Raw genomic sequence first — 288,358 nt, 5'->3', positions numbered from 1 at the left:
GCAGCAGTCTGCACAGTGCAGGTCAGCCAACTGGCACTCGGGTCAAACCCGCCCAGGGCTACACGGGAGTAAGTGGCAATTTCAGGCTTCGACCCAGGCCCTCCCGGCCCAGCCGAGGCCCTTGGCCCTCCATGTGAGCATCGCTGGGACAGGTGTGGGACAGGCAAAGGGGCCAGTCAGTGGCTGGCTGGCTGGTTGGATGGATGGATGGACAGATGGCTGAGTGGGCGTATGGGTCCATGGGTGGATGGAGAAAGAAACTAATTTGCCAATAAATGTATCTCGTCTCTTCTGGACTGCCTTCTTCAGGATGATTTTTTTCCTCTTTTGGGTAAAGGCTCAGACTTCCAGTTATCTTCCCCCTCCAGCCTGCTCCTCCTCTGAGATGTGGGGGCAACTCCTGTATGTAGAGGAGTGAATGTGCGTGAGTGTGCCTGTGTGGGCACGAGAGGGCAAGCGTGTGAGCATATGCCTGTGCAGGTGTATGTGTGTGCATGGGTGTGAGTGCCATCTCCTGGGGCTTCACGGAGACAGGCTGGGTCCCTGGCTCTCCCTGCTGCAGTCCCCAGATGGGTCTTGCTCGGGCGCTGGCTTTGAGCCTGGCCATTTGACCTCCTAAGGTCTGTGATGCCACACGGACTGGATTCTGGCTCCGTCTTGCCCCAGGAGCATCTCCACTCTGCCCGCAGGCCTTCTTGTGTCCACCAGCCTCCTTGGCATCTGGGCATCCCCTCCCCAGGAAGCCTGGGAACTTCCAGACCCCCTGCAGCGTGCAAGGTGTTTGCTTCATCGTCGCACACCAAGACGTCTCCCTCCCCAGGGCCACACACTGGCTCCTGCACACCAGGAGGAAGGTGCGTCCTCTCCCGGACCAGCGGTCTGCTCAAGCAAGTTCCCCCCACCTTCCTGGATGCTGGTACACGCCCCAGCCCTGGGCCACCATAGGGTGGGGACGATGGGGCACAACTCGTCCCTCCTCCGTGCTCCACCCCACAGTGCTCCAGGTCAGAGGGCAGGTGTCCATTCCCAGGACCCCAGAGTGGTCCATCTGGAGTTACCACTCTTCTCCCCCATCCACGGGCCGGGTTTAGTTTTTGATGTATTGGGAAGAGGTTAGGATTTCTTTCAGGACAAATCCTGGTTTTCAGGGAGGCTGTCTTGCTTGCTACAGGCTCAAAATCCGATTCTGGATGTCCGAACTGGATGTTGCCTTCCTCTCTCTCTGAGTTTCTGTCTCAGTAACCGAAACCATCCCCGAGGAAAACCGGGGATCCTATCACCGTACCCGAAGTGTAAAGTCAAACCTCACTATTTTGGGAAGTCCTTCTCACCGTTATGCTGGCTCAGTGATCTGCCGGCTGAAATGTCTGGTTCAGACCTCAAAACTTGGAAGGGAAAGGTGGAGGTGATCGACACTCAATAAACAGTCCCCATGGCCAAGTGTGTTCCCTCCACCCCCCTAAATCTCCCCCGGCCCCCTGCAGCCTGGGATTCAGGCAGGGAACATGGGAACAAGGCTCAGAGACGGAAGGCAGCTTAGCCAAGACCACGCAACCAGAGCGAGTGGAAGAGTCAGGACTCCAACCCAGAACTCCTGATCCCAAGCCTGGGCTCCTTCCAGCTGCCATGGTGACGTTGTGCTCCGCGGGCCCAGATGCCGGGCGCTTGCAGCCTGGCACCAGGAGTAGCCAGGGGACAGCGCTGGGCACCGACGCCGTGTCCCCACCCGCCCAACTTCCGAGCTGTTTGGAAAGGAGGTAAGGACATGGTCTCCAGTCCCCACCCTCCGAGGAGCGGCCTCTGGTTCAGAGGAGCAGGTGACACCCACACAAGAGCCAGAACCAGGAGGTGAGAGAAAGGAGGAAGCGGGGCACCCGCAAAAGTGGGTTAGGAGGTGCTCAGGCAAGGGGAGCTCTGGAGCGGAGAGAGCGGTCACCCCTTCCAGGAGCGGCCGGGCCCCAGGGGTGGCGGCGGCAAGGGCGGGGAAGCCGGCTGCCAGCCCCGAGGCGGAGGGACCAGCTGAGAAGTAAGAGGAGTGAGAAGGAGGAGCCCGGCCGGCCGCTGGCCTTTTCTCTCCGCACAGCGGTGCCGATGGCAGGAAAAGGTTCACACGGCGGACCAGTCTGTATTTTCGTGGGCAGTCGGGGAGCGTTCATCTGCTGCATGCGATGCTGTGGGGATCGTGGGTACAAATCCAGATGGCCGCCGACTGTTACTCCGTGTCGCAGAGATGCTCCTCAAGGCAGGCTACAGATGGGTCGGACTGTGCTGTGGGAGGGTCTCAGGGACCCCCTCCTTTCCTGGGATCTTGACGACAGAAGTCACCACGACACCAGGGACATGGGGTTCTGACCCCAGCCTGGCCCATTCCCCTCTGCCCTGCGCGGCCCCTGGGTGCCCGGTGACAAACTACCCAGAATATAGTTTTTTTTTTTTTTAATTAAAAAAAATTTTTTTTTCTTAAAGATTTTTTATTTATTTGTCAGAGAGAGAGAGGGAGAGAGAGTGAACACAGGCAGAGGCAGAGGGAGAAGCAGACTCCCCGCCAAGCAAGGAGCCCGATGCAGGACTTGATCCCAGGATGCTGGGATCATGACCTGAGCCGAAGGCAGCCGCTTAACCAACTGAGCCACCCAGGTGTCCCCAGAATATAGTTTTTAAAGACAGATTTTTCTGATTAGAAAAATAATTTGCATTTAATAAAAATGCAAAAAAAGCGTAAGGAAGAAAGAATAGCCAGCTAGACAAGTGCTACTCACAGAGGTGCAGCCTCGGGCATCTCGATGTAATACTTTCCTGCCTGTTTCATCTAAACGCCCGAAACACGTGTCATAGATCCGTGTGCATAAAGTAAATTCATAACCGATCACATAGTGTAACATCGTTTTGGAGTCTGTATCATTACGGGTCAAAAAGTTCTTCAGAAACATAACTTAGCGATCGCCCCACAACAGCCCATCCTATGAAAGCATACCGCCACGCCTCCGGGCAGGGCCAGGTTTCTCCCCCAGAAATACTGCAGTGTGCCAGGAATGCACAGCGCTGTTCCCTCCAGGGACTGAGGGCCTGACCTGCCTTCGAGGTCACACACTTGGAGAATGTGCCAGAAGCGGGACTGGTGGTGGGGGAGAAGGCCCCAGGCACCTGGATGAGCCCTCTCCCCATCCTCGACCTGAAAGGCGGCACCTGTTTTTCCCAGCATGGCCCATCTCCAGCACCGAAAAGCACTGTTACTGCAAAAGGCAAAAATGGCATCTCTTTTATTGTCTGAAAGCTCATTAAATGCTAAACCCCACCACGCCACGGAAAGCTATCTCCCGGCTTCTAAGCCCTTAACCAATTTCTGATACTAAGCAATCTGGAAACTGGGCTTCCAAGCAGCCTCTCACAGTTGGCCTGTGGGAACCAGGCCTGGCGAGAGGGACCGTGGCAATGACACCCGCCCAGGGCCTGCCTCCTACAGGCAGCAGTTGCGGTGCGCCAAGACAGGAAGTTATCCCCGTGGAGTTCCAGCACATTCCCAGGGAGCCTAGGGCTAAGAGCTCAGGGCTGAGTGACCGGCCTTCTCTCCTGCCTTGAGGAGGGAGCTGGCGTGACTACATCAGGCCCAGAAGGTTAGGACCTATTATGAAACAAACCCCTGAACCACGGAGTGTCAGAGTTGGAGGACTCTGATGTGGAGGCCCAGAGAGGGGAAGTAGCTTTTTAGAGGTCACACAGTGGGGTATTAGCCCAGATCTTTGCCTTTTATCTAGCGCCTCTATAGCTCTGTGGATCTTTTCGGAATGCTCCATGCTCGTTATTAGATTTTATTCTCGAAAGAATCCTATGAAGTAGGCAGAGCTGAGAGTATGGGTGTGAAATTTCTCTGGCAATGATACCGTCTGGTGATGGTGAGAATATCAGTGACTAGAGCTAACATTTCCTTGCTCTGTGCCTGGGTCTCTACTTGGGTGCTTTATAAGAATTTTCTCATTGAATTCTGTAACAACCCTAAAGACATTTGCTTCTTCATCTATTACTGGAGAGGAAGCGGTTTCAGAAGTTACTCCGACACTCACTGCCACGACTTACAGGACGATCTCAGACCGCTCAGGAGATCTGGGGCATAGTTGCTGTCCAAGAGCTGCTCCAATGCTCACCGGGGCCTGCCACCACAAGGAAGTTTCTAGAAACGAAGCCAGCCATCTTTCCGATGCCCACCATGGATAGCCATTCAGCCCTGGTCAGGGCTGGGGTGAAGAGGAGATGGGGAGGGTGTGGCAGTGACGTCACGGACTTGTGGTCAAGACGAGCCCCCACAGGCAGGAAGATGGCATTCCATCTTTGTCGTCTTGGACTGGGAAGAGTTAGCCAGCCGAGGTCTGCCTTCCTCTCTCCTGCCACCTGTCATTTCCAAAACAGTTCCTGCTGAATGACGCATTCTTCCTCCCAACTCCAGCTGCAAGACTCCTCGTTCTCTCTCATCTGCCTCAAGGTTACCCTGGAGAATCTGTTTGGAAGAGAGTTCTAGTCCCGCTCCCGGCCCCCCACACCTCCACCTTCAGTGTCTCTGGAGAAACTCACCTGGGGAGACAAGACGCCTTGGGTCTGGACCTCTGGCTCAGTGGGAGCCTCCTGGCTCACAGCTCCCACGCCCCCTCCTCCTGGCTCACACGCCCCCTCTTCCTGGCTCATAACTCCCACGCCCCCTCCTCCCCAGCCTCAGCTACTCACCATGAACATGACTTTCTGGGCCTCAGTTTCCCCAGAGAGAATCGCCATCTGTCACTTCAACTGTGCAGCTATGGCCCGCAGAAGGGCAAATAGGCTCCTGGGACCTACCAGCCTCTCTCCAGCTGGCTGGCCGCCCTCACACCCTGGTCCTTGGGCTCACCTCTCTTGCACCAGGGGCTTTCCTGTTCATCATGTAACACCTCTGCAGAATGTCTTCCTCGTGGTTCATTCTTGGCAAATGACTTGGGCGCCAGCTCTGATCAGTCACTCTCTGTGCTGTGCCCATGGTGCCTTATACATTCCTCCAGGGCAGCTTGGACGTGTACACCTCTGGCCTCTTGTTCAGGCCAGGAGCTTCTCAAGACCACAGTCTGAGTCTTCTTTGACTCCTGGTGGCACACTCATGGCGACGGTGAACCAACAGTGGCTGAATACAGAATCTGGGGAACTGGGAGGTGCTTCTCTTTCTGTCTGCCTCTCTCTGCGTATAAATGATCTTTCTGAGTGGATAAGGAGAAGAACTTTGAAAGCCTGCTCAGCCCCCTTGTATGACCAGAGTCACCCTTCCTCGTCTTTCTGGCTGTTTCTCAGCTGGGCCCCTTGCACGTGTGTTGGGGGGCTTCTATAGAATGGCTTTGAGAAAGCCTTCCCTGGTGGCTGGTCATCTCCTCACGCTGACTCGGGTGCCCTCAGCCATTCACCCCTCCCTCCTGCTTCGCTGTCTGGCCGGCCTGTGAACTCCTCATCTCTGGCCATGGCTGGATCCAGGCCCAAGTTTCATAGGGGCTTATTGACTGAATGAAGGGCTGAGAGAGAAGGACTGGTTCTCTCAGGTTGAAATGCAGAAGCTGCATGTCGTGAGAGGCCGTGTCCCCTGAGAGAGGACTTCTCTGCCCCATCGGTCATACCAGGCTTTGACAACACACGACAAGCCACCGAGGCTCTCATGCTGCTGACCTTTCTGGGCCACGAGGGTTTCTGCTGCAGCTCGCCCACGCCAAGTCCCTCCGCTTCCCTCCCCCATCCAAGGTGACCCCTGGGGGGTCTCAGTCCACCTCCTGGATAAGCAGAGGCCACCCTTGCCCTTCGGCAATCAGAGACAGTAAAAGCAGTTAACTGGCAGTTTCCCCGAGGACTGCGGACGTGATTTCACGTAGGGAATGTGTCCCTGACTCCGTTTGGCAAGAAGATTGCAGAGTGGATTTGAAACTTCCCGACTCCAGGGGAGGAATAGATACAAAATCACCAAACAGATGGCCTCCCCGATCCTTTCTCACTTCCCCGCCAGAATCCCATTTCTGTCACCTTGCAACGATACAGAATTTATAGACATCTTCCTCTCCTACAAAGGAAAATCAAGTCTGAGAAACACAGAGTCCTTAATATGACACTTCTCTCTCCCAAGGGTCCCCTCTGTGTCCTGCAGAGCACTTAGTCCACATCAGCTGCTGGGGCCAGACAGGCCCCTTCCTCCAGGCAGGGGTCTGCACAGGAGGTGGGGGATCTTCCCCCTCCCCGCCCCCCCGAGGGCACCGCGCGGGCTCTGAGGTCACCGGTCTTGGGGGTTCCAGAGTGAGAACTGGAGATGAATTTCAGTGGTGAGTTGTGAGCTCTTGTTTACTCTGGTGTCTCCTCTTCATAAAATGAAATAGTAATACTTTCAGGGCTGTTTGAGGATTAAACCCCCAGATTACCCAAAGTATGGGTCCAAGGCATAGATACTATATAATTAACTCCGCTTCTCCTTCCCTCTCATGCCCCACCTGGGTGTATATCCTAACAGGGACTGTGGCTCACATCGGGGCTGGGACCAGGGGCCGGGGCCAGGGGATTTTTGAGAATTAGAAGAATCCGTTGTGTAAAACGAAGCTGGGGTTTTCAAACAGCAGCAGAAAACCAGGTGTGCGGCCAGAGCAGAGAGTGCCTGACAGCCGGTGGGGGGGGGGGAAGACATAGAACCCCAAATATGCTATTTTCATTTCAAATAAGTGGTAAAACAAAATAAATAAAAGAGACTCATACCATAGAACTAAATGCCGCTGAACTGGACTAAATATTATGTGTTTAAAAAAATTTTTTTTAATACCAGGAGAAAATATTGTTTAATATCTACACATCCTAGGGGGCACCTGGGTAGCTCAGTCAGTTAAGTGGCTGCCTTCAGCTCAGGTCATGATCCTGGGGTCCTAGGATCGAGCCCCACCTTGGGAGCCTGCTTTTCCCCCCTCTCTCTCCCCCTGCTTGTGCTCTCTATCAAGTAAATAAATACAACCTTTTTTCTAAAAAACTATACTCTTCTAAAAAAATATTATCTACATATCCTAGAGGTGAGAAAAGACTTTCCAAACATGATGCCCAAGGTAGAAACCATCAAAAAGAAAAATCGTTAGATCTGGTCATAAAACAAGAATATTTCTCAAACCAGCCATAAATACAACCAAAGGCAACCCACAACCTTGGAAAATATATTTATAACGTAGAAGGGTAGAAAGAGGTCCAACAACCAGAATATATGAGGAGCTGGTGAAAATCAGTAGAAAAGAAGTACACCAGTAAGAAATGCGGAAAGAGCATGGAAAAGATCTCACAAAGAGGAAATATGGTTGGTCAATATACGAATAAATGTTCAATGATGGGTTAATCAAAGAAAGGCTAAATTGTTCTTGTTTTGCAGTATTTGGTGAGTGAAGATGCAGATAAATTTGCATTCTCATATCCTACTCTTGAATATATAAATGGATAAACTTTTTATAGAGGCATCTTGGCGATATATTTTTAAAATCTCAGTTTTCTCATATGCTTTGACCCAATACTTTTATCTCTAGGAGTTTATCCCCAGGAAATAATCATGATTCTGTAGAGAGGCTTAGGTCCAAGTACAATTGTGGTGGCCTTGTTCACCCAGACAAAAATGTAGACAAAATAGAGGGCTGACATGACACTATCTTTAATATTATGTGATCATTAAAATAATGTAGTGGAGAATATGTGTGTCTATATTAGTGAATAATATATGTACCTTGCCATTTACATGTGCCTATGTATAGGTACTTAAATAACATACAGGTGAATAGTCAGCGACATAGAGAAAGTTATTATGTATTGTTAGCTGAGAAAAAAGAGCAGGTTAAAAGCCAGTAAGTGTTCATTATACGCTCTGATTCGTTTTCTGAGTACATATATGAGTACCGAGTAATACTGTATATACGTGGACAGCATATGTTGATCTCAAGAGAATAATTTTCATATTGTACTATTTGGTTCTCAGCGTCTTCTGCTTTTCTCTGTGATGAATATTTATTACTTTGCAACAAGACAAAATTTTTATTTTAAGAAATTTTTTATTTAAAGAAAAGAATGCTCCATTTTGACTACTGCTGGTTACATCGTCCTAAGCCTGTGGCTGAAATGTAAGTTCACGAGGGTGATCGATGCAAAGTGAGTGCCAGCTCATGCCTGAGAACACCTGTTCCAGAGGGAGTTTAAAGAGAACATCTGGAGACAAAAATCTCCACTCTGGGAAAAAAAAATGAGTGAAATGGGAACATATGTTAAAATAAAGGACATATTCAAGTCGTTTAAATATAGAACCAAGATTAAACAATTTTGGGAACATTATGATATGAGTATTATAATTTAAAAATAAACTGTACGAGATACAAAAATAATAATATTATATATACATTGAGTGTAAGAAAGTTAAACAATGCAAACTCATCATCTGTATCAGTCAGGTGAGATGCTATTTAAAGTTTAAATACACTATTATAATTATTTGTCTAATTTAAAATTTTTCATGAGTTTAGTGTAGGTTTTCTCAATCTTGACACTATTGATATTTTGAGCCAAGTGATTCTTTGTTGAGAAGGCTGTCCTGTGCGTTGCAGGATGTGACCACACCCCTGTCCCCTGCCCACTAGACACCGGTGTTGGGACAATCCCAAAGTCTCCAGATAATGTCAGACGTCTCTAGAGAGATGGTCCACTTAAGAACCACTGCCTCAGAGGAATCTTTAAAGAATCTTTTCTTGTAATTGGAAAAATAAAAGATCTAAAATTTATAAAAAATAATAAAGGACCAAAGATGGCCCCCAAAGTCCCATCTAGATAGAAAATAGGTTCTCTGTATTCTCTTGCCGGGTGTGGCTTTGCTGGCTGCGGTCACCGTCCAGATGGGCAATCACGGAGTAGGTGTCTGAGTGGGTCAGGTGGGAGCTGCAGGAGGGCTGCGAAGCTGGAAAATCCACACCAGTGACACGGGAAGCCAGTGCCGGGAAGGTGAGTCATGAGCTCAAGAGGGAGGGTGACCCTCGCAGTGAGAGCTTGGGTTGTGTGCACAGCATCTTGCTGCCTCCCTGGAGAGGGATGGGCTTGGCCTCCTTCCATAACCTCGTTGCTCCCGCAGCCCTGGGAGATCCCCTTCCAAGAGACAATGGCCTCAGCCCAGGGGGCTCACTGAAGCAAAGCTGGGTAGGAGAGATCGTTTGCATCTGGAGGTGGAAAATGGGTTGAGCGCTTGGTCATTGTCCCCTGGGTCCAGGGGGTAGCTGGTAGAAGCCCTAAGAGCAGCAGCATGGGGGGTCCGAGAAGGGCAGACGTGAGCAGCTGCAGAGCTGTGTGACCGCAGAGCTGGGGCATCCTGACCCTAGGTCCAAGGCCCTGTGCTCCCAGGACTGGCGCCTGCACCTGCCCGTGCCTGCGCCCAGGCCCTGTGTTCCTGCAACACTCTTCCGAGGCACCTTGAGATTCTTAATATAATTTCTGCACGAGGGTCCTTGTTTTCTCATGGTGTCCTGGGCCAGCTGTGAATTATGTGAATTATGCCCATTGTGAATTAGGGACCCAGTCCCTGTTTTCTTGATTGTTACTAGGGTAACGTTCATACACAAGAGTCACCCTTTCAACCATTTTAAATTATATGGTTCAAGAGCTTTCAGGATAATCCCACTGTTACGCCATCATGATGACTACTTATTTCCAGAAGGTTTTCATCCCCCCCAAAAGAAACCCCACTCCATTAGGCTTTCAGCTCCCCATTTCTCCCCGGCCCCAGTTCTAATCTATTGTCCATCTATGTGGCTCTGCCTGTTCTGGACATTTCCTCTAATGTTGGGATCGTTGGATATGTGGCCTTTTGTGTCTGGCTTCCTTCCCTTGTGGTTTCCAAGTCCACCGGCATCGTACGGGGGGCAGAGCGGCCTTCGTACAGCCGCTGATGCCCATGGCTGGAAGTCCTCCATCTCCCTACTCCGGCACCTGTGGAGGTCCACTTGGGCTGCTCTGACTTGTTGGCTGTTCTAAGTCAGTCCTGCGGGAGGAGCACCTGTGGACCGGTGTTGGCGCGGCATATGTTTCCACTGCCACCTCGGAGTGGATTACGCTGGCTTCCCTCCTTGAGGGAGCGCCAGACCGTTTGCCAGCAGCTGCCCCACTTACCTTCCCGCCGGCTCGGGAGACGGTCCCGATGCCTCCCTGTCCTCGTCACCACTTTCTTCTCGTGGATTTGACTGTGACCTTCCTAGCAGGTGTGACTTGCTGCTAGGTAACGCCTGGAGGCTTCGACTCGCGTCTCACTGACAACCAAGGGTGCTACGTGTCGTCCACTCACGGGCCGTTTGCAGCTCTCCTCTGGGTAAGGGTCTAGCAGACGCTTTGCCCATTTGTCTCCTGGCTCTTGGTCTTTTCATAGTTGACTTGGTCCCTGCATTTGGATCTCCCTCATTTTGCCCCCCGCCCCCAAATCCCCAGGACGGTCTGTCTCTTCCCTCAGGAACAAGTCTTCTTTTCTTTTACCCAAAAAAGATCACAGATACTTAATTTTTACAGTTTCCTCTCCCTTTCCTCGAAGCCCCTCTAAAGGGGCTAGTCTCTCCTTTGTTTAGTTTTCATCGCCCCCCCACAAACCCCCCAATGCCCAATATTTTGGGCAGGGTCATCCTGGCTCACTCGACATTTGAGACTATTTTTAAATTCACTTGTGAAACCTTAGACAATTAGCATAATTCTGAGACTTCCTGCCCATTTGGGAGGAAAGCAAGCCACTTGCCTCCCTCAGCCATGGCTTCGTGAAAAAGCTCATCAGCGTGGGGGCCGTGAGCGGGCGCTTCCCTGGAGGCAACCACCGGACAGGTGGTGACTCTTTGCTTCTTAAGTCTGACACGGTGGAGGTTGCACTTTGACGGTTTCCAAAGGACTGAAGTGTTCGATGGCGGTCCGGGCTACATGAGGTTTCTGACAAAGCTGGAGAACAGTGGTTTCTCCTGACACAGTCTTACAGGAAGGGTTTTTGTTGTGGTTGTTGTTTGTTTTTGACATGCGTACCCAAGATCCCCAAGGCGCTGAGACGAAGACCATCAGCCCTCTCCCTCTGTTGGGGTCCAGCAGCATCTTCATTCAAATCGAACACACCGCACTGGGTTGTCCCTCATTCTTTCTGCCTTTTTTCTGGTATAAAAAATTGAATGTATCTCCCAGCTGGGGTAGATTTTGGAAAAGAGGAAATAAAATCAAGGCAATCATATCACTGTTCAGATTAGGATCAAGCGCCAAAGTCCCAAAGTGGTGGGAATGGCCGCGTGGCTGCTCAGGTCCCCTATCCTGAGACCTTACACTTGTGCCAAAACGAGAGAGGGCACAACCTGGGGAGCCCAGCCCAAGGTCCTGAGAAACCTTGGTCTTGATACTGAATTTGGATGACTTTTCTAAAAAGATAAAGAGAAAAAAAGCTGTCATCTCTCTGCTGGTTTATTATTTTTCTTAAGGATTTTATTTATTTATTTGACAGAGAAAGAGAGAGAGAGATCACAAGTAGGCAGAGAGGCAGGCAGAGAGAGAGAACAGAGAAGCAGGCTCCCTGCTGAGCAGAGAGCCCGATGCAGGGCTCGACCCCAGGTCCCTGAGATCATGACCTGAGCTGAAGGCAGCGGCTCACCCCACTGAGCCTCCCAGGGGCCCCTCTCTGCTGGTTTATTGAGAGAGGAAGGGAAGAAGGGAATACGGTTTGCCCCTGACTGGGTGGGGCTAGGGGCTGCGCCGAGGGGTCCCATCTAGTGATTGCCTGGACCCCAGGGTCACCTGACACTTCTCCATACGTCCCGCACCTGCTGCTCCTTCTGGCCAGCCCGGACAGCTGCAAGGGGCAGACCTCTCCTGCCAGCCACAGGAGGCTGCCTCCCCTGCGCCGGCGCTGGGGGTGAGGAAGCTGGGGTCCGGTATTCCAGCAGCTCCGTCGGAGGAGACAGATGCCTACAGAAACAACCGTGGGCCAGGCAGATGGCCACGAGGGCTAAAATAGAGGCTCATAGACTGTGGGATCTGAGAGAGAGAGAGAGAGAGAGAGAGATGGACTGCGACGGGGAGCTGGGGGAGGGCCTCTCTAAAGACGTTTTGGAGGAGGCGGGGTTGGGGCCGGCCCCTGAAGAAGAACAATGGACACGAACAGTCGTGGAGACTAATGACAAGCGTGACCACGTGTGCCCGGAACTGTTCCAAGCATTTAACACCTCTTACATCAGAGGAGGCCGTTAGCATTAGCGATCATTTCACAGAGGAGGAAACGTGGCCACGGAGATGGGACAGCATTTGACAAAAGGACTTGAACGCGGCAGAGCCGAGTTTTGACTCTAAAGATTTTATTTATTTATTTGACAGAGAGAGATCACAAGTAGGCAGAGAGAGAGAGAGAGGAGGAAGCAGGCTCCCTGCTGAGCAGAGAGCCCGATGCGGGACTCGATCCCAGGACCCTGAGATCATGACCTGAGCCGAAGGCAGCGGCTTAACCCACTGAGCCACCCAGGTGCCCCCGAGTTTTGACTCTAGCAGCCTGACTGGACGCTATGGACAGTCGGAGCCGAAACAAGGGAACTGCAAAGCGCGCAGAAGACACTGGAGTGGGGGCGGGGGGACACTGGGGGTATGCTGTGAGCTGACCGCTGGCCAGAGAAGGGCCTAGAGTACTGAAGTGGGAGGTGCAGACGCTGTCGCTGTCACGTGCAGGGCACCCGGGCAGACTTGTGGTTTCTAACCATCGTCATAGGCTGGGGAGACATGGCAGGGAGGGAGAACATCCAGCCCGCGGAGTCTCACATCTCGGAATTCCTGTCTGAGGTGTTATGCATCTAGACATGGAAATCACAAGCGGCTTACACATCACGCGGTGCCTTCACTAGCATCTTTGACGGGATACCCGGCGTCAGTCACGGGGGGCCCACAGCTCAGCCGCCCCAGGCGTGCTCGCAGGTGCCCCTGGGCTGCCGGGAGCTGCGTCACCTGGCTCTCGTGCCTAGGATACCCCTTGGGCCAGTTTTTCCTAAACGACAGCTCCCAAGACCCTTAAGCTTTCCTCTGCTCTTCCCAAGAAATCTGGAGGAAAGTCCTATGGTCACAACAGGGCATGACTGTCCCCATCTGTCCCCCAGTGCAATGCCTCCTGCTCAAAATGGGGGTAAAGCCCTCAGCAGGCTCTCCCCTTTGTCCGTGTCCCTCTTAACCCTTTCTTAAAAAGACAAAAATCAAGAACACTAGATTTTGACGACAGGTCAGATCTCTCCAGGCAGTTTATGACCTCATCCCTGGGCCAAAAATCTCCTTCTGTCCATCAATGGCCAACTCACACCTAAGATGACCAGTGTAGAAAACAGGCCTGAGGAGTTCTTCCTAGGACAGTTGAAGGCAGAAAGGGGAGCCTAGAACACAGGTTCGCCTTGAGTTTCCAGCCTCCTGTTAGCCTGGGGATGGGGACAGAGAGGGGGCTCTCCCCAGGGCATCCCGACCAAAGCAGGAGGGTGTCTCAGGGGGACCCTGCTTCAAACCCCTGCCCGTCCACAGGAGCCGGACACACGTGCCGGGCTTCACCTGATCTGATTGGCCTCAGGGTCCAGAGAGGCAGGGAGAGCTGTGTCCTGCCACCATCAGGGAGGGCCTTGGCCACCACCTCTGCCACCCCTGGCCGCCACCACGCCACTTAGAGTGGGGCGGGGGTGGGGGTCAAGAGGAGAGTCACGGAGAGAAGGAGGCGGTGCCCTCCTCCCTGGTGGGCTCCTCCTAGAGGCCATGGCCCCGGTACTGTGTGTACCCGTGATGCCACAACAAGCAGTAGCTATGAGTTCCTGGGGGAGACTTGGGCAGCAGCCGGAGAGTTCTTGTGCCCTCCATCCCCAGACTGACTCGCGGTGGGAGGCATGAGCTCTGTCCGCCTCCACGGGCTGCAGGCTGCCCCAGTCCCCTTCGGTTGTCCCCCGGCCGTTCATTCATTCAGCAACCACTGGTGCGCCTGGCACATGTCTGCTGCTTTGGCGGAGAGACAGAGAAAGAAAGAAGGAAAGACAGAGAAAGAAGGAGGGAGGAAGGGAAGGGAAGGAGACCTGTTGGCCAAGCACACAGGTAAGCCACTCACCTGTGTCACCCCGGAGTCGGCTGGGCAGTGGACAGACAGGTGAGGGCATGCGTGGGCTCTGAAAGAAGTGGCCTGGGCTCAGCGACCTGGCAGCTCAGGGAAGCAGGCACCGGCCTTCTGGGCACTGAGGGTCAGCTGTCCCGCCAGCAAGTGACAGGCACTTTAGGGCCGCCCGATGTGAGGGAGGCATTAAGCATTAAGGCCCATGGAGTGTGGTGGTGGGCCAGCGCTCCCCAGGACCCCAGGCCCCACCTTCTAGACCCTACCCTTCTTGTTCACGTGACCCCTGGCCCCTCACACTCGGGGGCCCAGTGTGCTGCTCTGGCTTAGTCAGCTGAGACTTGCCCTCCGCCTGGAGCCTGTGAGGTGGGGAGGCCGGCCTTCCGCTCCCCGCGTGTCTGGCTCTCGGGCCCCTGACGTTTCTGGAATGAATCCATCCTGAGCTGTGACCCACTCACATAGCTTCAGGGGAGCCCCTCGTCCCTGACTGGGGGGAGGCAGGCACCGAGTAGGCTCAGAACAAAGGATGAAGGGCTGATGGGGAGAACTTCTGGAAGCAGGGGCTTTTGGAAGGGTGGGGGCTGGGCCCGCCTTCCCGAGCGGCTCTGAAGTCACCTCACACGGGCTGTTTCCTGCTTCGCGGCTGCGTGGGACCAGCCCTTGGAATAGATTTCCAGCTGGTCTTGTTCTAGACTGAAGTCAATTTAAGCCGAGTTAAAATATCAGAAAGGATATGCCTGAAGGATTATGTGCCTCCTTCTGCTGCCCAGGATGGGGGGTTCAGAGTGAGAAGAGAGACCCAGAAAAGGCTGAGTAGGGAACCCACGTGTGCTCACAGGCCGCTTCCTTCATCATCCTCCTCGAGGACCCCGTGCCTTGTCCCCCCATAAGCCTCATCACTGCGTGGCGTCCCATTTCCCACCTTCTGGATGGAGAAACTGAGGCTCAGGGAAATTAAAGGCCTCAGCCAGGGCCTCTAAGTCAACTGAGGACAGAGTCGGGCTTCAAACCCGAGCTCGAGCTCGGGGGTGTCTTTGCCGCCCACCAGGCCCCAGGCCGCGTTAGGCAGCAGCTTCTCCAAGCACAATAGAAATTGCTTAAAAAGTAACTTGAGAACGTTTGGCTACTGTTTCCTCACACCGTTAATCACTTGGTGTGTTTACAAGGGGGTTAAAATGCACCTTTTTAAGGATTCGCAATCATTCTAGGAACAAGTAGGGTTTGTAAACACCCTGGAAATGCTCCTCTTGGTTTTCTGATAGTGGCTTTCACTCATCATTTACTGTAGATCTAAGCTTTGGGTACAAAAGGTAAGTCGTTCAGCAAAGCCCTGATGGGCACACTCATTTGTCCAGCGTGGGTAGCTCTGCTGGCTGTGCTGGGAATTCCAGGTCATTTTGTCCCCAAGCAAAGGGTCTGTCCTTGGCGGGTATCAGGCACAGATAGAAAGTGGCCTTTGGCCCAGAACGGCTGCCATGTGTTTTCAAGGTCTTTGCGCTTGGGATGTCAGCAACCATTTTGCCCTTGGCTTTGTGCTTCCTCCTCAACTTCCTGGTGACCAGGTTATGAATTCACCAGACTCTGGGTGATTTCCACCCCTCTAGTGGTTCAGGATTAATTTCCTAAAAAATATATTTCTATGAAAGCATGACTTTCACAGAAATAGAAAATGAACAGAGAGAAAAAAAAATGTTTTTTTCCTTTAACTAATGAGAAATCCAGTAAGATGAAGAAACCAAGTTTAAAGGAAAATCCCAAGCAGAGACATCTATGCATATGTATGTATGTGTATATATGTGCATATACACATACTCAGGGATGCAGAGATGAATTTGCTATTAGAAGCAAGACTGACTTTTTCCAGAGGGGCTGGTAATCAATTGCAATTTGACAAGACAAAATTATTTACATTTCTACAAACAGAAATAATTTGCATCGCCATCTGCTCTCCACAGTTAACTTTAATCTTTAAAACTGAATAATAATCAGACTATTAAAGACACAGTAAATTGGATAATATGGGAATATCCCCTCCACAATGTCTAGCAACCCGCTAAAAGGGGCGTCCAGTCATTTTTGGCGCATTTCGGAGTTTCGCACTTTTTTCTTGCCAGGTTCCATGGTCCCATGTCCCGAGACCAAGGACCATGGCCAGAGCGGCAGAGGGGTGTGACATGTGACAGGTGCACAGCCCTCCCCCCACTGTTCTGTCCAGAAGGCAGGACGTATAGCCTGACCACAGCTACGCAGAGCCCGTTTGAGGATCTTGGGGTCCTTCCCAGAGATGGTGAAATGACTCATTTGGAATCCAACTGCCATTCTGTCCCCACGTTGTCCACTGTGAGCACTTAGTGTGAAGTCTCATCTAATTGTCCTCTCTGAACCTTCTATTTCCCACACTTCCTGAGTGTAAAGCCCTGTTTTTAAGCCATTTACATGGATGCCTAAGTTTCTAACGATTTCTTCCGGTCCAGGTTTCTGTTTATCTATCGATTTCTGAAGTCCTCATGGTACTGATTGTGTATCATTCATTTGCTCAGCGCAGGCTTACACGACAAGCCCGGCTCCGTGAGAGCACGCCATGCAGGGGCCAGGCACGGCTGGGGGCCCCAGGAAGGGGCTCTGTGGGTGTGTTCATGCCACCGACAGCCAGGCATATGCAACGATTCAATTCTGACATCTTTCCTGTTTTACCAAATTTCAGGCTCGTAACCTAGGTCTCTACCCATGTTTTTTTTCATTTTGTGCTTATGAAGTTATATCGGTCAGGGTAGAAGAACGAGATGTATTGTACTGAGCAATCTGTTAGGTTGTATATAACCTTTAAGTGTTTAGACACATAGTCTGAGGACCTTCGCTTGTCTCCGGCCCCATACCAGAAGCGAGGCTGGTGGAACTGCATAGAACAACCCTCACCCCGCTTTCCACCAGCTGTCCCCCTGCGGGTCCTCCATGGCCTCGGATGTAGGATGTGGAGGCCACCGTGAGAGCAGAATGAAGGCCAGGCTCGCTGTACCCAGGCCGGTTCTGCTGGTCATTTCCAACACCAGCAACACAAGCCCTCATCCTCCGAGCTCTGCTCGTCTCTGGGGGAGCTCAGCCGGCCGACACGTGGCTTTGCATCTCTTCTAACCCTTAGTCCCAGAAAAGCCAACCTTGACCCCCCGCAAATGTATTCTTGCTATTGCTAAAGGCTCTTGTTTTCCTTCATGGGGCATGGAGGGAGAGGCCCCATTCCGGTGTATTAGGTTCAAAAGGCCAAGACAACATGTACGTGGCCTCAACCCCACTCAGAGCTCTGGTGAGGGGCAGGAAGCACAGGGCCTGCCCTTGGCCTCCCTGGGCCTCAGCTCTAGGGCCAACATGCCAGGATGCAGGGTGGGATTGGCTACTGAGGTTCAGGGATAACCTTGGGGATGGAGCAGAGCAGCTTGTACGGGGACTCTGATGGGCATTTAAAGGACACCGCCAGAGTCCCTCACCTCTGCGGAAGGACCTCAGTAATGGCGCACTCTCGGTTCCTTCAAATGAGCGTGTAACTGGGTACAGCAGCTCTGCCCTGGACGATTAGCTATCCGGTTGTCCCTCGGTAATGCCTAGACACTCTAAGGGGATTCAGCCAGTGCTCTTTCCCGTGTCCCGAATGTCTCATTACCACCTCTGCAGGAGGCAGCGGGGAGGAGTCCTTGACTGCCGGGCCCACAATCCCTGCTTCAGACGGGAGCCACTGCCCCTGTGCCCGGCGGAGGGCCACGGGCCCCTCAGAGGGGAGAAATACGGCACAGAGGGGTCCTATATGCCACAAGGCGATGATCGCGCCAGACCTGGGGTTCAGGTGGGCGACACAGGAGCTTGGGAAGGGAGGGGTGGCCTCCAGCTGGGGCACTAAGGGGATCTCAGGGGAGACGGCTGGGGTGTTCTGGGTGGGAGGACCGCCAGCACTCTCCTGGGGCACCCCCATCTCCCTGTGGAGTTGCTGGCTTCTGTGAGGCTGACATCACACAGCATTTGGGAACCAGCTCCTGCCCGGGGTGGATCCTGGTTTCCCGGTTCACAAGACGGTCCAGGAGCCCAGGGTTGAACAGATGCGGGCACTGGTCCATCTCCAGGCTCCCAGGATGCAAAGACAGGACAGAGCTTCCTGAAATCCCACAGGAGCTGCTTTGCTGGCTCTCTGGGTGGCTTTAGCTTTTTTCAGGAGGGGGTGATCGCACAAGGGCGAGCTAGGGCTAAGAGCACAGAATTCAGACATGTGTACACAGGACTAAGTTCCTCTTCCCACCACAGCCTCACAGCGGGGCTCTTTTTAAAAAAGACCTAGGGTGCCTGGGTGACTCAGTCTGTTAATCTTCTGCCTTTGGCTCAGGTCATGATCCAGCCCTGCAGGAGCCTGCTTCTCCCTCTCCTTCTGCCTGCCACTCCCCCGGCATGTGCTTTCTCGTTCTCTCTCTCTTTGTGAAATAAATAAACTTTAAAAATCTTTAAAAAAAAAAAAAAACCTCATTATATTCTGTTTAAATTGCTTTGGAAAATCCAGTCTGCTGGACCAAGCATTCCGACACAGTAAGTGATACTACTCCGAGGAGGGCAAAAATGGGTTCTCAGGGTGAAAATTTATTACTCTTTTTATGTGTAAGCCACAGAGAGCCACGCAGAGCATGAACCCGTGTGCTGTATGTCTTGCTGTTAACGATTCGGGGGGAGGAGGGAACAGGAAATCCAGGTCTCGGAGGGCCATTAGGACGATCATGAGGATGATTCTGAGCGATGCCAGGCTCGACGGAAAGGTGCGTGCTGACCCCAGGACCCCCTTTTTTAAGAAGTAGCTTTAGAAGTGAGTTTGGGTGCTGTGCAGATCAGAAAGGACCCATAATTTATGCATGTATTCAGTTGTTCAACAAATAGGAATGAACCCCCCCTTACCTGTCGGGTGCTGTTCTAGGTCCTGGGAATAAAGCACAACAAAGAGTAGGACTTGTGCTCGGTGGTGGTGGGGGGGTGTCTTTCCGGGGAAGGGGGCAGCAGACAAGAAACAGTAAGCTGACATGCAGGGATTCTGTCCCGAGAAGCACTCTGGGGAAAAGAGAAGGAAGAGGTAAAGCACGTGGGTTGGGGGGTGCAGTTAAGGCCGGGAAGTCAGGCAAGGTCTCACGGCACAGGTAAGGCTGGGGTAAAGGCCTGCCCGCGAGGAAGCTGCTGCAGGAGTGTGGGCGCCGTGGTTGTGGTCAGGGACAGCCTTCCCGGTAGAGGAAACTGCCCTGTGCCCGGTGTTTTGGAGGGGCCGAGAGGTGATGGGGGAGGGGAGAAGAGTAGGTGGCGAGGGCAGAGGGACGGGTGGCTTTCAGATCACGCTGGCTCTGGTGGCCACAGCGAGGTCATGGGCTGTCACTCTGAGTGAGGTGAACGGAAGCCAGTGTCGGTTTTGAGCTGGGGGAGACACGCTCTAACACGTTTTAGAAGGTTCTCCCCGCCGCAGCACTGAGAACCTACTGCAGGTGACAAAGGGGGGGGCAGGAGGGAGGCGGGTGGCTGCACTCAGGGGGGCCTGCGTCCGGACCCTTGAAGGTACATCTGGCCAGATTTGTTCACAAGCTGGGTGAGGCTTCTGGAGAAACAGCAGAGCAACGGGAACTCTAAGTAACGACCTAACCACACACAGCTTCAGGAATTGGAAGAGAAGATATTGGGGAGAAAAGCATTCTCTGCCCTTCTGGGAAAAGATGACCCTGTCAGGGTCCACAGGGGCAAGCAGCTCGCAGGGCTCCAGGTCAAGATGGCCGACAGCCCATTTGTGAAAATCCTCACAGCGCCAGCCGCCCCCACGCCCACAACCGCATGAAGCGGCAGCAAGGAGGTTTACAAGCCAGTGAGCCAGTGAGCTGTTGAGGAATGGCAGCGGCACAGCAGCGGTCCCCAAACCATGGTGCCTCTCTGGAAGTTCAAAGGGCATGTGCTCAAACTGACAGACCTGTCACTGAAGAGAGCCCCCTCAGAGCTGGTGAGAGAGAGATTAGGGGAGGGAGCTAGTTTCAGGGCAGAAACACCAACGGTCCAAGAAGGAAAGGAACAGGATGAGAGAAAAGATAGAAAATAAGAAGATTCAGTGCCCCCGCCCCCACAGTATGAGCACGGACACAGACACCCTCCGTAAAAGTCACGGCTTCCTTGACATGGTATCTCCCGGGGTAGAGTAAAGTCTGCCAGTCAGAACCACCCTCCCATGGGAAGGAGTGAGCGTTCGTGCTCAGAGAGAAGCTGATGGGGCAGAGGAACCCACCGCAGCTGCTCCCTGTTAGACTCTCCTTAGACCATCACTGGAAGTATGAATTGAATTAAGACAACACAGGCCAGATACTCGCGTAAAATAGCACAGAGGAGAAGGGGCCAAGATGAGCAAAAGGCCCCTGAGAAAATAATTTAGGAATGAAAAAAAAAAAACTTTAAAAATAACTATAATTAGTATCCTCAGGGGGAAAAAAAAGTATTGCCTTAATAAAACACTCCACTACCAAGAGAGAACTCAGAGAGCAGGAGTTTGTTGAAATAAAAAAGTTATTGCCAAAGTTATAAAACAACAACAAAAGAAAGGCAGTAAGGGAAAGTCAAGAAACATCTTCCCGAGCAGAGAGCAAAGAAGGAGAGGAAAGAAGTATAAGAACTGAGAGACATGCAGCGTCTCAGGTGGCATGACAGAAGTGGAGGGGCCCCCCAAACTCGGAGTGTGCGACGAATACAGATGAAAGTAAAACTCAAACCCGGATCGACCCTTATGAAAATTGAGAGCACCAAGTGTAAAGAGAGGGTCCTAAAAGCTGACAGAGAGAACAACTATTTTTTGATTGGTTGTTATTGGTATTATCATTATTTTTATAATTACTTGTTTGGCAGAAGGCAGCTCATCAGCAATATTGAACATGGGAAGACAATGGAACGGAGCCTTCAAAGTTCAGGCAGAAAATTATTCTAATCCTGGAATTCTATACACAGCCTGTCAAACCAGCAGGTGGAAGAGAAGAGTAGAAGCTTTTTTAGAAACACAGGGGCTTATACGATTTACATACTCTTCACCTTTCTGAAAAAATTACCCAAGTACGCACTGTGAAAAGATGAAAAAGGCACACAGCTGCTTTGGGTTCTATTCACACGTAATTAGGACCAGGCACGCGACGTCTGTATAAAGATTTTGGGATAAAGTTGTGTCAGCAGGAGCTGAGATGCAAACAGGTTGTCTGCCCAGAAGTCACAATGTTCAGACCTGGCACTGATATCTGGGAGAGATTATTGTAATTCCTGACTGCCCCCCACCCCGCCAGGCCTGGGAACCCTGCACTTTGGTTGGCAGTCTCGCATACGGTTGCAGGCAAGATGTTGGCCCACGTGCAGTCAACTGAAGGTTTGTCTTAGGCTGGGGGTCCGCTTCCAAGGTGGCTCACTATGTGGCGGGAAAATTGATGGTGGCTATTGGTGGAAGGCATCAGTTCCTCTTCACCTGGGTCTCTCCATACAGCTGCTTGAGTGCCTTCATGACATCCCAGAGCAAGTGATCCAAGAGAAGCCTGGGAAGTCACTAACTGTCACTTCTGCAGTATTCTACAGTCACCCAAGCCAGCGTGATTCACCGTGGGAGAAGACTACACAAGGGCATGGTGTCAGGAAGTGGAGATTGTTGGTGGCAGCCATCTTGTAGGCGGCTACCGCAGCCTGCCTTTTGGCACCTGGTGATTCAGGTTCTTCCCACATACAGAATACATTCATCCCTCTCAAAGACCCTCAAGGTCTCACCTCATTATCTGCTTAGTTTCTTTGTGATGTCAATGCTCTTTTTCCAAGTATTAAAGTCTACATTAAAGTCTTTAGTAACAATAAATTACCACAAAACTAAGAAGCTTAAAACAACCATAAGCATTTATTTTCTCTCATGGTTTCTGTGTGTCAGGAGATCAGAAGTAGCTAGGGTAGGTGGTTCTCTTCCAGGTCTCTCAGGAGATGCCTTTCGGCATCGGCCTGGGATGCCGTCATCTGAAGGCTCGTCTGGGCTGGAGGAGCGGCTTCTGAGTGGCTCTCTTATATGACCGGCAAGTTGATGCTGGCTGCCAGGGGAAGGCTGCAGTTCTCTTCCAGTGGGCTCCTTCCCGGGGCTACTTGGGTGTCCTCACACAAGGCAGCCTGCCTCTCCTAGAACAAGTGATCCAAGAGAAGTCAAGGAAGAGCCAGCAATGTCTTTTGTAAGTTAATGTCGAAAACAACCCACTGTCACTTCCATGGTATTTTCCTGGTCCCATGGGTCCACTATGATTCAGCGGGAGAGGGGTCTACACAAGGGCATGAACACCAGGGAGGGAGGATTGCCTTGAGCCATCTGGCAATGCCAAAGCAACAATTAAAGAGCCGTAATTTTGAACAACTGAGAGAATGTAAGAAAAGGGAATTTATTTAGAATAATTTCTTTCCAACATCACAGCTCAAGTGACAGAGGTTTTATTTCCTTCTCTATTAACTGGTGGTACACTGAATACCATTTGCATAGTCATTATATTGCACACACTGTCTGTTCGACTTCAATGTTCAAACGTAGGAAAATCTGGAAGACTTGAAAAACTTGAAATACAAGACAATCCGTTTGAACAAAAATGGTATGAAAGCAGAAAGGAGGGGTGTTTGTGCAGTGAGCAGAGGGAGAAAGAAGTACAGGGACGTGAATTCTCCATCACACACTGTGGTGGGGTTGGGGGAACGGGGAGAAGACACTTCCTATCGTTGACGGATCCATGAATAAAAGTTTACGTGTAGTATGTATACTTCTATAGGGAGCCGTTAGGTTCCTAGGTAACCTCAGAAAAACTATATATACCACTTTTAAAAGAGATTTTATTTATTTATTTGACAGAGAGAGAGAGAGAAAGCCCAAGCAGTGGGAATGGGAGAGGGAGAAGCAGGCTCTTCACTGAGCGAGGAGGCCGATGTGGGGCTCGATCCCAGGACCCTGGGATCATCACCAGAGCCAAAGGCAGACACTTAACTGACTGAACCACCCAGGTACCCCCACAGATACTACTTTTAAAATTGCAAGGAGATGGGACACCTGCCTGGTTCAGTCAGTAGAATGTGTGACTCTTGATCTCAGAGTTGTGAGTTCGAACCCCACACTGGGTGTAGAGATTACTTTAAATCATCTTTTAAGAAAATAAAATAATACAATAAAAATAAAATTGCAAGGAGAAGTTGGGGGAAAGAAGTGAAGGTGATCTCGAGGTTTTGGTCTTCGTGGGTGGGGGTCAGTATCTATTGCTTCCAATTAACAAAGCAAAAGGAAAGGACTAAACATTTTATTAAGGCCAAACAAAGCAGAACCAGGCAAATAGTTTTTTTTTTTTAAGATTTTATTCATTTACTTGACAGAGAGAGAAAGAGAGGAATCACAAGTAGGCAGAGAGGCAGGCAGAGAGAGGGAGAAGAAGACTCCCCGTTGAGCAGAGAGCCCGATGTGGGGCTCGATCCCAGGACCCTAAGACCATGACCTGAGCCGAAGGCAGAGACTTAACCAGGTGCCCCAGGAAAATAGTTTTTTAACCTTTGTAACACATACTGTATACTCTACATACACTACTTGAAATTTTAGTTCCATGTACATTTATTGCTTTGTAAAATAATAAGCATTTTATAATCTCACTCTGGCATCAGACAGTCAACATTTGACAAATCTGAGCTGGAATTAAAAGACACAAAGAAAGAAAAAGTCCAGTTCTCTCAGTGCACAGAGGGACTAAGAATTTAGAGAACAAACGATGTCATGAACTGATGGATAATACAGATCAGAGAACCATCATGTGGATTAATAAAATATCTCATAGAAAGTATTAAACTCAGTATCCGACACGGCCTGATTGTTGTTATGAATATCACGTTATTAAGACCAAAAATATAATGTGTTGATTAGAAAGGGAAAGGGCCTTTTGATGTTAAGTCGTAAGGAAGTAATAAATTCAGATATATTCATCGATCAGTTCAAGAAAAACACTGCTACAAGGACAGCGGGCACGCCCGCACCGGTGAAAGTCTATGAGCCATTGCAGATGATCGGAAGGATATTAAGTGAAAACACTGTTTCAAAACAGTATGTGCCATATGATGCTAGTTTTCACAGACGAAGCATTTGATAGATGAGTGCTGATAAATATTTACAGAACACGTAGATGACCCTCATGGCTCTATATTCGTTTTCTCTCTCTCTCTCTCTCACACACACACACACGCACACACACACTCACACACGCATGCATGTATGCACACATACGCACACACCATCCACCAAAATATTAACACTGCTTATCACCAAGTAGAAAAATTCGGAGCGGTTTCTACTTTTTTCCTTTTTAAAGTTGCATCCTCTAAATAATCTTTAAAAATGTTGAATTACCTTTGCAGAATGAAGCAAACAAAGGAAAATAGAGAAAGAAACCATAGGGAGTTGTTTGAGGATGTGTCAGAAACTCGGAGAAACTGCCCCATTATGACTTTTCTTTTTATTACAAAGAGCATTTTGGCGGAAAATGCACAATTATTCAAGGAAGGTTGCTCTGTGCTTTGACCCATCTTCTCTCCGTCATTTCCAAACGACAAGCATGAGACTGGTTGGCTCAGTGTCTAAAAGGAAATAACCAAACTTGGAAGCGTTGGCCTCACACCCTAAAATCGATGGCAAAGCCACTGCGCTGGATGCGTTTTTTGGGAGGGGTGGGGGGCTTGGTGCCACCTTCCCTGTCCACCCAGGAAGGCCAAGAGCCTGCCGTCCTGTATCACGGGGCAGGAAACACAAATCTACCCTGCTCACTGGACTGCCTTATCTTTTCTGGACGTAATGTACCCATTTTTGCAAATTCAATCCCTACTCAGAGTTGAAGGAATTCTTTAAAATATTAAATGTGATCTCAAGCTTTTCTTTCCTGTGATTCGCTAAAAAGCTTCAAGTTGCTTTGTAATCATGTTCCCAAACGACAGCTGTTCCCAAACTGATTGTTTGCTGAAGACAGTCAACCCCTTTGTAACAAACTAGTAACATTTATCTTTTGGAAAATTGGGGGGTTCAGCTTTTGTCCTTTGCATGGCATTAAGATGTTGCTCATCTTGGGACAGAATTTGCCATTTCAATGGCTTTAGAACTTCTCTACAAAGGAAGAGCATTATTTGAAAATTATTTTTTTCCTTAAAAAGAAAGGGGATTATCCATTGTCTCCGTAGGGAGATGAGAAAGAAGAGGAGAAACAGGCAAGTTTCTAGGCCTTTCTCTGCCCTTCAAATTCTCCCACCTACCCTCCCCCCACACCTGTTCCAGCCAGACAGGAAATCTATTTTGAATGTGAATCAGAGCTGAGCTCCATTACGTGCCAATTTCCCATAATTTCTAAGCAATATTTCTTCTTTAAAAAATTTTCTTGAAACATAGCATGGCTGCCAAGGCGGCGTTGACGCGTGTGAAATTCTTCAGAAGAAGAGATACAGCTACAAGAACAGGAAATGAACACGTGTGTGTGTGTGTGTGTGTGTGTGTGTGTTTTAATTAAACTGAATTGAAAGCAAAATGGAAGTGGTTTTCCCCAGGAGAAAACCCAGGAGCTGGAAAGGCCCTGGGAGGCTTTCTCGGAACTCAGGGAGACGGGAAAGTTCCCGGCGGGGAAGGATAGTGAGGATGATCACCTGTGCTGAGCGCCTGCTGTCCAGCTGGTGTTGCTCCAAACATTCTTCACACGCCGCCTCATTTATGGGTCTCTAAGGGGTTAGAATGCAGGCACGGCAGGGAGTGAGGGAGAGAGGGATCTACAAGGTTGGAGACTGTGGTCAGAGTGGACCCTGGGTTTCCAGATTTTCAAGGTGACATGTGTCTGAGGGGTGGTAAGTTCCAGCACTGACCAGACTCTGTAACTAGTGACCTGTCCCCGTGGGGCTCCTAAGAGTCCCAGGAGACCCCACACAAGAGAGGAGGATTTATGGCCGGGCTGTATCTGGTTGTGAGTCAGTCTGAGATTTCATGATTCATCACTGCGTTTTGTTTTGTTTTGTTTTGTTTTTTCTGACTCCACTGATTTCTTTCAAGGGCTTCCTCCAAAGGTCCTTTAAGTAACCTGTTTTGATTTTCCCTTCTCTCAGCCGTTGGAATACCTTAAGGATGTTCATTCCTTTTTTGGGCAAAACAATTACTGCGCAAACAGACTCATTTTCTCTTGCCAGTTACCTTGAAGTTATCATTTCCACTTAAATAGACTCTGAACTAAAAATAGGTCTACCGAAGTGGGTTTCCACCTGTCTCCTCTTGCTTCCCGACACCTGTGGCCCCATCCTTTTCAAAGCAAAATAAAGCTGTGTGCAGACACAGACACCCACCAGTAAATGCAAGCTCATTTAGGGAATGGTCAGGGGATAACAGACACTTCGATCTCTCAGCCTCTCTGTCTCCCCGTATTTTTCAAAAAGCTAGGGAACAGAATAGCAGAAATGCCAAACTCCTTTTTTGGCTGTAGCTCTGAAGAAAGAAGGATCCGATCTGAAAAGTGGTCGGCCTGTAAGATAAAGATGTGGGCTGGATATGCTGCCTGTTTAAATGTCAAGGTTTTTGTTGAATAGGCATTGAGTTGGAACAGAAAGGTCAAAGCTGACAGACTAAACTCATACTCAGAAAAGCTGCTCGAAGCTCCTATTTCTCCCACCACCTCCCCTCCCCGAAGGAAGGTTGCTCACGTCACCCCAGCCCCAGCACAGCAATCAATGGCTTATGAGCTCAAGCCAAAGAAAAAAAAAATAAGCCAGATTAAGGAGCTTCTTGGTAAAATGTAATAGCAGCTTAAAGTCCTCCTTAAGCCTCAAACGATTGATGACAACCATTTTTTTTTTTTTTTAATAGAAGAAGTCCTCGTGTAGGCAAGTAATCAGAGAGAGCATCAGGTCCTATGAGGCCCCAGGCTCCTCTTCGTACAGTGCGATTGCTTGACGCCCAGTACAGGCTCAGTTTCAACCCAGGGGCTAGCACCGACTCAGCCTCTGGCTGGGGAATCGAGCAGCATCAGATCAGCATCAGACAAGTTATCCATGGCCGCGTCTCCTCCACTTGCCGCACACCCTCAGGGGCTGGGCATGATGCTTGGTGCTGGGGAGGCTTAGAGTCAATAATGAATGGCAGAGCCTCTGCCTTCCAGAATCTTCCTGCAGCCTGGGTGAGGGGCAGGGAACCAGACGGCTAGAGTTCAGGGAGGTGGGCTCTGACCAGGTGGCAAAAGGGGCTTGGGGAGCCCAGAGGATGAAGGGCAAGTCTCCCTTTGTCTTTGGACCAAATCCCGGGGACGTGGGGCTCCTGCCAGGCTTCTTTGGCTGAGGGTTTTGTGTTCCGCCCAGAGGCAGGTTCTATTGTATGCTTCACACATCTGAGTGTTCTCAAAGGTGGGTGACCGACCTGCCCAGGGGGCTGCCAAACGTGCCCCCTTCTCATCTTTAGGCACCCTGCTCTCTACACACTGGTCTCACCCTGGGGCAGGACGTGGGTGGTAAGAGTTTGTAAAGCTTTCCAGGTGATTCTGGTGTGTGGCCAAGACTGAGAGCCTCTGCTGGTGATTCATCCCTGACCAACCCACTGATCTACCCCTCCCCCAGCTTCTGGCGTGGCGTCCACCTGCTGGCTTGTGTCCCACCTGGGAGGTCATATCTCTCAGAGGAGGCGGGGGGGGGGTGTCTTAGGGCTTCCGGTTGGGGCCCGTCCCAGGCCGTGGCTCCCGGCATCCACTCTGACGGCTGGAGGCATTTGGAGAGCAGTAGTGCCCTTGACGGGTGGTGGACGGATGCTGCTGTTCCTTCTATTACTGGCACTTGCCAGGGGGTAGGGAGTCTCTCACGTCTATTTGCTTGGAATTTCTGCACAGATTAGACACAGGGAAGAAAGCCAGAGGATGGGCAGGGCTGTTACACTGAGAGCACCCACCATGCACCCCCAAGTGGACACAAAAGAAAGATGCAGCATCCTTCTCTCTGATGTGGAAGTCAGCTGTGGGAGCTTAGGGCATGAGCAACATCTCCTTCGTGAGGGCCAGCAAGGTGCCCCCCATGCACCTTCCAGTTCTCACTCATATTAACTGAGCCACAAAGAAAATAACTGGATGTTTAAGTCCATCCAGCCGGCAGGTGGAGGCACCAAGATCTGAACCCAGACAGGACACCAAGATCTGAATTCTTTCCACGGTATCTAGGTGAAGCTGGCAGTTATCACGGCAGCTTAAGGAGAACGACGTGGCCCTCGAGGCAGAGGTCTGTCCCCACACATTCGCCCTTCCAACAGGTCTCGAGCACCTCCCGGGGGCTGGGATCTGGCCAAATGCTCCAGCCAGGCCCGGGCTGGGAGGAAGGGGTGGGTATTCATGCAGACAACGGCACTGGGGCGTCTGGGTGCTGGGGTCGTGACACCATTCAATCCTGAAGGTACCTGGGGGGTTGGGTTTTCCAACCTGCCTCCTGTTGAGGCTGGGCATATGGGCTTGGTGGCCTGCACGTGGGCCCCGGGCCCTTGGGGGACCATGTTCAGAGAGGCAGTCTGATATCCACAGAGCACGGGATCTTTCCAGCAAGAATGTCAGGCGAGCCTCCCTCCTGGCCTCTTGGATCAGGTGGCCTCGGCTTCCACATTGGAGGTTTATTTTCTCCCATCCGCTTTCCACTTGATGATCGATTTGGTTGCTTTGTCGTTGGAGTGATGTGTTTCCTAAGCCAGGACCCACTTGTGGGTAAAATAATCTGAAATATAAGCGTGGAGGCTTCTTGATTTCTCCGTAGCTGCTGAGGGAGGGGACAGCTCAGCACGGAAACTTACCAGTGATTTCACAGCTATTATTGGCCTGGTGAGATTTTCCAGCCATTTTATCAACAAAGGCTAAATTCCAGAACGTTGTTCTTCTTTCTACAGGGTAGTGCCTTCCGACAGAGGAGAAGCTCAGATAGCCCCGGGGTTTTCAATAGACTCCACCTAAAGGGACGTCTTGTTTAGGGTACACGTATCTCAGAGACTGGTCCTGACTTCAAGTCCCACGATCCTTCTATGGGGTGGTCTCTCACACAGGATACTTCTTAAAAACAGACCAGTGTAGGGGAACCTGGGTGGCTCAGTGGGTTAAGCCTCTGCCTTTGGCTCAGGTCATGATCTCAGGGTGCTGGGATCGAGCCCCACATCAGGATCTCTGCTCAGCAGGGAGCCTGCTTCCCCCCCTTCTCTCTCTGCCTGCCTCTCTGCCTACTTGTGATCTCCGTCTGTCAAATAAATAAATAAAATCTTAAAAAAATAAAAAAATAGACCAGTGGAGGCCAGCACCAGGCTGGGACTCCCACTCTCTGCACGTCTCGGCTGGGGGCCCAGCCAGGGCCAGGTGTGCTGAATGCCAGCGCTCCATCCTTCCCGCCACCGCCACCGAGCGGAGCGCTGCGTTCTCACCTCCCCGGGCTCTTCCCCCCGGCTTCCCACTTGGCTGACGCTCCACACCAGCTGGTGGCTTAGATGTTTTCTCTTTCAAGACAAGGAGCCAGACTGAAGGCTGTCCGAGGGGCCTGCCCAATGCCGGGAGTCCGGGAATTGGAGGAATCTGAGCGGCCTCCCTCCCAGGAGAGGACCCCGCCGGAAGCCGTCCGCCCCACCCTGGGGTCTCCTGCGGAGGAGCCGGTGCTCCGGCGGGAGTCTTCCCCCTCAGCAGCCTTTCTGAGCTGGGCTCTCAGGCCAAATTGTGCAGTTTTAGTTCCCAAAACAGAGAAATTCAGTTTGAAAGGCAGAGCAAGCCAGGCCGGGGTGGGGTTGTCTACAAGGCCTGTTGACATGAATCCACATCTCTAAGGCCATGCTGTTTGGACAGCTGACAGCGGCCAGAAACAGCAACCACCCAGTGACCAAGAAAAGGATGGGCCACCAGGTATCCAGGGACTGCTGCCTGTCCAAAGACTTCCTTCCATTCGCAGGCTCTGCTCATCTTGGCAGGCTAACCCCGGAGGGTGCTGACGGCAGTGCTTGTGTCTAGACAGCAGGGCTGGGGAGCCCTGGAAACTCTCCAAGGCCAGACGGGGACTCATTCTCATGACTTTCCTGTGCTGGTATTTGTCACAGTTTTCTAGGACACAGGATGGCAGTCCAGGGCTCCCTGTGAGGAGGGATTTCCACATTATCCGGCCATGAGACAGTGGCCTCCCTGCCTGCCCAAGTTTAGTCAAAAACATACAGTTCCTGTCACTGGCCCCCAAGGTCTCCATGGTCTCCCTTGGGCAACAGCATGACCTGGAAGCTTGGAGATCTACGTGATCTCTCCAGTACTGGTCCGAGCCTGGCACTCTTTGTGTATGTGTGTTGCTTCTCCTTTGAGGACGCTGGTCCTATTGGATTAAGTCCCATTCTCCTCCAATATGATTTTTTACCTTAACTCATTACTTCTACAAAGACTCTATTTCTAAGTAAGTTTGCATTCTGAGCTTCCAGGAAGGACATAAATCTGGGGAGAGTGTTTTTCAACCTAGTACATTTATACTTTATTTTTATCTCATTCGTTTTTAGTTTATATTTTTATATATATTACTAATGCAGTACTACTATATATATGTATTTTAATATGTAACTGCACATATATTGGCAGGGCATCCTCAAAAAAGATTATTCCTGACATTTGGAGACCATCTGTCCCTGTCACAATTGTCCACGTGAAGAAACTCAGGTGGGTTTAGGACAAGATGGGTTGTCCAGAGCAGAGAGTGAACCAGACCTTCCTGGGTAGCCCTTCATAAAGAGGAAGATAAATTCTGCTTCTTCCCATGGCTCAGGGAGCTGCCTCCTTCCAGAATGCCTGTAAAAAAACAAGGAATCTGCTGCGTATCCACAGCTGCTTGGTATTTGGTTAATTGCTGAGAAGGCGTCATCTGCCCAGTGCATCTGTTGACTTGTTCTGTTATTTGAAAGCAAACAAGAAAAAGACAACAAAACCCAGAAAGCCTTCTTGTTGATGGGCATCCTTCAGAATTGCCTCTGAGCTCCCAAGTTGTATCCATACAGGCCTGCCTGTCTCCCGCGGCCCTGTTGAAGCAGGCGTTGATTATGACAGAATTGGAGAACCGAGCGGGCCCAGCTCCCCAGCTTACTCCTTCTGGAACTCATGGCCCGTCACTACACCTCCCCCAGCACTTTCACATTCTCGGACTGGTCCCCTCAGGCACAGCAGATGCTGTGGTGGCAGCGTGGGGTCAGTCAGTGCATAGGATGGTTCTGGGCTGCAGTCAGATGGCCAGAGCTGCAGTCAGATGGCCAGACTAGGAGCTCCATCTCAGGGGTCGTTCCCAGAACATCTTGCCCAGGAGAGTGGAGCTTTTTCCAGCTCGGCTCTTACCCTCTCTCCCTCAAGAAAGGCAGGCGAGAATTCTACCACTGAACCACCAATGCCTTCTCCCTCAAGAAAGGGAGCTTGCTCTGTCCTTGCAGACTTTCCGTGGAAGGTCCAGCCCGGGGAGGGGCAGCTGATTTAAGCTTCTCACTCCATCCCCTGTCCTTAGAAGATCAGGTCCCCAGTTGTCCAATTCACCCTCTCTCGGCGCCTGTCTCTACTGCACAATGCCTGGGTTCCTTCTTTCTCTTTTGGTTCCCAAGAGCCACAGAGTCATTTTTTTTTTCTTTTTCCAGAAAGTCCTACAAGCTTTTTCTTGCTTTAGTTTACCAGTCAACTTGGTAGCACACTTTATGACTATAACAGAAAGATAAAAATATGGCTAATAGGGGTGACTCAGTCAGTGGACTATGTGACTTGGTCTCAGGGTTGTGAATTCAAGTCCCATTTGGGAATGGAGCCTACTTAAAATCAATCAATATAAATAAATAATGCAAATAATAATAAAAAGCAAGTGAAGACTGCCACACCTCCATGCTCGGGGAGAGAGGCCCCTTTCCCCTCAGAAGTGGGCCAGGTTCTGTTGGAGAAAACTCTGAAGGACATTTGGACTGTGAGAGGCAGGACATCCCAGCCCAGAGCAGGTGGGGGGTGGTGGGCGTGAGGCTGAGATTGTGCTAAACTGTTCCAGATAACGAAGTAAGAGGAATTTGGGGATTGTTCGCTGTCAGCCTCTTAGTGACCAGAGAAGAGACTAGAGATCTGAACCAGAAATGGGGGGGGGGAGACCTGGAAATGGAGGAATTAAAGGTCTAATTACGGACCCAAGCCAGTGAGAAGTTCCCCTCTAGACGTGAGGACTCATCAGTTTGTAGGAACTGAGGCATCTGACATTCCACGTGAAGCTCTATACATCTCTCTTCCCCGGAACCAGAGTGACACCTGTTACAGCCGCGGAGGACTGCAGGGCTCCGAGGGAGGGAAAGGGGAAGTGTGACTTTCCTCTCCTCAGTGGTGAAGGGCAGAGAGAGGCCAGGGGACAAGAGGGCAAGTGAAGAATGGCATTCAGTGGGGGTGGGAATGACATGGGCAGTGATCCCAAGAATGGACACCGGGAGAGGGCACTGGGCTTGGATGAGAGCTCAGTCTCGTTTGAATGCAAAATAGAGGGAAACCCTACAGGATGGAGGCCTTCAGGACATCTGAGCTCCAAAAGCAAGGTCATTTCCCCAGACTGCAGGCATATCCCACCGCTGACCGCTGACCGCTACTGAGACTGTCGTCAGCCCTGCAGGTAAGCCCAGGTGTTAACACGGTGGGGGACCCGTGGGGGGGCGGGGGGGCGAACCCCAGGAACTGACTGTCCCAGGCCAGATGGACAGGTGCGCATCCTGCCCCACTCCTCTTGTCTCTCCACCAGTGTTGGGACCAGTGGGAGGGAGAAGTCAGCCCCCAGCATCCAGGTGGGCTCCCCCACCCCCCCTCCCTGCCCCAGGTGGTGGCTATCTGCTCCCCATTCGCGCTGCTGCCACTCACCCCCATCCCAACGCGGCCACTGTGTCCTCCCCCAAATAGAAGGGAAGGTGCTCCGTGAGAGCATTGAGGGGCGGGGGGAATCTGGTTGCCTCGGTTGGCCCTTGCTGCATGGGGAGGATTGGGGCCCCTGTGTCTTCTGTGGTGTCTGGCTACAGGAGGATGACTCTTGTCTAACATGTTCTGTCTGGCAAGGCTTCCCCTTTCCTTGCCCTTTGGCTCAAGAGAGCAGAGTGTTGTTGGGATTTTCATCGTCTGTTCCTTCTAGTGTTTCTGGCCTCTTCTGTCCCAGGTCTGGGCACATGAGACAGTGAGGAAACCCAGAAACTACTTGCCACGCTCCTCGAGTCTCAACCCCTAACAGGCCTGACTTCTCACCACTTTTCAGATCCTTCTTGCGTTCGTTTTGTATCTAAGGTCCAGCATTCTCAACCAGACCTCACTTGTTATTCTTATAGTCATAGTTTTGGAGAAAGGTTTGTTTCTTACCACTCATTTGATCTATGGCTGGAAAATTTTTCATTTCAAAGATCAGCACCGTTAACAAGAATCACTGGTCTGGACAGTCCTGGGTGCCCTACTTTTTATGTATTATAATTTGGTTTAAAAAAATAAAAGTCCTCTACATTACAATATTGGAGTCTGAACTTTAACAATGAACTTTGATCTGAAGAGCCTGTATTGTTAGACTTCAAATGTCCAGGAACCATGAGCAAGTTTTGTTGAGGAGGAATGAGGCGTGGGAGAGAGAAGGTTTCAGAGGAAAAGGCTCTGCAGTGAACACATCAGGCCTCAAGCTGCATCCCGGGGAACTTGCACTCCAGGGAGTCCACACAGGAGACATCCTGCCCAGCACAGTGGGTCCTGCGTGGGGCTGAGGCTCTCAAGTCAAGGCACCCCAAATTCAGTACAGATGACGTCACTCTTGGTGGTGGGATTTCAGACTTGCATTTTCTTTCTTCCTTATACTTTGATGTGTCGTTTGAACATTTCATATTCTATTCTAATCTATCCCATTCTTTCGATTCCACAAATGACCCCATTCTCTACCCTTGCTCGCCCCATCCTGGACAGGGGGGCCCAACCTCCTGGGTGATGCGCCATCTTGACGGTGACCGTTGTCCCCAGCCCATGTAGAACACCCCCTTAGGAGCAAAACGGTTTCCAGTAAACCATTTTTAAAAGGTAAACTGAGGCATATTAAAACTTACCAGTGTTTATTTCAGTAAAAATCAGCTTCAACTTGACAGTGTCAAATAGTGCGCTTTAGCAGAAGGAACTGGGGTAAGGGGTGGGAGAGAAGAGGAAGACGCCAAGCAAGGAAATCATTTGATTGGCTGGAGCCTAAGTGGTTGTCTTATTCAGAAAGCCTCATTGGCTGTTTGGGATTGGTTGTCCTTAAGTTCCCATTTCTTAACCTTGAGGCAATCCAGGCTTAGGTTTTGGTCTGCTTCCCAGGCTGCTAAGGCATGTGAAGGGAGGTCCTGGCCGTGAAGAGACAAAGAGGGCCAGCACAATGACCGGATGGCCCCAGGACGCTGGACAGCATGTCACCTCCCACACCTCCAGTTCATCCTCCCGGTCCACACAGCCCGTCCTGATGACTCATCGGATCAGAGCTGGCCCCATCCTCAGCGTCAGCCCTTCCCTCCTGACTTCAGTCTAATGGCTTCCTTGCTTAATTAACTTAACACCGCTACCTCCCATTAACAGGGCTTTGCCATCAGTCACGAGCCCAGGAGTCTGTTTCTGGTTAAACCTCAACCCTCCTCTTCTACAAAGCCCCAGGAAAATTCTAACTGGTCTTCGCATCAGTCAGAGCCATGCTTTTCCTTGGCAACGGGTTTATTTTTACCCTACAGACACTGAGAGTCAAGGGAACAATCATGCTATCGTGTTTCCTATTCCCATTGGCTGTTGGAAAGCTCAGAGCCAGAATGTGGCTTATCCCCAGCAGGTGCTGGGTAGAGGCATGTATTTTGTGTGGCAATCTCACTCCTGGCTTCATCTTACTTTTCCATACTTATTTTACCTTTCTTGTATCTTTCCCATTAAAATCTTTCATATGGATTTCACCTATCTACCTTGAAGTATTATTTGTATAGTTGCAAGATTTCTCCTCTTTTCTGGAAAAGGTAGATGATGGATAGATGGATGGATGGACGGATGGATGGAAGGAGGGAGGGAGGGATGAGGAAGGCGGAATGAGTGGGTGGATGGAGGGGTGGATGGGGAGGGCGAATGAGTGGGAAGTGAATGAATCAAGAGAAAGAGGGAGAGAGAATCCTCTCTTCTGCTGGGATCTTGATCAACCATTATTTCTCGAACTGTCCTATAAGATCTGGTGTACTTTCCCAGAAGACCACGACCCACCATCCTTCTCAAAAAACACTGCCATGAGCCTATGCATGTGATCTGGAACTTAGAGATCCTCCGTGGAGGCAACCTCAAGGTCCAGCTTGTCCTCCAACTCCAAGGATCACCCTTCTCTTGCCTGCATTGTGTATTGTGCAGCACTTCTCTTCATATTAATCCTGGACTTCTCTATTTCATTGTTAGGGAAGGGTTCATTGCTTTCCTTATAGAGGAAGGAAGAGGAAAGGGAGATCTATGAAGGACTTGTACTCTCTCAGAGAGGCGCCAAAATCCTGGGGTTCTCGGAACCTAAAAGAGATTCTAGTGATCTCCACTCTCAGGAATACCATCACAAAGCCAAAAATAAGCAAAGAAGGTGTTGGAAACTAGAATATCCCAATGGTCATGCACAGCACCCAGAGGAGAGACCCTCACAGTTAATTCAAACTTTCTACGTCATTCCGACCAGCTCAGGTTCATGGTTCCCATGTCCACAGCAGACTAGCAGCTTCCCCTTGCGTTCCTCTTAGCACCGATTAAGTACCTTTCCCTCTGGACCCCCAACCCACTTCCATCCTGCATTTGCAATAATGAAATACCAACTCTCTCTTCTCCTAAACTACTCAGTACACTCTCTTATGTATTATTCATGTCTTGCCAAATAGTCTATAAACAAAATAATAAGAGTTCTGTTCCCCCTCTTTGTAATTTTCCTATTTCTTTTGATCTTGTTGATATTCCTTATTCTTTCTTTTGTAGTTTTATATAAAAGTGACACAGAAATTAACATTGCAAATGTCTCTTTTCGTTTCATCAGGAAGAGTTGCGGCAGACACTTCAAAGGCTTGAAGCCAAAGGAAAGAAGCTGAATCTATAATTTATTTTTGGAATAATCAGTTCCTAGCTAATTTGCTCATTAATTTCATGACTACATGTGTGCGGGGAGTACCAGAACCAGACTTGTCAGACCCGAGCAGCCCCAGCTTCAGCATCATCCTGCCCCTACGGAGCTCATCCGGAAGCAAGTGTGGGGCCCAAAGCGAGAGCAGATGCACGTGGTGGGTCGGAGGAGAGAGGGGAGGACCCGCACTGGGAGCAGAGTCGGGGGCGGGCGAGGGATGAAGCAGGACGGAGAGGAAGGAAGGAGCTAGAACTCACAGGACTGAAGAGGGGACAGACACGGTCTGATGATCATATGAAAATGACTTCACAGCTGTGTGGAGAACAGGTCAGGGAGACTAGTGAAGAGGGTCTGGAAGTGACCTGGGGAGAGATTAGGTAGTCCTTAATGAATGAGTTACCTTAACTAAGGTGGCCCTGAATTAATTAAGGCTAGGCTCATGGCAATAGAGATAGAAAACGTCATCTTTTAGAGCCTCTCAACAGGGCTTGTGAACAGATTGGGTAGACAAGCGGAGCGAGAGAGAAATGAAGACTTTGACTTTGATGTTTGCCTTGAGCTCTGGGTGCCTACTGATATCACAGAAGCAGGAGAGAGACCGACATGGGAGCTGGCGGAGAATCTGAACAGAGAGGTCAGGTGGCTGTTGGGAACATAATACCTGAATCTCAGAGGACGGGCCATTATGCCCCCATTCCATCAATGCAGAAAGGAAGCCTGGGGAAGTTTAAGGTTAAGTTGTCTGCCACGCACACCCCAATAGTCTATGCAGCAGTGCTTGTGTTCAAACCTTGCTCTCTCTCTCTCTCTCTCTGTTTTTTCTTAGAGCATAGGAGGGGAGAGGGGCAAAGAAAGAGGGAGACTCTTTTTTTTTTTTTGAAAGAGGGAGACTCTTAAGCAGACTCCATGCTCAGCATGAAGCCAGACGGGCCGGGGGAGGGGTTCGATCTCACAATCCTGAGATCATGACCTGAGCAGAAATCAAGAGTCAGGTGCTTAACCAACTCAGCCAGCCAGGTGCCTTGAACCTGGTTCTACCTTCAAGAAACTGGGAAAATGGGCTATTATACATAATTAAGCTTTTCTAGATACTAGTTTGTCCTTTCAGAAAGTGAAACATTTGACTTTAAAATGTCATTGGGAATTTGCTCAGAACAAATCAGAGGCCTGTACCGTTTCCCGCCACCCCCCCCCCCGGGCCCCACCCCGGCAGCTGGTAATGAACACAGACCCAGACAGGGTGAGGGCGCTCCCAGGTTCTCCAGTGGGCGGGCTGCGCCCCGTGCTCGGTGGCCCACGTTGCCTTGCTCTTCCTGGGCCACTTAGACAAACAACTTCAAGTACACACTCTGCATGATTATTCTTCCCCGCCCTCCACAGGAGAAAACAAGCTGTTGTTGCTGTTGCCAGTTATCACTGATGCCTGGGATTTGTCGGCTGCCAGTGTTGAACGCAACCTCAAAAATCAAGAAACCAAGCCCATCAGGAAAAAATATAAAAAATAAGGTATTCTCGGGGTGCCTGGGTGGCTCAGCTGGTTGGGCGGCTAACTTGATTTTGGCTTTGGTCATGATCTCAGGTTCCTGGGATCCAGCCCCGTATCGGCCTCTGCCGTCAGTGGGAAGTGGGCTTGAGTTTCTCTCTCTCCCTCTCCCTCAGCCCCTCCCCCTCCTCTCTGTCTTTCCCAAATAAATGAATACTTCTTAAAAAAAAAAAAAAGAAAGAAAGAAAGAGAAGGTAGTCTTGGAGTGAGCATCAGAGAGGTTCTCTTCTTGAACAAATGGCGTATCTGGGCGTCGAGCTTTTAGCTGTGCAGAGACCTTCTGGGTTCACATCCAGAATCAGAAGTCGCAGAGGACCCGAGAAATCTGATTTCTGGACAAATGAGAGGTTGCAGGACTGAGCCCTTGGCTTCCCAGAGGAGGTTATCGCTTCTCCTTAGATCTCTGTGGCAGACACGGCAAGTTACTGGCTGGAAACACATTCCCCTCGTTTTACTTACTAAAGGAATCCCAGTTGGGAAGAGAGGGTGGTGTGTTTAGCTATGGAGTTGATTTCCAGCCTACCAGGCTCCCTTGCAGCTCGGGGCGGCCCTGTGACATTGTACTTATTGTGGCTTTAATCATGCCCCCCAAAACATACGTTGAAGTCCTAATCCCAGATACCCATGAACATGACCTCATTCAGAAATGGTATCTTTGCAGCTGTCCTGAGCTAAGATGAGGTCATTCTAGAGTTGGGTAGCCCTATCTCAATGTGACTGCTGTCCTCATGAAAAGAAAAGAGACAAAGAGATCAAAACACACAGGGAGAAGCTCATATGACAACAGAGGCAGAGATGGGAGCGAGGCTTCCGGAAGCCAAGGATTGCCGACAACATCAGAGTTTGGAAGAGGCCAGGAAGCATCCCCTGCTGGAATCTTCAGAGGGAACACGGCCCTGTGGACAGCTCGGTTTCAAACTTTCGGCCTCTAGAACTGTGAGAGGAGAGATTTCTGCTATTTTCAGCCGCTCGGATCGTGGAACTCTTTTGCGGCAGCCCAGAGTAACTAACACAGCACTGAACAATGTGAGCAAAAATCCCTGTGTCCTATCTCTCGTGGAAAGGGAAAGCTCCCGGGTCCCTCACCTTTCCTGCCTGGTAAGGGACACGTGGTTCCAGGGACACACGCAGCCCCCAAGCCTCAGGCCAAGGACAGCAGGGCAGAAAGACAGGATGGCTGCAAGCAAGTCCCCACCTACAAACACAACAGTAAGATCTCCCGAGTGGCATGCCCTCCGGGTCCCTCGACGCGTGGGGGGAGCGTAAAGAGCCAGTGGCTTCAGTTCTAAACGCAGTGAAAAAGTGCATTATGGCTGGCAGTAAGAATAAACCAGAACAATTGTCCTTCTTTTACAGGGAGCCATAAGAGACCCCTGCAAAGCACTGCAAGTCCCTTTAGAAAGCAGAATAATCAACACGAGGAAATAAAATTGAAGTTCTAACACTCAGTATTGTGTAGTTTAAAGATTTATGTCTAATGCAAAATGTAGACAGGATGGATGATTATGGAGAAGAGTCAGTTAAATAACTTAATATTGGTTTTGAGAGTCTGAAAGAATTATCATAGTTATGCAAAACTTAATAGTTAAAGGACTGGATTAATAACTAGTAACTTTCTTTTAGCAGTATGAAAAGAAAGTTATTAAAATGTTATTGTTTTTCAAGACGTATTATTTTCAAGCTTATTTTGTAACCTGTGTGCTAGTGTTTGGGAATACTGCTTGTGAGAACCTATTGCTAAATTTTCAGTAATTTTGTGAACTGGTTGTTTAACATAGACATTGTTAACAATTACATTATATTAGGTTACAGTTATATTACAATTTTTATCTTAAAAACAAAGGTAAAAAAAAATTGACATTCTATGAGGGGAATGATATCAGGAAACAAGTATTGAGGTTGAGAATGGACAGGTTCACAGAGGCCCGTGAGATTTACAACCAGAGACAGTGACCGAGACAGTGTCTCATGAAAATTTTAAACCATAGGAAAAAGATAGAATTCAACAGTCACCCAGGCAGAATAGGCAGGTGAAAGGGTGTGAGTCATAGCTGCCCTTGATTTCTCCAATAATCTAACTGCCCAGAGACAAAAGAAACAGATCTATAGGTCCCAGCTCGGCAGAAAACAAGTGCCCTGAAAATCAGTTATGCAAGCAAGTTATTATTTGTCCCGAGACTGCGAATTGATGTCCCAGACCTGCAGAGTGTTCTTCCACAGCCCCACACAGATCAGAGCCCCTAACAAGACCCCGTTAGGTCTGAGTAGCTAATGCGCACTAAAATAAGCAACAGCCAGCACTGAGGAAATAAAGGGCTATTTATTAAATGAAGTTAAGCTAATTGCATGGGGATGTGGAAATTAATTTAGACCTACATCATGCCCCCAAAATAGACTCCAGATGCTTCAAGAAGTTAAATAATTTCAAATATGGGAAATTAGGGGGAGACTTGCTAAAAATAGATTTGAATATTTATCTCAACTCCAGAGAGAGGCTGCCTTCTTCAAAATGAAATCAATGGAAATTTCAGTGGAAAACAGCATTTGGCCGTGCCTTGCTGAAAATTTAAATACTTAGTATAGCAAAAGCCAACACACTTCACATCTAAAATCCTGCGTCTACGATGTGTCGAGCAGGTGCTAAGTGCCAGCGAGGACACTAGGCACAGACATGCCGCCACCTTCTGCCTTCAGAGCAGCCCTGTGGGGAGGCATTGCTACCCCGCCTCACCAGTGAGGGAAGAGCCCTGTGGTGCCCAGCCTTGCAAGAGAAGCTTGTGACAAAGTCATCTGAGGGCACTCAGGGGAGGGGGGTGTGACCTGGAGATCAGGGAGCCGCTACATCTCCAGGCTGGAGATGCAGCAGGGGCAGGGGTGCTACAGATAGGAGAGAGCCCTCAGCACCCCAGACAGCAGGTTATAGCCCGAGCTCGCCCTGAAGCTGCTGGAACTCCAGCCACTGCCCCAGTGTCGCCATCACTGAGAGCAAGGATTCACACCTTGGCCCACCTTCTAATCTGGTGCTGGGGCCTCCCATTGGCCACCTGTAGTCACATCCTGGTTTGCAAGGGAGACTGAGACTTGTAGTGCGCTGGCCCTAGCAGCGTGTGGCCGGCGGAATGCCGTCCCCCAGCGATTTTGCATCCTCCTCCCCAGGGCCTGCAAATGTGCTGGGTTCAACAGCCATGGGGGGACACGGTGGCAGCGGGAAGGAAGGTTTATCACCAACTGACTTTTAAAAAGGGAGATTATCGTGGATATTCCAGGTGAGTTCAATGTCCTTAAAAATCGAAGCGGGAATCAGGAGAGAGATCAGAGAGAGAGCCGAAGGAGGACCCCTCTCGCACTGCTGGCTCTGAAGAGGGAGGAAGGGGCCGTGGGCTGAGCAGGCAGCCTCTGGAAGCGAGGGGCAGGGTGTCAGCTTCCCCCTCAGGGCCTCCACGAAGGGAATCTGCTTTCCTTAGAGCCTGTGAGACCCTGCTGGGACACCTAATCTACCAAAACCTAAGTAGTAAGTTTGTGTAGACTCAAGCCACTAAGTTTGTCACTATTTGTCATAACAGCCATAGAAAGCAGATGCTCTTTCCCATCCCAGAGGAACATTCCGAGTCACCGAAAGGATTACTTCACGAATTGAGAAAGCAAACCGGCCCAGGCTTCTGAGTTAGCAGGGCCAAACCTCTCTGTCTTAGGGACGTGGAGCATCCAAGAAAGGTGCTATTATTAGCTCTACTTTCTAAATCAAGAAAATGAGACACAGAGAGGTTGAGTAACCTACCTAAGGTCACACAGCTGTTTTGTGGCCGTTCTGGGGTTTGAGCCCGGCAGTCTGACCGCCGGCTGTATTCCCGTCCACTACCCGACACCATCTTCTGCAAGATCAGCTGGTCACCGTGTAATTTTTAGTAGCAAAATGCTGGAAAAGCTGCCATGTCTAAGGACAGGATTAAGTCCGTTGTTTCGATGCCTCAACTCAATGGGGTTTATGGAGGGTTCCAGAATGACGAGCATGAGCAGCACGGGGAAATACTGCCCATGTGTAAGGAGAACAGCAGAATTATACTTGACCCCGAGCACAATACGCTAAAACCTTGACAGGAGGGAGCGGAAATGGAGAACTGACTCTGGGGCCAGAGTGACCGGGGCCTTTTGTGTCGCTGGAACAGAAAAGTGGCACCGGCGATCACAGTGCGGGATACCAAGAGAAAGGGGAATCTGCTGTCAGACAGATGGACTGGGGCCCAGATGCCACTCAGGCTGTGTGACTTCTGTAAAACAGGAAGGACACTCCCCCACCCCCCGGGGCTGTGGGCTGCTCTGACAGGTCCATCAGACTATGTTTGCCAAACTGTGGTTGCTGTTCGGGAATGTCAGCCCTGCCCTCTCCCTGACCTTGACTTTCAATGTCCGTTGTTAACAGTAGAATGTGTTTAAGACCCTAGAACTCTCAAGGCTTATTTGGGGGTCATAAGATGTTCAAAGATCCCCTATGGTGTGGTAGGAGCGAACAGGCTTGGCAAAGGGCAGGGCTGTCTGTAGCCCCAGGAAGGGCTCCCTGGTGGCCCAGAAGCTGTGTGTGTTCCCAGCCCACACCCTGATATGTCAGGAATGTGCCTGGGCTCCTGGGATTAGCACCGATGACCCAGGAGTCTCCTGGCACCGCTGTGCTTCCTCCTGCCTTGTCCCTGGGCCCCACGCGACCACCTGTCTGCTCTCTATCAAATGGGTGGTTTTTAACCAGCAATCCTGATTGGCTGCCAGTGAGGGCTGTAGTGAGCATCTAGACTCTTCTTTTGTAATGAGATGGGGATAAATTCTGTCACTGAGCTCTGACGGGACAATGCAATGGCAAAACCACCACTTGACTGCATCTTTCTGGATGAGTCCTGACTCAATGACTGACTGGAGAGCAACTCCTTTTCCAAGCTCTCTTAGGGCACAACGTGTCCTCAAGGCCACCAGCAGACAGGTGAGCAGGTTGGAATTCCCCAACTGTCCCTTGGCAGATATGAGACATCCCGCGGGGTCCCATTTGGGTTTATGCAACGTTACCAACACTGGCTTAGATGATCGACGTCCCAGGTGGCTGGGGCAGAAGCTCTGGTTTCTGATTTCGTCCTGTCTCCTTCCTCCGCTGCTCCCACCGCACATGACTCCCCAGCAGCGGAGTCTCTGCACCTTTCGTCCTAGGACCTCTTACTCTACATAAGTGCTGGGTGATTCTCTCTTATGCCTGTTCCGTGAGTTGGAGCCCTCTAGGGTCACCCCCCCAATTCTGATTCCGGCATGCACGAGGCTGAAATGACTCACAGAGAGGCCGTTTTAGTTCTCTCCCTGGCTTACCTGAGGCCAGGCGGGGCGGGAGGGAGGGTCTAGAGCAGGCGGGAACAGACAGGAGCCATTAGACTGGGACATCAGATAAAAATTTGTGCCTTCATACAGAGCAATTTTATTCCTTTAAAACTAATGGAGAAAAATATCAGCTATAATCACAGGCCTTGGCCTTGGCTGATCCTGCTGATAAGTTACAAACTAATCACAGCCTATGGACAGAAACCAAGAGGATCTGAAGAAGTAGCAGACACCAGAGAATGGTTGGTGGGTAGAAAGCACATGGGCTGAAACCCCTGCCCCGTGCCTTGCAGTGTCGACCAGAAAGACTGTGGAAACCCTTAGTCTTGGTTTCCTCGAGGGATGACCCCGCTTCTTCGTGGATCCCAAGGAGAGCATTAACTTCTCTCAGTGAAGCCTCTCAGTGTCCAGAAACAAACCACTAGCTTCTCAGTAATGCTTCCTTCTCTCCTCAGACAGCACGGACGATTCTACTTACTCTTCAAAATGAGAGACTTTTTAAAGAATTCATGATGTTCATTATTTAATAATAGAGGTACTCTAGAATGATTCTCAGATGGTAGACGCCTCTCATCCAAGTGAAAGCGACCAACCATGCTGATGACAGCTCATGGCCTGGGCCTGGCCCATTCCGCATCCCTGCAAAGTCCTGACAATCTGACCTTGACTGTGGCTGGGAGGCACCAAGCACCCATCCAGAAGGAGGCCTCCAGGCGAGGAGAAGAAACCTGTAATACGGTACCACACGGGGATTGGCATGAACCTTTTCCCAGGGCCGGGACTATAAGACAAGAGAATTAGCCTGAGTCTGGTTTGTTTCCCCAGACCTCAGAATAAGCTAATCTCCATGGAACAAACATCTCATATTAATCATCTAGAATTCTACTCTTCTTCAGTTCAGAGACTTAGTGAATGTCTTATTAGCTAAGATGCCCCAAATAATTTCTAAGATAATCAAATAGAAGTCTAAATTATTGTTTTACATTATTTTTACAAGTGCGGGAGAGTACCAGATGGCTTGTAGGAACAACGGATTCTGCAACTACCCTTTTATTCTTATGAAAAAGTGAATTACGGGTATCCATGGATATTCTGGCTCAGAACCTTAAGCTTTCCAACCGCAATTAAAACATGTGACACTGGCATGGGGATAGAAAAAGCCACAGAACAAAATAGTGAATCCAGAAACAGATCTATATTTTATCTACTGAGTGTGTGATAAAGGCGATATTTTAAATCGGTAGAAAAAAGACAGACTAATCAGCATTTGGTCTTGTTACCATGGGCTATCCATGTAGGAAAAAAACTAAGATTGTGCCCTAACTCACATCTCATGCATAAATTCTGGGTGCATTAGATATCTAAACATATGTCTTCAAATCTGGAAGGAAATTTAATGACCTTTAAAAAGGAAAAAAAAAAAAAAGAAAGGAAAAGCCAAAGCACCCAGTAAGAGTTTAATATGATGGTTCTCCGACTTCAAAGCCCCCATCTCCCTGACACCGTGAAAGAGGACTTTGCCCCCACAGCCATCTCTACTTGCCAGGGACAGTTTATCTCGTTTGATTCTCACGCTCATGCCCCTCCTACCGCCACCACCCGCTCGAAGCCAAATGCCGACACGGGAGAGAAGACATAGAAATTACTAAGACCTTTGGCAAGAAAGCAACCTCCAGCCTACCTTCTCCTTTGCAGTCAATTTCAGTTCCTTCTTTGGAACATTTCAATATATTCTGGATGAAAGGCAGTTAGGAGGGAGAAAAACATGGTTGTACCAAAATGAGAAAACATCTCGGATGTGCCTGTTAGACCGAGGCTGATGGTACATGCTGGTTGCAGAGCCATAATGGCAGCCCGGTAAAATCGGAGGCTTCTAGGAGGGGTTACTATTGCTCAGGAAGATGAGTGAGAAATCAACCAACAGCAGGAGCACAGATGAAAAGGAAATTAACACAAAGACAGAAGGTGGAGGGGTTTCTTTCTGTCTGAGAGATAGACAAAAAATAATTAGCACCCAAAAGCGTACCCGACAGATAACAAAGACTCAGAATAGAACCAGGAAGATAAGCTTCAGAAGAAAATTCAAAGGAATTCAGTCTGTGTGAATGAGCAAGCCTTAAATGGGCTCCAAGCACCTCAGATTCACTGACTGAGGCTTTGACCCGCACCCTGACCCTCCAGAGGGCGAGGGCAAGCCTCTGAAAAGTCAGTTGACTTGCCCAAGGCCACACGGTCAGTGAATGCTGAGCTGGGACACAGACCTGGGATTTGTGACTTTGCCTATGGGACAGTTCTACTGCTTCCTAAAGGCTTTGTTCAAAATTAAAGGCAGGGAAAAGTGAAGTGAGGAATCAAAGGGCAGAACTTCAGAGGTCCCAGAGGACTCCGAGAATCTCCGGACCTTCAACCAAAGCACAACCAAAGACTAATTCTGGGAATTCAGCACTTTGAAGCCCATATTATGTATTTGCTGGCATGCTTCCTATTTTTAAAAGCAAAACGTTACACAGGAAGGCTTGGAATTAAAGCCCGTTCGAGCTGTGTCCGTGCCTGCACTCTGCCTATTCAGGGAAGGCGGTGCCCTCCCCAGCCCTGGACGGGGCAGTGGCCGTGCCGCACCACACCCCACAGCAACAGACCCGATTTCAATAAGGACACTTGCAAAAGCAAAGAGCCTCAACATTTATTTTTAACAGACTTTAAAATGGCATCCTCGGGACTGAGTGTTTCTTCTTTATGGCCGTGCTGCCCCCGACCTGTCTTCAGAAGGCAGGCAGGAAGGTCCTGCAGAAAGACTTCTCTCTGTGGCTCGGGGGTGGGAGTGGAGTGGCAGAGGTTGCCCGAATAGGCCCAGCTTCTTTGTCTAATCTCCAGGCGCCCTGTGGTTTCAGACCAAAGAGCAAGGGCTCCAGCTGAGAGCAATTTCCAGAAGTAGAGAAGAGCTGTCAGAGGACTGCATTTTAGCTGAGCCTAAAGGTCTGTTGGGATTCGACCGGATGGCCAAGCTGGGCACGGCTAAGGAATCTGGCAAGACTCTGGGCAGAGCAGCTGGGGAATCTGGGGAGAAAACTGGAATTTGTTGTCGAATTACCTTCAGGCTCAAAATTGCCAGCGCCGTGCTCTGGAGGTGATTGTCTACCAATGACGTGGTGTCTTTCCTGGTCAAGTAATGCGATAATGATGCCCTCCAAGTCAGGAGAGAGAAAACCCTGGAAAAGCAAAAGGCGCAGAAAAGATGCTCAAGTCAGCATCAATCCTTGTGCACTGGGCTTTGGAGTTGGCTCTGCATTTAGTTGTCTGTGGCTCCCGGCCTGCTGTGGCTCTGCAGCTCTGGCCAAGGTTCTGACCTTTCTGGACCACAGTCCGCCCCTTGTAAGAAGAACAGGGCCACTAACTTCCAGGTCAGGGCACTGCTGGGAGGTCAGAGCATGCGTGAGCCCCGGCCGTGGTGGGCGTGTGTACCTCTGTGTTCTGATGAGCCGCTGATGAGGAAAGAAATCAGCATGGAATGGTTTTGCCTTTTTCCATCATCTCCCACAAACTCTGTCGGGTCACATTGTCCTTTTCTCACTAGGCAGCAGCTTCCAAATGACCAGATCTCCCGAGCCTTCAAGCCCTCTGACAGAGAGAAAAGTGCACTGCAAGGGCCGGCCCTGGCCCCTTTGAAACCGGTTCTCTGGTCCTGCTTGCCTCATCCTACTGGGGCCCGTGGGTCCCTGAGAGAGCAGAGGTGGGAGCAGGTCCCGCGGGCTTCCCCCACCGTACACTCCCAGTGGGGGTGGGTGGGTTTCCCCACGTGAGGACTGTGGCTTCTCCCGGTTTCTCTGACCCATCTCGAACAACTCTCTCTGTTCCCCTGGTGTCCAAATGGAAACAAGACTAGGTAAGAGGCTGTTTGACAGGCTGAATGAAAAAGCTAACGGTGTGGAATTCTTCCAAGGGGACCCAAAGACACTTTGGGATGAGATAAATGCAGGAGAAGCCAGTTGCCTCCCCCACCTCCCAAAAAACCTGGAGGGTGAGTAACAGCGATAACTGAAGGACAGCTCAGTGAGGGCACAGGGAGATTTGCCAACCCACAGCTCGTCCAGTCCCCAAGGTGACCCAGTCAGGTCGGTATGCAGGTGTGAACGTCCCCGTAAACAGAGGACGGGATGCAAGTTGGCAGCGGTAGAACCCGGGCAGGGGGGCTCGGCTACCTGGTTCTCTGTCCAGTGCTCTTTTCACAGCCTCCCCATCCCTGCCCCGGTGGCTCTCTGCTAGAGAATGCTAGAAGGCGGGTGCGACATGCACCCCCGCAGGGAACAGGAGGTCTCAGAGAATCAATGAAGACATCTCTTCCCTCATGGAAATGGTATCCATACATTTAAATTGGTATCTTTATAATCAGCTTAAGGGCTTTTTATTTTAATATAGCAGCTGAGAGGCAAAATCAGGTCCCACTTCAAGTGCTACTAAAATCTGCTGTGTGGGTAGCTCTCCGATGTGGAAATGAGGCACCCTTCACGGCCACCCACACAGCAGCCTAATTTTCACTCAAGAGTCGCTATTGAAAAAAAGAAAAAGAAAAGGTGACTCAAAACCACTAGCAACTTTGAATTTAACTTCAGAAACTCTCCAGTTGATGGAGCAGGGAACTCATCGGGGAGTCGGAGAGAAGACCCGGAGGGCGGGGGGGTGGGGCTGGACCCCAGCTCCAGGCCGGGTCAAGGGCTCCTGCCCAGCACGCCCTGCGGTCCGCGCTACACCTGGGTCCCCATTCTTGGGGACAACGGCTGTGCATGGCCAGACTCGGACCCACATTTAGACCTGACCCCAGAACTACAGCTAGAAAAGGCCTTATTCTTGAGGCAGTCAAGGTGGGGGTCTGGGAGGGGAAGAAGTCAACTCTTACAGATCTAAGGAAACATTGATTCCTTCTGGGTCCCCAAAAGCTCTCAGCCAGCCTCACATCTCCCGCGGGTCGCATGTCATGGGGACGGCTGGTTAGCTGGTGTTCCTGCCTCCGGTTGGCCTCGCCAGTCTCCATTCCTCTGGGAGGCTGTGTTCTCTCCTCTGTCCCTGCAAGGACATCCCAGGTGCCCTGGAGCTGGCCCTTCCTTTCCCCGCATCCCCCAGCCACCTTGGTCTCACACCCACCCTCCCAGGGACCCCTCAGGACCACAGGCAAAGAGCTAGAAGCGCACTTTGTAAATGCCACGGGCTGTGCAAATGTGTCTGCCACGAGAAGGAGAAAGCAAACAACCAGGACAGACCAGAGAGAGCCTTTCCCCAAAGTCTTGCTAACAGACAGTTGATGATTCTCCGCCAACCCTGACCGCGGAGCGGGCCTCAGAGAAGAAGGTTCCAGAACAGACTAGAAGGGGGTGGGGGAGAAGCCCGCTCACAGACAGATGAGCCCCTCAGACGGGGCGGGCGAGACATGCAGACAGCACAGCGGGAGGGGGGACCATCCCTGGCCTAGGCTTTCTAGCCCAGTTACCGGTAGGAGGGAGACATCCTGACACCGCCTTGGGGACCACGCCCCTCTAAAGGATCTTGTGTCTTGTCTCCTGGTGTTCCTGAGCTCTCCCGCTGTTTGAGAGAGAAGAACAGCTTCCTGTTTGTGAACATGCAGAGTGTTTGCATGAGAGAGGCGCAGAGCGCAGGCGAGGGAGGGGTGCGAAACACGCACTCACACCTGGTTCAAACAAGTCATCAAGAGTGATAAAAAAGTGTCACGGCCCCTGTCTCTCCCCATCCCCTAGCCGCGGTCCCCCAAGACGATGTGATTACCCCCGCACACACAGGTGAAGCAGTCTGCTCCGACGGCCCCCCATCTCGCTTCCTTTCGGAATGTTCCGTCATGCTATTTTTAGCCTTTAACCAGCAATAGAAAAAAGTTGTTCCACACCTTCCCTAACACTCTGTCTTCTCAAACTTTGATTTTTTTGTCAGCCTGGGGGGAGGGGCTATTAAGTGATCTCCTGCAATGGTTGGCCTGTACCTTCCTTTATTTACTAATATGGTTAAGCGTCTTTCGTTCTTTTAAAAAAATTGTATTTATTTATTTGAGAGAGAGTGAGCCCAGGAGCACGAGCAGGCCTTGGTGGGTAGAGCAAGAGGGAGAAGCAGGCTTCCCGCTGAGCAGGGAGCCCAATGCGGGGCTCGGTCCCAGGACCCTGAGATCATGACCTGAGCTGGAGGCTTAATGGACGGAGCCATCCTGGTGCCCCAACTTCTTTTCATTCTTAATTGGCTATTTGTGTTTCTGTTTCTGGGAAATACGTTTCTATTTTTTGGGCTAGTTCTGTCGTATTAGAAATATTTATATATTATAGATCTTTCACCAGTTATGTGTTGAAAATCCCTTCTGCTGGTGTGTGGTTTAACTTTTTGATTTCTTTATAGCATTTGGAAGAACCAATATTCCTTGAACCAAATATAGCGATCTTCTCCTTTAGGATTTGCCTCAGCGATCCCTCCATGGCCTGAGACTGTAATGATAGTCTTCTGTATCTTCTCCAAATTTTGACTCTAACGCGTAAGTCTTTAATCCACTCAGGCGTGATTATTGTATCAGGGTTGAAGTCAGTGTCTGGTGACCAACGACCCCGATTCCACTCATCCGATCGTCCCTCCTTCCTCCAGCTGAGGGACCAGCTCTGCCAACATCACGTTCTCCCGGGAGCCTCCCCATTCTGTTGTCCAGGCTTTGCTTGTCCATCTCGGAGTCAACACAAAACTGCCCTCATTACCATTGCCCTGGGACACACTCGGGGACCCGGGGTTGGGGGGGCAAGTCCCGCCCGCACTCTGGTCTGGATTTCCTTCAGAGAGCTCTGGACTGTCCTCAGTCTATTATTCTTCCATATGGATTTTAGGATAATCTTGTTGAGTTCAAGGAAAAATTCTATTGGGGTTTTAAAATTAGAATTACATTAAATCCATGGATCAGTTTTAAGAATTTGTAACTTTATGATAGGGAGTCTTTCTGTCAAGAAACTTGACATAGCTGTATGTTTTCCTTAACATCCATCAGTAAATTTTACCATTTTCTCCCCCAAAACTGTACATATCTTTGTTAGATTTATTTCTAGGTAGCCAGATTTATTTTTAATTTAAAAACTAATCTAATATCTTGTTGAACCCTCATTAGTTCTAATTGTCTAACCTAATCTCTTGGGTTTCCTACATAATAGACATATCATCTGCAAAAAAAAAAAAAAAAAAAATGGAAGTCTGGTTTCTTCTTTTCCAATCTTTGCAACTTTTATTTTATGTTCTTATTCCTCTGGCTGGAACTTCTCATACCACATAAAATTATGTTGTGGGGGTGGGTTTGCTGGCTTTTTTTTTTCTTGGGTTTTACCAGGAATTACGTTAATGCTTCACCATTAAGTAAGCTGGAATCTGTGGGGTTTTTTTTAGAAATCGTTTATTGGGTTAAAGATGCTTTCTTCTGACTCTATATGCTCAGCTTTCTTTCATCTTAAAAAAAGATCATAAGTGGATGCTGAATCTTATCAAATGCTCTTAATGCATCTGTTGAAATCACCATATTCTTTTACTCTGTAAATGGGCTAAATTGCATTAACAGAATTTCTTTGGGAGACAAGAGAAATTAAGGTTTTAAAGAACACTTTACTTAAACCCCAGCCTTCGTTGGCTGATTGCAGAGCCTTGGGCCGGGGAGACACGAAGGCCGAAGTGCGGTGGCTGCAGGGTCTGGACAAAGCGCGGAGGAAGCTGATGGCGTCACTTCCCTGGCGAAGGCGTAAAGGCTGTTGCTCGGGATGTGTGCGGCCGAGAGAGAACTCAGACGCCCCAGGCCCCTGCCAGTGTTGCCAGGAGGAAGAGATCTCAGGCTCTTAAATTTTTGTCAGACGAATGAATGAATTAATTAATTAACACCGACTTCTTTGTTCTCTCAAATCACTGACAGTGACCACTTCTCCCCCTGGGCCACGCGGCCTGCGGTGGTGGTCAGGAGCCCGAGCGCCCGGGGGACTTCGGCTCTGAGGACAGAAACTGCAGCCTGGCGGGCGCACAGATGCGGCCCCCGCGCCACTGCACCACCTGTGTCGCCTGTCCCCTGCTCCTCCCGGCTTGCGTGAGGCTGTCCCGCCTTCTGATAGCCGTCCCTACCCACTCGGCTCTCATGATTAAATGCATACCTCTTCGATATCATTTCAGTGGCTATTTTGGAGGTAGGAGGTAAATACGTGTGCTCAGTTCACCATTTTGTTTTAAAAAGATTTTACTTATTTCATGTGAGAGAGAGACAGAGAGACGACAAGTAGGGGGAGCGGCAGGCAGTGGGAGAGGGAGAAGCAGGCCCCCCGCTGAGCAGGGAGCCTGATTCGGGACTCGATCCCACGACCCTGGGATCATGACCTGAACCGAAGGCAGATGCTTAACCGACTGAGCCACCCACGTGCTCCCTCAGCTCGCCATTTTGAATCATCACCCAATCATCTCATTAATGTCTGGTAAGTCAGCCAAGGGGCTCAGAGACAGAATTATGGGTGGGTCATCAGCCTGTGAAGGCAGGAGCCAGCTGGATTCTTTTTTTTTTTTTTTTTTTAAGATTTTATTTATTTATTTGACAGACAGAGATCACAAGTAGAGAGGCAGGCAAAGAGAGAGAGAGGAGGAAGCAGGCTCCCCACTGAGCAGAGAGCCAGATGTGGGGCTCGATCCCAGGACCCTGAGATCATGACCTGAGCCGAAGGCAGAGGCTTTAACCCACTGAGCCACTCAGGCGCCCCAAGCCAGCTGGATTCTTTTCCGGCACCTAGCAGCCACTGTGCACCGCACAGGCGTGGCTTTCTGAAAATAAATATTTGCTGAATGACCTAATGAACGAATGACTACTAACAGTACAGGTAGATTTTAACAACATGTCTGTAAATATATTGGACGAAAGACTTCCTTTTTCTTCTGCAGTTGAAGAACCAAGTAGAGAAGATTTTTAATTATGAAATATTCATTGTTTTCTTATCTCAGTTCCACAAGCTCCAGCCAATCCTGCTGAGAAATGATTCACAGTCCCTTCCAGAAATTATGCTATAGCCCAAGCATGAATAATGTCAGGAAGATTTCATCCCTTTTCAGGACTGGAAGCTGTTTCTCAGGCCCAGGAAAAGTCCTTCAGTATCAAACTTGCTACCAGATTTGTGAAAACAAAAGCAATGATTTCAGGGAGCTTGGCTATAATGAGAAACTTCAAAAATGGCACTAGACAATTTCTAGCGCATCGGCCAACCAAATGTCTGCATAATGAACCTCTACACAGCTCTCATTGTTGTGCAGATTAAATATACGGCAAACCAAATTTACGCTACCCAAATTCACCAAGTCCTGTAACAGAACCTACGTCCTTTGCTGTTGACGTATGTGGGCATCTCAGTTAAGTTTTATATTGTGATGCGCTGGGCATAGTGTAGGCTCCAGATTCTCTTGTCAAAGAGGCAGCTCCTCAGAGAGGAAACTGGAGCCCCCCTGCCTCCCCAGAGATCTGGCACATCAGCTTCCTCAGGGCTCTGCCCATGGGCTGGGCTCCTCTATCTCCTACGGCACCGCCTGGCTCAGCCCACACCCGGCAGAAAGCAGAGAGGAGACAGACAGCGCACGGGCTCCCTCCCAGGCACTGCCGAGCCCTGGTTCTTCTCTAGCCTCCCTTCTCAGGCCTCTCTCTGGCCTGGATCTTCGGAGATGATCCCAGTTCCCAGTTCTGTGGCCCATTGTCCTGCAAGGACATTTACTGAAGGCTCATTGCATGGAACGTGAGTTTGGTCATTTCTCCTTCCAGCTGGCTTACCTTTCTGGACACAATCCTGTACTCCGCCCTGCCCTGGAATACCAGCCATCCAGGCTCCAGAAAGTTCAACCTTCTCGCTGCCCACATCTCAGATTGGCATAATTGTGGGCGTGTTCGCACCCCACCTGGAGGTGCTGAAGTAACTAAGCTAAACTCTACAACGTGGGTTCTAGCACCTCTGCCCTCATCCTGTGCCCTGCCCCACAGTGGGCAGCTTTGAGAAGTGGGGCTCTGAGGTTTCTAGGCCCCAAAAGGAGACAGGTCTTATGCCAACCACCTATTGTTTTAAATGATAATGGTTTGGGTCAGTGCTCACCATGGCTAACGTCTGGGTGCCATGGCCACAGGCTGTATCTACCGATGATGAAAGTAGCCAATAAAGATGAACTAACCCTCCTTCAAAAATCGGGCTTCTGGTACCCAGACCCAAAAGCCTATTTTCGTAATGGGATTCTCCAAGGAAAGGAACCAGGGCTCCTGGGGAAAATGCCTGATTCTAGGGATGGAATGGGGGAAAATCCAAGATAAACCTGAGGTGTTCTATAATTATCGGAAGGTAAACCAGTGCTCAGAAGACAAAAGGATGGGACTGTTGAAGGAACACAGGAGGCCGCTTGACAGAGACCAAAGCTGGAAGAGTTTGAGTGACAGAATCAATAATGTGGTACTGAACTACAAATCAAAGTGTAAAATAAAGAGTCACAAGTCCATACTGATAAAAATAAACACCTGAATAAGTACAGAAATGGGAAAAGAGCCAAGTCTTTTGTGCAGAAGAATTCCAAGAGTATGTGTACATATTAGACACCCAGGAGATAGAGCTTACCCTTCTCCCCTGAAGGGAGCTAGACTTAGCATCTCACCTCCCAAGTCTAGATGAGGGGAAGCGGACAGGGCCAGCAGGCATCACCTTACCCCTTCCTATCACCAGCACTATCCAGGGGAGCTTATGAGTCCTGAGACGCGATATGCTGGGAAAGGCCTTTCCTCTCTGCCATATTCTTGCCAAGAACACAAAACACCAGTTTAATCATGACAAAAACATCAGACAAAACCAGAATGGGGACGGGATGTTCCACAGAATACTTTGCCAGTTCCTCATAATGATCAAGATCATGGAAAAGAAAAGTGTGGAAAACAGTATGGCGGCTCCTCGAACAGAGAAAGCACGTGACCCAGCCATTCCACTTCCGGGGACTTGAGCTAAAGAACTATGAGCAGACACTCGGACACCAATGTCTGTACAAGCATTATTCACCACCACCCGAGGGTGAAAATCATCTAGATGTCCGTCAACAGAAGAGCGGGTAGAAAAAAATGTGTTATGTACATACAAAGGAATATTCAGCTGTAAGAATGAGGGAGGTTCTAATATATGCTACAAACCTTGAGAAGGTTATGCTAAGTAAGCTAGATACAAAAAGAGAACTCTTGTATCATTCTACGATAGAGATCCTGGAGTAGTCAGAGTCCCAGAGATGGAAAATAGAATAGAGGTTTCCAGGAGCTGGGCGGAGGGAAAAAGGAGTTATTATTTAATGGGTGCAGAGTTTCTATTCAGGATGATGAGAACGTTCTGGAAATAGACGATGGTGAGAGCAGCCCAACACTATGAATGGACTTAATGTCACTGACTCACGCAGTTACACATAGTTAAAATGATACCTGTTGGGCCATCCATATTTTACCAAAATTAAAAAAAAAAAAAAAGAGGAAAGCAGGGAGAGAGGGGATTGGGGCAAAGGAAAGACTAAGAAATTGTCACAGAGCAGGGACCAGAAAGATGTGACAGCTGGCTGCCATGTGGTGTCCTGGATTGAGTCCTGGAACAGAAAGAGCACGTGGATAGAAAAACTGGTGCGATCCACAGAAAGGCCGGGCTTTAGTTAACAGTAAGGCACTGATGTCAATTTCCTAGCTTTATTTTTTTTTAAAGATTTATTTATTTATTTGAGAGAGAGAGAACAATAGGGGGATGGTGAGAAAGAAGCAGACTCCCCGCTGAGCTGGGGGTCCAGTTCAGGGCTTGATCCCAGGACCCTGGGATCAAAAGCAGATGCTTAACCCACTAAGTAACCCAGGTGCAATATCTTACTTTTGACAAACGGGTCACGGTCATGTAAGACATTCATGGGGGAAATTGAGAGAAATTCTCTGTATTATATCTTTGCAATTTTTCTATGAACATCCAAATTATTCCAAAATAAATTTATTGTAAAGACTGTAAAAACAGGTGTCTCTAAATCCTCAGCCCAGAAGAAATGAGCATACCCTTCCAGGGAAAGTCTCCAGGTTGGAAACCCCAATATTGTTTCCGCTTCCGATGACAAGAGAGCTTTCTAGAAAGCTGGCATTCTTCCTTGGCCTCCATTAACAGCACCAGAGCAGGGCCAGCAGCAGGCCAGGCCCGGCGGTCTGAGTCTTGTCTGCTGGACTAGGAAACACAGAGCTTCCCAGAAGCTGTGAAACGAGGTGTGACATTAACAGCAGCCCTGAGGGCCACCAGACTTGATTCCATCCCTCTCTCCATGGATCAAATCCAGCGCTTCCCAGAAGGTTTGCAGACCACGCATACACAGTGAGCCTGCCGGAGGAGGCCAGGAGACCACGGTGTCAGCTCCTTGCTCCCCAAAGGCTGGCATGAAAGTCCTACAGAAAGTAGGCATTCTCACGGGGCCTGCCAGGAGGTGCCAAACCCAAAACACAGCCCCCCAAGCAGGCAGATCCGCTTTTTCTTAGGGCGCCTCCAGATGGTCAACACAGCCGCAGGGGTGGTTCCCGAACACATGGGAGAGTGGTAACCTAGCGCTTACCTAGTCCAGAGCACTCACCTAGTCTGACACCCCCACCCCGGACCCTGGGAGGTGGGGTTCTCCTCCTCCTTCTAAAGAGCAAAGCTGTCGTGTCTGGGCAGGTGCAGTCCTCAGCCTGCTGGCTGGTCGTGGAGGGGCTGGGCCACGCCAGACCTGCAGGGCCCTCTAGCTCACTTTCTAAGCAAGATGCCCAACCGTGAGAACCACCCCACCCCCCACCAGACCTTGAGGTTCACCTGCAGGGAAGAGGGTGGGGGAAGACAGGGCTGTGTCCAGCTGTCTGCAAAAGAGGGGCTTTATTGCCTGCAGGAAGCAGGAGGAATTCCTGCCTGAGACGGTAGGAGGCGCCGGCAGGAGGGCTGAGCCGCCCCCACCCCCCCACGCCCGCCACCCCAGAGAGGCTGGCGTGGGGTGAGGCTGGATGGTGAGAGCAACCTCTTGCCCACGGGGCCCACAGCCGGGCTAACAGGAAAGCACCTGTGTGCTGCTCGGGAGTCAGTCCCCAGGGCAGAGAAGGCTCGAGGGTGATGGCTGTGGAGGGAGTCGTGTCCCTCCAAACGCAGAGGTTGCAGCCGTGACCCCAGAGCGACTGTGGTCGGAGACACGGCTTTCAGGAGATCGTTATGGTGGAAGGACAAGCGGGTCAGAAGGGCGGGGTCCTCACCCGGTAGGACTGGTGGCCTCGTAAGACTGCGCGCACCAAAGCGGGGAGACACCGGGAGAAGGTGGCCATCTGCCCCCCGGGTGCAGACTGCTCACCAGAACGGAATCCGCCGGCCACCTTGATTTTAGACTTGGGGCCTCCAGAACTATCTGTTGCATTAGCCCCCCGGTCTGTGGTGTTTTGTGTGAGCCCCCCAAGCCGACCAAGACAGCAGTGCAGATAGCGACACCTGCACAGAGAGCCACACACATGAGACTCCCCCCACCCCCCACCCCGCTCGCTGGGCAATCAGAGAAAGCTTCCTGGGGGAGAAGGGCCCTGGCTGAGAAGTGCGAGTTGAGGAAGGACTGGGGGGAGCTCCCCAGGAAAATGCTGGTTGAGGAGGCAAAGCCACCTTCTCAAAATATGTTCTGGGAAGATGCTGTGCTCTTTTCTGTGGTTAAAATTCCACGTTGTGTCAAGAAGATTTATATTTCCATCTCAAAAAAAGAATCATCCCAGGCATTTTAAAAAACCTCTTAAAAATAGAAAATGAGGAGAAACGAGTGGTTGGGGAAGGAAAAATGTGAAGCTGGTTGTTTACTGCCGTAGCCCAGAGGGAGAGTTGCGGGAGGTTCTTGGGTCTCCCCTTCTCCCTCCTCGAACCCACACATCAGAGGGACACGGTGCGCACACCTGCTCCAGAGAAGGGCTGCCTGGAGACCAGCGAGCAGCCGGCCCATCTCCTCATGTTGGGAATGTGCCTACTGCTAAGGCACCAGCTGTGAAAAGAAGGGGGTCTGAAGACATTGCTTTGTTTCCTACATTTTGCCCCAGTGATTTTCAATGCTGGCTTTACAGAGAGGTGTAGACAAGTCTGGTTTTGTTCCCAGTTAGGAGACATCCGGAATTGCAACCAAGTACGATCCAAGAGGCCAGGGGCTGAGCCAAACCCCAGAGAGATGTGTGGGATCCCTGTGCAAAGGAGGCAGAGGCAGGAGGACCCAAAGAGGGGTGGCTGGATCTGTAGTCAAAGGGTGACATGGTCACAGATGGCCCCAAAGTGTGGCATGTCCCTGCAGGGTGGGAGGAGTCAGGGGCGGGCAGACCCCCAGGGCCCTCCCACGTGGCAGGGCGGACACAGCAGCGGAGGATGGAACAGTGGTGAAGAGCGGGGGCGGATGGACAGAGGGCAGCATCCGTGCGGACACCGAGTCGGACGGAGGACAGCATCCGTGCGGACACCGAGTCGGACGGAGGGCAGCATCCGTGCGGACACCGAGTCGGACGGAGGGCAGCATCCGTGCGGACACCGAGTCGGACGGAGGGCAGCATCCGTGCGGACACCGAGTCGGACGGAGGGCAGCATCCGTGCGGACACCGAGTCGGACGGAGGGCAGCATCCGTGCGGACACCGAGTCGGACGGAGGGCAGCATCCGTGCGGACACCGAGTCGGACGGAGGGCAGCATCCGTGCGGACACCGAGTCGGACGGAGGGCAGCATCCGTGCGGACACCGAGTCGGACGGAGGGCAGCATCCGTGCGGACACCGAGTCGGACGGAGGGCAGCATCCGTGCGGACACCGAGTCGGACGGAGGGCAGCATCCGTGCGGACACCGAGTCGGACGGAGGGCAGCATCCGTGCGGACACCGAGTCGGACGGAGGGCAGCATCCACGCAGACACAGAGTGCCGAGTACTCAGCACCCCTGACCGAAGAAGTCCCTGGACCCAGACGCTTCCCAGGGAGGAGGAGGAGGCCCCAGATTGACCGAAATTAACTTCCTGCTGCCTCTGGCAAATGACAGCTCTAAATACTAAGATGCGGAACAGAACGAAAAGGAAACTTTTATTCCTCGCCTGCCGTCGCCACTGTACCTCACCTCATGCAACAGAATCGCATTCTCCACTCCTATGAGAAGAAGAAGCATCTATGGAAAGAAGAGAGAGACCCACGTGGGTCTCTTTCCTGCCCTGGGAATTGAGTGTTGAGACCCACAAGAGGATTTATTTCTGGAAAAAGAGTAACAGAAGGTGAGGGCAGAGATGCACACGATGGAAGCCTCCGCACTGTCTCCTCGCTGCCACCCGCGTGCCAGGGCTCCGAGAGAAGCCGGGACCCCAACCTCACCAGCTAGGAAGTGACACCCCATCACACGCCTGTCTCCCCTGCCCCATAGCGCTTTGCGGTTGGAGGCCATCAACGTCAGACCTCATCACATGAGAGTGTTGACCGCATTTGGGGAGAGGGAAGGAATGGAACAAAATAGCAGAAAACAGCCTCACAATCGCTTAAGAGGAGAAAGAGAAACGCAGCCGGTGTCTCTTGAGTACCACAGGCCACAAGCTCACTGCCACACGTCTTTAAACATATCCATTCTTCAAATACACCAACACCCCAAGGTAGATACACTGATCGCGTTCTGTAGGAGAAGAAACACACCCGGGGGAGGTGAAGCGGTTTTCCCAAAGTCACTCAGCGAGCAAATGGCAAAGAAATTATTTGAATCCAACTAGCTCTTACTCTAAAACCTATGCTTTGGCCCCTAAATTGGAGGCCAGTGACAGATGTAAAGGTGTGTTTGTGGGGGTGAAGGATCACTAATCTTTGAAAATCACACCCCCTTTTACAGATTTTGCTCCTGAAATGTGCACCCACTGGGCTTCTCACTTGGGTGAGGTGCCCCCGGCCATAGGTGCTGCGGGGGAACGGCAGTGTGAGGCGGGGCCCTGCCCTCCACTGCCTGTCCGGGCACCCCAGTGAGGGGGGCGGGCTGCGGGAGCAGCCCCCTGACTCAATCGCTAGTCACAGAGTTTCACATGAAAACTGTCAAGCAGGATCCAGTTCAATTAGCAGGAAAGCGAATTAGCAATTACCAAGCTGTCAAGTCACAGCAGAGTTTCAGGAATTTGAACAACTATCAAGACATCATTTAAAAATATTTAATTCCACTTACTTTATTCCAGCTGGGGGATCAGATTGCTTCTGCTTGGTTAGAGGTGTTCTCTGGGGAAAAGCATTAAAAGTGCCAAAAAGCTCCCCCCCCCATAATGAGCAAACACGCGGAGAGCTGTGAGGACGTGGGAGAGCATATTCTCGTGCAAATGGATTTTGTAATATTTGCTTAGTTAACTGGAGAAGTAATACTGGTTTGCAGCCTGTGAGCTGGAACTTTTACAGTACACGTTTGGGAGTGAGATGCAATAAAAAAGCACTTTTACCTAGCTGTCCCAATATAAACTTTTCACCTAGCTATCCAAATATAAACTTTAAATAAGATTAAAAACCATCATAACTACATTTCTCAGATAATTACTAATACTTGCTGTCTGGAGTGTCCAATGCTGTAACTTCTCAGGATCTTCTCTTTTCACACTGAAACTTCTGAATCAGGCCCCCAGGGACAGGTAGTAACAGGTCCTGGTTCTCGGAGGGGGAGTAGCTCTCTCTGAGGGTGTTCCCAGCATCCCTCTCTCTGGGTGCCTGTTCCCAGCATCCCTCTCTCCGGGTGCCTGTTCCCAGCATCCCTCTCTCTGAGGGTGTTCCCAGCATCCCTCTCTCTGGGTGCCTGTTCCCAGCATCCCTCTCTCCGGGTGCCTGTTCCCAGCATCCCTCTCTCTGAGGGTGTTCCCAGCATCCCTCTCTCTGGGTGCCTGTTCCCAGCATCCATCTCTCTGGGGGTGTGATCCCAGCATTCCTCACTCTAAAGGTATGTTCGCAGCATCCCCCTCCCCCCGATGGCATCTTCCCAGCTTCTCTTCCTTTGTGAGGATTCCCCAGATCCTTTTCTCTGAGAGTGAGTTCCCAGCATCCCTTTTTGACGGATGTTCCCAGGATCCCCCTCTCTGATGGCATTTTCCCAGCATCACTCTCTCTGAAAAGTGTTCCTAGGCCCTCTCTTTCTGATAGCATGTTCCCAGGTTCCTAGCATGACAAGGCCAACCCCATAGAGGCTCCATCTCCTTCTAGTGTCTTCCTCTAAAATGGCCATCAACCTCTCAGTTCAATGGGTCTTTTCCAGTCCAGCCCAGTCTCTGGCATCTCCGAAAAAAGACCCTGAAGACAGCAATGGGCAGGGACTTCAGCTGTAGCCAAAGGCTGCAAGGGACTCACCACCTGTGACAAATGAGTCAAGTGCACAATACCGACGGCAGAACCATCTTGCCTCAGGACAGAAGACAGTCCAAGCTGCAGGTAGACATTATTAGCCCCATTTCACAGGTGAGGAAACAGAGGCTGAGAATATTTATGGAACTTGACCAAGTAGTAGAAGAAGGATTCACACGTAATGACTGTAGGTCTAGAAGGTGCTCAGATGAAAAAGCCATCTCCAAAGGTTATATACCATAAGGATCCATTAATAACATTCTTGAAATGACAAAATTATAGAATGAGAAACAGATCAGCTGTTGCCAAGATGCAGGGAGGTGGGTCCAGGGGAGGCGGGTGTCACATGCCACAGCAACAGGAGGGATCGTTGTAGTGTTGGAACCGAACTATACCCTGACGGTGGTGCTGGAGATGTGAGCCTCCCCATGCGATAAGGTTGTGCAGAACTGAACAGACACACACGCAAATGTAAAAGCGCGGAGTCCGAATCGGTTCCGTAGATGTAAGTCAATATCCTGGTCGTGTTCCTGGACCGTAGGGCTGCGAGATGCGGCCACTGGAGGAAATGGGTAAAGCGAACACAGGATCTCTCTGTGTTGTTTCTTAAAATTACTTATAAATGTATGATCATCTCAAAATAAACACTTCCATTTTAAAAAATAGCAAGCTATCAGATTTAGTGTTTCTCTAAGAGGCTGTGAGGTCGTGCGTGGGATTTGTACTTGTTTCCCTCTAACAACTTTCATAAATTCTATTTTAAGGTGTTATACCTGCTGTGAACTTCAACTAAAAAGTAAAAAAAAAAAATAGTAATAAAAGTAAATGCATTTTAGCTTTCCAAAAAAAGTGCTCAGAAATTTAGAGGGACCATTGATGTTTGAGGTCGGTCTTGAAGGATAAGGTGTGCCTCGACAGATGAAGCGAAACGGAAGTGTGTCCCGTGTTGGAAGGACAGAAGCCGAGTTCAGACAATACAGAACAAATACGGTTCGTCTGTGTCTTCGAGAACTGTTCCGGTCCTGTTCAGACAGGAAGTACCATCCTGATCCACACTTCCTTAATCTTCAATGAGGTTGCTTTTTTTTTTTTTTAACTTTTGGGGTAAAGTTGCATTAAAGTTTTGTTTTCTTTCTCAAAGTTTTTTCTAATTACTTAAAAACTCTGTGTGCCTGTGTGTGTGTGTGTGTGTGTGTGTGTGCATTCCCATGTCCTTGTCCTCTCAATGCACAGCTCTCAGCTAGATGTCAGGGAGGCTCTGCTTACAGTGCCGGAAAAACCATGGGCTTGACAACTGAAAGACTGAAGTTCAAATCACCATTCCGTCTCTCACTTGTTAGATACCATCCGACAACTATCCAGACTTCAATTTCCTCTTTTGTAAATTGGAGATTATATTACCTACTTTGGAGGCCTCTTACGAGTGCCCAGCAGCACAGTGTACATCAAAGTGCTTTGCAAACGGCCAAGTGCTAAAGAGGTGGGAGTTGCTGATCTTGATGAATCAGTGACGGGAAGGTGTGCATTCCTGATAACCGCTTCCTGTCCTGCTCTCTGAGGATAGTCCCTGGGGGGAAACAGGACAGTGCAGTAGTGAAGAGCAGAGGCTTGGAGAAAGGCAGACCTGATCCGGATTCCTCTTCTGCCACTCTGGGAAGAGAACCTTATACCTTGTGCAAATGGTTTCACCCTTTCAGACGTCAATTTCCTGATCTGTGAATGGGAACTCGAGAACCTCACAGGCTGGTTCTAAGAATGTAACGAAGGGAGCCAATTAAGCAATATACATTTGATTTAATAAGGTAATTTCTATGAAGTACCTACAGTATATGTCATTTACTATTATTAATATTTAAAAGGAATCTGCAGGTGAAAAGCTGCTCTTTCCTGGCTGGAATGGGTAGAAGCTCTGGGGAGGAGTCAGGAAGCGCTTCACCAAGCGGGATAACATCCCTTTATCAAACCACCTGGGATGCCTGTTGAGATTGCAATCCTCGGGTCCATCCAGGGGGAGGCAACGGAGGACCAGGCCAGTGGCAGAGGCGAGGGCAGCCTCACTGCTCCCAGCTGTCCTTCCCTGCCATCGCTCTCCCCAGCTCCATGGTTCCTCTGCGACCCCCAGACTCCTTCTGAGCTAAGGTGAGAGCATGGAGCTTCTTTTCCAGGGAGAGGAAGGTAACTCCTGGACTTGGTTTAGATGCTCTCCACTTCCAAAGTCACACTCCTCCCGCCTCGTCCTCACCTGGGATCAGCCACAGAGTTTCTTCAGCGTGTCCTAAAATTCTCCCCTAGGTCCTTTGGTGGACGTTTTCTCAGCCATCTCTTACTCAATGAAGCTCATTCTCTAGTACATTCTACCCCAAGAGCTGAGGCAGCGTTCCCTAAGTTCTTGTATGTTGAAAACTGTTTGTCTTGTAGCCTTGATGTGGAAGAATAGTCTGGCTACGAAGAAAACCCTTAGTTTACTCTTTTCTTTCATTTTTAAAAATGTTGCTTCACCATTGGCTTGGCTTTGCACGTTACTCTTAAAAAGTCTAATTCCAGTCGAATCTGCTCATCTTTGTGTTTTCACCTGGAAGCCTTGATATAGTCTGCTTATCTTTGAATCTAATAGTTTCACTACATGTGTCTTGGCATTGATTGTTAGTTTTTTTCCGGTACATGGTGACCCCTTTCTATTTGCCCATAGAAATATAACAGGAGCTTTTACAGAAAATTTTTAGAAATGGTGGGGGTTTCCATAGAAAATTTTCTTGGATCCTCATTTTTAAATATGAGCTCAGTTTTGTTTCACTTCTCTCCTCGGGGACTCCAGAACGCAAACGGACTTCTCTCTTTGCCCTTCCCACGACTTACTCTCTGATCCTATCTGCTTCCGTTTTATCTCATCATCTTTCTTTAGGTGTTTTTCTCCCTTTCTTCTTCTGAGTCTTTCAATAAACCTTCATTTGAGGAATTCTCCCTTGAAAATCTTTTAATTTAACTTTTCCTGCATTTCCACAATATTTTTAACTTTTTCTCCTATTTTTTTTTTCCTGAACTCAATGACTGCTTTCTTGATTTCTTCCTGAGGAGATAGATAGATAGGTATCTATCTTAAGTTTTTGCACTTCTGATTCAAAGTGGTTTTCTCTTTAAATGCATATTGGAATATATTTAATTCTGTTTGAACTGTTGTTTTCTAATTTTTCTGAGCAAAGCTTTTCTCAGTGGCTACATGTAAGAATTATCTTCACTCTGGGGCATTGCTAACTCTTCACGGACACTTTGATCTTTTTCGTAGTCATGGTTGTGGTGTTGGTGTTTTCCTGGATTCCTAGCTAAAGGGCACTCTATTCTGTCAGGACAGGAAAGTCCAGATACTTGAGGGGATCTTTTTGCTTGTTTAGTTTGGCAGTGAGGGGAATGTTTGCATGTCCTTCCATGGGTCCTAAACTTTCTCCTTTGATTGCTTCCCCTCTCCATCATTCAGTTTTGTTTTTTTGGTTTTTTTTTTTTTATAGACCTATAATATACTTTTATCCCCAGGAGTACAGGTCTGTGAATCACCAGGTTTACACACTTCACAGCACTCACCAAAGCACATACCCTCCCCAATGTCCATAACCCACCCCCCTCTCCCAAACCCCCTCCCCCCAGCAACCCTCAGTTTGTTTTGTGAGATTAAGAGTCTCTTACGGTTTGTCTCCCTCCCGATCCCATCTTGTTTCATTGATTCTTCGGCGGCTTCCTTCTCCCTCCCCTCCCCCTCTCTTTCCCCTTCCTTCTTTCCTTCCTTCCATTGGCCTTGCTACACCCAGAAGCTGGCATGTTAAGACAGCTCCTTCTAACCAGGCATCATTGTAAGTCCCTTCCTATAGTCCATGTTCTAAACCCCCCAAACACAAGCTCTTTGTGTTTTCCCATTGAAGGCGCTCTCTGTCTTTCTGCTGGTGCCTAGACACCAGCCTCAGCGCCCCTCACCAGCACCCCCCTTCTCGCTCACTTCAGTTTTTCTTGGTTTGATTTCACTTGCTGTAAGGCCTGAGGTTGGGTAAAGATAGGGCTGGAACCTGAGAAATTGTGTGGTTGGATTTGGTGAGTTTTTCCTCTCTTGACTTAAGGTTGTTTTGAAGACCGGGCATTCTCTGCCTTCAAATTTTTCTGAGAGTGAGCCTATTTATGGGGGTTTTTTCCTCATAGCATTAGAAATGAGGAAAAACTCCCTAATTCCTTCTATGAAGCAAGTATAACATTGATACTGTGCCTGATAAGAACAAACCAGTATCACTCATGAGTATTGACACAAACATGCTAAATAAAATATCAGCCAACGGAATCCAATACCGCATTAAGAAAACACTTAAGAAATGAACAAGCCAGCTTCGTTCCAACAATGCAATATTTACAACATGTGGGTCTACACACATTAACTACAGGGCTCAGGCGCATTGCTTTGCCAAGCCATCGTGAACATACAGAGAATCAGCCTGCCAAATGAATGGAGGGATATGAATTATACATCCAAAACCCACCCAGACAGGATGCAAAGCTTTTAGGAGATGACATTTGCTAAAATTGAATTAGTGGAAACATAAAAGCACATTTAAGACAGGGTTTTGACTCTTGCTGGGTGGGTTTTAAACACCTTCATGTCTGTATGAACACTGCCTCCTTCTCTGAACTGTGTTAAGACATAGATGTTGTCCTTTTTCCCCAAGGGCAGGGTCCAACCCACCATCCTCAGGGGGACCCGCCCCCACCCCCCAGCAGCTGGTCTCTGCAGGCCCTGGTCTCCTGGGGTCTGTACCAAGCCCCGTGGCTGCAGACTGAGCTATCCTGCTGGCTACTGTCCTATCTTATCGAGCTCACCCTGGTTTCAGAGGAAAGTGGCCCTCCCAGGCAGTACAAAGAGGCTCGTCTTACATTCTAGGCCCTGCTATACTTGGTAGATGTGAGATTTTAAACAAACCCCATAACGTCCTTCTACCTCCGTCTCCTTGCCCATAGGATAGGTCTTCACCTTTCATGCGGCTGTCATAAGGATGGAATGATCTCGTCCTTTAAAAGGAAGAAAGAACCACATGAAGAAATGTGCAGCCTTATTGAGCAAGGAAAAACAAGATGGCTGTCAGTGCAAAATTTGGACCAGGAAGTCTGTCAATTATTACAATTTAATCAAGAATACATCATAATTCTTCCCCCAAAATCTAAATTTACAGGAAGTTCTAGCTGCTTTCATTCAATCAAATAAAATGAATGTCTCATTTCACTCATCCTTTCCAAACAGAAGATTCCTGTGAGCAATTATAGGAAGAAACCACGTGACAAAGAGAGTTCTCCTGTGACTAATCTTGTGGAATACCTGTCTGTCTCCTTCTTGGGTTCCAGAACAATCTACCCACTGAGAACAAAGCCAACTGACATGCTCCTCCCCACGCAGAGAATACACAGGCTTATTCCCAAGGCTCGAACACCCACCATCTCTCCAACAAACAAAAGCCTGACATTTATGCAGGCGCTTTTTCTCCTTAAGGTCAAAATACCGAGTAAAGATTGAAGACATCTGAATTTGAAGTATATAAGTCCCTGATATTTTAGACCAGGATCTCTGCCTGGGACCACAAAAGAACATTCAAGTCTTCAGACATACAACTGAAGGATAGAGTGGGCTTCCTTTACCCTCAAAATCCCGTCAAAGGAGAGAGAATTCAAGCCCACTCATGTCCTGTTGGTTGACTAGATGACAACAAAGTCTCTTCAACTGCTTTTTCATTCACTAAAAAAGGAAAGTTTATTGAATTCCTGTTATGTGGCAGGCACTGAGCTGTGTCTCAGCAGCCCGGCACCGAGTCCCGGATGGTCCTGTAGAACCCACCAAATTGCTGTCTGACAGACTCAGACATTAATCCAATAACCGCACAAGTAGGCTATTGCTCTATCCCAAGGTGAGGGTGTCCAGGAAGGCTTCAGGGTCCAGCCCCAGGCCTTGCACACAGTACGTGCTCAATAAATGCAATAGACCGTTTGTGTCCCCTCAAAATTCATGTGCTGAAATTCTAATCCCCGATGTGATGGTATGGAGACAGTCTTTTGCTTTATTTTATTTTTAAACATTCTATTTATTTATGAGAGAGAGAGTGGGGAGGAGTGGAAGGAGAGAGACAAGCAGACTCCACGCTGAGTGTGGAGCCTGATGTGGGGCTTGATCTGAGATCATGACCTGAGCCAAAACCATGAATCAGATGCTGAACCAAGTGAGCTACCCAGGTGCCCTGGGATTACTGATTTTGTAAAAGGATCCCAGAGTGCTCCCTCGCCCTCTTTTTCTGCCATGTGAGGACACAGTAAGAAGATTGCCATCTGTCAACGAAGAGTCAGGTTCTAAATTGACACCAAATCTGACCCCTTGATCTGAAACTTCTCAACCTCCAGAACTGTATGAAACAAATGTTTGTTGTTTAAGCCAGCCTGTCTACATAGTACCTTGTTGCAGCAGCCCAAACTGACCAAGATAATAAATATTGAATGGATGGACATTCAGTCTGAGCCCTGAAAGATGAGTAAAGTTAACCAAGGAGAAGGACAGGGAGAAGAGGGGTCCAGGAAGAAGCAAAGACTTGTGCAAATGTCCTGAGGCAGGAAGGAGAATGACCGTTTGGCTCTAAGGGGTAAAGTTTGGCATGGCTGGCAGGCAGAGAGTAGGGTGGACAGTGGTGGGAACTGAGGGGAGAAGTCGTCAGAGGCCACCATACCCTTTTCTCATTCCCAGAACCATGAACTGATTGTGAACCCTGTCAGTTCCCCTCATTTTGATCAGTCTCAGTAACACATATTTAATTCTTAAGTTACTGGTATTAGGTACTAACAGAGATTAAGGAAACTCAGGCCTGCCCTCGAGAGTTCTGCTGCCTTCTGAAATGCAGCTTTCTTCAAAATACGCAGCAAGTAGAAAATTGCTGTGCAAAGATCCTGAGCATAACATTTGTGTAGATAAACAGCGCCTGTAGGAATAATGCCTGGCAGCTGTGTACCATTCTACACTTACCTGCCATTATTTATGTGCTAACCTTTTTTTTTTTTTTTTTTTTTTTTTGAGAAAGAGAGAGAGAATATGTGTGCATGTGCATGAGTGGGGAGGGAAGGGCAGAGGGAGAAACTAAGAACCTCAATCATGCTCCACTCCAGCTTGGAGCCCAGTGCAGGGCTCGATCTCATGACCCTGAGATCATGACCTGAGCCGAAATCAAGAGTCAGACGCCCGTCCGACTGAGCCACCCAGGTACCCTCTTGTGCTAACATCCTTGACCAAACAACACAGTCCTACAATAATTCTCAGTCTTGGGGAGTTTCTCAGGTGGGCATTACCCCAGGTCCCCCAAAAGACAGATTTAAATTTCAAGGGAAGAATCTCATTAGAACTTAATCGTGGTCCAACTATGCTACGGTACCTCCATTAGCACAGGAATTCATGGAGGAGAGAGTCTTCTTCCATGCTGGAGAGCGGAGCAAGGCAATGCTATCACATTCAACGCAAGTGGAGTAAAGGGTTTTAGAATCACCAACTTTGAGAGCTGGAAGGGACCCCAAGGGTAGAGTTATTCACACTTTTCTTTCCACAAATGAAAAGAGTCAGGTCCAGAGGAAGCAAATGCCCTTCACGAGCACGCTCACAGAGGTAACGGAAGACTCTAGAGCTTAGTCTTTGGACTCACAGTCCTTTGTTCCTCCTATGCCACCACCCTAGCTCCTGGTGTGAATCTAGACCATACTGAGTAGAGAATAAGATATCCACGCTGTGTTGTCATCAATGATGGATTTGACTTCATCACTTCTAAGTCAAGATCTCCAACAGTCTCCAGAAGGCCCCAGAAAAAGAAGGATGTGGAGGGATAAGAAAAAGCTTATATCCCTCTGTTGGTGAGGATGCTGTCAGTAGCAGGAAGAAAAATGTTTTATCACCTAATAAAACTTTCCAAGGTAAGATGGATCTGTAGTTGGTTAATTCAGTGACTCAGTAACATCTTCAAAGACTCCAGTACATTCCACCTGCCCCCTTTGACACACTCAGCGGGTTGACCTGTATTCTGGCTAGCTCTCCTCATGGTTGCAAGATGGCTGCAGCTGTCTGGGCATCACACCCAAATCTCATAACAGCTAGAAGAGGTTCTTATCAGCCAGAGTTGTTTCTCATATTTGCATTGAAACCAATCACAGAAAAGGAGAATGAGACCTCAGTGACTGGACCGACCCTCCTCTAACCCCACAGTAGCCGAGTGGACATCTAGACAGAATCAGCCAAGATGAGGGAGAGATGGATTCCGAATGCCGAGCCAGCTGCCCACTTTCCGCTACTGGGTTCCAAGTACCCTTTTCCCCCCTTGTACCATTTCATTTTTAGTCACTCTAAGCAAGGACTTCAGATGCCAAGAGCACAATCATTACAAAAGAGTTTTGCTGCACCAAGACAATAGGCGGTGCCCTGCGGAGTTTATTACAATAGATTTAAATTCCATTTCATTTTGTTTAGTAGAAAAGTCATATTCAAAACTCGCATTTTCCTCCCCTCTGGGGGCCTCCACTGTTCAGATTCATACCACCAACAAGCAGTCCTAAAAGCCTGCCGGATAATATAAATGAAAATGAGAACAAGAAAGATTTTGGTGCTATTTGTCCTGAGTATCCTAGGGCAAGACTTGAATTTGTTTATTTGGAACATTCTTGCAGCTTGCAAAGCCTCTGAAAACTCTCGGTGCTATCAAAACATCTAATAAGTGCAGCTCTCCAAAACGAAATGCTTATAGGAACTGAGTTTGTCATTCCGTAGCTTTAAAAAAGCTAACAAATAAGGTTAATGCGATCTCTCTACAGCGCCAGATGATTTTAGTATCCCTGCTAGAGCCTACGATGTTACTTCACAGAATATGCAAATGCGGTGACTACTGTCCGTTTTCCCAGAGCGCTGTGTGTGTGTGTGTGTGAAAACACATCCCCGCGGACGCTCTCACACCTCTTCCTATTTATAAAGTGCTGCCTTTAATTTCCTGAAAAACACCCTTCGATGCGGTGAGGCACCAAGGGGACACTGCTCCTGCCCTCCCCTAAGTCCCCACGCTGGCCACGCGCTGGTCCACACACTTGTCCACAAGACTGTCTTGTCACTTCTCTGCACTTTGTATCTTTTCTCCTACCCTTGTTCCTGGCATGAGATTTCCCCTCTGTCTAAAGGACCCTCCCCGTCGCCGCTCCCTTCCCGGCTCGGGCAATCCACTCATCCTGCCTCTGACCCTCCGGAGCTCACACATCCCAAACGCCCACCCAACAGCCAACAGTGACGTGCTGGGACCCTTGTGACTCCTCTTCGCCCTGGATGACCTCCCATTGCACCGACTACTTCGGTAAGGTCAGCTTCGCGAGGAACGCCGCCCGGAACTCGCACTTTCCGGGGGCTGCTCTGACCTTCCCCAGCTACTCCCCCCTCCGTGGGTCAAGGCTGAGGCGATGTGCCCACCTGGAGGTCATGGCTCTCCCAATCCAGACTGTGCTCCCGGTGCCCAGGCTTCCAGAATTCCCACTCAAATGACCTTACGTCGGCTCCAGGCCCCACCCTCCCAAAGGGGACACATGCTGGCAGGTGCAGCCCTGGGGCGCACAACCCTGGGGTGGAGGAGCCAAGCTGCAGCTGTTTGGGAGGCTGGGGGTGACTGAGGCTCCTCGCTCCCAGACACGCAGAGAGAAGGGATGGGTGCCCCTTGGAGCTGGGGTCAGGCCTGGGGCTGGAGGTCATCATGGGGTCCCTTTCCCCATGAAACCCCGACTCACCCAAGAATTCTAGAAGCAATCCTTGCCTTCCAGGGACTCCTGTCAAGGTAGGAGAAGGGGATATGCTTTCTCTCACAGCTCCTCGTAGGCGGACGGACTGCGGGCCTCCACCTGGTCCCAGGCCGGCCCTGCGAGCACTGGAGGCAGGTGTGGGAATGGTCCCTTCAAAGGATGCTTGCTATGATTGGCCCCCAGACTGGGGTTAGCACAGGAGGCCCTCCAGGCTGCGGGGGATTGGCTGAGGTAAGCTTTACCTCCTGGAGCAGCCAGGGAGCCTTCCCTGGGGCCAACCCCCACCCCCCAGAGCCTCTCCTTGAGAACCTCTTACAGCGTTGCCCAAGCACCGCCAAAACAATGTGTGAGTTCCAACCAGGTGGGTTTTTTTTTTTTTAACGTTTTATTTATTTATTTGACAGACAGAGATCACAAGTAGGCAGAGAGGCAGCAGAGGGGGGGGGCAGGCTCCCCGCTGAGCAGAGAGCCCGACGAGGCTGCATCCCAGGACCCAGGACCTGAGCCTAAGGCAGAGGCTTCACCCACTTTTAGTTCCGCAGATGATTCCAAGGGACTCTGTAGAGGGGCTCATGGTCCCGAACCAGAAATGGGCGCAGGTTTCCACTTAGCCGACCCTCATCCCGTGCCGGGCACCACAGCGTGGATCGCAGATGTGATGGCAGTTTCTCACCTTCTGTGAGACAGGAAGACTTCGCCTCCTTCTCCGACGGAGGAGAAAACGGAGTTAGGAGAAGCTGGGGTGATTGTCAAGGTCATAGCGCAGGTCAGTGGCAAATAATTTAAAGCCTTCTGGCTCTCGGCCCAGCAGCCTGCCACGGGAGCCCCAGCAAACGGCAGGCTTGAGAAATTGCTAGACCCTCACCGTGTCAGCAGGAAGGGTCATGGCTGCCTTTGTCAGGTTTAAGTCCAAGCGGCTGTGCATTCTCTACATTTAAGAAACAGCCTGGAAATCACTCAGAAATCCAAGTGGCTCCATCAGTGATGAAACGAAGGCCGGCAGAGGGAACCCGGGGCCCTTCGAAAGATGCCGGTTTCTGAAGCAATAATAGACCATTATTGAAGCGAAAAGCTCTCATTCCATTTACAACACTGCTTAATGCAAGAACATGAAAAAGCTTTTAAAGCTTTAAGAGCGAACGCATGAATTTTTCCTTTCCCAAAAGAAGTTTCCCGACAAGAGCTCCGTCCTTGGGATGGGCCCCAAAGGATATTTCTTGCCATTAATCTTGCAGTCCTCACTTCGGCCGCTTGTTTCCCACGATTCCGCCAGAAAAACCGGGGCACGCACAGGGTGTGTTCAAAGATGACTTGAGAGAGGAAATCTGCTTTTGGGAATGGCTGTCATCCGTCTCCCAAGGGCCTCTTCCCCGCGGCAGAGGGAACTTGGGACTCGCCCATCTTCCTTCCCGTCTCCTTATCCCTTCCTGTGGCTGAGAAGCCCCGGCTCTCCCTCCCGGACAGGCCCGGGGTTCTGCCTTCCAAGCACAGGCCCCTCTCTTTCATGTGAATGTCTCCTTGCTCCTCTTTTCTTCCTCGATATGCTGGCTCCTTGGCCATCCTGGTATTTCCGTGGAGCCAAGGAAGGGTCACCACCCTAAATTTTAGCGCTGAGCCTCAAGATGCCTTTGTGTCTCCCCCTTCTCTCCAGGGGCGCCCCTTCTTGGCTGTTCCTCCAGAGACGATCTTTGCATGGGTAAGCATCTCTGGGGAGGTATGTGGTTTTATACACAAATGTTTGCAGACTGCATAGCTTGTCCTGCACTATGCTTCGAAGTATACATACATATGTCTATAATTACGTATCATATGAATATAATTATATCATGTTATATGCATAATTAATATAGAATAGAATACATAATATATACCTATAATTGAAGGCTATTGATTTGTATATACTTTTTTTATACAACTACGTTTCTCAAAAATTACCTAATATTTATGTAGATTTTTTTGTTGTTGGTTCTCTTGGATTTTTCAGCTGCACAATGATAGCATGTGACAGTAACGACTGTCTCATGTCCCTTGCCACCTTGTTTGCCTCCTCTGTCCTCCTCACCTGACTGCCATCAGCTCTTCAACAATGTTAACCAACAGTGTGATACACAGACCGTTCATAAAAGTTAGCTGTAGGCCACAAAAGAAAATCTTAATACAATTTGGAGAATCGAAATTTTACAAACAACACCCCAATCATAATACAACAAGAGTAGTGATGTTAATAATAAAATAAAAAATCTCGGGGCGCCTGGGTGACTCAGTCAGTTAAGTGTCTGCCTTTGGCTCAGGTCATGATCCTGGGGTCCTGGGATTAAGTCCCACGTCGGGCTCCCTGCTCAGTGAGGAGCCTGCTTCTCCCTCTCTCTGCAGCTTCCTCTGCTTATGCTCCCTCTCTCTCTTTCTGGAAAATAAATAAATGAAATCTTTAAAAATAAAATAAAATAAAAAATCTTTTCTCTCTGGAATTAGGATATATACTATTAAACTATTCTTAGGGCAAACAGAAACTACAAAATGAATTTACACAATTTCTTGAAAATGAAATGGACTAAAAACACATCAGAATCGCAAAATTTGCAATTTGCAAGATCTGCAAAAGCCAATTATCAGAGGAGAATATATCATATTAAGATCATAGATTAGTACCATATGACTTTGGATAACAGAGTAAGCTAAAAGAAGACAGAAGAAAAGACTTAATAAAGATAAAACAATTTAAAGAGTTAGAAAAAAAGAAAAGCTGTAGAATTAATAGTAACAAGTCTGGCTCAGTAGGTAAAAACCTTCAACAACAAAACAAATCATCAGCTAACCTAATTGGGAAAGAAAACACAAATACACAAAGTCAGAAATGACAAATGGGAAGTGAACATCAAAACAGACACTTCTGAAAAACTTGTGAGACTACTATGCAGAATTCTATGCAAATAAATTTGAAGACCTGGATAAAATGGAGAATTCCCAACAAAAATGACAGTTTATCAAATTCATGGGAGATGATTCCCAACACCACCACCAAGCTCCTGGCCCATGTGGTTTCATGGGCTTTTATAGTCTCAAATACGGAGCTATACCCCTGCTGAGTATGCTCCAAAAGAAAGGCAGAGAGACCCATTTCACTCATGAACATCAGTGCAGAGAGCTTAACTAGAAGATTAGCAGACAGAATCCAACATTTAATAAATCTACCTTTTATTTTAAAAAGGATACACCGTGATCAAGTACTGTTCATCCCTGAAATGCAAAGTTGATTCAATATTAGGAAGCTCATTAATGTAATCCATAATATTAATAGTGCTAAGGAGCTAATCATAGATGAGGCATTTGACAAAATCCAAAACTCATTTGTGTCAAATACTCAGTAAAATAGGAATTAAAAGATATCTTCTTCATATACGTATATGCATTATATATGTATGTATAATATATATTTATAATCCAGAATTGAATTAAATGGAAAACTGCAAGATTTTTACTAAAGTCAGAAACAAGGATACTTTTTTTTAATAATTTTTAAATTTTTTTAATAAACATATAATGTATTATTAGCCCCAGGGATACAGGTCTGTGAAACACCAGGTTTACACACTTCCCAGCATTCATCATAGCACATACCCTCCCCAGTGTCCGTAACCCCACCCCCCTCTCCGTATCCACTACCCCCCCACCCCCCCACCCCCACAAACCCTCAGTTTGTTTTCTGAGATTAAGAGTCTCTTTTGGTTTGTCTCCCTCCTAATCCCATCTTGTTTCATTTATTCTCTTCCTACCCCCCAAACCCCCCACGTTGCATCTCCACTTCCTCATATCAGGGAGATCATATGATCGTTGAAGGACACCTTTTATTACTGTTAACTGTTTGGCTCTGTATTGGAATATTAGCCAATGCCATTAGGCAAGAGAAAACAAGAAGAGGCATAAGAATTAGAAAGGAAGAAGTAAAATTTTCACTATCTACAAATGATGTGATTTTATCCATGGAAAATCCCAAAACACCAGTGGAAAAACTTCTACAAACCATGTAATTCAGGGAAGTGACAAGTTACAAAATGAACATAGAAAAATCAATAGCTTTCATATGTAAAAAGAGAAACCACTTTAAAGCACACTCCATCCATATAGCAAAAAAGGAAAGAAACTAGGAAGACTTAAGTGTAAAGTTGACAGAGAATGTCTGTCACAGTTTGTGTTCTCTGGGGAGCAGATGCCAAGATGGAGTCGGGAGTGCAGAAAGTGGAAGGCGGAGGTGTGTGACAATCCCTGTCAGCCCAGCGGCAGAGCTGGAGTGAGAGTTGTCCTGTGTTGGACTCAGGTGTCCAGGCTCTTAGAGTGGCCTTGCTCAGTCGATGCCAGGGCTCCCCTGGGAACCTCTGCAGAAGCTGAGGCAGACCCTGTGGTGTTCCGTGATTTATAGTAAGAAGTGTCTATTTAGTCTTCTTCCCATTTCTGGCAGAGGTCCTGAAATCCTTGGAATTGGAAGAGACAATTGCAATGAAGTGTCTTTTGAAATGTTAATGAGGTGACTTCTGGCCACACTGTAGGACAGGGCTGGTTGCCAGACTGGTTCCAATCCATGCGAATGGAAGGTTGGAGGTTTCGGGCACGCTGCCTGACCTCCTGGCAGGGGAGCGGGATATGGCAAATGTAACCCTCAGAGGAACGGATGGCCAGTGATTTAACCAGTCATGAGTATGAAAATGGAGCCTCTATGAAAATCCAAAAGGTTGGGGTTCAAAAAGCTTCCGGGTTGGGGAACACATGGAGATTTGGGGAGAGTGGCCCCCTAGAGAAGGCAGGGCCCTATGCCTCTCTTCCATCTGTCTGTTTCTGAGTTAGAGCCTTTTATTTGCTTATTTATTTATTTATTAAAGATTTATTTGTTTATTAGAGAGAATGTGGGGGATGTGGGGCAGGGGCAGAGGGAGAGGAAGAGAGAGAATCTTAAGCAGACCCCATTCTGAGTGCAGAGCCTGACCTGGGCCTCAGTCTCACAACAATGAGTTCACAACATGAGCCAAAACCAAGAGTTGGACACTCAATGAACTGTATCCCCCAGGCGCATCTTTATGCTTTTATAATAAACCAGGATTCCAGTGGGTAAAATGTTTCTCTGAGTTCTGTTAATTAATCTAGCAAATTAATCTAACCCAAGAGAAGGTCATTGGGAACCTCCCCCCTGTAACAGGTTGGTCAGAAACCCAATGGTACAGAATGTTGGGACTGAACCCTTAACCTGTGGGGTCTGCCACTATCTCCAGGTAGGGAGTGTTAGTATTGAGTGGATTGTGGACACTCTCTGGTATCTGAGAACTGCTTTATGGTGGGGAAACCCACACATGTGTTGGAATTGGATGCAGAATCTAATCCTGAGACCATAGCACCTGCTGGAGGCCATCGGCTGACCACCTGCTCCTAACTGAAGAGCCATCTGAGCAGCATGTTTCTATGTCTTCCAGAACATAGAAACCTTTCAGAAACCTCCCTGAGGAAAAAAACTAGAAAACCCTCTTAAGACAATAAAAGAATGTGAACAAATAGAAAGACATCCCATGTTCTTTAATAAGGAAAGTCAACATCATAGAGATTTATGTTATAGATGGAAATGCAATCCAATAAAATTAAGTTATAGATGGGTAAATGCAATCCAACAAAAATATCATCAGAGTTTTTGTTTGTTTGCTGGAGCTAAACAAGTGGATGATGAAGTTCATGTGGGAGAACAAACAAGCAAGAAAAAAAAACAAGCAATTTTTAACATTTTAAAAATTGTCATCTCTAGGAGGAAAGAAAGAATAGGACAGAGAGAGCAGGTTTAGAGGTCAGCCTACCTTGGATATACCTGTTTTATAGATTTGATGTAAATACTTTATGTATCTTTAAAAAACATTAAACTTTAAAAAACAATCCCTTAAAATTAGAGCAAAATGAGACAGATGACTCTCACTTTGTCTCTGGGGTGTGACCTCTCCCCATAGAGACCACTATTCGAAGTGACTTTAAAGCCTCGCATCTTGATTTTACCTACCAAGTGGGATATAGCCTCTGAACAAAAGAAACACCCCCTCCTTCAAAAAAAAGAATTTAAACTGATTTTTGCTATTCATACTATTGGTCATAGTTTCGTAGCATTATTCTGGAACTACTGTGTATGTATTCATTCGATAAAAAAAATAAGCAATTATGTTTGAGTCAGTGAAACTGGGATTTTTGGAGTGGGAGAAGGAAGCATAGCGTAAAATCAACAAGCTTAACAAAAACTGTAGGTCTGTAATTCTCTGGTGCTGCCCACTGAACAAACTTGGAAACAATGACTAACCCAGAAATAAGATGCACCCCCCAGCTCCCAGTCGTGGTCACGAATACTATGTCTCACTAAAAGGATGCCAGACATCCTGGGAGAAATAACTGACCCCAGGTCTGGGGTGGGCGATGTGAAGGAGAGCCTAGAACATCTGTCACACCAGAAGGCAAGCAAGTTATCAACGATTACTAGTGTCATGGCAAATGAACTTAGGGTAAAGAGAATCTCATGGCACAAAATTGGGTAATTTGAACCTCAGTAAGATTAATCATTTCAAAAGATCAAAACACATCAAATATCTCAAATAGTAAGCTCGTAACGATAAGAAAAACAAAACATGGAATTCCTTGTTGGTCACCTTTGGGGAATACTAGGAAACTAACTCTGGAAAACTGGCAAATTAAGAGAAAGAATGAAGCATTTATCCTACCATTCCCATATGAACAGTACCTTGGGATAGCCAAATAGTTGATGAGGGGATTTTTGTTTCTACTGAAGGATGACAGCTTAAGAAGAGATGCTAAAATTAGAATATTACCATTTAGCAAACTCCAAGGAGTTAATAGATTACAGCAATAACCGTCGAAGGCTGCTAATACCACAAAAATAGACAACCAGATACCACGCGCCTCCTGATGGAAATACAGCTCCCCTGTGAAGTAGCCCCCCCCCCAAATTAAATCTAAGTCAGAGTAAGTCTTTATTTTTTTTTTTAAGATTTTATTTATTTATTTGACAGACAGAAATCACAAGTAGGCAGAGAGGCAGACAGAGAGAGGAAGGGAAGCAGGCTCCCCACTGAGCAGAGAGCCCAACGTGGGGCTCTATCGCAGGATCCTGGGACCATGACCCGAGCCAAAGGCAGAGGTTTTAACCCACTGAGCCACTCAGGTGCCCCCAGATTAAGTCTTTAAATCTAGCTACCAATTTATAAGAAAAACAGTGAACAGAGGAACACGTCAAATGACACCATGGAGATGTAAGCAGAAAAATCCATACCGGCATAGAACAAATAACTGGGTTTCTTCACAATAACAAAGAGTGGGGGTGGGGATGGGAGCAGGGTACAACCCTGGATGACAAGGGTCCTGAGATTCTTAGACGGAGCCCCTATCAGCCACCCTTCACATAAAGTTTTATTTTCTTACATATTGGAACGGTTTAATCAGTGTTTGGATTTTCTGTTCTCTAATTTTTTTCTGGCATTGTCCTGGGAAGCCATCTGGACCTTGTATTATTTGTTTTGGAGGTGGCTCTTTGACAATTTTTTGATTTTATCCCATGTTAGTTGATCAACTTTAGATTTTCTAGCTTCTCTGGGGTCATTCTCAGACATTCGTATTTTTATGACCCCCTGTATTTGCGGAGTAGAACAAACAGCAGGTTGAACCATGAGTTGCCATCGATAATTTCGTATGGTTCCATCCAATAACTTTTTTTTTAGAGAGAGAGAGAGAGCAGTGGGGAGGGAGGGACAAAGGGAGAGGGAGAGAGAGAATCTCGTGCAGACCCCACACGCAGCATAAGCCCAATGCAGAGCTTGGTCTGTGCATGACCCTGAGGTCATGACCTGAGTCAAAATCAAGAGTTCTGACTGAGCCACCCAGGTGCCCCTCGATCCCATAATTTTAAGCAGAATTATTTTGTTTTCTTTTACTGTTCCATTATCATATCTTATGTCATATCTTTGTATATTTGTGTTTTCCTTATTTTTAGAGCTTAGATTAGTAAATGGCTTATCCTTTTTATTTCATTCTTTAACCCCAAAAATCAGTTTGGGGGCTTAGCTACCACTTATATGTGTTTTCTGGTTCATTTTATTTCTGCTTTTATCTTTATTAACTCCTTCCATCTGTTTTCTTTAGGATTATTTTGTTTTCATTTTGGTATTCATTTGGGTTGGAAGTTTAATTTTTGATGCATTCACTCCTGTATATTAATATAATGTTTAAAAATTTGAACTGCTGGGGCACCTGGGTGGCTCAGTGGGTTAAGCCTCCACCTTCAGCTCAGGTCATGATCTCAGGGTTCTGAGCCCCAAATCTGGCTCTCTGCTCAGCCTGCCTCTCTGCCTACTTGTGATCTCTCTCTCTTTGTCAAATAAATAAATAAAATCTTTAAAAAAAATTTTTGAACTGCTTTAGCTACATCTCATACATCTGATATAAATGTTTCCACTTTCAGTGTCTTTCATTCCAGAGAGTCTGCAATTTCAGTTTTTTCTCTCTGATCCAAAGAGATTTTTAAGAGCTGGAAAATTTGTGGGTCCCTGGGTGGCTCAGTCAGTTAAACATCCGACTCTCAATTTTTGGCTCCGGCTGTGATCTGAGGGTCACAGAGTCTGCTTAAGATTCTCTCTCTCCCTTTCCCTCTGCCCCTCCCCTCCCTTAAAAAAAGCAAAAATGAAAGAAAAGGTAGAAAATTTGGAGAACCAACTATGTTAACTATATCTACTTTTATTGCATTGTGATCAAGAATGCTGCTTGTATCCTTTTTCCTTTTTTAATTTCAATAAAGCCTTCTCTTTGTTCTAAAATATTTTTTGTAAATGTTTTATAGGTGATTTTTCTTCTACATTTAAGTTTTTATTTTTAATTTAAATGGTACAAAATTCACATTTTTTAGTATAATAGTTGTGTGTTTTGCTTGTTTGTTTCTTTCTCTTAATAGTTTTATGAGTTTTGGGGGCGCCTGGGTGGCTCAGTGGGTTAAGCCTCTGCCATCAGCTCTGGTCATGATCCCAGAGTCCTGGGATCGAGCCCCGCATCGGGCTCCTTGCTTGGCAGGAAACCTGCTTCTCCCTCTCTCAGTTCCTCTGCTCGTGTACCTACTCTAACTGTATCTCTCTCTGTCAAATAAATAAATGAAATCTTAATAGTTGTATGAGTTTTGAAAGCAGAGAGTCTTTTAACTATGACCACAATCCACATGGAGAACGAACCGTTCCATTACCGGAAAGATCTCCCTCAACTACTCCTTTGCAGTGGAGCGCTCCGCCATCCCCGACCCCTCGCAATGACTGTATGATATCCCCTTCATGGTTTTGCCTTTTCCAGAATGTCATATCAACGGTATCACGCAGCATGCCCACTTTGAAGACCAGATTCTTTCCCTCGGCATCATGCATTTGAGGTTCTTCCGTATTTGGGGTGCATCCGTCATTTAGGTGCCGGGAAACGTAGATAAATGATGTGACATCCTGTCTTATCTCCAAGGCCCCAGCCCCTGCTGCGACACTCCCCTGGGGAGGCTGTGATCACCCCAGGAGGGGTGACATTTCCTCTGAGAGTGCTGAAAAGGTACTGCCAGGAAGGACGAGGGATGGAAAGCTTCCCAGGACACCAGCCCCACCCCTCACAGAGACAGAAGCAGGACAGGGCACGTCCGACTGCCAGTCTCAGAAGACAGAGGATGCGCCTTAACCATGGGGCCAGCCAGGAGGCTCCAGCTTGCCTTAGCTGTGACCGCGACAGAAGGAAGAGCACATTCTGGCTGCAGGCATGTGACTGAAATGGAGAGAGAAAGCAGGGGCAGCATCTTCTGGCTCTAGCAAGACAGGGCTGTGAGGAAGCCCCGGGAGTGGGCAGGCAGACCCTGAAAGCCCGTGACAGCTCGGTTGCTATGAGAACGGCCCTTTCAGACCTGTCTGCAGGGAACACAGCTGACCCTTGGCCCCACACAGATGCCCTCTTAAATCATGAATGAGCGTGGTAGGGACCCTGAGGCCCGCCGGTTCCTGGGAGACGGGTCTTCTCTGACAGGTGCCATGGCTCAAGGACTCAGTGATGGCCACGCCACCACCCCCGCCTCTCAACTGGCTCGAGGTCAGGCCTGGCCTGGGTCCCCCTGCTGGCCACGGTTCTCATGCTCTGCCCCATGTTTCCCGATGGGCTCCCGCTTGATAAACAGGCTCCTTCAGTTTTTAATCTTGTGCTGGTGTCTGCTTCCCGGAGTCCCGACACTAACGCAAGTGGGATGAGGGCTGCTGGTCCAAGAAAACAGGCGGTCGGATGAGGACGGGGACTGGCTCGCCACTGCTAGGAGGCTGAAGAGGACGTCATTTGGCTGAAGGTGGTGAGACACCAGTAGTTTCCTGGGTGGTGACCTGGGGAAATGACCCAGCCATCATGGCTGATGTGAGAGCCCCAGGGCCTCCCCAGGCGTAGGGCAAGTTCACTGTGGGGGTGGCTCCGAGAAGCCAGAAAGAGGTAGAGGCCGCTGTCAGCGAGTGGACATGCATCTCCCCCGGGAGACGGGGGGAAGGCTGAGGGAGGAGGCCTTTTGCTTCTCCTGGATTCCTATCCAAGGAGACCCCTGTCCAGCTGGTCACCCAAGCCGTCATGCGAGGTCACCTGGGCATCCGGGTCTCTCTTCAAACCCCAAGAGGGACACTGAGGTAGCAGAGTCAACACACCATGCAGAGTCTTTCCCAAACCAGAGGTGGCCCTCAGGGTGGCCCTCAGGTCAGGCCGGCTTCGCTTCCCATCGATAAGCAAGGCAAGGACACGGGAAAGTGTGAGTCAACGCACACGCAGCCCATCCTCTTTGAGCCTCTGCACAACCATTCGTCTCGGAGAGCGGTGACTTCGCCAGTGGCTGTTTCTCGACCCAAGGTGACACCAAATGACATTCAGACTGTGTCCACATGGCTTCAAATCCCTGCGCTGGGATGAGTTTTTGTCTTCAAATGTCCAGCCTGTTCAGGAGTGGCCTTCGTGGGGCGGGCTGGGTAGGCCGTTTGCCCACAGAGACTGTCCTGGAGCCTTTCCTGGGCGCAGCTTCCTCAGCAGAAGGTCATTTGAGGCAAGTTGCCTGGGTCACTCTCATTCTTTAATAAGAACATTAAAAAACACTCAGACTAATTCTGGGCAGACTGATTTCTCAGAGGGATTTTGTAAGTAACACATGCTCTAGCTCTGAAAAAGCAGAATTTATCTTCTAGGAAGGGGAGCACGAATCTTACCGTCACTTGATGACAGCAGACAGCACTCCGTTTTGCTTCCCAGATGGAAAAAGAGAGTAAGTCAAGAATGGAGAGTCACGTGCGGGGGGGGGGTCCCCTGGTCCTCCAAAGGGGGTCCCCACCCCAGCCCCACCCGGGACAGGGCCTCCAACATTCCGGACAACCGGGTTTTCTGGAGGCCTGAGTGTGAGGGCAATTGCAAAAGGAATCCTCTCCTGTTTTATCTTCTGATGGTTTCTGTTGGTGTATGAGAAAGCTAGGGATATGTGTGCTTTTTCATTATATGAACATCTAATGAGTTCCCTTACTAGTGCAGTAGGGGTTTTTAGCTGATTCTCTTGGGGATTTTGTGTGTCTCCATCCGTCAGTAAATAAGGATCGTGTCGTCTCCCCTTTGCCGTGGCTGTTTATCTTCATTGTGTTTTCTGCCTTTCCACAACTACAAGTGGACTCCTCGAGTTATGTGCCATGATGGAAACAGTGCGGAGCCCCTACGGGTGGGTGGGTTTGGCGACACCGGGAACTCTGGCAGGGGCCGTCACAGACGTTTGCACGGATGTGATGCCAGCCTGGGGCAGGATGGAAGCAGGAAATAGCTGAGAACGCGTGAGGCAAAGAAGTGCCTATCCTGGTCCTCTGCTCTCCCCTTCCTGAGCACTTCAATCCAACACCCGTAGGTGGCGCTGCAAGTCGGGTGTCCCTCCGGGGGCCGGAAGGAGCTGCTGGCCCCGGGGTGAGTGGTCAGAGTCCAGTCGCAGAGAAAAGGGGGTCTTTGAAGTTTGGGAGGAGCCTGGGTGTCGGAGCCCAAGAGAATGAAGAAGGCGTTCGTTCAGGCAAGGACGTGGCCTGATACAGAGCAAAATAAGGGGGTGTCCACATAACGGGGGTGGCGTGAGGTATCAGAACCCAAGTGAGGGCAGGAGGCATCCCCATGGAGGGAGAGGCAGGAGGCAGCCCAGCCCGATGGGTTGGCGCCCAAACGAGGGGGGAGGGGAGGACATGGGGGGGGGGGGAAGCCTGGGCGGGGTGTCCAGCGGGGTGAGAGGATCTGCCAGATGAGGACACCTGGCCGGCTCCGAGTCGGGAGAGGAGTGCCCGCTTAGGGCAGGAGGCGGTGCCAGTAAGGAGAGTTTGGTTACAGACCGGGACACTGATGGAATAAGTAAGCATACGACCATAATGGGAGGCAAGTTTCTCACTGTCTCAGAAGCGAGTTCACAAGTTTGGAAAAAGGGAAAAGGTTGAATCGGATTAGAAAGTATCTGTGTGAACTTGGCGTTAGGAGACAGATGATAGATAGCTAGAGATGAAAGACAGACAGGTAGTTGGATGGATCGATAGATGATCGATAGATACAGATATTAGATGGATAATTAGATGACATAGTTGACAGGTGGGTGGCGAGATGATAGATAGAGAGATAATAGACCGAGGTACGTCCCCTAGTTCTGCCCACTGGATGAGTCTGGGATCAGCGACACCCTCAAAGCTATGAGCACAGCCAGCACTTGGATTTCCGCTTTTACATTCATTCTCCGCGGAAAGAAACCCACATTCCTTGGAGAAGTCACTGACTCCAGGGCCGGGACGGAGAACTCACGGAATCAGCCAGCAGCCTCCTCTCTGGAGGGATTCCCAGCTCACGGGGACCGATCCGCGGAAGATCGCGCTGACCGCTGCCACTGCAGCGTTCCCGAGACCCTCGCCCTTGAAGTTTTAAAGCAATCCATTTAGTGATGTTTCATTACTGTAACGTAGGAAACGACATAGAATAAGGACTAAGGTCTCCCTGACTCCCCACTGGCACCGCTGCCCCCGGCCCCTGCCGATGGCGTGCAGATGTGGCAGGGCTCTGCTTCCGCGTCGTGCGCTGGGTCCGGACGAGCTCCGACACCTACACAGGTTCTGAGTCTGCACTTTGTTCTTTTAAAACCTGGGTCATGCCATGCAATCTTGTTTTTTCTTTTTCCACTTCCGAAGGCCGAGCAGCCAGGTCAGCAGAGCCCACCTCAACTCTTCCCACGACAAGTACCGCATCTCATGCCCGCCTGCAACACTCTTTGTCCAAACGCCCCACACTGAAGGGTTCCCCAGGAGTTCAAGTTTCTCACTATAAACAAAATCACTTTGCTTTGAAAAAAGAGAGAGAGAATGTGTGTTAAGGAAACCCAAAAGAACCCCGTTTGGAAGATGGGCCCTGTGAGGTAGTATCTTCTATCCCTCAGGAAGAACCACTTGAGGGTCTGAAAACCCTGCAAGTTTCTGTGGCAGGAATTTGCTGTGCCTGCAGCCCGAAGGACGAGCTCGGGCCCAAACTCCCGCTATTTTCAGCTACAGAACACAAGCCCCCAGCTGCACCTGCAGATCAGCCCTGGCGAGGGCCTCCGGTGTTCAGCTGCGCTCACCAACCCCACCGCCACTCCCCCCCCCCACCCCTGCACCAACAGCCCTTCTCAGCAGGGACAATTGCAGAGGAGACCCAAGACCCAAGACCCGCATGGGAGCAGCTCAGATGCACAGATGCACGCAGGTGTAACCACGTCCCCCACTGGGCTCTTCCTGGGCGGGGGAGGGGGAGGAATGTGTTCCCGCTGCTTGTTTTATTCAAAGAAGCTTCTCTCTGCCATTGTCTGGGGCTGGCAGCGCTCTCTCCGAATAAAGAGCCCAGCTATTTCCCTTCCCATTTGTCTCTGACCCAGAGTCCAACTGCAGATGGCGCGGATAATGGGCGATCGTGGCCCCGGAAGGGTAGTTTTGAAGGCACAATAGAGAGCAGTGGAAAGATCTCCAGATGACACATCTAGGAAGAGAGGGGTGATGGCCCTACTCTGCCTGCAGCTGGCCCCGGGGCCCTGTCGGGTCACTTGCCCCCTTGGGCCCTGGGACTTCTCACCTGATCTACCCCAGAGTGCCTGGCAGGGTTACTCAGAGGGGGACTCGGGATCACAGTGCCTGGCAGGGTTACTCACAGGGGGACTCGGGATCGCGTCCTTGCAGGGCCCTGTCTCCCCTCTCCATGGGCCTGAGCCAGAGGGAGCAGGATGGGTGGCATCGCCAGAAGGAGAGAGGACCTGAGGGCTGGTGAGAGACGGCATCCGGGGAGGCCAGGGAGCAGCTCCAGGGGACCGGAACGGCAGGCAAGTCTTGCGCCAGAATGGGAGACAGAACGGGAGCAGGATTGCAGGGAAAGCTGGAACAGGGCGGCGCAGGAAGAGCAGGAGAGAAGTCAGCACTGCGGGCCGGTGTCCCCAGAGCTAACTGCATGGGTCAGCTGGCCAAAGGCAAAAATAAGGCCACAGGGTCACCCCCTGGCAGCCCGCCCTCACTGGGCCAGTGCACCACACCTCACAGCCTGAGCGAGGCTGCTCTGGGGCACAGTCCTGGAATGAGCAGACTTGCCCTTGCCTGTGGGAGTCACCTCACCCAGAAATGCCTATGGGCTTCCCCTCTCTTTACTCCCCTCCCCAGACACCCCTTCACTAATGACTGACCTATATGGGGGCACAAAAGACCAGAGGGCTCCCTAAACAGTGGAGAGAGTCTCTTCCTTCCTTTCTCTTCTCTGCTGCTTTGACTGTGAGCACAATGGCTGGAGCTCCAGCAGCTATTTTAGACTATGAGGTTGCCTTGAGGTTGGGATTGATGCACAGCAGAACAGAAGACAGAAGGAACCTGGGTCCTTGAAGACTTCATGGAGTCACCACCCATCTCTGGGTTACCTGATGTCTTAGCCTGTTTGAGCAGCTACAACAGACTATACCATAGACAAAAAGACTTACCAACTATAGAAGTTTCTCTCTCCTGGTTCTGAAGGCTGGGAAGTCCAGGATCAAGGTGTCCACAGGTCTGGTGTGTGATGAGAGCCTGCTCTCTGCTTCCTAGATGACTGTCTTCTCCCTCTGTCCTCACGGAGCAGAAGGCGTGACGGAGCTCCCCGGGTCTCTTTCATAAGCGACAATCCCATCCATTCGCGAGTGCGCCTCCCTCATGACCTCGGCACCTCCTCACAGTGTCACACTGGAGATTCAGTTTCAACATATGAATTTGAGGGGCCACAAGCATTCAGTCTGTGGCAGCTACTTCTGAACTGTCACGTGAACGAAGAAGCCTTCATGTGGCGAAGCCTCTGCTTCCGGCTGACTCACGCGCAGCGAACCTAATCCTAACACATATGGTCTTGGCCATTCCCTGACTGCTCTGCTCACAAGGCCACTTGTACCTTTTGGTCCCGTGTCCTCACATTTCCTGTGACTTCCTCAGCATCCAGCAATGACTTACTCAATGCTTTAATGGACTTGGTTATTTTTCTTTTTTACTGGCGATAAAACATGACAGATTCTTTAAGAACACGGTATCAGCCAACACCATCTTCCGAAAGTTAAATATTTCAGTAGTAAAAAGGGTCTCTTAGACCCAAATAGGGACGATGCTAAGGATCAAGTGGTCGCATCTGAGACTGACTGCTTCCCCACCGCCAACTGCACGGCCTCCCCCAGACCCCCTGTCTACTTGTCAGTTTGGAAGTTACACCTGCTGTCCCATGGGGAGGGGACATCGGGGGAGTCAGGGGAACCACAATCGGGTCAGAGCTGAGGAGCCTTGGCACCTGCCATTGCTCTGGGGGGCCTGAGTCTCTTCGTCTGTAGAGAGCAGGAGCCTTGGCCCCTCCTGAGATGAATGCTCAGGGACTTCATGATCACGTCACAGCCACGTGGGGGACAGCACACAGATCACGTTCTCATGCGAGGTGAGGCTCCCCGGGCCTTCTGAGTGGAGAGGTGTGCACAGAGCAAGGGGGTGCCCTGTGGAGTGACCCTCGTGTCACTAACAAACCCCACACTGACTCACTGGTGAAGCCAAGAGTTCTCGGCCCACAGGCCCTGAGATGCACTGACAGTCACCTTTCCACTGTCCCCATGGCAACAGACACAGAGGCTCTCTCTGTGGAACCGGTTGTCGAAAAGCAAACACATTTTTTGCTCAGGGTTTGTTAACATATTAGCATTTCACAAAATCCCAGAAATAACTCGCTCTTGGCTCCTTGCATATTTTCCCCATGACCCTCTCAGCACACCTGTGGCTGATGAACCCAGAGTCAAAGAGGAGGGATGGAGGAGGGGTCCCCCGTGTCCTCGGTGGGAAAGGCCTGGCCTCACGACCCAGAGAGATGCCTGCGCCCCGGGGCCGGGCAGGGGCCAGGTCTGGGAGGCACCCAGGCAGCCGAGCAGGGCTGCTTGGATCCTTCCCCAAACCCGCCTGCCGGAATACACAGAGCACGGTAGAATGCGGCACAGCTGTCGAGAGAAGTGGACTTTTGTTGGAGGCTGCCGTGTGGATGGACCTTGGAAACGTGCGGAGTGGAATAAGCCAGACACCGAAGGACAAAACTACAGGAGGCTCCCTCCCTAGAGCACTTAGAACAAATGAATGGAGGCAGAAGATAGAGGATGCCAGGGCTGGGGCAGAAGACGGGGGAGCTGTCGTTCGATGGGGACCGAGTGTCAGACGAACAGAAAGTCTGGGTGCACATCATGATGGTCCCACGGCGATGGCAATGCTCTGAACGCCCCTGAATGTAACCACTTACGAATGGTGCCATTGACAAATATCGTGTCAAGTAAATTTCACACACACTCCCAAAAAAACAAACCCCACCCCATGGTCTGGGAACGGGTCCTGGGTGTCGGCATCAGAAATGCGGAGGGGGTGGGGGGGGGTAGCGGTGTGCCGGGCTTGGGGAGCCGTCGTGGGAAGGCCACGTCTGGGCTCAGCACACAGCAGGGCACAGAAATGGTCTGGGGCGGGGGTTTGGGGGGTACCTAGAGAAGCTGTACCTGGGGCTTTGCCATTTGCCAAACCGGGCCTCCGGGTGCCCCCAGGTGCCCCCAGGGCCTCTCAGGAACGCACCCTCACCCTGACAGAGTCACCCTCAGCAGATTAGCCAAAAGAGCAGCCAGACCTGTTCCTCTGCCTCCAACCGGTGACAAATGATCCTCATTAAGGCGGAAAGCGTGATCCATTTGTCATTTTTGACATGAGAAGTCCAGAAGGTCTCATTGACCACGGAGTTCCCTTCCGACAGGAAGTGACAGGCCAGTTAGCAAGCCGCTGTGGGATCCTTCGCCGTCATCCCGCTCCCGAGAAGCAAGCGCGGCTGGGGCACTGGAGCGGCGGCACTTTAACACTTAATGACTTTGCTTCCTCATTGACAAGACAGCTGCATCCGACGCAATTTGTCATATCATTAGACAATAAATATTGGAAACAGCAAATAAACTACTGTGTGCAAGCGTAGCCCCGCGGCCTGGGAGCAGGTGCGCAGCCAACGGCGGTATCCACACCCCTCCCCCCCCCCCGCACTTCTTCCTCCAAATCCGATGACACCACAGTTCAGGTCACATCAGCCACCACCATCCTCTCCAACCAAGGGTATGTGCTTTGGGGCAGTTTTGACCAAATTGCCAGCCCCTTATTATAAAGTCAGGAAGCCGCCTTTCTTGGTCGCTGGCAGAGAGCCCCTTGGGCAGCAGCATGGTTTCCCCGCCTGGCCCGGTGCGGGGCACGGAGTTTTTCCTGTGCCACGCGGAGGGCAGGGCTTCGAGGAAGGAGAGAATGGGGGTGGGGGTCTGGACACTACGGAGGGAGCACAATGACCTGCGGCCCCAGAGGCTGGGCTGGGAAGGATCAGGAGGGGCCGTGGTGCAGATGGACATTCATTGCAGACCAGGGGAACAATGAACTTAAAGGAGGACCCGTTGCCTGGTCCGGGACAGCGGAAGAGAGAGGGGTTGCTGGGGACCGGATCACTGGGAGAAGTTGGGCTGATCCCATAGGGTCTCAGAGCTCTGCAGGGACAAGGCCTAGATCCGGACTCTCGCTTTCTCTCTCTCTCTCATAGATACACACACACACACACAGATACTCAGCTCTACTCATTCTCACGCAGCTGTTTCGGATAACTGAGGCAGGAACAGTCCCTCAGGTTCCTGTGGGCTGAGGAAAGTGGGAGGAGCCAATGGCAGGTTCTGACGGTGAACGCCTGCTCTGACTGTGGGCACATCTAGAAGGGGAAAACAGTACCTGAAGCCAACTCTGAGCATCGCCAAGAGGAAGAACAGGAAAAAAAACACCTGCTTGACACTGATCATTCACCCTGTGCTGTGTCTGTATGCTAGCCCAGTTCTCTCCAAGACAGCCACGTGAGGCAGGAGCCTTTACCTCCAGAGAGGTTAAAGCACCTGCCTAAGGTGACACAGCCAGTTAATGACACAGTTGGCACCTGAACCCAGATCTGTACTTTTTTTCCTTAGCAGAGCCATGACAGCCAGCAGAACCTCTCAATAACTTCTCCTAACACTTTAACCCAGAGTGACAGACTCGGTGCTCCCTCCACTCCTCCACCCAAAGTCAGGCCACAGATCTAGTAGTAGTAGTAATTTACACTTTAGTGTGAATTAAAGCCCCTGTGCTATTTGTCCCAGAAGTAACGTGTATGTTACAGCTCCACTGTACTGGGAATTGCCTTGGTCAGCTTGGTCTCCTGGAACAAAATACCATAGACTGGGTGGCATAGACAGATGCCAGTAGGGGGAGGCTCCGGTGAGATCTCTTCCTGGCTTGGAGATGACTGCTTTCTCGCTAAATCCTCACATGACTGAGTAGGAGGGTGCTACCATCTCTTCTTCTTGCGAAGGAACTCATGTCATTGTAATGCCTCACCCTCAGGAACTCACCTAAACCTAACCACCTCCTGCTGGCCTGGCCTCAGAATAGCATCCTTTGACAGCCAAGTCTTCAACACGTGAACAGGGGTGGGGCACAAGTGCGTGGTCCATCACTGAGTTTTCTAGAGAAAGCCCAGCAGGAGTAAGCAGATGCAGGAAGACCAACCCCTATCAGAGCATCCCGTGCTCCAGCCACACCTCCCGGCTGCTGTTTCTAGTCTTTGGCAGACCCCCACCCACCGGTCCAAGCCACACCATCAATTCACTGTGAGATAAGATGAATGATCTCATCAATTAATTATCATCTTATCATTAAAATGAGCTTATCATTTTAAATCCTTTTAAACCTATTTTAAACCTATTTTTCTTTTAATTTTAATTTTTTAAGATTATTTATTTATTTATTTGAGAGAGAGAGAGATCACAAGTAGGCAGAAAACCAGTCAGAGAGGGGGGGGAAGCAGGGTCCCCGCTGAGCAGGGAGCCCGATGCGGGGCTCGATCCCAGAACCCTGAGATCATGACCTGAACTGAAGGCAGAGGCTTAACCCACTGAGCCACCCAGGTGCCTCTATTTTTTCTTTTTTTTTAACTTTCTCTTTTATACATACACATACAATTTTTACAAAAATGCTTAAGTGGGAACATGTCAATCATACCAACCATACTGTCTTTATTGGTTTTCTTTTCTTTTTTCCTTCCTTCCTTCCTATCTTTCTCTCTCTCTTTCTCTCTTTCACTTTTGGCTTGTCCCTTCCCCCACCGCTGTAGCTGTCAGTTCTGTTGCTCTGGAAAACCCAGCCTAGGACAGACTCGAGAACCTAGACCCACAAACCCAAGTTGAGCATTTAGCATCTATCCATCCATGGTTTCCTCCACACCCACACAATCCTTTCCAGAAAAACACACACCGTAGCCCCATGTTCACTGAAGATAAGTTATGGAAGTTCCTAGAAAAAGACTATAAAAATTCCATCAATTTTACTTCCTCTATAACCCCTCCTTCCGTCCTGTCCAATGTCGCTGTGTCCCCAGGCCAAGCCCCATCCTTACCCTGTCTGCCACCTCTCTCTTGTCCCCTTGGAATCGCCTGCCCTGCCTCTCCCCGGGGCCCACAGCTCCTGCCAGGCTCCCGGCACACCACCTCTGTGCTCCAAAGGAAACTTCTGTCTCTTCTTCCGTTACCCTGAGGCATAACTTCTTATGTAATGTTTTTTATAACAAAAGGGAAGTTTCAGGAGAGCAGGAATCGTGCTTCTCTGAGTCACCCCGTAAATGCACACCTGGGACCTGGCCTGCCTCAGGGGAGGGCGCTCCCTGATCTTTGTGGAACCGAAACCCTCAGGGAAGAGTATCAGTTCATCCCAAATCGGGACGAAGAAGAGGGTCTGCATACTGGAGTCGAGGCTGTGAGGATGATTTCGATCTAGGAACTCCGGCAAGACAGTTTGGTCCCCACTGCTGCTGATCCCTGCGCTTGGGGGGCGGCGTGAAGGGGCCTCGAATCTCCACGGAGGAGGTCTGCCAAGAAGCAAGGTCTGAATTGAAGCCTCTTTCAAGATATATGTGACTCATAACTTGTATTAGCTGCTGTGCGGACATAAGGTTGGAAGGGGAGGGTTTCTTTTAGTTCTTGCAAAACTAGATCTATGATTCAGAATCATAGCAAGCAAGAATCTGGAAATTGCTGGCCTGGGTAATGACTTTAAAATGTTAGAAATTGAAATGATTGATCTGTTACCCAAAAAAGCACCCAAGAGTGAGAACACAAAGCCAAGCAGAAATCCATCTTTAATTCAAAAACATCTTCCCCCTCAAGGAGCAGGAAGAACTGTCCTCTTGGAAAATGTTTAGAGCCCCTGCTTAGGAACCTCGCATGCTGAGTGCAAAACAGGAACCGACAGCAGACCTGTTTCCTTGGAAGCTGGGAGCTGAGAGCGACTGACGGAAAGATAAGACACAAATCAGCCTGGGAACTGACCAAAATCATCCTGGCTTTCATTTTTTCTTTTTTTAAGATTTTATTTATTTATTTAACAGAGATAGAGCGGGGAGGGTGGGGGTTGGGAGAGGGAGAAGCAGGCTTCTGGCTGAGCAGGGACCCGGATGTGGGGCTTGATCCCAGTGTCCTGGGATGATGACCTGAGCTGGAGGCAGACGCTGAGCGACTGAGCCACCCAGGTGCCCCGCATCCTGGCTTTCAGACTAAGAGAAAGACTGGAACCCATCTCCTAGATTCGACGGAGAGGACTCTTAATGTGAAAATCTGAAGTAGACCAAAGTGATGGCAAGGTGTTCTTGAGGGAAAACTGGACATTGTCTAGTCCTGGATTTTCTCAATCTGTGGCATTTGCAGCTTTCATTCTATTTACGCTATTCTACAATTTTCCACATTGTAACTTGCATTTGCTTTCAATGTCTGCTTTGGCATTCTTCTACCTGGGGTTGACTCTTCTGAATAGATCATCTTAGCCCATGTGGGCTGTCATCACTCAAATCCTGTAGCCTTGGTGGCTTACCAACAACAGAAATGTATTTCTCACAGTTATGGATGCTGGGAAGTCCAAGATCAAGGCCCGCTTTCTGATTCGTAGACAATCTTTTCCTTCTGTGAGGAGCACGGTAGAAGGAGGAAAGGAGCTCTCTGGGACCTTGGTTGTCAGGGCATTCGTTCCATTAATAAAGGCCACCCCCCCATTACCTAATCACCTTCCAAAGACCTCACTCCTGATACCATCACACTGGGGCTGGTTTTCAACACGCGAATTTAGGGGTAAGAGGTGCTGCAAACATTCACCCTTTAGCACTGATTAATGCCCCTGGGATTTGGGATCATTTTTGCTAAACAGTGAACCCTAATGTCTTCTCTTAATCCCTGAAAAGTCCCCCCGCAAGATATCAGAGATCTGTCTTGACGTGCCCAGACAAAAACCATTTCCTAAATTTATCCCTTGCAACTTTAATTCTTGTCCACGAGACCCTTTTCAAAACCCACTAAGGAAATTGCAAAAATGTTAGCACCAATTTCAGTTAGCCAACTGAAAATCCGAACTTTGTGCAAGAAAGAGGGCTCCATGTTTGCGAAAAGGGTAGCAAATATCAAACTGGACCATCTCTATCTGTGCAACTCTTTGGAATGTACAACGAACGGAAAGGCATTTTGCTGTTGACAAACCCAGTGTTTCTTCTCCAGTTTCTTTCTTTCTTTCTTTCTTTTGCATTCTACAAAAATTTATGGATTCTACAATCTTAAAAATATATATTAGTATTCAACGGAAGCCCCAAATGGAGCAAATGTTCACCATTAGACAGATGGTTCCACCATATTCATTTCACTTCTGCTTTGTCCCCTCTCCCACTTAAGTCTGCGTCACTGTAAATTACCTTAGTGAGTACATCTGACACATCTCTCACCATTAGCCCAGCAGTATTTTTCAAAATTGTCCCGGCACAGAAGAACCTCTCCGATGGGTAATTAAGGAAATTACAAGCTTGTATTTTTTTTCGGGAATGGTTTTTCAGATCTGTGGAAGGGTAAGGCAGCCCCATAATGAATTCAACATTCCCAGGCATCGCTTCAACAATTACCAAAGAAATGAATCCAACTTACCGCTGCATTCTTTGGAGCTGGATACACAGAAAAGAGCTGCTCTGTTTCACGTGGCTCAGAATCCGATGTAAAGCCAACAGAATGCTGTGGCTTTGAGGGGCGCAAGACAGAATTTCAAAGCCTTAATAAGAATGATTTTTAAGAGCACATTCTCCCCGCCCCCTGTATAACTATGGTGTGAACCCCTCCCTTAGGAAAAGATGGCAAACTTGTGCTTGTAACTGATAAGCTCTATAGACACGTTTTTATTTTCAGAGCACGAATTACTCCAAAAATAAGATTTCACCAAGCTTCCCTGTCCGCCTCCCCTGAAACATCCGTGGTCTGTAATTTGGCCAAAGTAACACAAAATAAGCAAGACTGCCAATTTCAGCAAGCTCAATATCATCAGGCCTTTTTCCTGCTTGACCGATGGAAACTCTGCCAGCTTCCCCTCAACTTAGTTTTTAAGAAAATTTTTTATTGTGGTAAAATACACAGAACATGAAATTTACCACCTTAACCATTTTGAATACAGTTCAATGGTATTAAATATATTCATACTGTGTAATCATCACCATCCATCTCTGGGCTCTTTTCATCTCGTAAAGCTGAAACTCTGTCCTCACTAGACAAGTCCTCTCTCCCTACGCAGCCCAGCCGCTGGAACCCATCATTCACTTTCTGTTTGTGATTCTCACTATTCTAAATTCTCTGTTGAGTACAATCACCCTGTATCGGGTGTGTGACTGGCTTATCTGAGCCCTTAGCCGCTGTCCGCGGGATTCATTCCCGTTGCCGTAGGCGGCAGAATTCCCTTCCTGAATAACATCCGTTGCAGGTACAGACCACATTTTGTCGATCCGTTCCTCTGTCGGTGGACCCCTGGGTTGCTTCTGCATTTCAGCTATCATGACGAACGGGGCTGAGAACGCGGTGTATGTCCACATGACAGGAAATTTTCACCCACAAGAAGGAATGAAGTACCCATGTGCGCCACTGCATGGTTGAATCTTGAGAATGTTCTGCTAGGAGGGAAAAGGCAGAACAGAAAGCCATGTTGTGTTGGGAACCCACTGAGGTGAAATGTTCACACTAGACAAGTGCGCAGAGACGGGAAGATTATGGATCCCTGGAGATCGGGGGCCGGAGGCTGTGGAGAATGAGGGCTCCTCAGTACAGGGTGATAAAAAGTGTTTTGAAATTCAGTGGTGAGGATGGTTGCGCAGCTCGGGGAACTTACTCACTCGAAACAGGAGAGCCTCACAGAGGGTATATTTCAATTCATTTGGAAAATGGTGGCCTGCCGCTGCCCTTTTCAGCTTGCTTTTGCTGGGAAGACCTCTGCTGGGGGAAGCAGAGCCAAGGGAGAGGTGAGGTAGGGACTGTGACCAGCTTCGGACTGCAGGTGGACAAGCACATCTGAGTCTCTGGGAGCAAGGATCAAGACACAGGGGGGGCCCAAGCCGACAAGGGCACCAGCGGCAGAGCAGGCAGGAGGGAGAACCCGCCCGTGGAACCTGGAGAGTGGGGAGGTGGAGACCAGCACCGCTGCCAAGGCCACGCCTGGAGAACACCAGGACACTGTCCCGAGCCCGTGCAAGTGCCCAGTGGGCAGGAGGTGGATTTCTACAATCTGAAAAATCAATTAAATCCTGCTTGGAATGTGCTGAGAAGAGCAAAGTGCTTAAAGGGAATCCCATAGTGCAGCAGATGGATTCTAAGTCACAGTCACCCAGTGATCTCTCTGTCAGATAAATCTAAGGTTTTATTATTGGGTTTCTGGTATACCAGCTCCTGCTGCTTCAGTCCTTTGAAGCTGTGAACAGCCACTAGTTGCATACCGAGTGCCAGGCACGTGCCTGGTCATTCACTCACTCAATATACATCACCCTCGGGCACACGGTCTTCGGACACGCCCCACCCTTCCAGAGCTCACCCCGACACCCGAATGACCACCGCCTGGTAAGGGTGCACTGCAGTCCTGCTCTAGCTATGCCGGTAGCTGGACATCTCCCCACCTCTGAGTATCGTCCCAGACCCCAGCATCAGCATCGCTGGGAGTCTTGCTAGAAGTACTGCTGAGACCTGCTGAGTCAGAGTCTGCTATCTAACAAGGTCCTCGGGTGATTCCTATAGATGTAGACACTTGAGAAGCGTTGGCCTAAGCCGTTAGCTTCCTAGGGTTAAAAAAAGAACAAAATAAACACGGTTTCCTGTCCATTTATTCTAATACAGAGAATGGTATTACCAGAAGTGATGATTCTGGGTAAAAGATGCGGCGCACTCGGACACACAGATGAATGCCTACCGTGGGCTCTGGCCATTACAGAGAAAAGCAGTTCTGAAGAATGATTCGTGAAGACCTAACGCTTACTGAAGACCTAGTAAGTGCCAGGTTCTGGGTTCAGAGATTTCACACACCTGATCTTCCTTAATCCCATGTAAGCCCTCCGAGCAGACCTACTATGCCAGATTTCCCGGTAGGTCAAGTCCATGAGCAAACAGCAGTACGCACTGGGTCTAGGGGCGCCCTTACCAACAGAGGGGCTGGAAGAAAGGAAGATTCTGTTGAACTCCCAATGATTAACCTCTGCAACTGAACTCTCCCTTTTAAAACTCACCAAACTGGAACTTATCACTGGAACTTATCACAGATGGACACACTGACCGCACTTTTCTTCCAGAACCTAATTAGGACATGCGTGTCTGCCTTCTCCAGTGAGACCACGAAAGTGTGTTGTCCTCACTGTATTCATGGAATAAACCTCAGCCTCATTTTCTGACCCACTCAGCTTACATTTACAAGGGTAAATCTCTCCGGTCCTCACAGAGTGCCTCCTCAATCCAAGAGCTGGGCAGAGCTGCTCAGAATAATCCAGAAACGGAATCCTCTTCTCTGCCACCGCATGGCAGCAAGGCAGCCAGCATGTTGATTGTAAACCTTGGTTAATGAGTTAGAGAGCTCATCATCACAGAATGAGAACACAGACAGAGACGTAAGATCCAAATCCTGGAGCTAAGGGGGAGGTGTGCATTCCGTTCCCATTCCCATCATCAGCTCCACAGAGAGAGGGAGGGCAAAGATCTTGGGCAACCCCTTGAGGGCATGTTGGACTTCTCCAAGCATTCCAGCACCTGAGCCCACAGAGCCATGGGGGGCGGGGGAAGCACTCCACCCGCTGTGTTCACTCAGCCAAATCACTCCATCTGGTGGCTCTGGAGTCCCCCTGGCAAGAGCCAGTGCTCAGTGATCATAGTGACAGCGACCAAGGGCCAGCCCCTTGCCAGGCAATGAATGAAGGTAAACCTCCAGAACACCCATGAGGATTGTCAGTGTTCTAAGTGCTTCCATCAGAATCCCCTGGAAGACCTCTCACAACACGGGGCCCTGACACAGTGGTCTGACTTAGAAAATGAAAAGACAGAATATCTAGTTACATCTGAATTACAGATAAACAACAAATATTTTTTAATGCACCTGTGCCCCCCAACATGGGATGGGTAGTGTTCACCGTCTGACTGAAATGTTGATTTCCTTGGATGCCTTGTCGCTTATCTGGCAACCTCACCCCCAGGGTTTCTGGAGCAGCAGGTGGGGGGTGGGGTGGGGCTTGAGATTTTGCATTTTCAAGGCATTCTCCAGTGACTCTGATATTGCTGGCCTGAGGGCAGCAGCACTTGGAAAACCGAGGAAGGTAAGATAATTATCCCCATAGTACAGGTGAGCAGAGTGAGGCACAAAGAGATTCAGCAACTTCTCCAGGATCACGCAGCACAGCCATGACTGGAACCCGCAGCCTGGCCCCAGGTCTGCTCATGACTCAGCCTGCTACGCCACCCCAGGAAGAGCCACACTGGAGCAGTGGTGGCTGCTGCCCCGGGGGAGGGGGGAGGGGGTGGGAGGGATGTGCTACTGCTTCCTTACACGCTCACGCCCTTAAATCCGTTCTGCACAAAACACCAGGATCATTCTTTAATTTGTTTTAATTTTATTTTTGTAAAGATTCATTTATTTATTAGAGAGAGAGAGGGAAAGAGAGAGTGCATGCGTGGGAGGGGCAAAGGGAGAGGGAGAGACTCTCAAGCAGACACCGTGCAGAGCACTGAACCCGACGCAGCCTCGATCCCACCAGGCTGAGATCACAACCTGAGCCGAAACCAAGATCTGAATGCTTAACCGACTATGCCACCCGGACACCCCCAGAATAATTCTTTTTAAAACTGAAGTTGAGTCACATCACTTCTCCGCTCAGAACCCTGCAATGGCTCCCATCTTCCTTGGAGTAATATCCGAGTCCTGACTGTGGCCCTCAAGGCTTCCTCTCTGATCTTATTTCCTTGCATCTGGCCTTTTTGCTCAACTTCAACACTTCAGGCAGCCTCCAGCCTCAGGGCCTTTGCACATCCTGTTTCCTGTGCTTGGATGCTTTTTTTCAACACGTGCCCATCGGGTCTGTGCTTCGATGTCCTTCATCAGAAACTTCCCCAGAGCCCCCCGAAGACAGCACCTTCCTTCATTCTCTGCCCCTTCACCCAGACATATTTCTTCACAACACTTAGTACGTGTGTGAACTGGGTTCTTAGCTATATACCCATTTCTTTTTGTTTTTTGTTTTGTTTTGCTATATACCCATTTCTTATTGTTTGTTTTCATTCACTAAAAAATAAGCTCCGTGAAAGCAAGCCATCCGTGTTGTTCACTGCCTCGAACGGTGCCCAGCATAGGTCGGGTCCTTGAGGAAAAAGTATTAAATGTGCGAGGAGATTGTTCGTATGTCCATCCATCATCGCCTGGCCCATATTGCCAAGAAATACCAACTTGTTATACAAATCGAATTAGACATTTTATACAAAATGATCATTCAAAGTTGCTGTCAGAAATGGCTGAAAAATACTAATCATCTTTGGCTTTGGGGAACACACACAGGATTGAAATATCCAGGGCTCTGCAGAGTACCTCCCAACCCCGCTTGCAAAAAAAACCTGTTTTCTTAGCGGGCGACCGCTTGCTCAGAACTCAGTGTTAACGCGCATGGATTGTTCCCTAGCAGCAATTCGGCATTCGAGCAGAGGCCTGGAATTAAAACGTCTCTACTTTTCTTTAGCCAATGGTAGTTCTAATTATAGCGTTCAGACTGGCATGCATATTTATTTACTCATCTCTAGTCCGGGCTTATAATTAAGAGTTAGCGCATTCTACCTTGGAAGACGGATGACACATTGCCACACTGTGTTCTGGGGCTGTATGTGATTAGAGCACAGTGGTTAGGGAAGCTTGGGGTGTTATTCGTCCTATAATTATGCCATCCTAGGAGAGCTAGAGTGCGCGGCCAGGACCCTGCACAGGTGCAGGGAGGGAACCTGTAAGTCTGTCTCCCGTGGGAAAAGCTTGCAGGTTCGTCTGTGCGAGCCAGGTGCCCCCCAGTTCTGGCCCTCCCCCTGCCCAAACTGCCTGGGGCCATCAGAGAAGCCCTCGGAGGGGCTCACCTCTCTGGCCTGCAGGTGCTCGATAAATATGTGCAAAATGAAGGAAATGCGTGGGCATGTGAAATAATTCGTGACGAGCACTGGGCCCCACTGTGGAGCTGCGTTTCTGACGGCATGTCTCTCCCAACCCTGCCCCACCGTGAGCTCCTGCTACGGAGGCACGAGATTCAGATGGGGCTGGATTCAGGGTGGGCTGGGGCGCGATCCCAATCTCCGAATCTCTCAGTCCTCCCGTTTGCCCTCCTGCCACGTGGGATGGAATCACAGTTCCCTCGCCCAGCTGTGGGGCGGAGGAAGTGATGTGATGTACGTAAGGCCCACGTGTCCTTACATGCACTACAGACCCTGGTTCTCCCGCTTAACGCGGTGCCCTCTCTGATCAGCCATGCCGCCGGCTGTAGGGTCCACTCACAGCCACCAGAGGGCAACAACGAGCCCGGCCGGGTGGATTGTGGGGGGCACACTGAGGGCCCCATGTTCCTCTTGCAACTGTTCTTGTTTCTGCCTCACAGATGTGCCTGATCCCCCAGCCAGGGCTCAGCCAGGAACACCCCATGACCTTCGGTGGCAGCCTTGTACCTTGTCCCTGCTCGGTGGCAGCCTGCCCTCCATAGCAGGGTTTCCACTAAGACTCCAGGAGGCTCTCACGTGAGGCTCGGGAGACCTGCTCCCGGCTCCGGGAAGGCCCAGCCCTGCTCAGAATCTGGGATTTCTTGCAGCGTCACTCACAGCAGCCAAGACACGGGAACAACCCCAGGTTCTCACGGAAAGAGGGATGGGTAAAGACGACGCGGTATAGACATCCAACGGAGTATTATACATCGGGGGAAAAGGAAGGAAATTCTGCCACTTGCTGTAAAGCAGACACCCTTGAGGGCCTCGAGGTAAGTCAAATAAGCCAGGGGAAGACAGATACCGTGTGGTCTCACTTACAGGTGGGATCCGAAACACCCCAAGCAGAAAACAGTCTAATACGCAGAATGTTGGTTGTCGGGGACTAGGGGAAAGGGGGGGTGTGGTTCAAAGGGTACACACTGTCCCTGTTAAGGTGACTCAGATCTTGGGACTGAATGTCCTGCATGGTGACCCCAGTTCATAACCCTGGCCGTAATCACACTCGCTCCGAGAGGAGAGATTTTAAGTTCTCACACGGCAACAACACGGTACTTACGGAAGCTGAAGGAAGGGTGACCTGCCCTCATCAGGGCGAGCATTTTAAATGTGTGTCTCAGATCGTCACACTCCAACTTACGCCGTCATGGATCAACTATTTCTCAATACAGCTGAGGGAGAATCAGGTACTTCTCCCTTCCCAGGGACAAAATGTCACACTTCTGTGACAGCCCTTAGCCTGTGGGTAGGACTTGTGGGTCTTCATGAGGACTTCTTCCTAGTAGAGAATATTCGTGTTGCTCTGTTTCTAGGGTTTGACACTGTCTTCTAAGGAGATTGCCACTGGCCAACGTTCCCCGGGCCACCGCACTGAGGGACTGAGCTCCCTTACGGCCGTGGGGCCGGCTGCCTGCCACGCTGTTCTGGAAACTCAGGCGGCCTAAGGACCAGAGCAGACCAGCCACCCGCACTCACACCTCTTCTTTTCCGCATTAACCCCAGACACGCACAGGGGTCTCCCCCAAAGACGGCCTTGGGTTGGCCCTGAACTCCAACGGGTTAGCAGGAAAACACCACTTCCTGTCATAAGGAGCGTTTCTGGATCGATCCCCAAATCTGGTCTCCATTTGAGCGCACCAAGTCCCACAACCCGATCGTCTGGTTTATCACAATAATCCAAATAACGGCGTCGTGTGAAATTCATGTCATTTGGGGCGTCGCAGGAAAGTATGAAACTGTGTTTCTCAAACAATGTTCCTCCCAGCTCCCACGGGGTCCGGAGATGCCTTACGGGGGCGGCTGGAGTTCCCTCGGGGCACATTTCAGTTTCTGTTTCCACATGAGACTGATCAGAAAACGTCGAGAAAACTTCAGCTTCCGGTATGAATGTCCCAGCAAGGGGGACGCGAGAGGAAGAGGGGCAGGCGGTGCGCGGGCAGGTGCTCCGTGTCAGACCTGACTTCTCTGTGAGCGGGAGCCCAGCCGCGATCCGGGACGGATGGACTTGGCACCGGGGGCTCACCCCACCGCCCCCGAGTTCTCTTGAGTCTCTGAGCCCCGGGAGGAGAATCTACAAAAGGAAGAAAGGAAGGCCAGAGAACTTTCTCCCTAAGGCCCTGGGCAGAGAGGAAATCTTAGAGGCCTGGGTCACAGTGAGCCCCCAGTCCTGCTCCTGGGTCCAGGCACCAGAGAGGCGAACGGAGCAGAGCGCTTCTGCTCTCCGCCCGGGCGTGCAGCTGATGTAAGAGGGAGCGCGGCCGGCCATCCGCCGCCCTCCGTGAGCCGTCTGCCTCCCCCAGCTCACCCACCGACACCTCTGCCCCCAGGACTGGGCTGCAAATGCACCCTGAGGTGGAGGCCGTGGGTCACGGATGCCCAGGAGATCGGCCCCTGCTGGGGACAAGGACAGCGAGACTGGGCAGAGGGGGTGGGATGGACCGGGAAGGCCTCAGCCAGAATCAGAGGGAGGCTGGGGTGGCCTGCACGTCGTCCTGAGCGGAGACAGGCGGCCAGACCTCCAGGTAATGGCCACCACCACCTGGGAAGCAGGTGGCCCCCAGGAGGGCACGAGTGTGGGCCAGGCAGCTCTGTCCCATGATCTCTGGCAGGAGACTGAGAGGCCAGGCGCCAACAGGCAGCATTCCTGATGGGGGCAGGGGGAGGGAGCACAGAGCACCACTGCCTGCGGGGGAGGGGTCAGTGATGAGGGGACACCAGACCCTGGGAGAGGAAGGCTGGGCCCAGGGGCCAAGGGGAGGCTGTCAGCCTGTTCCTGACATGGCCAGCTAGTGGGGCCGCAGCACAGTCAGCCGGGCCCTGACCCGCAGGCTCCAGTGCCTCCCGTACCGTCCTAGCATACTCGGTCCGCTCTCCAGTTGGGTGTGCACCTGCTCCTGATGTCCCTTCCAGCGCCAACAATCTCCGTGGCCCCGATTTAATCTCTAGCACTTAAGAGAGCTGCAAAGCGTGCGGACGGGCGCTCACGGGTTTGGAGGCCGTGCGTGTGCGCAGACGAGAAACGGTGCTGCAACCCCACGGTGTGTCCTTCCAAACCAACAGGAAGGCCACCGCTCCTGAAAGGAACGGTCAGCTCTCCAGATATGAGAGCTAAATGCTCTATGTTTGCAACAGATTCTTTCCTACTCGCACGTACAAGGTGCTGAGACTTCAACGTATCTTCTCGGAGGGACACAAATGAACCCATAACATGCCCCCACCTTGGGGACAGCCTGCCTCCTGTGACAGCCAACACGGGGGTGACTGACTTTGGGACGACTTTGAAGGGCTGTTCTGGCTGCAGAGGGCCCCTGGGACGACCTGAGCCCACTGTTCCAGCATCGTCCCCCAACTTCTCCCCCCAACGCAGCCAGGCAGCCTTCTGTCCTTCCCCACAGAATGTCCCAAACTCTATTCTCTGGCTTGGGGGAGCTTCCTGGGGAAGCTCCACACAGGGCAGCCAAGGGAGGGTCTCTCCTCACAGATGTTTAATAAAAGGCCAGACTTGTTCTCATGCTCTTGCCCAGAACATTCCAGAAGCTGCCCCTGGGGTAGCATAAATTCCATTTATGAACACACGTGCCCCCCCTCCCCCGCCCGCTGACATGGCCCACCGTGGTTGGGTGACCTGGTGTACAAGTCTCAGTCTTCCGACTTCTAGCGACGTTCAGCTATTTAGTCATGTCTTCATCTAGAGCCATCTGTGTGGCCTCTGCTATACGCCAGGCTCCTGCCGTGGGACCAGGACACCCAGAACTCTGGGTCACAGCTCCTTGCCCTCAGGCAGCCCCAGTTCAGGAGGGAGAGACACAAGCAAATGCCTGCAGTACAGAGGGACAACGTGGCAGGAATTCCCAGCATGCAGTGGGGGGGGGGTCCCGAGAGGAGGGGATGGGGTGGGGAGACCTACGACTCCTCGGTGACCGGGACAGGATGTGTCCCGAAGCACAGTGCTCGTGCTGGGGGGACAGCTCTGCAGGCACACCCTGGCCTGTCCTGGGAGGCACGAGGGATTTGGTGTGGCTGGAGCAAAGGCAGGGCAGGGGCCGAGCCGTGAAGGGGTGCGAGGGGCGAGGCAGGGAGCAGGCGGCCGGCGCTGCTGCTCGGGGTGGCATCAAGAAGGCTCGCGGGGTCCTGTGTGCGGGTGGGCGAATCCTAGACAGTGATGAAGATTCAGGGCAGAAGTCGTGCCCCCCGGCCGGGCCCAGGCTCTGGCGATGGGCCCACGAAGCGGCCTCTGGTGTCCCTCCCGGGGAAGGCGCCGTCCGAAACGGCCTGGAGGTGAGCTCCTGCGAGGCCCACGCTGCTCTCTGGGGACCCTCTGACGCGCAACACTGTTCCGGTCACTGCCGCGCACCCGGGGCCTCAGCCACTCTCCTCCGGGAGCCACGCGGGGAGAGTCCCCGTCAGAGGGACGTTTCTGGAATTCGGAATTCTGGAATTCGGAATTCTGGAATTCTCCGCCTTCTTTCTGGAATTCGGCCTCAGAAGCTCCAACAGGTGTCGGCACTCCCCACTGAAACACTCAAAGAAATGGTTTCTGTGTGACAGAACTGCTTGTTGTGCGTTTGCCACCCTTCCCTGGGCTCCCTGGAAGGCGAGGGCGATGCGCAGAGGAGAGCCTCGCAGGGTCTGCGGCAGCACGGCGGACTCCACACCCCGCCCGGGCGCTTCAAGTCTGCGGCTGCCCCCCGCGCTCACCCCCGTCCCGTCAGATCGCCTTTCCAGCTGAAAGGAAAAAGTGCACGTGAGCCCGACACTGAGCCAGCGGCGCCTGCCTGTCCCCGCCGAGAACCCCCGACGCGAGGACAGGTGTCGGACCTCGCGCTGGCCGGGTCCCCTTCTGTCTGGGTCCGGCTCGCCACATCGCTATCGCCGGACGTGTGGCTCGGGCTACCGCGGAGTCCAACCCCTCACCTCCTGTACAGACTAGAAAACTCAACCGAAAGGGGCAGGGACTTTGTGGACAGCAAGCTACACAAGCAAAATCAGATAAAATATTTCCAGAAGATCGAGGAATGCACGGACAAGTGCACGCACCTGCATCCCGCAGGTTTAAAGCCAGCTGCGGGCAGCTCTCCCAGGCCTGCTCAGGCCCCGCCACGGCGTCTGATGCTGGCGGGGGCGGCGGGATTGGTCACGGTGTCTGGCCGGGGGCCTGGGGAAGGGAAGGCGGTAAGTAACTACGGGTCCCCTGCCCCTCCCTTTCCTGCTCTGGGGGTCTCCCTGATCCAATCCGTTCCGCATGGGGGCTTATTTTTTTTTTCAATTCACCCTGTCCTTCTCCTTCACCCTCACCAGATACCCTGAGCAAAGCACTGGCTGAGCCTCAGCTCCAATCCACACGTCCAATCCCAGACTTCTCACCTGACAGGAAGCGCCATTTCCAGCCCAGAGAGAGGGAAGAAGGCTCCTGGTCATGCTAACTACGTTTACAGTGTTGGAGCCAGGCAGCGTGCGGTCCAGGGAAGTGAGAACCGGTGAGGCCTCATCCCAGCTCCAGTGCAAGACGATGCAAGAAGCCGGGAGGGGAAGAAAGAAGCCTTCTGCTGCAGGGACAAGAAAGTGCCACCCAGGATCCCAGAACGGGGAGAAGGTGAGTTCTAGAAACAGAGTGGCGAGACTGGCCACTTTTGAGCCAAATTCCAGTGTGTAGGAATGTTGAAATAAGCGGCAAGAAGAAAGGGGCTCATCACCGGGGCAGGTGGACAGTCTGTAGCTCCCATCTCATCGCACTTTGGTAAGGTCCAAAAAAGCCTCCTGGGACAAGCATGAGGCCCAATCGTCTTTGTTTTGGGAAGAAAATTGTCCACATCTGTCCACAATTCTTCGCAAATGAAAGAAAGAAAGAAAGAAAAAAGCAGCAGCAGCATCTCAAGGTCAAAGTTGAGAGAGAGGGAACTGTGCCTCAGAGTGACCAGAAGGGAGGCAGAGTGAGGCACAATAGGAAAGAAAAGTCCAGACACAAGGAATAAGACGAAAAGAGTCAGTGTCCCTACATCTGGTAGGTTCTGGAAGAGAAAACCTAGAGGAAATGAAGGAGAGCCAACGGACAAAGGGACCAGCAGCCACGGACGCGCAGCCTCAAGCAGGATCTCACATCTGGACAACACGACGACAGACCACAGACAAAGAGAAGATCTGGAAAGCAACAAGAAGCAAGGGGCAGATCTCTGCAGGGCCCTGGGTGCTCGTGGACAGTGTCCATGGACAGTGTCCGTGGACAGTGTCCGTGGGCAGCCAGCGCAAACCAGAATACGATGGGAGCTTATTCTCAAAGTGCTAAGAAAACATTTCATGGTCAAAACAGGACTGCATCGTCCTGCATAGTGAAACCATCATGTAAGAGTGATGGAAAGAATTCAGATTTTTATAGACAAATAGAAACAAGTGAATTTACCAATAGGCCTTCATCATGGGAAACACCAAAGAAACTATTTCAAAAAGAAGAAAACTGAACCCAGAAGGAGGACAGAAATGAGCAAAGAAGGTAGGAAATATGCCAGAAAAGCAGAACCGGTACTGACGAAATACAGCATCGTGATTAATATAAGGGGTAATAAAAACAAGGGAGAACTCAAGTACCACACAAAAAGACATGGAAAATTTGGTAAATGATGATAGTGAAAACACTCTAAAATTTGTGTATTTTATACCAAATGCTTGGGTGGAGGATAGAAAAATGGTAAACCTTTATAAACTGCATTAAATACACATATTAAGGACAACTACTAAATAAAAAATAGGCAATTTTCCAAGAGGTAAAGAAGAGTAGAGTTTATCTCAAAATATTAGAAGTAACAGAAATTTTAAAGAGCAGGGTGAACAGAAAGTAGGAAATAAGATTGTAGGAAAGAATTAAAATATCAACAATTACAATAAAAATGGCTAAACTTGGTTGTTAAAAGGCAGAATCTGTCGGACTGGATTTTTTTCTTTAGGACGGCCTTATGCTGTTTACAGGACACACCTAAAACGTAAGTACTCCTATTTGAAATCAACGGATGGAGAAAGAAATTGCAAGCAAATATTTATCAAAAGAAAATGAGTTTAGTTATATTAAAAGGGGGGGGGGAGACCACGTGCTTCCTAAGACAGCAAACTTACCATCTAATGGTGAAAAAAGCACATCAGAAAGTTCTAACAGTCTTGAGCGTGACACAGCTAACAACACAGCCTCAAAATAGATAAAAGCCTACCCTTTGGGGGCCCTCTTTCCGCACTCACAGAAACAGAACCAGACATGCTGGAGAAACAGTGTGGTGAGGACTCCGGGAAGCGGCAAAAGGGAGTCATTAGAAGGAAAGGGCTGCCTAGAGTGGGTGGCCATTAGCAAGCAGAAACACACCCACCTTGCGTGCACTGTAGCGGGACAGGGTGGATACAGCGGGGCTTCTGGAAGCTTCTGGACCACTCTGAGGTCGAGGGTCCTTTGAGAAGTTGTTGGAACCTACGGATCACCCTCTGTTCCCCAAAACTGTGCACCTACAGAAAACATCACTCATAATATCAGGGATACTGAAGGACACCCCTGAACTTTTCCAGGTCTTTGATATAAACAGAGGAAAGTGGGGCACCTAGAAACCACGAAAGATGACAGAGAGCTGACAGAGACTGACAGAGAGCTGGGTGGCAGCTCGTTCTGAGGAGGTCACGAAAGGGATAATTTCTGAGCCAAGGCTGAAGGACAAGAGCAAGCCACGCCCTGATGAGAGCCGTTCCTGGGCAGAGCGACGTGCAGACATCAGGTGGGGCTGGCTTGGTGGCGCGAGGGCCCAGGTGGGACACAGGTGCCCTCATCAGGTAGTGGGAGAGTCTTGTCTTGGTGTTGACTGGGGAAGAGCGATCACGTGTTGGTTTGAACGAAACCCAAGTCTTTGCGGGCTGGATCCGCGTGATCTCCAGAGCAGGTGGAAATGAGCCCTGCTGGCAGGCAGCCTGAGATAAACAAGTTTTCCAAGGGGACACAGAGGAAGCCACCAGAACAAAGGAAACAAAGAAAGCCACGCAAGGCCACTTTGCAGCTGCAAAAATGACTAACCCTCCTCCTAGAATCGCCCGCAGGAGAAGGCCTTGAGCTCCTGGGTGGGCACGCTCCCTTGCTACAGCAAGCCTCAGAACCCAGTGCAGAGACTACGAGAATGTTTGGGAATGTGTGCGGTGGGTAGCTCTCTCCAGTGGACTGCAACACAATCATAACCATATTGGCCTGCATTATTCTTTCCAGCACCCAAGCAGTTTGCTAGGAACTTTACACGGAGTTTGAGACATTTCACGTTGCCATAACCCTCGGGGTGACTGCTGTCATTACCACCTTCTTCCCGGGGAGTGGGATGAGGCTTGGCTGGGAGAGGAGAAAGCAGCCGGAGGGGATTTAGACCCAGCCGGTCCCATGAAGGAGTTGCGTTCCCACAGCTCCACATCAACACAGCTACTCTCAGCATTTGAGCACTGGTGAGGGCAAGAGCCAGCGCTCCGATCCACGTCGGACCCCCAAGTGTTTGCTCATAACCACCATATTTGCCACCTTCCTGCACAGAAAGCCAGAAAGTGACTTTCAGCCTAATGCAAAATGCAAGCAGCATCCCAGTCTAGTGCACTTGAACCCAGGGATGCAAGATGCAAATGCAAATACATTCGCATTGCCAGGAGGCACTAACCGCTCTAACAGAGAGGGGCCTGGAATTCAGACATGCCCTTAGTGTTGGGAACGCAGAGCAAACATCTTTCTTCTACTACACAACTGTGACCCTTTAAGGGGTGTCCCCAGGTCCCGGCTGAGTTTGTGGTCTCCCAAGGACCCCTCCTGATTTAGAGATTCTGCACCAGTTTGTAGACCCAATGTGTCTGAGACAGCTGTTGGCCTTTACAGGAATCAAAACAAGTCTAATATGGGCAAAATCATAAGCAAGAAATTACGAAAGTCCCATCAGTAGATAAAACAGTCTTCAGCCCGCTTTGGTTTTGCAGCTCTAAAGCTAACTCTTGGACCCCTCACCAAATATCACTTCCTCTCCAAAACCACTGTCCAGTGTTCTTCAACAAGGCTTCCGTGCCTCCCGTGTTTAGAAGAGAACAGAAGATTTCCTTGGACTGGGATACAGACCTCTGTGCCCCTACCCACTTCCCTCCTGCTTTGAAAATGCAGAATGGGGATGCCTGGGAGTCCTGTCCCCTTCCCCAGTCCCCAGCCCTGGTCCGGGGAGGTGACACCTCACCTTGGCCCCTGGGCACCTCCTGCTCGTACTTTCAAGTCGTAGGATTCAGGCGTCTCACCGGGAGGCTGCAGAGGCAGACCCAGAATCTGGCCAACAGCTGGAGGACAGCGGCCAACCCATGGGTCTATAATGGAGCGGAAAAAGAGCCCATTCGCCCGACGTGCAGCAAACTCACAGACCGGAGCCCGGCTCCTGCGGTGAGGACTGAGGGCCTGCGGATGCTACGACCCCACCCGGGAGAATGGGAGATCGTGCTCCCAAGTCTGGAGCCCCCGGATGGCTCGCAAGTGAGGGTTTTTAAAGGCGAAGCTTGGGGCAGGGGCCTCCTGAGAAAGTGGGCGCCACTGACTGCGGGCCCGAGAGGTCATGTGAGAGAACCTGCTGCTGCCTCACCTGGGTCCCCAGAGGCGAGCGCATCTCAAGGGGCTTGCAATGTGACAAATGTCTCTGTTCCTTTTTTTAATGCTTTATTTAAATTCAGTTTAGTTAACATATGCTGTATTATTAGTTTCAGGGGTAGAACTGAGTGATTCATTACTTGCGCAAAGACTGCTCTTTCCGTCTTGTGCTTTCCCTAATGCCTAACCCCCAGGGGCCCATCCCCCACTCCCCTCCAGCAACCCTCAGGCTGTTCCCTGTAATTAAGAGTTTCTCGTGGTCGGCCTCCCTTTCCCTTCCCCTACTATGTTCATCAGTTTTGCTTCTTCAATTCCACATATGAGTGAGATCGTATGATAAGTGTCTTTCTCTGACTTATGTCACTTAGCGTGATACCCTCTGGTTCCATCCGTGTTGTTGCAAATGGCAAGATTTCATTCCTTTGGACGGCTGAGTAATATTCCTCTGTGTGTGTGTGTGTGTGTGTGTGTGTGTGTGTGACATTTCCCTTATCCCCTCATCTGTCGATGGACAACCGGGCTCTCTCCGTGGTTTGGCTATTGTGGACATGGCTGCTATAAACATTGGGGCGTGTGTCTTTATTCTTCATGTTAGGGATTTCATTAGGTACTTCTGGTGTCAGTGTCTTTAGGGCAGTGCTGATTCATTACTTGTCCTACGGGTCCCTGTGAAGAAGAAGCAGATGTCCCCGTCTCTTAAGCCTGGGCCAGCATGTTCCCTGCTGGTCCGGCTGCACCCAGGGATAATACAATCTGACGAGACAGGTGACAGGTGCCAGCTTCGGAGGGCCAGGCCTGTGTCATCTGACTCTGAGTTCCCACCCCCTCTAAACTCTCTGGACTGAGTTTCCTCATCTGTAAAGAGAAAATAAGACCCATTTGTATGACTCAGGTTTCCTAAAGAAAAAGAATGTACTGATACAAATATGCAGAGTTGGACAGGCAGGCAGATGGACAGACAGAGACAGACAGACCTGTTATAAGGAATTGGCCCACGGATCACAGAGGCTGACAAGTCCCCGGAAGCACAGATGGCAAGACAGAGACCCCCCACAGCCAACGGCGTAAGCTCTAGTCTGGCAGGCTTAGACCCAAGAAATGCTGGTCTCCCAGCGTAGGACCAAAGGCAAAAAGAGACCAATGTCCCAGCACGGCAGTCATGCTGAAGAACTCTTCTCACTCGGACTTCTTGTTCTATGCTGGTCTTCCAGTAACTGGACCAGGCGCACGGGAAGGGCGATCTGCTCTACTCAGTCTACGGATTCCCGTGAACTTGCTCTTGGGAGACAAGCTGCTGGGGGTCACTGGACTTTGCTGGACATGAATTCTTGGGGACACCCACATTCTAGACCCGATTCTTCCTGGAAGAACCTACCTGAGCGCGAACACGCCCAGCACAGACGTGCCCGGAGCTGGAGGGCGCTGGTGACCGCCTTCCCAGCCGGCTCTCACCGGCAGGGCCAGGTCCGGCCTGGGAGAGACTGTGGAAGTGGCTTCCCCACGGTCACCCAGGGGCAGGGCTGGAGCTGGGACGGAGGTCTGCCTGACACAAATCTACACCGTTTACCCAGCTGGGTGCTCTCGTCCACTCCCCCAGCCGGCCCAGCTGCCCCCCACCCTCCAGCCCGGCCCCCAGCCTCTCACCTGGGCGACACAGACAGCTGGAGGAGCTCGGGGTCCCCGGAGCAGGGGTGAGGTCTGCCAGACCAAGCTCGCGGTGGGGGAGGTAGACCTGCGGGGGTCAGCAGGGGTCAGCAGGGGTGGGCAAACCATGGGGGCTGAGGAAGCCAAGGGCAAGGCAGCCTGATCTGCTATGAGAGGGGACTGTCCTCGTGTCCCCCACAGAAAGGCAGGGGGACTGTCTCGCCTTGGTTTGCGAACAGCTCCTATTCTCATAATTAGCAACCCTACGAACCACTGAAACCCCAGTGCTTGGGCTGATGGGATCGCCACTGCTTCAGGTCCCCACAGACGGCATCCAAGCTAAAAATCACCCTGTAAGGACGGGTTTGGTTTTTAAAGACCCAGATCCTTCCATCCCACCTGGTAAACCCGCCCCCACCCCCACTTCCCGCCTCTCACTCCTGCACTCCTGAGTGGCAGCAGGTGGTCTCCAGTCCCTCCTGGATGGCTGGTGCCTGGGCCCTACCTGTCACTAACCATTTGGGGGGTATCACCCCCACCCAGAGCCACTTCGAACTGAGGGCTCTTTGTCAAACCCCGGTTTCCTCCGGCCCACGGCTGAATTCCTTCATGGACACCTCTGGACGTCACACTCATTTCCAGAACACCTCAAACCTTCAGGACACCCACCTTCTCTAAGCACCCCTGCCCCATGACATAACAGGAGAGAATCCCAGAGTTTGGAGCTGAGGGAAGATGTATGGCTACAGGCTGCCCCCTGCTGCCCCAGATGTGCAACTACTTGCACCTAAAAGGCAGGCATTCAGCTGCCCAGTAGTAGGAAGTTCCAGAATATAGAAAATAAAGAGGATGGCTCCAGATTATTTTTTCCAATGCTTAAAATGTCCCCAATTCCCAGGAACCCTGGGTCTTCAGAATACAAACCACTGAGTTTATGCGGGATGTTTTCCACTGTAAATACTAATTTAGGCAGAGACCAGAAATGGCGGTCAGCAGGGGTTCTGGCCCTGACACCCCATTTCCTGCCCACAGAGCCAGTAGGAGACAGGGTTTTCTGAGCTTTCTGAGCGCCCGGGCTCCGCACCAAACCCAGAGAAGATCAACCGTCCCTTACGAGGCCGTCACACTTCAGGGAGAAACGCAAGCCCTGAAGTGCTCTACAATTATTATTTTTAACATAATTATCTATCAGGGAATATTTAAATGATCTCCCAGAGCCTAGATGGGTATCGAAAATGTCGAGCGCCTAGTCGCCGGAAATCATCAAGGATGCTCGTGGGGGACACGAGGACTAGTTCAGTGTAAGCAGCGCAATCACGCAAGAGCAAAGCAGCCCCTGGGACCACCACCCTCGGCGCAGCCCGCTGGCAGGACCGCCCTTCACGGGGCTCCGGGAACCTACATGTCCGGAGGGTTCCCTGCCTTCCCTGGTAAGAGTGACTCCCTCTGCCTAAACTATGCTACAACATGGTTCATGCGGAAGACGGGCTTTCCTTCTGGGACTCTGGGATCTGGGGACGTGCTACACAGAGGGGCCTACACACACATGATCCCCCACACACACCCTGTGGAAGCCCTGGGCACGGAGTCTCTGAAGAGCGTACTTGGTCAAGGCACCTGGGTGGCTCAGGTGGTTGACGCTCAGTCAGCTCAGGTCATGAGCTCAGGATCCAGGGATCGAGCCCCACGTGGAGACTGCTTGACATTCTCTCTCTCTCTCTCCCTCCTGCATCGGGCTCTCTGCTCAGCAGGGAGCCTGCTTCCTCCTCTCTCTACCCGCCTCTCTGCCTTCTTGTGATCTCTGTCTGTCAAATAAGTAAATTTAAAAAAAAAAAAATCTTAAAGAAAAAAAAAAAGCTTGTGCCTGGTTTCCTCCGAGCACTGCAGGCTGAGTCCTGGGAGTCCTCCTAGCCCATGGTTAAGCTGGGGGTGGTGTCAGCGACCCCGACACACAGCTTCTGGTTCTGGTGGGGACCGGCCCAACTGGCACACTCGAGCCTGGCTGGAGAGGTGCTCTGTACGCTGCGCGTGGTGAAAATGTCCCGCACCCTCCGACTCGGTCATCCCGTTCTAGGAACACGTCCTGTCGGCAACAGTGCAGCAGACGGAGGCACAGACACCCATCGGAACGAATGCCAAGTCCGGGAACAGAGTAAATGCCCAAGAACAGGGAAACGGCTAAGTATATTGTGACACTCCAGTTGTACGAAACTGATTCAAGGGAGGAGTATAAAGATGATGAAGACAGACATGAAAAGATGTTTCCGATGTTAAATTTTTTAAGGCTGAGTAAATTGACTGCAAAGAGCAAAAGTGACTGTTCAAGTGAAACCGGCTGCGGTGACCAGGGAGCGTGGACTTCTCCAACCTAAATTACCTTGAACGCTGCTGTTGTCATCATCTGCGAACCTTCTGGGGACTCGGCAGGAGCAGCTGGAAAGGTGTGAGCGGCGGCCCTGATCCGTCTGCTTTCACCACCTCTCATGAAGCCTTCAGGGAGTGCGCGTGGGGAACCTGAGTTAAGCCAGTTTTCACCTGGGAGAGAGAGATCTAGGGGACAGGAAGGAAGCCTAAACTAAGCAGGCAAAGACTTTCCCCACTGCAGTCCCGGCCCTCCCGGAGCCCCGCCTCTCCCTGCGCCTCATCTGGTGACCCCCATTTCTGCTTGCTCCCATCTCTGCTCAGTGACGTCACTCCGGCTCCACCGGCTCCCGACGGGAACCTCTTCCCCTGGCCCGAAGTGGGAGCTCCCGCCCAGGCCTAGCCCTCGGCCAGCAACTCGGGAAGGGGCGGGGTCTACAGGCGGTGGGCGTGGCTTCTCGAGCAAGCCCCACCCCACCTGGCCCACAGGGCGGTCGAAATCTCTCAGGTTGCTACCACCTGGCCCAGGATGAAGAGTTCTACCAGAACCTACCTTAAGGTCCTTCTGGGATTGAGGGAAATCCATTAAAATACAGCTCCAGCAACCCCTAAATCCAAGGATTTTTGTCCTGTCCTGGAAGGTTGTATAGAAAGTTACATCACAAGGTGTGGGGTGTAAAAGGGGCAATGACTTGCTCAAGGACATCCAGCAGATGTCCTGGCAGAGCTGGCAGAGCTGGGACTGGAACCCAGTGTCCTGATTCCCTTTGGGGGGTCCCCCAGGCTGGGCTTACGCAGACGCACCCAGAGTGGATCTGGACACTTTTTGGCTCAGTGACTGAAGAAAGAGAATGTGTTCAAGCTGGACTGGCAGGCGAAGTCTTTCTCTCTGCAACATTTTTATTTTGAAAAATTACAAACATATAGAAACGTTGAAAAAAGGGTACAGTGCACAACCATATAGCCATGACTAGATTGTACAATTAACATTTTGTTGTATTTGCTTTGTCACATTTCTATTTGTCCCTCCCCCATCTGTCAGTCTGAAATAGTTTCTGAATTAAAGACGAACCCGCACAGAAATATTCAGCCTCTCCATACATCAAGCCCTTAGTCATCCTGGATGTCCCTGCTGGCCTTTTTGGTCCTGTTCCTTGTCTCTGGAGCATGTGGCCAGGTATCTGAGCAAACTGCATGGCTGTTCCAGGCTGTTCCAGGCTGCTCCACGCCTCAGCCTGCCACTGAGCTTACAAGAAGCGTCCCATGCAGTGGGCACTGACCGTCTGTACACACACACACTCAGGGGACCTCTCCCAGAGTTTCAAGGAGGTCAGAGCTGCCACTTCTCGGCAAGGTAGGGACTGGTCCTGGCTGTGCTGGGGGCCCAGCTGCCGAAGAGTTATTCAGCCACCGGGGCAGCCTCCTTCTCGGCCCCTGGGCATTCACCCCATCCACCTTTACTGGGAAAACATCAGGATCATAGAATGCCTGCCTGTCCCAGCTCTGGAGGAAGAACACAGAAGAGAGGAGAGACAGCCCCACTGGCCCCACAGCCTCTGCTTTCAGCTGATGTCACTCAGCCCCCCTCAGGTGAGTGCTGGCGGCTGTCACCCCGTCTCTGCTGCAGCCCTCTGCCTGAAGCCAACGTGGGCTTCCCCACCGCTCACCTGGGCCGTGGCCGTGCTACTCCCAGTCCTCTTGTTCTTTCCTGAGGGTTCTGGTTCTTTCCCTTGTGCACCAGCTGGGAGGAGTGCCTGATGGCACCGGCTGAGGCCAGCAGGAGGGGCCTGGAGCCACAGAGCGACCTGGGCCCCACTGGGTCAGAGCAGAGTCACAGCCAAAGGCTCAGAGCATGAATCCCCGCCCTCTGGTTCTCTTTGTTTCCTTCAGAGGATCTAAAGTCAAGGCCAAGCCTCAGGGTAACCTAAGGACCTTGGACAGGCACTTAATTTTACTGGCGAGGGCCTCCGTTCCCTCCTGGGTTGAATGGGGTTGGAAATCTATGTCTCGGAGGACCCGGCGGGTTGAGCCATATGAACGATGGCTTTGTTAACCTTCCAGGCTGATGCGGCTAGAACAGGTATTAACGGCAGAGTCACTAATTTCCCCTCGCCCGCCCCTGCTCGAGCCGAGCATCGTCCCCCGCATCCCAGCATCCGGCATCGGCTGTGGCAGTTGGAGGCCTAGGCCCAAACCCCCGCATCCTGTCTGCTGAGGAGCCGGGAGCCGGGGCTTTTCTTATGGCCCCAGAAGCCAGGGCTTTGGTCTCCCCCATCCCAGTGCTGTTTTGGGGTCTCCAGCCAGGGGGCCTGGGGTCAGAGCTGAAGAACAGCTGAGCCAGGCCTGGCACAGACGCAGAAACTCTCTCCAACTGCCCCCCCACCGGGGTTCAGATGTCACACACACGCTGGGAGCTGCTGGTCCCTCGTCCCCTCGGCAACAGTCAACACAGGCAGACGCTGGAAACACAGCTCGGCTCAAGCGCCCTCCCCAGCCCGCATCAGCCACTCCGGGCTTGGGGTCTAGACAGCTAATGAGGGGGACCCCTGCACAGACTTCCCAGGGGTTGGGGGGGTCCCGGAGCGGTCCAAGTTCAGACCGGAGCCGCCGCGCTCTCTCTCTCTCTCTCCCTCTAACTCTCCAGTCTCTATTTCTCTCTGTCTCTGTGTTACACACACACACACACACACACACACACACCCATGGGGAGCCGCCCTGCCCCAGGGTTCCCGAGAACCACGTCAGCTGGGTACCGGCTGCCCTTGACCAGACTGTCAGCCTTGGACTCCACAGCCCCGGGTGGCCCTGCGGTGGGCAGGGGTCTCTCCGGCAGTCGCCAAGCCCCCCAGGCCCCAGAAGCAGAGCGGTTGGGCCAGGGGACAGACGGTGTGAGGCAGGATCAGCTGTGGAGGGAGCTCGTGGAGGCCGAGAGGAGGGGCCAACAGCGCTGGTGAGTGCCCTGCCCGACCCCCAGCCTAACTCAGGGTCTAGGAAGCTTCTGGAAGAAGAGAAATCCATGAGAAGGAGGAACCCAGCAAATGGGTGCTGATGGAAAAGTGTCCTGGGCCCACCTGGGGCCTCGAGGGTGGAAGGGAAGGGGGGCAGGTGACCCACCCACCGGGTGACTCGCCTCTCTCATTCCGGGGTCCCACCGGCCTTTGGAAGAATCCCTCACGGGCGGGCCAGGAAGTCATGGCAGCACTGGCCGGGGGGGGGGGGGCGCGAGGGGAGCACCCTGGCCCTCTGACCCAGGTGAGAGACATCCTTCACGCGTTTGTTCAATCCAGACGTTTCTAGGATAGAGCCACCATCAGGCTGCAGTGAGGGACAAGGCAGGCCCAGACCCGGTTCCTTGGCGCCTCTCTCAGGACAGGGCCGCGCAGAAGCGAGCAGAGAGAGGACGAGGGTCAGGCAGTGAGGGGAGGGTGGGCGCCTTCTTCTTACAGAGGCCCCTCCGGGGAGGCACGTTGAGGCGGAGACCTGAAACCTGAGAATAGGCCGAGAAGAGTTCGGTGTGTTTAAAAACAAAGCAAAGCAAAGACTGTCCCTGTGGCGGCCGGGAGCCCCAAGACGAGCAGTAGGAGGGACACCTCACACACTGGACGGTCGGATGTGTCCGTGTAGTGAGGCCCCAGCGAGGGCTTTGAGGAACAGCACAATGTGATCTGCCAAAATCTGAGGAAAAATTCAAGCCATGTTTTTGTGGTCGGATTCTGACGACTGCGGACGGGCTGGAGTGAGACTGTGTGCGGTGTGTGCGGTGTGGGGGCTCTGTGGGGTGTAGGGGATGGGGTGTGTGTATGTGTGTGGTGTGTACGTGTGTGTGTCTGCTGTGTATGGTATGTGCGTGGTGTGTATGGGGGTGTGTGTATGTGGGTTTGTGTGGTGGGTGTAGGGTCGTGTGTGTATGTGTGCTGGATGCGGGGTGTGTGTATGTTTGGGGGGCAACCTGAGCAGACTTGGGGCTCTGTGAGTGCGCAGGAGAACCGGGCGCTGAGCGGCTGTGGGCGCGGGGACAGGGGTTCGGGGACTGTGCCTCCAGCTCCGGGGTGAAGACGCAAGAGCTGAGTGGGGTGTGAAATGCCAAACCACATCCAGGTGGCCTCCCTGGAGGTGGCGGAGTGGCACCAGTCAGGAGCTGGGCGACGGCCCCACAGGACAGAACGCAGGGAGGAGGCCAGGTGTTGAGGGGAGCGAGAAAGGAAGTGACCGCTAAGGGACAGGGGGTTTCTCTTTGCGGTGACAAAAAGAGCGGGGAGGGTGCATGACTCTGAGTGTACTGGGAACCACTGGACCAGACCCTCTGCGGGGGGGACCCTTACAACATGTGGATCTACTCTCGATGGAGGCAGCACTCACAGAACGCTGGTGCGGCAGGCGTGACAAGCCCCCCCCCCCCGGAAGGATGACATGTGTCCCGAGCGATGAGGCCACAGCACTCAGCTGGCAACAGTCACTTGCTGGACAGCAAGTAGCCAGGAGACCGAGAGAAGCTGCCAGAAAAGAAGGGGTCACAGACCCCAAGAAGAAAGAGTTCAGGGAAATCCGGAGCTGTGCTCCCAACAGGAGTATGGCAGGAGCCATCTGTAGAATTTTCCATATTCTAGTCACAGCCTTAAAAAAGGTGACAAGAAACTAGTGAAATCCTTATTAAGGATGTATCTTGTCCAAAATATTATCTTTTTGGCATGGAGTCAATATTTTTAAAAGGGGATAATTGACATTCTTCTTGGCACCAAGTCTTTGAAATCAGGCCTGTATCTGAAGTCTCAGGGCCCAGGAGATGTGCCCCATAAACCCACCTCCTGGGGTTTTTCTAGACAGAGAAACTGAGGGCCCAAGACCACAGTGACCTCGCTCAGGGCCACACAGCCAGCAAAGCAGGCAGCAAGCAGAGCGAGGGCAGGGACCCAGAGTTCCCGCCTCCTACCTCACTGGCTCTTACTAAGTCTTCGCGTGGCTCTGAGGTTAAGGTCCCTGCTTTCTGTTAGTTCAAAACCAAAGCTCTTGGAACATGGCTACCGCGTGACAAGCCAGGGGTGATGGTGAGTGGAAGGGTCAGGACACCTGGGGAGGATGGGGGGAGAGGAAGCAGGGGGAAGCTGATGAGGGAACAGGAACCCCAGGAAGGGTCAGGTCGGGAGGTTCCCAATGACTCAGGAGGGTAGCTTGAAGACAGGGAACTCAGTCTGAAGTCTGACTATGGAACAATGAGGCAACTTGGAAAGGAACAAAAAACAACCTCTAGGGAAAAAAAAAAATCTATAACGTTGAAATACAAAACACAACTGAAGTGAGCCTTCATAAACCCAGATTCATCACAATTGCTCAGAAAGACAAGGAGGGGGAACACATGGAACCCTGGAAAACAGAGCAAGAAGATCCCACATACCTTCCAACAGAGCTCTCCAAGGGGAAACTGGGAGAGATCAAATACCGGAGGGGAAAGCGTCTTGAGAATTTTCTAGAACCGCAGAAATGCACGCATGCATGGATACTGGAGAGTGTCCTCCACAACATGAAAGTAAACAAGGAAGGAAGGCCCAGGACCCCAAAAGCGGAGACCCCCAAGGAGAGGTCAGGACAGCAAGAGAGGTCAGGACAGCAAGAGGGGGCAGCAGCCCTCGTGGCAGCAGGGCGACCCGGGTTCCCAGACTGCAGCTTCTACAACAAACTTGAAAAAGAGGGTAGATTACCCGTCGCGCTTGCCTGTGTGAGAGATCATAGGGGAGGGGCTTTACAATCTTGTTGGAAGGTTTAGAATCAGTGAGCTGTACACAGCTAAGAAAACCAGGAAAAAATGTGATCATAAACTCTAGAAAAAAACTCCAGGTTGTCCAAGGAACGATTGGAGATCCCATGGTCCTAGATAGCCACTCTGTGAACAGTATCTAGAGAAGCCCGAGGGTATGAACAACGCACACCGGTCCTCCCAAAATCTATGACACAATCATTTTAGAAGAAATGAGGGAAAGGAAACGGAGCACGAAAGCTAACTCAGCATCTCCCATAACAGAAAGTCCACAGATACGCTTGCAGCGTCAAAAACTCAAGAAATGGCAATCTAGATTTATTATTCCAGAATATGACCATGGCAGACCCAAAGAAATAGCAAAAGGGCTAGAAACGTGACCGGAGGCTGTGGGGTTCGGGGGCTGGGAGGTTTGGGGTAGAGGAGCCTGTTTTTATTGTAAGTCTTACAGAATTGTTCAGCTTCTTAAAAACAGTTTAAAATAAAAATGAAATTAGCAGCCCTGTCCTGGTCTCCAGCCCAGTGCCCACCTTCCTCTGTGGCACACACTGCAAGGCTACCAAAAAAGTGAGGTTTTGGGGGGCGCCTGGGTGGCTCAGTGGGTTAAGCCTCTGCCTTCAGCACAGGTCATGATCTCAGGGTCCTGGGATCGAGTCCTGCATCGGGCTCTCTGCTCTGCATGGAGCCTGCTTCCGCTCTCTCTCTCTACCTGCCTCTCTGCCTACTTGTGATCTCTCTCTGTCAAATAAATTAAAAATTAGAAAAAAATTATTTTAAAAAAGTGAGGTTTTTCTTCACAAAGTACTTAAGGGCTCCCACCGGGCTCTGAAAGCGCAGAGGGCTTGCACCCTTGCCTTCCCCATCACGGGCCACCACCACTGCGCCACACCTGCCACTCCGGGAAACGTCACTAATTATTGAAACACTGGCTCGGTGTAGAGTCGACATGGTTGGCTTAGGGTGTTTGTTTCACTTGATCCTTTTAGCTCCCGCGTGACGTAATAAATGCACCCACGGCACTGACTCATTCACCTGACACAGTGAAATCCATTTGCAAAAAAGAAGTCGCAGAAAGATGTGACACTGCCCCCTCCCACCCTGTGTTTTCCTTTCCAGGGCTCAGCACTGGAGTTTCCTGAAAGACTACGACCCCTTGGTAAGGCCAACGGCGTTCCCGTCACGCAGACGTGCACAGGGATGTGAGCACATTCATCTCACGTTTCCGGGGGACCTACTGTGTGCTGGGTGCGGGAATGGACGGAGACAAATACATATATACTGTCTTGTTTCAAGAAACTCGGGGTCTGGGGGAAAGAAAATGCTTAGAGCGCGTTTAGGTATTAGTTTTCTGCAGCGTTTCTAGATCTTATGATGACGAACCAGCTGGCAATGTTGGGTGTCCGCTTCGGAAATGCTTGTCCCCATGAGGATGTCAGAGTGGCAGTGAGTGGAGTGTGTGTGGTGTGCCGTTTGGGGATCAGGTTGGGTGAACATACGTTGTAAGTGAATTCTCCTGCTTTTAAAGTCACCACTTCCAATCCGTCCTCCACGTTGCTACCAAGGTAATCTTCCTAAACCACAAAACTGGCTCTCTCTCTCCCCCGCTTAAAATCCTTCAATATACCTGCATTTCTCCGGGCGGCTCACAGCGCTTCCCATGATCTGCCTCCCCATGCTGACCTACACATTATTTTAGCCGTGCCTTTGTGCACGCTGTTCCCCTGCCTGAAATGCCCTTCCCGCCTCAGTCAATCCTATTCATCGCTCAAGGGCCTCCCTCTCTCTGGAAATCTGTCCTTCCTGAGCAGGCTCCCTCAGATCCTCCTGTTGGTTACTCGACAGCATATCCAATCCGCTCCTCTGAAAGAGCCTGTCACGTTTTGACGATCGACTTCACCAGGCTGGGGTCTCCCTAAGAGAAAGGAGAAAGCCAGCTTCCTCGCTGTCCCCCACCCACCAGCCGTGCCCTACCCCCCAGGACCTAACAGATACTCAGCACTCGGTTGATGCTGGATAAATGACCAAATGTTGGATGAATGTGGCCCTAAGGATGGTCAATGAACCAACCTGGAAAATGAGCAGTGGGCCAAGTGGTCCAAGCAGTGGCCACGCCTGGAGGAGGTTTAGGGGAGGTTTAACTAACTTCTGCCTTTCCAGCCTGCGGGCTCGCTGTCTGCCCTGGGATAGAAGGTGTCGTTCACGAGACCTGAAGTCCCACACCGAGCTCCTGGGCTGGGCTCCCAGCCTGCAGTCTCCCCGCCAAGGGCTGGGATTAGCAACCCGATCACGGACACCTGCATCACGCCCAAAGGTGTGGGGCCACCATGGCCCGGAATTTCCCAGGGGAACGCCAGGATCCTGTTACTGCACTGGTCCTATAACTGCTGGGGGACCCAGGGTAGCCCCGAGTGACCTTGACCCGAGGGCTCCCCAGACTGTTCTCGGTTCAGGCACAGACTCACTCAGTCCCCTTCCGGTCACATGCGCGAACGTTCAGGCCCCCAGCCTGGGAACAAACCCAAGTGTCATCCGTGGCGGGAAGGCTAAATAACGTGGAACGTTCGTGCAAGCCAACCGGGGGCGTGCGGCGGAGCAAGGACAACAAGAGAGCGGCGGCCACACGCAGAAACGTGCACGACCCTCGAACACACGTTCCTGAGAGACGGGAGCCACCGTCTCACAAGATAAATTTCAAAACCGGGAGTCCGAGAGGCAGCCCGGGCTGCCTCGGGGGTGGGGACGGAGCCTGGGGTCTGAGCAGGCGGGTCCAGGTCACGTGGCACGTCCCCATCTGGGGGGCTGCACAGACTTGCTCACGGCATGGGGCTCGTGGAGCCGGACGGTTATGATTTGCGGCCGTTTCTGGGTGTGTGTGACTTCAAGGAATTCTGAGCTCCCCGGGGCCCCACAGGGATGGAGACAGCTGGAGGAAGCCACCCGCTCCCTGCTCCCGGCTCGCCTCCCTTCCCTGCTAAGGGCTGGCCCCGTGCACACCTCTCCTCTGTGACACCTTCTGTCCCCTCTCCTCAGGGCAATAGGAAGGAGCCTGTGCAGCTGCCGGAGCACGTGTCTCTCTTTTCCGACACAGTCCCCAACTCCGCCAACCAGGTGGTGGGCAGCAGGGTGAACACGCCCCTGGGGCAAACCCTCATCGGGATGGACTTCTTCTGTGTCAGTGGAGTTCGGAAAAAGAAGCTGGAAGCTGAGCTGCAGCCCGTGTAGGGGGAGGAGGTGAGTGCCGGGGTGCGGCGGGGTGGGGTGGGGGGGCTGTGGGCTGAGCTGCCCCGCGGCTCCGGTCAATGGCCCACGCTTGTCAGCCAGCCTTTCCTCCTCTCCGCGCCCCGCACAACCTCTCCGAGGGCTCCACTGGCCCGTTTTCAGTCCTGAGATTAGGACTCCAGGAGCGTGTCCATGGTCCAGGCCCCGGCAGGGCTGGGGTCTCCCTCGCAGGGTCCCTGAGAGGCAGCCCTACGTTTGCAGTCACGAGCTCACTACCTGGGTTCAAATCCCGCCCTGAACTCCGAGCAGCTGTGTGATGCTGGGCGGGTTGTTGGAACCCTCTGTGCCTCTACCCGCCTCCCCCCCACCATAACATGGTGTATTTGCTTCCCACTGCTGCCGTCGCAAATGGCCACACGCCGAGGGGTTGGAAGAGCACACGCGCTCCATCTTACAGCGCCCGAGCTCAGAAATCCAGACTGGGTCTCGCCGGAAGGAAATCAAGGTGTGCGAGTCCTGTGTTTCTTTCCGGAGGCTAGAGGCATCTGGTTCCCCGCCGCTTCCAGCCTCTAGAGGGAGGCTGTCCACATTCCTTGACCCGTGGTTTTCTCATCTCCCAAAGCAGAATGATAGCATCTCCAGGCTCCAAACCACCCCCCCTCTCCATCTTTTAGGATATCTAAGATAATCTCTCCATCTCACAGTTCTTAATTTAATCATGTTGGCAAAATCCCTTTCGCATGTAAAGGAACATATTCATAAGCCCTGGGTTTGGGGCATGGATGACTTTGGCGGCACTTTCTGTCTACAGAACTAATAAAAGTACTGATTCTACAAGGTTGTCTTGGAGATAAATTGGGTTTGTGTGTGTTACTGCTCAGAGCAGGGCCTGGGTCATGGTGACGACGGTGTGTTTGCAGAGGACGCCCCTCTCCCGGGAGTAAGAGTAGCCTCCTGGTGAGTGACGCAGGGGAGATGTGGCTCCTCACACGGGGGCTGCTGGGAGGTCAGCCCTTGGGTCAGCTTCATTCCCGTGTGATGGTCTGGGTGGTCAGGGGTGGGCCGGAGCCAACCCGGGGGGAGCCCCCCTGCAGAGCCCAAGCTGAGGCTCTGCCGGCCGCCCTGGAAACCTGTGACCCGGACCCACTCCATGCGCTCTGTGCTCTGCGGAGGACCTGGAGGGACTCGGGCCTGGGCTCAGCCACAGCAGGAAAGGGGAGCAGGGGGCCTGGGCTCCAGATGAGCTCTTATTTCCATTGGAGAGAAAGGGTGGAAGCAAGAGATATTCTGGAGCTCCTGGGGGGAGGCTAAGTCAAGGTTAAATGCAGAAGCGGGGGGTCGGATCCCATGGAGACTGGAGAGAATCATCCAGATCTTTTTTGCCCAGAGGGAGGGCAGGAGGCCGGGGACAGGTGTGGGTTCTGCCACCTGCGGACAACACAGTTATCAAGCATAGACTCTGTACTCGGCACACTCGCTGAATGGTAAGGCTTATTGCCATGATTGGAAAGGCTTATTGCCATGATTTGACAGATTTGGAAACTAAGCCGAAGACATCGTTCAGTCCGGCCGGGATTCTACAGCCAGAGAAGAGCCGGACTCACGCCTGACTTTACCAAACCCAGTTCTCCTCGGCGGGCCTCAGTCCTCACCGCTGTGAAATGGGGGCGGAGAGACTGGGTCTCAGGATGGCACCTGCTCAGCGCGCTGTCTGTGGGCGCGCAAGCAGGCCCTGAGGCTCAGCGGGCCGCCGTCACACCGCGTGACACACCATGCCACTTCTTGCTCAAGGGTCTGCATGGACTTGGCTCCAGGCCTCGGGTTGAGGCCAAGTCTGTCCATAGGTCTCCCACTACCTTGGACCAACAGCTTCCTAGGGCACGTTCTCATGGCACATCACCAGAGCCCAGGAGCCAACGCAAGCCGTGCAGAGCTTTGCAAGCCCTCATCCACTAGCCTGTTAGCAGCTGAACAGGTCACATGGCCACCCCCAGGCTCACGAAGGCAAGAAAGCACACCTCACCCCCGCAGGAGCGTCAGGAGGCAAGCACCGGCTGGGTCATAACCCCAAGAAAGAGGCAGAGGCTCTGCCTGATTGCACAAGGAGCTTTAGGCAACAGTTTTCTGCAGGTGGCTTAAAGCAGCACCTGGCCCGGGGCCCTGGGTCACAGAGCTGCACGCGGATAGAGCCCTGGATTCTGCAGGTCCCAGACTGGTCCTCTCCACAGTTGGCCGAGCCCTGCTAGAGGGAGGCACCTGTCCCTGCTCCAGCTTGTGCCGACCCCGCTGTGGGGTTGAGGGTCAGGGGCTCTCAGCCCGAGAGACTGTGGGAGTCCCAGCTTGGGGGCTCAGGGAGGAAGTCTTCCTGCAGGAGTCGTCACCAAGCTGGTCCTTGAGGAACAGCCAGGCAGGTGGGGAGGGGAGGGGGTTTCTGCTCAAAGGGACAGGCACCGCCAGGAAGGGCTCCAAGGCAGGGGAGCACCCATGAGGCCAGCCCTGAGCAGAGAGCCCCCCGGGAAGAGCTGCCTTCCGCACTCCGCAGCTCCCCTGCACGGTGTCATCACGGGAGACCCTCCCCACTACCAGCCGGCCATCCTGCCCTTCCCTGCCGCGTCTGCCGTCCCCTCCAGAGGACACCTGCTTCTACCGCCCCACATCCTGGCCACGTCACCTGCCGGAGCCAAGGACACCGGGCTAAGGGGTGTCTGTGTCATGCCTCATTAGGACCCAAACAAAGGAGGCGGCTGGGCCAGGAGAAGTGGGCGCCAAGCCTTTGTGTCGGCACCAGCAAAGGCCAGGGGGACATTAGAAACAAGGAGACGAGACATCTTACTGCCCAAGGCTGGGAAGAGCTGGAAGTAGGGGCTAACCGAGCCATAGAGAGGCTGAAGGATTCTTTCTTTGCCTTTTATAACTGCTTCTCTGACCTCTCCTGCCTCATTCTCCTGTGGCAAAACCAGCATCACTGCTTTCTCTCTCTCTCTCTCTCTCATACACACACACACACACACACACACACACACACCACTGTCCAGAGAATGTACGAGTTGAACTCAGAGTTTCTTCCTTTGCCCATAAGGGAGAAAGTGTTCAAAACAGGATGAGGGCCCTCAAAGTGATGGAGTCAGAACTAGCATGAAGGGGTTCCCACTGGTGAAATCTGGGACAAGGAGAGCAGTAAAGTGATGCCCATTCCTGACTTCACCTGTGACAACACACCCCTGACAGCTTCTGAGCAAAGCCAGTGCCCCTAAATCCCACCAAATAATAATAATAAATAATAATAATGATGATAATAATAACACCATGAGTCCATATCAATAAGTTTTAAAATGTTTAAGTAGAGGAAGAAAAGCTCTTCTTTACTGAAAAATGTAGCATAAATGAAAAAAAAAACCCAGAAAATCACCATTTTATCACTATCATTGATTTGGGTAAGAATCAGTAAAAGACACTAAAAGCACTATGGGAAAGATTCTTAGGGAGTGAGAAATGACGAAGTCTGAGAGACTCCCCTTAACCACATTATTAAACTTAACCTTGCCAGCCAGAGGACAGCGGACAGCAGGTGCATCCTGATGGGACCCGCTGGGGAGGGGCGCCCACCCGGGGAGCACTCCTGCCAGCCCCACATAACCGGAGCGCCCCGTCGGGCACGCCCCAATGGAGCGGCTCTCTGCCTAACCGCTGGCCTTGACTCTTCGAAACGTCAATATCCCGAGAGACACGGGACACTGCGGTTGGGATCCACATTAAAGGCGGTACAGAAAATATTCAGGACCAGCTCCCACGACAAAGCAAAAGCAGCCCTAAAGGACACTGCGCCGACTAGAGGTCAGACGATAGGCACTAAACAGTAGACAATAGCTCTGTACCAACGTTCAGTCTGCACAGTGCGACCGTTCTAGCAAGATGATGTAGGAGAATGCCCTTGTTCCTAGGAGAGGGCAGTGGCTGGGGGCAACTGGCATCACGTCTAAGACTCACTTGCACTGTAGAAGCCCCATCCTGGCCAAGTCTCCCCTTCCCATCAAGGGTACAGAGGACCCAAAAGTCAGCTCCCCGGTCAGATAAGCCGACATGTATGGGATGTCCCAGCTGGCTCCAGGGACTGGGATTCCCCATCTTCCTCCGGAGCCCAGACCAGTCTCCTCCTCGGGTAACCCACTCTCCACAGCTTTGGGAGCAAAGCCAGTACCCACAAACCCCCAAAACACTTGGCTAGTTTGCACTCAGTAAGGAACCACCATTTATTACACACCGACTAGGTACCTCTTAGAACATTGATGAGATGGGTATGATTATCCCCATTTTAAAATGAAGATATTGAGGCCTAGGGAGGTTAAGAGCTTGCCCATCTCACACAGTCTGTAAGGGCCATGCTGGGAAGACAGCAGAGGTTTGCAAGACCTTGGAGTCCCACACCCACATCCGCCACATCCAGGGCCTCGTGCAAAGCAGCCGGTGCAGGGAGAGAGGCTCAGAGTCAGGTAGAAATCCTCCTCCAATCCCGCCTCCCCTGGCTGAGGCCCAGAGCAGGCAGCTTCTGTCTCTGGCCTGGTGGTTGTTTGTCCCAAGCCATAGAAGGACAGCTCTGTCTTACAGAGGTCAGGCAGGCAGGGAGCACTCCCAGAAGAGTAGGGACAGGTAGAGCTCCCGGCTGGAGTTCTGGGACAGGTGGGGCCCCGGGCTGGAGCCTCTCCCTCCTGTCACTGCTCCTGTGGACCCAGGATGAAGAGAGGGGGTGTAGGGGGGAGGCGTGAAGGGGGAGGAGGGGGAGGAGAGAATCCCAGGCACTTGGCAGGGCCAGGAGCTGCTTCCACCATGAGGGGAACGCCGTGAGGGGAGCGAAGCACCTGGCATGCGGCAGGCGCTCCCCTTCTAGATGCTTCTACAGTTGTCACTGCTGCTGTTGACAAGTCTTTGATGTTTGTAAGAAACCAAACCTCTTTACTTCCCTATTTCACTTCCTACAGGCAGTACCCGCCCGCGGCTGAACAACCCAACCAGAGGCCCCGGGGATTCCCACCGCACGGGCGAAGGCAGGAGCAGCTGGCACGCAAATCGTGTTCTCTGACAATTAGCAGACTTTACCGAAACCACGGGGCACATTCAGTCCACCGTGGAGACCCCCTCTGCACATAACACCTAAAATGATGCCTGGACATGCCTGAGACTCGCCCCAAACCCAGGAGAGCCGGAGTGCTCCCCCTCAGTGCTCCCGAGGGTCGCCTCCTCTTCCGGGCACATCCTGTTCCTGCCTGATGCCCCCCACACCCGGGCCCTCTTCCCTCTCCAGCCTCAGCCACTCAGACAGAACCCTGGTTCTGGACAGAACCCAGAACTGCAGGTCCACGGCCACGTCCAGTGGAGTCCTCGTGTTCAGAGCAGCAGAGGACTTTGGAAGAGTCAGGGAGACAGGACGTGGAGGTCGGGGAGTGCTCCTTGCCCTGAAGTGGTCACAGACACAGCCACGGCCCTACAATCTGTCTGACACAGAGTCCTCAGAGCCCTAAGCGTCCGGAGACGGGAAACCCACAGGCTGAGCCGCACAGACTTCAAACAAAATCTCCCCACTCACCCTGCGGGGGCCTCAGCCATCAGCCTCCAGCTCGGGCACCCAGCCACATCAGAGAGCAACAGCTCAGATGAGATTTGCCCTGCAGAATTCCCGCCACCCAGTAAGGCATAGTAAACAGAAATCGTGTCTTCTGTCCAGAGCGTGGGAACATTGTCATGGTGCCACATGCTGAGGGCGTGGTCACGTGAGGCCCCTTGCGGTGACAGCGGCCCAACAATGAACAATGAAGCTGAGGGTACCAGACGCAGCGGCAGTCCGCCTTCTCACGTGACCGATTCCCGCCAAGCAGGAGCACCCCCAGGAGGCTCAGAGGGCAGAAGACACCACCCCAGGACGCTTCTAGAAGTACAGAGACATAGGAATGCGGGTCCTTCTGGGACACCTGGGTCTTGAAGCCTAGGGGCAGACCCCAGCCTCAAGAGCACTGGGCAGCCACGGGGGCAGCTTCCTGTGGTCGTGGACATGACCCCTCCCAGGGCAATTCTTCAGTGAGCCTTCTGTTCCTTCCAGACTCCTGCTCATATCTGCTTCCTCGTCCCTACACTGCTCAACCCCAGGCAGTCATAACTAAGCTAACTACAGAGGGCGATTGTGTGGTCTGTCGCTGGACTTTCACGGACACATTCCTCTTGGCGGAGAACTTCCAGACCCCTCAAAGTTCCAGAACATTCTGTTGTCTCCTGGGACCCTGTCTGGGAGGCTCGCCCGGCCTCATTTTGAATTTACCAGAGCGAGCAACCTCACAAGCATGCAGATCTGTGACACAAAGGAAAATAATGTTGACCTTTCTGTTCCCAAAGGCTGTGGCGGTAGTGAGTGTGGGCTGCTATCGAGACCCCTTGAATTTGGAAGATGAGTCAACAGGATCTTCAGGGCAGGTAACAGTAAAGAAGATGCTCCTACACTTCCCACTTCAAAGATTAGCTGCATTTTTTAAAGAAAAAGCCCCGAAATCAATACAGCTTTTGTTGCATCTTTAAAATACCACAAATAAGTCTGAAAAAATCATCCGGCATCTTGCTGTTTCTACCGCTGGACAATTTAGTTTTTATTCATCAGCCTGCTGATTCATTCCTTTCTCAGAAACATAGATACCACCCCCCAAATTTTCTGATATCCTTGTTTTTAACGGTTGTGGCTTGCTGAATCAAAGCAGCTGAGTTTGATACAAGTTCAACGTCATTTCTTTCAAACATTAACTCATCATTCTGGGCTTGAGATACAGAACAGGACACACCTGGCCTCATCCAAACCCTGGTGATGTATTTTCACCCAAGAAATTTCGTATTTCAACAAGAGAACCACTATCCTGGGTAACGATGTTGATGGGGAAGGGAGCATACACGACCTCACCTTGTAAACGGAAGCCCAGTATAACGCCCTTGACCATGTTTTGTGCACTACACATAGTGCACACAATAGCCATTCTTTTCTATTTTCCACCATTTGTCAACTCAGAGCCACTTCTTTTCCTTTCCAAGGAGACTGAGTTATGCACTGATGTGGTTAAGTCTTTCCAGAAGGTTCCACCGGGGCCCTTCAGAGCCACATCAACATTTTCTGGAATGTCGACAGTCTGATTGCTGAGAATGGTCTTCATTCTTTTGGTAGATGTAGCAAAGAGCAGATGAGCTGCATTTTAAATCGATGTCAGGGAATGGCACTTTATTTAACCTTGCTGTGGACCATTATGCATGAAGTGAATGTTTGGCCAAGAGAATCAGTATTTATGAAGGTGTCCCACAGGGAGCCCCGTCATCCTCTTCAGCCTGTACAGCCAGTGCCTCTCAAGCTGGTGTGCTTTCAAGTCTGGGGGATTTGTTAAAAGGAAGATTTTGGGTCAGCATGGTATGTGCGATATATATTACATAAGCAATGCATTCGATAGATAGATAGAGAAGTATGAATATATATATTACAGACTAAATTATGTCCCCCAGCCCCAAACTCACATGTGGAATTACCAACCCCAAAGGGACTGTATTTGGAGATAATTGAGGTCATAAGGGTGGTGCCCTAATCCAATGGGACCGGTGTCCTTCTAAGAAAAGAGAGAGAGAGATGCCAGGGGTGTGTACACACAGAGAAAAGACGACCATGTGAGGACGCAGGGAGAAGACAGCTGGGGAGAGAGGTCTCACCAGGAGCCAAACTCGCCAGCACCTTCCAGAAGTATGGGAAAATAAATTTCTGTTGTTTATGCCCCCCCCCATCTGTGGTGTTTTGTTAAAGTAGCCCAAGCAGATTAATACAACACACACGCAGGCACACAGGCAGCACCCCAGCTCTGTCTCCTAAGAGGGCAGATGAAACTGACACCGCAAAAGTACTAAACACGTCCCACCCCAGGTCTTTGTTTCTAAACCCCACACTCTGTTCATTAACAGGGCGTCAGGCTCCTTAGAAAAGTGGCTGGTTCGCAGGGGAGCGCAGGAGCCCTAGTAACAGGGCAGGCAGAGAATTGCCTGAGAATTGCCATCGCTGGTGGTGCCAATCCAGGAGAGCCGACATTCCCATGTGTACCAGGAAGCCTTTGCTCTACCCATTCTGCAGAGGAGAAAACTGAGGCACCAGGAGGTTGGACGAATGACCTAGAGTCATGCAGAGCTACAGCCAAGCCACCCAAGCACCGGGCTCCCAGGGAGTGCCCTACGTAGCAAGGGCACGGTGCCTGGGGAACAGAGAGACTCCAGCTGGGCCGGCTGGGGGACAGGAAGCAGGCTGCCTGACCCTTCTGGAGCACAGAATCCTTCCCTTAAAACTAGAGGAACAAGAACCCCGTGCCTACCTTCTCTTTGGTTTTAAAACTTCATTGTAGAACAGTGCTTCCGCCATAGACCCATCATCAACGCCAAGAACGATCAACTCACGGCTCCTCTTGTTCCGCCCACCTCCCCACCCTGCCACCCAGGCCCCCAGTATTTGGAAACCAATTCCAGACATAATATATTTCATTTCTAAGTATTTCAGAATCTCTAGAAGATGAGGATTTAACATGCACACTCTTCATTTTCCTCTTGAAAGTTTCCTTCTGGACACCCAGTTCCCCTAATTTAGGCTTGGGAAGGAGGAACCGATACTTCTGGTTTTTTCCAGAGGAAGGTTTTGATGCCCAGGTCGGGGGGCTGGAGGCGCGGGGAGGAACATGGGGCCAGACGGGAGGAAAGCCTGAAGCCAGGCTGAGAGTCACGGCACAGAACCAGCCACCGCGAATTCTAGCATCGCATTTGTGTCATTTGTTGTTGTTGGGTTGTTGCTGGTTTTTTCCCCCGCTTCAGAACCTGACCGCTCCGTGGATTCCGAGAGCTTGGAGAACACACTCCGCCGTTTTGTGCCGCGTCTACCTTACCTTCTTGTATCACAGACTCTGTTTTACCTCCTCAAGAACAACGTTCCCTCTGAAGTGGTGAGGTGCCCGACTTCTAGGGGATGGGGAGGAGCGCCCCACACCCAGCGGCAAGAAAGGGCAGAAATGAGACGACCCTGGGAGGTGCTGCACGCCGCCCCCGCCCCCGGCCGCGAAGCCCGTGTCCCCAAGTAAAACGAGGAGGTCGCACGTCTACGGAGTTGGATCGTTAACGTCGTCACAAGGTTTCATCTCTGAAATGCTTCCTGGGGAAACAAAGCACAGCGCTTGGGGAGTGAAAAATCCCACAAAATGGTCCATCCTCCCGCGAGGGGGTGCCCGTTTGCCCTCCCGGGATTCAGCCCGTCCCCACCCAGCCTGTGGGAAAGCGGAACCGTCCGGGGGTCCCCCGGCAGCTCGGCACCGCGCGCCCCCAACACAAAAAAAGTGCATCAGCAGCCGGCACCGCCCGAGAACCGCCCGAGAACCGCGGCCGCAGTGGCCGCCCCGGGGCAGGGCGGACGCGGGGCGGGGGCGGGGGCGGGGGCGGGGCCGGGGGCGGGGCGGACGGATGGGGAGGAGCGCACCCGGACCCGGTGGACCGGGGTGAACCGGACCGGGTGGACCGGGGGGACCGGGGCGGGGGCGGGGCCAGCCGGGCGCCCGGCGGACGGCGAGGGGCGGGGTGGTGAGGGGCGGCCCCGAGCGGGACCGGGAGCCGAGAAGCGGGCGGAGGCGCGGCCCCTGGACTGGGTGGCCTCGGGGAGTATCTGGGGAGGGGTCGGGGCCAGACGCGGGGCGGGGCGGACGGGCGGCGGGGAGGGGGGAGGACCGGATCCGGGCGGGGCGCGGAGATCGGGGCGGGGGTGCGGTCGCCAACGGGGCGGGCCTGGGCGGGGCGGCCCCTGGGCGTGGACGCGGGCGCCCAGGGAAGGCGGAAGGACTCGGCGCGCCCGGCGGCCCAGCGCAGAGCAGTTTCCTTCCCACGCGCAGCTGCGCCCCCGCCGAGTCCCCAAGTCCCTCAAGGCCGGGCCGGGAGCCCCCAGCCCCGCGGGCGCCATGCGGGAGCAGCTGCTGCTGTTCTGCAACTGGAGCACCCTGGGCGTGTGCGCCGCGCTCAAGCTGCCGCAGATCTCCGCGGTGCTGGCGGCGCGCAGCGCGCGGGGCATCAGCCTCCCGAGTTTACTTCTGGAGCTGGCGGGGTAAGGCCGGGGCGGCTGCCCTTCCCCCTCGTCTCTGCGGCCTGGAGGGGCCGGGACCCCGGGAGCGCCGCGAGTCTAACAGAGTAGGGCCGGGAAGCGGAGCCGAAAGCGCCCGGCCACTGGGTAGATAGTTCCTGGGGCCGCTCACCATCCCTGATTAGTTGCGGCTCACCGCGCCCACGGCGCACGCCCAGTTTACAGACACGGAAACCATCTGGCGAAATCACCTGTCCCGCAGCCACAGACCGACCGAGCGGCTTTGAGCGCGCCATTTGCACCTGGAGGCTCTCTCATGCACATCCTCCCCCGCCATCACCCCTTTTCTCGGGTCCCGATTTCTTTGCGTGTAAATGAGGGGTTGAACTATAAATCCTAAGGATCCCCTGGCTTTTAAAAGGTACACGTGACGGGGGGAGGAGGCTTCAGAGAATGGAGAGCTCTTTGGAGGGAGAAGGACTTGAATCCGGCCACAGTCAGCCGGAGAGGGTGCGTCAGAAGTTCCGAGCCGCCGCCCTGACTCCGTATTTAAAGATGTAAACGCGAAAAGCAGAGTTGTAAACCTCGGCTGGGAAAATTCGAATTGGTGGGAAAGCAGGTACACGAAGCCCGACACCCCTGGCAAAGCCAGGCCCACCTCACCTCGCACCTCGCCCGCTCGGGTCCCCCAGTTACCGCCGCGCGACCGTGCGGGCCAGTCCTCGGCGGGAAGCACGCCCTGGAGAGGCAGCCCGCGGGTTGACCCCGGGATTCGGGGGCTGGATAGAAGCCAGGGGCAAGGGAGGGAGGAAGAGACCTGGGGTGGGGGGGTGGGAGAAATGGGGGGTCCTGCCCCGGGCGCGCCCATGTAGGGAGAAGCTTCGTCCAGAAAAAATCGGGCGCTGGCGAGTGTGTGAACGACCCCGCAACACTGGGGTCGCGGCTGGGCAGCCGGGATCGGAGATGCCCCGCACCGCTGCGTGCGTCCTGAGGCGGGGACGGCCGGAGAGAGGGCATCGGTTTTCTAGGTCCCCGACCGGGGAAGGTGAGGCTGGCGCGGTGCGGGTGAGTCAAGACCGCCGACGCCTCTCTTGGGTCGGGAGCGTGCGCGCACCTGCAGCTCGGCAGGCGGCCCGCAGCGGGGGGCCGTCGCGCTGTCCGACCGCGCGCGGGTGCGGCCCGCGGGGGCGGGTGCGGGAGGCCCGTGTGCGGGGCCCCCGGGGATCGCCGGACAGTTGGCGGCGCGGGCGGTGGGCTTCGTGGAGGCCGGCCGGGCGCACCGACCGCCGTAGATGGCCGCGGCTGTGACCAGGCCCCTCTCCTCCAAGCTGAGCTGGAAGTGATCTGGGGCTCCCGCCGCTGGATTCCTGGGTTTTATCGCCGGCTCAGGCCGCACTTCCTCCAGAGCCGGGTCTGCGTGCGGACCCTGTGCTTTAAAGGCTTTATGGTATTCAGTCCTCAGGACGGCCAAGGGGGAAAGCACTGTTTTCTTCCCCAGCCAGCAGGAACCCGAGGCGGAGAAGGTGAAGCACCGGGCCCAAGTTCACTGGCAGCGGCAGGACTCCAGGGCTCAGGCGGTCCCTGGCTCTCTCCATGCTGATGCCTACCTTCTCCCGCTCTCCACGCACACTGGGTTTTGCTGCTTTCTGGGCTCATCCGCCACGTCGTGGGTGGGGGGAAGGGTTGGCAGCTCCCCCCTTTCCTTCCCCAGCCTTCGCTGGTGGGGGCCACCTGGGCCGGGGCGCTCGGGGCAGGACCTGCCTGAGGCCTACTAGGGGGAGGGGAGCCGCCAGAATTCCAGCAGAAGGAACCCCGTAGGCATCAGCATCAGCAGGACCCTTTATCTCCTGGGAAGGAGAAGAGATAGCCTCTTGGAGGACAGGTACACTCCTTGGATCCTGATCTTAGCAAATTAACTCCGAAAACCCGTGTCTGAAAGAATTGCGCCAATGGGGACATAAGCCATATCTTAATGATTCCAGAAAATGACATGAAATGTGGGTTGCTGCGAAGCCTGCTCATGACCTTACAGGTCATCCGTCCCCCAGGGCCTGCTCCGAGTTTGCTGTGCCTGCAGCTGGCAGGCTGCCCTTGTGCTCTGCAGAGGTGGGTGGGGTAGAGCCGCCCCCAGGTCCCCCTCAGAAAGGTGCTGTTCTAGAGGCAGACGGAGGGGAGGCCAGGCAGCCCGGTGGGGCCAGGAAGAGCCCCCGCTTTTCCCCTGACGCCCAGACGTGACCCACTGCATAGCCAGACAGCCTGCGGGCAGCCTGCGGGGGTCTGTGGGGCAGGCTGCAGGCTGTGAAGGGGACAGTGAGGGATGCCCAGGCCTGCGGAGACGCGCGCACTCACGGTGACGCTGGCGGCCCACCTCCCATCCTGCGACCTTACCCCTAGCTCAGCCAAGGACGGTTGGCTAAGTTGGAAACAGGATTGGGGCGGGAGGCACAGGCTCGCCAGTCCCCTTCCTCACTGAGGTCGTGAGAGGTTACATTTGGATGAGGGGGAGGAGGGAGAGAGGCTCTGGCTCCCCTGCAGAGAGGGCCTGGGTGATGGGGCAGGAGGGTCTGCGGGGACAGCACGGGGGTTTAGCACACGGCGGGGGTGTGTGCGCTGGAAGGGCGGGAAGCCCAGGCCTTTCCTCCTGAGAAGGGTTATCTCCTGGGGTCTCTACCCACCAAGTCTCGGGCCACTTCGAGTTAGAATCTTCTTAAGGAACTGGTGGGCTGTTTGTCCTGCCTTCCCCCCGCTGCTCCTCCTAGCCGGGGCAGCGCTCTGGAAGGCCACAGAGATGGTCCAAGGAGTTGTTCTTCCCCAGGACTCGTCTCTCCGCTCAGGGCTGCGCCCACACGTGCCCAGCCCCTCACGAGCTCCACCTCCTGCCCCCTGGGATGTCCATCTGAGCCTTCCGGGGAGGCTGCCCGTGCCCTGGAGCTTCGGAGACAGGCCAGCCTGGGGGCCGCATGCTGGCTGGCGCACGGCTTGGCCTCCGTGGAAGGGACTTGGCAGAGACCGTGCATGTCATGCCCAGCGCCCCGTCGGCCCTGGGCACGTGCTCCTAGCAAAGCCATGGCCATTCCATCCTTTGTGTCCCAAATCACCCCCACTTGATATTTGCAGGCTCCAACCTCCAGTTCCAGGGGAAGGGGGTGGCTGGCCAGGCCTCCCCGTGGGGCACTGGGTCAGTGGAGCTCAGGCGTGCCCTCTCTCTCTCCCCAGTTTCCTGGTGTTTCTCCGGTACCAGTGTTACTATGAGTACCCGCTGCTCACCTACCTGGAGTACCCCATTCTCATCGCACAAGGTAACAGGTCCCTGGGACCCCTCCATCCCCTGGTGTTCCCCCCAATGTCCATGTCCCCCCCCAGCGTGCCCCCCCCAACATGTCCCCCCCCTTCTCCTGCCTCACTGGGGACCTTTGTCTTTCAGATGTCCTCCTCCTGCTGTGTGTCTTCCATTTCAATGGGAACGTGAGAGGGGCAGTGCCCTACCTCGGGGCGTATCCTTCCTTCTGCCTCCAGGAATGGGGTTGGGGGAAAGGGCGTGTTACCTGCTTCCCGTGTGTGTCCTTAAGCCAAGTCCTTTCCCAGATACATGTCCTTGGTTAAAAAAAACTAAAAAAGATCCCAAATGCAAGACCCCCTACGAGTGACAATACCTCCCCAACCCAGAGATAGTCCCGGTGGTCCTGGCCCTCTGGCCGCTCTGCTGAGGCCGGGGTGCCCACGGCACAGCGAGCCCATTGGCTGTGGACTCCGTGCTGCGCAATGGAAGCATCTGCCTGGGGCCTTTGTTCTTTAGGGGAAGGGAGATGTTCCCTCTTCCCTGGAACCGTCCTCAGAGTCTCTGAAGTCTGAATAACGGGAGTGGCTGTTATTCACACGATACTAACACACCTGGTCGGCGGGCTGGCTCCTGCTTGTCCCTGTGCGAGTGAGGTTCTGGAACGTTTGCTCCAAGTGAAAATGATGCCCCAGATATGAGAAGGGTTGTGGTGGGGATCAGTCACGTGGCATCGTCTGTGACCCGGGGCCCGGCTTTCATTTCAAAGCTCTGTAGAAACTGCGCGTCCCGTCTGTGAGATGAGTCGTGCCCCGTTTTGTCGCAAGAGTCACAGTGGTGGGAGCACGGAACAAGCTCGGGTTTACGACCTCCTCCGACCAGCCGTGAGGAGCGGGAGGGAGGCTTGCCGTGTTAACAGTGAACTCTTCCTTAGCAAAAGCGTGTCCCCAGTATTGTGTGGGACGTGCTTATACGCAAAGACTATTTTTGTCGATCTGAAATTCACATTTAACAGGGTGCCCTGTACGATTATTTTTGAAGTCAGGCCACCTGACCCAAAGGTCATTTTGAGGAAGTCAGGAGTTGCTGTTCCTGCTGCTACTGGCCAGGTTTTGTAAAACGTTACATAAAATGGGTATTTGTAATGAATAGTATAAAGCTGGGCAAAATTCATATAAGAAATTGAATTAGAGCATTTTTTTAAAAGATTTTTATTTTATTTATTTGACAGAGAGAGATCGGAAGTAGGCAGAGGCGGGGGCGGGTGGGGAAGCAGGCTCCCCGCTGAGCAGAGAGCCCAATGCGGGTCTCTATCCCAGGATCCTGAGATCCTGACCTAAGCCTAAGGCAGAGGCTTTAACCCACTGAGCCACCCAGGCGCCCCAAGAGTGTGTTTTAAAAACAAGATTTCATCTGCCTGGATTCTGGAGGCCCTGCTGGTGTGACCAGGTTGGCAGGAATTACTTCTCACCCGGGCACTGTGGAACCCTTCCTTTAAATAATGTTGTTAATTGTAATCCTAGCAACCTGGTGGGGTCCCTCTGAATGCCACCGGCCTTGCGGACACAGATGGGACAAGGAGTGTTAAGAGCATGTTGCAGATAAGCAAACTGAGGTTAAAAGAAGGACAGTGACTTGCCCAAGGTCACAGCTGAGGCTCCTGGCCATTATCTCTTGTGTTTGCTTCAGCTCGGTCTGACTCGGCTTGTAGCCTCACCGACCTTGACCGAAATGTGCTGTCATGTGTCCTGTCTCCCAGCATGGCTAACGCGGCTGGACTGACACTGGAGTTAGCCAGGAAGGGGAAGGTCAATGAAGAGAATTTCATGGGACACCTGCAGAACGCGGCTGCCTTACCCTGTCGATCTTCTTTAAATGCTTAACTTTGACATTGCATTGGAGGGGTCTGATGCTCAGGGATTAAGTGGACACTTAGAATCGTTTGGACCCGGGATGCCTGGGTGGCTCAGTTGGTTAAGCAGCTGCCTTCAGCTCAGGTCATGATCCCAGCGTCCTGGGATCGAGTCCCGCATCGGGCTCCTTGCTCTGCAAGGAGCCTGCTTCTCCCTCTGACTCTGCCTGCCACTCTGTCTGCTTGTGCTTGTGCTCACTCTACCTCTCTCTCTGACAAATAAATAAATAAAAATAAAATCTTTAAAAAAAAAAAAAAAAAGAATTGTTTGGACCCTAGCAACAAACACAGGGGGCTCTGGGCCATTCTCTTCCATAATCTGCTTCTGTTCTTTTGAGCCGTTCTTGTCTTTTCCAAATCAGAGAAGTTCTAGCAGTGCCGGTCCCAGGCCCACTTATGGGCCAACCCTCCGTGGTCTTGGCGTGGAGGCTCGGGCATGGGGTCGGGGGATGTGGCGGGGCACCAGCTAAACCACTGCTGTCTCCCTTAGCACTGGGTAGGTTTGTGGCCTCGTGGTTCGTCCTTCCCCTGCAGAAGTGGACCATAGATCTGGCCATGGTAAGTGTTATCGCGCCTTTTGAAGACAGTGGGTGAAGTCGTCTGTCCCTCCAAGCCACCGGCCCTGCAAAGAACCATGTAGATCAAATGTTTAACCTGCTTATTTTTCAGCTGTACCAAAGGATAACGAACAAAAGCACAGTCCTATCCAAACGGTAAAAGACCTGATTCTCCAATGTTTGGCCACAGTTTTTACTTCCTTTTTTGGGTAGTCCACAGAGAACCGGGCTGGGGAGGTAGTTAACAGTGGTAGATTGAAGGACCAGACGTAAGTTAAAGAGCTTCTGATCAGGTCGATAATTGCACATTGGCCACAAACGCATTATTTTTCTAACCTTGCTCTCCCCTGCCGCTGCCGCATTCTTGTCCTCCTTAGCAACGGGTTAGCTCTGCACTTTCTTCCTTCTCTCGCTAAAGGCCCCAAATTCCCAGTGTGTGAGAATAGAGTTCTGAGGGTGGCTCAGGACCCATGTGCCGTCAGACCCTCTCTCCAGGGTGACTGGAGTGTACTTCTCCACCCAAGGGGAAAGGGAGCAGAGTTGGTGGTCACCAGCGTCTGCCTGCCACTCCCAGATCCAGGAACTTCACCCCTTCCGCCGCGTCTTGTATGTGACCTTTGCTCGGAAAACACACTTGACTCCCTGTTACATTTCACTCTTGTGACAGGTAGGAGCAAGTAGGTGGGGTTGCTGTATTAACAACGAAGAATTTTTTTTATTACTATGTCCCCAATACTGCACAGGACATACGCTAAAAATGATTTTCTGTTGATTTGAAATTCGAATTACGTGGGTGTCCTGTATTTTTATTTGCCAAATCTGTGCGGGCCTTGGCGAAGCTCCCCAGGAGAACTACTTCACGATTCTGGAGATGGTTTTTCTCCTGGAAGACGGAGCGGTGGCATATCCAGCCGTCACTGTCAGGCTGTCTGTGCCGCGCAGGCCTTGCCGCTCGCATGAGTGAACAGGGCCCTACCTTCGTTCCCCGCGCGGCCCCGTGCCCTGGCCGGCTCGCCCCGACGCAGTCTTCCCACCTGGGGTCCGTCCTCGGAGCCGTCTGCACCCGGCTCCCTGCAAGACCTCTCTTTGGCTCTGGGCGCAGGCCCTGGCTCTTCTCCGCTGGAGCACTCCATGCCCATCACTTCCCCACAGTCGTCGGTGTCCTAGGGACCCCCTCGCTCCTCTGCCCTCCCCATCACCCGTGCAGAACCACGTTGCTGTTGAGGATTTGGTCATTCAGCAAGAGCTCGTGGGGCGCCAGCACCATGTCGGGTGCGTGTCAGAAGCCACACGTGTGCTCTGGTCAGGGACACCAGCCACTGTCATTCGTTCCTCCTCTTGGCCTCTCTGGGGCGTTTGCTGCCCTGTCAGCGTTCACTTTGAATCACTTTGCTCACTTGGCTTCAGGGCGACCCTCTGCCTGCTCCTTCCGCCCGCTTCTGCCTGTCCCTCCTCTTCCCTCTGTCTGCGTCCCACAGCCCATCAGCAAATCCCCGCAGCCCCACGGTCATGATCCAGTCGGGCCGCTCCTGTCCCTGCCCCCGGTTCCTGCCTCCCTGGTGCAGACAGGAATGTGGTGGTGGCCTGTGGGCCCCATCCCGGCCTCTGCCTCCCTCCCTCTGGTCTGCACTCTGCCTGGCAGCTGCAGCGGGTCTCTGGGCCAAGGTGAAGGCGGGCAAACCACAGGGTTGGGCCCTGCTCGCCGTGGAGTGTGCTCTCTCTCCTCGCGGGCCAGCAGAGGGTCCCAGGACTGCGTGGACATGAGACTGGATGTGCTCGCTGTTTTGAGTTCATGAGTCAGTTCAAAGCAGCTGGCCTCTAAGACCCCGTATCTGTGTGCCTGTCGGTCTGTCCTCTGTCTAATTGCATTGGCAGGTGGCTGGAGAAGCCGCTGTGGCCACGGCCCGTCCGTTGCCCACCGAGCAGTGGAACTGGGCGTGTTATAAACAAGCGTCTGGCTGGGTCTCTTGCTCCCTTCCCGCGGGCTTTGTCCTTGTGCCAACTGGCTGTCGCCTACCCTGATGATGTGGCTTCAGAGGCACTTGTGGTATCTGGTGCTCTTGCTTTTTTAACCAAGGACTCTGCCTTTCTCATGTTTGACCTGCAAACAGAATCTGAGTACCTTCATCAGCGCGGCCAGCAAGTTTGCCCAGCTGCAGTACCTGTGGAAGACCGGGGACTCGGGAGCCGTGAGCGCCCTCACCTGGAGCCTCGCTTCCTACACCTGCGCCAGTAAGAGCCGGACGTGGGGGGAGGGGCAGCATCCGGCGGCTGAAGTTTATGACCTTGATGTCCACCTGGCACCGTCCCACAAGCTTTAATCCTTTACACGTAGCTGTTCACATAGAACCTCCGAGTAGACATTTAATGACCCTGAGGTCATGCAGGCCACCTTCCGATGTCTGCAAGATCCATATTCCAGCTGCTAAAAAAAAAAGTAAAAACCCACCTTTCTCCAAAAATCTGGCCTAGTATTTGCCATCCTCTCTTATTCTTTGAAAAGCATCAAGAGGTTGATTAGGTTGAATCCACTAACTCGTTTTATAAACAGGAATCTTTATGACGTAACAGATTACAGAGCTGCAAGTCACACACTGACTTGAGAATGAATATAATTTGCTGCGGTGAGTTTTTCTGGAGCCATATTGCTGGGTCTCAGGTTCAGACTTTCCACTGTTCCTGCAGATTCTTGCAGGAACTACCTAAAACACATATACACTATTTTAGGTAGAAACATATTTTAAATTCAAAGCTATCACATTAACTAGGCTTGCTACTTTCAGGTCTTTGAATTCTACTTTGTACTTCTTCTGTGTCCTAAAGGACCGATGTCTCCATTAAGGGTTGATGGAAAGGGTCTTTGTGTCCCGAGTTTTTTTAAAATGAAGGCTTCTTGAGTTTTATTTTCCCCTTTAAAATGTTGAAGTGTTATGTCGTGTTGAAGTATATGTATGGTTTCTGGAATTGCTAATTAGGTATATTACTTATTAGCTCCCTAATTTTACCTGGAGGAATTATCTTGAAGTGCAAGTTGATATTGCTGAATGTTTTCTTTTACAGCAAGAATAATAACAACTTTAATGACCACCAGTGACCTTACAGGTGAATATCCAGTTTTTTGAACTGTGTGCCCTTTGTGCCTGCTTCATTTGTAAACTGTCTAGGGTTTCACAGATCAGCTTGCTCTCCTGTTCGGGGAGAGGCCAGCAAGTTTACTCCTGGGCGTCAGCCCCCACTTCCAGGACTGAGTGTCTGCGTCCTGTAGGGCCTGGGATAGAACGTGCAGCACAAGGTCCTAGAGTCCTAGCCTCGTGGAACCTCCGCCCCAGCAGCGGATGGAGAGGGAGGGACAGTGATGTCAACACGACTAACGACCGAAGGATGCTGGGAAATGTGTTGTAGAAGACTAGGACAGGATGAGCACCTAGAGTGGGAATCTGACCGAGCTGGAGGGGCCTGGAACAGCAAATTGGGAAGAATGAGATCGGGAGAAGGGGAGGAGACTGTGACGGAGTGGCCTGCGTGAGGGTGGTGAGCAGGGGACACATGGCTTAGCCACGGAGAGCGAATGGGAGCTCTGGGATGAGTGTGAAGGCGGAGTCTACCGAGCTGACAGTCATTTGACCCCTACATCCCTTTGCCTTTTTAAAGGGGCGAAGTACTTGGATTGACATTAAAAGAATTGAATGATTCCTTGGTCTGTTTTCCACTACCAAGTTGAGTGTATGTATTTTTGGAAAATGATCAAAACAAAGGGTGTCACCTGTTGTATGAAGACAAGAAATAGGTTCCTGGCACATAGACCGTTTAAACAAGCATCATGTTATTTGAGAAATATTGCTACGGAGCAGTGGGGCATAGGTGTGTCTCTTTGGGGAGGCTGTATCTGCGGCTCAGACACCGTCTGCGGGTTCTGAGAGACACATTAAATTATTCTGGTCAAATGGTAAACTTGGGTCTGATGGGAGAAGGGAAAGCCAGGTCTCAGTCCTCTCCGAGGACCCGAAGCAGTCTCCGTATGCGTAGAAGAGTCAGACTGTAATTAACGAGCGAAACAGACCCACATATTAAGAGTCTGGAGGATGGAGAACGTTCTAGTTGTAGTTTGCTTCGTATTTAAAATGGCGGCTGTTCCTGAATGTGATCAGTGTGTCTGGGGATAATTGTTTAAAGTCCATCTAGCTGACATCCCACAGATTTTTACAACCACAAAGACACATTAAATCTGATAAATCTTATGCATCAGGAGAGAGATCATCAGGTCACTTATGGTAAAGGTTTCTGCCCCCCAGAAGTATTTAGAACCGAAGTTGTTCAATACCTCTCCTGATGGTAGAGTTTCAGGTTTCATTGGGCCGGCTGAGCAGCGGCTAAGTTCCCACTTGGAGCAGGAAGTGCTTTTGTTTTAGGACGTGAGAACAGTACTTGTTAATACGTACCTTTTTTCTTGGTGGATTTCAGTTCTCGTGCGGTTTGTGATCATGCTTGCTTTGAACCTGTGGGTGACAGCCACGGTGCTCCGCTACAGGACGGTGGCCGTGAAGGCTGAATGATGGATGCGTTCCTCCTACCAAAGGGATTCCTGACAACTGACCCAAGGGGAGAATCAGCACCCGGCTGCATCAAGGTCTTCTGTAAGTTTAGTCAGTTGTTTCAAAAACTCTGGAGCCAGAGGTGTTTTAGACACTGGTTTAGAAATGTTGATTCCCACCTTCTCCTTGGCATCAGGAGGGGAGGGAGGCAGGGCTCCGACACCTGCAGGCTGAGCAGTGCACGATTCAGTTCTCTCCAAAGAGCTAACGACATCTGGTTTTCAGCTTTCGGAATCTTAGAAGGAATAAATCCTCTCCATAGCACACATGATTATGAATGGATTTTTTCTCAAAGTCATACGTGGAAGTGTCGTACATTACTAAGGTTCACTTTCTGGGACCGTTTATCATATAGCTGTAACAGGCTGGCCTTACCGTATCAGAATACATGTGTACCTCCTTAGGCTACGGTAAGGATATCGAGGGAAGCAAACATTGGCTTGAGTTCCTATACCAAAGTTAGTCCTTTAATTTTCATTTGGTGCCTTTAAGTAATTCCTTAAGGAGAGGTACTGTTAGCTGCAATCTTTGCTTAGGATGAGGCAGTCCCAGTGAACTTTCTGATTCAAGCGTAACGCTGCCTTTTAGAAGGGTCACGCCTTTAGAAAAAACACCACATCTTGTCCACTAATACCTACAGTAAAAGGGTATTGCTGGGTGCTGGCAAGTATTTACAGACTTCATTCTGTCATATTCTAAACATGATGTCAAGATTATTGGACATTGCATTTTACTGTAAAAGTTTATAAACCTTAAGATTTAAGGGGCGCCTGGGTGGCTCAGTGGGTTAAGCCGCTGCCTTTGGCTCAGGTCATGATCTTAGGGTCCTAGGATCAAGCCCCGCATCGGGCTCTCTGCTCAGCAGGGAGCCTGCTTCCTCCTCTCTCTCTGCCTGCCTCTCTGCCTACTTGTGATCTCTGTCAAATAAATAAAATCTTTAAAAAAAAAAAGATTTAAAAACTCTTTCCTTTTATAATGAATGGCATAGTAAGTCAGTGATGCTTATTAGAAAGTGTTTTAGTTGCCTATGTAAAACAAACTTTTATTTTCTGAACTTCGCTGAGGCTTAAAACTGTCAGGTTTTTAATGTGATTAGTTTTAAGTTACTTAAAATGCTGTTTTAAAAATATAAACTGTGGTTAATTAAAACATTATTGCTTGGAACCAGCAAGAAGAGAAACGTGGTATACAAAGATAAATAATAAATCATTCTGTACGCTTTACAATCATAGTTGTCGTTTTTTTTTCCTGAAGATTTCTTTGAGGGAGAGCAAGCACACACATAGGTAGCGGGGCAGAGGGAGAGGGAGAGGAATCCCAGCAGATTCCCTGCTTAGCATGGAGCCTGACTCAGGGCTTGACCTCACAACTCTGAGGTCATGACCTGAGCCAAAATCAGGAGTCAGAGGCTCAACCCACTGAGCCACCCAGGCGCCCCATGTGAAAGTAAGCTGTATTCCCAACATGGGGCTCAAACTCATGATTCTGAGATCGAGTCACATGCTCTACTAACTGAGCCAGCCAGGTACCCCTCACAGTTGTCATTAAAAAAAAAATCCAAGTGAATCTTTTTCTCATATGCAATTATAATCTAACCATTAGTATAATACAAATTATGTGATTTTTGAGTTCAACAAATATTTAATTTAAATATACTATTTTAGGGGCACCTGGGTGGCTAGTGGGTTAAAGCCTCTGCCTTCAGCTCAGGTCATGATCTTAGGGTCCTGGGATTGAGCCCCGCATCGGGCTCTCTGCTTGGCGGAGATCCTGCTTCCTCCTCTCTCTGCCTGCCTCTCTGCCTACTTGGGATCTCTGTCAAATAAATAAATAAAATCTTTTAAAAAATACACACACATACATATATACTTTTTAATTAGAACTTTATCATTGCTTAAACCTTCTCCCTTAAAGAACACACTATCTTAGGCGAAGAGTTCCCATTTTTCCTTTTCAGAAGAAAAGGGAACAAATATTTGAACTAGTCCAGACATCCTACAACATCATACTTAACTCTGCAACAATCCTGTAATAAAAGTCTCAATTTTACAAAAGATGAGAACACTGAAGCCCAGGGGATATAACCTGTCCCAGATCTGGTAGCCAGTAAGTATTCTAAATAGGAACCCACTGATTACCAAAGAAATGCCTCCTCGAAAACCACCTCTTAGCACACTGGTTCTGACAAAACAGGCACCCTCTCTTTTCCTTATCCTGGACATTCAAGTAAGATGGTTAGATTTGCATGTCTCTTAAAAATACCTAAATCAAATCAGCAACAGACTCCTTGTTGAAATCCTATTCTGTATTTCTCCATGGGCTAAATGACAGGGTAGAATATTCACAAGTCTGTAACCTTGGTTATGATTTGTTTTGCTATACCCATCAGTGAGGAAGACAAAATTTTAGGGGATAAATTTTAGGAGGGTGCAGCATTCCAGGACTATTCACAGGAAGAGTATGAAAATGCTTGTCTTAATTTCTTTTATTTAATTTTTTAATATAAAAAGCAGGCATAAAATACAATTACATTACTACAAAGATGCAACAAAAATTTTTTTTAAAAATTGGGTACGATTTTTGTTCAACGGGGACAGCTGATCAAATAGTTATGATTATCTAAACCATGCAGTTCATAACTTATTACAGTTCCAAACAGAACTCATTATTACGGGAAGGGAATGGAGGACAGGCCCCCAAGCACAAGACCCAGCACTGTCCCACAGTGCCTGTTTTCAAAGTGCTTTATGAATCAACTATGGTTATCTTCATGCCAGAGGGAAACTGCAGCCTCTTCCAGGGGAGAAGTCGTGAGTCAGTAGCAGGGTCGACACAGACTGAGAAACTCAGAAGTGACTTGCTCTCATAGAATATTAAACATGTTATTTAAAGCATGTTTCAATAAGGTAATAGAGTATCTAAGTTTCTCTCTTTTACCATGAGAATCCTGTAAGAATAGATTAACAACAGCAGCAAAACTTCTTAAATTGTGGTTTGGCAACCCAGAGTATTTCTTTTGGAGGATCTACAGATAAACTGATACAAAAGATATCCTTCTTCAGAGCCAGATTTGTGACTCTAGCCTAGGTTAGTTTTAAAAACACTAACCTTATTTTAGATTTCTTGGTATCCTTTAGTTAGCTAAAGGCATTTAAAAATTTCAGATAGATTTTTTTTAAAATCTTGCTTCTAGATAGCATATTTTAATACTTTTCAAAAATTCACTATACATTAATTTTTAACAGTAATACCGGCACCAGTTTTCCTTCTACTTCTGTTTCGCTATCCCCACTAAACAAAAGTAAAAAAATCCAACGAAGAAAATCCCAGTATTCACTACTTCTTAGTTATCAATAGGAGGTATTTATGGCTCTAGGAGAAATCAGGTGTGAAGAAGCAAGCAACTTTTGGTCTCTATCTGGGAACCTTTGGAACCTCAAGAAAAAGAGAAGGTGGCACAAAATCAGGTTGTTAAACCAAGTTAATATTATATTTAATGAGTGTTGGGAAGAGAACATTTGGATGGATGTATGCATTCATGTATGTACATGAAACCAGGAACAGGGTAAAAAGCAAATTCTTACCCAAGAGATCAGAATTTTTATTAGGCGCATTTCCATTAGCTGGAGAAACAACCTTATAAACAAACCCTTGTGTTAAACCATATAATGTGAAGAATCTCCATGGGAGAGATTTTTTTCACCTCCTTGAATACCTTTTTTTCCCCAAAAAACTTCACATTAGTTTTCCTTGTAGAGTTGCATCACACCATGATTCTCCATATTCTCTAATATATACAGCATTCAAAATTTAACTTTTGCCATTTTTACTCAAATATTTCAATTACTCATGTGTAAACTTCAAATTATTTCACCTTAATAAAGTTTATTAAAAATATATATATATATATATATACTCTCCAATTCAGAATAATATGATAGAACCTCCCATAGTGTAACAAAATCTTTATATAAAATATTAATTCAGTCTCCTTTTAACAAGTCTAATGAATGGAAATATTTATTCTATATAAATTTTATATATTTTTCATTTTAAAATCTTACTTTAAAAAAAAAAAAAAAAGCTGTGCCCCCAAACCAGAACTGCAGAACATCCCTGTGAGGGAAATGGCATGCGTCTCTGGTCTTAGCACAGACAGCATGGAAGAGTGCAGGCGGGATAATGACAGAATAACAAAATTCAGTTTTAGTACATCAGTAGGCCAAAGGCCACTCTTCAGTTTCCACAACAGTATCTATATTTTGGGGGTCTAACTCTTTAAACATTTCTACACTGATCCCAGAGGGAATCAATGAAAAGTGTCTACTTCCTTCATTGGTTTATTAGATGACATATTTCAGCATCACACCAAACCCTATATGTGTGTGTGTATAAAGAGACCGATAAAAGACTACATAATTTTTTTCAACTTGATGTTTAACATTAATGCATACTGTAGCAGTATAAAACACATTTTTCTGGGATAATGAGAAATCTAGCAGAAGTGGTCCTGCATAACCTATCAACTTTAACATCCTTTAAAAAAATAAAAATCAGGAGCCTCTGAGGCTACTTCTTCCCGTCACCAGTTTTCTTAACCCAATCCTGAAATATTGCCATTACACAGTTATGTGTTTGAGGGATCACATTTAAATATTTAAAATATATCTACAGTATGTCTTAGTTTTCTTTATATTTGAGATAATCTTAGAATCTTGAGTGTGAAAATGTAAAAACAGTCACTAATGGCTCTACTAGAAATAAAAACACATCTAGGGTAGCCAGCAAATTCAAAGCAAAGAAAACAATTCATAGCCACACACTAATACTGAGGTCTGTATGAAGACTGGGATGAATTAATAGATATACATAAAAGATATATTAGTTCCAATAGTATCCATTATTGTTTCTATCACCAATACTCAAAAAAAAAAATCTGTTATACAATCAAAATAGGCTGACATTGATAACTATTACATGTAAAAATAGTGCACTATTTTTTCTTTTGCAACACGAATTTGCATCCTAAGAGCCGGTAAACACTTTTTTTCAAAATACAGAAAAGGGTGAGACTTTAAAAAAAATTAAATTAAGGCATTCAAAATGGGAAAAGTTGCCTATCATGAAGCATTAGGAAATTGATACAATTAACATCAAACTGCCTGTTACAGTAACTGCTTAAACATGAACATGCAGCTTCCACGGGGTATACACAAATAAGTGATACAAACTCCAACATTATGGCTTTATACAAGTGCATAGTTGCAACTGCAGGAAGTTATGATATCTGATTTATGTGTATAAAAAATAAAATGGGGCATTTGAAGAACCCTCTTGCAGTATTACAGTACTATATATATCTGTGTGTGTGTGTGTGTACATATACATGTACAGAGACACACACATATATATGCACACACACAGTCTAATGGTCACTTCTTAAAAGATGCAGTCTCAATCACTGTAGTGGAATCCATTCCCAGACTCTTCTGGTAAATGTGCTGGTGAAATCTCTCTGCTGATGCTGAAAAGATGATTTCTTTCATCTTTAACTCTTCTCAATCCTTTTGTGCAATGTAGTGTGAGTGACTGCCAAGAGAGCGTTATGGAACAAGTTTGGAAGAGTTGTATATAATATTCTTATTCTATTAACCAATCATTGTTGGTTCAACTTGCTGCTCCAAAGGAGCCCAGAAAATCTCCAAGATTTATAATTTATATTGTAGGAATAAAGGGAAATATATATATATGTATATATATGTATGTATGTATGTGTATATGTGAATATCAGTCTCTCAGGAAAATATAGCTTTTTAAGAAATTTTGGGCCATCATATTTCAGTCTTGTTTTAACTGGAAGAATATGATCTCCTTGAATAATGACTGCATTCATAGAAGGCAGCTAGCTAGAAAAAGGAAAGGAAAAACAAAGTTAGTTGACACAGTAAAATAATTTAAGAGATTGTTAAATTCTTTGAAAAAACATTCCATTTATATAATTAAACTATGTAGTCTTCCAACTCCTACACTTTTAACACCTAAATCATGCATAAACCTATTTACTATATTACTTTTCTAATTTTCAGGTACATGCAATTATATTCTTATTTTCCTATATTTTCTACAAACATGACCACACAGGTTTTAATAAGGTTAACCGGCTCTTAGGGTTAGATAATACATTCCTGAGTAACTCAAGTGCATGTAAGTCTGACTTGGAAATTAACTAGCTGCCTCATAGAGCTCAAAGAACAGTGGGCTTATGGACCAGGTTCTACTTGACTGTTAGACTCTTAGCCACATTTTAAAAAAATCTGTAAAATGGAAACAAACACACTGTTGTAGTAAAAATGCTCTATACATCTTGGTTATAAATACATCCCAATAATACATAATTTAAGTTTATTTTTGCAATATGCTTACTTAGGTTAAGATAGACATTACTTCTTTTAAATCCATTTTGTATAAAAGGTTTGACCATGAGGTTCGATTTTCCTTCAGATCTCCTTTAGTCATGGTTAACCAAACTATTTATGTATTTTACAAGCACAAGAACTTTCACAGCACATCAGCAGCATTCTTCAGCAACAGTAACATCAACTTGTCGGAAAGCAAACATCTCATGGCATCACAAAGAAAAGCCAAATCAAAACCAGTATTTCACAGCACTTATTAGACTTACAAAGTGTTTACGGTTCAATTCTTGCACGTTAGAGAGAAGGAAGGAGGAGGGAAGGAGAGAAGGATAGGGGGAGGAACGAATCCCAATCTCATGCTATGTTCACAAACTGACACAGTTGTAGGAACTTGAAAACATTGTAAATTTTACTTCTCTGAATATGCTTCTTTGGAATGAATAGAAAGTACCAGAATTAGCTTCTTTTGTTATTTGTACATGTTTCATTCCTAAGATTAAAAATTGTAATTCCAACTGTATTGAAAATATATAGCCAACAAAGATTCTGAACATAGCATTTCACTTTTACAACTTAACATGAAAATTTCGGTTAGAAACTTTCCTGAAAACTACTTTTCAAATACATACTATTAAAAACAACTTAACAAAATTTCAAGACTAGTCAAAAACAATGAAAACCCAAGGGCAAATCACATGCACTACTTGGAAATACTAACTCATTTTTCATTTTTTGATTTACCCCATTTATTTCTTCAGAAATCAAAAACATCGTCATCATCATCACCACCATCAACATCATCAAATGACCAATCCCAGTCTTTAAATGCCAAATCAAGCAATCTGCAATAGGAGGTTTGCAAATTCACATTCTAGCACTCTTTAAAAATGGCAGCTTAATAGGATATCTAGAAATCACTTTGTACTGTGAAGATTTTAACTCTCCCTTCATCAAAAACAACATAGCCAAAATTAAGATGGTAGCACACAGGAGATCTTCTTTCCCTTTTTATGTGAGTGCATATAACATTAGCCAGGTCTGATTTCTAGAATACCAGAGACCTGAAGACAGGTAATATTTGAGGTAAGAAACGAGCTTTTCCCCACTGGGCCCAAATGAAGATGTAACCATCCTGATGCCCACTTTGATTTGTACCAAAGCTCAACATTTGTCAACACTCCCTTTGCAAAAGGAACCAGATGGCCAGCTCACATTTTTCTAGAACAGTACCACGAGTCCCAGTTTAAAGAGGGACTAATACTAAGAATGCAGGCTTCTCAATTCTAACTGGACACCATATGCTCAGAGGGCCAACAGTGATGTTCTCCGTGAAAAACCACAACTGAAGAGAAAAACCACAGGTATATAAGCATTATTACCAGCTTATCTTGGCTGAATAAAGTGGACTTAGAGCAGGGGTGTATGTGTTTTTTTCTTTCCAATCCAAACATCTAATATTGCTATCATCTTTATTTTAAAAAATAGGTTAACTTTTTAATTGTTTTAACTGTGAGGTTCATGAATCAACTTATGCCAAGGAACTCATTTGGTTCCCCAAATCTCATTTGTGACCTCAACCTTAAAGTCAGTTCTTAGGGCACCTGGGTGGCTCAGTCAGTTAAGCGTCTACCTTTGGCTCGACTCTTGATCCTGTAGTTCTGGGATTGAGTCCTGCACTGAGCTCCCTGGTCAGCGGGAAGTCTGCTTCTCTTTCTCCCTCTGCCCTTCCTCTATCTCTTTCTCTCTCTGTCTCCCAAATAAATAAAATCTTTTAAAAAATAAGTTGCTTCTTAAACTTTATGTTGTTTACTCAATGCTACTTATAATGTATATTCCAGGCATTATCCCAAGAGATTCTGATATAACTGGACTGAAGGGGCAATGGGAGGCAAGTAACTGCATTTTTAAAAAAAGATTTTTATTTATTTATTTGATAGAGAGAGAGCATAAGCAGGGGAAGAGGCAGAGGGAGAGGGAGAAGCAGGCTCCCAGCATGTGGGGCTCCACCCCAGAACCCTGGGATCATGACCTGAGCCAAAGGAAGGCGTTAAACTGACGGAGTCACCCAGGGAGCCCCAAGTATCTACATTTTTTAATAAAAAATTGGAAGTGAATTCTAATGCATCTGGTTGACTTTGGTAATCTGACAGAGTAAATAAACTGACAGAGTATGTTGATAGATGGTTACCCTAAATGAAAAGAAATAAACCAAATCAAATTACTCTATTTCAAAATGTGCTGAATGTAGAATATTTGAGAAAATGCACAAAGATATAAATTACTCATTTAAACACACTTCGCATTTTTCTAGGCTTACACAGACAGTAAGTTGTAGTGAAGGGACATGGAAATCAGTCAGCCATCCTGGATGTTTAAGCCCCAATTTTGAAAAATCTGCATTTCCTACCCTTCCGAAACCTTGGAAGTGTTTGTGAAGTGTGCACCCATGTCACAGTCTTCAAATTCTAGAAGTCTGGTCACTAGCACAATGCCTGAGAGTCTTCCTTAAAGCTCCCTCAGCCCTTGCCAGTCAGCCATCTAATTCTCATTCCAACATGAGAAAGCTTTCTCGGACTTGGTTTCAGTACATTAGTGAAGGAGCTCATTAAGGCAACACACACCAATCTCTTGCTGAAAGACTTCTATCCGAAGAACAAAATAAAAACTCCCACAGCACAGTGTACTGGGTCCTTTTCAATCTGGTTCAACGCTTTCTCTCCAGGGACATCTTCTGCCGTTCCCTGTCATTACCCTCTCCCCACTCTAACCCAATACAATGTTACAAACACATAACACGGAAGTAATTCTGGCAACTCAGTACCTCTGCACATAACATTTGGCCCACCATTGTCTTTTCCCATATTTCTTTGCCTGGAAAATTACTGAACCTCCCTTTTTGGTGAGCTAGCTTGATGCCCTCAGGCAGAATTCTCCATGTTTTCGTTTGTTCCCCTGTAACACTCACTCATGCTTCTATTATAAATAACATTTTAAAAAGTACCATAACACTATCTGTTTGATTTTCTATCTCCTCTATTTATTGATCAGTGGGTACACACTGCAGGCCTGTGAAACTTACTGCCAAAGACTGCTTGGAAAGGAGCATTAGAACTTTGAGTTCTGCTAAAAGTACGTGACACTGCCTGTTTCTTTACATGCCGCCGATACCAGCATTAATCTTACCAGTTTGGCAGGTTTTACATTTTACTTTTATTTTAACAGCTTTGCTTAATAATCAAGTTGACCAGGGCACCTGGGTGGCTCAGTGGGTTAAGCCCCTGCCTTCAGCTCAGCTCATGATCTCAGGGTCCTGGGATGGAACCCCGCATTGGGCTCTCTGCTCTGCGGGAAGCCTGCTTCTCCCTCTCCGACTCCCCCGGTTTGTGTTCCCTCTCTTGCTGTATCTCTGTCAAATAAATAAATAAAATCTTAAAAAAAATAAAAAAAATAAATAATCAAGTTGACCATTTTTCCATATTTATAGTAATGCTGGCATGTTCCTCACTGCTTTTTATATTGGGAAGAGGCAATCATATAAATGATTTATATAAGAACTCTATATAGAGAGATATAACCCATCTTTCTCATACACATTGCAAATTACACACACACACACACACACACACACACACACAAACACACACGAAGCTCCCCAATCCAAAATCAGATCCATATTCACCTATTTTCTTCTATGACACTTAACGGATTTATTTTTGACACTTCCAATTGCATACAGCTTTTTCATTCTTATCCAAATAATTAGTCTGTTAGCTTCCTATATTTATAAATGGAAAAGAACAAAACTGAAATAATAACATGAGCACCTGGGTGGCGCAGTTGGTTGAGCATCCTACTCTAGATTTCAACTTAGGTCATGATCTCAGGGTCACGAGATCAAGCCTTGTGTTGGGTGTGAAACCTGCTTAAGATTCTCTCTCCCTCTGCCCAACCCCCACCCCCCATAAATAAAATAATGATAAGAGCTCCTCTCACCCTTAAAGTTTAACTGTGTTGGCAATGCTTTATTTCTTAAAACTGGGCAAATGAGCATTTACTACATTTTTGCTTTATACTTTTCTGTGTGGCTTAAATACTGCATTTTAAAGAAGACCTTTAAAAGAAAAATAATTAAAGAGAAATGCCCTCAGCAAAGACCAGCATTCTGTGTCCCACTTTGGAACAGACTAAGGATCTCTCCAAACTATCTTTATCACAAATCAACATTATATTCACAAATTTTCTGCCTTTCCAGCATTTTTTTTTTAAATTCAAAATTACCAAGAAAACACACCTTTGGAATAGGATTTCTACACATATGTTTTATAAGCTGTCAATTAACTCATTTCTACTCCTATCACCGTGAGGCAGTGCAGGATTACGGCTGGGGTTGCAGAGGCTAGAACTAGACTATCTAGATCTGAACTCACAGCTTTGTTGCTTATTTGGTGTGTGATCTCAAACACATGGTGCTTCTATGCCTTAGTCTCCATATCTGTTAAATGAAGACATGAAGAGCTAAAAATCACAGGGCGGTTATGAGGATAAATAATTTAGTACACTTAAAGCTCACAGATGAGTGCCTGGCATACATAGTAGCTAACACTTATTTAACTATCACTTCCCTACAGAAAAAGGGGATTGCTGCAAAGAGTTAAAAGGAGAATCAGAACCAGGAATGTCACAAAAGTGAAAAGAAAAAAAATGTAATGGTGTAGTCATTAACAAAGACAAACACTGAGGAAAAGTTTTAAAAAATCAGATGATTATTTATAGGTATTATGTTTTAGTGCATATACAAATACATTTGATGATTTTGATAATGTCTAACAAAGTCAAACATTTGTCTTAAGAAAGACAGCATGCGAGTTAGTTCAACCAAAGCTAGATTATACAAAGAGCTAGAAATTAAATTATGGCTGATATCAACCAGCTGTTTCCTAGGTGTTCCCGAAGGATCCTTTCACAGCTCTACCTGTCTACTGGAATGTTATAAATTAGTGGAACATCAAAGGCCATCAGGTCCAATGCTTGCTCCCCTCCAGAGCTGTGCTCCAGAGCTGTGCTGGCTCACTGTCAGATGACCTACACATGACAGACTGAGGAGGGCGCTCTTTCCCAGTATCACCAAGCAGTCGCCTGAATCAGGTACTAACACTGTTGGTGACAGGGCATCTACTATTCTAGAGCAAACCAAGTCTTCCAATTTTGGAAGTATCTGACTGCCCAATACTTTTCCCTTGCTGAGTTAGAAATGTGTTTCTCTGATTGGTTCTTGTTCTAATACATCATCTACAGAAAAGTCCCCTAAATCTTTACGGCTGTTTACCATCTCCCATCCTTCTAAACAATTTCTTCAGAAGTTAAATATCCTTAATTCCTTCACTTATTCCACATGTAACACTTTCAAATGATCCATTACTCCCTCTGTTATTCTCATCTGTATATCCTCCAATTTGTGCATACTACTCTTAAAATGTGACACCCAAAATGAAATGCAAACTTTAGGGTGATTCATATAAGACAGAGACAGATACAATTTTGGAAGTTAATGAAGCAATGGAGTCACAGATATTAAAGACAATGGATATAACGCTGCAGACACATAATAAGATACAAAATTGCATCTTAAATGTGTCCATCTTTATGCTTAAAATTTCAGAGTATATTAGACAAAAAATGTTCACAAAAATGCCCTATACATTTTATAGTCAGTTTTGGTATTAGTTTTATCTACATGCAAAGTTGTGAGAGAAAGAAATCCCTATTACTTACTGTTGCTATGCAAAATGTATTAAAAAATCAATGAAGAATGATTCGAAGGGCAGGGCCAGAACTAAAAACAAAAAGCAACAGAAATAAAAAGTAAATGTGCCTCTAACTAGACCAAAATGCCAAAGTGGAGAAGAAGGGAATAACCAAGTATTTATAAGTCAGTGACCATGAAAACTGTTATGTAACTGAAAACATGCCTCAGTCTGAAATCTGCTTCATTAATGAATTCTATGTGTTATCGCAGGTAGTGAAATCATTAATTTATCAAACAGTAACAAAGAGTAAAATATATGAAAGGACTGGAGTTCTTATAGTCCTGAATCTGAAATTATTTGCCCTTCTCGAGTATCAATCAAAAAGAAAAGATAATAATACCTATCTATTCTGCTCTACAGGAATATTTTAAAAACTAAATGACAGAATATGCAGGAAGTTGAATGAGAGAACAGATTACGGAAGCACTCTGGAAGCTGTACACCACTAGACAGTATAAACTATTTCAATAGCATAACGCCTATGCATTAATAGTTCCACAATATTAAAAACAAAAACTTAATTTTTAGATGTTTTGCGCATGGCACATGGAATGACCTTCAGTGTCTCTGTATTGAGTTTCTTCAGCTTAATTACTATCATATAGTCACTAATTTTATAGTATTTAGTTTTCTCATACCTCACAGAAAAATTCAACATTCTCACTGCTGAAACAGCAATTCTACCTTTGTCATTCTAAATTATTTCCTTGAGATAATAGTTTCAAGAAAAGTTTCATATTAGATGTTTGTGGTTAGAATGAAAAGATTTCTGATAATACAGCCAATGCACATCATTATTCATATACTGAAGGTCCTGTGTTAGGGAACAAAAAGGATACCTGAAATTAGATACCTGATCGTACAGATTTTACCCTTTAGCTAACTAACCAAATCTTCATGGTCATTTCAGTGAATAGCAATAGTTACACATGCCACAGTAGCTAGTAAGCCAAGAAAGGGTTATTCTGCATCAAGAATGAAAGGACTGTAATGTAGCCATATGAAAATAGTTCCACCAAAACATTCTGTGCATTCACCATTATCTTGGAATTCACTCCCTCATCCCAACTCTGCCTCAAATACAAGGAATGTCCACAAGGAATGCAGTTAATATCTGCATTTTTACGATTGATCTCTGTTGCTACAAGTCAGAAGCAAGTCTTATTCTAAACTTGTAGATGTGAATTAAGACTTAAGATTTCGGTCCTGTGTACCAAGTCATCTAACATAAAAGAGGTGAACAGGTTTGCAATACTAAACACAACGTGTGCACCTGATGCTTACAGGTCTGTGTACACACTGTCTACTAAACCATTACAATAGTCAGTGTGCTTCTAAAATCTTAAAATATTATGTTTATATACTTAGAGATGACAAAAATGAACCTTTATATATTTTTGGTTGAATTTAATATATATGTGTGACTTAGTAAACAAACCTGTACTACAGTCAACTAAATCAATGAATGAGACATACACACTGAAACAGTTTCAAACATCTGGTATTCCATGGATCACTGACATCCCGAGCAAAGGAACACTACAATTAGTAAAGTTTGTAGCTGAACACAAATAGCAAAATACTAAAAAAGACACAAATTTTTAACCACATTTTGATTTATTACCTTGGTTTGTTAGGGGCAAGCTGTCGACTTGGCCGTCTAATAGACTGGTTTTGTTGTATCTTCATCGAAGTTCGAGGAGATGACCGTGCAAAAGGGTCTGGAGCTGGAGGCTTTTTAGGGATCTTTTTCACCAACCGACTAACCCATTTCTGCTGCTCTTCTGTAGAATTTGCTAACAACAACAGGTTCTTTGCCGTTGAGATATCATAATAAACTATAAAGAAATATTTGAAAAAAAATTAGTATGTCTAAATTCATCTGAACATAAATGATGAAGCAAGTAATTTATTATTTACCTTTGCAAGGCGCTATGATCTCTTCCTTTTTGTCCATGTGATCTTTATGACATTTAATATGGCAGCGCCGGCACTCTAAAGCAGGAGGAGGTTTAAACATATGCCACAATGGCTTCATACAAGCCTCACAGTTGGTTGGGAAATGATAGAGAGTAGGAATAAATTCATGTCCTTTATGGCAAATATAGTTTGATTTTTCTCCCACTGGCTCCACTGGAAATTCTTGTTCCTTCTTACTTTCTCCTTCATTGGCATACAGAATCTATAGAAAGCAAAAAAAAATAATGAATGATTGTCAACAGAAATTATTTTTTAAGTAGTAACAATTCTTACAGTGTCAATAAAATAATATTAGCCTAAAACATTCAATGAGAAGAAAATGCATTTGATGTTCAAACATTAGTAGGTTCTGTCTAATCAAGATGGTCACTTGGCTCACATATCAGAAAAAAACATGCCTACTTATTTTCTCCATAATAGCTATGTTTTAGCAATTTTTTTTTAAAAAGATTTTATTTATTTGACAGAGAGAGAGAGAATGAGAGAGAGAGCATGAGAGGAGAGAGGTCAGCTGGAGAAGCAGACTTCCCACTGAGCAGGGAGCCTGACAAGGGACTCGATCCCAGAACTCCAGGATCGTGACCTGAGCCGAAGGCAGTTGCTTAACCAACTGAGCGACCTAGGCGCCCCAAATGACCTTTAAATGGGACTAAAATTGAAAGATAATCTAAAGAAGGCCCAGGAATAAAGAAATTTGATATGTCTTTATCACACCAAGAATGTCGGTCTAAAGGTGAAAAAAAAAATCCAAAATAAATTCAACTAACCAAAAACAAAATAAAGTTATTTACCTGAAATATCCTGGGAATTTCTTTAGCATCTGCTCTATATACATCTGTCTGTGTAACTGGTCGGACATGAAATAATTTGCTATAAAAGATTTTTAATAAAGGAATAAAATATTACCAAAGGATCAAATTACATTAGTTACCCTATACTTAGGTAAGAGGTAAGAAGTTAAAAGCAATGACTTTGACCCATGTTAGAAGGTCAGAGGATACACTGGTTCTTTTAATTCAATCATTCCTTGAGATTCTGAGTATTTCCAGGAAATCAGAAATTTTCTAGTTAGTTTCAGAGAAAACATATTAAAGACCGATAAAATATAGATGTTTTAGCTAACTCTATATCCCAGACTTCCATCTCTATGAAGCAAATACAAGAAAATGTAACAACAGTACAGTACAAGCCATATGAGTTTACCTATCTACATACTACAGTGAGTAATAAATAGCACTAATTTGACAAAAAAAAAAGGTCACATAATTCTCTTATGCTTTAAAAGAGAAAGGTTCTAAATATTCTAATAAAAACACTTACTCTATATCTAAAACCATGTAAGGATTAGATTGTTCTTTATCTTGTTCACTGTCATAGAAAAGAATCTTCTTACTGCTTACAATCACATACTGTTAAAGAGAGGGAGGGAAGGAATTAATGACTAAAATTAATATAGATCTTATTTATTTATTTTCTTTGAAAACAAATTCTACAGCAATAAAAATTATATAAAATACTTAAGTTAAATAACTCAGAAGTTCTCAATATACTCTTAGGAAAGTCTTCCTTAAAATAATAATAAATTTAGTTGGCATACATATTCAATAAGCAAATTGAAAAGGAAATGAATTCAAATGTATCTTGGACTGACTTATCTTCAATCCAGTAACACAGGTAACCTTACTGCTATGGTTTGAAATGTCTGTGTCCCCCAGATTTTAATGTAAAACCCTAATACCTAATGAGATGGTGTTAGCGGGAAGGGCCTTTGGCAGGTGAATGAATAGGCCATGAGAGGAGAGACCTCCCTGGGATTAGTGCCCTTATAAAGGGGTCCAGAGAGATCCCTAGCCCCGTCCCCCATGTGAGAACATGGCACGAAGTCTGCCATGTAAAAGAGGGCTCACCAGAATCCAACCATTTGGCACCCTGATCCTAACTTCCAGGCCCCAAACTGTGAGAAATAAATTTCTATTGTTCATACACTAACCAGTCTGTTTTGTTTTAGCAGCCTGAACAGACTAAGACATTTACCAAAAATGAACATCACAATATCAGTAAATCATAGTAACAGAGGAAAAGAAATTATTAGGGCTTCCTGTCATACCCAGAGTTGTTTTCCCAATGAAACAGCAGAACACCAAGGCCAACCGACTTTTGTTTTCCTACCACCAAAACCTGTTTTATTATTATGATGATGAAAGGTTGTTTGTTTGTTTGTTTCTTCACGAAGATATACAAAATCACATCATTCCAAATCAGGAAGTACAAAGTTTTATGTGTCTAAAAGTTCTAGTTAAATGTATATCTTACAACTACAAATGTGAAATGGCTACGGACAAACCCAAAGCAAAATAAAAGAACCATATTCAAAAGTACCAATTACCTTTTTAACCCATCCAAATTTCTTAGTGTTGTTTCGTACAGGTAATGAAAGCCATCCTTCTAGTCTTGATTCTATAAATAAGCAGAAGATATGAGGATAAATTTAGCAATTCTAAGAAAATGCGCAATAAAATTTTAATATAAAAGTCACAGAACAAATCAAATATGCCTTTCAGAATTTATCACTATACGTTATCAAGGCTGTAATAAGGCTGCAGGATGAGTATAAGCAAGTTATGAAATGCCAAACAAAATCCAGGTTAAGCACATTGAAAATATATGTTCTATAGCTTATAAAGTCAAATGCTCCCTGCTGACTAAATCCATGCATCTGCAAAGTTGAGCAGAAAAGGTACAAGAAAGAGAAGCAATTCTCTATTCTCACTAGTGCACCTATATTAGAATTCTTTATTTTTCCTTTGGAAGAGGCCTATTTATTGATATAATGCATATGTATCTTCTTCAAAGAGAAAACGTTTTAAGTGAGTAATTACATGATCAGAGAAAGTGGACGTTTTAAATGGCTAAAATAAAGTGAAATAAAATTGTGTAAATTACCAATCAAATCTGGCTAGTGAATAGCAATATAACTAAAAACATTTCTAAATTCCAAAACGGCAAAATCAGTAAAATTCTAGTTCAACAAAGGAAATTGCCTGAATCCTCAGAATTTGTTCCAGTGGCATGTGATCAGTACCATTTAATGGAATAATTAGGGGCAATAAGTATTTCTGGAGGTTATTCTGATAGTCACGTATTGAACTGTGCTGGATGCTTAACATCCATTTTCTTGAATTCTTACAATCCCACAGGAAGGCCGCACAGGGATGCACCAGACTCCAGAACCTATACTCTCACATTAACAACCTTCCAGACTCTGTGAACAGAAATGCTGTCATTAAAAACAGTCTATATAGTGTACCTGTCTGGATATGGTCCTATACCAGCTTAAGGGACCAAATCAGATGATCTGTAACAATGAGTACATATGCCTGGGCAATGTGACAACAAGGTAAATACAGCTATTTCCCTTTGCATTCAGTTAGTAAGAGACTACATTTTACCTTATATTCAACTGCTCATACACTAATTTCCTGTGGCATTTACATTAAACGTGGTTTGTACTTACATGAACTTCATGTTAAATAGAGATTTTATATGTTTTCCATCTAGTTTCTTCATTTAAAACTCTAAGTCCTTTTAGGGCAAAGACTGGGTCAAAGTGTCTTAAACTCTCTTTTAAGGCCTAACACAATGTAGCTAAAACAATGAAAACCTACATCCACCTCTCAGTCTACGTGGTGTTTTCTGTGCTGTCACTCTTAACATGAAACTTCAGAAAGAATTTCTTGGTGGCTAAAAATGGATGACGCAGGCAATAAAACCAAATGCTCTTAAATGATATAAAGTCGACAAAATAAGTCTATCAAACATAACAGCAATGCCGTATGACAATACCTTTAAAACTTCTTTGTTCATGCAGCATTTTCTTTTTAACTGAGACCAGAACAATTTGTTAGAGTTAGTGAATATTAGTTAATGTTACAAAGGAAAAAAAAAAAAAAGGGACTGAAACTAAGGGTAGCGGGGAAAACCTCAAAGGTGAAAATTTTTCAGGATATCACCTGTACCGTTAGGTTCCGATGAAATAGGTAAGTAAGGCAAAGATTCTTCTTCTGAATCAGAATCAGAGTCAAGAAGCATATGAGAACTGGAAGGCTTAGTGGCAATATTGAGAGAAGTAGAGGAACGTTGGTAGGTGAATGACATGGATTCCATAGTGCGTGATTGAGTGATATGAACTAAACACCCAACATAAAAGGAAAGGAAGTAAGAATGCGGAAACAAGTTAAGAGAAAATAAAATGAATATTTGAAAAAAGAGCTACCTATAATACATAAAGAGTTAATTTAAGTAAGTAAATATGTGGAATTTTCTTTTGCATTTTTTTCACAAGAATTTTTGTCAAATATCAATATATAATGTAAGTTTAAATTGTTGTCTGAAGCCCATCCCAAGGAGTATGCTTTTTTCTTAAAGAAATGACAAACATTTTTCTCAGGAGCAGTCACTCTCAGGACTTAACACAATCAACTGCTTTATATTTAAGACAAAGTTTTTCAATAAAAAATAACGTAAGAGGTGAAAATAAACCTCTACCTGGAAATCCATCATCTGCCTCAGCATCCCCTGGTCCACTGCCTATACTGGAACTATCCAGACCAATATGCAATGCTTGGAGCTGTGACCGCAGCTGCTCAATGTCACTATCTTTACTGTCCAGTGTCATCTGCAGTTCAATTCGGATCTGGCTCTCTTCGGCTATTTGCTACAAGAGATTAAATTATGTTAAATTAATTGGATACCATATACCTCATAATTTTAATTCAGTAACAATTATGACGTAATAGAAATGTTCTATAACCAATACAATAAAATACTTAAAATACTTGTGCTTCTTAAAAGAAGTCTTCAACGTAGAGTTCAAAAAGTATTCTTACAGCCTGCATTTCGTTCAGTTCTTTCTGATACTTGATCATCTGCTGAGTCAGCTTTTCCCGTTCAGATTTAAGCTCCATATGTAGCTTTCTGTTCTCTTTCTCTTTTCTCCGCACGTCTGTGTCGCTACCACGCTTGACAGGTTCTTTTCGATTCATGATCTCAGCCAACTTATTCACAGCCTTAAAAACATAAAAATAAATAGGTAATCAAATAAAATAAATTGTACTGATGGTTCTTGGTAATTCACCAACAGCAAGTTATATGACCACTAATAATCTCTTTCCCTATACACATGGGGCAAGGGGAAATACTGTCTATATTAAAGAACATATTCCCTTCGTTATTCTTTATCTTCTTCCAAATTATGTTAGTTTTTCACTCTCATGTTTTCTGAGAAATGTAATTTAAAATGTTTACAGGTTGGATCTGATGTCACTTTCTACAGCTTTAAGTTTTTAGTTTCAAGACAGACTTCTGCTAGGCAGATCCACTTCTATTCTGGAGGAAGAAAATTTTGCATTGGCATCATATTAGTAAAACAGAGTATGTCCAACCAGAGAACTGAGCATCTGGGACCCACAAAGATTCGTGCTGTACATACGCAGCCATAGAACTGGCAGAAGGATGGTTCAAGAGCCAAAGGTGCCTTTTCGGACTAACGCTTTCTTAGGCTGTCAGCAAATGTTCACTCAGTTATTTCTTAAAGGGAAATAAATTTACCAGGTGACAATAAAAAATTAGGAGGGAATGTGATTTCACATGGAAAAATTACAGAAACTTGAAGTAAACACTGAACTGGACAATGTCAGCCAAATCTAGCTGCGTGCAACCAGGTGAAAATACCGATACACTCAATGACCACTACAGCCAATCTGCAGAGGGAGAGGAACTAGATTTCAAAATCCTCTTTACGGTGTGTCACACCTACTTGAGTTTTGAGCGTTCGCTCTGTGAGCAGCTGCTTCTCAAACTGTGCTTTAATAGCGGCTGCGCTGATCTCCTCATCTTTCAGCCGTGACAGCTCTGAAACACGGGAAAATGTCAAGATTATATTAATAACTACAGCAATGAGAAAACATTAGGCAAATTTAAAATCAACTTTAGTCTTTGTTAATACATACGTTCTTGGGCATCTTTTAATTTGTTATTTAATTCTTCTTTCTCATTTGCAAGATTGGCAACATCACTAGTTAGTGTCCTGTTTGTTTCTTCAAGCTAAAAAATGAAAGTGGAAAAAAAATTATAACCCAATTCAAAATATCTAAGTTATAAAGCAATCATTCAAAATAAAAATAGACTCGAATGATGCTAAAACTCTTATTTTTCTAAGTACATCTATCTCTACACTTTGTGGCTTTGTGGAACATTATGGAACTTCACTGAAGAGAATTTTGCTAACCATCAGACCTCAAGAGCACCCCAGGAAGCCAAAACCTGCTCCTTCTCTCAAAAAGCCTTAGCAGCATTTTTTTAAAAAATATTTTTATTTATTTATTTGAGAGACAGTGAGAGAGAACATGAGAGGCGAGAAGGTCAGAGGGAGAAGCAGACTCCCCAGGGAGCTGGGAGCCTGATGCCGGACTCGATCCCGGGACTCCGGGACCATGACCTGAGCCAAAGGCGGTTGCTTAACCAACTGAGCCACCCAGGTGCCCCCTTAGCAGCATTTTTAATGAGAAAAACACTTAATAAACTAAAAACAAACATTATAACAAAGCACTGTATTTCATCATCCAGAATAAACATATTTTAGGGGTTTTTTAAAAAATTTTATTTACAGTTATCTGACAGAGAGAGAAAGAGAGAGAGCGAGCACAAGCAGGTGGAGCAGCAGACAGAGGGAGAGGGAGAAGCAGGCTCCCTGCTGAGTAAGGAGCCTGACATGGGTCTCGATCCCAGGACCCTGGGATCCTGACCTGAGCCAAAGGCAGAGGCGTAACACACTAAGCCACCCAGGCGCCCCAAACAAATTTTAAAATGGTAGTATTTCTTTCAGAATATTTTATTTATTTATTTATTTTTTCAGTGTTCCAAGTCAGAATATTTTAAAACAAAATAAAATTTTACTAAAGAAGCTGACATCCTTGTTTATTATTATCACAAATCCTACTCCTACTCTTCTTTCCCATCCAAAAGAAACTGTATTATGAATTATGTATTCATCCTTCCCACCCATGACTATACACTTTTCTAACAAACACATAAAACAATAAAGAGTGTGGTTTTGTGTGATTATAAATTGTCCATGATCACACTGTATCTTCCTGTACCTGCTTTCACTGGACATTGTATTAATCAAACTGCGGGCATATAAGGACCGTAATTCATTCTACCTGAGACAGTCCTTCCCCCGTCTACCTCGTTTCATCTGTCTGTGTATTCGTCTGTTGAAAAGACACTGGAATTTTGGAGGCACCTGGTTGGCACAGCCACGTAAGCATCTACCTTCAGCTTAGGTTAAGATCTCAGGGTCCTGGGATTGACCCCCAACGTCTGGCTTTGCTTGGCAAGGAGCCTGCTTCTCCCTCTCCCTCTGCCCCTCCCGCAGTTTGTGTTCTCTCGCTCTCTTCTTCCCTCTCTCACATAAATACATAAAATCCTTTTTTTTTTTTTTTAAAGATTTTATTTATTTATTTTTTTGGCAGAGAGAGATACAGTGAGAGAAGGAACATAAGCAGGGGAATTGGTAGAGGGAAAACAGGCTTCCTGCGGAGAAGGGAGCACAATGGGGGCTCAATTCCAGAACTCTGGGATCATGACCTGGGCTGAAGGCAGATGCTTAATGACTAAGTCACCCAGGCACCCAATGAATAAAATCTTTTAAAAGAAATGAAATAAGAAAATAAACTTCCACATATCCTTAAGAGCAACCCTCTCGGTCCCCTCCCTGTTTGGGAGCTTTGTACTACTAATTTGCGATCATTCAATAAACTTCACTTTGGGGCACCTGGGTGGCTCAAATGGTTATTAAGTGTGTGCCTTTGGCTTAGGACACGATCCCAGGATCCTGGAATGGAGCCCTGCACTGGGCTCCCTGCTCAGTGGGGAGCCTGCTTCTCCTCTCTCTCCCTTTAGTGCTCCCCCCTGCACAGAGGGGGAGCACCAAAATTCAAAAGACATTTGACTTTTTGCTATTACAAACATTTATGCTGCTATGAAAACTGCCTAAATTTCTCCAGCATATTTATCATAACATAGACTTTCTTTAGATTATGCAAACATTTAAACTTTCATATTTTGAATATTTAAAATACTTAAATAATAAATATTTAAAATTGCCATACCCCTTACTATACTATGCCACCTACATTTACACTTTCCATAGTGGTAAATAAGAATGTCAGTTTCCACATGTCTTTCAAACACTTGAAATTAGTGAGATACTTAATTTTGCCATTATAATGAGTATGAAGTGTTATTTCAAAGCTATTTTATCCAGCCTTTCCTAAATAGTAGTTAGGTTAAGCATCTGCTTTTATTTTTAGGGTTTCCTCTTTTGGCTCATTTTTCTCCCATATTGTTTAACTTTTTCTTCGTGAGCTTAGAGGAGTGCCGCACACGCTCCTGATACTAGCCCTTGTTTCATGAATACATTACAAATATCTTCTCTCTCTAACTTGTTTGTTGTCTTCTGCTATAGTAAGTTTTAGATTTCATTCTAATTGTTTAAAATTTTTCTTTTACATTGAGATCTTTATGATAGCTAGAATTTGTGCTCGCTTCGGCAGCACATATACTATGATAGCTAGAATTTATTTTTGTTATGTTGTAAAAGGTAAGGATCTAACTGTATTCCTTTCCCTTTAAAAAGAAAGTCATCCCAAATCATTTATTACAACTAAATCCTTTCCCAGCAACGTGTCTATTACCACCACAACCGTATATCACATTCCTGTATGTGCAAGAATCTGGTTCTGGCCTCCCTACTCATTTCCACTGAACGGGATTAAATATCATTGTTCTAATACCACACTTTTTATCCACTATAGCAATTTAATAACAGATTCAACTACATGATACTTTACTTCTCTTTGAAATTTTCATTACAATTTTTTTCAACCTGCATAGGAGTACCTTCATGATAGTTTCAAGATTCTTTTCAAATAAGCTTTGTTTAACAAGAAGAAAAAGGCTTATACTGTTTCTGTGTCTGGTATTTCCCTTTTACTTTAGTTTTTTCACTCTGAATTTACCGACAGGTAGACCCACTGGAAGTAGTTCTTTTTTGAGCCTCTGTCTGCCAAACACTGAGAAGCTAATGTTCACTGGATCCAAATCCTATAGCCGGCATGTTAAGATCTTTCATTTCCATCTGTAGTACCTTCCCTGGTGCTTTTAAGGAAGACTGACGATAAAGTAATTTAATTAAAATTTAAAAAAACTAGATATTTTACTTACAGATGCAATTGTAGCATCTTTTTCAGTGAGTTCCTGTTTGTGTCTAGCCATCATCTCTTTGATCTCAAGCTCCTTCATGATTTTCTCTTTTTCCAAATCAGAATATTGTTCTTCAGCAATTGAACGAGCCAGCTGCTCAGAATCTGCTTTGGTCAAGGTGATCTCCAGTTGAGCAGCTAAGGAGTCCCTACGTTTTAATGATACATTATTTTAATGTCCAGTTTTCATTAGGAAGACAAAGTTTTTGTCTAATTGTACTTCATCAACAAATTCTTACTTACACTATTGTAGGCAATGTTCTAGAAGAGAATATGACTATGAACAAAAGATATAAGGATCTTAGCTTTACCTTTCCTCCTGTAAGTCCTGTTTCTTCTGTTGTAATTCTTTACAAAGTTTGGTCTTTTCTTCACATTCTTCTTTAAGTTCCCTCACCTGTGTTTTATAGAGGGTCTAAATAACAAAACAGAACAGAAACATATCATTGCCACCACTACCACCATCATCTTCATCATCAATTTTATTTCTAAATTCAAAGTCTATCCAGACAAAGTCAAGTTGGACACACACAAATATGTTCCTGAACACTGAGCAATGCTGGACCCTTGAGCAAATTAATGGTAAATGAGCCTTTCTGGTAAATCAACCAATTAACTAATAAAAGTTCCAATAACAATTTAGAAGATAGATTTTCAACTGGATATCAGATTGAGGTTTCTCATTAAATGACACAGACAGGAAGAACCAATAAAGAGGCAAAAAGATATTACTAGTCTAGACAAAAAAAATTTTGTTAGCTTAAATGAAACACAGGGGACATTACTACTTATTTTAAAACCAATCTAAAAAAGTACAAACATTAAAATGACAATTTTTCTTTCACTATGAAAATTCTACCTCAAAAAGCAATCATTTTTAAAAAAGCAATCATTTTTCCTATTATATGTTAATAAAAAAAGTGACTCAAAAAAATCAGCTTGAATAGAATTATTAGGGGAAAAAAGAATTTTTTAATCAACTTCATAAAGTATGTACTTAGAACTATTTTTCTAGCAATGATAATAGGCTTCTGTTAAGCTATCAATAGTCATTTGCCCACTTGTTCTTTTTATATGAATTGTGTAGTACAAAACAACCTATCCAAATCCCTGTCTGGTGTTTGCTTTAAGAATCTATTCTAAAGACCAGAGTCTTTCTAGTTCTGCAGCAAAAAAAATGTTTAAATTCTACAAAGATGATCATTTTCAAATTAATGTATCTGGAACTTACTGAGAAATACTGCTCTGCTTCAAGCTGATCCTGAAGTTCTTTCATTTGCCCGTCTGCATCTTGACGTTCTCTGTGGGGACATCGAAGAAAAGGTTCAAATAAGCTACACGCAAAATAAATAAGCAACTCTTGAAATGTGGCCGAGGAAACCACTGGGCATCCCTTGATCCTTAAAAAAAAACAAGAAGTCAAATTATTTACATAATACTAATCATCACTGCATTGTTGTTTTAATTCTCATTCTCTCAGGAGTGTGTATGGACTTTTGAAGTTATAGAACATATAATGATTCATCACTCCAACAGCTAATGAATGAAATGTGTGTTTGTATGCTCTTGTGTTTTAAAATCTTGTTTTAATTTCTAACACAAAAAATATCATTAGATATAACTGACATAAATAAAAATTCGTATAAAGGGGTCCTAAACCAAATAGTGATTAAAGCAGTAATACTAACTTACATAGTCTCAACCATTCACTGTGATCAGCCATTTCTGCCAACCAAGTAGGAGATTTAAAGGACACCTGAAAATTGGTTATCTTAGGATGAGTGAAAAAAATGACAGGGAGGGAAGGAGTGCTCATTTTTATGTTTAAATGTGGATGTTAACTACACAGATCTATACATTTTGTAAAAATTCATTGAGCTCTACCATATCATTTATGTACTTTTTTCCTGTATATATATTAATCTTCAATAAAGCAATGAAGTTAAATAAAAAATAAGTAAAATAAAAAGCAAGCCTAAAGCAAGCTGGAGAACAACACAACATATACGATACAATTAACCACCTCCCCCAATCTAAAAACACCTCAACCCTGTATACACTTAAAAGGATGTATATAGGAGAGACAAAGGAGGAGGTATGGAAGGATAATGAACAAACTGTTATAGTATGTTCTCTCTGGAAAGATGAACTATACTTGCATTCATAAGGGGGAACATGGGGCACCTGGGTGGCTCAGTTGGTTAGGCATCCAGCTCTTGATTTCTCCTCAGGTCACGATCTCAGGGTTGTGGGACTGAGCCCAGTGTCAGGCTCCATGCTCAGCGGGGAGAGTATGCAGATTCTCTCTCTCCCTCTCCCTTTGCACTCCCTACCCCAACATGTGCTCACTTTCTCTCTCTCTAAAATAAATAAGGGGCGCCTGAGTGGCTCAGTCAAGTGTCTGTCTGCTTTCGATTCAGGTCATGATCTCAGGGTCTTGGGACAGAGCCCTGAATCGTCAGGCTCCCTGCTCAGCAGGGCAGCGGGCTCTCCTTCTGCCACTCCCCCTGCTCGTGTTCTCTAGCCTTCTTTCTCTCTCAAATAAATAAAATCTTTAAATAATTAAACCAATCTTTTAAAAAAATAAAGGGGAGCATATACTGTTTTCTCTTTCTTTTTAAATACAGTTCTGAGTATTTTACAGGGAGAAAACATTTGAATGCCACTTGGATATTCAAAAATATATACACCAAGAAAGACTCAGATTGAATGATTTAATCATACTCTTTTCAATCTGTGTATTACTTAAAGCTTTTATTCTTATTCTCACTTAACGTAATTTGGTCACTTTCTTTACTTCTTGGTTCTTAAAACATTGATAAAAAGTAATCACTCAATATCACTTGTCTGTGCTATATATGTGTTTTATTATTAAGGCGTGTACTATTAAACATGATGATTCTTATTTTTCTGAGTCAAAAATGTGAAAGAAACGTATATATAAAATATAAAAGGTCCATTTTTAAAATGATCTCATCATTACCAGTTAAGCCCAATTGCGGCAAACCTCAATAGACTTTTAAATCATGAACTCGAAAAGCTGCTATCATTTCTTTATATATAACTTTAAAAAACTAACATTTACCAGGCATTTAAGAAAGTATTTTTTTAAAAAATAACCACACAGTATGCACATGGTTACAATTAAGCAGTACAGAATAGAACAGAAAAAATCACAATGAAAAGCAGCAGTCTCTGTATCCTAATCCTCCTCCTTAGCCTACTCCTACTCCCCGCCCAGAGGAATTTCCTTTATTTCATTTCTGTGTTTTGTTCTTTTGACAGTTACTTCCACATCTCAGCTTATTTCTGGACACAAATTTAAAATACTACTTACCAATTCTCTGCTCTAAGAGTACCAAGTGAGCTCTTACCATCCCTAACCTCTCCGACCCCTATAATACAGTTGTATCATTGGCCTCAGCCACATAACCACGCTTTACGGCATACTGCATCAACCGTGAACCACAACTCCCACCCCCGCGTCAGTTTTTGATGAGAACTGCAACACTCCCATCCTTTCTTTTGTTTTTGAAATTTCATGAGAAAATGTCTAAATGTGGGTCTTTTCTCACTTATTTTCTGAGTCCTTTCAATCCAAAGACTTCTCTTTCAGCCATGGGAAACTGTTTTCTATTTCTTCTTTTTAAAAGATTTTATTTACTTATTAGAGAGAGGGAAAGAGTGCAAGCACACATGAGCAGGGAGAGGAGAAGGAGAAGCAGACCCCCTATGCCGAGCAGGAAGCCAGACTTGGAGCTCAATCCCAGGACCCCGAAATCATGACCTGAGCTGAAGGCAGACACAACCGACTAAGCCATGCAGGCACCCCTATTATTTAATAACTTCCTTCACTCGGTTTCTCTGGACTTCTTTGTCTGGTGCTAGAACTCCTGGGACCAGTCTCTGTGTCTTACCTATTTCTCCCATAACTTCCATGTCATTCCCTTTTGTTCCATGTTTGATGAAATTTCTTTGGATTTTTCTTTGAACCATCCTAATAAATGTATATGAGTCGTTTTTAACATTTGACAGCTCTTCCTATTCTGGCTGCCCTTTTTGCATTATGTCAGGTTCTTGTTTAATGGAAGTAGTATCTCCTAGAAGTTTTGATCAATACTACTTATTACCAATAGGCTTTTTTTGGTTTGTGCTTCTTTTGTTTATTTCTCTTCTTCCCTTGATAAATTTTTCATCTGGGGATATGTTTCCTTTTTCTTTATCATAGTCTTTATCCTTAGTACTGCATACTATCCTCAAATGCTAGTGATACTTGGTTATTCACTTACAAAGGAGGTGGTATTTTAATTTTAAATTTTACTATCTATGCATGTGGAAGTGATTTTCTAACTGGCAAACTTCAGTTTAAGATGAGAGGCTTAAAAAGCCACATAAGCAGGAGAACCCCTAAAAGGCAAAAGGAGAATTTAGTCCATACTAGCAGTTCTAATTCTCTGCAGAGGATATGCCCAATTTCTATAGAGGGATTGCTCTGTAGGAACCCAAGCAGTGGTAGTGCCTGGCTACAGACATTTCTGGAAGGGTTGGTAGGAAGAGTATGATCAGCAGATTGTTCCACTTATAGCATCAGATCTTACTTTAGCCCTTCAAGGTACTTGATTTGAATAATGAAACATTTTCTTCTTCACTAATATCTCACTTCATATATACTCCTTGCTGTTGCTTTCCTTGCCCTATACACCATTAGTGAGGTTTCCACTTGCCATAACCTCTTTACTAAAGAAACTTCTAATCTTCCAATCCATTGTAATTCTTGATATGTGTTTATGCATTTAAAAAAATTCCCTTACTAAAGGTTTTACTGGCATCTTGGAAGGAAGAAAAGATACACATGTTAACCATTTTCAAATGCAAGCCTACATAACACTTCATATGTAAATTCCCATTGCATATATGTATCATTTTATCCTGGTACTTCAATTACTTATGTACCCATTTTAGCTCTCCTGAAGGAGTAACTTCTGATAAAATGCTACTAAGATTCTTAAAGGTAGGAAATGCAGCTAATTCATCTTTGAGTCTCCCATAATGACTATAAGTGCCTTACATATTCATACAACATTGGAGAATGTACTATGTGCAAGACATTAATCAGGGGTTGGAGAGAACAAAACATAAAAAAGAGATAGTTGCCATTCAGGGAACTTATAATGTACTACATGGTTAAGACAACAAATATGAGTTCTTCACAGATAAGGAGTTAGGAACTGAGGAATTAAGAAACAACAGATCCATGCGTACTTACAAAGAAACAAGGGGCATATATACTAAGTACTATAAATTTGGTAAAAACAAAATGTAATTAGAACAACAGAGGAAACACAAGCTAGATGTTTAATCAGCTCTTACATTCATATAACCACTATGGCTAGAATAGATACTATGGATACTACAGACACAAAGGAGAATATCTATTTAGTCAAGTTGTTTTAAGGGTCCACAGCTTGCGCTCTTGACCAAAACTGGGCCAATGAATTCCATCCTAGAACTGCGGGTACTTTCTGAAATTGGGTCCAGAAAAGTAATATCAGTCTCTCCAAATAAATGAAGCTATAAGGCATATCTCTAGAGCCTGTCCTTCTTGAAAGACCAAGTTTTCTGTTAAGTGGAAAAAGCTAGGTTTAAATGGGAGAAGAATATAGCTAATATATAGGGCAAACAAACAAAGATGAAGATCCCTAAATATTGTTCAAGTTTCTAGTTCTAATTTTCAAAAGTTGAAATCTCATCAAGTTTAAGAGTCCAGGTTTACCCAGGCAACAGATCAGCAAAAAAAATCCTCAAAATCTTTTTAATCATCCTTTCCCAGATTGTGTCAATATTTGAATGCTTGACCATCCTTTACTAAGTAGTGTCAATCTTATTGACCTGTTACAGGTATGTAAAAAGCAAGCAATTAGCAATGATGAGAAGAAGAGAGGAATAGTAGAAGTAGTATAGCAGGTTGTATATACATATTTTTTAAGATTTTAATTATTTGTCAGAGAGGGAGAGAAAGGGAGTGCATGCACAAGCAGGGGGAGTGGCAGGCAGAGGGAGAAGCAGGTTCCCCGCTGAGCAGGGAGGCCAATGTGGGACTCCAGCCCAGGACCTTGGGATCATGACCGGAGCCAAAGGCAGATGCTTAACAAACTGAGCCACCAAGACATCCCTGCAGTACAGCAGTATTAACAGTAACAGTTGTACTAGTAATGGCCCCTACCGTTTATTGTGTGCTAGATACTGTAAATGTATCATTGTCATCCTTTCAGAATGCCTAACAAGGAGGCTCTTACTGCCCCTTTTTTAGGTTTTACAATAAAAGGCTCAAAGAGGGGGCCTTTTATTGTAAAACCTACAAAAAGGTTTTGTAAAGAAAAAAAAAAACTAACAAAAAATTTAAAAATTTGTATGTTTGTTTAATAATCAAACATGTCCAAGACCCAGAAACCCCTCAAAGAGGGGGGCACTTCAGTCAGTTAAGTGTTCCAACTCATGATTTCAGCTCAGGTTATGATCTCAGGGTCCTCCTAGGTTTGAGCTCCGCATTGGGCTCTGCGCTTAGCGGGTCTGCTTGAGGATTCTCTCCCTCTGTCCCCACCCTGCTCACACTTTCTCACTCTCTCTCTAAAATAAATAAATAAATCTTTTAAAAAAAAAACTCGGAGAGGTTAAATATTTTGCCTGATGTTGGTCAGCTAGTAAGTAATGGGACTGGAATGCCTATCTTTCAATCTGTATCCAAAACCTATGTTCTCTCCAAATAACTGGGATCCAATAGGAGCTTTGAGCATGATTCAAAAGTAATTATACTACTAATGACTGAATGGAACAAACTTTAATGGTATATGTTCATCTTGGAAGGATTTTAGAACTGTTCTCTATTTTCTAAGTAAATTAAGTGAAATACTAAAGTATATCATAAATGATTTAAAAATTTGTATGTTTGTTTAATAATCAAACATGTTCAAGTCCCAGAAACTAAAAGAACAAACAGAAAGCACATGGACAATAAGCATGAAGAGCGGTTCTGGGAAGGAATCTTAAGAGCATGAAGTGAAAATCCCAGACAGTTTCTTCAACTCCAACAGCAACATTCTATCATTATATCATAATAAGGTAGAAAAAGTAAAAAATCACTGGGGAAGCAAATATAATCTTCTCGAAGGACAACACTGGCACTCAACACATTACTTATAGAGAAAAAAGGAGCAAATGTGGTCAAGACTATGACAAGATCAAAAGAAAAGCCCCAGGTAAATCAAAATTAAAATAATTTACATGTGGATAGTTGTACATATTAATAAAACTCTGTCTCAAACAATTTACTTACTTTCGAAGTTCAGCATTCTGCTTTTCCAAGCTCATTTTCATTTCCATGAGATGATTATTTTCTTGTTTTAACTGCTTTTCTGACATTTTTAGTGTGTTAACTTGCTGTGTTTGCATCTTCAAGTCATTTTGTGTAAGGCAGCGCTTCTGAGTTTCCTGCTCTATTTTTAATGTCAAATTTCTAACCTAAAAAACAAATTGTCTACTTGATAAAATGTAAGTAATTATTGGCTTTTTCTTATCAATGAAGCTTGCAGCAAATATAATCATGCAAAACAGACCTTTGGCCTTAGGCACTTAATTCATTTCACGGTAAAATAGTTTTTGTTATTTCTCATGTCCTATTTTTTTAAATAAAATATGATCTTTAAGGTAAAAATAACTTAAAATTTTAAAAATTATGATTCACCATTTAGCATACTGGCCAAATTCAGTAAAATTAAAAGGTTGCAGAATATTTTATAAGAAAAAATTTTTAATTATGAAGCCATCATTATATATCATTACAGATAAACCTAAGTTGACTATGAATTTATTACATAGTTTATTACAGTTCTTAGTAAACTTAATACTCACATCCTCATTTAGCACATCTTTCTGTTTAAGGAGTTCATTTATTTTCTGCTGTGACTGTTTGAGGTCACAGTCAAATATGGAGCATCTCTTTTCAGCTTCCAGCAATAGGTTCTCCACTTTCTGCTTTAACGTCCTTTCCTCCGAGAGCTTTTTCTCCATTTCTATTGCCACAAAAATGGACATAATCATGAATTCACAAACAAAAGAAGCCTATCAAATACGTGACACAGTGCTATAGAAATTACAGCAAATGACGATAGCTTAAAAACATTTTTTTAAATTTCCAATTTAATATTTTCATTACTCAAATGTCAAGTTTTATGCTTGGAAATCAGGCATTTATTTCGTTTGCAGTGTGGAAAAATCTACCACACTGCAATATGACATCCTTTCCACTGGAAGTAAAATAATTCTGCCTTCACTGATGGTTCTAAAAGAGCCTTACATCTTTTTAGTAAAGATTTATTTATTTTTCTGTTACTCTGTGCCTCTCGGTGTTACTCTTCTTACCCTAAAACATTCCAGGTAGACTTTTTATGTCTATGGCTCTTTCCTTATTAGCATATTAATATGCAGAGGATGACAATTATATTTTGGGGAAATGGTAAAGGACAAGACTCTGGGACCAAACTTCCTGAGGTTAAACTCTAACATGTCCTAATTATTTGCCTAGGCAAGTTAATTAACCTCTCGGAGGCTCAATTTCCTCATCTCTAGAATGATGATAACAGCACCTATCCTCCCTCGCACGGATGTTATGAAGATTCCTAGTTAATATTTGTGTGGCACTTAAATGCTGCCTGGCACATGACAAGCATTTATTAAGTGCTTACTATTCAAGGAGAATGTTTAATGACTGGAGGAGAATGTTCACAGTATTATTTTAGCAGAAAAAAACGCAGAACAGTATAAAAAATTCAGAAAATGTACAAAATATCCTCTTGATTAGTAAGACTGTGGTTAATCTTTACTTCTTCATACTTTCCTGTATTTTCTAAATGATTTGCAATAAACTCTTAATTGTTTTATTAATCAGAAATGGCTTTTAAAAACCTTTTTATTTTCCCCAAGATTTTATTTATTTGAGAAAAAGAGACAGAGTATGAGCAGGGCGCAGGGCAGAGGGAGAAATAGATTCCTTGCTGAGCAGGGAGCCAGAGGCAGGGCTCCTTCCCAGGACCCCGCGATCATGACCCGAGCTGAAGGCAGACACTAAACCAACTGAGCCACCCAGGCAATCCTTTTTAAATCTTGAAATGAAAAGCAGGCAAGGTCTATGTCTAAGCAAGTGATTTCGTATTAAATACCAGTAATTACCATTAAAGAAATTACCTTTTGATGTACTGATTAGAAAATCTATTCAAATTCAATTGGGCTCCTCTGCTCTTTCATATCTAATGCTTGATATCTGATTATCATTTATTATAGTTATATAAACCTATGATTTTCAGTTTTTAAAGAACTGTCTTCAAAGGTATGGAAAAGGGACGCCTGGGTGGCTCAGCTGGTTAAGCGGCTGCCTTCAGCTCGGGTCATAATCCCAGCGTCCTGGGATCGAGTCCCACATCGGGCTCCTTGCTCAGCAGGGAGCCTGCTTCTCCCTCTGCCTCTGCCTACCACTCTGTCTTCCTGTGCTCGTGCTCTCTCTCTCTAACAAATAAATAAATAAAATCTTAAAAAAAAAAAAAAAAAGGTGTGGAAAAAATGAAACTTCTTCATATTCTACTAGTAACAGCCAATATTTCTAAGTACTTTCCCCCTATCATTTACTCGATTTTCACAACAACCTAATACTGTCTCTTTAGAGGAAACAATGCACCAAAAGAAAAAAAAAAAAAAAAAAGATAAGTAACTATGGACAAGGTCACATAACTAGTAACTCATTAGTAAGCCATATTCTTAATCAAAGGAAGCCATGACATGCAGTAGAAAGAAGAAAGGCTTTTAGACCCGGACATGGACAGATGTACTCATTATTATTATTATTATTATTATTATTTCTGCAACTCAGAAGCCAACCCTGTCAACAATGAAAAGAAACTCCCCCGCCCCCCAACAATTCACCCTAACGTGGGCACAGAGAATAGAAAGGGGCACAAGTGAACTTACTGAGGTGATGAAAACATAGATTCTATAACTTGTTTTGAATGGTGGTTACATGTGTATATTACAATGTGAAAATAGTATCTGCATTTTATTGCACCTAAATTATACCTCAAAAGAAATTGAACTCTATCTTCTAAGCCACTGATAGGGAAACATGGCCCACTAACTTCCTCTCTTGTAATTAGATTTTTCTAACTAAAGCCCTCAATCAATCTCAAAATTCTTAATTAGTAACTTATACTAAACTGATTTTAAGCAAAAAATCTCCAATTTCAATTACATTCAATAATTGAAAACCTATTTTTTTGCTAAGCTATTCATAAATGTTATGCTTCAGTATGAAATAAAATTCCTGCTAAAGAGTTCTATAAATCTGTCACAAGAGTATTTTATTAATTTCCTATGGAACTTCAAATCCATCATAATTATAACCAGTCAGGAAAACAAGAAATTATCCTAAGACAATTCCAAGATACATACTGGTTTGTGGAAAAGTCAGCTCTGCTATCTTATCCCATATTCCTTAGAAGTGGATAACACTTTGACCAAATCTAGCTGTATCTTCATCATGCCAGAGTTCAAAATATTCAATGAGCTTATATTCTCGTTAGGCCAGGTACTATTTTTTGAAACATTTATTTTGCATAAACTGTCAACAATTTTACTATACAAACTGGTGAAATGTCAAACTAAATATTACAGGAAGAGGAAATCCCCCCAAATCTGAATAGATAGATCTAGAACCTTATGTTCTGTGTGCCTGTTACTATTGATTCCACTGAAATATTAATTTCTCTCTGATCCTTAAATTTGGTTGAGTAATTTTGTGGTTGGGCCTTACTATCTTAGAAATGATTGTTGCCATAAAGGAAAAAAGTGATGTAAAGCTTCCCTAATCGTTTTTTCTCTCAAGTTCCCAATATTTGACAATAAAATATAAAAAAATGTTTTTCAAAATCAAAGAGTTGACTACAGAATCAATTCTTAGTACAATGCTGCAGCAAAACTCTTAGAAAAAAGCATACCTTTCATGGCTTCTGATTTTGCTTCTTCAATGGATTCATAAATCTTATTTTTATCAGCCAGCCGTGCTTTTGTAGCCTTATGCTCAGCTTCTTCTTGTTCCAAGCTCTGCTGTATAACTTTTAGTTGGTACGTCATATCTATTTCCATGTTGTTCTTTTCCTATTAAAGATTTAAAATAGCAACTATCAACAAAAAAGACTGGCTCACAATTTCAAAGACTTATAAAGTTGTTTTTTACAGACTAGGAATGTTCAATACCTTTCCTCCCCTCTTCACTCGAACACTGCATAAAATGATGCATGGAACCCACCTCCCATGGCGCCCACGTCCCATCTCTCCACTCTACCCTGGAGATCTACACTGGGAGCCTTTTATCTCAACAGAGTAACCAATGAGATTCTCAACATGAGATTCAACAAACATTTTTCAGTTTTTAATCTCATTTAGACTCACTGTTGCCCTTGAAACTATTTCCTTGACATACCTGACACTGAACTCACTTGCTGTTCTCATCTTTTATGTCACTTACGAAGTCTTCCCCAGCTGCTCCTTGAATGAATGCTGGTGTTCTCTGGAGGTAGTGTTCTTCAGCCACAAAGCTTCTCCCCTTCCTATATCATTATTTCTCACTTTTAAAACATATCCAATATATATCTAAAGATAAATTTTCAGGATTCTCTACCATTTACCCTCTTATATTGCACATAAAGGGACTTGCTTTAAGTTGGGAATCTTTAATAACAGATTTCAATTTCTATATATCCTCAAAAAGATTTTCTAATTCTTTGTTCTCTATAGTTTGTATCATAAGTGTAGATATTTCTTTTATTTTTCAAATAAATCTCCAATCCTGAAAATGATTCCTTCAATCCACCAACAGAGTAATCTACTCTGCCCTGAAAAACCACTGCTCTAACCAATCTCTTCCCAGACAGGTTCTTTAATTCACAGGCGTTAGCACTTCTGTACCAATGACTCTCAAGTATTTCTAGTTTCAACAACCAGTTTACTGATGTTGTAAACATCCCAATTTGGCTGACTCACACACACCTCAAACTTAGGACTAAAATGGATTTGTCATTGTCTCTTCTAAGAGCTGTTTACCTTTATTCATTGTAGTTAGCAGTACCATTATATATCTTGCCACAAAGTAGGAACCTAGAACTCATCCTTATTAAGTACCACACACATGCCTCATCTAATCAATCACTAAGTGCTGCCCAAATATTCTTCCTCCAAATATTTCTCACCTTATTTCCCATCCTTTTAACCACTGTACTAGTTAATTCTCCATTATCTGAGTTACTGAAAAAGCCTCTGACTAATCTCCCTACTACCTCTTATCATGTCCTCCCCTCAAATTTATCCTCTACAAGGTACACAATGATCTATCTTAAATCTACCTCTAGTAACAGCACCCAATTTAAAGTCCTTCAGTGGTTAGTCCATTACTTACAGAAACTAAGTTTAAGAGAGTATTCAAAATCTTACATGATCTAGATCATTTGGGTCACTAAATTCCTCACACTAAGCATTAGGACCAAACCGGTGACTTCAGGCCAATTTTGGTCTGATGTCTATTTTCGTAAAATTTCCCTGGCATATAGCCACACCCATTCCTTTATGTGCTACAGTAGAGCTGAGTTGCAACAGAGACCATTTGGCCTTCAAGTCCTGAAATATTTATTGTGTCTTCCTTAAAAGATTAAAATTTGTTGACTCCTGCTCTGTACTCCAGAAATACTGGGCAGTTTGCATTAAGTAAATCAACTATGCCTTTTTTATTTTCCATCCTCTGTAACTTTTGCTCATGCTGTCTTCCCCAACTCAGAATGTGCCTTTACCCACCCAACCAATCCTGCCCTGTCAGACGGGGCCTTTTCTCCTGTGCATCCAATATACCCTGTTCATTCTTCTAGCATTCTATGTACCACGCTGCATTAGAATTATCTGTGTACCTTATTACTTTAGAAGATACTCATCAGATTGTGAGAAATTTTTAAATTAATTTTTTTTTAAAGTAGGCCCCATGCCCAACATGGGACTTGAATTTGTGATCTTGGGATCAAGAGTCACATGCTCTACCATCTGAGCCAATCAGGTACCCAACTGTGACACTGTTAAAGGCAAGCAAGGACTATATCCTGTATTTCAACCACAGATGACACATTTAAATATGTAAACAAATGAATATATAAGTGAACAAAAACACCACATTAACTGCACAGAGTCTAGAAATTAGCCCTGGCTTATAGTATTTTTAAGAATAACTTGTAAATGCCAAAAGCCATGATAACTTTCTATCATTTTTAAGACATATTCTAAGTCAAAATTTGAGTTTTCCTTGGATCCCTAGAGATAAACATCCACTGAAAGCATTCTGATTTCTCTTATTTTTTTTAAGATTTTATTTATTTATTTGAGAGAGAGAAAGCAAACAAGCAGGGGCAGAGAGAAAGGGAGAGGGAAAAGGAAAAGCAGACTCCCGTGTTGAGTAGACAGTCCGATGTGGGGCTCGATCCCAGGACCCCAGGATCATGACCCAAACTGAAAGCAGACACTTAACCAACTGAGCTACCCGAGCGCCCCTGATTTCCTTTATTTTAGAGTAAGTTTTCCAATCTGATATTTTATAGTCATTTCCTTAAAAATATATAAAGCTGAACATGTTTTACCTTTTCCAAATCAGTAAGTTTCTCCTGTAGTTGTCTCTTCTCCATCTCTGCTTTTGCTAATAAGGTTTTGCCGTTCTTTAAATCTTCTTCTAGGCCAGATATTCTGCCTAAAATTGCAACATTTTAAAAACAATAAGCCCACAGAGTATGTACATATTAAATTAAGAGTAAAAAATTTTAAAAATCACCTCATAGTTTGGAGGTATTATTTATGAGCAGTTTTTTTAATTGTTGGTAGAGTGCCTTATAATGAAGCCAACTGAAAATCAAGGGGCTAGTTTGACAAGTTAAAATATTTCAACCTATTTTAAAGTAAACCTTCTATTCGTAAAAGTTTGTATCGATGCATTTCCAACACCCTAACTTCACATAACAGAGTAGTATATTCAGAAACGTGATACTCGAAGACATCCACCATGAAAAGTTATTTCCAAAATGCAAATCATCAAGATGAATTCAAGTGTAATCTCTACTTTAATACCTTGTAGATCATTAATTATCTCGGATCCATGAGTTCGGTCCCTCCTTTCAGATTCTAGAACTGACTGAAGATTCATAAATTCCTTTTCAAGTTTTAACTTGGCAGTCTCCAGCAGGCAATTTTTATCTTGAAGATCTCTATTGTTAGATTCCAGCTGCTGAATCTGTTTTGAACTTTCTGCCTGGGTTTTTCTTAACCGGGCTGCAGTATCAGATTCTGTTCTCAGCAAAGCATTGGTTTCATCCAGCTGATATTCCATTCAAAATCAAATAAACAACAACAAACACAGGCATATATAATGAAAATATTTCCATTTAGTACCTCATTACAAACTATTTAAAATAAGAAAAAAAAGTAAAAATCTTTTCCTTATGATTTCCCTTGAAAATGAGAGGCAAAGAAGGCCATTTTGTAACATCGCCAACTACAAGTCTTACTGATAAGTCATTAAGAAAATTCAATGATCTTTACTACAACTAAGATCAACCTACTTGTCTCTGGAGCTGATTCACTTTCTCAGTAGATATTTGAGAGTTCTGATTTCTTTTTTTCAAATCTTCAAGTTGATCCTTTAAACTGTTAACTATGATAAAAAGAATTTCAGTGGCAAGCTTCAACACAACATACACATACACACACAATTTCTTTCTTGGTAAGTATTTAATATTCTACACTACAAACCATCATTTTCCAAATTTCGTTTCTTGTCTGCTTCGTGATCAGCTTTCCGCTGATATTCTGCATTTTTGTGCTGAAGAAGTGCCTTTTCTCTTTCTAATTGTCTTAATGCTGATTCCACACTTTTCCTTAAAGTAATCTGAAATAATGCTTAAAGTTATTACCAAAGGAAAGTATGCATAAAAATAAAAGAAAACAGTATTTCAAGCAGATAAAAGACACCTTTAAAAATAAGCTGCAACTGCTGTTTTGTTAAAATTCACAATGTTTTCCATTATTTTCAAAATAGCACACCTCTCTTAACTTATCAAGACCAGTGTTCACTACTAGAAGTCAAACTTTCTGAAACATTCCATTACCAATGAATCATCTTCACTTGATATAAACGTTATGAATAGAAATTTAAAAGAAGAAACAATAGTTACTTTCTGCTGTTAAGCCAAGTAATTTAATATAAATGCAAATTTCTTTCTTGCATTACCTACACATGCTAAAATTAACTCAAGTTTGCAAAAACATAACAAAATGAAGTCTATCATCATGCTTATCCTGTAATTTTAGTCCTGTTCACCAATGCTAGAGGTAGGTCTTATTATATACCAAGATAGTATTAATACGGGTCTAAGAGAACTCTGCAGCTAGGCCAAGCATCAAAACTCTTAGTGAACAAAGGTGTTAATAAAAGCATAGAGGAACTTTACCTCTTCCTCTAGTTCCTTTGCTACTTTCTCAAGGCGAGTATTAACAGATCTGGAGAATTTCAAAAGAAATAATAAGTAAACCTCTAATTCATAATAAAAACATCTTACTATAAATTTTAAAATAATCAAATAATTACTTTGTAGCTCTTCCTTTTAGGTTAACACGTTTAAACTTCAATTTTAACATACCACACTGAACTAGCCACAAAACATACTTGCACTTTTGCTCTAGCTCCTCTTTGGCTTGCATCTCAGTGCTAAGATGTTCTTCTAACGTGTATAATTTTTTCTGAATCTGTCAGAAAATAAGATACTATAATTAGAAAGTTTAGTCACACTTAAAATATAAAAGCCTAAAGAAAACAATGACAAGCTGTTTTGTGAGCTGAATATAACCTCATCTATAATGGTACATAAAGTTTCTGTAACTTCTTAAAGATGTGATTTCTAGTGACAGAGGAAAAAATCCTCCAACTCCTGCTCTCTATCACACTACACACTACACATGTATGCAAACATGTACATGTCCACACCACATAAACATATGAGTGAGAAGCTCTAAACTTGGCAGAATTCTTGTATGACACCAAGAAGTGTCATTATGAATTGACATTATGAATCGTTCATTATGAATAAAGGATATTCTCCACTGTTCTTCCACAGATTACTTATATAAAATACTGTCACAATGTGTACTTAGAAGATGAAAAGTTCTATTTCTGAAACAAATACTTGGAATATTTGAACTTGCTCAAAAATATATTATTGCTCTTAAAGAGAAGAATTTAAGCTCTTCTTTGTATCTTTCTACACCATGCCAGGAACAGTACTAAAAGTTATAATCAATAACTCTTGATAAATAATATCTAATTGATCATAAGTCATTTCCTTGCCGTTCTTTGTGTCTTCTTCAAGGCCAGATATGTTGGTCTTTAAATAATTAAAATCAGAGAAAGTATTAAACAGTCCACTTTTGGAGATTATCTTCTTCATAAAGGATTTAAGTTTTTTAGTTCCTTTGTGCCTTAGGTATAGTGGCACTTTACAGATGTTGTCTCATTAATCCTAACAACAACCGTAGAATACAGTAGTGTTGGGGTGCCTGGGCGGCTCAGTGGGTTAAGCCGCTGCCTTCGGCTCAGGTCATGATCTCAGGGTCCTGGGATCGAGTTCCGCATGGGGCTCTCTGCTCAGCAGCGAGCTTGCTTCTCTCTCTCTGCCTGCCTCTCTGTCTACTTGTGATCTCTCTCTGTCAAGTAAATAAATAAAATCTTAAAAAAAAAAAAAAAAAAAAGAATACAGTAGTGTTGTATCTACTCAATAAAGAAACTGAAATTTGAAAAAGGTGAATAACTGGGCCAAGATAGCTTAGCTAATAAGTGGCTGTGCCAAAAATCAATCCAAGTCTGTTAGACCCCAAGGCTAATGTTCTTTCCATTATTCTTTCTATAGTGATTGGGTTCCCCATGTTTCTTATTTTATAAATTTTATACAAAACTATTATTTTCCTAGTAAGAATATACAGGCCAATTAAGTCAAGTTAACTGCTTTCGGCTGCTATTGTATTAGAATAATTTGATCACACTAGTCTTCACATGTTAATCAGTTACATATCCTTGATAAATAAAACTAAGAAAATAACACAATACATATTTAAACAATAGATCCATAAGGGCAATAAGGAAAGGAATACTTGGTAGAAAAAAGTTGGGAACTTCTCTCTCAGGCAGATGTAGTACTCCAAATGCTAGGTGGAAAATGGCTACATCAAAACACTGCTAGAATGAAGTACTTTTTCAGTTTTTCAACATACTTGACATCAACATACCTCTTGGCTTTCCTATTTAAAACAAAACAGAAAACACAGAAATTTATAATACTTGTATGCTTTATAAAATTCCCAAAAGAAATCATACCAGAATTATCTAACCAACTTTCTAATTTTCTATAAATTTTAAGGAGAAAAATGTTTAGCATACTCATTAATGTGTATGTGTGGATATGATTTACTTTTGTAGTTAGAAATTAGAAGCCACAAAATATGTTAATAGTTTGATAAAATCACCCTTTATCTGAATTCATTCTTAAACACTCAAAATATTACTTCCTTCACTATTTTTGTACCCTTATACCTTATTATCTATATATACTCTTTTATAGTACTAAGATTATAAAATTTCCTGATATTTTATTTGCTTATAAACCTATTCTATCACTTTTGCTACTAAAACTAAGCCTAAAGCCATATATAATTCATCTTTTTACTAGCCACTGTATCTTATACAATAATACCTGCCAAATATATTAATCATTTAAATGTTCTTTGAACTATATTACAACAGAGAATGCCATCTACTGATTCAAAAAGTAGCATCAAATGAACTTTTTAAGCGCATGGATACCACTAAATTAATTGAACATATGATTAAAATAAAGTAGTAAAAAACCTATACATACTTCATTTTTCCTTGATTGTACTGAATCATTTTCTCTACAAGGTGAAGAGTCACTTAATAACCTAGAAGGAAAGGCAGGAAATAAGTCTTTTGCATGTCATTTTAATCCATTTCCTAATACCACCAAATTATTATCAGAATTAAATTCCAGCCACAAAGATTTTTTTTTCTGACCACTTCAACATAATTTAAATGAAGCAATGTTTTCCCCTCTAGCTATTTATCATTCTCAATAATTTAAAATGTTGCACATATTTTTGCCTCCCCCCCCCACGCCATTGGATGTTCTAGACTTTAATACTGTTAAGACTGCAGTCACTAGATGGGCTATGCATTGCCTCTCTTCATCTCATTTTGAGTTCCTGTAACTATTTTATCAAGAAATCTAGTAAGACATCTCTCCTCCTTCTCAAAGATAACATCTCTTGATTCCCAGGTCTTAATACATAAATCCTCACTTTTATTTAATTGTCAATCTCTCTGAGTCCTCCCTCATTGCCTATAAATATGCTTGGGTTTATCAAGGCACTCATATCCTCATTTTAGTGAGCATTACAAGAGTGTTTAGAATACTATCGTTAGCAGGATGGCCAACTCATCCTGGTTTGCTGGGGATTTTCTGAGTTTCAGCATCAAAGTCCCTTGCCATATCCTAGGAAGCCCCTCAGTTCTGGGCAAACCAAAATGCTTGGTCACCCCTACCATCACATACATGGAAGTACCAAAAGTTTCTCAAACATGTTTCTCAAATGTCTCTAATGCCTCACTCCTCACTGCCTGTCAAAGTTGAAAGTCCCTCAGTATAGCACACAACAGTCATCTGCTGCTTTATTCTTCCTTTGAACTTCAACTCCAATATAGTTTTTAATCTTTATACCCAATATTCACCACAGCCAACCAGTATTTATTGGCTTTGTGCCAGACTCTGTGCTACATGAAGGGATTACAGCCAAGAAACCTAAAGTCTCATTAGGTCCTCCAAATGATCGTAATACAGTAATATGCACCTTGTGTTTGGGCCCCACTAGACCACACTACTATGCTCCCAATGTGTGCCAACATGCCACACTTTTGCTCCCATTGTTCATCTCCCCATGACTCTCACCTAACCTTCCCACATCTTGGCCACTCAAAACTTTTTCTTAGCTTTACAAACACCCCCCTCCTTCCCTGAGGTCTTACCTGACTCCATATCCCACCCCAGAGATGTGACTTTTATTTTTCTCCTGAACCATCTTAGATATTTTGGTACCTTTCTTAAGGCAAATATCATATTTCTATCCTTTATTATGACTATATTATTCTCTTATATCCCTTATTACCAACCTTATTAGATGGTAAGCTCCTTCAAACATATTTAGTCTTACTCTCTATTACCCCAAAGAATATAGAAGAGTGCTTTGCATACATTTGTAAATGAATAACATTCAGGAATAATGGAACTAAATGAAAAATAACTTTCAATAGTCCTTTTTTAAAACACTCAAAAGTTTAAAACAAATGAACACTTTATCTTCTGTAATCCAGAGTATTATAGTAAGGTAACTCTTTACAGCTAAATCCTGAAAGGAATAAAAATCTAACAAATCACATACAAATTTTCTCTATAGTAGGTAAATCCTATAAAAGGCAGCTGGTTTCCCACAAAAGCTTTAGGAATTGGGAAGGTTTCTACATCTCCTTTATCATCTTCAATGTCATCAAAATTGCTGCTGTCTATGTCACTGCTGAGTTCAGGTACTACAGGAGCTGCGGCTGTTCAAAGAAAAGAAATGGATTATTTTCTTCATAATCAATATATATATTAACCACCCAGATTTAATATATATTAATACCAACACATTATACATCAATAATATATAATTAATCAATAACATCATGATTTACTATAGAAAATTTGGTAACATGTTTTACATTCTATGATTTCAAAAACTAAAATTTTATTAAGTATTTTATTACTACATTGGAGCAGGTTTGAATATAGATAAATCAAACAAGGAGAGCAATATGATATTATTCTAGGTATTAAAATTGTAAGCAGCAATAATTTGCACAAACATTCTTTAGCCTTTGGCCTTTCACATTCTTTAAAATATTTTTACTCTTAAAATGAATTAATGTCAAATATACATGAAGTTAAAATGAATTACTATGCTTACTCCAGTATTCATCAAAGTATGGTCTACATAATTACTTATTAATTCAAAGAAATTAAATTCAAATTAAGGGATAGTCCCCCATTCTGAAAATTATTGAGATCCATAAAAAACTTACAAAGTAAGAAATCTGTTTATTATAAAAGTATTAAGAAATATTGATAATGAATACATATTAGTTTAAGATACTGAGGAACATTTAGTTATAAATACTGCAAGAGAACAAACTTGAAATAAAACCTCTGAATTAAAAATCAGTTAGCATTAAGTGTAACAAACATGATTACTAATTCAAAAGAGGGATCAATTACTGAGATTTAAAATGTGATGGAATGGAAATATTTAAATTTATTGACTTACTCTCTCTTATGTTATCCCAATTCCATTGGTCATTCTTAAAGAAAGGATGCTGTTTGATTTCTTCTACTCCATTTCTCCCAAGTCGTACTTCCCTAAACAATGCAGTTAAAGATTATATTACAAAAAGATTACCAAAAACATTAATTCTTATCTTGCCTAGGACCAAAATAAGGATCACAAATGACTTTGAGATATCTTTATTAAAAGTTTCAGCTTAAATGGTTTTCCAAAACAAGTACTGTCCATTTTACAACATATGATCTCTCTAGATTAAAAGGGTGATAAAGTAGAGTAAATGCCATGGAAAGGGAAATGTATTTCCATCTGTAGTTTGTATCAAAGAAAAGTACGCATGAGACTTTCAAATAAAAATATTCATCTATGTATGCCAAAACTTCATGACCAACTCCAGGATGTAAAATGGACAGAAGTTTAACTTCAAACAAAGAAAAGTTATTCAAAGCCTCTCCAATAAAAATGTAGCACAGAGTCTGCTCCAGATTCTCTCCCTCTGCCTCTGCCCTTCCTCATGTCCACTCATATGTTCTAATAAATAAATTTTTTAAAACCTTTTAAAAAGTAAAAATCAAATCAAAATTTTAAAAAATGAAAATCTCTTCTAATAAAGAGCTCACATATTGTTAGAAACTATCAATCTTCAGTCTGATAAATTGTATATTAAAATAATTATACACTTACATTAAAATAATCATTCTGAATACAAAAATAACAATATTAACAATTTAATTCTTTGAACCCCTGAGTTTTCAATGCAGATTTTATGGACATAAAAAACATCAGTTTTTTTATATGCCCTGGAGTCACGTTTAATATAAACAGAAAAACCTGTAAACTCTAGAGGGAAGTACGCTAGCCACAATGATGGCATTAAATTCTTTTCCAAATATCTTTTCTCTACCTATAATCATTCCTTGGACTGCACCACCACCCCCCAATAAACTGCTAAGGCAAATCTTTCATTAACATGTGCTGTGTCCTGTTTTATATTCACCTTTCAGCACAAATTATGGTCATCCTCAACATCCCATCTAGTCCCAAATCAAACACACAGGATTTGTTCTAAGTATATCGGCATGGATTGTCTGTTAACCAGATAATTAACAAATCTTATAAATGATAAACATATTAAAATGGTTAACCTCTCTAATAAGAAAAAACAGCAATAACTTTTCTTGCTTCAGATGAAAAAAAATTCATGATATACAGTTTGATGAGAATGAGCAAAGTAACTATCATCAATGGAAATATACCCTGCTGTGACTACTCCGGGGGTCAATTTTGTAAAACCAACTCAATTTTAAAGTGTGTATCCCAGAATTCTATCTTTAAAACTTTATCCTACAGAATGTACGCAAAATATAAATGCTTGTTTTAGTCACTGTGGTACTGCTTGTAACAGCAACTGGCTAACAAACAATATGGTTTTTGCTGAGAAATCAGAACACTTTTCGAGCTAGAAATGCCCTGAGTTATCAATCTGATCTGATCCCACTGTTCATTGATAAGTAAAATTTCCCCCAAAAGTAAAATTATTTCCCTAAGATCACAATGCTGGTGAATAAAGTTTGGACTGTGGTGCATACACACCCAATATAAGCTGGTCCTTTGACAGGCTGACTCTTATCACAAATCTAAAAGAACTGAATAAAAAGGCCAAGGAAGAAACTCCCAAGAGTTTTCTATCTTCTCTTCTTGAAGCAGGTTTCATAGCATTGTTCACCTATTTTGTTTTAAGAAATATAGAATTTCCAGAGTATATTCAAATGCAAATAAAAAGGCTGGGAAGGAGGCACTCCCAAGTCAAATACAAACAGTTTTTGAGATTATAACCTGTCAAGTACGTATCTGCACCAAACACTGTTCTCTCAAGAGTCGTACAATAAGAGTCAGATGGGCTTATCACTTCAAAGGATAAAATGTGAATAATACAAGCTTTACTCCTCTCAAATGCCTTACTAAGTTCTGTTTTTTCTTTTTAGACATGAAGGTAAGGTTAGAGTTTGATTACAGTGGGGTTGCACACACATAATGACAAGAGCAACTCAACACCAGGCCCAGCAGTAGGAAAAGGCTAACCCAAGCAATTTGGATAAAGAGAACAAAAGACTTTATATGTAAATAAATGTTTATGCTTTCATTTTTACAAATTTAAAAGTTAAGGGCTCTCAGGGAGCCTTGGTGGCTCAGTTAAGCATCTGCCTTCTGCTCAGGTCATGATCCCAAGGTCCTGGGATCAAGCCCCATGTCACTGTTTCCCCTTCTCCCTTTGTTCCCCGCCCCTCCCCCAACTTGTGTTCTCTCTCTTGCACACTGTGCTCTTTCATATAAATAAAAAATCTTTAAAAAGGGCGGGGGGAGCTAAGGGCACTCTACAAAGAAATTCAATGTACATTACCTATCTGTTAAGAAGGCACAAATGAGATTCTTCGCATGTTTAGAAATTTCTGCATCTTCAGGGAAACATAGTGAGTTTTTATGATCCATAATTTTGCTGTATGTTCCTACAAGTGAATCTGCATAAAACGGAGTATCCCCTAAAATTCCAAGAAAAAAGACACTGAGTGTAACTAACAGAGAATGAAAATTAAACACTTTTCATCTATTATTTAAACACGTTAAGTTTAAATTTGTCACATGCATGATACAACAAGTGACCTATGGGTGAGGAGCCTCAGTTGAAACACACCAGCACATACCAAGGATGTATTTAAATTTTAATCACACCAATGTACCAGCAACTCTTAAAAGCAAAATAAAATCAATGCTAACTATAGAATTTTTTATTGTTTTTACAATGGAGAAGATTATTTAGTAGGGCCAGATAGATGAGAATCTTCTAATGCTTGAGCTGGATCAGTCCTTCTTGAGATTACGCTCTAGAGCTATGCTATACAATAGAGTAGCCACTGCCAACATTTAAGTTAAATTTAAAGTTGAATTAAAATTTAAAGTTTAATTAATTAAAATGAAATAAAATAAAAATTTCAGTTCCCTAGTCACACTAACCACATTTTAAGAGCTCAGTGTGGCCCAGGCTTACCACACTGGAATGTGCAAACATAAACCATTTTCACCATGATAAACTGGACAGAGTCAGACCAATCCTATTACTTCATATGAGATTTGCCTAAGATGACACATAGCTAGAATTCATAATGGCAGAAATGGTCTCCCAATGCAGTGTTCCTACAGACTAATGGCTATGCTAAAAAGGCACTGGAGTGTAAAGACAGAAAAAATTGAAGGCGCCATTTTGGCCAGTACTCATCTAAAGCCCCAAGAATTAAAGGCCCTGCCAGTATGACTCATCTGTAAGTCACCTTAGCAGAAACCAGACTTCCCCAAATCAGACAATCCAAAATTTCAAAAGGGGTATTCAGGTAATTTTTGTTTGTTTTCAAAGAGGGCAAAGGGGTGCTTTGAATTCAAGATTTTTCTAGCGCCATTTTAAATTACAGTAGAGTTCCTTAAATGAAGTCCCATGCTAACCAACCTAGGCAAGCACCAGAGTAAGCTCAGAATATTGAAAATCAGTGCCATTCAAAGTCATTAAATTCAACTCAAGAGTTGAAAACAGTAGCAGGTATTTAAATGGTCCCTTCAAAGGAGCTATGTGACTTTCTCCAAATTACTTTCTAAATCCCTAGGAGAATCTAGGCAAATGATAGAATAATTCTACTTTAAAAAGATTACAAGAACACCTAATGCATCATCAGATTGGGTCAGAGGTGGGGAGAATGAACAGCTACCTGGGAACATATCCTGCATGTAAAGAGATGCACTACAAAAAAAAAAAAAAAAAAGCCCCCCAAAACATAGGTCATACTATGACATGAGTTTAAAGCACAGCAAGAGCAATACTATATACACAAAATGGTCATCAAGAGAAGGCAATTTACACCACAAAAACATTCCATGATTAAATATTATTTAAATTTGAGACTTGCCAAAATGTTCTGATTTTTTAAAGCAATAATCATAAAAATCATACAAATTTTCTACTACCACTTTTTTTTAGGGTTATCCTCTAGAAAATAAATTCTCCAATTTCTAAAGATAAATTTTCAACTTTAAAGTTGTTTCATATAATGTTATTAGCCTTAAGATAGATTAGCCCCAGAAAATAGATTTAGCTATATCCTCAAGCCAGATGATTCAGTTATTGGCTTCCTTAGCTGGAAGATATTTTTGTGACCCCAGTACTTAGGAATAGGGAATCTTAAGAATGAAATCTACGATATAAATAAAAATTTTGAAATACCTGCGCCTTCCAAATTTTGATTTGGTCAAAGTGAAAGAAATTATTAAATTTGCCTGAGATTTCTGAGAATGAAATATTATAAAATATTTTATCGATAATCAGTCAATAACTATTTATAATTTATTTTACTAGAATTAAAACCATATGTAAATACAAGTAACAAACATAGTTGACAAAAATCAATTACATAACTATATAAACAAAATTGGAACAAATATTAACAGCCTTATACTTAAAATATTTACAACAAATATTAATCAAGAAAATCTTAGACTAGCAGCCCACTAGAGCTATAAACTTGCTTCTTCTTCTAACATTTTCTTCATACAAAAAAGGCCACTGAAGAATTATTTCCTAGCAACATACTTTCGAATCCTTTTACTTTTCACTAAATCATTGTGCCAGTACAATTTGGTTTTAACTTTCCAATTAGTAATCTGTCATATCTGATACAACTAATTCAAAGTTTTTAAAAATCCTACTTCTTCCACAGGACACAATGTCCTTATATTCCCAAATTCTTGACTTAAAACTAGTGTTATGAGATGGGTTTTGAAAAAAAGACAAAATATCTACTCACCCACCAGCATCTCAAAAAGGAAAACACCCACAGACCACCAATCACATTCTCGCCCATAGTAACCATCACCCCCTTGTGATTTGAGAACCTCAGGTGAAATATAATCAGGTGTTCCAACTGCTGTATCACAATGCACCATGCCTGTCTGGTAAAGAGAGAGAAAAACAGCTGCATGTAAAAACATACACACATAAATACAACTATGCCATTTATTACTATATTTATGTAGTGACTACAAGTTGCTACCAAGAGAACTTCATTGCTGATACAGCTTTGGGAGGATAGGAGATAAATGTATTACGAAATGCCTAAAAGTGTCCAGATTACAGGAAATCAAGAATGACTTTTCCACTCTAAAATACAGGAGGCTTCATCAATGGAAGAAGGAAAAAGTGGTAAACTCTAAGGGAATCCCAAACAAATCAACATCTTTTGTTTCTCTTTCTTACACTACTAAGTAGTTACAAGGGAAGTACAAAACAACGTGATCTTAAGGCAGTGACCTGGGGAAAAGAATTAGAGAGAAAGGAAACTTTGGTGTTTTCAAAAGAAACTCCGGTAATTAAGATTACAAAGAGCCTAGTTTGGAGCTGGATAAAGACACAGTTCTTATCATATTAAGAAAAAATGGTGGAAATAGATAAAATGTTTAAATTAAAAGATCTTAACAGCTTGAAAGCTATATACCACCAAGCTGTGTATTTAGAAATATGGAATTGTGGCATCAAGATATTTGGCAAAATGATAAAAAACTGTTATCTGTATTTAGTTTTAATGAGTAATATGACAATCCCTGATGTCTTTTTGACAAGAACCATTGTAAATATATGCATCCATGTACATCTTATAGCATGTGTGTGTGTGTGTGTGCTGTAAAATGAAATCACTCTAATACTATAATGCTAAATACTATTCGTTCACCTCCAGCTCTGTGCAAACTTGCGAAGTTTATAGACTAATTTAAATGCCCTCCATTTCCCTTACCTCCCCAGGAAAGAGTATGTCATTCACATTCCTCATAAGGAAGCTAATATAAATTCCCGAAATACTAAGTGTTATGAACACCTTGGGAAAAGGAAGTTCCATGTATTTTGTAAATATGACTTATGTAAATGTATTTAAGTGCAATAAAAATATATGTTAATCATGGGAAATTAATTTTGAAAACAATCTTTTCATTCTTCAAATTAGCAACAATAATGCAATGATTTTACTTGCCTGCGTATATAGCAAATAGAGAATAGAAGTCATTTTAGTTTGAATATAAATTAATAAAAGTCCTGAAAATAATTGAGCAAATTAGGAGGGCAATAATTTCTATGGATGTACTCAGAATAAAAGATGAAAAACAATAGTGCCTAACTTTAAGAGGCAGGGTTGGACTGTCCTATACTTCTGTTAGAGGAAACATTAAGATACTTGTTTGGGTAAATAAAACTCCTTTCAAATATATCTACCAAAACTAGACTTTAAAAAATGTAAGACTCAAGAACTAAAACCTAACTGGACACACACACCAAAAAATGCCATTGGAGAAAAAATCATTTAGCATTCAAAGGTTTAGAGGAAAGAGAGGAAAGGGTAAGATAAAAAAAAAAAAAAAACCGGCATAAAGTTAGGCTGTAAAGGATGGGACATGTTAGGCTTTACCAGAGAGAGAGGTATGACAGCTTAGAAAGAAACAAGAGAAAAATAAAGGAACTAGAATGACTTTTTATAAAGCATATTCAGGAAAAGAGTGAAGGGGCGCCTGGGTGGCTCAGCTGGTTAAGCCACTTACTCTTGATTTTGGCTCAGGTCATGGTCTCCGGTTCAGGAGTTCAAGCCCTGTGTGGGTTCCACACTCAGTATGGGGTCTGCTTGGGATTCTCTCTCTCTGCCCCTCCCCCTGCTCATGTTGTTTCCCTCCAAATAAATAAATAAAATCTTAGACTAAAGAATTTTTAGTAGGGAAACTACGTAAACAGCACTCTGCTTTTGGGAAAATAAATACTCCAATCACAATTTTTGACTAGCGTACTGGAGGTTAAGATTTTTTTAAATAAACATTTGTAAAAGACATTTTAAAACTGTCTCATGGAGGGGCACCTGGGTGGCTCAGTGGGTGAGGCCTCTGCCTTCAGCTCGGGTCAAGATCCAGGACGTGGGATCGAGCCCCGCATAGGGCTCTCTGCTCAGCAGGGAACCTGTTTCCTCCTCTCTCTCACTCTGCCTTCTTCTCTACTTGTGATCTCTACCTCTATCTCTATCTATCAAATAAATAAATAAAATCTTTTAAAAAAAACTGTCTCATGGAGAAGTTCTCAAATTACATGAAACAGAATCCACATGTATGACAAGTCTCTTCTCCTATCCTAAAGAAATACAGTGGGGTGATGGACAATGGGGAGGGTAGGTGCTATGGTGAGTGCTGTGAAATGTGTAAGCCTGACGATTCACACACCTGTACCCCCGGGCAAATAACATATTATATGTTAATAAAAATAATTAATTTAAAAACGGAAAGAAATACAGAAATGATAAACCAGAAACTAAAACCTGGTTTACCAATGGTGGGTGTGGGTGGGAAAAGGGTGGCGATCAGTGGGAGTATGCGAACGGGGCAGTAGGAGTAAGGACGGTAAGATCCTTCTCTAAGCATACAGTTTGTACAGGTTCAACTCAGAAAGCCAGAGGAATGTTTCACACATCACAAAGACTATGAATAAGCAATTAAAATCAACTAGGATGTGTGCGTGGGGGGGGGGGGGGATACTCCAAATGGAATACAAACAGTAAAAACTGAACCTGTTTTATAAATTAATAACATAACCACACCAAATGGGGCAGTGATGAAAAAAACTAACCTAAGTAACTCTGTATATGTGCTGCCGAAGTGAGCACAAACATAAGTATTCAGAAAACAGTATCTGTAACAGATACTATAAGGCTAAACACAAAGGAACTGCACAAAAATAACATATTCTAATTAGTAAATCTGTCATAGGGTAATTAGTAATTAATTCTGAAATAATTTTATGTTTGTCTTCTAGAGTTGAATAAGTAAATAAACTGTAGGCAATGACAGCCAGTTTTCTTTATTTTTTTATTTTATTTTATTTTATTTATTTATCTGACAGAGAGAACACACAAGCAGGGTCAGAGGCAGGGGGAGAGGGAGAAGCAGACTCCCTGCTGAGCAGGGAACCTGATACAGACCTCCATCCTAGGACCCTGGGATCAAGACCTGAGCCAAACGCAGACCCTTAACCAACTGAGCCACCCAGGTGCCCCAAAAGAGCCAGGTTTCTCAGAGAAAAGGGAAGGGGGCGGGGGAATAAAAAGGGAAGAAGATTACAATAAGCCCTGTGGTGTAGGAAAAGAATCAGTATCAGTGTGAACTCATGATTTTAGTAGCCTAGATATACAGAGAGATAAATACAGAATTAAATATGAACATGTGTGTACATACAGATTCGCACATACAGTATATTCAGTATACATGTGTCTGGTGACAAGGCCTAGAAATAATGGCACTCGAGGAGCAATAAGCATATCTAGTGCCCAAATACTGATTTCTAAATACCATTCTTGAATAAAAGAGATCTGAGCTTCCTGGAAAAGTGGCTCATTCCATAGCTACAACAGAGAAAACACAAGTCTTCAACGACTTACAGTGCCAAGAAATAAGAGAAATGCTCCATAAGGGGGGCATGGCCAAGGACATAGGAGCCAAGATAAGCAAACTGTGGACTGAGTTTCAAGGTATGAGTAGGAATCTACCAAGTAAACTGTATCCAACATCGTATTTGAAGGCCAGGAATCATGAAATCATTGATTTTATGGCACTGAAACAACAACAGGTAATTTAAGACCAGTGAACTATAAGGCACAAAAGGTCAAATGATAGAGAATGAGGGTGAAATGTGGAAGGGATCACACCATGAAGAAGCTTCATACAGACAAGCTAAGGAGTTTGAACTTGACTCAGTAGATAGGAATCTACAGAAGGGTTTTAAGCAAGAGAGCAACATAAACAGGTACGCATTTTCAAAAGCTTCCTCATGAGTAATTTAAATGGGTAAGATTAAATGCTTATTTGCTAAAATATATCTGGAATTTATATTAGATATTATAATATCATAAGTGGAAGTTTACAGAAAACACAAAACTGGTCAGTCATAAATCTTGAGGTTGGCCAAGGAGACTATTCTAAGTGGTTCCTGTGAAAGTGGAAAAAATTGTAAATGGAATTCTTAATTATCAGAAAAGCATTAAGAGCCTCGGCTTGACTACTACACAGGCAGGAGCCAACTCAGTCCATTTTAATGATTAAAAATGGTGCATAAACAATGAATTTTTGGAACACTGAAAAGAAATAACATAAAATAAAATGAAAAAAAAACTGGCTGGCATATAGTAGATGCTCAATAAATACTTGTTAAATAAATGAACTGTTAAATAACTTAAAAAAAATGAGTACTTGCAGCAGGGACTCCTTTTTCAAACAGGCATATCCCTTACCTTTTAAAATTCTCGGCTAGTGCAAAGTCCTGCTTCTTCTTTGTTCTATTTAAAAAACAGCCCAACTGGTTTAGAAGCCCATGTCCATTTGCATTATACAGTGCCCAACACACAAAAGGCTGCCTGTTATTCTAGTTATCTCCTAGGGATACCAATTATTAGGGCTCTGGTTACAAAGCTGCATAGCTTTTGAACAGTCTGTCCCTACTGTCCCCATAAACCTATTCTTTTCTAAATATAATTTTGCAGAAAATAGGGTTTTTTCAGAAATATGAGTAGAAACACCTTCATTTTAAAAACTGTTGTCACTTGCAGAAGGGTTAAGAACATTAACAATTTACCAATTAGCTTTTAAAGAAGTACTGCCTTCAGCTCAGGTCATGATCTCAGGGTCATGGGATTGAGCTCCACATCGGGCTCTCTGCTCAGTGGGGAGGGCTGCCTTCCCCTCTCTCTCTGCCTGCCTCTCTGCCTACTAGTGATCTCTCTGTCAAATAAATTAAAGAAAAAATCTTTAAAGAAGTACAGCCTCAATATAATCAAATAGCACACACTAGAATATTAAGGGATATAATTTTATATTATTTTCAGGTAACCTAAAACACTGACACAAAATGTGCCTTAAAAGGTGGTAAAGGTAGCTATAAAATGCCCAATATCAAGCAAAGAGAGAACTCCATTTACCTAACTAAGTAAGCAATTTTAAATAGCAGCACTACGGGGCACCTGGCTGGCTCAGTCCGTTAAGTATCTGCCTTCAGCTCAGGTCATGATCCCAGGGTCCTGAGATCAAGCCCCACATGGGGCTCCCTGCTCAGAAAGAAGCCCCCTTCTCCCTCTCCCTGCTTGTGTTCCCTCTCTCGCTGTGTCTCTCTCTGTCAAATAAATAAAATAAAATCTTTTAAAAATAAATAAATAGCAGTACTTCTTGGCTATCTACTGAGACACATCTAGATGTAAATATACTACACTGTGACATTCACTCACATCTATATGTTTTTTTTCCAGAGAGATAAAGAGTCATAGTATCCAGGAAACTGTGTAAGCCCACACTTTTTTTTTTTTTTTAAGATTTTATTTATTTATTTGACAGAGAGAAATCACAAGTAGATGGAGAGGCAGGCAGAGAGAGAGGGAAGCAGACTCCCTGCTGAAGCAGAGAGCCCGATGCGGGACTCGATCCCAGGACCCTGAGATCATGACCCGAGCCGAAGGCAGCTGCTTAACCCACTGAGCCACCCAGGCGCCCCAAGCCCACACTTTTATTGAGAGAACTTTCTGACTTTTATTGAGAGAACTTTTATTGAGAGAACTTTCCAGTACTCTTAACTGCAATAGTAACCAATTCTTTTAGTCTTTGTGGTTATAATATTTAGTTGTGTTTTATTTTTGCATTTATCCATCGCCAGGAGAGCTAAAAAATAATCTGAGGATCTCTGTCTATATTGTAGATAAAGGGCTGACAAAGTTTTCTATAAAAGGCCAATAAATATTTTTTTTTTTAAAGATTTTATTCATTTGTCAGAGAGAGCGAGCGAGAGCGAGCACAGGCAGACAGAGTGGAAGGCAGAGTTAGACGGAGAAGCAGGCTCCCTGCGGAGCAAGGAGCCCGATATGGGACTCGATCCCAGGACGCTGGGATCATGACCTGAGCCGAAGGCAGCTGCTTAACCAACTGAGCCACCCAGGCATCCCAAGGCCAATAAATATTTTACTAATACTTAATAACTATTTTAGGATTTGTAGGCACATAGGATCTCTACCTCATATCTTTTTTTTTTTTAACATCTTTTTAAAAATGTACAAACCATTTTTAGTACAGGAGCTGTACAAAACCAAGCCACAGGTCAAATCTGGCCTTGAACTCCAGTTTGCCAATCCCTTCCATAGACGTGCAGATGAATGAGAACGAAACTAGGATCATTTCTAATAGCTTTGAGACTATAATGATAATCAAACAGAGGCCAATAAAGTGATGAACCTAAAACTTGCAGTAGCACCATTTACATTAACAGCTAACATAACAAAATTATAAATTCTATGTACTATAGATTTTAATAAAAAAACTCCTTTGTTCTTCAACATATATAGCTGTTCTCATCATTAGTGTTAGTTGAGGAATGGAGTTCTGGGGTAAAACAAACAACATTTTAAAACTTCAGTATTTAAAGGATATATATTTCACTACATCAAAATTAAGAACTCCTATTCAAACAGAAACAAATGCATAGCTGACTGGAAGATGATATGAGCAATATCTGTACAATCACTATTGAGATTATATAAGGAAATCTGGAACATCAACAAGAAGTTGATTTTAAAAAGGATAAAAGATACACAAGTAATTCATGAGATAAAATGACTCACAACTGCATGAAGAAAAGTTTGACATCATTAATTATAAAATAAATACCATTTTTAAAACCTACCACCTTACACCAACGGAATTGATAAGATTTAGACGAGTAATAGGAAGGCAGAGTAATAACACAGAGAGACACGAACTCAAATGCACTACTAGCAAGAGGTTATAACATTTACAGCCATTCTGGCAGTCAGGTAATACTTTATTTATGTATCCTCTGAGTCAGCAGTCCCACTTCTTCTAAGTGTATATTCAGAGGAAACCCTTGTCAGAATACAAATGGGACATGTCTGAAGGTGCTCAACATCAATGTTTATGCTCAACATAGCTGATGTGGCCTAGGAATCCAACACAAAGGGGAATAAGTACAATCAAATAGACAGATAACATGGAAAATTAAGAAGGACTGAGCTAATTTACAGGTATCAGAATAGATATAAAACAAGATTAAGTGAAAAAAGTTAAAAAAAAAAGACATCCATACCATTATATTATTTATACATATGTACACTATATTAATAGTCTGCAAGAGCTTATAGTAAACACATGACAGTGGCTGTTTATTAGGGACAAAGAGAATAAAACTGAAACGGAACGGGGGAAGACATCATAAAATAAAAACCAGATGAAGCTTTTCTGTTGACTCCTAATGACTATAAGCGATGAGTCAAGGAGTATAATTAGCTCAGCTAAATGTACCTGAATTAAGAAATAGTAAATAAAATTACATAAGTCACATTTTATTTTGCCTTATAAAGAGACAATGTAAGATATTTAAGTCACTTAATTTAGTATTTACTTACATGCTTGTAAAATTATTCTATAAAAACCATATTCTGCCCTGTTCCCCACACTCTATACCCTTTCTTCCTTAACCATCATTACCTACCCTAAAAACATGTGGTATGACTTATTTCTCCACATCCTCCCAAAAGTTTTTGGTTTAATTAAAATTAGAATACAACCATGGAAGCACAGTACAAAAACACCACTCATTATGTAAAACAGACATACAAAAATTTAGCATTCTATTAGAAAATTATACTTTATTTTCATTAAAGATAACTTTTAATATTAACCATTTTATACTGTATTATGATAAACACCACAAGAGGGAGCTTTGGGGACAAATGCTCCATCTACTAAAAATTAATGTATACGAAACGCGGACACAGTGACTACATAATCAATGAAGAAGACCAAAGAAGAAAGGAATGTTGAGTAGACAGGGCAGACAAACCTAGATATATGAAAAGGGTCTACGAAATACAGCACAAATTCTAAATAAGAACATTAGAAAAGTGATCAGTCAGATTAGGATTATCAGGAAGAACTCTGTAAATGAGGTAAAATTTGAGCTGAACTTAGAAGAATGCTGATGAAGACAGTATGATCTATAAAAGTGAATGTCACAAAGATGGCATAAGAGGTTAAGAGAAAAGAAAATCAGCTTAATTAAAAATAAACATCTTGATAAGATATTTTTGTTAAGAAATATGATTAGCTATATAAGCATACTGGAAGGTTATAAAAACCATACAAAAGATAATATCTAGTTTGCTGTCAACATGCACTAACATTTAAGAAGTCTGATATAAGTAGGTCACCCCTTAGATCCAACAAAGAAATACAAATACAAACAAACAAACAAACAAACCATGATTCCTCCCCATTAGGAACTACTGCAAGGAATTATATATATAGTATACTTACAGAGAAAAAGAGAAGAGATACAAATTTTGCAACATAAATAAATAAATCAATATCATAATTAATATGAGGTTAAAACTACTGAACCTATTAATTATAATGTGAATTGTTCTACAGGTAAAGTACACAACACATGATGTTCCTAAATGTATTTCACATGGTTGATGCAGACAGGGTTGGTAGGAGACAGTAACGTAAACTTCTTGGGTTTTTTTTTTTCCTTTTTAAGGAAAAATAGAGAAATAATAATGGTGATGGAAATAATACCCATGTACCTTAATTTATATTTGTGTTCTATTCTTCACCTGAATCATTTTGCACATGAACTAGTTTTAAATGACAGCAAATGCTTGTCACCATTCTATGGGGTGATACCCAGGTTTTCTGTATTCTTATTTCTCTTGTATTTACCAAATCTTGTACTATATAAATAAATAATAAAGCACTCTGTAGCTAGATGATCAGTTAAAAAAACAGTTTTATTTTAAGTCATTACATAGCAAAACTAAATTTATATTTGTTTAAAACTATAAAGATTTGAAGCTTCTTTCATTTTTGTTTTTTAAAAACTAGCATTTTTTTTACTTGCTTATTACTTACTTCATCCATCTTCATACATGTGCCAAAATCTGCCAACTTAAGATGTCCATGTTTATCCAAGAGCATGTTGTCAGGCTTTACATCTCTGTGAATTAAGCCCATGGAGTGTATGGCATCCAGAGCAAGAACAACTTCAGCAGTATAAAATTTGGCCCATTTTTCAGGTACATCATAGTTACTCATAAGGTTTACAAGATCTCCACCAGGCATGTACTCCATTACCATGTACAGATATTTATCATCTTGAAAAGCACAAAAGAGCTGTAAAACAAAACGAGAAAGGAAAAAAAAAATTTAAGAAAACAAAAACAAAAATCAAAAAGCATAAATGGAACAAAACCCCCAAATTTATTACTATTGAAAAAGACAAATTATTTTCCAACCAGAAGAGTTGAATTTGATGAAAGCTTTGATTTTTAGATTTGGATATTCCTAATGGAAAAACAGGTATCAGACAAAACTTTTTATATAGTTAACTTCTTTATGCTGAAAAACATAGCTAAATGAATAATTTTCCCTCTTAGAGAATACAAGAATTTAGTTAAACAAAGATATTTTAAAAGAGAAACTGAATAAGGGACATAAAAGATGAAAAGAATGACAAAAGAATTCATAATTTTAAAAAACAACTTTCTGAAAACAAAACAAGCTACTGTACATAATTCACAAAAAAGAAAGCTAAGGAGGTAGGCGCAGCTCAGAAAAACCTAAAAGATACCACATTCTATAGATGTAAGAAGAGGGTTACTCATACCACTGGAAAGGAGTGAGCTTTGGGTAGCCACAGTTAGAACAGGGCCTTCTCTCTCTTATTCCCTATCATCTTGCTCATAAGCAGCAAGTGGCTCCCAGACTAGAACAGTGGCACTGGGACCAGAGAAATCACACCAAGCGAGGGCTGCTACTGATTCCCCAGAGGCATGGGAACCACAAATTCAGAAGAAAAGTTATTTGTACATTCCACCCAACATGCCCCAACTCACACCCAGAAGCAAGCAATGCAAACAGAAAAGGTTTCCACAAACAGGGAAAACACAGAATAAAACCAAGAACTCATATTCAAAATAAATAAAAAGAATTCCTACAAATCAATTCTTTTAAAAGAAGAGACAACCTAATGGGAAAATGAAGAAGTATTAAGCAGGCATTTCACAAAAGAAGATACTCAAAGATGAAAAGGTATGAAATCTCATTAGAGAAAGATGAATTTAAACCACTGTGAGACACACCTTGCATGCACAAAAATGACCAAAAATGACCAAAAATTTTAAAACTAATAATACCAAGTGCTAGCAAGGACAAAGGAAACTTATAAACTAGACTTCTGTAACCACACTGGAAAACAAGTTGTTATCACCCACTGAGACTGATTATAGGTACTCAAAAATGCTATACCTAGGAATAAACCCAACAGAACAAAAAACATTTACACTACTTGTTACAAAATTTTGAAATAACACCAACAAATTGTGGTATATACATACAATGGAATAAAACAGCAATAAAACTAATAAACTGTAGCAATGTAGATAACTCATGTCAACATAATACTGAACAAAAAAGCTAGATACAAAAGAAAAGCTATTCAGTGGTATCACTTATATAAAGTTCAATAAATAGGGAAACTATAGTTCCTGAGTGATTGTTTAGGTGGTACACTAGAAAGAAAAGCAAGAAACTGATGACTAATGAAGTCAGAGGAGTGGTTATTTTGGGAGGAACACAGGGAGGTAGTGATTGGGAAGGAACACAAGAGAGCTTCTGGAGGCTAGCAATGTTTATTTTTTGAGCTGGGTTGTGAATAGATAGGTGTTTGCTTTGAGATAAATCTTTTTGTGCTTGTTTTATGTATTTCTTTGTGTATGTACCATTTTTTAAAAAAGCATGATAAAATTAATGCAGTCTGTATAGATGAACTACAGACAAAAATATTTCCAAAGAAATTGAGAAAACACTAGTTCAGTACAACCTGAAGTAGAATCTAGTAAGGTTATAATAAATAAATTAGTATAAACGGATGTTATTTGCTCTTTTGGACTTAACCATCATCATCTGTTCTGTGAATTTTTGTCAGAAAAAAATGCTGAGTATTCTCATGCAACCATTTCAAATGCGTTTGTAGGTATCGGATACCCTCCTTCTTTCACTATCCAATATGCAAGCAGATATGTGCACTGGAAAATAAAGACTGACAATAAAAATTAGGCAGATAAAGAACAATACAAACCCAAAGAAAACAGGAGCTAGGGAATTTTTTTAAAAGCAGAAAATAATTAAAAAGAAAACGGGTGCCTGGGTGGCTCAGTGGGTTGAAGCCTCTGCCTTCAGCTCAGGTCATGATCCCAGGGCCCTGGGATTGAGCCTGGTTCACTTCCTCTCTCTGCCTGCCTCTCTGCCTGCTCGTGATCTCTTGTCTGTCAAATAAATAAATAAAATCTTAAAAAAAAAAAAAAAGAAGTTATTTTTAAACAAAAAAAAAGTTAACTTTTTTTTTACATATTTTTACATACATAAATTTACATATATGCCAGTCAATTGAAAACTGAAAGAAAAGACAGATATAGTCGCAGATAATATAAACTGACTCAAGAGAGAAATAAAAACCTGAATTAGTAAAAAAATCACCTGAGGAAAATAAAAGGTTGAGAGAAGATCTAATTGGAAAGGAGGAATGGAAGGATTGAGTACAGAAAAAAACATCCAAGTTTTAGGACAGCAGCTATCTCTCAGAAGGAGAAAAAGGAGAAAAGACTGGGTAGGAGGAGAACAAAAAGTATTTCAAGAATTCTTGCAATGTTTTCAAAATTAAAAGCTTAAAATTAACGATGGAAAAATGTTAAAATTTGCTAAATGTATGTAAGACTGAAACCGAAGAGCGTTTCCAGATGGCTTATTTATTAGGCACACAAGAAGAGCCATTCACCAATGGTGAATTAATTAAGTTGTGTTTGATTGCATCAGCCGAAGAAATGCGTCTAGATAAAATCAATTCAAGACTCGGTCTTTCAACGACAGCTGCTCCAAGAGTCGAGGACACTGGTGGCAGTATCAGTAGTCAATTTAAAAACAAGGCAAATGATTTCGGGTGGTTTTCCTCGGCTCTTAATGAGTCCACAGATGTTACTGATATTATGCAGTCATTAGCAGTTATTGGAAGAGTAAGTGCCAAGTTTGAGTAAAAAAACAAGCCTCTATAAACAGTCTGTATAGATGAACTACAGACAAAAATATTTCCAAAGAAATTGAGAAAACACTAGTTCAGTACAACCTGAAGTAGAATCTAGTAAGGTGTGTTAACTAAAGATAGTGGTAAAAACATATGTGGAGCAGTAAAAGGCTTTATTGGACAAATTTACAAAGCTTGTAAAAATGTGTGATACTGAAAATCTGTAGTTATTCTCTGTAATACTTATCAGTAAGTACTCTGGAAAATATGTGAATCCTTCGTATAATAAATAAATTAGTATAAACGGATGTTATTTGCTCTTTTGGACTTAACCATCATCATCTGTTCTGTGAATTTTTGTCAGAAAAAAATGCTGAGTATTCTCATGCAACCATATAGCAGTTCAATGGCTTAGCACTGGTAAAATTTTATGGCAATTATCTGAGCTTAGAGCCAAGACTAAACTTTGTCTGGTCAAGACCATCCTCAACTACTATAATGGAATACTGACTAGCTTTCTAAATTAGCTCTAGCTACAGACTTTATAACGTTCTTAATTAATACGACCTAAAATGATAAGGTAAAATAGTGCTTATGTGCAAAACTTTAACTTTCCTGAAAGATTTTATTTATTTTAGAGAGAGAGCTCACACAAGAGAGCATGCATAGGGGAAAGGGCAGAGGGAGAGGGAGAGAGAACCCCAAGCAGACTCCCTACTGAGCATGGAGCCAGAGGTAGGGCTCGATCTCACCATCCTGAGATCATGACTCCAACCAAAATCTACACTCAGATGCTTAAGTAACTGAGCCACCAAGGTGCCCCATAAAACTTAAGCTTTTAATGACAACTAACATCAAGCTACTTTTTATGCTTCCCTTGCTATTAAAATCAAAACAAGAAGTGGGATCTCCCTCCTACACAAATTGGCAATGGATGTACTTTCTGAGCTCAAATGACGGTCCCACAGTTGCAACAGCATTTTTTGACCTGAATATAAGTGTAAAGCAAATATCCATATTTCAAAATGCAATTAAACTCTGCGGCTGATGGGGACCTGGATGGATCAGTCAGTTAAGTGCCTGCCTTCAGCTCAGGACATGATCCCAGGGTCCTGGGATCAAGTCCCACATCAGGCTCCTTGCTCAGCAGAGAGCCTGCCTCTCTTTCTCCCTCTGCTGCTCCCCCTGCTTGTGCTCTCTGGATCTCAAATAAATAAATAAAATCTTTTAAATAAATAAACAAACTCTGCAATTGAGAAGCTTCTGCCTAACCTTCAGCTGAAAGTGACAAACCTGCAATGTAATGACTTTGCTAAAAGGTAAATATCCAGACAAGAATTTAACATTATCATTTGTCTTCCAAATGCTAAATAGGCTCAATCAGAATCATATGCTCAAGGTCAACATCAACACTTATAAATAAAGTATTGGTATACGCCCTTGATACATGACGAAAACGGCACCTTCCCTCTCTAGTCTTTCTCTAAAAACTCATAACCCTAGTCTAAACAATGAGAAAAACATCAAATTCTAATATAAGACTATACACATCATATAATATAACTGACAGGTAATACTTAAAGCTTTAAAGGTCATCAAAAACAAGGAAAAAAGTCTGAGAAATTGCCACAGCCAAGAGGAGGCTAAGAAGATATAATTAAATATAACACACTATCCTAGATGGAATCCTACAACAGAAAAAAAGCATTAGGTTAAAAACCAAGAAAATCTGAATAAATTATGGACTTTAGTTAATATAATATATCAATACTGGTTCATTCATTATAACAAATGTACCTTACTAAAGTATGATGTTAATAGAGGAAACTGTCCCGAGTTGAGGGGAGGATATAGGAGCTCTCTACTATCTGCTCAATTTTTCTATAAATGTAAAACTGTTTAAAAATAAAGTCTATTAATAAAAAATAAATCATATGCCAGTGGATAATAGTATTTGGCAGTACCTAACCTATGTGAAAAGATAATTTCTAATAAGCTGAATATGTCCAAAAATCTTATTACACATTAATATTAACAGAACATCTACAATTTTGATAGGGAACATTGACTGTGAACCTCAATTAAACAAAAGGTTACTACCCCAGAAAACAAGTTCATTCTTCTCCTTAACAGAGTGGTATTTTTAAAAATTGTACTTATTATCATATTTTGAATTGCCTCAATAAGAAATCTGTAGAAATTCATTTTCTCATTATATAAGTTATCAACATTCTATCTATCCCTTGGGCCACAAAACTTAAAGTAGGTACTATCTGCTCCTTTGCCAATTTCTGGTGGGTCTGAAATAAGATTGGCCATGGCTGGTAATTGTTGAAGCTGACTGAATAGTACAAGGGGATTCGATGCACCTTCTTTCTACTTTGGGATGTTTAGAAGCTATCATAATAAATATTAGTGGTAAAAAATTATCATTAAATATATTGAAAACTTTTCCCTGAAAGGTATGCAAGCAAGTTCAATCCAATCCCAAGGAATGAATAGCTTCTATTTTATATAAACTGTACCAAAGCTCAGAAAAAAGTGTTGTGCTTCCCAACTATGTTTATTAGGGTAGTCTCACCAGAATATGAAAACCAACCCAAAAAAGCCCATGTTAAAAAAAAAACTGAATTAAAGCAAAGGTCAAATGTCATACAAACAGATGGACAATTACTTAAAATATTGGTAAATCAAATTCAATACTCTATAAAGAATATAAAATTATAGCAAATAGCATCTACTTTTTATTGTATACTACCTTAAAATTTATTTGTTTAGTGTGCTATAATAACAGATTAAACAGGAAAACCATCATAAAAGCAGCTGAGGAACACACTTCAAATACTTCAACATTATTCCTGATTAAAAAAATATTTGGGAAGCTAAACACGAATAGATAGGCCTTTACTGTCTTAATCAGAAAACTACAGCAAATATCAGATTTAATCGTTAAATACTAGAGGACTCACCCAATTAAGTTTAATATAACAAAAAAGATAAGGATAAAAAACTTCTATTAACTCAACACTGTACTGAAAGACTGAACCAATGCTGGTTCTTCTGCATTTTGTAATATCTACATATTCAAACACTAGTTTTCTTATGCACAAGTTTCTTCTGAACATATCTAATGAGAAAAAGTAACATGGCTTTACTGAAAATCAAGCTCTACAAACAGATATACACTATATTGTTATGAGAGGACTTAATATTTCAAAATAATCAAAACAACCCAAAAATATCTACCAATTAAAGCAATGCAAGAAAAAATTTTAAATGTACTTAACAGAAGGAAAGGCTAATTCTAACTTCACAGAAAAAATGTTAAGAATTTCCACAAAAATACTAAAAAAGGAGAACAATGAGAAGACTTGCCCTACAAAATACATGAAAAACTACAGAAATTAAAACAACATGATTTTTTAGTGCTTAACAAATCAAAGTAATAGAACAGAGTCAAAAGAAATTCACATATATATGGTAATTTAGTCTATGATATAAAGGACATTTCATATACTTCATGGGAAAAAGATGGGCTTTTCTACAAATGGCCCCGGGAAAAGTGGCTGCTCATTGGGAAAAACAAATCTTACTTCATATAAAAAAATAAATTCCTGGTGACTCAGAAAGAGACTCCTACCCCTCCCAAAATTAAAATATAAAAAAGCTAAAGTATAAGAGAATATTTTCATTATATTGAGCTGGGGAAGGTATTCCCCAGTAAGAATCAAAATATAGAATATATAGATTTGATTACATCTACTTTTAAAAACTCAATAAGCAACAGACAGCAGTTCAAGAGAATATATTTCCAACAGCTGTAACACAGAATATATTTCCAACATATGTATATTCATGTACAGGGTCTATCTGCATGCTAATAAATCAAATTTTTAAGAAGTAAAACAACACACAGAAAAGTGGGATACAAATTACTAATAAACATATGAAATATCCTGAACCTCATCATTAACCAAAAAAATGTACTTTAGCACAATAACATCTTTTCTTCTTGAAGATGCAACTAATAAAAATTTTAAATAACTAGAATATCCAGTATTAGCTAAAATGTAGTGATATAAAAATATTAAATAATTAGAGTAATATAAATTTGTAAAAACATAGTTTTTTACAAAGCAATTTGGCCCTATCTATCGAAACGTCAAATGTGTACATCATATGACCTAGCAAACCCAACTCTAGGAATCTATTACAAGGAAATATTCACATGTGTAAAAAGGATGGACCTATAAGCACAGTTAATGTACAAGATTGGTCTGGAACATCCTATTGTGTCAGAAAGCAAGCTATCAAAGGCTGTCACAGCTATGTCCAAAGGACTCAGGAATTAACCAAAAGAGGATGTCACCTGCCAAAGGTGTCACAATGTGGTCATCAATAAGATATTCAAATAATTAATCAAATAATTTAAATAATTCAATTTAAATCCATGAGTTCAAACTGGTAACTCCCTCAGAACTGTTCACCGTTAGAGGATAAAAGGAAACTAACCCCTTACTTTGAAAACTGGTAAATATAAGGAAAGAATAAAGTATTTATCCTGTCCTTCCTCTGTGAATTATACTACTGGGTAACCAAATAGTAAATGGGGGAATATTTTCTTTATAGAATTACTCCAGTCACTATAATAAAAAAAGAAAGACTGGGGAGGAGGTGGTGGAAGAATGACTTAACTAGAATACTACCATTTTGAAATCCTTAATAAATAAACAGAATTATAATATTACTTTTTCAATTTACAATGTTTCACTGTTGACTGGTTTCCACGGATCCATTAACTCTTTATCTCAATGAACACTTTAAAAACATCCACTTTGCAGAATTAAAGATCAAAGACACCCATTTATGAACTGATAAACTAGAAATGGCAATGATTCTGTTGCTATGAAAGAAATTTAAAGCTAAAAGTGGAATAATTTATTACCATCATTCCTTACATTATCAGAATATATAATTTGCTACAAAAATTTTAGTTTTAGCTACACATATCAGAATTTCTATTCACTAGCTACAATAAAAAAGGTAAGTAGAGAGAAAGAGAATTGGGGCTCCACATCATTAAAAAAGTAGTAATAATGAGCTTTTAAATTACATAGCCATCCATGCGGTGTATTTTGTACCCGCAAATTGCCTTCCACAAGCAAAGTATAAATCTCCCAAATCATTTAAGCATCCTGAACATGCATAGGTACTTACCTAATCTCACTCATGATACTTGTTCAAAAATGTCTGCAGCAGAATTAGGTTTTTAGTATAAAAACATCTTTAGAGAAGCAAAGTTAATGAGGGATAAAATTGAAAAGGAGGCAAAATACAACCACAAATTCCTTAGTTTACAGTCAAGTAAGAGGCTCAATTAGGAAGCACAATACTGTCTTATATTGTAGGTAATATATAAAGGACCAGAGGAGAAGTTTTGGTTTTTTGGAGACAGGCTGAGTATTGTTCCTATTATATAAATCATGAGAGTGTAGGCAGGGCATAATGGCATTCTGGTAACCAATCTAATCATTCATAAAGGAATTTTTTTAAAAATTGCAAATAATAATTGCTTTCATACACCAATTTAAGTTATTACATGTCATATCTATATGACATACTATTTAGGAACATTAAACAAGCATACTGAATCTGACCTTATTAAAAAGGACTGTACTGTTACTAGGTGAGTAAGATACAGAATTTTTAGCATACAAAATCATATCCTAGAAATAATAAGCACTTACAATAAAAGGAAAATGAACTTACGAAAGTCTGTTTGCTTACCTGAACCACCCACGGACTGTTGGCAAAGGCCATAATATCTCTCTCTTCCCAGAAAAAAGCAGAATCAGATCTTTTTATCATTTCGAACTTGCTAAGAAGCTTCATAGCATAAACTTTCTGTGATGCCTTATGACGAACCTGTAGATTTTTTAAAACACAAAAATAATTTTGTGAAAGGTGAACAACAGGTCATATTATAATTCTATTATTAAAGACTTCAGTTATAAAACAAGATGATCTTTAGCTAACTAATAAAAAGTTTTAAAAGCATTACACTTTTAATGGGAAAAAAGAAGAAGAAATTCCCAACAGCCTAAAAATTTCATGAAATACACAATACCTTTAAATGCTAGGTTCCATGAATTCATAAAGCTTCATTCCTTAATGTTATTTAAGCTAACCAATTTTAAGAACAAGATATTGTTAAATGAGAAACTTTCAAGGTATGTACATGTATCGCTATCTGAACACAACCTAATAAATTCAGATATGAAGAGATATGTGATTTTGTTAAGTCATCTTTATTTCTTTCAAAGTATCCTACTTAAATGGTTTTTTTATGTTAAGAAAAAAAAACTACCAACAATATTATTATTTGATCAATTCTTTTTTTTAAAAGATTTTATTTATTTATTTGTCCGAGAGAAAAAGCACGCACATGCACAAGCCACCTCCAGGCTGAACAAGGAGCCCAACAGAGGACTCAACCTGAGCCAATGGCAGACACCACTGAACCAACTGAGCCACCCAGGCTTCCCTATTTGGTCAACTCTTATCTTCCTTATTAGAATGTAACTTCCACAAGGGCAAAGACAGTATCTTTTTTTTGGACCATCATTTTAATCCTAAAAATATGATAGCAAACGCTACCACAGAGCCAACAAATACCTAACGATTTTAACTGTTAACGTTTGCTGAATAATTAATAGTAAATACTGACAGCTAGCATTTATACATGGGTATCTAACAGGAGTTCAAAAAAAATGAACTCCAAATCTTCACCCCGAATTTATTCCTCCTACAGTCTTCCCCATTTTAGTAAATGGCTTCTTCATCCTTCCGGTTAGTTGCTCTGGCTAAAAGTCTACGGCTCCTCTTTTTCTCTCACACAGCTCATCAAACTCCCCAGCAAATCATTTCAGTTCTACCTTAAAACAGTTTCAGAATCTAATCACCTCTAACTATCTCCACTGAGAACAGCCTAGTCTAAATCTTTTCTGTCCATTACCTACGATAACCTAACCTGGCTTCCCTGTCACTCTCACCCACCCACAGTAGGGTCATCCTTCAAAAACATAAACCATTTCCTGTCACTCCTGTTTTAAAACCCCAGTGGTTTCTCATTTCATCTCTGTATGTGTTACTCTCTGTGCCTGGAATCAGCCAAGCCCTCACTTCCTTCAGATCCCTGCTCAGATGTTACCTTCTAAATGAGGCCTACTCTGATCAAGCTACTTCGATTTTTCAATTTACAGCCACCCTCTGCTGCCCATGCCTATTCCATTCTTTCTTTCCTGCTTTTGATCCATTGCACTTACTACCACTTTACAGCTTCTTTTTTATTTTTATTTTATTTGGTCTTGCACTAGAAATTAAGCCCAATGAAAGCAAGGATTTCACTGCTTAATCCACAGTGCTTAGTAAAATGCCTGGCACATAATAAAATATATCTATATAAGATATATATCATATATTATATAAAAAAGTATTTATTTTAGCAAATAAGTATTTGATAAAAGAATGAATTTACTGGGGTGCCTGGGTGGCTCAGTGGGTTAAGTCTCTGCCTTTGGCTCAGGTTGTGATCTTGGGGTCCTGGGATTGAGCCCCACATCGGGCTCTCTGCTCAGCGGGCAGCCTGTTTCCCCCACACACACAACCGCCTGCCTCTCTGCCTACTTGTGATCTCTGTCTGTCAAATAAATAAATAAAATCTGAAAAAAAAAAAAAGAATGAATTTACTGAGTGGGTGCTTACTATATGCCAGGCACAGTGTATTTTCATAAATGTATTATTTAATCTTCATAACAATCCTAATGAGATATTACTTCGTCATGTTACAAATGAGAAATTTGAGGCACAGAGAAATTAACTTGCTGAGGATTATACAATGAGTAGAAATCAAGATTTAAAGGTACAGTAGTCTGAGGTACCTGGGTGGCGCAGCTGGTTATGTCAGACTCTTGAGTTTCAGCTCAGGTCATGATCTCAGGGTCGTGAGATTGAGCCCCATGTCAGGCTCTGTGCTCGCTCAGTGCAGAGTCTGTGTGAGATTCTCTCTCCCTCTCCCTTTCCCTCTGCTCTTCCCTGTGCACTCGCTCTCTCTTTCTCTCTCTCTCATACAAACAGATAAATAAAATCCTTCTTAAAAAAATTAAAATGAAGGTATAGTAGTCTGCATCCAGAACCCATGCTAGTAACCACTTATCTATGCCATTTCTACATAAGTATAGTCAGAATTAGGATGATTTCCCCAGAATAGTGCCAGACTACATTGGTCAGCAGAGTCTCCCAAGCAGTGACTGCTCCTTCTCACTAAGAAGTATGTCATTATTTGTACAACAAATTATATGGTCATCCTACTGAGGGCTGGATGAAAAAAGAGGACACTGAGCTCCTGACGAAAATCTATAGAGCTCTAACTGATCTAGCCTACAACCACCCTCCCAATCTAAATCTCATCATTTTCTTTCCCTTGTTCATATTTCAATCATATTTAACACCTTCTTTTAGTCCCTCTAATAAACCTTTCCTCAAGATCTTTACAGGTACTGGGAAGGTAATAGAAAAGCCATCACAGTCTCTGACTTCACCTCCTCCACAGAGACTTGTTCCTTCATTCAGCTGAAATACAAACTCAAAGGAGTGAGGAACTCATTGTTCTCTATCTCAGAACTCCATGTGTTTTGTTCCTAGTAGATACCATAACTTGCGATTTTTTTTATGTTGTTTCCTTGTATGTTTCTGTCTCCCCCATTAGAATGTAAGTTCAACAAAGTTAGGGATTACCCATGCCTATTTCATTCTCCATTATATCCTCAGTGTCAAATACAATGCCAGCACTGCCAATTAAAATAGATACTAAATATTTGATGAATGAATTAATATCTGTGAAAAAGAAATTTTTATTTGATCACTGACCAAGATATTAACTTGCTGTTTTAAGAAAAATACAACAGTAAATTTCTAGTTATCTCCCATCAAGTATTGTCCACATTTAGAATCAGTACTTATATTGATGAAAATAAGATAAACCAAAGGAATGCTCATGTCCTCCCCAGAGAAGATATATAAGAACCATCATATTTTACAGATTAGAAACTGTATAAAATGCTACCAAATCCTAGAAAAATCATACAATGCTGTACCTTTTTAATAGATTTTTCTTCCTAACAAATCTTAGGTAAGAATTTTATTTGAATGCACTTGAATAAATCACTCAGAAAGACAGAAAAAAGGTCTAGCATGAAACAATAAAGATACATACTCCAAATCATGCATCTTTGGCTATGATACAGTAACTGATTCCATCCAGACCTCACACTGTAAACTACAATCAAAACGGCAAAACCTATGAAGCAACAGTTTTCAGGCTTGGTAAATTAGGCAACACAAGACTATAATCCCTGAGAAGAGAAAAACTCACTAAGTCAGCCCCATAATTGCCCAGACACTCTACTTGAAGGCAATATCCGAACCAGCACACAAGTGGATCATATAAGCTAAGTACAGTGGCTGCTGAACTGAGAAGGCAGAGATCAGTGTTCAAGACAAATGAGGCCACTGTATTATGCTGGGCAGGAAACAGGAATATAAGGAGCTATGCAAAAGGTCTCTAGAAGTACCATTTATCCAAAGTGAAGTATCCAAAGTTTATCAGGGAGCAGGGGTTGATAACAAAACAGAGACACTGGAGGTTAAATAACATTAGAAGAACAATCAATTTCCAGCCAAACAAGAATGGGGAAAACTTGCTCTTTCCTAGGCATTCAGGTGAGACAGCTTAGGAGAAAGAACCAAGTCCTAAAGCAAGAGGTACTCCAACACTACCTAACAATACCTAGTAATGCCAATCCCTAAAAGATCAAAAGGGGAGCAGAGTTTGGAGGTTCAGTCTTACCAGTTAAAAGGACTTGGGAAACAACTTGGTCTTTTTGCACAAAGTATAAATTTCAGTGTGCACAAATTAAGGGTGATCATCAGGTAATTGGACAGATTATTAGAATGAAAATCAACACATCAACAAAAAGTAACAAACTAACAAAAATCTCTATCCTATATCTGTAAGGACCAGTACATATTTTTAAAAAATTACTTAGTGGGCCACAGGGGTGTCTCAGTTGATTAAGTGTCTGCCTTCGGCTCAAGTCACGATCCTAGAGTCCTGGGATGGAGCACCACATTGGGCTCCCTGCTCGGCAGGGAGACTGCTTCTCCCTTTCCCCCTGCCACTGCCCCTGTTTGTGCTCTGTCAAATAAATAAATGCTAGGGGGAAAAAAAAAAAGGCATTTAAAAAATGAGTAAATTAAAGTAAAAATTACTTAACAGGCACAAAAGGGAAGTGTGAATCATCATCAAGAAAAAAGGAGTCAAAAGAAAACCCCAAAAACACTGAACTTAACTAACAAATACTTTAAATATCTCTTACAAATATGTTCGAACAACTGAAGGAAAATAAGTTAAAGAAAAAAAGGAAAATGTAGTCACAATGAGTGAATAGGGGAAAATATCAACAGAGAAATACAAACTGTAAAAAAGAAACCAGAATTTAACTGAAAAACAACAAAAATGAAAAATTCATTAGAAGGGCTTAATAAAGAATGGAGACAGAAGAGAAGTCTGTGAACCTGAAGACAGAACAATCTAAAGAATAAAAAGAAAAACGAAAAAATGAAAATGAGAGACTCCAGGGCTTGAAAAGCAATTAAACGGTATAAAAATACTATATATAAATAGACTAAATATAAATATAATAAACTAAACACTCCAACTCATAGGCAGAAATTATCAGAATTGATTAAAAAAGCAAAACTTAATCTCATATATTTTAAATATTAAGACCAAACAGATTGAAAATAAAAGGACAGAAAAAGATGTACCACACAAACAACAAGGATAAGAAAACTGACAGAGCAATATTATTAACAGATAAAGAAGACTTCAAAGCAAAGAAAAAGGGGGTTAAATTCAGATAAAAGGAGTATAATTCAAAATCCTAAATATGTATGTATTTAATAAATGAGCTTTTGTTCATGAGTCAAAAAATGACAGAACTAAAAATAGAAAGACAAATCCATAATTTCAGTTGGAAATTTTAACATTGCTCCCAGTGTTTAATCTCAGTGTTTAATATAATAAGTAATCAAAATATCACTATGGATATAAAAAAAATACGGCCCCCAAGAAAAACTGGCTAATCAAGTCACAATTACAAATGTTAATATATTAGTAAGTTACATAACTTCTCATTTTAAGATATTTTACATTTAAAACTTCAAGTATTTTGATATGACTTAGTTTTACATAAAAAGAATTCTATATGCAAACGGTCAAAGTTATGATGAGGGTCACAGATTATATCTATCTTCTATATTAAATTACTAAACTGGAATAACAATTCCTTTTATTTACAGACATTATAGAACACGAAAATAAACACATGTGAAAGCAGTATGAAAATATGGATGGTGGGCAGGGGATTAGGAGATAAAGGATCCTCATCAGAAATGAGAAATCCTTTCCACAACAAACAGACCAGATTTTTAATTGATTTGTATTGAATTAGCAAATTAGCTCAAAACAAATGCTCATTCCAGCTGTTAAATGTTTAAAATATTATTAGAAAGAGGTTGCTAAGGTACTACTTCTCTATTTTTTGCCACTCTTCAAATCTTCATTTATTCTAAAAACAAATCAGATTTTGAATGTTTCCTAGTTTCATCAGAAAAGCAATCCACAAAACACTAAGAGACAGTCAATTACTTTACACTGTAATATTATTTATCCTTGACTCATATCATGGCAAGTTCTAAAAATCCTGTAAAGCACAACTATGAAAAGAAACTAAAAGATGTTTGTTAGCTGATAGAAAATAGTAAAATACTTTTTTTTTTTTTTTGAGAGAGAGAGAGAGCGCGTGACTGGAGGAGGGGAGAGGGAGAGAGAAAATCTCAAAGCAGGCTCCACACCCAGCACAGAGCCTGACATGGGCCTTGAGCTCATGACCCTGAACGAAAATCAAAAGCCAGATGCTTAACCAACTGAGCTACCCAGGCACCCCTATTTTTAATCTTTTATATCTGAATTAACTAAAATAAAAACAAACCTAGAACAAAAAGACCATTCAAATACACAAAAAATCATACAGCATAAGTATAAATCTTTGAACATGAAAAACATGCTTGTTCACTTTACTTCTGCTGATTCTTTATGCAACATTACTCTCTGTCTATGCTTCCACAGCACTTACAACAATCTAATATTATAATTAGTTATATATATATCTGCTTCATAAGCTCCTTTAGGCAGAGTATAAATTTTCATTTGTGGGACTGCCTTGTGGTTAGCAAAATGCTAAATATCCAATTCAACAAATTCAACAAAATTATAGCTATGTCTATATGAGGGAATAAAATTTTTAATAAATAAAGACTATTTTGCCTAGATGCTCTATTTAATGAAGCCCAAATTTCATGTAAACTATTGGGATAGGACACTTAACTGGCTCCTAATACAAGAGTCAGAAACCACCAGCCTGTAGTCTTTGACCTGATCTATAGAACAAACATTAAGAGGTAACAGCTGTATTCATGCCAAATATCTATCTCATACTTTTAAAATTCATTAGCACTAGTATTACAAAGTACTACAATAAAGCGCTGTGACTTTAGAAAAGCTGTTTCCATTGATCTTCCTTCTGAGGATGTCTCTTTCTGAATGATTCTATTATAATCTCCCTCAGCATCTCTGTACACTCCCCTTTGTTCCTCCTCCTCTATTCAATATGGATGGATAAACAGTCAGATACAGGAGCTATTCATTACTACACTGTACAGAGTACTGCTTAAAAGCACAGATTTAGATGTCAACAAACCTTTGCAAATATCCTATTTATGAACTACGGGGCCAACTTACTTTACCCCTCTAAGTTTCAGGACCTCATCTATGTCAGAATCTCACAGAACTGCTGCAAGGGTAAAATGAGACTATGAATATAAATACTTAGCACACAAAATGTACTCAATGAAAGTGTCAGCTAATACCACCACAGACAAATAGAACTTAATTCATTCTATCACAAACCTTTATATGTGTTTCCCCTATGTCACTAGGCTGAGTATGTGACAGACAAAAAAAGTTGCTCCTAGTCTCTAAATGATATTCCCTCCCCCATATATATAAATATAAACACCAAAAAAGGGTCAAAGAGCTAAGAGTGGTTTTATCTCAAATAACAGAATTCTGGGTGATTTCTCTGTTCTTACATTTGCTTATTTGTATTTTATATAGCAAATATGTATCTCTTAAAAAAAACTTTTTTAAATAGGTGAAACAACCCTAATGTAGCTAGAGATAAGACTTGCTTGGAAAATCTTAAAATAGACCTAGATTTCATAGAACATTTGTGGACAAAAAGCTTTCAAAAAACATTCTAACCAAAATGTCCTATTTGAGATTTTCAAAATTGGCTTTTAATTTCAAAAATTACAATTGATTATTTTTATAAGACCCAGTTTGACAGACTAAAGCAGTTAGTGTGTGCTGCTAAGGTTTTCACTAAAAATGTCTGGTTATGGCAGCCAAGACCGAATGAAGGAATACAGGAATTACAAAAGCATGGAGGGAAGGAGATAATTCCCGCGACTCAGAAATAACTTTGTAACCAGCGAAGAGCCTGTTTTACTCCAAAAAAGGAATTAAAAATTTGAGTTGACATGACAAGCGTTAGAAAATCATTTCCCCTATACTCTTTCCTTCTGACTGACTCTACTTTAAAAGCTTAATTTAAACCAATTAAATTAAAAGCAAGGGGGGGGGGAGATCCTTATCTCACATCTGCCTCAAGTCCTGTCACAGAGCCTCTATCTCTTTAATACTGGATCCCAGAAAGCATCTGAGCCCAGGGATCACAAGGAATCACAATCCATTCACTTGAATGAAAAGTTTCTGTTTCAGGTTCTGTGTTGTACAAGATATAAAAAGACAAGAAAAATCCAATCACGGATATGATCTGACCACACACATACATCATTTACCAATGTCCACAGTTGGAACTGACAAATCACTAGAGTGAAGACTCTCCCTTTCTCCTTGCAGCTCTACAGATACTCCTCCTAAACTTTTCACTTCGCTGAGGATAATCTCCTCAGATCTGGCCAACTATTTTCAGATAAGCAGCTACCAACCCCTGATGGAAATGCCAAAAGCTTTCTAAAGACAGGGCTCCTACTCTTAAAAAATTTACAATATAAAAGGATTCAAAGAAATATCATATAAACTACAGTACAAGGCATAATATGGTAAATTACATAAAATTATTAAATTAAAACATGAAGAGGAAAGATCACACTCAAATAACAGGTACGAAGGAGAGTAACAGGAGAAAAGTTTTCTTTTAAAATGAACAGAGAGAACAATGAATTCTGGTACACTGAAAAGAAATTTAAAAAAAAGAATAAAAAAATGAACAGAGAGAAAGAAAGTGAAACATGATTGAAGAAACAGACAAGAAAACAAAGAGCATGCTCTGAAATAAGTAGCCTGCCCAGAATGAATAGCATAAAAGATAAAATTGGTGACATCTTTAAAAAGGGCCTAAGGGCGCCTGGGTGGCTCAGTGCGTTAAAGCTTCTGCCTTCGGCTCAGGGTCCTGGGACTGAGCCCCACATCAGGCTCTCTGCATGGCAGGGAGCCTGCTTCCCTTCCTCTCTCTCTGCCTACTTGTGATCTCTGTCAAATAAATAAATAGTATCTTTAAAAGGGGGGGGGGGGCTAGAAGGCCAGGATGAAGACTTCGTGCTTCACGTAGTAGTTAAGGGAGCCATGAATATATTTTAAAAAGTTCAAATTGGCTGCAGTTTCTATTAGGCAGATAGATCTGTACTTCCTATCCTTTACATATACTAAGACATAGACAGTGGGGAAATAAGGAAAACAGAAAACATGTTAGAAAAGCCCCTAGTTAATTCTACTATCTACCCATACCCAAAAGGGGACAGTATCGATACATGAAAATACAAGAATATGAAGTATGGGGAAAACAGTCAGTGAAACAGTAAATGTGGGTCCACCTGAGCCTAGATGGCATGAATTACAGATTAAACAAGCATGGTTTTGATAGTTTCTCCATCAGCACCTGCCAATCCAAAATCAACAGTCCAATGGTGAAACATTGTTAGCAGAAGTGGAAAACAAAGTAAAATACAAAGGAGATGCTCAATACCCTACTGGGAAGAAAAGGGTGTCTTGGATGATGGTGGTTGGCAGTGAACACCAAAAAATAGACTGGAGAACTGTTATGAACAGGACTTACTGAAAAATTAAATTTAAGAAATGAATAAAAGAGAAATCAATGATTTCTAATTTTTTGGCATGAGCAACAGGGGTGATAGTGGAGCCATGTATTTATTAAGATGTGTTACAAATTCGTGGGTGAGTTAGAGAAGGAATCAAACATTCTAATTTCACATATTTTAGACGTGACACATCTTAATGGAGATGCCAAATAAGCCATCATGTTTAGAGAGCAAACTAGAAAATTCTGAGCAGCAACTATGAATCTGAGCCTTGACATCATGTAGATTATATTTAAAGTCACAGGAATAGTAGAGTGCACCTTAGGAGAGAATGCAGATCAAAGAAACAAGAGCCTAGCCTTTGGAACTGTGATATTTAGTAGAAGTCAGATGGAGAATGAACCACTAAGGAAATTAAGAAAGAAGAACTAGAAACATAGGAAAGAGTGGTGTTTCAAGAAAAGAAGGACTGAATACTAGTAAGAGGCAGAGTAAGAGGAGAATGAAACCCCAGGAAGGCAATAAGGTAACATACAAAGTCTGTATTCATTGGCACAGAAAAATGATTATGACCATACAACAAAGAAAATCAACTATGGAGTCCTCTCTCTGGATTCAAGTCTCCGTTCAACCACTTAGTGGTTCTGTGAGCTTTGGCAGGTTGTTCATCCTACCTAAACGAACTTGCCCATCTATCAAATGGGCATGACAGTAATACCATCTATCTAAAGGAGTGCTGTGAGGACTGGTTACTACACAGAAGTTGCTTAGAAGCCTGCCTATAATACTGTAACTGCTCTAAAATGTGTGTTATTACTTAATGTTACATAAAAAACCCACAAATTACAAAACCACTATATAATATGATCCCTTAATACACAGAAGACACTAATACATTACACATACGTTTAGAAGTCAGAAAACTATACATCAAAGTAATAAGAGTAGTGGGACAATCAGGAATTTTAAAAAAGTATAATGATGGCTTACTTTCTTATTCTACTATGAACATATCTGTTGTATAAATAAAATAATTTTTATTTTTAAGGGAGACTAATTGGCATTGATGCAATTTTTGAAACTCCTAGAAAGAAAATAATTACAATAAAATATAAATGTCCACTTAAAATAATTTGGCCTTAGTTTTGTTAACAGTTCCCAAATGTTTCCAATTATCAAATACTAAAAGGATACCAAAAGGCTAGTTACCTTTATGCTTGACAATGAAATAAAGACATGAGAAAAGGAGATTTCCACACTTTATTCTACCCAATTCTAAGCAACTTAGACCTCTAAGAGTGAGAATGCATTCATATATTAATTTCTTTAGTTTTAAATGAAACAATCACCATGAAATATAATGAACACTTTTTTCTTTTCTTTTCTTTCCTTCCTTTTCTTTCTTTCTTTCTTTTTTTTCCAGCATGAAGCCCAACACAGGGCTTGAACTGATGACCCTGAAAAGACCTGAGCTGAGATTAAGAGTCAGACACCTAAGTGAGCCACCGAGGTGCCCCTAATGAACACTCTTGTTAAGAAAAAAAGAGTAGGCAACATCACAAAACCAAACTCCAAAATAAGAAGATATAACTTCAAAAACAAAAATGCTAATCATATTTCCACTATTAACCATGAAATCTTTTTTTTTTAATGCATCTCCCCCAAACTAAGAATCATAATTAGGTAATTTCTAAGACATTCTGCACTATGTTTTAAATAGTTAACTTAGAACTCTATTTTTAGAACCTAAACCACAATTTCTTTTTGAAACTTTAATAGCAGGCAGTTCAAAATAAAAGCTCTATGAATGCAGGTACCTTGTCTGAGTAGTTTACCTATACAATACACTGTTAATGCTTATAATGGTACCAGACATTAAACAAACTAAATATCTACCTTAAGAAGACACTTGCAAGGCTAGAATTTGTAACTTTGTTTTTCAAAGAAAAGATTATGTGCAAGGTAAATAAATAAACAAATATAAAAAATGAACAAAGTATGCATGCATATCTGTTCAAAAAAGTAATCTCACTGAAAAGCTCATCCCAACATACATACACACTATTATGGGATGACTATGTGCTACATGCTGCACACTACCCCCGGCCCCTGTTACATTATAAAACCCTAACCTCCAGTACCTCAGAATGTGACTTTATTTGGAGACAGGGACATCAAAGGGGTAATTAAGTTAACATGAGGCTATTAGGTGACTGGTGTGCTTCTAAGAACAGGCAATTAGGACACACAGAGTGACACACCAGGCACATACAAGCACAGAGGAAAGACCGCGTCAGGACACAACAGAAGGTGGCCATCCACAGGCCAAGGAGAGAGGCCTTAGGAGAAATGTAACCTGCCAACACCTTGATGTTGAAACTGTAGCCTCCAGAACTATGAGAAAATTAATTTCTATTGGTTAAGCCACAGCTGGTGGTATTTTGTTATGGTGGCTCTAGCAAACCAATATATATATATATTATATATATATATATATATAAGTCAGAGCAAGACTTATGATTATTTATTTAAAATTAAAACATTTAAATTCAAAAATGCACAGAAACTGACAAGAGTGACAACAGGTAATATTTACTTAATATCTATAATGTGCCAGATCCCAGTAAGTACCACATAAGCACAGTCCAATTTAATCCTCACAAAAAAATCTTAAATTCTATTATTAATGCTACTCCAAGATAAGGAAATTAAAGTTTTGATGACAAGAAACCTATATACAGTAGAATGGAAACAGAAGTAGTTGACTGACTATTCTTCCAAAGTACCGCTCTTGATCAATATACTAAACAATATTATTTTCCATAAAAATGAGATGTGATAAATAATCCAAAAAGTAGAATCCAAAACCAAAAGTGATATCAGATGAAATCATCCATGTCACAGACTTTTCATGATATAAAAACATAAATGTACATCACCTCTGTAGATAGGAAAAAAGGACAACAAGACAAACAATTTTGCCCTCCTTGAATTATAAGACTTTTCAATCTGTGAGAAAATGCCTTTTTCAGGTGAGGAAATCTACACCCAAATAAACTTAACGACTTGGCACTTTCCTAACTTCTGACATTTTCCCATGCTATTTCTTCTGTTTTTTTACTCCTGTCCAGTTCAGTTCCCTCTTTTTCATGTGATCATAACTCCAATGTCATTTTCTTACAGTGAGGCTTTCCTAACATCCACACCTAAATTAAGCACAACCCTCCATTTTTCTCTCACAGGATCCAGAACTTTTCCTTCACAGTATTTATCATAATTTGAAAAATACTTTATTTGTTTAAAGTAAAACTCCTCCACAAAACTACCACTTGCAGAAAAATCAAAGCTATGCTATTGTATCTTTAAGAAGCTAGCACAGCCCCTGAAACATAACAGATCCTAATTAAATATTCATTGATGGATGGATAAATGAACCATTTTATGTGTGCAAATGAACTGCTAACATTTACTAAGCACTTACTGTATTCCAAGAACTGTTCCAAATTTAGTTACATTTAATTCTCCCAGTAACTCTATGGGGTATAATTGTTATTGTTATCTTCATTTAACAGATAAGAAACTGAGGCACGGAGTGATTAAGTAACTTGTCTGCACTGACAGCTCGTCAGAGAGTTAGAATCCAACTGCAGGTAGTCTGACTCTAGCTCTTAAACACTGTGGTATAGCTACTGTGACATCCAAAGTTACTTTCACAACAAGAATTTCCTTTTAGAAACTGACTACTGAGGGCTCCTGGGTGGCTCAGTTGTTAAGCGTCTGCCTTTGGCTCAGGTCATGATCCCAGGGTCCTGGGACTGAGCCCTGTATCAATCTCCCTGCTCAGCAGGAAGCCTGCTTCTCCCTCTCCCACTCTCCCTGCTTGTGTTAACTCTCTGTCTCTCTAGGTCAAATAAATACAATCTTTAAAAAGAAAAAAGAAACTGACTGGTGGGCCCTCTGTGGTAATGTATTTTTAACTTGACCAAAAAAGTATTTACAAGTTAAGACAAATCTGCACCTATGAAAAACTTTCTTCAGAGGACTAGAAAAACATAATCATAAAGATGTGCCAAATGTGGAACACTGCCTACAGATCTGTCAAACCAATTTATCTACAACATACAAAGCAACTTTAAAAGACTATGGAAGAACTCAGAACTTTTCCTTTTTAATCTCATGCTTCTTTTAAAAAGTTCCACCAAGAGTGCTATGAACTGTGTCAGCCTGATGATTCACAGACCTGTACCCCTGGGGCAAAAAATACCTTATATGTTAATAAAAAAAATTTTTTTAATTAAAAAAATATATATATAGTGTTTTATCTCCCCCCCCCCCAAAAAAAGTTCCCACCAATAGAACCAAGAGGTAAAGCCAAAACACACATGTTCCAAGTTCTTGCATCAGGTCATCAGACTAAAGCAATGTTAAAATATTTTTCATTTTTAAAAACATGTGACTTTGTTTCTGAATGTTTTGTGGACAAAATAAAATTCGGAGTGGAAAATTAACAATAACAGAAGCCTTTTCTTTTCCTTTCTTGAATGTACTAAAGTTAAATGATCAAATTCACCCAAAACAGAGCAATTGACTACATTGCTATAAAAACATGACAAGTCAGGATCTGTCATATTTCCTTCCAAAAACAAAACTCCAAATTCTAGTCTTTCCTCTTTATCTACACTGATTCCTCGGTGTGAAGAAACAATGTATTTACTCTACATACTTATAATATGAATCTTTGTATCAAATAGGCTATAGTAACAGTGGTGAACACTGAGGGAACACTATAACTAGGCTTATTTATTTTTTAATAAATAACTCTTTGAGTTAGACCAGGGCAGAAGTAGGATTCAATTACTTTATATTTTCCCTATCTTACAAGACCTCCCATAACTCAAAATCTAATCTGTGACCCTTGCCCCATGGGAATTCTAATAGCCAAAACTTCACCACTTTCACTGACTAAAAACAAAATAAACAAAACCCGCATTACTTTCAAAGGCAGCCCCCTCTTCAGATCTCCAAGTTAACTTCTCAATTCCCTCCACCACACCTCATATGGCATTGTTGCAAGTCCCTGAGCATTTCATCCCTTGAGTACTCTCTATTGATGTGCTCTTTAAAACAGGGTAACAGAGCATCTAGAATGAATAAATGATGGAGTATGGCCCAATCATCTCAAAATAGAAAAAACCTGTAACAAAACAATCCAAACTTTCTTTAGTATTTTGGGCAGCCACATCACCAATGATTCTTGCTTGGTTTACATTCAAGGAAAACTGTTCTTTGATTCATAATTACTGTTAAGGAATCTACTCCTTGAGTTCTTCACATCTAAGTACAGGTTTTTATTCTGGTTAAATTTCACTTCTATCTGGCCAACAACCTTCCCAACTTCTGGATTTTGGCTTCTCATCTGAAAGCATTGTCATACTTCAGTTTTAACTCCTTAGTAAAATTATTCAACATGTCACCATTGCCTCCATACAATAAATGCCTCATTAATAAAACCCTGAAGAGAAGAAGAGAGAACAAACAGATCCCTGGGGATCTCTGTCCAAGGCACCACTTATGCCTTCCTCAGTCTCCTCAGAAACAGCTATTAGTTATAATGCTGCCTAACTCATATCCTTGTTCATTGACCTTTTTCCATATCCTCTTATGTATATCAGAGTTTTTCTTTCTTTTTTTTTTTTTTTTTAGGATTTTGTTTATTTATTTGACAGACAGAGATCACAAGTAGGCAGAGAGGCAGACAGAGAGAGGAAGTGCTTGGAAGCAGGCTCCCTGCTGAGCAGAGAGCCCGATGTGGGGCTCAATCCCAGGACCCTGGGATCATGACCTAATAACCCAAAGGCAGAGGCTTTAACCCACTAAGCCACCCAGACTCCCCTAACAGACTTTTTCAAATATCTAACAGATGTATATCACACCTATTACACTACTCTGATCTGTAAGTTCAATAAACCTATTAAAGAAAGAAGAAATGAAAGAGATGACAAAGATAAGTTAGTCTGTCATGACTTGTTCCCAGAGAAGCCGTGCTGACACACAGTGAGCAGTCCTTTTCTCAAGCTCCATCAAAAAGAGTAGAACACTGTTGGAGTGAAAAACAGAATCTGACCCCATAATTTGACCAAAGACAATAATTTGTAAGCATAAAAAAGCGGAGTTTCATACTCAAGTGATGAAAACAGGAATATCATTACAGTTCCTAATTAATATGTAAGTGCAATGTTGATTACAAACATTTATAATATTTCCGGTTGGTATCACTTTTGCCTGCAAAGATAAATTTCAAATTAAAATGTCTTTGTGGGGCGCCTAGGTGGCTCAGTGGGTTAAAGCCTCTGCCTTCGGCTCAAGTCATGATCCCGGGTCCTGGGATCAAGCCCTGCATCGGGCCTGCTTCCTCCTCTCTCTGTGCCTGCCTCTCTGCCTACTTGTGATCTCTGTCTGTCAAATAAATAAATAAAATCTTTAAAAAAAAAAAAAAAGTCTTTGTTGGGGGCACCTTTGTTGGGTGGCTCAGTCATTAAGTGTCTGCCTTTGACTCAGATTAGGGGCCTGGGATCAAGTCCGCATGGGCTCCCTGCTCTGCAGAGACTGCTTCTCCCTCTCCCACTCCCACTCCCCCTGCTTGTGTCCCCTCTCTCATTGTCACTCTCTCTCTCTGTCAAATAAATAAATTAAATCTTTTTTAAAAAAGTCTTGTTGGGTTTCTAATATATCTAAATAAATCTCAGCTAATTAAAGAAAAATGTTATTAGTCTTAACATATTAAATAAAAACACAACAGTTCTTGTGGAATATTAGCTGCTAGTAGGTAATGTGTGAAATCAAGCTGGTCTAACATATTCTAAATCTCAGGGTTTCAGCACTGGAAGCGACCGGGGTTACGGTTTACCAGCGCCACGTTCTACAGATGAAGACACTCAGGTTCTCTGAGACGGAATAACTTGATTGAGCTCACAAAACTAATTCTGGCATGGCCGGGCATAAAAATAAGATCTACTCAGAGGCTACTGATATCGTACAAAACCCCGCTTTAAAAATAAAAGAACAGAACAGAACAACACATTCTTACCAGCTGCACTTCACCAAAAGCACCCCTTCCAATAACTTTCACAACATCATAGTCTTCTGCCTTCATCTGTAGCCCTCTGATTTTCTTCACAATTTTCTCATCTGTAATTAAAAGATCATATTTATAAGCAATACTTTTAAATAATTCTATATTTGTAAGCAGATTTTTAGTTCAAGAAACTATATTCAGTTTTTAGCTAAATCTGTCAGTTTTCAAAGGTTACTATTTTAAAATGTAAGATACATACTAACTTTACATCAAAGAACCAAAACTCTACAGTTTATTAACACATATAAAACAAACATTACTAACTACCAAAAAGCAGCAGTGAAGCTATTTCATTTCTGACTCTGTTGCTTGACAAGATGACAGCTGAACAGTGATGACCCACATAGTCCTAGAGCGCATTGTGAATCATGGCAAAGAGCTGCTATGACATTACCTGCAAGGCTAATCTTAGTAATAAACTTAGTAGCCTACTTCTCTGAATGGTAGTAATCACATATGATAGATATGGTAACTAGTCAAGATTGTTTAATTATGAAAACAGCCCAGTCTCTGACAATTCCAACTTAAAAAGCTCACTGTGTTGCTTACTAAATACTGAATTATTTTTGAGAATCTGTCCTTAGAATTCAACTTCATTTACACCTTCACTGCAACATCAATACTGGCAAATATTAAGTTATTGCATATACAACAATTTTTATCACATTATCTTTCATTAGCTAGACTGAAATGTCTACATTTATACAAACATAAAGCTCATTAAGTCTCCTGGGTAATGTAAACCTAAGTCTTAATATTGGTAATATTAATTTAAAAGTGCTCTTTGAACTGCCATAAATAACCTATCCTGAAATCATTAGTCTTAATAATTTATACAAAATCTTGAACTTTACCTACTTTACAAACTGCAACTAGTTCTGCAGTTTTGCTTTGAAAATAAAAAATCCTTGTAATTTAAAAACAAACCAAATAGCAAACTAAAAAATATTTAAGGTTAACAATGTATAAACTGTAATATAAATCTCATCAAAAGTATAGTGATAGGATCAAATATAAAGTTTACTCACATCTATTTAAAAAATTATCTATATTCTTGTTTTTCCTCAAGGCAGGAAAATCCAAATCAAGGACCAAGGAATTTAAGCCATCCTGTTTAACAGAAAATAGAAAAGGAAAAAGAAAGTTGTTACAATTTCCAAATATTAAAAAAAAGTCTTAAATTTTTGTTATAAGCTATTCTTGCTATCAATCCATTTTGATATGAAATTGCCCAGTGGCTCCGTATAACAGCCCTAACTTGTTTGCTAACTTCTGCTAGAAGAAGAATGATCCTATCATGTTTTCATTTGTTATTTTAGCCAATAGAAAAATGGCATTTTTGTATGTAGGTCTTTATTTGTTTATTTCTTTGGAGAGGTGGGGAGAGGCAGAAGAAGAGGGACAGAGAATCTTAAGCAGGCTTCATACCCAGCACAGAGTCAGAGGCCAGGCTCAATCTCACAACCTGAGATCTTGACCTGAGCCAAAATCAGAAGTCAAGAATGCTTAACCAAAGACTGAGTTACTCACCTGCCCCTAGAAAAATGTCATCTTAAAATATGCATCCCCTGGGGTGCCTGGCTGGCTCAGTTGGTAGAATATAGGACTCTCGATCCCAGGGTTATGGGTTTGAGCCCCACACAGGGTATAAAGATTACTTAAATATAAAATCTTAAAAAGAAAATATGTATCCTCTATTATTTTTGCTAGTCAGATGTCTTCCTCTCTCTCTTCAAATGTCCAGGAAAATTTCACCAAGTTTCTGACTTTAACGAATACAGACTAAAGAAAATAATCCCATTTACAATGCATCAAAAAGAAAAAAACGCCTAGGAATAAATTTAACCAAGATGAAAGGCCTGCACACTGAAAACTCTTAAGACAGTCATGAAAGAAACTGAAGAAACAAATAAATGGGAAGATATTCTCTACTTAAGGATTAAAGGAGTTAACATTGTTGAGATGTTCATACCAGCCAACCAATCTGCAGATTCAAAGGAATACCTATCAAAATTCCAATGGCATACTTCAGAGAACTATAACAAATAACTGTAAAATTTGTATGGAACCACAAAAGGTACCAAAGAGGCAAAGCAATCTTGAGAAAAAACAACAAAGCTGGAGACACCATGCACCCAGATTTCAAACTAGACTACAAAGCTACAGTAATCAAAACAGTATGGTATTGGTACAAAAACAGACACACAGAGCAACAGAACAGATTGAAAGCCCAGAAATAAACTAAAATATATATGGATACTTAATCTCTGACAAAGGAGGAAGAACCTATAATGGAGAAAGGACAGTCTCTTCAATAAACGGTATTGGGAAAACAGGGTAGCTCAATGGCAAAGTAATGAAACAAAACCACTATCGTACACCATACACAAAAATTACCTCAAAATGGATTAAAGACTTGAATATAAGACCTGAAAACCATAAAATTCCTAGAAGAAAACACAGGTGGTAAGCTTCTTAACATAGGTCTTAGTAACATCTTTGTAGACAAGGAATGAAAAACAAAAATTAACAAATGGGACTACAGCAAACCAAAAAGCTTCTACACAGCAAAGAAAACCTACCGAATGGGAGAAGGTCAGCCAACCACATATCTAATAAGGGGTTATTATCCTAAAATAATTAAAGAAATCATACAACTCAACAACTAAAAAACCCAAAAACTTGATTTAAAAAATGGGTAGAGGATCTGAAGAAACATTTCTCCAAAGAAGACATACAGATGGCCAAAAGGTACGTAAAAAGATGAACATTACTAATAATTAGGGAAATGCAAATCATAACCAAAATGAGACATCACCTAATACCTATTAGAATAGGTAATATCAAAGACAAGAAATAACATGTCGGAGAGGATGTGGTGAAAAAGGAACCCTCTCACACTTCTGATGGGATTGTAAATTGGCAGAGCCACACTGGAAAACAATATGGAGATTCCTCAAAAAATTAAGAATACAACTACAATGTGAAACAGATATCCCACTTCTGGATATTGATGCGAAGAATATGAAAACACCTATCTGAAAAGATACATGCACCCTAAGCTAACTGCACAATTATCTGCAATAGACAAGATACAGAAATAACCAAGTGGCCTCCAATAGGTATATGGATAAAAAAGATAGTATATATACAATAGAATACTACTCAGCCATAAAAATGAATGAAATTTTGCCATTTGCAATAACATGGATGGACTTTGAGGATATTATACTAAGAGAAATAAGTCAGATGGAGAAAGACAAATACCCTATGGATTCCACTTACATATGGAATCTTTTTTAAAAAATGAACAAATGAACAAAACAGAACAAAAACAAACTTGCAGATACAGAGAGCAGACTAGTGGTTACCAGAAGGGTAACATCTGTATACAGATGTCAAATTATAAAGCTATACACCTAAAATTTAATTAAAAAAATTCACCCACACTAAGAAAACTCCCATTCACTCGACAAGCATTATTTTTTTGCCTAATGCACACAAAGAAGAGAAAAATCCAAAAATATGGGCACCTCGGAGGCTCAGTTGGTTAAGCCTCTGCCTTTGGCTCAGGTCATGATCTCAGGGCCCTGGGATCGAACCCCGCATCGGGCTCTCTGCTCAGCAGGGAGCCTGGTTTCCCCTTCTCTCTGCCTGCCTCTCTGCCTACGGTGTGATCTCTCTCTCTCTCTGTCAAATAAATAAATAAAATCTTTTTTAAAAATCTAACAATAAATATGACCCTAAGTATTCTTCCCCTCAGGGAACTCAGCCTCAAAACTAAATTTCCCTTAAAAACATAAAAATGGGATGATGCATTATTCAGATTACTACTTTTTAAAGTTTCCTATATTTTTCATACTTTCTACAATAAGCACACATTAAATTTATAATCAAAATAAGAAAAAGTACCTACATATAATTTGCTGGGGGGTGAAAAAAAATAGTAAGAAAAAAGTCTTTATTCAAAGGATACGCTTGTGAAGGTAACAGTATTTCTAAAACATTACTGCATATACTGCTTCATCTCCAAGTAACTCTGAAGAGGGCATGAAGAAATATTCTTCACTCTAAAAATAAACTAAGACTTAAATTAAGTAACTTTGACTTTTCCAAGGTCATGCTACTAGGAAATGACATATCAAATACTACCCAACACTAAAGGTCCCATATATATATAACTCATCCCCCTAGTCTCAACGACCAGACTAACACTGACCAGAGCCTGGAAGAGAAAACAGGGAGCTTAAAAAGCTGAAGGCTTTTTAAAATAAAACAGCAATAAAGATGCCTTTTAGGGATCTGAGAAGGGGGAAAATCAGAAACGCAATCTTGATTCTCAAACTGAAAGAAAAAAAACATTAAAAAAAAAGTAGTAAATATCCAATTTCTAGTGAAGTTAAGATTGTAACTTTCACATTTTGAGATCTCACACATACCCAAAATTCCCCTCTCTAGGGCAGTTGAACTGCTTTTTAAGGATTCCAGCATTTTAGCATAGTAGGCTATTAAGTGCCAAATTATTGCTGTAACTCTTTGGTATAATTTTGCTATTTTACTAAGTTTAAAATGTAAAATCTGAATGACTTATATTTTTAGATTATATATATAATTAATGACTTTAAGTCAAAGAAAGGTACATTTATTTGGAAAGACTTTTTCTATACCTCCATTAACCTTCACAAGAAGAAAAATTTTAATTGACAAGGCAAAAGCTTCTACTACAAGAATAAGTATCTTCCTCTCGTTCAGAGACTTTTCAAATGGAATATCAACACTTCATACAGATATGTTAAAAGTAACTACATTAAAATCTCCATCTACACATTACGAAGAAAAAAATCCTTTGGAAAAAAGAACTTGCTTCACATTAGTACATGCTTCTAGCTTCACATTAGTAAAATGATTAAATCCGGGCGCCTGGGTGGCTCAGTTGGTTGGGCAACTGTCTTTGGCTCAGGTCATGGTCCCAGAGCCCTGGGATCCAGTCCCACATCGGGCTCCCAGCTCCATGGGGAGTCTGCTTCTCCCTCTGACCTCCCTCTCATGCTCTCTCTCACTCTGTCTCTCTCTCTCTCAAAATAAGCAAATAAAAAATATTTTAAAAAAAAATTTTAAAAAAATGATTAAATCCTCACTTACCCCACATCCTCTCCACAAGTTATCATAAAAAGATGGGATTATGTAAAGATTAAACAGTTGAGAAGAAAATCCTGAAATAGTTTATAAATTTTTCCTATAACATCCCCCATCAGTGTAGAGTCAGAGAGCTTTCTCAGCAGTTCTAACATTACAGCAAGTATTCAACTAATCAATAATTTCATTTTGTTTTTTAAGCCATTTTTTAAAGATCAAATACTACCTCATTTGTACATTGTTTTATTTTTATATAGTATTTCTGAATGATACTATAATCTGCTAAAAATTTATATTTGAAGAAAATGTAGGGAGTAATATATACTTATAAACTTACATTTACACATGAAGTTTTATATTTTTTTTTTTAGACACCAGTATTTTCAGTACAAAAATTAATACTGAGATCCAGTGGCTGGGTTAGCTCAGGAAATAACTGAAAGCCTATCTATGTCTATGGCCTTCCTTGTTACGTAGTTTTACATAAACCTTAGGTAGTAAGATTTTTTTTTTCAGCGTCTGTGATTTCAACTCTGATTCTCTTCTTAAAAAGTGCTACTAGCTGAGATAAAGAAATTTTAAAAAGAATTCCAAACTACCAAAACTTCAAAGCAATTAAGAAAATTAACACTATTTGTCCCTTTCATCACTTCCAAAAGCATAGAAATCATAGGATAACATTTAAGAGTTTTGCTTTGGTTTGTTTGGGGAGGGGGCATCAACTGGGGGAAGGGACAAAGGGAGAGGGAGAGAGAGAGAATCCTAAGCAGCTCCATGCCCAGCATAGAGCCCAACACCAGGCTCGGCTCTCACAACCCTGAGATCATGACCTGAGTTGAAATCAAGAGTCAGCCGCTTAACAGACTGAGCCACCCAGGTGCCCATAAAAATTTTTTTTAAAGAGAACATTTAAAAGTGCTATAACAAAACAAAACACCAGCACCACAAAATATTCAAGGACCAGAGAGAAAAATGCTAAATAATGAATAGGAGCCAAAGGCACAAACATCCAGAGGATTTCAGGGCAGGGAATAGTAAAACCAATGACTGAGAATGAAAAGGGCCAAAATGTGGTAAGAGGGCCAAAACCAGACTGATCACTGGGAAAACACTAGCTGAAATAAAAATCCCAGCCCTTAAAAGAGACTGAAAAAGCCCAAGTTTTATACAAAACTGCCTAACTAGGTATGTCAGATATAGCTGACAATCAAGTCTTGAGGCTAAGCTCCCAGAGGTTGCCCAGTTACATCTCTAATATAACTGGCTGATAAACGTGAATCAGCTCCAATACTGGACCATGGTTGTCTATAAGTGAAGAGTCAGCATCAAAGGAAGGCAAACAGCGCATTATAATACTGTCTTCCAGAATAAATGGGTACAAGCCAACACCCAACTTCTCCCATTATAACTATCATGGTGGAAAATACATATGTAATTTCCTATTTTTCTAACTTTTCCTGAATGAAGAGCCTTTTAAATTTTAATTGTCAAGAAAGAATGGAGTACTGGACTTGTTTTCACTGTCACTATATATTGCTTCTAAATATCTGCTTTTAAAATGTCCCAAAAAAATGCATTCCTCTCCTTCACCTCCCAAAAAAGGAAAAAGTCTGGAAAGACTTCACCAACCTGGATTGTCTGAAGTGGTAAATAAAACGATGGAGACACTATTCTAGGAATTCCAATTGTTAAAGGCAGCACAACATAACCCATAGCTGAAAATTGTATAGAATTATGAGTTGTCAGCAAATGGAAATACTTGAAACTATAAAACTGAGTAAGATCACTAAAGGAGTAAGTACAGACACGTGAAAAAGGATCAAGGAACTGAGTCCTGGGATATACCAATATTATGAGATTGAGAAGAACAGAGGACTAAGAAGGAATCAGTAAGGAAAGAAAAAAAAAATCAAGATTTGTGTTATCTTGGAAGCCAGGTAAAGAGCTCTTAGCACAGCATTCCCCCAGTTCCTACCTTTATTTAATATTTTGATTTTTATATTTTGTTCATCATGGTTTTCTGCATTTACTAAGTATTGGGATAAAATATTGTTTATCTTGATCATGGTGGGGTTTTGGCAGCCCCTTAAGTTTTGTGCCTATGGCAAGTGCCTCACAGGCCTCAGCCTGGCCCCAGTCCTGGTGCTAAAAGACTGAAATCTCTATGAGACGCTCACAAACTACAACATACTTTAATTTTAAAAGAATGTGCAAAGAATCACATAGTTGATTTCATTAAAGTTTTAAAAAACAATTAGTAAAAAAATTAAGTACAGAGTTAAAACAGTGCAACGGTGAGAGTGCCCTATGTTGATAATAATACAAACAGCCATAACAGACACTGTGTCAAACACCTTCCATAATATCACCTCATGTAATTCACTGAATTCGCCACATTGACTGTAGAAGTAGGTGTTATTAACATCATTTTTTTAACTGAAGAAATTAAGCTTGGAGAGCGTAATTTCTCAGAGTTGCAGTTAGAAAATAGCAGGGTTGGGATTGGATTTAATCTGCTTTAATTATTAGTATTTTTAAATTTTACCTAGGTTCTAAATTTTTCCTGCCAAAAATATTAAGTCAATGGGAAGATATGAATCAAAGTACTATTCATAATATGTAGTATATTGTTCAGAAACACATGAATAAAATTAACATCAAATTGTATAACTATATTTTGGTTTATAAATCAATAATTGTTATCATTTCTTTTAAAAACAAGGTTCTCCTCCTCAAGGCATACACAGTATTTTACTGCTCCCTGTAGAATAAAAAAGAAAATCAGTAACTTAAAATAAGATTAAATAAAATTAAAATTAAAGAGAAAATCAGTAACTATACCACCCCATTATCAGAATAGTTAATATGTCATCTGGCTGAATCCTATTCCTACTTAATACTGGGATTCAGCTGAAAAACTACTAGCAGATAAAGTCAGAGTTGCAATTCTAATACTGACTGTAAACAACCAGACTTAAAAAATATTTTGCATATCTATAACTTATAAAATTAAGTATCATATATAGACTTTGGGACTCTCCTTCCCCCATCCCCAAAAAACTCCTGCTCATTCAAGGTAACAATTACACCAAGAAAATATTAATACTGCTACCAATAGTAATAATAATAATAGTAAATAGGGACTTTGGAGATGATAGTGGCCAACAACACAAAGCTACATTTATTATATCTTTGTGGATTTATGTCTAGACAGAGAGGAAAAGAGACAAGCCACTCTAACAATAGAGCTATTCCAGCATTCTTCAAATTTTGAAAGTAAAACATAAAGTTTTGTTAACTAGTACGTTTTTACTAAAAGGTAAAACAACTTGGTCACATTTACAGTCAGAGAAAAACAACAGTCCTCCAAACCTGTTTCCAGCCAGTTGTTTAGGTAATTAAACCAACAGAATCATATCTTTCATTTCATAACTAGAAGTTTACCCATATGATTTTCACCCACCAAGAACCTAAATACAGAAGATCATTTCCACAAGTTGGGAAGTTAAAATTTCAGTTTCATCCCCAAACAGACCCTATCCATACGATCGAGCAATCACTCAATGAAGGTTAGTTGTTATTATTATTTCCACTATTTTCAATACCACATAAATACATACTTTGCATTTAGGGATTACATAATTCAAAAGATGCAGACTTAAAAGTGTTTTATATTTGACTCTAACATCTAAACCTATCAGCACATCTTTTTTTTTTTTCTTTTAAGATTTTATTTATTTATTTGAGAGAAAGAGAATAAGAGAGAGCATGAGAGGGGAGAAGGTCAGAGGGAGAAGCAGACTCTCCTCGGAGCTAGTATACCAGACTTGATCCTGGGAATTGCGGGATCATGACCAGAGCTGAAGGCAGTACGCTTAACCATCTGAGCCACAAAGGCGCCCCCTATCAGCACATCTTTGATTCTAACAGGTGGAACCAAGAACAGTTTCATTACTAATTTAATGCCATAACTCTTTTAATTCTTAATGATTCATTTTCGGGGCGCCTGGGTGGCTCAGTGGGTTAAGCCTCTGCATTCGGCTCAGGTCATGCTCTCAAGGTCCTGGGATCAAGCTCCACACTGGGCTCTCTGTTCAGCAGGGAGCCTGTTTCTCCCCTTTCTCTGCCTGCCTCTCTGCCTATTTGTGATCTTTCTCTCAAATAAATAAATAAAATCTTTTTAAAAAAAAAAGATTCATTTTCAACATCTGTATAAGACAATATCTAAATCACAGGGCTAGTCTGACAACCAACTAAGTATTGTTTATGAAGCCAAATGAAACAAGGGTTAAGTCTGAAAACTACTAGTCACTGTATCTATTTTTGCTATGAATGCACATATATGGTAATCAATTTAACAAACTCTTTTTATTCCCAAGTAGTTTTCAATCTTATTTCAACTTTATACAGCTTGAAATTTTATTTCAGCCACTTAAAATCTGGGAAAGATTACCTACAACACGTAAGTGTTAAGAACAATATTATTTCTAATAGCGAGAAATTCAAAGCAACCTAAAAAAATCTGGAAAAGAAAAACTACAATTTTACTAAGGCTTGTTACAGCTATACTAGGCAATCATTAAAAATGATGGCTGGGGCACCTGGGTGGCTCAGTGGGTTAAGCCGCTGCCTTTGGCTCAGGTCATGATCCCAGGGTCCTGGGATCGAGTCCCGCATCGGGCTCTCTGCTCAGCAGGGAGCCTGCTTCCCTCTCTCTCTCTCTGCCTGCCTCTCCGACTACTTGTGATTTCTCTCTGTCAAATAAATAAATAAAATCTTAAAAAAAATGATGGCTATAAAGACTATATAAAAAGTAATACAAAATATTAATGTAAAGGGACGCCTGGGTGGCTCAGCTGGTTAAGTGTCTGCCTTTGGCTCAGGTCATGACCCTGGTGTCCTGAGATGGAGTCCCACATTGAGCTCCTTGCTCAGCAGGGATCCTGATTCTCCCTCTGCCTGCTGTGCCCCCAGCCTGTGCACGCTCTCACTCTCTCTCTGACAGATGAATAAATTTATTTTTAAAATATTAATGTTAGGGGCGCCTGGGTGGCTCAGTGGGTTAAGCCGCTGCCTTCAGCTCAGGTCATGATCTCAGGGTCCTGGGATCGAGTCCCGCATCGGGCTCTCTGCTTAGCAGGGAGCCTGCTTCTCTCTCTCTCTCTCTCTCTCTGCCTGCCTCTCCATCTACTGTCAAATAAATAAATAAAATCTTTAAAAAATATATTAATGTTAAAAGAAAAGCACAAAATATAAAATTGAATGTATGATAATTCTACTTAAGGGACTATGCATATGAAATATTTTGAATGGAAATACAGCAAAGTGAATATAGAGAATGTGGTACCAAGATGGAGTTACATGGTTAATTTTTTTCTTCCCCTAAATTCTAATGTTTTCTGTAGTACATTTTGTAACTCATAGTAAAATCTAAATGTTCAAGATAGAAGGTACTACAGAACACACTTAAATAAATTCAGACTTCGGAAAACTTATTATCTATAGTTCTCCATATCTCTACTGAAAACATATCCTATTTTAAATTCCAAAACTTTTTACTGTTCTCCGCCTCCTACAAATCATATGGTCTTATTCTCCCTGAAAGCTCTCTGGAATTCAAATAAATGTTGCTTGTGCCCAAAACTTAAATTGGAATTTTTTTTTAATTTTTAAATTTTTTTATAAACATAAAATGTATTTTTATCCCCAAGGGTACAGGTCTGTGATTCTCCAGGTTTACACACTTCACAGCACTCACCATAGCACCCCAATGTCCATAACCCCAAACCTCTCTCCCGACCCCCCTCCCCACAGCAACCCTCAGTTTGTTTTGTGAGTTTAAGAGTCACTTACGGTTAGTCTCCCTCCTGATCCCATCTGTTTCATTTTTGAATTGGAATTTTAACAGGGATTAACAGATTATATTTGGGAAGAACTGACTACTTCCCATCCAAGAAGTAAGGTAGGCCTCTCCATCAACTTAAATTCTCTATTTCCTCCAGTAAAGTGTTATTTATATATATTCTATTTATATTTCTTGCTAAATCTATTGCTAAGTATTTTACATTTTTGTGTCCATTATCACATTTAACTAAATTGGCCATATGAAGGATACTGAGCTCCTTTGAGAACAAAACTGTAATTAAAGTTCCCAACAGAAACACATTTAATATATCCCATTTCTTACTAATTAATGATGCTCAAATATGAATTAGGTAACTAAAAAGCAAATGAGATTTCCTTAAAACTCTGTTTAAAATTTTATACAGAAAAGTAGTAGAAACATCATGAAAAACACGGTGTGGGGCTGATGAATTTTACCAAGACTCTAGAACCCCCCTTATCCTGACCTAATCTTTGATTACACCATGAGATAAAAATGAGTAAGAAAGTCGTCCTCAAGTTTGCAAAATTTCAATCAAGGCTTTTTTTTTTTTTTTTTTTTTAACTAAGATGGAAATGAATGGATTTTATTTTTTTTTTAAAGATTTTATTTATTTATTTGAGAGAGAGACAGTGAGAGAGAACATGAGCAAGGAGAAGGTCAGAGAGAGAAGCAGACTCCCCGTGGAACTGGGAGCCCGATGCGGGACTCGATCCAGGGACTCCGGGATCATGACCTGAGCCGAAGGCAGTCGTCCAACCAACTGAGCCACCCAGGCGTCCCAAGGCTTTCTATTATAGCAACTTATTTTCCACTTTTAAATACTTATTTGTGTTTGAAGTGCTGGGACAGGAGGGGTAATGTGGCATCATAAAACATTATACTCTATACCACATCTTCCAGGTGAAAAAAAAAAAAAAAGTTTCTTATACATATTCTTATAACTCTTAAAACCACCTCAGCAATTATAGATAAGATGTAGACAACTGAACTGCCAGGTGAATGAGATGGAATTAAAGGAATTTCAAACACAAAATTATTCTTGCCTCTTAGCAGATTTTGTTATGTCACTATAGTTCCTATTTGTATTTTTTAAAACTATAGACATCTAAATCTTTTCTTTTATATCCCACAAAAAGGCAATGGCTGGAAATATTCCAGCATCATATCATTACAGAGAGAGACATACTATCCTCGTTTTCTGGTCAATTATTAATCAAATATATACAATGAACTTTTCTGAAGGCACAACCAAGTACCAAGCTCTCCTGAAAAATCAGATGGCAAAAATATATACCCATAAATCACATCAGGAAATCAACATATATTGAGCACCTAATTTGTGCAAAGGAAAGTCACTTTCTCATTTAATCTCATAAAAATCAAACTGAAAAAGGAATGTAGATAACGGAAAAATGTTTTAGACAGAGCCATTTAGGTACATAAGAGACACAGAAGTTCTAATCAGAAGCAGCTATTTCTGCTACCCATACAACTACTACGAGAAAACAGCGAAAGAAAACTTCAGCAAAAAAATAGTTGGTGGTTGTTTTTAAAGTACACACTCTTTTCCCCTTCTAACTATATATATGTAACTTTGCAGACTCAGTGCCCACCTACTTTTACTGAAAAACTAAAATACGCTTCTCCATAGAAACTACAGAGGCAAGTATATTTCATCCTCACCTAGGAAGCAATATTTCTTCTACACATCTGGGGGGATTTTTTAGTAATTAGAAAAAAAAATTTAATAATTGGAAACAATATTAGAAAAAGTGTTTAAACCTTTTATATTAAGTATATATCTCATATCTCTTTTGTCCACCTATCTACACCTCCCTATAAATAAAAGAAGATAAACAAGTCTTCACAAGGAAATCTAATACATTACTTTTTGGTCTGCTTTACCTTTTGGTAGTCCATATATTATTATTTGGCAGAGAGAAGGTCTCATTGCTAAAACAAACTGAAAACGACATAGGCAAATCTAGAGTTTCCAAAGGCTCAAAATCAACTATCACTTTATATATCGTGCTCAATTTCTGGCAATAACACCACCTCAGGTAGGAATAAGAATTTCTTGTCATCAATTTAGATACATATTAATAACTCTGGTTTTAAAAAAAATTACCTGAAACACTGAACCTAAATCATCCTTAACTAGAAATCACAAATCACCATAATTTCTCCCATGCTCAAAGGAAAAGGTAATGGAACACACACATTTCTGAACTTCCTTCTGAGAATCAACTTCTACGGCTGATAATTCTATCTACCTCTACACTGCGATCTGGTACCATATTTCTAAGTATCTACCAGATAGCCAACAGATCTCAGAAATCTCCAAAGTTGGGTGTATGTACTCAATGAGAGTATATAAGATGTCCACTAAGAAAGACAAATTACAATTTTGCTCACTAAACTTTAAAAAATTTTAAGTTTAATATAGGAGTTTTCAGTAACATTCCACTCATTAGCTTTCACTGAAGTGTGACATTCTACAGTTTGCATGTACCTTACCTTATCATGGGTAGATATTACCTTTTAAATTTTTAAAAAAATTCTCTAGTAGAAAGATTACCAAGGAGATTTAAGACATTCCATTTTGGGTGTAGATGTCTATGCCATTTTACCAAACTGTAAATTTAAATTTGTACAATTATCTATTATACTTCAATAAAGCTATGTGAAAAATGAATGCAATATATATATACTCACAGATTTAAGATAATACTAAAATGCAAATAGTACAAACAAAAAAGAAAATGGCAGTGTTAACCGTTCACCTACTCTTTATATAAGCTTTTATGGCCCAAATTATTAAAGGCTAAAACAATGGAAAGTTAATCATATCACCCCCCAACTAAAATTAAAAATTATATGAAGCCCAGTATGAATTTCATTCATAGTCATTAATAATTTATAATATTTCTTCTATAATCTTAATTTCTATAATTATCTCATATGTAACTGGGACAAAGGGAATGATTAGAATACTAATTAAAATACATTTATTTTCCAGCTTATTATTTTTTTCAAGATTTATTTTTCAGAGAGCTACAGAGAGCACAAGTGAGGGGGGGGGACCTGCAATGGGAAAGAGAGAGTCCTGAACCAGACTCCTCTCTGAGTGTGGAGTCTGACCCAGGGCTGGCTTGCAGGACCCTGAGATTATTACCTGAGCCAAAATCAAGAGCAGGATGCTTAACCTACTGAGCCACCCAGGCACCCCACTTGTTAATATTTTTAAATGATGGGCAAGCTTTCTCAAATTAAAAGAAAAACTTCAAAATAAAAGAAGACATTAAGAAAAAAGCCAAAAATCATGCTAAATGACGTCCTACAATATAAATAGTAGCTTCAAAGATCCCTACAGTGTTTATGACATTAAGCTATCTAGTGAGGTTACAAGTGCAGATGAAAAAGCTGAGAAGACATTTTTCCTTTGTGTTTAAAAAAAAAAAAAAAACTTATAAAGAAGGCTGTGGAAGTAAAGGCCTTCCTGGGCCTAAATCTCAAAGAAAACAGCACATGCCTCAAAATTTAAAGCAGCAGAAATTCAAAGGTCTGTGATGCTGAGTACAAATGCCAAGATTTACCTGTGTTGATATTTTTATTTGAGCTGTTCCTGCTTTTGTTAGTGTTCTGATTGCAAGCTGTATAGGTTCTGCACAGTCTGATCCTACCCTATTTCTTCGCCTAAGCCTTGTTAGTTATGTACATGATTTAGTTAGTTAGTTTAGTTAGTTAGTTAGGTACATGATTTTTCCAGAACACAAAGCTTTTCAGGAATTCATATTTCATGTCTGTGACTGAACAAAGCCAAAGCCACCACAATTAGAAAGATACTTAAAACATAAACAGGAATATGAAAACAAATCTCTATAATTTTTTAACATAATGTTTAACGCCTGAGTTTGATCCAGCACTTAACCAATTTTCATTAAACTTAAAGATAAATGTCTGGAAGCCTCTTTTGTGTTTCAGGTTTTTTGTTTTGTTCGTTTCTTTAATATAAAAAAAGATAGATAAATTTTTTTAACATTCAGAAGCCATTGGAAACACTGGTTCTTCTTAAAGGTTTTGTTTTTTTTTTTTTTTTAAATGGCTATTATATGAAAAACAATATGGCTAAAAACTAAAGTGGCTTTGTGGCCAATATCTTCAGAAAGCACACAGAAAAAAAATAATTGAAAAGCTGAAGAAATGAAAAACAAATTATACATTAAGAGAGGTTTACTATACAGCTGGAAGAAAATACTTTTTCTAAACTGATGAGTTTAAAAATGGTTAGATATTGGGTGCCTGGGTGGCTCAGTGGGTTAAGCCACTGCCTTCGGCTCAGGTCATGATCCCAGGGTCCTGGGATTGAGACCCTATCGGGCTCTCTGCTCAGCAGGGAGCCTGCTTCCCTCTCTCTCTCTCTCTGCCTACCTCTCTGTCTACTTGTGATCTCTGTCTGTCAAATAAACAAATAAAATCTTTAAAAAAAAATGGTTAGATACTGTTACAATGAAGAAATAACTGAAGAAAATAAAATATTCTCAAAATTATTTCTTTAATGAAAACGGTATTTTTTTTTTTTTTAAAAAGCCTTTTAACAGTAACCACTGATACTTTAACTGAAATATAAAACTGTCTCTGGAACAACACATGTCATACTACAAATGAAAGTCATTCACTGCATCATTCACAGAACAAGTTTTTACAACTAAGAAATTAAACCCTTATGAGGACAAAGTAGTACAACATGTCATCAACACTGTAAAATTTATAAAAGTAGGACTGCTAAAGTATAATAGAATTTTTTAAATTCTTTGTAGTGAGATGAAGAATGACCATACAAAATTTCATAGCAAGTTTCAAAAAGTTTTCTGGCTATCCTGTCACAATGAACTTTTAAAAAGTTACTTGAACTTATACATGAATTACTGTTTTTCATCTACAAAAAAACAACTTCTCCAAATATATGGCCTTGCCTGTGGTAACAAGTACCCATTAACAATATGCCAGCAGTTATTTCTGGAAAAAAATCAATAGATTTTGTCTAAGTAAAGGTGATGTTTTAACAGTAAAAAAAGAAAAATTTTCTTTTTGGAAGAGATTTTTGCCATGGAGAAAGTATTCTGACTAGGGAGGTGTCTAGAAGTGTTTCCATTCATATGTGAATTTTACAGATAACATGCTTTGCCTATTAAAACTGTTTTTTAACTTTCAGATAGTGTTTTAAAAACTTGCAAACATAATTCTCTGATGCAGTTAGAAATAAAGATATTCAGCAGATTTTAACCACATTTGTTATAATATATTTTCAAGTACTGGCCTCACCAGGGAAAACAAATTTACTCAACTGAACTCCAACTATATAAAAAAGTTGTATGACTGGTAGGTAGAACTGGAAAATGAGTATTAGGATTTAGTAACTGCTGCCATTGATGTGTCCACTTATGTCCATACATCTTTGTGAAATTTTAAAAAACTAAACAAAAACTCCAAAATTATGATAGTCCTTAAAATCCAGTAGCAAAATAAACTGAACTTCCAACCTGATCTTTAAATCACTGTGACACAATGTAAAGCCAAAACTTTAAAAAGCAACTAAGCATTATTGTGTAAGAAAAGTTTTTATAGGGGCACCTGGGTGGCTCAGTTGGTTAAGCGACTGCCTTCAGCTCAGGTCATGATCCTGGAGTCCCCAGATCGAGTCCCACATCGGGCTCCCAGCATCGTGGGACGTCTGCTTCTCCCTCTGACCTTCTCCCCCTCTCATTCTCTCTCTCTCTCAAATAAATAAATAAAATCTTTTTAAAAAAAAGTTTTTATACCATTATAAAATAAATACCTCAAAAAATACTACTTGTCCTTGTATGTGTATTTCATAATGCATGTAATATTTTAATATAATGATACATATATACAAATTATAAAGGCACATCTATGTGAGAATGTATCTTTTACTGATGGGATACAAAATTAAAAGTCTGGAGATCATGAACTCCTTAAATGTAAGAATTTTTTTATTACCTTCCTTAAAGGTAAATATTTTGTTTTTTACATTCCAAGCACATAATATATTCCCCCAAACTGCTGTGTAAATAAATGTTTAGCTAGCATCTTGGCATCAACATGTCCAAAACGTACTCATTTTCTCATTCATACCTTATCTACTCTGTATCTGGTAAGCAGTGCCATCCTAGGAGAGTAAGGTTCAGGAATCCTCTCCTTTGTCCCTTATACAATGTCGCCTTCTTTACGGCAGCCGTTCTTGTCTCACAGTTGTTCCCTTCTCCACTCCTTTTCATTATGCTTGCTCAGATTCTCATTTCTTACCTACCAACTAGCTTCCCTGACTTTAATCACCCTCTATTCTAGCCCATCATCTTTAATCAAGTAATCTAAGTGAACACTACCTAATAGGATGAACTGTATGCCACCAAACAGGATTCATTAAGAACACATCACTTCTGTGAAATTGCAGCCAAAAACACATACCTTGGGTCTAATCATCAGAAAACATTAGACACACCCAAATTGAGGGATATTCTACAAAATGGGTGGCTTATTAACCTTAAAAACTGTAAAGAGCATGAAAATTAAGAAAGACTGAGAAAACTGTTCCAAATTGAAGATTAAAGAAACACGAGAGCTAGATGCAATGCATGATCCTGGATTAGACCCTTTTGGTTTAAAGAACATTATTTGAGCAACTAACAAAACTTGAATGAGGGCTCTCAGCAAAACATATACAGAAGTTTTGAAAACCTTTTCTTAAGTTGGAAATTATTCCCAAATAGTGAGTTTTTTAAAAAAGTTATACCAAGCCATGTTTCTGACCTTTTGGATTTGCTATTTCTGTCTAAAATGATCACATCCAGGTATCTGCATGGCTAACTCTCCTACTTCCACCAGGTCTTAAGTTTTCAGAGACTTAGTATCTAAATTGTCAACACCTATATATTTATACCTTCCCCCTTCCTTTACTTTTTTTCTCCTTGCCATAAATCACTATCTTACATACAATTAATTATATATTATTATCTGGCTCCCCATTAAAATATAAGCTGATAGCAGAGAATTTTTGTTTTGCTCACTGCAACATTCCCAAGGCCAAATCCAGGACCCGGCAGGTGGTAGTTGTTAAATACATATTAGACTGAACGTACACAAAGTCCTTGGAACACAAAGAATTTAAGACACGATACAAAATAAATTCACTTTCTCAATCACAGCAAGGGAATACTGAAGCAGGTAAAAAGACCCCTAGTGTTCATTTGATAGCTCTGGGTTATGATTTCAACAAATATGTCTGCAGCATAAATGAATGAGCTAATGTTCCTGCTCTAAGCACCTCAGTGAGCAAACCTAATTCCATCGGAAAGCAAAGCTGTACTACTGCAGCCAGCTAAGACAACAGTATTTACCAACAGTGTGTGGGAAATACTGTACAAACGCTCAAAATGCTGACAGAGAAGAATTAACTGTATCAAACTGTACTGAAACTGTAGATAAATACACAAAGAAAGCAAATTTTCTTGGGGGAAGGGGGGACAATAAACTCATACTCAAAGAAAGTCAGTGGTGCAAACCAAGGGACATAATATCACTGAGGTCTCTGATTTTATTACCACATTTCCTTGAAAAACTACCAAGACTATAATTAAACTAACCGCAATGATCTCAATTAGTTTACAGTATTATGAAACATATGAAACTGTTTGTATTTAGAAAAAAAAAGTATAATCCAAAAATCTGCAAAATAATCAAGGTTTCTACACATGAAGTGATCAAATCACTAACCTCTCATTTTATAAATGTTTTTTCTCCTATGCCACTAAGTAATACAAATGACCTTCCTTTCTTGCATACCAATCCCCAAAGACAGACATTATCTTAAAGAAATTCCTAAATAACAAACATACCTGAATTTAACCCAATACTCTGAAAAATGAAACAAACAAACAAAAACTATGTCTGTGCATGTATGTATGCACACATATCTATGTAGTAACAGGCATGGTTTGATAATCATTGAGTTACACACATGACCACCATCTATCTCATAACCAAACTGGTTCTTTAATGGTCAATGAAATCCAGATTTATAAAACAAATTCTAATTGCCAACAGAAATAGTATTACAAATTATAGAGTTCTATCTCTGGAAACCTATTTCGTCTACGGCCATACCACCCTGAACGCGCCCGATCTCGTCTGATCTCGGAAGCTAAGCAGGGTTGGGCCTGGTTAGTACTTGGATGGAAACCTATTTCAATTATCCACCCCCCAACACACCAAAAAATAAAATCGCAAAAATAAAAAAATACAAAACACAAAAAATGTAGTTTAACATTCCTAAATATAAAGCCAATCATTTAATAGAAAAGCTATGTCAAAACTTCTTGAGATATTTTATGAATGGGCTGAACTAATGCAAAATAAGTCAGACTAAGATGACCTATAGATACTTTCTTTTCCTAGCAAATCTCCCTATAAAAAGTATTGGTATCTTTTATTTCTCCTTCTCACTTAGTCCATGTTACAGTAATCTGATCCCAAAATTTGGTGAATTTGTTTTTTAAGGGCAGTAGCTCGACCACACTAGTGTTATTAACATTAGTGGTGTTAACTGCAACCCTCAGGAAATCCTAAATATAAATTTAGCTGTTACTATAAAGTTTCGACGTACAACTTTTTCAAAAAGGTTAAAAGTGGGAGTTGGGGATTAAAAGTCAAGTAGTTGTGAGATTCCTGTAGCTACTGTGCTTGCTTACTCATATGGTTCAGACTTTATAAAGGATAGTGCCAACATCACTGTGGTATATGCAATACTAAAGAGAATTCTGAAAGCAACAAGTCACTGACTGAAAAATTCCAAATTTAAAAGACAAATAACCAGAGCATATAAAGGTCATCATACTGAAAGTACGATCACCACAAAATATTCCATTTTGTAATTATTCTTGCGACTACAAAACAGTATTTTCTATCCTGGCATACACAACACTACAACTTAACCATAAATCCATGCTGTATGGTCATAATTTATAAAAATATAAGCTCTACTGAAGGAAGAATCATAAGTTGTAAATAACAGAGATTCCAACTCCTATTTATAATTATTTTACATTACACTGAATTAATTTTCTACAATCCTGAGCCCTACAAATTATACACACTAATTCTCATCTACTCTCATTCTTTTGATAAACACAGACAGGTTTATTCAATCCTTGTCCTCTATTCAGGACAATGAACCCATTCTGTCCCATTTATCTCAGCCTATATCCTTCAGATCTCTGTCTAACATATTCCTCCAATTCTCAACTGGCTCTGAATTCAGAATGAGAATAATTGCTATCTACCAGACCCCTAAAATGCTTTAAAAAGAAACAATAATGTGTGGACAATATAACAGGGAGATATCTACCTCCACCAATGATAGACTAATTTATTGTAAGCCAATCCTACCACTGAGACCAAAAGGGATGGGGAGTGGGGTCAAGGATGTGAGCCTAAAGTTGACTACAATGCTGCAGCTCAAAAGTTGAGAAACTGAAGAAAGCTTCCAGAACTCTCATGAGATTGGGAAGACAGAAACTAGTTTTGGACTCACAAAGTCCAGGCTTTTAACTAAGTCACTAAAGTGTTCCACCCCAGGAATTAAAAGCAAACAAACAAACAAAAAGACAGAAACAGACCAACCCTCAAAAGACTGAATATCTGCCTCAAATCTCTTCAATCATTAAATAGATGGTGGTCTGTGTCAGCCTTAACAGAAAATATAAATCCTCTTTGAAGATAACATTACCTAATATCTAAGGATTTTTTCATATATAACGTCCAGCAGTCAATCAAACATTAGTAGTCATATAAAACTAAAATACCATAAAACCAAGAGAAATTTTTTTAAAGATTTTATTTATTTGAGAGAAACAATAATATTTGAGAGAGAGAGAGTTGAGGGGAGGAGCAGAGGGAAAGAGATAAGCAGACTCTATGCTGAACATGGAGCCTGTCTCAGGGCAGAATCCCACAATCCTGAGAGATCATGACCTCAGCTGAAATCAAGAGTCAAAAGCTCAACCCACTGAACCACCTAGGTGCCCCACCAGGAGAAATTTTTTTTATTAAAAATCAGACCTGGGATGCCTGGGTGACTCAGTGGGTTAAGCCTCTGCCTTTGGCTCGGATCATGATCTCAGGGTCCTGGGATCAAGGCCCGCATCGGGCGGGCTCTCTGCTCCGCAGGGAGTCTGCTTCCCACTCTCTCTGACTGCCTCTCTGCCTACCTGTGTTCTCTCTCTGTTAAATAAATACATAAAATCTTAAAAAAAAAAAAATCAGCTATATGTAGAAGAATGAAATCCGACCATTCTCTTACACTGTACACAAAGATAAACTCGAAATGGATAAAAGACCTCAACGTGAAACAGGAATCCATCAGAATCCTAGAGGAGAACATAGGAAGTAACCTCTTCAATATCAGCCATAGCAACTTCTTTCAAGATATGTCTCCAAAGGCAAAGGAAATAAAAGCAAAAATAAACTTTTGGGACTTCATCAAGATCAAAAGCTTCTGCACAGCAAAGGAAACAGTCAACAAAACAAAGAGGCAACCCACGGAATGGGAGAAGATATTTGCAAATGACAATACAGACAAAAGTACAGACTGACGATCTATAAAGAACTTCTCAAACGCAACACACACAAAACAGATAATCATGTCAAAAAATGGGCAGAAGACATGAACAGACACTTCTCCAGTGAAGACATACAAATGGCTATCAGACACATGAAAAAATGTTCATCATCACTAGCCCTCAGGGAGATTCAAATTAAAACCACTTACACCAGTTAGAATGGCCAAAATTAGCAAGGCAGGAAACAACGTGTGTTGGAAAGGATGTGGAGAAAGGGGAGCCCTCTTACACTGTTGGTGGGAATGCACATTGGTGCAGCCACTTTGGAGAACAGTGTGGAAAAATAGAGCTTCCCTATGACCCTGCAATTGCACTACGGGGTATTTACCCCAAAGAAACAGATGGAGTGAAAAGAAGGGCCATCTGTACCCCCAATGTTCATAGCAGCAATGGCCATGGTCACCAAACTGCGGAAAGAACCAAGATGCCCTTCAGTGGACAAATGGATAAGGAAGATGTGATTCATATACACTATGGAGTATTATGGCTCCATCAGAAAGGATGAATAACCAACTTTTGTATCAACATGGACGGGACTGGAAGAGATTATGCTGAGTGAAATAAGTGAAGCAGAGAGAGTCAATTATCATCTGGTTTCACTTATTTGTGGAGCATAACAAATAACATGGAAGACATAGGGAGATGGAGAGGAGAAGGGAGTTGAGGGAAATTGATAGGGGAGATGAACCCTGAGAGACTATGGACTGTGAAAAACAATCTGAGGGTTTTGAAGGGGCGGGAGTGGGAAGTTGGGGGAGCCAGGTGGTGGGTATTATGGAGGGCACATATTGCATGGAGCACTGGGTGTGGTGCATAAATAATGAATTCTGTTACACTGAAAAGAAATGTTAAACAAAGAAATTAAAAAAAAAAATCAGACCCATAGGAAATCCAGAAATTTAACACAAACTTCAAAATCACTGCTTTTAATATGTTCAAGATAAGATGGGAGCATTTCAGCAGAGACCCTGAAATTTTATCAAATAATCAAATGAAAATTCTAAAACTTAAAAACAAAGTAAGTAAAAATTGGGTGCCTGGGAGGCTCAGTGGGTTAAGCCACTGCCTTTGGCTAAGGTCAAGATCTCAGGGTCCTGGGATCAAGTCCCGCATCGGGCTCTCTGCTCAGCGGAGAGCCTGCTTTCCTCTCTCTCTCTCTCTCTCTCTCTCTGCCTGCCTCTCTATTTGTGATCTCTCTCTGTCAAATAAATAAATAAAATCTTTTAAAAAAATAAGTAAAAATTAAGAATTCAACAGGAAGAGGTGAAGGGGAGTGTGAAGTGTACACTTCGGGTTATGGAATAAGTAATTCACACGGATGAAAGGTACAGCATGGAGAATACAGCTAATGGTACTCTAAGAGCCCTGTGTCATCACAGATGGTAGGTACACTTACAGTGAGCATAGTATACCATGTAAAGTTATCCAATCACTATGCTTTACACCTGAAACTAATACAGCACTGTATGTCTACTACAATTAAAAAAAAATTCTATTGACAGATTAGATACAACTATGCCCTTTAGTAACTAAATCCTTAAAACATTTTTTCTAATCCTTAAAACATTTTTATTTAATCCTTAAAACACTTTGATATTTAAGGTAAGTTCTTTAATTAAGAATAGAAGTACATCTTCTACCTTTGGGCATTTGGTTTTTCTCAGTTATCTTTTTAACATTCTCTTTTAGTTTTGTTCACTTTCAGCAAATAAAAACTATGACTTTTTTCTTTATAGATGCTTTTGTGTTGATTATGTTTAGATCAAATGGGCATGTGTGCAGCTTCGTTTTGTTTATCATATTTTTTCTTTTTAAGGTAACAACTCTTCTTATTTAATTTTATTTTTTACTTGTAAAGTGAGCTTTACACCTAACATGGGGTTTAAATGACCCTGAGATGAGGAGCTGCATTATTTTCAACTGAAAATGGGGCAGCCAAGTGCCCCACTGTTTATGGTTTTTCATTTTGCATTTGTCCCCTTTGACTATTTGGAGTTCATTTTAGTGCATGAGAAAATAACCTCTTTTTTTTTCCCTTAAGTTACTTAACCAACTTTTTAAAGGAAGTTTTTCATATAATCATAAAATTTGTATTTTTTTCTCATTGTAAATATACATAATGCTAATTGAAATGAAGGTAATAACAAAAATAAATTCTAACTTTTTCCTACTACCTGCACAAATACATAAATATGTATTTGTAAGAATATCCTTTGAAACCCAGATCTAAGTAATTAAAATGACTCAAAAGTCCTTAATTACAGTTATTGGATAATTTTAAATACATCCAATGGAATAAATACTGTAGAGCTATTGAGAAGAATGAAGTAGAATGTATTAAAATAGAATTATGAAAAGGGTATGTTGTTGAAAGACTAAGACAAATTACATTCAAAATGGACTGAAAAAACTATTCAGTCAATAATTTGCACTTCAGAATAACAATGATGCTCTTCTCATAAATAGTCCAGTGTAGCAATTAAAAACATTACCACAAATGCCTTTGGTTTGCTGCTCCCTTTATACCAATTCTGACTATGTGTTTTGGATACATGTTCTAAAAAGGAATTGATTCAGACTTTGCATATACTAGCTTTTTAGTTTCCATTATTCACTGAAACAGAGCACTGTTAAGCATATTTAAAATATCATATGAATGGTTAAGGACTACATTTGCTGGCACCAAAATAATGTTCAACATATAGCATGCTATCATTCATGCACAAAATAGGTCTCATATCCTTGAAATTTTATATATCATCAAATTCAGTAGGTTTAGATAATAAAATATTAACTATACTATACATAGCATTAGTTTTGCTTTTCATGGTTTCTTTTATTATAACACTGTTGAAATCAACTTATAAAGTTAGGAAGCTAGATCATAATTAAATTTGGCCAGTATCCCGGCACCCATGATTCACTGTTTTGTGTTTGCCACTAAAGATGTTCTTCAAATAGCTAAATCATATCGTGGCATGTGATAAAGCTAGGCAAATATGCTTAAATATGAATTCTTTGAAAAATTATTCATCTCCTTAAAGAGCATAGCCAAAAACTTTCTTCCAAGAAAAGAGCTGCTGAAAAAGGGGGGAATATGTAATTACAAATGAGACTATTGTCCTTAGAGCAAGGAATGTGTCCAAAAAACTGAATTATTCTTTCATTAAAATTTCATGCATACTGTCATCTACAGGTCTATGAAAAGGAACAAGCCACTTATCTAAATTCCATTTGTCAGGGGGACCTGGCTGGCTCAGTCGGAAGACCATGTGACTCTTCATCTCAGGGTCAGGAGTTCAAGCCCCACACTGGGTGTAGAGATGGCTTAAATAAACAAATATTTTTAAAAATAGTAATAAATAAATTTAATTTGTTAAACGTAAATGAATACCTATACGCCAAAGCACAGTGCTATAAAATGGGAATATAAAAATAACTAAATAACTTCATTTATATCCTGTCTCATTGCAAAAAAAATCTAAGATAATCAAGACATAGTCCTTAAACTCAGAAGCTTATACTCTAATAGAAGACATAAACTTAAAAATACATACTATAAAGGGTAAAAAGATTTTAAGAATTATATTCAAGTTACAGAAGTTACAGAACATACCCTTTAATCAGTGCTACAAAACAGAGAACACTATTACACAGAACACAATGCCCCAAAACAGGGGCATGGTTAAGCAAATCATGATGGAAACCATTTCATTCAATATTGTGGTACATTTGTTTAAAAATGTAAGGGAAAAGTTAACAATATCATAGGAAAATGTTATGCTATCATGTTAAAGACAAAATTGAGTATGAGGCATACTACCAATGACTTGAAAAATTTAAATTAGGAAAAAATATGAAAATAGCACACAAAAAAAATCAGTAAGAGTAATTATCTCTGGGTGGTTATGAGTTTTCATTTTTTACTCTTTACATTTTCCAATTTCCTATAGTAACCATATATTACTATTATAACTAGGAATGTAATAAACAAAGATATCCATAACATTTTCTGGCAAGCCATTTAAACAAGGGGAAAATCCTACTATCTATTAACTAAATAACACTGTACAATGACCTCTGAAAATTTCCTGAAAATAGAGCAAAAAAAGTTTCATCAAAATGTAGATTGGTAGGGTGCTGGGAGGCTCAGCTGGTTAAGCATCTGCCTTCAGCTCTGGTCATGATCCTGGAGTTCTGGGATTCAGCCTGGCATTGGGCTCCCTGCTCTGCAGGGAGTCTGCTTCTCCCTCTCCCTCTGCCCCTCCCGTGTTCCTTCTTTCTCTTTCTCTCTAATAAATAAAAAAAAATCTTTAAAAAAAAATGTAGACTGATAAGAAAAGATTGAGAGAAATGAAAGACTTCACCTTTCTAAACAACCTCTGCTAGAAATTAAGACCAGTGATTACATTATTAAATGACATAACTGGGGTACCTGGGTGGCTCAATCGGTTAGGTGTTTGACTCCTGGTTTCCCAGTTCAGGTCACGATCTCATGGGTTGTGGAATGGAGCCCTGCATCAGGCTCAGCGGGGAATCTGCTTGAAGATTCCCCCTTCCATCCCTCCCTCCACTAACGCTTTCTCTCGAGCACATGGTCAAAATAAATAAATAAATCTTTAAAAAAATTTTTATGAGTTAAATGACATAACTAAAGTAATAAAAACCACACTGGGCATCTTCCTCAGGTCACAATCTGATTAGCTGCATCTCATATACTCAGTACATGTTCTCTATCCATGCTATCCCACATTACTACCCAACACTTGAAATAAGGTTAGTGCAAATGAGGAACTGAACTTATTTTAATCAGTTTAATTAATTTAGCTACATAAGAGGTATTTTTTTAGATACATTCTAAGATAGCTCTCTTAAAAGGGATTAAGAAGTACAAACTTCCAGTTATAAAATAAGTCACAGGAATAAAAAGTATAGCATAGGAAAAATATAGTCACTAATCCTGTAATAACTATGCTCGGTGGGAGTAACTACACTCATGGTAAGCACTGCATAATGTAAAGAATAGATTGTTGAATAGTTTCAGATGTCATACACCTGAAACTAATAAACACTATAAGTCAACTATACTTTAACAACAACAACAAAAGAAACTACTCAATAAAACAACCCTTGACTGGTAGCACTTAAACTTGAAGAATTGTAAAAGTAGGTAAATACTATGAAAACAAAGAAAACAAAATTCCAACATGTATACAATTAATAGAGGTTAGTGAAAGTGGACCAAATGGGTAGTAAATCTTAACAGCTGAGGAAAATTCAGAATTTCTACATTTGTATATAAAGAATTAACAGTTTTAATTATTTACTTTGTTAAACTTAAATAAATCCTTAAAAATTTTTTTTAATTTTTTAATTTAATTTTTTAAATTTTTTAGTCAATTACTAAAGAGAAAAATCATGCTGGATTTATAAAATAAATACAGCATTAAGAAATCCAATAGCAGGGCACCTGGGTGGCTCAGTCAATTAAGCACCCAACTCTTGGTTTTGGCTCAGGTTATGATCTCAGCGTCCTGAGATCGAGCCCCGCATGGATTCTGCGCTCAGTGAGGAGTTTGCTTAAGATTCTCTCTCTCCCTTTACCTCTGCTCCTCACACACACACATCTCTTTCTCTCTCAAAAAGTAAAAAAATAAATCTAAAAGAAGAAAGAAATAGAAAGAAAGAAGGGAGGGAATGTGGGAAGAAGAGAAGAGAAAAGAAGGAAGAGAAATTCTATAGCACAGTGAGCATGTGACCAGCTGGGAATGGCAAATTTTTCCATAGCTTTTAATTTCCTGTACTCCAAAAAAGGAAAGACTCAACAAACTAAAAGGTTATACAAACAAGGACTTATTCTCAACAGTTCTGGCATCTGTCTCTTCCATCAGTGAATTTCTTTTTCAGGTATGCAGTCAGTCTTGGTCTCACTTAAGAGATAACAGGTTAAACAGGTTCTGGAACACCCAAGCTTTAAAAATACTTTGCCATAACAGATTATAAAAATTAAATATAAGAAGTAAATGTTTCATATGATCATAAATGTCAAGTAATTCTTGGCACTCCTATGTTCGTAGGATGTAATGTGTTTGTCCTGTGAATGTCATTACAGACCAAGAAAAGTAGGCTAAAACAAAATGATAAGCATGAAAACCAAAAATGCCTCAAAATTTCTCAACGAATTAAGAAACTCAGAATATACTAGAAGATTCAAGCTGTTTTCCTCAGATCATAAGTACAGTAATTTAAAGCTAACCATACCTAAAACTAAACCTTTAACTGATGAAGGACACTAGCATAAATGAAAGACTTAAAGGCTGGGTTGAAGCTTTCAGAATAACCATCGTCTACAATACAACCTTAAGACTGAGTACTACTAGTCTAGGGTTTATGGAGGTTTTCAACTTCGCAGATTCAGAAAAGTTTATTTTAAGTTCTCATTCTTCACTAATAAGCAAAAGAAATAAGTTACCTGAAACAGTTAATTGAGTCACTGGTATAGAGTACCTCCTAGGAGAGTAATTTACCAACGAGAGTTGTCTCAGAAATAAAATATGAAAGACAGGCATTTGAAAAGGCATGGCTTAGTGAAAAAAGTGTGTGATTTGGAGTCAGACTTGAAACAGAGTATAAATTCCATCACTACTACCAAGTTAACATAACTTCCTTCTCTAAACCTCAGTAATATCAGTAAACAGAAACAGTAATACAACATTGCAGGAATGTTGTGAAGAAAATAAAATGTCTATAAAACAGAGTACATACATAAAAGGAATTCTAATGAAGGATAAGTATGAGTTTTTAAAAGCTATTTAAAAAGTAAGCTGCCCTTTGCTACATATTTCTAAAAATCGTATTTCTGGGGCACCTGTGTGGTTCAGTCAGTTTGTCTCAGTTTGTCTCAGGGTTCTGGGACTGAGCCCTACATTGGGCTCCCTGCTTAGCAGGGAGCCTGCTTCTCCTTCTGCAGCTCCCCCTGCTTATGCTCTCTCTCTCACATACTCTTTCTCTCTCTCAAATACATGAAGGAAATCTTAAAATAAGTAAACAAACAAAAAACGTATTTCTTTGATAATATTAAAGATGGTAATTTTTAAGTACCAAATTGACTTGGCTTCAGCTGCAAGTGACAGAAAATGCCCATTCGTGCTTTTATGTCTGCCTTAAAACAGTTAAGGGTCCTTTTGAAGGACAGTGGTATAATCTGTTGCTGTCCCAGGAGCTGGAGCTGTCATATCCCCTCCTCTCTTTCACTTTCCATTCGAAGAATAAAGGCCATTTGTACTATTAAAAAAAAGAAAAAAGAGTTAAGGGTGGTTACAACAGCTCCCACAATCATCAGAGATCTAGGTTCCTCAGCTTTGTTGCCATCAACCCAAATATACTGCTCCCACCTCATGATGTGGGACAGCAAGCACCAATACCAGTCATTAAAAAGAAATGGCCAAAAAAAAGAATACATGAACTTCCCATAAGGACTCTTCCTCACGCTACTCATAAACCCCTTGTGTTCACATTCCATAAACCAAAACTACTCATGTGGTCAATCACATACAGCAACAAAAATGCTATTAAAAAAAAAAAAAAAGATTTGTGATGATGGTTACACAGTACTATGAATGTACTTAGTGTCAATGAAGTGGTTAGAATGGTAAACTTCATGTTATTTATATTTTACCGCATTAAGTAAGAGATTTATAAAACACTAAAAATGCTAAGTAGAGAGGCAATACATAAAAATGGACAAGAACCAGGGCACCTGGATTCAGTGGGTTAAGCCTCCGCCTTCAGCTCACGTCATGATCCCAGAGTCCTGGGATGGAGCCTCACACCAGGCTCTCTGCTCAGCATGGCGCATGTTTCCCCATTCTCCTCTGCCTACTTGTGATCTCTATCTCTCTGTCAAATAAATAAATATAACCTAAAAAAAAAAATAAAGGACAAGAACCAAAAATGTGGAAATAAAAAAATATCATGTGTGAGATGAAAAATACACTGAATGGGACCAACAGAAGACTAGAAACTATAGAAGAAAAGACAACAGAATTTGAAAACATAACAACAGAAATTATCTATTATGAAACACAGAGGGGAAAAGAAAACCAAAAGATGTAGATAGACTCTCAGTAAGTTGCAGACCAACATAATGTACATAATTGAGAAGTCACCAGAGACGGAAAAAGAAACACATGAAGAAATAAGGGCTAGAAATTCTGTACACCTGATAAAAAATAAAAATATACAGATCAGGAGGCTCAACCAAAGCTAAAAACAAGAAGCATGAAGGAAACAACAACAGGCATATCAAACTGATTAAAGACAGTTAGAAAAACAAACTTGGGGGAGGGGGGAGGGGAGGCGGGGATAGTCAAAGTCAAACAGTGACTTCAGATAGTGAAGCAAAAATAGTGAAAGTCAAAGATAGTGAAGCAATGTATTTAAAGCCCCAAAAGTAAAAACAACTATCAACCTAGAATACTATATACAGGAAAAACACCTTTCAAAACTTAGTGTCACTAAATAAAAATGAAATTACAACTTAACAAAATTTGTGGGTGGCAGCAAAAGCAGTAAAGAGAAATTTATACCAAAAAAATGCAAACTTACAAAAAGAAAAGATCTAAATTCAGTAATTTAAACTTCCTGAGGAAAAATCTGAGAAAGAACAATAATTTAAGCCTATAACCAGAAGAAAAATAAAAATGAGAAGAACCTCATACTTATTAGTATGGCCACTATAAAAAAAAAAAAAAAAACCTTAAAATAATAAATATTGGCAAGGATGTGGAAAGACTGAAATCCTTGTGCACTGCTGATGGGAATGTAAAATGGTGCAGCCACTATGGAAAACAGTCTGGTAGTTCCTCAAAAAATTAACAGTAGAGTTATCATATGATCCAGCAAATCCATTTCCAGGTATACACTGAAAAGAACTGAAACCAGGGCCTCCAATATTCGTACACCTGCATTTATAGCAGCATCATTCATGACAGCCAAAAGGTGGAAGCAACCCATGTTCACCTACAAATAAATGGATAAACAAAACTTTGTATATAAACACAACGGAATATTACCCAGGCTTGAAAAAGAAGGAAATGCTAACATATGCTGCAATATGGATACCTTGAGGGCATTATGCTAAGTGAAATAAGCCTTTTGACAAATACCATAAGACAAATACTGTAAAATTCTACATATATAAGGTACCTAGAGTAGTCAAATTCATAGAGACAGAAAGCAGAAAGCAGAAAGGTGGTTGCCAGGGCTAGGGGAGGAGGGAATGAAGAGTTGTTCTTTAATGCATATGGAGTTTTGTTTTGTTTGTTTGTTTTAAGATTTTATTTCAAGTAATCTCTATGCACAATGTGGGACCGGAACCCACAACCCTGAGATCAAGAGTCCCATACTCCATCCACTGAGCCAGCCAGGTGCCCCACAATGGGTATGGAGTTTTGAGTCTCACAAGATGAAAAGAGCCATGGATCTTGGCTGTAAAACAGTGTGAATGTATTTAACACTACTAAACTATACATTCAGAAATGGTTAAGATGATAAATCATATACTGTGCATTTTTTACCAAAATAATAAACAAACAAACCTGGCATTTGTTGAAGGCTTACAAACACATCCATCACTATGTGCTTTAGATTACATCATTTAAACTTAACAACTTTATAAAGGAAGTATTATTATTATCCTCCATTTTACCGATAGGTTCAAATGTTAAGCAATCATAAGGGGACACAGTTAAGGACAAGAAAATAAACCCAATATGACTCCAGAGCCTGAGTCCTTGAACACCTTGCTATACTGTCTCTACATTGCTTTTGTTAAATGGTAATTACTTCTATGAAGGAAGAAATGTTATCAAAAGAAACATTCATAGGGACGCCTGGGTGGCTCGGCTGGTTAAGCATCCGCCTTCAGCTCCAGTCATGATACCAGGGTCCCAGGATCGAGTCCTACATTGGGCTCCTTGCTCAGCGGGGAGCCTGCCTCTCCCTCTGCCCACCATTCTTCCTGTTTGTGCTCACTCTCTATTTCTCTCTCTCTCTGACAAATAAATAAAATCTTTAAAAAGATTTTTTTTCCCAAAAAAATAATGTTGATACATATGGGGGAGGAGTTTCCCAGCTAAAGCAGTTGATGTGTTTTGATGATAGCGCATGGTACTTTTCAAAATTCCATATACAATGAAACAATTCCATGTTTATATTCCAAACAATTTCAACTATTTCATTATACGCTGCTGACTGTTCTGCAAAGATACCTCCATTAACACATACCATATCAATACTTTTCAATCGTCTATACAGGGTATTTTTTTTGGTGGTCCTATAAAATTTTACACACACATACATATACAAGGTTATGACTAGGTCTTTGATTTGTTTTAATCCAATGTCACAGTTCTTTAACAATTTTTAACAATCCCTTCTTTAAATTTTCCATTTAATTTTCTAAATAATTAAGTAGTACCAAAAACTGTTAAATGCAGAGCAGTTATATATTCTTCTCATTAGACATTTTTCTCAAATGTCCTAAAACAATATGATGAAAATGACACAAGTTAAAAAAAAATTCTATTCAAAAGGTTAAAACGATGTTCTTTTTTTCATTTAAAAAAATCTTCTATGTGGGTTTTTAAATCTTCGTTACTGAAAATACATTTTATCTGTGGCCTGGGTAAAAGTTTGTTTTTTCTTCAGAGATCTAATGAAATAGGCCATTCCAAAGGCCTACACAAGTTCCACACTACCAATTAAGGCAAAAGAAGATTATGCTCCGTATTCCTCACCATCTATTACCATCCTATTGTAGGAAATGCAGTGCAGTCTACTCAAAGAATATGGAGACATAAGGCAGAATCCTAGTTTCCCCAACAGTAAGAACAAGAAAGTAACAGAAGCTACTTCAAGGGGCTTTAGGGAGAAGCGGATGGACTAATATACACACAGCCACCAGAGACAATAGGTAACTTTGCTGCTATCCTTATTGTCATCACTACCGTCATCATTACCATCTTCCAACGTGCAAATCAAGTCCCTGGTCTTTCATAATGCTTTTCTACTATTTCCAATGTCCTGTGACCCCCTACCTTTACTTAATTCATGGTAATCACAACCTACTGCTCTAAAAATAGCAACTAAGGCACTCTTTTATATTACTGTATTTATTGCTCTTCATCATTTAACTTTCCATTTGACAGTAAACTTTATCTTCCCAAATAAACTATGACTTTTACAAGTACCTAGACTATGTCTCAAATGTTATCTTACATGTGGTATAAAGTTTAAAAAAAAAAAAAATGGTACGTTTTCTGAAGGGATACCACCAATTGTGGAGTTCTTTTCCCATTTCCTGGGTTATACATTCCATTTCCCCCTAACTTAATCAAATGATCAGCAGGCATTATCTACACTAATGGGCTTTAAAGATACTGTATTTTGCTGGCTCAGTTGGTTAAGGGTATACCTTCAGCTCAGGTCATGATCTCTGGGTCCTGGGATCGAACCACATGGGCTCCCTGCTCAGCGGTGTCTGCTTCTCCCTCTCCCTCTGCTCACCAGCCCCCTGCAACCTGGCTCATGCTCGCTCTCTCTCTCTCTCTCTCTCTCTCTCAAATAAATAAAGAAAATCTTAAAAAATAAAAAATAAAAAAGATACTATATTTTCTTGGGGCACCTGCGTGGGTCAGTCAGTTAAGTGTCCAACTCTTGATTTTGGCTCAGGTCATGATTTCAGCCCCGTGTTGGGCTCTGAGCTCCATGAGGAGTCTGCTTAAGGATTCTTTCTCCCTAGGTGTCTCCCCACTGTGCATGCCCACGTACACGTTCTTTCTCTCTCAAATAAATAAAATCGTTTAAAAAATTGGTTTAAAAATAAAGATACTATAGGGGCGCCTGTGTGGCTCAGTGGGTTAAAGCCTCTGCCTTCGGCTCAGGTCATGATCCCAGGGTCCTGGGATCGAGCCCCGAATTGCGCTCTCTGCTCAGCGGGGAGCCTGCTTCCTCCTCTCTCTCTGCCTGCCTCTCTACTTGTGATCTCTGAGTGTCAAATAAATAAATAAAATCTTTAAAAATAAAAAAATTAAAAAAAAAAATAAAGATACTGTAGGGACACCTGAGTGGCTCAGTCAGTTAAGCATCTGCCTCTGGCTCAGGTCATGATCCCAGGGTCCTGGAATTGAGTCCCACACTGGGCTCCTTGCTCAGCAAGAGCTTCTCCCTCTGACTGCTGCTCCCCCTGCTTGTGCACTTTCTCTCTCTCTGAAAAATAAAATCTTTAAAAAATAAAAAAATAGGGGCGCCTGGGTGGCTCAGTGGGTTAAGCCGCTGCCTTCGGCTCAGGTCATGATCTCAGGGTCCTGGGATGGAGTCCCACATCTGGCTCTCTGCTAAGCAGGGAGCCTGCTTCCCTCTCTTTCTCTCTGCCTGCCTCTCCATCTACTTGTGATTTCTCTCTGTCAAACAAATAAATAAAATCTTAAAAATAATAAAATAAATAAAAATTAAAAAATAAAGATACTGTAATTTCCTAATCATCATCACCAACCTTGTCCTAATTCCGCTATCCAAATGTAAATAAAAGGTAGAAGCCTCCATCATCTCCTTTAAGACATGACTACTAATTTCCTTTTTATTCACACAGACATATGAGAGAAGAATTGAAGATACCACAATTTATTTTTTTTAAGATTTTATTTATTTATTTGACAGAGAGAGAGCACAAGCAAGGGGAGCACAAGAGGGAGAAGCAGGCTCCCCTGCTCAGCAGGGAGCCCAAAGCGGGGCTCAATCCCAAGACCCTCAGATCATGACCTGAGCTGAAGGCAGATGCTTAACCAACTGAGCCACCCAAGCGCCCTGAAGACACCACAATTTAAATGCACCACTGAGCTACCCTGCAGTCTGACATCAAACAAGTCTGAGAGGAAGAATAACAGCAGCTCTCCTTATACTAATCCTTTTCAATAATTTGGGAGATAATGCTGCCCCATCACCAGCAGTGGGGGAAAATTTTTAAAAAAGGTCATGCCAAGAAGGGAAATAGACACATGGATTGAGACTGCAGATTCATCACGATAAGCTTATTAAACTGCAGAATTTCACACATATTCATATTCAAATGTTCCACACAAGTCCTTGAAAGACTTACAAATAAAAAGTGATCATTAGATAATGTACTGTTCTTGAGCTGTCTATCACACTGCAGACCTCCAATAAGGGTAGATCATATAGTTAATTAATCTCTCCACTTGGAGACAAAAAAATAATTAAGAAAGATTAAGGGGTACCTGGGTGGCTCAGTTGGTTAAACGGCTGCCTTCAGCTCATGTCATGATCCCAGAGCTCTGGGATTGAGCCCCGCATCGGACTCCCTGCTCAGCAGAGAGCCTGCTTCTCCTTCTCCCTCTGCCTGCCGCTCTACTTGTGCTATCTCTCTGTCAAATAAATAAATAAAATCTTAAAAAAGAAAGAAAGAAAGAAAAAGAAAAAGAAAGAGTAAAACCCCACAACTCATTTTTAGAGAAGCTCAACCTGAACCTAAGAAGATTTTGGGGAGAATAAGTTGAAAAATCAGATTTAAAAGATACTCTAAAATCTGAAATCCTTTCAATGTTTAGAACATTTTGCATTAATCACTTTTCTAAAATATCTATTCAGCTTGTCCAAAAATAATGGTTACCAATTTCTTACACAGAGCTTCAAGTTTTAGCTTTAAGAAATAACCATAATAATGAGAAAAGAGGGTACCTGGGTAGCTCAGTAGGTCAAGCATCTCACTCTTGACCCAGCTCAAGTCTTGATCTTTGAGTTCAAGCCCACATTGGGCTTCATGCTGGGTATTCTATCATATGAGACAACACAGAAAAGTGCTGATACTAGATCTTTTCACTACAGAATAAATAAAACCTTTACTGAAAGAATTTTTTAGATTATACTGATAAATACAGGCTACTTGGGACATTTTTACTTTAATATGATTCAACACAAGTAACACATTTTTTCATTATGTCTGCAAAAAATGGGCAACTAACTCTATTCTGCTTAGAAGGGGGTCATAATATGTTTTAAATGTCTAAAACTAAGTATTTCTAAAGAGAGTATTTTTAAAGAACATGTCATTTTGATGTGACCAGAAAAATTAAACAGAAATCTAACAAATTAATAAAGCACTTCGGAACAGTGCATGGCACACAGTGAGAACTAAATGTCTTTTTTTTTAATTCCAGAACAATTAAGATACAGTGGAGTGCTTCACGAATTTGCATGTAATCCTTGAGCAGGGGCCATGCTAAATCATCTTTGTACTGTTCCAATTTTAGTATACATGCTGCTGAAGCAAGCACAAGAACTATGTCTTGCTAATGATATTACTATTATTGATGTTGATAATAACTTTAATGAGATCTCATAAAAAGACACTATTTCAATATGCTAAGCTTCAAGTGTTTATCATTAAGAATTTAAAGGAGTTTAAAATATCTTCTACAGTTTAAAGGAAGTTTTATATACAGCATTCATATCACCATTTTCCATTAACCATATTTTATTCACACTTCTCACACAGAAATCCCAGAGGAAGCATGAGTTCACAGTGGCAACTCCTCCTTGGAACACTCCTCTAAGGAAATCCTCTTTTGAGTTCTATAAACCATCCACCCATCATAATTAGATACGTAACTAGGTCCGTTTCTAAAAAATGTCATTGTAAATACATATTTGTCTTCTCCATCATAAGTCTTGAGTTCAAACCAAACTGAGTACAATGAGGCAAAAGTATTTCCATACACTGCATATTAGTAATATTGGGGGAGTTAGTATTTTCATCCAGGCAGAGAAAACTACATGTCCCAAAAAAACAAACAAACAAACAAACAAACAAACAAAACCTGGCAATGAGAAGAAAGCAGCTTCAAACGAAGTTATTTAATATGGATAGAATTTGGGAGGAAGAAGTGAAGTTACAAGAGATAGGGTTGGAAAAGTCAGAAGTCAGGTCACTAACAGTCTTGTAAGAAATTATTATTATTTTGAAATTTTCCCTGAATGAATGGGAAATCAGTTATTTAAGTACTTTAAGTTGGGGAATAATAGTATTAGATCAGCATCTTATAATAAGTAGTTCGGGTGGAGAGTAGAAAACAGATAGGAGGCTAGGAAAGAAGGGGGAAGAGCATACCGCAACAACCACAGAAAAATGTGATGGTCACCCAAAGTGGGAAAGCAGCTGTCAGGTGGGAGAGAAATGAATCGCATGTTGGAGGTAACATTGATAGAATCTAGTGATACTGAACGTGAAGTCAAAAATGACAGATACCCAAATAGCCAGATTTCTGGCTTGATTCAAGCCAGATGGATCGTGGAATCACTAATCATAGGAAATGAAGGAGCTGTGAAAGCAAAGGGGAGAAAAATAATTTTGCTGTAGATACACTGATTCTGAAGTATCTGTGATATATCTCAGTGGAGATGACTCACAGGCAGCTAGCTGACGTATGAGCCTAAAGCTCAGAGGGAAGCTTTCAGGTAGAAAAATCAAAATCATCAACATACAGATGATGAAGTCCTAGAAATAGACACAAGCTTAAGAAGGTGGCAAAGAATGAATAAAAAAATAGGAAGTAATAAGCAAGAATCCCATTTAGCAGAGGAAGAGAAAACAAAGGAACCTGAGATAAATAGCTAGAGATGCTCTGAGTACTGTCATAGAAGCCAAGAGAGCAATTTGAGAAGTGTCAAGTACTTCTGAACATTCAATAAAATGATAGGTTTAGCAGCAAGGAAATCAAGTGAGCGGTGTCAGCAATGGGATAGGACGGGAGGGAAATTACGGTGTACTGAGGAATTAACAGAAAGTGAGACAGCGGTTTGTTTTGCTGGTGAGGGGAGGAGCAAAAGGTAGAAAGAATTGAGATTTCTTGGGCACCTGGGTGGCTCAGTGGGTTAAAGCCTCTGCCTTCAGTTCAGGTCAAGATCTCAGGGTCCTCAAATGGAGCCCCACATAGGGCTCTCTGCTCAGTGGGGAGCCTGCTTCCCCCTCACTCTCTGCCTGCCTCCCTGCTTACTTGTGATCTCTTTGCCAAATAAATTAAATCTTTAAAAAAAAAGAATTGAGATTTCTTTCTAGGAGTCATTTAGTTTCTGTTTTAGGTGAGACATTTGAAAAAGTTTAGCCAAATGAAAAAGAATCCAAATTATGAGAAAGATGAAAGATAAACAGAATTAACCAACAGAAGGAGAGAATGAGATCCAAAGCACAGTTGGAGAATCAGCCTGAGAGAGAACAACGGACACCTCATCCACTGAAAACAGAAGGAAAAGTAAGAACAAATGGTACAGAAGACATAAACTGGTGAGTCAAATAACAGGAAATTAAGGGATCTCCTTTTGATGGCTTCTATTTTCTCATGAAGTGAGAAGACCATCTGTGGAGCATACTTTGCTCAAAGAAAGAAAAGAAATGTTTAAAATGGACCCTGTGGGGAATGACAGAATTGCTCTGCAATGCTGAAAGCTCTTAAAGAAAGAGAGACCATGAATTCACAGTACCAGTAATAATTAGTAATTTTTTTCTCTATCAGTGCTCAACGTACACCTTTTGTATAGGCCAGAGACACACTGATCCAAAATCTAGGTGCAAAGGCATAGGACAGAAATTCAAAAAGGCAAGGAAATTGAGAATTCTGGCAAGAGGTCTGAAGTGATGGATGATGGACTCTTGCCTGCTTATAAGGGAAGTATCTGGTGAAGAGAGGTGTCAAAGAACTGCAGATCTCAAAAGCATCAATGAATAGGTTTAATAAAAGGATAAGAGCTCACGAACAAGATGTTTGAATACATGATCTCAAAGGTAAAGCTGATTTCAGGTAATGGTAAGGTCCAAAGTAGTTTCTTGGGAGTAAGTAACTGAGTTAAGGGAATCTACACTAGAGATGAGGAAACTGTGAAGCCAGGGTCCTGGCTACTCTGTTCATATAAACACTGAATTCACCTAGAACGATCGCACAACCCTGCATGGAAAGGAAGTCTGTGGGTCAGAAGGCTATGTCTTCAATGAGCAAGCAGAGATGTGAGACTCAGCAACAGCAATTTTAACAGGAAGGTTTTATAGGCACTGTAGTGCAAAGTAAGAAGGAAACCACCTCTTATTATTTTCTTACAACTGGGACCTGTAGAGAATAAAGGAAGGTCCAAGTTCCACTAGAGAGAGCTTTCCCAAGGAGGAAGATAGGTGGTGTTACTTAAAGATAAAAGTAACGTTCAGTAATTTGAAGATGCAAGTGATTATGTTTAACCCTAGAACAAGGGTAAGAAATATCTGAAAAAGAGGAAGAACAGGTGAGGGAACGAGCGTGAGAAGAGATATGTATAATGACTTGTATCTTGGGCAGGAAAAGGCAGTATCATGTGACTAGATTTGGTGGGATCACTGCATGGGAAGACGGCTGAGAGGACAGGTTTCAAGAGCTCTCTAAAAGAAAAGACACCATGTCTCTCAGAGGTTAGCCAGTGCTGGCAATTAGAAAAGTCTATGTCTAGTGTGTCGTAAGAGTCCTAACGCTTTGGAAAGAGCCAAATGAAGTTTGGATAATTTATATGGGTTTCAGGCTACATGCTAAGACTATCAGGCAAAAGCCCCATTTGCTAGGCTTTGTCTGTAAGAACTGAGAAAAGCTCCCCATCTATCTTAGATAGTAGAAATCAATATTCATCTTTGACTATAAATAACCCTGTTTGGAGCTGCACTGTTTCACAACACCTAGTAGGGTATGATAAATAATAAAAATATCCCATTAACCACATAAGACATTCCTCTTTTAGACTTAACTCTTCATTTGTAAAATAAAGGGGTGTATTAGAAACATTATCATTAAGAACCAACCTTCCCCCTACTCCAAAAAAGAAAGCAGCAAACCTTACATATAGACTCCCAGTTGGAAATCAGACTAACAATTTGATAAAACTTCACAAACACACTAAATGCTACAGGCTCTGTGCTAGTCACTGGGCAGAGACATGAAGATGACTACTATGTAACTATATGAGGTGATGAATGTTAACTAAACTTATTGTGGTAATTATTTTGCAATATACTTAAGTCCAGCCACTATGTTGTATATCTTAAACTTATATAGTGCTGTACATCAATTATATCTCAATAAAACTAAAGAAAAAAAAACAAATTATCTTTAAAGCATTTATGCCCCATTACCCTAAAAACTAGGTTTAATTCCCCAAATTTCCAATAAGCCATGATATAAAAGTTAGAAAAATAATGACTACTACAGGGTCACAACTGTAAGGGAGCTCATGGTCTGATATATAATAAGTAAATAATCATAATACGCAATGATTCTAATCACTTACAACAGAGAGTACTGTAAGAGCAGAGAAGGCAGAGAGGAGTCACTACCCGGAGTTAGGGAAAGGGATAAGGAAGAATTACAGAAGACTCCACAGAGCAAATAAATTTGATGTGGATCTTTAAAAAGAATTAAAACTATAACTAACAACAAGTGCTCAATCTCATTAGTAATCCAATACTGAAATGCACATAAAAAAACAAAAGGAGATACTGGCTTTTTTTCACCCATGAGATTGGCAACTAAGGTAAAAGGCTGATAATATTTACCCAGCAAAGGTAAGGGAATATGTGTATTCTCATCACAGTTGGGATTATTTTGGAATTTTAAATGTGTACATGCTTTAACAATCCCATTTCCATAAATCTACAGAAATACTCACATATATGCACAAAATTAGTGATGTTCACTGCAGCAATGTTTATAATAGAAGAAAGCAACAGAAATGTCTATCAATACTGAAACAGTGAAATAATTATGGCAAATCCAGAAAATGCAATACTCCCTAAAAGAACTAGAGGAGTTATAAATTCTGACTGGATGGCCTCCAAATAAATTTAAAAAGCAAATACAAAACAATAGATATGATATAGATGCATTTTTGTTATTAAAAAAAAGGCCCAATAAGTATTCCTACTTTTTATATGCAAGGAAAAAAGGAAAATGATACACCACCGTTATATGCATACACCGTTAATGCACACAAGGAAAGTGATACACTGATGTATTGTAAAGTGGCTGTTTCAGAAAACTGAGATCAAGGAGAAAGGGCTAAGAGAGAATTTATGTTTTATATTCACTTCTGTAATTTTTAATTTTTTAAATAGACATATATTACTTTTTTAATTTTCAAAATGAAGTTTGTTGGAGCGCTCAGTCATTAAGCATCTGCTTTCAGCCCAGGTCATGATCCCACAGTCCTGGGATCCAGCCCCGCATGGGGCTCTCTGCCTGGAGTGAAGCCTGCTTCTCCCTCTCCCACTCCTTCTGCTTATGTTCCCTCTCTCGCTATGTCTCTCTGTCAAATAAATTTTTAAAATCTTTAAAAGAAAAAAATGAAATTTGTTTTGTTTGGTTTTTCGAGTAGACAAAGAAGAGAACAAGAGGTAGCATTCCCGTTAGAGACAGAGACAGAATATAAATAAAAGAGGATGTTATATTTATTCTGTTATTGGTGGAAGGATGATTGCCTCTATCCGTGGTCCTGCTCACTCTCTTCCTTTTCACATCTCCGAAGATAAATCTACTTCCCTGATGCCCATTATCTGTGCCATATATCCCACCAAGGCTTTTTCCTGCTAGTGGTCTTGGCTGGCTCAATCAGGGAAGCGTCTGACTCTTGCTCTCAGGGTTGTGAGACTGAGCCCCATGCTGGGTGTAGAGATGACTTAAAAAAAAATTAAAAGAAGACTTTCCCCTGCTATTGTCCCCTGATCCTGGGGCCCTTCAAAAACCCCTTCCCTTTACTTCTAATGGAGGAGAGAGAGGGATAGGCACCTGAGCACAAGAGACCAACCACAAGACAGAAAACAGTCTATGCTGAAGTCTCTCTCTATTCTAAGAAAAACCACTGAGATTAAAAAAAAGAGAGAGAGGGGCGCCTGGGTGGCTCAGTGGGTTAAAGCCTCTGCCTTCGGCTCAGGTCATGATCTCAGGGTCCTGGGATCGAGCCCCAAATCCGGCCTCTCTGCTTAGCAGGGAGCCTGCTTCCCTCTCTCTCTACCTGCCTCTCTGCCTGCTTGTGATCTCTGTCTGTCAAATAAAATAAAATCTTTTTAAAAAAAGAGAGAGAGAGAGAGAGAGAGAAGAGAAGTAGATAAATTCATTTCTTAATTCATAAATGCCACAACAGGGAAAGTATATAATGTATCAACCCTAACAGTGGCTATTCCCATACAAACTTCTCCCCATATTCATTTTAATTATGCCTGGATTACTAATTCAGATGTTTCTGGTCTATGAAATACAAATTCTTACTCCATAAGGTTGTTAAAAAGTTGACATTAGACTTAAGTTAGCCTATTCTGTTAGCCAGATCCTAAACCCCTAAATTTCAGAAATTTGGAAATTATATGATCCAAGGAAATTAACTAGTTACTGATCACAGTAGCCATCAACACAGAATGATCACAACATCTACTATTATGCTACTTTAAAATTTTTCTACATGATTAAATTATAATTGTTCTGGTATCCCTAAAGACCAGAATCTGTACCAGAGGTCATACAGCATAATACCTGCTGTTTATCTTCTAAACCATTCTTTTGAAATTCTGCCTCCGCTCACTTTTGTTACTAAAAAGTAGGCCAAAAGTTGCTAAATTTAAGCCACAGATAAAAACTGCTGGTAAAACCCAAACGCTCCTTTAAAGTTTACATAAAGCGTGATTAACATTTTTACAAGTGAATAACCACAAAGGCTTAAAAATTATGTCATGACTTTTCCTAATATTTGTATCAGGATTTCTGAAATTTAACATCACATAAGAACATCAGATTCTGTTTTCATAGTTCAGCATCCTACCAACTATAAAAGAATATACCTTAAAAAAATAAATGAAATAAAACAAAATAATATACCTTAGCTGGAAAAATCGATACCTGGACTATAAACACAAAAATGAATAAAAACAAATATTCACCAAATGAAAGTATCCTCAGTGAATTAAAAAAAAATAAATATGCTAACTAATTTTTTATTCAGTGGTTTAGTACTTTATAGAACCTATTATTTGCTAAATAATGTGCTACCATTTTTAGGAAAAATAGGTTAACACCAGGAGATGGATTTTGTATGCACAAATCCTTTCGAAGATACTTACAAACATATATAATTTAGGCTATAATACACATAGTTCTTCAACTCTCTGTAAACAAGCTTAGGTTCTGTACAGTTTACAGAATACTAATACACAGGGTTAGCATCCCACTGGATTTAATCTTCCCATCTCCTTGAGGTAGACAGATATAGGTCTTACAAATTATCAAAGTCAATAAGATAATTAAAGATAATTAATAAAACATCTAACTAATCAATACCAGTCGTAGCTCTTCTGACACCAAATCCAGTGTTCTTGCCATTACACCATTCTCTTAAAAATACTTAAAAATTATCAAGTCATGGGGTGCCTGGGTGGCTCCATCGGTTAAGCATGCAATTCTTGGTTTCAGCTCAGGTCCTGACCTCCATCCAGGTCAAGAGAGTGATCTCCAGCTCAGGAAACTGAGCCCCATAGTAAGGCTCTGCACTCAGAGAAAGGTATGCTTGGGAATCTCTCTCTCCCTTTGCCCCTCCTCCCAACTCAAGTGTGTGTGTGTGTGTGTGTCTGTGTTTAAAAAAATTCTTAAGGAAATTCACTTGTTTGCTCATATATTAGTAAAGGTTCAACAGAATCCATTTTATGAATTTATTTTAATGGAATTTTACTTATGGAAAATGATCTGAAATAAGTATGCTACTTTCCAGATTCTTACACTTCCATTTCACAGATTTGTTCTAACTTGAACCAAACTGAACAATTGTTTACAAGAGGATAAAAAGCAGCACAATAAAATATTATGCCAGAGACTTATATTTTCCATATTTTAAGAGGTGAACTTCCATACATAAAAATCCCCTCTTACTAGCTCTCCCCCCAAAACTGAGTAATTAACTTGTATTCAGTGTTTTACTTTATGACTTCTCTCTGAAGTAAATTGCATAAGCCAATTTTTACTAGAGTTTCCTTTTATTAGTTCTAAATTTAGTTTTATTTGTATAATCCGTTGGTCTCTTGTTCTGGGAATGTCTTAAATATGAGAAACAAATCTGTCTTCAGCAATGCCTTCAAAATTTTTAATTTTATAGCTTCCCCCTTTTCACAAAAATATATGATTTTACAATTTTTTTTTTTTAAGAAAATTGTCTCTCAGGGGCGCCTGGGTGGCTCAGTGGGTTAAGCCGCTGCCTTCGGCTCAGGTCATGATCTCAGGGTCCTGGGATCGAGTCCCGCATCGGGCTCTCTGCTCAGCGGAGAGCCTGCTTCCCTCTCTCTCTCTCTCTGCCTGCCTCTCCATCTACATGTGATTTCTCTCTGTCAAATAAACAAATAAAATCTTTAAAAAAAAAAAAAAAAAAGAAAATTGTCTCTCAGAACCACCAGCAAAATCCTTTAGGTGAGTTTTTGCATTCTCTTACATTGTTACATCTTGCTTTTATGACTAAAATCTTGTTTAGCCAGAATATAACAACATTAACAAAACATATTCATACTCTCATTTTAAATTGCAATCATGAATTATATAGTCCATAGCTATACCTGCATTTTGTTAAGTATTTAGAAATGGTGGAAAATCCTGTGCAATGCTGAGGTATTATGGAATATACTTTCTAATGACCAGATTGTAAAATATTTCTAAACTGAAAAAACACTTCCAATGAAATGTTAATAAATCAGATGTAACAACCTTCTAAAGATAACTGCAGAGATATATTCGTCAGTCAAAGAAGGACCACTCAGTTTTGGATGTTTCACATTTTACTATCTATTCAGCAATAACTTGGGAAGAATGGATACACTTTAAATGATAAACTGTGGCCAATCTTTAGGGCTTTAAAGATACTGTGTGTCACTCTATAGTTTCATAAATATTAATATTGCCTTTGCCACAGTGTGTCCAATTTTATTAACTACAAGATAAAATCCACAAAAAGTGAGTTGCTAAAGATTTCAAATACTTAAAAAAAAAGATAAAACTTTTCCTCTAATAGCGTAACTATTATCATAAGAATCAATAAATAAAAATATTTTCAAATTTCTAAAATACTTACATACCCCCTTAACCACCAAAATTAAAATGGGCCACACAAGAGGAAGTCTAATATATAAATATTTGAAAAAATGAGAAATAGGGACAACTTATGCACATTGTAAAAACTGTCTGGTCTTCCCTTTTTTTTTTTTTTTTTAAAGATTTTATTTATTCATTAGACAGAGAGGGACACAGTGAGAGAGAGAACACAAGCAGGCAGGGGAAGTGGGAGAGGGAGAAGCAGGCTTCCTGCCGAGCAGGGAGCCTGACTCGGCTCCATCCCAGGACACTGGGATCATGACCTGAGCCAAAGGCAGACGCTTAACGACAGAGCCACCCAGGCGCCCCTATCTGGTCTTCTCTAATTTCCACTGATGTGAAGAGACATAACTGCAAAGAATGTGCATTTGAAAAAATCTAAACAGTAACATATTAATAAGATGACTGTTACATAACCAATAACTTGAAGGCTGCTCTGAAAATAAAATTTCAAGACAGTTTAACATAAAGATTTTGAATATACTACATTGTTTTTTTTTTTTGCTTGTTTTTAAAGAGACCACAAAATAATTTTTGTGTGATTTTGTTATTTTTTAAACATAGGCACATTCATAGATACACATACACTGTGCTGCTTTAGCTGCTATGTTCTGCAGGACCAGACATTTCTAGTGAAATTTTTCTTTCTGAATTAAATCAACTGTCAGTAATTAAACAGGCTGTCACTATTTCTCTGTCGCCATTTATTAAATGTGAAACATCAAAATTATATATTTTCCAGGTCAGTTAGTGTCTATAGATGATATTTCTCATGAAAAGAGAAGATGCATTATTTCTGTATCATCATTTTAAACTGTGTATATTTTATCACAATAAAAATTGTTTTTCACTTCTATTTGGACTATCTTGTCTGGTTCTTCCTTCAGAAAAGCTCAACAAAGCAAATTAAATTTCCTTCTAAAATAAGAAAAAGAAAAACCCTGGTCTAATTCCTATGGAGCTCTAAAAAAAGATAGAAAATGTGATGACCCTTGGTATTTCAGATTTCAGAAAATCTGGCACTTCTCCATTCTCCAGCCTTGCCCACATATACAATTTTGTGTGCCAAGGGGATCGAAACTATTTGGTTTTGGTTTTGTCAGTCAGTACAAGAAGCAACACCTACAAATTTCTCAACCTCGGATCTGCAGCTTAACCTGCGTCAGAATCACCTGAGATGCTTGATCAAAAGCAAATTACTGCCCCCACCACAGACATCTAAATCAGAGGAACTGACATCATTTCTACCAAATACCCTGGGCGTGATTCTAGCTTCCAACAGATAATTCTGACTTTCTGACTTCATCCAAGCCTTGGTGAGTCACAAAAAATAAATAAAGAAAAATAAATACATAAATATTCTCCTTTCCTCAGGTACATTTTCAATCCAATGCCCTCTCTGCCAATGTTTAAACTACAATACTGCACCTCTCAGCTCAGTAGCTCCCACAATTTCCTGCACTTGAGAACCATCTGTGGAACTTTTAAAACTCCTATTTCTAGGCCACATCACATACCTATTACATTGGTAGGAAACTAGGCATCAATATTTCTAAAGCTCTCTAGTTGAGTGCTATATAGAGAGAGATTTTTAAACCACTGTCTTAGCTATCGGATTTAGCAGATAGAGATTAGAAAATCTGTAACTTAAAATTACCTGTAAGGGAAACCTGGGTGGTTCAGTCAGTTAAGTCACAAATCTTGATTTTGGCTCAGATCATGATCTCAAGAGTAGTGGGATTAAGACCTGAGTCAGGATCCCTGCTCAGCATAGAGTCTGCCTGAGTTTCTCTGACTCTGCCCCAACTCTCATTCTCTCTCAAATAAATCAGTCTAATAAATAAATAAATAAATAACATAACATAACATAACATAACATAACATAACATAATATAATAAAATTACCTGTAAGGGCCAGGACATAAACTATATTGCTATTAAGTTTTTAAATTTCTCGATTTATCTATACATTTCCTTTTTATTTTAATCCAGTAGGAAAATTTTTGTCAATGCATTTATTAAAGTTTAAGATGGCCTTTTTTGAAAAAATAAAAGACAAAAAAACTTTCATGTTGAACACAAATAAGATCATGCCCTGCATCTAAAGTTCAAAGAGAAGTTCATCTTTGTTTCATTTGCACATTAATTTCAGTGATATTTTGAGAAATATAATCATTGAGAAGCCAATACAAAAATTCAAAGTTCATGCTTTAGATATTTAAAAGCAACTCCAAATATTCTGTTTATTCCAGAGAAATTTTGCTGAATTTGGAATAGCTACTATATGGTTAAATTTTACAATATGGTTTAAATTCTGCATTAACTCTTTCCCCAATTCTGACTTGATATCTAACTTCTCTGAAAGAAAATATTAATTTGCATATATTTGCCTCTAGTCTTTACTAATTCCAAAAGATGCTGTTTGTATGACCTGTTAGCGGCCCTTAGAGAAATCTAGTGATTCATAATGAAAAAAATGTTTAATCTTGATTCTTTCAACACAGGCACACTGGTCAAACACAACATATCATTTTTAACCATCCAACTTCAACTTGAACTTTATTCACTATGTAATACAATAAAATATGGCCATATGTATTTAAATATATAAAAATCCCAAGTACCATAAACTATAACTCTGTAAGTTATCCCAAAAAGGTGGAACATTTTTCAAAATCATACTGATGTTTACACATTTAATACTTGAAATATTTTTGCAAGGGTTTCAATATACAAAAACACATTTCACTAGATCATGCAGACCTCAAACTTCATGGCAGTTGGGCTATTACACTTTCTTCTTATTTTTTTGTTAAAAAGGAGAGTGGGGAGGGGCAGAAAGTGAGGGAGAGAGAGAATTGTAAGAAGCATGGAACCCCACACAGAGCTCAATCTCACAACACTGAGATCATGACCTGAGCCAAAATCAAGAGCCAGATGCATAACCAACTAAGCCACTGAGGCACCTCCAGCGCACTTTCCTTTTAGAAGAATAAATATCAATACAAGCAAAATGTTTAAAATTCATCCTTTATAAATTAAAGCATCTTAAGTATTGAAAGAATTATTTCCTCAACTTTTCCTTTCTGCTCAAAAATGTCCCATTTGTGGTTATCTCATAAAAACTCAAAAAATGCAATATAAACTAAAACTAAACAGAAAACTTCAATTTCAGGGGCGCCTGGGTGGCTCAGTGGGTTAAAGCCTCTGCCTTCAGCTCAGGTCATGATCCAGGGTCCTGGGATCAAGGCCGCATCAGGCTCTCCACTCAGCAGGAAGCTTGCTTCCCTTCCTCTCTCTCTGCCTGCCTCTCTGCCTACTTGTGAGCTCTGTCTGTCAAATAAATAAATAGATAAATAAATCTAAATACAAAACAAAAAACAGAAAACTTCAATTTCAATAAGCATACTTTTAGTATGACTTCTAAAGGAATCATACTGAAACACAAGGTAAAACAACAGGGTAATATCCTGATACAGAATGGACATGTATGGCAGCTACTTTTACATCTGAAAGAACATGGTCTTGATTAAGTTTCAAAATTCTGCTCATAATTTAATCCCACAAATCAATATCCATGCCACCTATGAACAAAAAGTAACATCTGTATCCGTATATTAAATTCAGATGGGTACTCAAAGCATAAGCTAAAAGCTAAGTGTAACAATACTGTTTAAAACACCAGTAGTTACCAATCACAGGAACAAAGTCATAAAATTAATAGTAAGAATGTCTTTTTCATTCTTATGTAGAATAGAAAAGTTTTATAAAGATAAATGTTGGCTCAAGATGAGAGAAATCAGCTTATAAGCTTACTCAAGATACTCAAAATAATAATAATAAAGAAAAAGGAAAGAGCAGCACAAAACAGAATGGAGAAACAATTAAAGACCATAATTTAAGTCAGAAGTACTTCAATTTGATCTATAGCTTAGAAATAACTAGTAGAAACTGCACTGCCATTATCAGGGCCTACAAGGCTCAGCAAAGTGCATTCATTACTTGAAAGCAAAAGGTACCACAAAAGGTTTAAAAAAATAATAATGCTTAGTAGTAATTAGGCATTTCAGGTGGAGACACTAATCAGTAGGATAATTTCACCTATAAAGGGCTGTGATGTATATGTATCTGCATTCTATTTTTAAATATTGGAATTGGCTTGTGGTATACAAAATCAAACTCCTTTTACTAGACCATACTCACGGTACCTTAGTAAAAATTTTAAGAACAAAATTAATAAGCACATGAAGCAGTACTCAGTATCATTTATCATGAGTAAAAGGTACTACCATGGCTATCACCACAAAGATAACAATGTCAAATGTTCTTTGAACATGTGGAAAAACTGGAACCCTCATACATTGCTGGTGGGAATGTAAAATGATATAGACATTTTGTGAAACACTGTCAGTTTCTTAGAAGTTAAGCATTGGTTGGGGGGCGGGGGGGAGTTAAGCAGAAGCATACAATATGACCCAGGAATCCAACTCCTTAAAATCTATCTAAGAGAAGTAAAAACACATATATGTACATATGGTGAATTCACAAACAAAATATGGTATATCTATACAATGGACTATTAGTCAGCAATAAAAAAAAAAAAAAACGGACAAAATACTGACATATGCTTCAACACAGGTAAACCTCAAAAATGTTATGGTAAGTGGAGGAAGGCAGAACAAATGACTGAATATTGTATGATTCATGTGAATGAAATTTCCAAAGAAGAAAAACTTACAGACACAGAAAACATATCAGTGGTTGGCTTCCCTGGAAGTAAGGACTAAAGGCAAACATGCTCAAGGAAATTTTGGAGGGTTAATGAAAATGGGTTGTGATAATGTTGGTGGCACAATTCTATAAATTTACTAAAAATCAGTATATTGTATACTTACAAATAGGTAAACCCTATGGAATGGAAATTATAGAATAAAATAAAAAGAATAAAGAGAACTAATAAATTTAGTAAACAAGGATACCAACGTTCAGCACCTGCTGACCACTCTGAACTGCCAGACTTCTTTTTTGGAGCTTATTCTAAGAACAAGTAAGAGACTGTGATACTGTCTTCTCAACTGCTCTGTATCTGCAGCCTGTATTTATCATTCTATCAACAACTGTCAAGGACTTACTACAAGCAAGATACTATGTATTGCTCTCCTTTGCTAACTGATAGTTACCATTACATACAGAAGAAAAAACATACTCTGAATTCTCTTCTTGGTATAGCTGTCTTAAATACAATGCAAAGGGAACAAGAAAAATTAAGTACTTGGGTTTATTAGAGAAAGAATAGATTATTATAAACAATAAACATTTTAAAGCTAAGTGAAAATCCTAGTAATCAGAATGCTTGATAATATTTGAAAATTTTTCAAAAGTCATTCATAGTGACCTATAATAACACTTTGATCCCTGATCAAAATTTCTCATGACCTTTGGCTTTCTTTTAATTTTGCTTATCAATACTGCCTTACACAGCCAATACACCATTTTAAAGAATTTCACCCTGTGAACAGACCCACCAGAATTTCATCTGCCCTTACTTATGAAGCACTGTTTCAACACAGGCATCACCTAGGTGTATAAGAAGGAACTGGATATATTTAACCAGAAGAAAAGTTAGGGGGCAGGAGAACAGATAAAACTCAATAAATCATAAAGGCTGTGCAGCCCACACAAAGTATCTTTACTTCACCTAAAGCACTGAATAAAATTAGCTTAAATTCTTCCCAAAACAAATTTGTTTCACCACAATCCAGAAAATGTCCAAATCATTATTCACTTTTCTTACTTGACCTTCAGTTAATTCTATCACTCAAACCTATCCTCTTTGCACATACAGATGTTTACTTAACTTCCTTCCTACAAATAAGTGACAGGAACATGTATCAAAATGTTTATTTGGGGAATACATTAGTATCTCTTTAAGCATTATATATTTCTACAGGTTATCACTCCTGTTACTCAAAAAAAAAATTATTTGTTAGTTCATTCAACAAATATTTACAAAACACAAAAAAAGAAGACAAAAAAAAATACATGTCCTAGAAGAGCTTATATTCTGTTCATTAAATAAACTCAAAAACCTAGAAGTACATAAGAAGACAAAACTTAAGTGTATTAAGCATTCCTCATCATACTCAAACCGGTCATTAAGATACTACCGACCCTGTTATACTCGTTTCCATCTAAAAAGTATCACTGGAGGAGGTTCTGCTATTCATTTCCACAGCATATAAATCCCTAATAACAAAGTGTTAGAAAGTAGTTCCAAGTCCATAACCTCTTAAAAATAAAGAAAAGTTTGGGGTGACTGGGTGTTTTAGTTGGTTGACTCTTCATTTCAGCTCAGGTCACAATCTAAGGGTTGTGAGCATGTTGGGCTTTGGGCTTAGCAGAGTCTGGTTCTCTCCCTCTCCCTCTGCCCCTCCCCAAATGCCATCTCCATCTCTCTCTCTCAAATAAAAAAATAAATCTTTAAAAAAGAGAAAAAAAAAAGAAAATTTCTATCAGTTGATTTAGAACTAAAAAAGCTAAACTCTTAGAGGATAAGGGAAATCAGATGTTGAATAATGAGTAATCAATTAACTATAACAAAAAAATTTATTAAGTACTTTAGATATCTGAACAAACAATTCATACCTTATCAAAATGAAGCAACAAGCCATAAAATCATTCTTGGAATTATAGAAACATTCCCCCAAAGTATCATCAAAGATGAACCAAAAGTGAATCTCAAAATTTCCTTTTTTGTCATACATACAAACATACACAGAAAAGGGGGGAGAGTAAAAGAATGAAAGAGAGGGAGAATAAGAAAGAGAATGAGAGCGAGAGCGTAAGCATGCAAGAGAGCTAGCAAGATATGCTAACTATTGTGATCCAGATGCTTTCCAAAAAGATGAGTGAAGGTCATCTGGGACTGCCAGTTGCAGAATTTACACACATATATCCGTAATTCAATCGTATTTTAAAGAAAAAAAGTACAGATGAGAGGAAAGAATAACTACAATCAAGGAAAAGGAAGAGACAGTTTTAGTAGAGATCCCAAACACCATGATTTCATATTAATTTAAATATTAAGCTCTATGTAATAAAGTAACCTGCCAATAGAAAATGTTATTGCTTTTTTTCCCCCTCAAAGCCATAAGTTGCCCTGAGTCATCAACATTCTCTTCACAGTAACCCTGATCACTAACAGTTATATATATATATATTTGAATGTTAGCACCTACTAGGATTTTAAAAGTAGGCTACACACCCAGCGTGGGGCCCCCCCACTCAGGGCTCCAACTCACGACCCTGAGATCAAGACCTGAACTGAGATCTACAGTCAGACACTTAACTGGACTGAGCCACCCAGGCACCCTCAGAAGGGTTGTATACTTGTAGAATAGTATTTCCATAAAAAGACTCAAGATGCCCAAATGAAGACCAATACTGTAATCATCACCCTCTTTCCTCCCACAAACACCATTCTCCAAAGAGGAAGTTGTAAGACAATACAGAGATACAAACAAAGGCTTCCAATTATTATTTTGGTTACTCTAATATTTATGACAAACTTCCTGACAAAATCTTCAATACCCCTACTTCAGAGTTTCCATCAAAATTCCAAATGGAATAAAAGTAACATTAAAGATAACACTAAAAATAAAATCATTAGAGTACTAAAAGAAAATTCATGTATATGATATTATAATTTTGGTGATGGAGAATGTTCTAAGGGGGCACCCACCACTAAGGCTCAGTGGGTTGAAGCCTCTGCCTTCGGCTCAGGTCATGATTCCAAAGTCCTGGGATGGAGCCCCACATCAGGCTTTCTGCTCAGCAGGGAGCCTGCTTCCTTCTCTCCCTGCCTGCCTCTCTGCCTACTTGCCATCTCTGTCTGTCAAATAAATAAATAAAATTTTTCAAAAAAGAGAATGTCCTAAGCATGACATCTAAGCTAGAAATCACTCTACAGTGAGAAGCCTGATAAATTTCACTATACAAAAGCTTCTGTTAAAGAAAATGACAAAGCACATATACAATGTCGTTCTACTTTTTTTCTATTTTAATTTTTCAAACAGATATTTATACCAAAATGTTAATTTAACTCTATGTGGGGAAATTATATTTGTAACTTGCATTTATACCTTTAATTTATAAGTTTTCTATAATAAGAACATATTGTTTCTATAATTACAATAATTTACAGCTTTCTTCCTTTCAAAAAAAACAAAATCTAGGGTTTTCAACCACAGTTGCCTGCCCATTTCCTTCAAATAAAAAGATAAAAGTACAAAATAAATCAATACATTTTGAACAGAGCTTGGTTAAACAGAACCATAACTAACAATTAAATGTAGTTACTAGGTGGTAGATAGACAAATAAAATATCCACCTATTAGAAAATTCATTTTTAACAAAGGCACCAAAGCAATTAAATGAGAAAAGAAAGATGTTTTTAAAAAACTGGTGCTGGTGACTATAGTTAACAATACTGTATTGTATACTTGAAAGTTGCTAAAAGAGTAAATCTTAAATATTCTCACACTAAAAACAATATCAACAAACCACATGGTAATTATGTGAGGTGAAGGATGTGTTAACTAATGGTTACTGTGGTAAGCAACTGGCCATATACACATGTATCAACTGTATACCTTAAACTTATATAATGTTATGTGTCAGTTATGCATAAAGCTGGGAAAAAATGGCAGATAGTGTGGACAATCAGATATGGAAAATATGGGGAAGAGGGGTGGATTTTGACCTCTAACTCACACCATACACTAAAACTGGCTTCACATCTATCCTAGACCCAAACATAAAAGTTAAAACTATAAAACATCTAGAAGAAAGCAAATGAGACTCTTTCTAACATGGGGAAAGGTAAGTGTCTTGGGCAGAAAAAGCAACAACCATATAAAGATTTTGATTAAAAAAAACACACCACAGGTTGGAAGAAAACATTTGCAAAACGTATATTTTGACAAAGAACTGTATATCAGATAAAGAACCTGCGTGAGTCAATAATAAAAATAAAGGGAAAAAAGAACCCAAATTTTTTTAAATGGGCAAAAATGTGAACAAATGTTTCACAAAGAAGATACACAAATGGCCAGTAAGTACTGGAAAAAGTTATTGCCATTATTTAACAAAGAAATGCAAATTAAATTTACAATGAGCTACCCACTACCCACGCACAGAGTGGCTAAAATTTAAAAGACTCAGTGTTGGGGAGGAAATGGAATTCTCATTCACTACTGTAGGAGTGTAAAATTACATGACCACTTTGGAAAAAGATCTGGCAGCCTCTCTCTCTCTCTCTCTCTTAAGATTTTATTTTTAAGTAATCTTTACACCCAACATGGGGCCTGAACGCACAACCCCAAGATCAAGAGTCATATGCTCCACCAACTGAGCCAGACAAGTGCACCAATCTGGCAGTTTCTTAAAAATTAAACATACTTCTACCTCACGACCTAGCAATTCCACTACTGGGTATTCACCCAAAATAAATGATAACATGTCCTTACGAAGACTTAATACACGATTGTTCTTAGCAAGCTTTATTGAAAGCCAAAGTATATAATATATAATACCCAAAAACTCAAAACAGCCCAGATATCCATTAACAATAGATGGCTAACAGAGTACGGTTCCACATATCGGAATACTGCTCAGTCAAAAGAAAGCAACAAGCTGTTGATGCACACAAAAACATGGATGAATCTCAAGAACTATGATGAGCTAAATAAGCCAGATGCAAACAAGTACACCATATACAGAATTCTATCAGTAAGACGTTCTAGAAGAGGCTAAAGTAGTCTTTAGTACAAAAAAAATCAGTAGAGTGACACAATATAAGAGAATGGGGTGTGGAATTAGCTGAGAAGACATGTAAGGAAGACTTCTGGGTTGGTAATAATGTTCTGTATATTGATAAGGATTTATATTACACAGTGTATAATTTGTCAAAACTCATCAGTAATACACTTAAGATTTCTGCATTATATGTAAATTTTTAAAAAGCCTAAACAAAAAAGTAAAATAAAAAGCCTAAACAAATACTGAACTCTACTTTAAAAAATACATGCTGAAGCGTTTAAAGGAGAAGCACAGGGCGCCTGGGTGGCTCAATTGGTTAAGCAACTGCCTTCAGCTCAGGTCATGATCCAGGAATCAAGGGATGGAGTCCGACATCAGGCTCCCTGCTCAGCAGGGTTTCTGCTTTTCCCTCTGACCTCTCTCCTCTCATTCATGCTCTCTCTATCTCTCTCAAATAAAATAAAATAAATCTTTAAAAAAAAATTAGTGAGAAGCATAGCCATAGCTACAACTTACTTTAAAATGAATCAAAAACAAAAGATATAGTAATAGATGGATAAAGGGAGGGATAGATGTAATAAAGCAAATATAGCAAACTGTTAATTAGATGGTAAGTATACAGATGTTCAGCTCAATTCTTTCAACCTTACTATGTACTTTCATATTTTCCATAATAAAATGTTGGGGAAAGGGGCACCTGGGTGGCTCAGTGGGCTAAGCATCCGATTCTTGATTTCAACTCAGGTCATGATGTCAAGGGGTGGGGGGGCTATGCTCAGTGGGCAGTCTGCTTGAAATTCTCTCTCTCTCTCCCTCTGCCCACTCGCTCACTTGCTCACTCACTCGCTGGGTCTCCCACTCTCTCACTCTCTCTCTCAAATAAATAAATCTCAAAAAATAATAATAATAATGTGGAGGAAAATTTGAACTCTACCCATTACCTTGTTAAGTTGAACATAGAGTATCTTAAAACACAACAATTTCACTCCTAAATATATACCTTAGCCTATAGATACTTCACATGGGCTCCAGTAATGTTCACAGCAATTCTGTCCAAAACAGCAAAGAAAAACTATCTAAATATCCATTAAATAGATTGGGACAATATACTGCAGTTTATGATAGCAGTGAAAATGAAACCACAATGTGGGTGTATCTTAGAAATTTAACTGAAAAAAGCAAGTCACAAATGTAATATGCAATACAAATTTTAACCTTTTTTAAAGTTAAAAAAGTAAGTTGAACTAAACAATACTGTTTAGAGATACATACAAATGTGGTACTCTATAAAATAAAGCAAGGGAATAATAAAAAAAATTTCGGGGGGGGGCCTGGGAGGCTCAGTTCAGTGTCTGAATCTTGATTTCAGCTTAGATCATGATCTCAGGATCATGAGATCAAGGCCCACATTGGGCTCTGTGCTCAGCAAGGAGTCTGCTTGAGATTCTCTCCCTCTCCCTTGCTCATGCACTCATTCTCTCTCAAATAAATCTTTTTTAAAAATTTCAGGGTAACATGAGAGAATGCATGAAGACTGATCAAGCAGCAGCAACACATGGTAACTTTAACAGGCTAGTGTTCTGTTCATTAAATTGGGCAGTGATTTTATGAATTTTTTTATGTTTCATAATGCATATTTGCATGCTATATTCTCTTAGTATTTAGAGGGGAAAAGAGGACTATTGGATCATGACTCAAAACAACAATTTAGGTTTCAAGCTTATTCACTATTTCTTTATAACAGTGTCTGAGATGTATATAAGTCTACACTGGCCTTACGTTGGGGCAAGATGTTTCTGAATTCAGAATTTTCTGGATTTTGGGGCGCCTGAGTGGCTCAATTGGTTGAGTGAATGCCTTCAGGTCAGGTCATGATCCTGGAGTCCCAGGATGGAGTCCCACCTCAGGCTCCCTGCTCAGCAGGGGGTCTGCTTCTCCCTCTGACCTTCCCCCTCTCATGCTCTCTCATTCTAATAAATAAAATCTTAAAAAAAAAAAAAAGAATTTCCTGGATTTTAGAATGCTAATAAAGTACATATACCACATTCAGTACATTCCTAAAAGTCCTCCTGCAAATCTGCTGTCACCTTGAAATCAAACACATTAATATTTCTCCAAGGAAAGCTATTTCAATTATACCAAGAGGGACACAGTGATTATAATTATTCTAACATCAGATCAGGTCAGATGTTACGATCAGGTAAGTTTTACCAAAACTTGGTTTTCAGGATTCTTTATACAGCAAAATTGTGGGTGAGGTACTGTGGACCTGTACTTTCAAAGAGGTTCAAAGCAAATTCCATACATCACTTCTTTAAACCTCTCTAGCTAATTCATTGTCTTTAATGATCATCAAAACACAAGGTGTTATTTTTTTGGGGGGGGGGGTTGTTTTGTTTTTTGTTTTTTTTTTTATTTATCAGAGAGAGAGAGGGAGAGCGAGTAAGCATAGGCAGACAGAATGGCAGGCAGAGGGAGAAGCAGGCTCCCTGCTGAGCAAGGAGCCCAATGTGGGACTCGATCCCAGGACGCCGGGATCATGACCTAAGCCAAAGGGAGCTGCTTAACCAACTGAGCCACCCAGGCGTCCCAAGGTGTGTTTTTTTTTTTAAGATTTTTATTTATTTATTTATTTGAAAGATGGAGATCACAAGTGGGTAGAGAGGAGGGGGGAGAGAGAGATGGGGAAGCAGGCTCCCTGGCAGGCAGAGAGCCCGATGTGGGGCTCGATCCCAGGACCCTGGGATCACAACCTGAGTCTAAGGCAGAGGCTTTAACCCACTGAGCCACCCAGGTGCCCCAAAACACCAGTTTTAAAGTAAAGTAATCCCATTTATACTATAAACATGCAACTTTTATTTCACAAAAGAAAAACATGTATAGTGCAACCACTCTGGAAAACAGCATGGAGGTGCCTCAAAATGTTGAAAATAGAACTGCCCTATGACCCAGCAATTGCACTACTGGGTATTTACCCTAAAGATACAAACGTGGCGATCCGAAGGGGCACGTGCACCCGAATGTTTATAGCAGCAATGTCCACAATAGCCAAACTATGGAAAGAACCTAGATGTCCATCAACAGATGAGTGGATAAAGAAGATGTGGTATATATACACAATGGAATACTATGCAGCCATCAAAAGAAATGAAATCTTGCCATTTGCGACAACATGGATGGAACTAGAGCATATCATGCTTAGCGAAATAAGTCAAGCAGAGAAAGACAACTATCATATGATCTCCCTGATATGAGGAAGTGGTGATGCAACATGGGGGCTTAAGGGGGTAGGAGAAGAATCAATGAAACAAGATGGGATTGGGAGGGAGACAAACCATAAGTGACTCTTAATCTCACAAAATAAACTGAGGGTTGCTGGGGGGAGGGGGGTTGGGAGAAGGGGGGTGGGTTATGGACATCGGGGAGGGTATGTGCTTTGGTGAGTGCTGTGAAGTGTGTAAACCTGGCGATTCACAGACCTGTACCCCTGGGGATAAAAATATATGTTTATAAAAAATAAAAAATTTAAATTTAAAAAAAATGTATAAAACAACTTCTTAATTTTTATTCTATCTTTATAATATTCATCCTTATTAAACAGTACAAAAAATATACATAAAATTTTACCTTAATTAGGCAGATAACTAGTACCAAGCTGAAATCTAAGGACTGTGATAAGAAGCATTTTCATACAGTTTACTGGCATAATGAAATCAATCAAATAAAGCATTCTGTATTCCAAGTCACTGAAATTCGTAAATAAAATTTTAATCACCCTTCCCCATCAACACTAGTCTTTTTCTTTAAGTTTTTATTTATTTATTCGACAGAGACAGACACCGTGAGGGAGGGAACACAAGCAGGGGGAGTAGGAGAGAGAGAAGCAGGGGCTTCAATCCCAGGACCCTAGGATCATGATCCAAGCCGAAGGCAGATGCTTAACGACTGAGCCATCCAGGAGCCCAACACCTGCCTTAAGTAACAGTTTACTCAAGCCTGAATCCCAGGTTATTATAACCATTTACTCTTTCAGGAAAACACATCAAAACCCAAAGGCACAGATCTTTAGAAAGATCTTCAGGGGCACCTGGCTGATTCAGTCAGTAAAGCATGCAACTCTTAATCTCAAGGTTGTAGGTTCAAGCCCCATGTTGGGTGTAGAGATTACTTTAAAAAGACAGAAAGAAAGACATCTCTCTGGCATAATATTAAAGCATAATTCTTTTTACCATATTATTTGGAAAAGCAGTATGAGAAGTTTGAGTCTTGAGAACAAAACATGGGTGTTTACCAAAAAGTTTCAAACACTGCAAAAGCATACCATTGAAATCCCTCCCCTCAGAAAAAGTATTACAGAAACAAACCTCTCCCAAAACTCTATTTTGGGGGAGCCTGGGTGGCGGAGTCAGTTAAGTGTCCCACCCTTGGTTTTGGCTCAGGTTGAAATCTCAGGGTCATGAGATCGAGCCTGGTCAGACTCTGTGCTCCATGGAATCTATCTGGGATTCTCTCCTCTCCCTCTGCCCCTTTCTCGGACTCCCCCCACCCCCCCCCCCGTGCCCACCCCCCCCACCCCCCTCACCACCCCACCGGCCCTGCCCATTCTCACCCATTCTTGCTCTCTCTCCAATAATAAAACTTTAAAAAACAAAACAAAACAAAACCTATCTTTAAATAATACCAAGCAGCCCATAATCTGTAACCACAAAAGGGATATACTCTCTTCAGATTAATTTAAGGACCTATGTAAAGCAAGGAGCATCTGCAGAGAAAAAAAGACAATTTAGGGCTTTAACACTGACACAGTCTTAGAATCCAGCTTTACCCATGCTTGATGACTGCTAGCACTTTTCTGATGGCAAATACAAATTATGCTACACACTCAAAATTATATAGCAAGAAATGGTTGCCAATAAAACCATTTTCCTTTTCAAAGGAAACTTAGAGCAATTAACTATGCTAACTACACACAGAAATGAGCTAAACGAAATAGCACTACTATGTACCAAGTACTGAGCTAAGCACTTTGCATGTAATCTCACCTAACATTTTTTTCCTACAAAGAGAGTTTTACCTTCTAAGAATAATTCTACAGTAATTTCTGGTATATTTCATCTTCATACGTTTGTCATCTTGGTATAGAATTTTAAATGGTACTTTCTGAGCTGCTAAATGAAGTAACTAATACTCATGGCTGTGTTTTTATTTGACTATATTACTTAAGTTTTCTCGGTTAAGAAAAAATACTTATTTTCTAGAGTAAAACCAGAAGAAATGCTATATACCGTAAAACGATGATGCTTAACGGGGATAAAAATACCCCGGGGATAAAAATACATTATATGTTTATTTTTTTAAATAATAATTAATTAATTAATTTTTTTAAAAGATTAATTCATGGAGTTTGTTTGGAAAGACAAAATTTCTGGAAATGGATAGTGGAGATGGTTGCACAATTACACAAATGTAATTAATGCCACTGAACTGAACACTTAAAAATTGTTAAAATGGTAAATTTTAGGTAAATGGTAGCACAAAAAAGCCAAACTCATTCTACTATTTTGTCCAATACACATAATTTAAAGCTAACTTACTATAACACAGCTTTAAAAATTTTTTCAGCTCATCAATTTGCAACAGAAGCACTGCAACCTTGTTCCAAAGAAAAGAGCAAGGGACAATTTTTGGCCTGGTAAGATTTACTTCAACTCGGAACCACAATATTTAATCAACTAAAAACAGAAATAGCAGAGTCTGTCCAGTCAGCAACATCTAATGTCAATTCTCACACCAACAGTACATCACCTTAACAAAAGTGTAAAGTGTCCTGGCTGTTTTGAGCACTCAATAAATGGATGGACCAAATTGTTTACTAATCGTGTAATGTCTCACTTTTAAAAACAGCCTTCATTTTAATAATTTAGAAAACACTTTAACAAAACAGAATGGATGAACATATTACAAGAATAATTAGCTTATGATATTCCGATATCCTGCACAGAATAACCCAAATAATTGTAATTAATATCAGTAAACACCCACGAGATGAAAGCGCAGTAAAAAAGTGCCGCACAAAAATTCTATCTGGGATTGAATCTGAACCTGATGAATACTTGCAGTACTATTTTTAACTGAACTTTCTGGCCTTGGGTCAAAGTTTTGCTAGCAAAATACCAAAGTGAAAATGTTGGGAGTGAAGCCCGGAGTCTCTGCTTTGGCCTAGGAGAAGTTATGCCCTCCACACAACCAGTCCTACACCCAGATGAAGACTGCTAAAGAGGGAGCAGGGTGTCACCATGCCATGACAACACACAAACAACACACGAATGCGAAAATCGGTGAAAGACATGGTCAAAGACCTCCGACAGAACACAGTACATCACTGCGTTCTGCTCATTGTACAGAGAGACACACTCTTCGGTCAGTTCCTGCACTTTGGCCAAACACCACTGAGTCACTCTGCAAATGATTCCAGAAACCTCAAAGGATAACCAGTGACTTCTGAAGAAAAGTCAGTTAATCACTGGCAAGGGAGGAGACCCAGTCTCTCTCGGCATTCGGTCACTAGCTTTCTCCAGCCGCGAGGAGGACTGCACAGGAGTTCTGGTAGAGAATACCTAAAGGGTCCAAGAATCACCCACACAAATTCTAGCCCTCCCGAGTTAATTTAATATCCAGAGCATCTTTTCCACTTCCTCCTCCTCCCCGGGGTAACCATCCGCACCCCCTTTTCCCATAAACGCATCCCTACTGCACGCGAAACGGTGAAACACAATCGTGCATCCTAACACAAATAAGAAATGAGAAGGCATTCCCTGGTGCATTTCTAATTCGTGAGACACACTCCTTTCTCAAGCAAGAGCCAACTCGCGGCCTTCACGAAGTTATTAATTTGTATTCCACAGCCTGCCTTAAGAAAGAGACGCAATGAAAAGAAGAGATTTGTTCTACTCGACGATTCAGACCGATTCTTGGGCTCCGGCTCTTTGTCATCGACCCCAGGTGGGGACTCCCAACAGGGAGAGCATCAGGTTTCCCTGCTCCGACCCACGTCCCCACGCAGCATGCCATTCTTCCGAACTGCCCAGTCCGGTGAATCTAAGACAGCAAATCCTGCTCCCTACCTCCCCAAGGCGAGGGGAGAGGCGGGGAGCCGGAGAGCGGTGTTTCCTCCCAGGGCTCCGAGACGGAGGCAGCCGGGATGACACCCGCTCCAGGAGGGAGAAGGGGAAGGACCAAACGCGGGTCTCCACCGCTCGAACTTGGTGGCAGAAGTCTCCGGCCTCCCACCCGGGCCCGGCGGCCGGAAGCGGGACGGGGTGGGGCGAGACCTCCCTCCCACGGGCGGGTGGGCACACAGGGGGATCTGAGGCAGGCGCTACGGGAGCGGGGAGGGCGCCCGGGCCCCGGCCACCTACCAGCAAGCTCTCCACGTTGATGGGCGAGCGAGGGTCTCGGATCAGCGCCTCCAGCTTCCTCTGGCGGCTCGCGCCCGCCCCGTCCCCCGGCACGGCCTCGGGGGCGCCGGGCATTTTCCCCGTCGCCGGGGGCCGGCTCATGCCGCCGCCGCCCGGCCCCGCACTCCCGCTCCCCGCGCTCCGGCCCCGGGCGCCTCGGGGCCTAGCGCCGCCCGCGAACCGCCGGCTCCGGGCGGGGCTCCGCCACGGCCCACCGCCCGCCTCGGGCTCCGGCTTCGGCTCTCGGCGCCGGTCGGGGCCTGCGGTGGTCCCGGGGGGCCGCCCGGCCCGGCCGGGCGCCGCGAAGAGCAGACGGCGTCCCCGCCCCTCAGTCAGATTCGCGCCGCCCGGTCCGCTCGTCCGCCGCGAGCTCCCTCAGGACTTCGAGGGCGGGAGCGGGGAAGCGGCGCGGCCGCCGCCGGGGTGGGCCGCCCCGCCCTCTGGCGCTCCGAGAGGCTGAAGCCCGGGCTCCGACAGCTACGGCCACCGCCAGCCCGCCCCCATGCTCGCCGGGGCAGCCGCGGTCCCACAAGCCCGCTCCCCTCACACACTCCCGCACGGCTCCCGTCTCCGGCCGCGCGCAGCCGCTACCCACAAGCCCCTCGGGCCGCGGCCGCCGGCGCGCGCCCCCGCTCGCCCCGCCCCGCCCCGCCGCGCGCGCCGCCGCCCCCGCCCGCCGGCCTCCGCCTCCTGTCGCCCCTTCTCCATTTTTTTTTTCCTTTTCCTCCCGCCGGTCCCGCTTCGCGTTTCTCCTTTTGGATCCTCCTTCCTTCCCCGCTTCCTCCTCCCCCTCTTTGAGTTCTCCGAGGGCAAACGGCCGGGCGCGCGGTGACCGCCTCGCTTGATCCGCCCCGCTCCAGCGGGGGGGGGGGGAGGGGAG

General features: G+C 43.4%; 3 protein-coding genes, 1 long non-coding RNA gene and 1 other non-coding gene across 13 annotated transcripts; 2 read left to right on the top strand and 3 right to left on the bottom strand.

Annotated features, from left to right (window-relative positions):
* Window positions 1-114,589: 114,589 nt before the first annotated feature.
* CUNH2orf50 (chromosome unknown C2orf50 homolog) lies at window positions 114,590-128,914 on the top strand. 4 transcript variants are annotated; one of them, XM_013052919.2, is made up of 4 exons: window positions 114,590-115,100; window positions 119,019-119,058; window positions 120,933-121,133; window positions 126,098-128,914. In XM_013052919.2, the coding sequence occupies exons 1-3, from the start codon at window positions 114,853-114,855 to the stop codon at window positions 121,122-121,124; spliced, it is 480 nt and encodes a 159-aa protein (XP_012908373.1). In that variant the 5' UTR covers window positions 114,590-114,852; the 3' UTR covers window positions 121,125-121,133; window positions 126,098-128,914. The 4 variants fall into 4 exon arrangements, with proteins under 4 accessions (XP_012908373.1, XP_004745858.1, XP_012908371.1 ...); XM_004745801.3 differs by lacking the exon at window positions 126,098-128,914 and adding an exon at window positions 121,546-121,955; XM_013052917.2 differs by lacking the exon at window positions 126,098-128,914 and adding an exon at window positions 121,521-121,955.
* Window positions 127,720-130,561, bottom strand: LOC123393311. The gene is made up of 2 exons (XR_006608064.1): window positions 128,655-130,561; window positions 127,720-128,511 (listed from the first exon to the last, which is right to left on the bottom strand). It is a non-coding gene; the product is annotated as an uncharacterized LOC123393311 (long non-coding RNA).
* Window positions 130,562-130,978: 417 nt separating this feature from the next.
* On the top strand, window positions 130,979-142,790 carry SLC66A3 (solute carrier family 66 member 3). 3 transcript variants are annotated; one of them, XR_006608063.1, is made up of 7 exons: window positions 130,979-131,250; window positions 134,443-134,525; window positions 134,651-134,720; window positions 136,916-136,973; window positions 137,085-137,128; window positions 139,084-139,204; window positions 140,033-140,063. XR_006608063.1 is itself a non-coding variant. In XM_004745802.3 (7 exons), exons 1-7 carry the CDS (start codon window positions 131,108-131,110, stop codon window positions 141,523-141,525), a joined length of 609 nt encoding a protein of 202 aa, XP_004745859.1. In that variant the 5' UTR covers window positions 130,979-131,107; the 3' UTR covers window positions 141,526-142,790. The 3 variants fall into 3 exon arrangements, 2 of the variants coding, with proteins under 2 accessions (XP_004745859.1, XP_012908375.1); XM_004745802.3 differs by lacking the exon at window positions 137,085-137,128 and adding an exon at window positions 141,434-142,790 and having other exon boundaries at window positions 140,033-140,074; XM_013052921.2 differs by lacking the exons at window positions 137,085-137,128; window positions 140,033-140,063 and adding an exon at window positions 141,434-142,790.
* Window positions 142,791-144,031: 1,241 nt separating this feature from the next.
* Window positions 144,032-288,094, bottom strand: ROCK2 (Rho associated coiled-coil containing protein kinase 2). Of its 4 annotated transcripts, none has more exons than XM_045084871.1 (35): window positions 287,440-288,094; window positions 226,310-226,391; window positions 225,234-225,334; window positions 208,631-208,768; window positions 199,678-199,938; window positions 190,500-190,644; window positions 188,054-188,192; window positions 185,638-185,729; window positions 184,717-184,876; window positions 183,123-183,183; window positions 182,494-182,505; window positions 180,881-180,960; window positions 180,666-180,714; window positions 179,968-180,103; window positions 179,778-179,869; window positions 179,287-179,533; window positions 178,806-178,912; window positions 176,130-176,289; window positions 172,999-173,159; window positions 172,424-172,608; window positions 166,322-166,391; window positions 165,402-165,505; window positions 165,053-165,239; window positions 161,776-161,869; window positions 161,583-161,677; window positions 160,654-160,833; window positions 160,313-160,481; window positions 159,784-159,954; window positions 158,154-158,224; window positions 157,088-157,176; window positions 156,559-156,637; window positions 155,708-155,969; window positions 155,412-155,625; window positions 153,753-153,813; window positions 144,032-147,470 (listed from the first exon to the last, which is right to left on the bottom strand). In XM_045084871.1, the coding sequence occupies exons 1-34, from the start codon at window positions 287,578-287,580 to the stop codon at window positions 153,780-153,782; spliced, it is 4,368 nt and encodes a 1,455-aa protein (XP_044940806.1). In that variant the 5' UTR covers window positions 287,581-288,094; the 3' UTR covers window positions 144,032-147,470; window positions 153,753-153,779. The 4 variants fall into 4 exon arrangements, with proteins under 4 accessions (XP_044940806.1, XP_044940805.1, XP_044940807.1 ...); XM_045084870.1 differs by lacking the exon at window positions 153,753-153,813 and adding an exon at window positions 148,722-148,822; XM_045084872.1 differs by lacking the exon at window positions 153,753-153,813.
* On the bottom strand, window positions 261,248-261,355 carry LOC123393320. Its single transcript, XR_006608089.1, has one exon. It is a non-coding gene; the product is annotated as a U6 spliceosomal RNA (small nuclear RNA).
* Window positions 288,095-288,358: the final 264 nt, after the last annotated feature.

The sequence above is a fragment of the Mustela putorius genome, unplaced genomic scaffold (genome assembly GCF_011764305.1).
Source record: "Mustela putorius furo isolate JIRA1106 unplaced genomic scaffold, ASM1176430v1.1 tig00000813_pilon_pilon_pilon, whole genome shotgun sequence".
NCBI lineage: Eukaryota > Metazoa > Chordata > Mammalia > Carnivora > Mustelidae > Mustela > Mustela putorius.
The sequence above is the reverse complement of the archived record's forward strand: the minus strand, read 5'-3'. Positions and strand labels throughout refer to the sequence as shown.

Excerpts from the sequence above, each read along its gene's own strand:
- CUNH2orf50 (XM_013052919.2), top strand. The coding sequence starts at position 114,853 with ATGGGGAGCCGCCCTGCCCCAGGGTTCCCGAGAACCACGTCAGCTGGG. Across the intron at positions 115,101-119,018 it reads AGGAGGGGCCAACAGCGCTG|GGCTCAGCACTGGAGTTTCC; the intron begins GTGAGTGCCCTG and ends TTTCCTTTCCAG. Across the intron at positions 119,059-120,932 it reads TGAAAGACTACGACCCCTTG|GGCAATAGGAAGGAGCCTGT; the intron begins GTAAGGCCAACG and ends CCCTCTCCTCAG.
- SLC66A3 (XM_004745802.3), top strand. The coding sequence starts at position 131,108 with ATGCGGGAGCAGCTGCTGCTGTTCTGCAACTGGAGCACCCTGGGCGTG. Across the intron at positions 134,721-136,915 it reads GCAGTGCCCTACCTCGGGGC|GTTTGTGGCCTCGTGGTTCG; the intron begins GTATCCTTCCTT and ends AGCACTGGGTAG. Across the intron at positions 136,974-139,083 it reads GGACCATAGATCTGGCCATG|AATCTGAGTACCTTCATCAG; the intron begins GTAAGTGTTATC and ends ACCTGCAAACAG.
- ROCK2 (XM_045084870.1), bottom strand. The coding sequence starts at position 287,580 with ATGAGCCGGCCCCCGGCGACGGGGAAAATGCCCGGCGCCCCCGAGGCC. Across the intron at positions 180,104-180,665 it reads CAAAGGAACTAGAGGAAGAG|ATTACTTTAAGGAAAAGTGT; the intron begins GTAAAGTTCCTC and ends GCATTATTTCAG. Across the intron at positions 157,177-158,153 it reads AATTTGGATGGGTTAAAAAG|TATGTGATTGTAAGCAGTAA; the intron begins GTAATTGGTACT and ends TCTCTTTAACAG.